This window comes from Lagenorhynchus albirostris, chromosome 14, assembly GCF_949774975.1.
Source record: "Lagenorhynchus albirostris chromosome 14, mLagAlb1.1, whole genome shotgun sequence".
NCBI classification, from domain to species: domain Eukaryota; kingdom Metazoa; phylum Chordata; class Mammalia; order Artiodactyla; family Delphinidae; genus Lagenorhynchus; species Lagenorhynchus albirostris.
The window spans coordinates 27,293,059-27,581,416 of record NC_083108.1 but is presented as its reverse complement, the minus strand read 5'-3'; the positions used below and the strand labels follow the sequence as shown (position 1 = coordinate 27,581,416).

At 42.3% G+C, this 288,358-nt stretch overlaps 3 protein-coding genes across 4 annotated transcripts; 2 read left to right on the top strand and 1 right to left on the bottom strand.

The window, feature by feature from the left end:
* Positions 1-20,262: 20,262 nt before the first annotated feature.
* Positions 20,263-39,548, top strand: SLC14A1 (solute carrier family 14 member 1 (Kidd blood group)). Of its 2 annotated transcripts, XM_060170741.1 has the most exons (9): positions 20,263-20,409; positions 23,567-23,723; positions 24,286-24,475; positions 27,068-27,196; positions 28,951-29,143; positions 32,062-32,209; positions 32,415-32,549; positions 37,431-37,480; positions 39,375-39,548. In XM_060170741.1, the coding sequence occupies exons 1-9, from the start codon at positions 20,263-20,265 to the stop codon at positions 39,546-39,548; spliced, it is 1,323 nt and encodes a 440-aa protein (XP_060026724.1). The 2 variants fall into 2 exon arrangements, with proteins under 2 accessions (XP_060026724.1, XP_060026725.1); XM_060170742.1 differs by lacking the exons at positions 23,567-23,723; positions 24,286-24,475 and having other exon boundaries at positions 20,393-20,409.
* Positions 39,549-121,982: 82,434 nt separating this feature from the next.
* On the top strand, positions 121,983-136,609 carry SIGLEC15 (sialic acid binding Ig like lectin 15). The gene is made up of 6 exons (XM_060170500.1): positions 121,983-122,034; positions 131,555-131,614; positions 132,001-132,384; positions 133,447-133,827; positions 134,940-134,970; positions 136,290-136,609. Exons 1-6 carry the CDS (start codon positions 121,983-121,985, stop codon positions 136,369-136,371), a joined length of 990 nt encoding a protein of 329 aa, XP_060026483.1. The 3' UTR covers positions 136,372-136,609.
* An 8,482-nt stretch (positions 136,610-145,091) lies between these two features.
* On the bottom strand, positions 145,092-272,429 carry EPG5 (ectopic P-granules 5 autophagy tethering factor). The gene is made up of 44 exons (XM_060120785.1): positions 272,319-272,429; positions 258,210-259,154; positions 256,617-256,860; positions 255,019-255,155; positions 254,007-254,114; positions 253,064-253,137; positions 251,052-251,157; positions 248,503-248,617; positions 247,935-248,085; positions 245,315-245,470; positions 240,319-240,476; positions 239,119-239,273; positions 237,301-237,441; positions 231,816-231,980; positions 229,417-229,536; positions 228,269-228,528; positions 223,298-223,438; positions 216,087-216,231; positions 215,660-215,857; positions 215,162-215,272; positions 213,646-213,768; positions 212,478-212,644; positions 211,441-211,662; positions 209,285-209,408; positions 202,015-202,159; positions 199,281-199,452; positions 197,991-198,153; positions 189,810-189,952; positions 188,240-188,396; positions 178,373-178,567; positions 177,148-177,361; positions 174,121-174,269; positions 172,989-173,190; positions 171,231-171,303; positions 169,755-169,858; positions 163,738-163,913; positions 160,676-160,861; positions 159,844-160,053; positions 159,021-159,165; positions 153,348-153,590; positions 151,809-152,025; positions 151,084-151,299; positions 149,255-149,369; positions 145,092-146,832 (listed from the first exon to the last, which is right to left on the bottom strand). Exons 1-44 carry the CDS (start codon positions 272,427-272,429, stop codon positions 146,650-146,652), a joined length of 7,785 nt encoding a protein of 2,594 aa, XP_059976768.1. The 3' UTR covers positions 145,092-146,649.
* Between the last annotated feature and the right edge of the window lie 15,929 nt (positions 272,430-288,358).

The window sequence follows — 288,358 nt, the reverse complement described above, 5'->3', positions numbered from 1 at the left end:
TGGCTTCTTTTGTTCAACGTTGTGAGATGCATTCATAGCATTGCATGGAGCTGTAGGTCATTAATTCTCTTTCTGTGCAAATAAATCAGTATCTACTCTACTGTTGATGGGTAATTGACGTGTTTCCCTTTTTTGGCTGTTAGGAGTAGTGCTGTGTTGAACTTTGTGGTGCTTGTCTTTCGACGTGATCATGTATACACATTTCTTTTGTGCATGTTCCTAGGAATGAACATTTGGACTGTGGGTGTGCAGCTATCCACTCCCGTAGATGCTGCCAGGCAGTTTTCTAAGGTGGTTGTGTCCATGTGTGTCTCCTCTGGCACCGTGTGTGAGTCCTGGTTGCTCCACTCCCTTACGCTTAATGCCATTTTTGATTCATCCATCCTTCACCCCAATCCTATCTCTTTCTTCCTGAAAGGCTGTTCCCTCTTTTCCTGCCTTCACTAAGTGCTACTCAAATGTTAAGGGCCTTGGACTTCCCTGGTGGTACAGTGGTTAAGAATCTGCCTGCCAATGCAGGGGACACGGGTTCAATCCCTGGCTCGGGAAGATCTCACATGCCACAGAGCAACTAAGCCCATGCGCCACAACAACTGAGCCTGCACTCTAAAGCCCGAGAGCCACAACTACTGAGCCCGTGTGCCACAACTACTGAAGCCTGCACACCTAGAGCCAGTGCTCTGCAACAAGAGAAGCCACCACAATGAGAAGCCTGCACACCACAACAAAGAGTAGCCGCTGCTTGCCACAACTAGAGAAAGCCCGCACACAGCAGCAAAGATAAATATAAACGCAGCCAAAAATATAAATTAATTAATTTTTTTTAAATGTTAAGGGCTTTATGAGGCCCATATCCAACACAGCCAAAAATATAAATAAATAAATAAAGTTATTTTAAAAAAAATGTTAAGGGCCTTATGAGGCCCATATCTTCCGTAAAACTCCCTCTGCCTATTCCAGACGCCACCGATATTACCCAAACTCTTTTAGCTCTAAACTGTGTCTGCTCACAGTTTAGCACTTAATTGCACATCATCTCATATCATTTTAGAGAGCCTTAAAATCTGTCAGTTCTCAATTAAACTTGACAGGCATTCTGTCCCTCCCTGGAAGACTGCATGATGGGCTCCCTCATAGGCCAATGATATTATAGATCCCTTCTGTGCTAAGAAAAAAGTACTATTCTGCCCATAGAATGACCAGTGATCAGACACAGCCTTGACCCTGACACTAATGTTCCTTTGTGTCTTGTTGCTGCACCAGGATTCGAGAACTACACTTCACACCATGCCCTAGGGTCCCGAGGATTTACCTTTATCCACAGTAGGATGGGGAACCAGGGATGAACAAATGATGGTTAGTGGAGGGGCAGTGGCTCAGAGCATGGCCTATAGCCTGAGAGAAGATGCTGAGTCCTAGGACAGCTGGAAGGAAGTGAACCGGCCAAGACATCATGAATTTATAGCCTAGGACCTAGGATGTAAAGGGAGGAGGAGCCAGCCATGATCCGCACCCAGTCTTTGGAGAGTCCAGGCTTCCTGGGTTTGGATTGAGCCAGGTTTTGGCAGCTGGGGTTGGAACTGTCTTGTACCATCCACATTGATCTCTACCAAGGAGGCCCTGAAAATGCAGCTTCCTGTCTGCTTATCCACCTTCAAGATGACTCAGGTGCTTCAAGAACTGGCCAGTCTACACACCTGGAGCCAGAGCTTGGTCCTCCCCAGTTTTAGGAAAGTCTTAGAGGAAATTCAAAGCCTCTAATCACAGAGGTTGACCTGGAAACTGGAGTGCTGGGTGCCTGGTGCCTTAGGTTGATTGGCTTGTGGCAGCAGAATGAGAGCAAGGGCCACCCGTGTGTGTCCAGATGGCAGGGGCTCTGCCCCATAAGCTACGTGTTCCAGCCATAATGCTGTACCCTGCTCTGAGGACTGTATTTGGGACAGATCTACACCGACCCCTTTGCCACACCAAAGACATACATGCGCATCTCAGTACAGTACTGTGCAAGAACTTGCCTTACCCTTCAAGTTCCCAGAGTCACAGAGTCATTCACCCACTCATTCACCTATGTGCTCAACTAAGAGCTTACGAGGATCTCTGTGAGCCAGACACGGAGTCCAGAACTGGGGCCACAGCATGAAAAAGACCAGCCCGACTGCCCAGGAAGCTTGCAGTCCAGTGGGCAAATTCAATGAAACAAATACTCACAAAACCATGTAATTACGAACAATGGTCAACACTGTGAGAGAAAAGAGAAACACTCTGGGAGGTGTGTCCAGTGGTTCCAGCCCTGCCCTGAAGTGTCACCTTCCCTCAGATAGTGAGTCTTCATGAGGTAACATGTGTGGTGTGAAAGGTGTATTTAACATACCTACTGTTGTAATGTAGGCTGTAAAAAGTATAATTCCACACACGGATTTTTGCCTTTTGGCCAAAGGAGTTGTATACCAGGGTGGGATGGGGGGAAATCACTGAAGGGACGCTAGTGTAAAAAGGCCAAGGAATCCAAGATGGAGGATTGAGGGATGGGGACCACCAAGGAAAATGCTAGAAAAGATCCCCAGAGCCTGGGGCCAGGGGCTGCTCATGCAGTGCAGGGAGTATCAGTCCTGTGAGTGGGCAGGATGCCGAGGCCTCTGGCTGGACACAGGAACAGGAGCAGTCCAGTTAGGCATGCATCACCCTCCCGTGACCTGTGATAATCTGTCATGGTGACTGGGAGCTGTGAGGCACTCACCAAGCCCATGTGAAGCAATTAGTACCAGGCAGAGGGTGGGACCTGACAGAGTGGCTTGATGGAGTCTAATGAGATTGAAGAGGCTTCGCCTAGAGTCCTGCCTTCTAGCGGCATGGCCCAGCGTGTGACAGCATGCTCCCCACTGCAAGTTGGAATGCAACCATGACTCACTTGGGCTCACCATGGCATCTCCAACCAAGACATTGGACTCTGTAAGCTGTCACCACTCCAGGAGCTTGAGTCCATCCCTTTTCACTTAATCCCAAGGACAGGGAGGCTTGTGAGTGGTGCTTCCCAAACTTTACAGTGCATGCAAATCCCCGGGGGACCTGGTTAAAATGCAGATTCTGATTATGAAGTTCTGAGAGAGGTGGAGATTCCTTGATTCTAAACAAGTTCCCAGGGAATCACACATTGAAGACTTGAGAACCTTAATAAGAGTGAATGAAAGTGAACCTTCCCCTCTCCTTCATGAGTGAGTATGGTCAGATCTACCAACTATTACTCATTCAGCAAGTATTAGTTGAGCCTGAGGACTGGGATAATGATGGCACCAGTGGCAGAAGTAAGGAAGTCAGAGATAGGAACTATTTTAGGGGGAAATAATAATAAAGGTTACCTTTGCTTGAATGCCTGTCATGTGCCATGATCTTGTTTTATCTGTATGTTTGGCAAGGTAGATATTAGTAATCTTTATTAATTTCATAATGGAATAAAGTCTTGGAGAGGTGAAGTAATTTCCCCTAGGGTGTTATATCTGGCTGAAATTTGAACCTGGTCTGTCAAACTCCAAAACCCATCTGATCCCACAATGACACGCTTCCTCGTTTTGGAAGGTAAGGAATTAGAATTAGATTCAGTCCAGTGGTTCCCAACCTTGCCTTCATGTTAGAATCATCAAGAGGACTTTTAAAGCTGCCCCACCCCAAACCAATGACATCAGACTCTTTAGGAGAAGGAGCCACTATCAACATTTTTAAAAGCCCTTCAGGTAATTCCAACGTGCAGACAAGACTGAGAATCAATGAGTTAGTCCAACTCCTCTTCTGATAAGTGAGGCAGTTGAGAAGTGATGGATGAAGTGCCAATCTTGTCAGAAGTAGCACCTCTCAATTCCTACTCCAGGACTCTTTCCAATAAACCAGCTAAACAAAAATTATGTAGTGGGTTGAAGTAGAGCAGGAGAGGAAGTAGGATGGAGGTGCTTGCCAAAGGAATATACAGAGAGAAGAACAGACAATTTTAGTGAACAAGAGGCATTTCACATTTAAGAGATGAGGGAAAGATTCAGAAAGATAGAAAAGCTCACCAAACGGAAATCCTTGAAGTTAGAACAACATCAAATTCATCCATGAGTCCTCTAATTAGCATACGTTAGACGATGGATGAGTGAATGGAGGGAACAAGAAGGACAGGGTGCGTCCAATGGGCAAGAAAGTCTAGAAGTTAAGTTGAGTAGAGAAATGGGAGCCACACTGGAATTGAGGAAAGGGATAATGATAGAACAAAAGGACTTTACCTGGGATGAAGCGACTAATGTAAATGTGAAGGGTCACTATCAGGAAACCATGTTTGGGGATTTTATTTTTAGGACTTGGATTATTTTTTATGATAGGATGAAATGCACCAAATGGAAAATAAGTGGACAATGTGTTTGAAGCAAAAGAGGCTTGAGGCTCTTCTAGGGATTTCAGTGCTTCATCTCTTGCCATAATCAAGGTAAAAGGCTGAGGCTTCCCACCACCTCCACAAATAAAAATCTCAGATTCTACACTGAACAAAGCTCTGGGTCCTCCACCTGCCCCCCAGGCTGCCTTTAGGTAACTTTTTTCTCCCTTAAAGGCTATAATGGATATTAATTTAAAGCTAGTTTCTTCTTGTAAGTTGTTGGGCATGAGAAGCTATTGAGAAATTGGTTGTCAGATTAACATGGCCGTTGACTCTTTCTGAGGTCTGTAAACCCCAGATTCTGCAAAAATGTGAGCCAGGAGGAGCCAAAAATCTAAATGATGCTGTGTATTAAGAATCCACATGGGGATATTGTTTTGCTCATCACTTATCAGTATGTTCCTTTAAATTTCTTACTGGATTTTCCCCCTCACTCAACAGTGTTTAACTCATCATCCATGTCATATCTGGGTTCAATCATGAGCCCACAGACCCTTGTCTTCAAAGATGGCATCCCTTGAGCTGTGTCCTAAGCATTCTTCTGTAAGGAGGAAGGACTTTTCCTCATCCATCCACTCTCCCTGGCCCACTCTGTGACCTCAGCTGACACGTGGGCATGGCTGGCCAGTGCATTGGGGGGCCAGAGAGCTTAGGTAACCTACTCAGGACTCTCATAAAACTACTCATAACTTCTGTGACTTCACTCACATCAGCACATCCTAACCGCCAAGGCCACCTGACATAATTAAATATTAGCTCTCTATTCAAATATGTCCCTTGATCCAGGTATTGGGAGAAAATAAACAACAACCTGGGCTGAGAGAGAAAAGGCTGTAGGCAGGGGAAGTGGATAAAGCAGTGGAAAATCTGTTCTTCCCTGTCTGTACCCTACTTCTTCCCATATTAATATTTCTCCCAGTCCCAGAGTTACCCCTTAATTGGGAGAAGGCACCACTAGCTCCTAGAAGCTGAGTTCTAACCTGGCTTCTTCCATTTAGAAACAAAGTGAAGCAAGTCATTTCTCCAACTAAGGATAACAACAGGGAAATTCTCTGGCTGTCCAGTGGTTAGAACTCCATGCTTTCACTGCCAGGGGCCTAGGTTCAGGCCCTGGTCGAGGAAATAAGATCCTGCAAACCGCACAGTTCAGCCAAAAAATAAAAAAGGATAAAAACGGTGTTGAGAATTGCTATATTTTATTTTTTAAAAAAGTGTTCGTGATTAATTATGAATGTTTCTAGTTCTATCACTATTTTTGCATCATAATATTAATAAATTAATTTTTATTTCAAATAACTATCTGCAGAGAATAATGGTGCTATAATGTTCAGCTGAATTTTTTAAGTTCTAATAAAAATGGTTGCATCAAAAAATATCTAAGTCCTTCTCCACCAGGTTTACTTTTTTTTTAATACAGCACGTTCTTATTACTTGTCTATTTTACACATATTAGTGTATATATGTCAATCCTAATCTCCCAATTCATTCCACCACCAACACCATCACACCCCCTGCTTTCCCCCGTTGGTGTCCATACATTTGTTCTCTACATCTGTGTATCTATTCTTGCCTTCTGAACTGGTTCATCTGTATTATTTTTCTAGATTCCACATACATGCATTATTATATGATATTTATTTTTCTCTTTCTGACTTACTTCACTCTGTATGACAGTCTCTAGATCCATCCACATCTCTACAAATGACCCAATTTTGTTCCTTTTTATGGCTAAGTAATATTCCACTGTATATATGTACCACATCATCTTTATCCATTAGTCTGTCAATGGGCATTGAGGTTCCTTCCAAGTACTGGCTATTGTAAATAGCGCTGCAATGAACATTGGGGTGCATGTGTCTTTTTGAATTATGGTTTTCACTGGGTATATGTCCAGTGGGGGATTACTGGGTCATAAGTAATTCTATTTTCAGTTTTTTAAGGAACCTCCATACTGTTCTCCATAGTGGCTGTATCGATTTACATTCCCACCAGCAGTGCAACAGGGTTCCCTTTTCTCCACACCCTCTCCAGCGTTTGTGTTTGTAGATTTTCTGATGCTGCCTATTCTAACCAGTGTGAGGTGGTACCTCATTGTAGTTTTGATTTGCATTTCTCTAATAATTGGTGAAGTTGAGCAGCTTTTCATGTGCCTCTTGGCCATCTGTATGTCTTCTTTGGAGAAATGTCTATTTAGGTCTTCTGCCCATTTTTTGATTGGCTTGTTTGTTTTTCTAATATTGAGCTGCATGAGCTGTTATATATTTTGGAGATTAATCCTTTGTCCATTGATTCGTTTGCAAATATTTTCTCCCATTCTGAAGGTTGTCTTTTCATCTTGTTTATAGTTTCCTTTACTGTGCAAAAACTTTTAAGATTCATTATGTCCGATTTGTTTATTATTATTTTTCTTTCCATTACTCTGGGAGGTGGGTCAAAAAAGATCTTGCTGTAATTTATGTCAAAGAGTGTTCTGCCTAGGTTTTCCTCTAAGAGTTTTATAGTGTCCGGTCTTATATTTAAGTCTTTAATCCATTTTGAGTTCATTTTTGTGTATGGTGTTAGGGAGTGCTCTAATTTCATTCTTTTACATGTAGATGTCCAGTTTTCTCAGCAACACTTATTGAAGAGACTGTCTTTTCTCATTGTATATCCTTGCCTCCTTTGTCATAGATTAGTTGACCATAGGTGCATGGGTTTATCTCTGCACTTTCTATCCTGTTCCATTTATCTATATTTCTGTTTTTGTGCCAGTACCATATTGTCTTGATTACTGTAGCTTTGTAGTATAGTCTGAAATCAGGGATTCCTACTCCTCCAGCTTCGTTTTTTCCCCTCAAGATTGCTTTAGCTATTCAGGGTCTTTTGTATCTCCATACAAATTTTAAGATTTTTTGTTCTAGTTCTGTATAAAATGGCACTAGTAATTCGATAGACATTGCATTGAATCTGTAGATTGCTTTGGGTAGTACAGTCATTTTCACAATATTGATTCTTCCAATCCAAGAACATGGTATATCTCTTCATCTGTTTGTGTCATCTTGGTTTACTTCATCAATGTCTTATAGTTTTCTGAGTACAGGTCTTTTACCTCCTTAAGTAGGTTTATTCCTAGGTATTTTATTCTTTTTGTTGAAATGGTGAATGGGATTGTTTCTTTAATTTCTCTTTCTGATCTTTCATTGTTAGTGTATAGGAATTCAAGAGACTTCTATGCATTACTCTTGTATCCTGCAACTTTACAAAATTCATTGATTAACTCTAGTAGTTCTCTGATGACATCTTTAGGATTATCTATATATAGTATCATGTCATCTGCAAACAGTGACAGTTTTACTTCTACTTTTCCAATCTGTATTTGTTTTATGTCTTTTTCTTCTCTGGTTGCCATGGCTAGGACTTCCAAAATTATGTTGAATAATAGTGGTGAGAGTGGATATCCTTGTCTTGTTCCTGCTCTTAGAGGAAATGCCTTCAGTTTTTCACCATTGAGAATTATGTTTGCTATGGGTTTGTCATGTATGGCCTTTATTACATTGTAGTAGGTTCCCTCTATTCCCACTTTCTGGAGAGTTTTTATCATAAATCAGTGTTGAACTTTGTCAAAAGCTTTTTCTGCATCTATTGAGATGATCATATGGTTTTTATTCTTCAATTTGTTAATATGGTGTATCACATTGATTGATTTGCATATATTGAAAAATCCTTGCATCCCTGGGATAAATCTCACTTGAACATGATGTATGATCCTTTTAATGTGTTGTTGGATTCTGTTTGCTAGTATTTTGTTCAGGATTTTTACATCTATATTCATCAGTGATATTGGTCTGTAATTTCTTATTTTTGTAGTATCTTTGTCTGATTTTGGTATCAGGGTGATGGTGGCCTCATAGAATGAGTTTGGGAGTGTTCCTTCCTCTGCAATTTTTTGGAAGAGTTTGAGAAGGATAGGTGTTAGCTCTTCTCTAAATGTTTGATAGAATTCACCTGTGAAGCCATATGGTCCTGGACTTTTGTTGTTGGAAGATGTTTCATCGCACTTTCAATTTCATTACTTGTGATTGGTCTGTTTATATTTTCTATTTCTTCCTGGTTCAGTCTTGGAAGGTTATACCTTTCTAAGAATTTGTCCATTTCTTCCACGTTGTCCATTTTATTGGCGTAAAGTTGCTTGTAGTAGTCTCTGACATTGCTTTGTATTTCTGTGGTGTCTGTTGTAACATCTCCTTTTTCATTTCTAATTTTATTGATTTGAGTCCTCTCCCTCTTTTTCTTAATGACTCTAGCTAAAGGTTTGTCTTCTCAAATAATGAGCTTTTAGGCTTATTGATCTTTGCTATTGTTTTCTTTGTTTCTATTTCATTTATTTCTGCTCTGATCTTTATGATTTATTTCCTTCTACTCACTTTGGGTTTTGTTCTTCTTTCTCTAGTTCCTTTAGGTGTAAGGTTAAATTGTTTATTTGATATTTTTCTTGCTTCTTCAGGTAGGATTTTATTGCTATAAACTTCCCTCTTACAACTGCTTTTGCTGCATCCCATAGATTTTGTGTCATTGAGTTTTTGTTGTCATTTGTCTTTAGGTATTTTTTGATTTTCTCTTTGATTTCTTCAGTGATCTCTTGGTTATTTAGCTGCTTATTGTTTAGCCTCTGTGTGTTTGTGGTTTTTACGTTATTTTCCCTGTAAATTGTTTCTAATCTCATATAATTGTAGTTGGAAAAGACGCTTCATATGATTACAATTTTCTTAAATTTACCAAGGCTTGTTTTGTGACCCAGGATGTGATCTATCCTGGAGAATATTCCGTGTGCACTTGAGAAGAAATTGTAATCTGCTGGTTTTGGATGGAATGTCCTATGAATATCAGTTATGTCTATCTAGTCTTTTGTGTCATTTAAAGCTTGTGTTTCCTTATTAATTTTCTGTCTGGATGATATGTCCATTTGTGTAAGTGAGGTGTTAAAGTCCTCCACTATTTTTGTGTTACTGTTGATGTCCTGTTTTATAGCTGTTAGCATTTGCCTTATGTATTGAGGTGCTCCTATGTTGGGTGCATATATACTTATAATTGTTATATCTTCTTCTTGGATTGATCCCTTGATCATTATGTAGTGTCCTTCCTTGTCTCTTGTAACAGTCTTTATTTTAAAGTCTATTTTATCTCATATGAGTATTGATACTCCAGCTTTCTTTTAATTTCCATTTGCATGGAATATTTTTTTTCATCCCCTCACTTTCAGTCTGTATGTGTCCCCAGGTCTGAAGTGGGTCTCTTGTAGACAGCATATATATGGGTCTTGTTTTTGTATCCATTCAACAAGCTTGCGTCTTTCGTTTGGAGCATTTAACCCATTCACATTTAAGGTAATTATCGATATGTTTGTTCCTATTACCATTTTCTTAATTATTTTGGTCTTGCTTTTGTAGGTCCTTTTCTTCTCTTGTGTTTCCCACTAGAGAATTCCTTTAGCATTTGTTGTAGAGCTGGTTTGGTGGTGCTGAATTCTCTTAGCTTTTGTTTGTCTGTAAAGCTTTTGATTTCTCTGTCAAATCTGAATGAGATCCCTGCTGGGTAGAGTAATCTTGGTTGTAGGACCTTCCCTTTCATCACTTTAAATATATCATGACACTCCCTTCTGGCTTGTAGAGTTTCTGCTGAGAAATCGGCTGTTAACCTTATAGGAGTTCTCTTGTACGTTATTTGTCATTTTTCCCTTGTTGCTTTTAATAGTTTTTCTTTGTCTTTAATTTTTGTCAGTTTTATTACTATGTGTCTCAGCTTGTTTCTCCTTGGGTTTATACTGCCTGGGACTCTCTGGGCTTCCTGTACTTGGGTGGCTATTTCCTTTCCCACGTTAGGAAAGTTTTCAACTATAATCTCTTCAAATATTTTCTTGGGTCCTTTCTCTCTCTCTTCTCCTTCTGGGACCCCAAAATGCTAATGTTGGTGCATTTAATGTTGACCCAGAGGTCTCTCAGGCTGCCTTCATTTCTTTTCATTCTTTTTTCTTTATTCTGTTCTGCAGCAGTGAATTCCACCATTCTGTCTTCCAGGTCACTTGTCTGTTCTTCTGCCTCATTTATTCTGCTACTGATTGCTTCTAGTGTATTTTTCGTTTCAGTTATTGGATTGTTCATCTCTGTTTGTTTGTTCTTTAATTCTTCTAGGTGTTTGATCTTTCATTCTTCTAGGTCTTTCTTAACCATTTCTTGCATCTTCTCGATCTTTGCCTCCATTCTTTTTTCTGAGGTCCTCAATCATCTTCACTCTCATTATTCTGAATTCTTTTTCTGGAAGGTTGCCTATCTCCACTTCATTTAGTTGTTTTTCTAGGGTTTTATCTTGTTTCTTCATCTGGTACATAGTCCTCTGCCTTTTCATTTTGTCTATCTCTCTGTGAACATGGTTTTCATTCCACAGGCTGCAGGATTGTAGTTCTTCTTGCTTCTGCTGTCTTCCCTCTAGTGGATGAGGCTATCTAAGAGGTTTGTTGAAGCTTCCTGATGGGAGGGACTGGTGGTGGGTACAGCTGAGTGTTGGTCTTTTGGGCAGAGCTCAGTAAAACTTTAATCCACTTACTGATGTATTTCCTCCCTGTTGGTTGTTTGGCCTGAGGCAACCTAGTTCTGGAGCTTACAGGCCCTTTGTTGAGGCTAATGGCGGGCTCCAGGAGGGCTCATGCCAAGGAGTACTTCTCAGAACTTCTGCTGCCTGTGTCCTTGTGAGCCACAGCTGCCCGCCATCTCTGCAGGAGACCCTTCAACACTAACAGGTAGGTCTGGTTCAGTCTCCTATGGGGTCCCTGCTCCCTCCCCCTGGGTCCTGATGAGCACACTACTTTGTGTGTGCCATCCAAGAATGGAGTCTCTGTTTTCCCCAGTCCTGTCAAAGTCCTGCAATCAAATCCTGCTAGCCTTCAAAGTCTGATTCCTGGGAATTCCTCCTCCCATTGCCAGATCCCAAGGTTGGGAAGCCTGACGTGGGACTCAGAACCTTCACTCCAGTGGGTGGACCTCTGTGGTATAATTGTTCTCCAGTTTGTGAGTCACCCACCCAGCAGTTATGGGATTAGGTTTTATTGTGGTTGCTCCCCTCCTACCATCTCATTGTGGTTCTCCTTTGTCTTTGGATGTGGAGGGTTTTTTTGGTCAGTTCCAGTGTCTTCCTGTTGATTTTTCAGCAGTTAGTCATGATTCCAGTCCTCTCACAGAGGGAGTGAGTGCCCGTCCTTCTATTCCACCATCTTGAACCAATATCCGGGTGCATATTTTTATAGACCGGGTTTAATTTTTGTTTTGAATAAAACATGGAATCAAGTTTATTCTTTAAGAATAGAATGCAATATCAGAGCTCCATGGGAATTCTCCTCCATGTCTGTCATAATAACCCCACACAACTGCATTTCCTTAGCCAATGTTATTATAGGATTACTAAGGCTCTGTTATAACTCTGTGGCCAGTTGAATCATAATAGCTCAATTTACCAACTCAAGAAGTTGAGGGTGCAGTGTAGTCCAACTTTGAGCCAATTGACCAGACATGTAGTTGAATAATGTCCTCTCAATGTCCCTCTGCCTTTGGTCCCCACCCCAGCCTTGGCAGGTGCCAACAGTAGAGAAAGAAGAGGCAAGGGGAATGGGAGGAGGAGTGAGAGCCAAGAGACTCTGAATCCTTCTGTAAATCTTGGCAGCCAATTGGTGTGAGGCAGGGAGATGATAATAGGGAGCATTTCTGATCTTTAAATCAGGCGGAGCTGGCAACACTGTGCAACCAGCAGACATTAAGCCTCTAGTGAGGGCAACTGTGAGGAGGCTGAGCCAACTGCCACCTCCTTAGCTCCCGAAAGCAACCTTAGTTTAACATATCTACCCTGGCCTTTGCAGCTTCTTGGCTGCATTAATGCCAGCTCTCTCCAAGAGGCCCCCTAGTGAGTAACCCCGATTCATGTGCCTGGCTAGGAGAGAGCCTCAGCCCATCCTACTCAACCTCCAGTGGCTGACGTCTTTGCCAAGAGCCTGTAACCCTTGGCCAGCCCACTGGCTCAGAGAGCCTCATTCGCAATGCTTGTGCTAGGCCATCCCCCTTCTCTTCCTGGCCCAATTATAAAATAAAGCTCGACTTCCTAAGTTTAGGAATATTACAGGTAAACAGGGCCATGCCAGTCCCCAACACTCATTTTCCTCTACACTCCAATCTCTTCTTTCAACCTAGTCTATGTAGATTACAAAAACTCTCCTCCTATGCTTTTCCCTATTGTCCCTCATTGGGAAATTATTATTTTTTTTTTAATTTATTTTTTTTGCGGTATGCGGGCCTCTCACTGCTGTGGCCTCTCCCGTTGCGGAGCACAGGCTCCGGACGCGCAGCCCCAACGGCCACGGCTCACGGGCCCAGCCGCTCCGCGGCATGTGGGATCCTCCCGGATCGGGGCACGAACCCATGTGCCCTGCATCGGCAGGCGGACTCTCAACCACTGCGCCACCAGGGAAGCCCGGGAAATTATTATTTTTAATCCTGAATAAACAAAAGCACCAGCAGGACCATTGTTAGCCAGTATGACCCTTTCATTCAAAGGCACCCCAGCACCCCTTTCATCAAGACATTTTAGCACCATCTATAGGAGTTTTGTTGCAATAAATACATAAATGTCTAGGATGTTAAAGCTGCCCCTTTAGCCATGGTGCATTTTTGCAGTGCACACCCTTAGGTACTGGCTGAGGACACCAGATACCTACATGATGGGCCTGAAACTCGCCTGAGTTTAATTTAAGAGCTGGAAAGAAGGTGATGCATGGAAAGAAGGAATCTGATAGAAGTCATAGGTAGGGATGGAGGTTTTCTCACCCTTCTGCTGTGTGCAGAAGGACAAACAACCAGATACTCAATGGGGCTGAATAATTGCACAAGTGCATTTAAGAGCTAAAAATGTAGGTGCCTCAGTGCTTCCTACCATCTCCCATCCCCATGCTCCCCTGGCCAGGTGGAGAGATGTGTGCACTTAGCGCCTGCCTGCCTCTTGGCTCCACATCTAGGGAATGCCTACCACAAAGGGTACCCAGAGTGGTGTTCTGGGCCAATGGGGGTTTTGGCCCTTGTCTGGAGCCTCTTTGTCTGACTGTTTACCAAACCAAACACTGTGGTCCCAGAACACAGCGCAGAGGGACACTCTGTACTCCATGTGCTTTTCTCTGTGGGGGGCAGGAGGACAGGAGAAGAAGACTGAGGCTGCTTTTTCTTTAATGCTCTCTCTCCCATTTAGAAAAGCCCTGCTCAGGATGCAGAATAGCCCTCTGCTTGCTTGTTCCTCTCCTGAAGAATTCCTGAGTGTGGACCCTGTCCTGTTATGCTGTGGTGCAAATTATTTGTAAAGTTAAATTGCCTATAGAAACATCAATATCAAGCAGCAACCAAAATGAAATAATGTTGGGATAATTTCTGAGTCAAACAATACATATTTTAAAATACCTACAAATGGGGGCTTCCCTGGTGGCGCAGTGGTTAAGAATCCGCCTGCCAATGCAGGGGACACAGGTTCAATTCCTGGCCCGGGAAGATCCCACATGCTGCAGAGCAACTAAGCCCATGCACCACAACTACTGAGCCTACACTCTAGAGCCCACGAGTCACAACTACTGAGCCTGCGTGCCACAACTACTGAAACCCACGCACCTGGAGCCCATGCTCCCCAACAAGAGAAGCCACGACAATGAGAAGTCTGCGCACACCCCACTCACCACAACTAGAGAAAGCCTGCACACAGCAACAAAGACCCAACACAGCCAAAAATAAAAACAAATAAATAAATTATAGAAAAATAAAAGTATCTCTTATAAAAAAAACCTACAAATGCAAGACATTGTAGGAAAAATACTTAAATCACATCATTATCCATAGTTTTTTCCTCCTTTCTTCCCCATTTATTTATCTAGTTCTTACTTCCTCTCACATATATTTTTATGAACTTCCTCAAAACCTTTCTGGAAAGAAAGAGATCTGTTATCAATAAAAAGAACAATTAGTATCCTCCAGCCCAGGTGGGACTGCACACCATAAAGTATTTTTTTAAATAAGAGACAATAGCAGAGCTGTCGCAGGGTCCAGGGGGATAGTCACTTCTCCAGTGAGGAACATGGACATAATTGCTTTCATTTCCCAGGAGCATAGTGTGGACGGGCGGAGGAAGAAAGCTGGGTGTGGATGCTTATGCAAAGTGGGTGGGGAGAGAGAAGAGAAAGAACTTTCTAGGGGCAGGAACTCTATGGAGAAAGTCAGAGGAGGGAAACCTCCTCATATGTTCATTGTGATTGAGGCAGAGAGAGGGTGACAGATGAGTTCCAAGAACGAGGAGAGGGGGGCACCTCCACCATGAGGAGGCCTGGGGACAACTCGGGAAGGAAAACAATGTCGGTGCTCAAACTCTCAATAAATGATACCAGGAGAGGCTGAAAAAAAGTCATTGAATTGTGTAATTAGAGCTGTTTAAAAGCACCTAAGAACCTATGTATGCACTTGTGCCCAATTTTCCCTCTAATGTCCAGCTCAGTGTTCTCTCCAAAGCCACAGCCACTGGGCAAGGGCAGACCCTGGCATCTTGGGGTCTTGCAGTGTGAGAACTTGACTCCCACCTACCCACTTCAGGGTTCTTCCACACTCATAACTACACCACTTTGGATGTCAGAGCCAAGAAGTCTTTTCCCCTGGTTCAGGCAGGGAAGAGGGACCCTTTCAGGAATCCCCAAGGACAAACCAACCCAAACTGAGAAGAGCAGACATCCGAATGGTGACACCTCCATGTGTCAGGTAGAGATTTACATACATAGTTACAAAACTTCATCACAACCTTACGAAGTAAGTCAACTTACCCAGCTTTACAATGAGAAATCTGAGGTCCAGAGACAGTAACATATCTCAGGTCACACAACTAGTAAGGGACAAAGCCAGGATTCAAACTCAGGTCTGCCAGGATTCAAACTCAGGTCTGCCAGGATTCAAACTCAGGTCTGCCTGACTTGGAATCCCACGTGCTTTGCATTACTTTAAGTAAACCGTATAGTACGGCTCTATCTTGTAATCAGCAACTTAAGGTGTGCCTTTACAAAGATCAGGGAAGAGGGCAGGGAGGGAGAGTGGGTGGGGAGGAAGTTGCTCTGCAAGAAGACTTAAGACTCAGTACTCAGTACACACCCTCCACCCCTGAGCAGCCCACTCAGGCCACTGAGGCAGAAGGCTGCTTGGGTACCATGTGGAGGTGGCTTTAGGCTGAGTTCTAGAGATACATGTTGATGGCTGAGCTCATTGAGTTAATTAATGAAAGACAAACAATAGGCAGAAGTTGGAAATACTGGATGATACTAGAGTACATCCAAGTACAAACCTCAGCGTTAGACTTGGGGCAAGTTATTTAAATTCTGTGAGCCTGTTTCCTCCTCTGCAAAAAGGGGATAATGGCATTCACCTCAGAGGATTTTAGTGATGGTTAAATGACTAATGCATACAAAGTGCTTAGCCCCAAAGTGCAGAGCCCAGCACATAGAGTGAATGCCCAACCATTTGTGCAATTCCAATCATTATCATTACTACCACTATTACTATTATTACCACGAGGGATTGTAGCCCATTTGCATAAGGAACTCATGGAAACACTAGTGTGATTCCTTTCATTCCTATACCAGGCCCTCAGACTATCCTCTTGTGATTCATTTTTCTCCTTCAGGGTAACCTGAGGAATTTATTTTCTCCTTATTTTACCAGGAAGAAAATGTTGAAGGGAGATTTGCCTGAACCTCAAAATTCTGGTCATAAACCTGGACCTGTGGTCTCCCTCCCAGGCCCCAGACACACATACCCTGAGCTGCAGGGGGACACTTGGAGGGAGGGAATCCCCCCCACCCCCCACCGCATGGAGCCCTGTGGTTTGGCTGGTGTCCAGGGGGTGGAGCCAGAGACTTGCTGGCCGCCTCCCTGATGAGGATTATCAGCTCGTCCAGGTGGGCGGGAGGCCCCGCTGACACCTGCACAGCTTTCTGTGTGTTTTATTGGTTTTTAAAATTCTGTGCTCATAGAAGTGAACCAGAGTTCCCGTGATTTCTGTCATCACAGAACAAGCCACAAAAATGAAATTTAAGAAAAATGGGGAAGAAAGGGATTTCTCACTTGAATTTTAGATTCCTCTGCTGTGGAGTGTTTGCCTCCTGACTTTTAAAGGCAGCAGAGTTTGTCCCGGGATTCTCACCTGGAAAGGGGGACAATTCCAGAGGAACATTTATATTTTTGTTTTCCTCCTCACTGGGGACAAGGGCAGGTTGGTTTCCAGAAAACAACTTGTGGACCCCGGTTCTCCCCCACGTTCGCACCACACTCTGCAAGGCTTTGCTGGATTCCTACACCTGTGCAGAAGCCACGTCAAGTCTGAGAGAACATTCCACCCCGGGAGCCGATACTTAGCTCCAGAGTCTACTGTGTAGCAACGTGTCTCTCAGTTTTTAGTTTGAGTGACACTTGTTGATCCTTTTCAGTTACAAATCTTCCCCAGAATATCTCAGGGTAGAGGAAACAGCACCGGGAAGACAACAATGAGCTTGAGCAGGATTGCTGCTGGACAAAGACCTGGGAACCCGCAGAAACGATGGCAAAGCTGCTGGCATCCAATCAAGAACAGAGACAGACAGACAGAAGGCACGGGACAGGGGGCCATTTGCTTGGCAGTACTTTGGCCCTGGTGCCTGAAGTGGGAGGAGAAAAAAAGCAGCACAGATACGCAGAGTGGGTTCTGAGTATCAAAGTGCTGGGTGCCTCCCCCAGCACCCTCCTCCTAAGCACCTCCCTTTTAATAGAGCCCAGCAGGGCTTTATCAGCCAGTGCCTTCTGCCCAGGAAGCCAGCTGCAGTGTGAGTACTCTCATCTCTGTTCATTTCTAACTGTTCCTTGTCGGGGGGTTGTCTTCTTAGACCTAATTTTTGCTCTTTTTCGCTTTTCTTTTTTTAATGGAGAAATATATTCAGATGATTGGAACTGAGTAAAAGCAGCAAAGACAGAGTTCTGGTATACTAGAAAGCCATTTACCCAAACCATGGGCTTCTTCCTGGACGCTTGCAAGCAGCGTCTTGGTTCATGGTTTCTACAGCAGGTGGATCAAACTACAGCATGGTTTCTTCCACCGGAGTTCGTGTGGAAGAGGGTTTCAGCAAGGAGTCCACTTGAGGTGCTAAAGGACTCAGCTCACCGACGCTCTATAGGAGTTTCAGGCTGTGTTTTTGAAATAAGTAAAATTGGAGATGTATCAATCCGACTCAAAAAAAAAAAGTGGGTACTGGGAATGGCCCTTTCCAACTATGGTTTTATGTGCTGTCGTGCTGGAGGGAGGGTGCTGGAACACCCATTGGGAGAAAGAATCAGTCCCACTACAGGCACGAATCTGGCAGCTTCTTTGCAGCTACCCTTTCTGATGTGGAATTCAGACCTCAAGGCTTCTAGGGGAGTGTGTTCTGAAGAGAGAAGTGTTTTAATCAGGAGACAGGATAGCTGACAGCAGTTTCTTTGTTTCTGATTACAGCTTTAGAGAAACCTGAGCACCTCCCACCGCTTAGAATCAAAAACTACCTAAAATAAAGATTACTGTAAGTATCAGATAAATGTCAATGCTGAAAATTCTCTTATGTATGATAGAGCATGAATCCTTATATGCTTTCTTCTATATCTATATCCAAAACTTTGTATTATTTGTAAAAGTGATACTTGAGGCATAGAAAATTAACAACTTTCAGGGCTCTCTAATTGTACAAATTTCTAATGTATGTTGACAATAGAATGAGCTGTACTTCCTGTAATAAAACAAGGAATGTAGTTGAGCTGAAATCTTGATTTTTCAGAATGATGAGTACTGCTTTGTTGTACTAGTGATCTGGGCTATGAAAAGTGCTTTCTAACTCCTGCTGTAAGCTCATCGGGTGCAGCTTCCAGAACATTCTTGGGATGTTACCTTCAGCACATAAAGGCCTTGTTGTAGATATGTCAGCGATGCAGGAGAGTGAGGCTTACTTTGAGGCACAGTGAGATGTTTGTCAGGAGAGTCACTGCTTCGGGCAAGGGCATGCGGTGAAACCAGACGTAGCAGAGCCCTTTGCTGCTGTGCAACACTCCCTCCCCAGGGTTATGTCAGGGAGGCCACGAAGACAGGCTGTGTCTAGTGTGCCACTGAGCCCTAATGCCCCTTGCATCCCAGCATTCAGAAGCTGCTCCTTCGCTGTGTGTTGACTTGAATAGAATCTTGGGGGCATCAATGTGTGTGGCTCCAGCCCGGAAGACGAAGAGCCACCAGGGCTTACCTCTTCCGTAAGGCCGACCCTGCTGAGTGGACGTGGATGGCCCCCACTCTGGACCCCAGTTTTCCCTTCTATAAAATGAAGCCTCAAATTACATGCTCTCTCAACTTTTTCTCTCTCTCTCTCGGCTCAGGAAATATCGTTGTTGAGCTCAAGGTTGTCATTCTCCAAGACGTGGTGATTTTGGTGGTGGGGAAATGTAAAAGGGGAATGTAACAGTCCTACCTGTCTCTTTCTCTCCTTTTTTTGTTTGTTTTGTTTTTGTTTTTGTTTTTTTTGCGGTACGCAGGCCTCTCACTGTTGTGGCCTCTCCCGTTGCGGAGCGCAGGCTCCGGACGCGCAGGCTCAGCGGCCATGGCTCACGGGCCCAGCCGCTCCACGGCATGTGGGATCTTCCCGGACCGGGGCACGAACCCGTGTCCCCTGCATCAGCAGGCGGACTCTCAACCACTGTGCCACCAGGGAAGCCCTCTTTCTCTCCTTTTTATTTCATTCATTCTTTCTTTTTTTTAAAGTTGTGTATGAGTGCCCTACAGTTGGGTTTCTGCATGTTGTTCTTTATCAAACAAAAATATACATAATGCAACCCACTGGTCAGGTATTTGCCAGATTGTTTAACCATGGATAAACATACACATACACAGTTTTTTCCTAAGAAATGTCAGTAATATTTTCCACGGTTGTGGATTTTTCTGAGTCACTCTAGTAGAGTGTAAATTTTCAGATTTCAAACCAAGCCAGTAGAAGAAAGTAAAAATTAAATAAAAGAGGAAGAAAAAAAATAAAGAAATACCACACATACGACTTTCCTGGGACCTCTGAAGGAAGAATACTATCCTTGGATGTGATGGAATTTTTTTTTTAATAAAAAAAAAAAGGAAACAAAAAGTTGCCACACTTGTTGAATTCAACTAAGAATTGTTTCTTATAAACAAGGCGATGTCCAATTTTTAACAATTCCTAATCAGATACAAGGAGGGGGAAAATGCCATTTAGCAGTTTCTTAGACTGGGCTTTTGCTATGCATACAAAGTGTGACTAGCATCTTATCACAGAAAATAGAACCCATACCAGGCCTTCTCCTCACATTTGTAAAGATCAAGGCTGAGGGAATTTGTGGCATTGGCTTTGACCCCCAAGATGGAGCCCTAACAGTTTGCCTGAAGTGTTTCAGAGCCTGAGCCCACCCCTCCTTTTGGAACAAGCTTCAGATCTGTCAGCTTCCTGATAGTGGAGAAACGCAGCAGAACAAAACCTATGCATAGGTCTCTGTGCAGGATGATTTGCCATATTTTTCTTTTGTTCTAAGTGAAGTAAAATGAACATTCAATGTCTGCAGTCAGCTCATCATCTCTCTTTGCTGATGGAGCTCTTGTTTATGGAGAAGTTGGCCTTCTCTGTTAATATCTCCTCTCCCCAGGAACTCTCTGGGAGAGCTCCTGCCTCTCTCTACCTTGCATTTCACACCACAGCCAGGGCACGAATCCTGCTGATTCATCTATTTTTGCCCTTTGTCATGTATGGAAAGAAAGGAAGGATGAATGGACGGTCTTTGATTGGCGCCGCTGGTGACGCCCCTCCTGGTCCTCTTTGGAGGGACCCTTTTGGAAAAAAAGCTGGTGAGGCAGCACGCAGAGGCTTCCCCTGGCTAAGCTTGGCCCTGGCCCATGGGCCACCAGAACAGGTATGCTACCTTTGTGCAGCTTCTCTCTGTGACTCTGCTGTGTCTTTTCTGAACAGAGCCTGGGAAGTGGGTCCTCATGCTCTGCTGAGCAGTGCAGCTTGGGCTGAGCCAGATGCACAGGGGTCTTGGTCAAGAAAGTCACAAGACACTCATCTGGGGTTGGATGCTGGACCTTTGTGCTGCAGAGTTTTGACAACCATGGAAAAGCTAGGAAAAAGTAGTCTGGGATTTTTAACTTATGCTCCTCCTATTTTATAAAGTTTTTTCCTTTTATTTTCTGGTCCTGTCTTTTTAGTTGAAATTTAATGACCTACTTAGATTTGAAAAGCTTGAGCATCAGTTTAAGTTCCTGCTTTATCACCTTGCATTGCCTTTCCAATTAGGATGTGTGGATTCTTAAATTTCCCTAAAGAAATGCAAACAGTCTAGCATGATAAAATTCTAGGGTGAACCACAACCTTTAAGTTACTGGTTTCTCATAACCAATTCTCATGCCTAGGTTCTGGAGCAAGTAGTCAGGGTTCCCAGGGCTCCAGAGTATTCAGGATTTCAGAATAAATGGTTCCTGGGGGGTTCGGCCACAGCAGCAACTGTCTGCTCAACTCATGAGAAGACCCCTCTCTCTAGGACATGGCAACCACACAACCTACCCCAATATGTGGATACTGGAAAGACAAAGCACAGCAAGCCTTCTATACGTTGGGCTGTGGATTCAGATAAATGATTCAATCTTTATTCAGCTTCGGGTGGCTAGGCAGGGAACTCTGGCCAGTCAGGTTCTCAGTCATATCTGGCCAGTTAGAATATCAGGTTTCATATTTGTTATCTCTAAAATCTCTGAGGTGATGATGTATTTAAAACCCTCTAAAATAAATAAATAAATGCTGGAAATTTTGAGAACATGAATTTGTTCACCCTGGAATAACCCATATACCTAATTGTTTCTGTACTTGATGGAAAATGTCCACTTTAATGTTTTCATTCGGTGCTGCCTCTGTAGGGCCAGATCTACTCAGTCACAGAAACTCAAGGCAATTTCTTGTCATTGCCTGGACTGGAGCCTGATGCCTCTCATAAGATGCATGGCTTTGAGAAAGGGGTCACTGTAGCTGAGGAAAGGGCCTTCCAAGCAATATTTTCAGTTATGATGTTTAAAGAGGGAGATAAATAAAAATAATGATAGTCATCACTTAGATTATGAAATAAAATCCAATTTTTCACAATTGCTTAATAATTCAAACAGTTTTCCTTGTTTAACTTTGGGGCCAGCTGAGTTCCATATAGACTTAGTTTTGGTTCCTGACCTCCAGCAGTTTTCAGTTTAAGAATTTCTTAATGCAAATGTTCATTGGAAGTCTCACAAATGCTGGTTTCTATCACTATTTTGCCAAGACAAAATGACCTTGGTCTAGAATGCATTGCATGAACAGCTTCTACTTTGTGGAATGGTTGGCCATTGTTCAAAAGCAGAATGGTTAGTTGGGCAATGAAATAATACAATTGAAGTGAAATTGTGACTCAATAAAAAATGTTACATTAATTTCTGTACTGGGATTAATAGAAGCCAAAACTAAAATCTGGATTGCAAAAAATAAAAATTTAAGAAGCCATAACTTTTATTATCTGTTAATAGCCATTTGTTGGCTATGGTAAATGGAACAACGATGGGACCAAAAATAGCCACGAGAACCCCTTATTCACAGCCTGGCCACAGAGAGAAGACGAGCTGGTTTAACTGCACGAGTTTGGGGTATTTCCTTGGTCATGTCTTACGTGCCTGTGGCTTCCACATTCCACACTTGTGCCTTCTGGGGTCTGATGGTTTTGGTGTTCCCCTGCTTCACACTGGCCTGGCTGTGCTCCTTGCTTCCTTGCAAACTCAAGGTAGTTTTGCCATTGTCTTTCTCCCTTTGCCTGTTTCTGGGACGACATCATTGGTATTCTTTTATATCTACCATCGGCACCATAAATCCATTTTTGTCTACAGGCTACCATATTCTGTTGATGCTGGTGCTTAGTCCTATTAACACTTATCATGAGAAGTGAAGAGTCTCATAGTGAGCACCAGTCGCGGTTATACTGTTAGTATTTCCCCGAGGCATGCTTACTGTAAGTACGCCCTGTACATTCTTATAGCATACAATTCTTTTTTTTTTTTTTTTTTTTTTGCGGTACGCGGGCCTCTCACTGCTGTGGCCTCTCCCGTTGCGGAGCACAGGTTCCGGACGCGCAGGCTCAGCGGCCATAGCTCACGGGCCCAGCCGCTCCGCGGCATGTGGGATCTTCCCGGACCAGGGCACGAACCCGCGTGCCCTGCATCGGCAGGCGGACTCTCAACCACTGCACCACCAGGGAAGCCCCATAGCATACAATTCTTAAATTGTAATTCTTTGGTTTTCAACAGCTTGGTCCGCCTCCACCTTTCCCATTTTCTACACCTTTGTGGAATATTATTTTTCCAGTCTTTAAACATTTAAATAACAAATTCCAGAAATAAAGAATATCTGAGGCAGTTGCCTGATGTGACGACATAGTCAAGCAATCTTTGACTTGGAGAGTGAGTAAGAGGCGGTTTTCTTAGGCTGTGTTAACACACACACACTGTTTTGTAAACATTTCTTCTCTTTCAAACTTTTAAAAACAAAACTCTTTTTTGTAAAATAAAAATTTAATTTAAAATGGCTGCTTGTCTTGGAAAGTAGCTGATTGGTCTGTAACCTGACATCTGGCTCCTTTCATTGGCAGCAAGAAGCTTAAGTACTTAGCTATTTCTATATCATTATCTGACTCCTTACATTGAAATTAACTATTTTTCAGTCTTTCCCACTAGACTGAGCTCTTTGAGTGTAGGATATAGGTGCTCAATAAATATTTGTTGAGCTAGAAACTGAACCTTATGAAATGAAAGACCAGAGCCTTTTTTCGTGATGGCATTGAAAACAGTGATAACAAAAGTAGTATGGGGTTTGGGTCTTGGTAATAATCTCCGTGACAACATTTCAAGAGGAAAATGGTGTTTTCTTAGTTCCATGGGATGTCATGGTCCAGATAAAGTGCCTTTAAACTCATCCTCTGTGGCTACTGTGACCAGGTCCCACACTGGCCAGTCCGAAGTGTTCTACATTAGGATGTTTATGAGCTCTGTTCTTTCCTTAAGGAGCCAGAGGAAGAGCTATCCATGGAGGACAGCCCCACTGTGGTTAAACTGGACCAGGGTGGAAATCAGGGTCCACCAGTTCGCAAGAGAAGATGCCTCCCCAAGGCACTTGGCTACATAACTGGTGATATGAAAGAATTTGCCAACTGGCTTAAAGGTATTTACGCTTCCATCCCTTGGAGCAGTGGCTTTGGGGGAAATGGTTTGCTGGTTCTTCTAGTCATATCTTTAGTTATACTCCCCTACCTTCTATCTATCTCTTTCCTCTCCCTTTTTTAACTTTTTATCTTATAACCAGCAAACTTCTTCAAATTTTTTTTAATGGAGATAGTGGTCAGGGCCGCAGTCCAGTTGATATCAGAGGAAGGCACCTGGTTCCTCCTTATAATTTCGGTACTTAAAAAGTGAAATTTTACTATTGGTAATTCATTCATTTGCCGTATGAATCTGAACCTCTAAGCATGGTAAATAAGTTCATCCGATGCTTTCTGGAACTGAGATTCTAGTAGGGGCGGTTGGATTGAGAGGAAAGAAACTGGTTGCTTTCAGGGATCTGAAGGTCACTAAGGGGAAAGGGTTCAGAGAAAAAGCTTCAAGGAATATCAAAAATTAGCTTCACCTTCATGAAAGGGGATTTTGCTCAGGGTGGGCCCTGGACTTGGGAAGGAGCCCCATTTGCCTCGCTGTTTCCTTAGCTCTGCCCATCTCATCTCTTCCAGACAAACCCCAGGCACTCCAGTTCGTCGACTGGGTCCTTCGGGGCATATCCCAAGTGGTGTTTGTCAGCAACCCCATCAGCGGAATCCTGATTCTGGTGGGACTCCTGGTCCAGAACCCCTGGTGGGCGCTCAGTGGCTGTGTGGCAACTGTGGTCTCCACCCTGACAGCCCTGTTACTCGGTCAGGACAGGTAGGCACGTCCCTCCAAGCCTCCGCTTCTTGCTTCTTAGAACACAGGAGCCAACCAGTTACTCTGGGCAACAGTGATAAAGCCCCACCCTCCCCAGGAGAAACAACCTTTATTGCACAGAATGCTTTATATGTGCCTTTAGTCAGAGGTCAGGAAATCATTTATATCCTCTTATTCGTGGTACCTGAATAAGCAGCCAGTCTGAATGATGCCAGATGCTCCTGGCACTACATGGTAACCAGAACAAAGCTATAAGTAATTCCCAGGGTAGAGTCCAAAGGGATCTGCTTTAATGATTGATCAATTATTTATCATCAGCATTTTGTTTATTTACAAAAAATGAATATGGGTTCAGGAAAAGTTTTAGTGGCTTAAAAATCCCACTAATCCCATTATATCTTATTTCCATGCTTAGCTTAGTAAATTCATTCTTCATGGACAGTGCAAAGATTAGCTCAGCTTCCAGAGAGACAAACTGACATAAATTCCAAGTAAGCAAGTTCTGACTTAAGTAATGTTAGTGTGTCTTCTGAACTATGTGTTAGGCTAAACATAGCGCGTACTTTATAAACTATCTGCCACTGAAGAACTGATGAGCTGACTCCTACCATGGGAGGAGACGGCTCCTGCCTGACCAGTTCCTTCAGGGAGGCTGCTGGTCTTCTAGGTGGCCAGGATCCATGCATCATCCCCAGTGGATGGTCATTATACAGCTAAGCTCCTGTAACACTTACTGTAAACTGCCTAAGGGGCTTCTCGGGGAGAGAGTCCGAAAATGCTCCACTTTCCCATCAGGTCCAAGGAGCCTGACTTGTTCTCTATGGAGGGTGATTTTGTACTTAGGTCAAATTCTGTTCTAATGCACATCAAGAAACAGTCTGTCCAGTTTGGAGGTGTGGTCCAGGATTGTATCATATCAAATCTTCTTCATTGTTTTGCCCCAGTAGAAGTTGACCCATTGTCCTTATCACGTATGGTTTAAAACAGGGGTCCCCAACACCCCCTGTTAGGAACTGGACCACACAGCAGGAGGTGGGTGGCAGGTTAGCAAGCAAAGCTTCGTCTGCCACTCCCCATCGCCTGAACCATCCCCCCCGCCAACCCAGTCCGTGGAAAAAGTGCCTTCCATGAAACCGGTCCCTGGTGCCAAAAACATTGGGGATCAATGGTTTAAAAGACCAGCCATATTTACATGGGTTAGTTTTCAGCTCTCTTTTACTCTCCTCGGTCCTAAAGGGCACATGAAAAAGGTAGTTCTGCTTTAAGTGAATACACATCTTCCTGTTGATGAAACTGTGGCATTCCACAACATGTAGGCATTGCAGTTAATTTTTTGTTGATCAAACTCAAGCCTTCAATCCGAAAGTCAGTTGCTGAGAGGACAAGCCTTGCATAGCTCCCCACTGCCCTCAGGTATGGCCTCAATTATCATTTCCTGGGTTAAACCAATACAAGTCGCATCACCTGCCACATATCCTGAAGGATTGTTTAAGGGAGACAAAGGGCTTTTAAGCATGGAGTCTCACCTCTAATACTCTTGCCCAGATGAATATCACCCTGCTGTTGAACTGGTGCCTCCTGCTCCAGTGACAAACAGGCCGGGAGAAGCTTTCACACCATCCTGTACTGCCCTGTAGCGTGACTCATTGCTATATCACCTCCCCCTAAGGCCCTGTGTTCAACCTCACCCACCCACTTCACCATCTGCAGACCCGTGACTCCTACAGACTTCATCCTTGAATGCTGGGTACCTTCAAGGTGCCAATTCTCAGAGCCCTGGAGGGCCTGGCTTGTCAGCCCCGGGGCTTATTCTATAGAAATCATTCCATTTCTCACCTTTGTCAGCTTCTTGTCCCCTTTCTCAGCTTCTTGTCCCCAAATATGAAATGGGAACCATTTTGGCCAGGAGTAGAAACTTACCCAGGACAACATTTAGAAGTGAGGTTAAATGCTGGGAAGCAAAAAGGACCCAAGAAATAATTAGGTGCTATATATGCACATAATTAAATGGAGTAATTTGCCAAGTAAAAGTAATTGTTTTTCTTTGCAATAACTTGGAAATGTATATCTGGAGACAACAAAATGGAAGCACAGGAAGATGAAAATATATGCTAAGTTGGAAGATCTGTGTTTATAAGATCAAAGACACCATGGAAGTAAATTTACATTTTAAGAATCTTACATCTCTCACCAAGAAAATCAGACTTAGGAAACAGTTTCACATCAAAGCTCTATTCAAGTCAGAGGTCCTAATGACTTAAAAGAAATAATAACTTTTGGAACAAAAGGGTAAAAGGAAGCAGAATAGGTTGGATTGCTGATTTCCCTTTCCTCCCCTAGATGCTGGAATTCTATCTTTAGCTATGACACCTCTATAGGGGTTGTTCTATGTGCACATTTGCATTTTATCCATGTATATTTTACTTTTTCATGCTTTTATTAGTATTTGGCTTCTACAGACTTTGCAATAAAATCCTAAATATAATCTCATTTTCAAATGTAAATATTATCTGGAAGTTACAAGTGTCATTTATGTGCACGTCCAGCCAACATCCTCCTGGAAGCTGTCCAAGCTGTGCCTTTTGCCCACAGGTCCGCCATTGCAGCAGGGCTCCAGGGCTACAATGCCACCCTGGTGGGAATCCTCATGGCTGTTTTTTCAGACAAGGGAAACTATTTCTGGTGGCTATTATTCCCTGTATCTGCTATGTCCATGACTTGGTAAGTTGTACCTGGTTTTCGAAATGCCTTTTTGAAAAATGTATAGGGGGAGAAGGCAATGGGGGAAGTTATTATTTAGGGAGTATAGAGTTTCTGTTTTGCAAAATGAAAAATGTTCCGTGAATGGATGACGGTAATAGTTGTACAACAATGTGAATGTACTTAATGCCGCTAAACTGAATGCTTTAAAATGGTTTAAATGGTAAATTTTATGTTATGTATATAACACAATCTTTAGAAAAATATATTTTTAAATTTAGATTCAGGATATGTCTATTGGAAACATTCAAATACACCGATGCATGTGGCCTCCACACACACCTCACAGCCAACCCCCCACAAGATTCTGATGTAATTGGTCTGGGGTGTTTCCAGGGCATTGGGAGTTTGAAGGCTCCCAGGAGGGTCTAAAGTACAACCAAAGTTGAGAACCACTCCCCGCATCAGTGGTCCTTAAACATGCACACTATCGGCCTCACCTGCAAGGCCTGTTAAAACACAGACTGCTGCTCCCTCCCCCAGCCTTCCTGATTCAGTCCATCTGGGGCAGGGCCTCAGAATCTGCATCTCTAACAACTTCCCAGATGATGCTGTTGTGGCTGATCCAGGGACCTCACTGAGAACCCCTGTGCCTGTATGAACTCCCCTTACCACCTGCCCCTGTCCCCTTCAAAATAGTTCTTTACTGAATTCGATTCCTTTTTTAACACTAAATCCTTCAAACTAGTTTCTATGTTGACACTGTCTTAAATACTTTTTTTCTTTTTTGAAAACAAACATTTCCTTCTTACCATGGTATATTCAGAATATAAAATATTAGTATCCACACAAATGATACGTGTAGCCCACTATGGACAGCGTGCCCACCCTGGCTGCAGCACAGATGTGTGGAGGAGAAACTGCCGGCACGGCCAACCTGCTCAGGGGGGACTTCCCACCTATTCTGAAGATAAGGCTCAAGGGCAAGAGGCATCACCTGCACATGGTCACTCACCCTCTCCCCCAATTCCGGAAACCTGGGATTCTGACCTTAAAGTGATGGCTCCTTGATTGGATCAACAAGTGAGGGGAAAAAATGGGCCCAGAGACCATCTAATGCAATCTCCCAGTTTACAGATGAGGGAACTGAAAGTACCTCCCTGCCCTCGGCCACACAGTTCAACTGCTCAAGGACTTAGACCTCTGCCCTCCTGAGTTTAAGATCTCTTTCCTCCAGTCCACACCACCTGCATCCTTCCTGGGACCATTGTTTTTCTTTTTCAAGACTAAATATACTAAGACTCGTGGAGATGGTATACAAGTTCAAGATCAAGTTTGCCTCTGGTGGGGAGGGAGGTGCATATGATCAAGTAGGTTACAGAAGGGGCTTTAACTGTTTAGGCAATATTCTTTTCAGATGTCTTAAATACTTCAAAAATATTTTTAAAACCTAGATTTATAACTCACTGTGAGAAAACCCAGAGCATAATTTGCCACAAGCCAAATAAGCTGAGAGTTTATTTTTGACTGTATGTAAGAATTATTCTATGACAGGATTTATTCCAGGTGTGCTTGGGTTTGGGTTTGTTTTTATTTTTGTTTTTTTTTTCTGTGAAAAGTTTGGCAACACACTTTAGGGACATATTTGCCAATGAAACAAAGCCCCTCCATAGTATAGAGATTCAGTTTGTCAACCTGGCTTCCATTCCAGGGTATTGGGAGTTTGGAAGGCTTCACATGCATATTCTTCCATTCTGTTCTGTTGTTGTTTTTAGTCCAGTTTTCTCAAGTGCGTTGAACTCCGTGTTCTGCAAATGGGACCTCCCTGTCTTCACTCTGCCCTTCAACATGGCGTTGTCAATGTACCTTTCTGCCACGGGACATTACAATCCATTTTTCCCAAGCAAGTTGTTCATACCTGTAACCTCAGTTCCCAATGTCACCTGGTCTGACCTCAGTGCCCTGCAGGTAAGATACACTATCTTCTTACACCCCCACCCCCCCAACCCCTCCCCCCACCCCCACCCCCACCCCCACCACTGGCTCTGGAAGACACCCCGTGTCCTCCTGGTTAATTATTCATGGGCATCAGAAGCTTATAGAGACTCAGCACTGGGGGGACCTTGCCACCTTCCTCTTTTTTTTTAAGAATTTTTTTTAAAATACGTATTTGGCTGTGCCAGGTCTTAGTTGCCACACGTGGGATATTCGTTGCCGCATGCGGCATCTAGTTCCCTTACCAGGGATCAAACCCAGGCCGCCTGCACTGGGAGAGCAGAGTCTTAACCACTGGACCACCAGGAAGTCCTTTAACGCCTTCCTCTTGCCATCTAAATGCTTATTTGTTCTACTCCAAAGCTTTGGGCTCTAAGGGATTTTTTAAATGACTATTTGGTCAAAGCTAATTTTTCTTCCTCTTTTCCTAAAATCTGCAGTGCTAACTCCAGAATATATCTCCACTGAAATTTAGACACTCTATTTCAAACTTGGCCCTTATTTGTGGGGTATGATGGAGGCCAGCCCTTGAGGCAGGGGCCTCCAGCCTGGTGTTAAGCGTCCCTGACCTACCTCCTCCAATCAAAAGAACTGGCTGCTTACTGTTAGATCCTGTTGCAGAAGCTCTCTATTCTGCTTTTTCTTATGGTGGATCTCATAGAATATGTACAGTAATTCAGATTTCTCAGGCTTTGGAGGCATAAGAATCACTGTTTTTTAAATACTAATACAAGCTCCATCTCGACTCCCTAAATCATAATCATTGGGGTGGACCCTAGGAACCTGTATTAACAAGCTCCCCAAATAATAGTGACGTGGGCCAGAGTTTGAGAACCACTATCCTAGGATGTATGCTGTGTATTTCATTACAGTTGTGCATAGAGAGAGCACTATTTTTAAAAGCCTGGTTAACCCAAATCAAATTCCAACTCTTTGTATTGGTGTTTATTTAATAAATCTGTTTAAGGTTTCTTGATCATTTAAAAAAAGAAAACACTTGAAATCAGAAGAAAACCAACCTTACCTTTTTTAGGGTGCAAGAGACTGATTTTTCTGCTATCAGGTTATAAAATACCTTTTGCTGTCCTCTTTGCTGAGCAGTCAAAACATGTGAGGAGTTCAAGTAGCCTTTTCTTTAGCTTCTTGCCCAGAAAATGAATGGGAGCATTTGGAAATAACTCAGAAGGAAAATTAAAAATTTATCAGAACTGCCCATGAAAAAATAGCATTAGTTTAACTATCTAAAACTGCCCTGTCTAATACAGTAGCTATTTTAATTTAAATGTAAAGTTAATTAACATTAAATAAAATTTAAAATTTAGTTCTTTAGCCTCACTAGCCACATTTCAGGTGCTCAATAACTGCACGTATTGGACAGCACAGATACAGAATATTCCATCACCACAGAAAGTGCTAGTGGACAGTGCTGACATGGGGAAGGGGAGTCTTGTCCTTCTCCTCACTCTGAACTACCTCTCCAACATCAGCATACTTATTTCCCATCTCATCAACTCCCCATTTCCCTGGGGAGGGATACCTCAGGGATAGTTCTGCTGTCCAGTTCTGTGATAAAAGACCACACAGTCTGCTGTGTCAAGTTCCCTGGTCTAGAAGAAACAGGAAATGATCCTGTGTAGACGTGAAGATCCAGCATGGGCTGGAAGAATTTACGCCCATCTTAGGTTAGAATCAAACTCACAGTATGATCCTGTGCCCTGGGCAAGGACCAGACTAGCATCAGAAACCAGCATTGGATCCAGCCTAATTCATGGAAGGAGCGGACACTTCCTTGTGCCAAAGCTGGCCTCCTTGCATCAGAGTCACTGCCTCCCAAAGGTCCTTGCCAAAAGGTGGAAGGAGTGAGATGGGAGGTAGGGAGGATCCCTTTCAGTGATAGCCTTGGTCAAAACAGAACTAATACAATTAATTATGCCTATCCTAGCCCTACCAGAAGTGTTGTTATAAGGAATTATCATTTGTTAGCTTGAATCAAACCCTGTACCTTGTTCCTAGGAACTGCCACTCTGTGACCATATTACCTGAGTTCAGAACTCAGCCAGAAAGCTAGAATTGTGATATTTACATGGATTTTTGTGTTCTGAGGACTGGCAGTTGTTGATAACTGGAATAAGCTAAGGATATCTTGGTTTAAATTTAATACAAGCTCTCTAAAAATGTATATATAATGAAAAATAAAAAGAATTTTTAATTAAAAAATTTTAATAAAAACTAATAAAAAACATAAAAAGTAAATAAATAAATATAAATTTTAAAAAATAAAGTAAAATTAATTAACTAATACATGTTCTCATTAACAACAGAAGTGTAAATATGGTCCTGACTCATGAACCTGCCAATAATTGCTTCGGAGTTGTGGATAAGATAACCCGACTTTGGGTCTCTGGCCTTAGCACTAATAACTAAATTACGTGGGAGTAATAATACTTCTATTGACCATAGAGATGCATTGATTTATTGGCCTCAGATCTGATAGAGAGTTGAAAGCAATAGAAGTGTGAGCTGTGGTCCCTGCCATCCTCACTGGGAGGCATGGCCGATCCTCACAGGATCAGTGAGGAGCAGTGACACAGCACTGGGAGCTTATCAGTGACCAAAGCCAGGTGACAGTGCAAGCAGTAGAGCCAGTGAGTGAAGGGTCTGGGAAAGGCATGCTCAGCACGCAGCAGGGAAGTGCTGGTGTATCTCTGGGAATAAAGCAGAAGAATGACTGAGATTTTTCCATAGAGAGAGAGAATTTTAAAAATTAGTAGCACTGATCTTGAAAGATAAGATACGCTAAATCTAAAATGACATCGCATTGTGTTTGTGGGTGCCCTATGAGTTTCTGTACAGTAGTTTTAATGACCGCATTTTCTAAATTGTTTCTGCAGTTACTGAAGTCCCTGCCTGTGGGTGTTGGTCAGATATATGGCTGTGATAATCCGTGGACAGGGGGCATCTTCCTAGGCGCCATCTTCCTCTCCTCCCCACTCATGTGCCTACATGCTGCGATCGGGTCGTTGCTGGGGATGGCAGCAGGTGAGTGTAAGACTTGTTACCAGATACTGAGCGCCTCCTCTGCTCCATCCATTGTCTCAGGCATCTTCTATACCCCAAACCTTTCTTGAAGGTCTGCTTCCAAGGGACCAGTGGGAGTTCTCGGATAACTTTCCCACCCCAAGACTCCTTCCAGAGCATCCTGCATTTAGTCCGAAGTTCTGACTCCTCCTGTCTTGCCTAATAGGACTCAGTCTTTCAGCTCCATTTGAGAACATCTACGTTGGACTCTGGGGTTTCAACAGCTCTCTAACCTGCATTGCAATTGGAGGAATGTTCATGGCACTCACCTGGCAAACCCACCTCCTGGCTCTTGCCTGCGGTGAGTATCCTGTGCATCTGGGACATGGTTGCTTATGATTATGGGATCAACATCAAGAACAAACAGTCAGAAAGGACTGTGTGAGAAACTAGAGCAGGAGTTCTAGTTTGAGCCCCCTGCTATCTGCTGAGGATGGGACCAGGGCAACTGGCCTCCCCTCTCTGGGAGGGTTTGGGTCTGCTCTGTCTACCTCATTACTCATTTTGAAGATGAGAGAACCATTTTACAATATGTGTATGTTGAGGGATAGAAACTTAACTTGTCCTATGTTCTTCATACTAATTGTTTGACCCAAGAAACTAAAAGGAAACAAGCTAAGTATAGAGTCGGTTCTCCTGGTGAATCAGGTGGTATTAAAGGGCCCTTAGAGAATCACCTTAATCCAGCTGTTCTCAAAAATGGAGCAAACATCAGAATCACCTGGAAGCCTTGTTAAAACCCAGATTGCTGGGTCTCACCCCCAGTCCCTGACTCATTGTTAGAGGTAGGGGGAGGAGTTTGCATTTTTAACAAGGTGCCGGGTGGTGCTGATGCTGTAGCTCTGGGGACCACATTTTGAGAACTGCTATATTAATCCTTTCTAACCTCTGTTTTCTAGCCAGACTCAGCCTATGGGAGCTAGAAAGGGTTCTGGAGATCTCCACTCCAACCTTCTCATTTTACTGTTGGGGTTCTACATAAGGGCAGAGAGAGAAAGTGACACACGGAAAGGCATCCATTAGGGGTAAATATAAGTCCAGAATCCACATTTGCTAACAACTTCCAGAGTTACGCCCACTACACTACTCTCCTTCCCTTTAGTACCATTCAGGCACTTAGGTGAAAACAGACCTCAAGTGCTTTGGATATGAAAAGCTACCATGGATTTCTCTGGCCATTGGAAGGGGAGCTTATTCACTTATAACTTCTGGCATCCCTAATTCAACACAAATAAAAGTGTGTAAGATAATGTGCTAGAATGAAGGAAATGACACTTCCTTGGGGACAAAGTGATGGAGGGATATTGGAACATGCAGAAACTTTTGTAATCTCATGGAAACATTTGTCTAGAGTCATTTTATCACCAGATTAATCAATCCAGCCATTATTAAAGTGGTGGGCTACATGTCAGGCAGGATTTAGAGTGAGTTCCTGCATTGGGCAGGACATGGGATGGAACCAAAGATTTCTAAGGCCTAATCCAATTTTGATTGTCTGATGCTCTAGGAAGATTAACAAAACTCGGGTTGCTGTGGTGTTGCCATTCACATGTCATTTTGTCAATTTCTTTATAGTTACATAACTATTTCACCTAATAGTCTTGTCAAAATTTTTGCTCATTTTTCCATACTTGTTTAAAGCTTAGGGCAAAGGAGAAGGGTAGAAACAGATTATGTGGCCTCCTGAGCCCACCTGGGTTAGACTCTTTATTCTGAGGTTGGTTTGAGGTTTCAAACCTTTATTTTTTTCTGTATTGGCAGTAGCAGCAAATATGTATTAAACACTCATGGTACAACCTAGACAGTACTAGGAAGAGCTAGAGGTTCAGAAGCTTTAGATCCCAGATGGTTTTCTGTACAGAAAACAGAAGCCAGGTGAGTAAGAGAGAGAAGCCCACAGAGACCACAAGATGCAGAGCTAGGAAACACCTACAGTGCAGAGTGAGTCCCTGGGGGAACATTATAGTTCAGAATCACCAAAAAGCACCTCCTAGAAAGGGTGGCTTTTCTGTAAGTCCTAAAAAGTAAGAGGAGGAATTCCAGTTGGTAGAAAGCATGGTCTGGGCCAGCATAGGGAAAGTCTGAGCACATCCTTAAAGATAAGCAGAAACTGTCTTGGTCATGGGTGTTGTTGATAAGGTCTGTGAAGGTCTCTTCACAGACTATGGGAAAGGAAAAGCCAAAGATGTTTACAGATGTGTGTTTCCCAAAGCTGTGATATCATCATTATTTTCTTTCTATACTTCTATAGTTGTACAGGCCTATTCTACCAAACAAAACAAACAAAAATTCAATCAATACAGAAGAGTATAAAGCAGAGAATGAAAACACTCCATCCTACTCCCTAGACAGAACTTTCTTGCCTCCTTCTTATAAGGACCCTGTGATCACATTGGGTCAACCTGGCTAATCCAGGATAAACCTCCATCTCAAGATCTTTAACTTAATCACAACTGCCAAGTCCCTTTTGCCACGTAAGGTAACATATTCACAAGTTCTGGGAATCAGGACATGGACGTCTTTGGGGGCCTTTATTCTGCCTATCACATCTCCCTTCCTTTGGATAGATCAGATTTTCATTATTAGTAGAGCATACTGGTTAAGTCAGTATATTGAACTAGTTAAGAGCCCAGACCCTCCCTGATGCCCAAATCCCAGCTCTGCCTATTTTAATTTCAAGAGATGCCAAATGCAGCCCACAAAAGCCGTACCAATTTCCCCTGCCACTGACAGTATATGAGAGTGCCTGTTTCACCCACACTGGGTACTGTCTTTTTCATGTTTGGACATAAAGTTTTTTTTTTTTTTTTTCTTTTTTGCAGTACATGGGCCTCTCACTGATGTGGCCTCCTCTGCCGCAGAGCACAGGCTCTGGACACGCAGGCTCGGCGGCCATGGCTCACGGGCCCAGCCGCTCCGCGGCATGTGGGATCCTCCCAGACCGGGGCACGAACCCGCGTCCCCTGCATTGGCAGGCAGACTCTCAACCGCTGCGCCACCAGGGAAGCCCGGACATAAAGTTTTGAGAGAGACCTCTAGTCCCTCCTAAAAAGCAAATCTCACTGTAAAATCGCACAGCAAGTTTATGCTTGCCCATATCCCCCCGATACTGCCAAACAAAAGATAAACCTTGTCAGCCAAGGTAAATAAATAACAGGCATTTATCACAGAGGTGCTCTTTTATTAGCTCCTATGGCTCTATCGGAAAGAGGACTTCGGAGTCACTGATAGAGCCTGGTAAAGCTGCCTTCCCTGTGTCCCTAAGCCAGAAACTGCATGGCCAGGGAACTCCTCAATTTTGTTATTTTATCAGTGCAAACTGTAAACACATTTTGTATCTCTCCTTACAGTTGGGTTATCATAGTAGGACTCACACATGGTGGTCTGTGGGGAGGGACGTTGTCTATGAAGAACTAGGATCCAGTCCTCCCTTCCACACTCAAGGGCCTTTTCTCTCCCTCAGCTACTCAGAACGCTGTCAGGGTCATCACCTCCAAACCATGGTGTACAGAACTTCACCTCTAATATAAAGCTTTCCCAGCCCAACCCAGCTAGTCTTAAGTGATGGGCAGCAACTGTTAGACAATCTGATACTCTTACTATAGAAAGAAAAGCAACAGGGAATTGAAAGAGCATTACAATATGAGACTCGAGCACCAAAAATACGTTAATAGGTATTAAGCTATTGCACTTCTAGGAGAGAAATAAGGTCTCACGTGCTCAAGGGGGTGTCATAGAAAAGCTGGTACTCAGGAGAGAAGGGACAGAGTGTCCCCTCTACTTAGCCAATGGCCAGTGAATATTTCTTGAATGAGTGAATGAATGAATGAACTAAATGGGGGGAAAAGAGAAAATCTTCTAACCCTTCTCCTCAGAGCAGTACTTCCAACCCATGGTGACAGAGATGAGTTTATAGCTACTGTTTGTGAAAATATATGATTTCATTTGAGATTCATTACCTCCCTGTAAAAAACCTCTTCAAGTTGCCTTTTTACAGATGATGAAACTAGATTCCTAGTTCAGTGATTTGTTGCACAGCAAACAAAATTGCAGAACTGGGATTTGAAGCCCAGATCATTTCCAAAGATGAGCCTTTCCCATTAGCATGAGACAATTCAGATGTGAAAGAATTAGGTATACTGTTGAACAAAAACTATCAGGATAAAAATATAAAATATTGATAAAAAGATGGAAGTCTATAGTAAAGTAAAGGAGGATCATAAGGTCCCTCCCACCACCGCTGCCCAACTCCCCAGAGTAGCAGATGTGATTTCTCAATGGACTTGAGGATCAGATGATGAGTGTGTCTAACACTGAGTGTTGCTGGCCCAAGTGACCATGTGGCCATTGTAAGAAGGTTATTCTTCAGGCCGCCTCTGTGAAACCTAAGGGCTTCCACGAGCCCCCTTGGGGCCAGGAATTGAGTTAGCTAGTTGAGATCTTTGATTTTGTTGTTTTACGTTGAAAGTCATACATATAACTCAAATTACCTACTCTAATTTGTGCTCAAAGTAAATAAAAACAGGATGTTAATTAATTCATTGACCTGTATGCCAACCTTAATGGTATTTGGGAAAATGTTATTATGGGGAGGAATCCCAGGTCTGTGTTCAGTTTCTGCCAATTTCTGAGTTACTACATATATATATATATACACTATGATTTTTTGGAACTGTGTATTCTAACCATTGATTTGAGAATCCCAGATGCCATGAGATTGTATGCTGTCTCAAGGAACATAAATTTAATTTTAATTATTATGCTTGGATAAAATAATGGGGAAGTTTATTTGCCATGGAAGGCCTTTTCCTTAAGTGTTATCAATAATAGCAACAAAATAGTACCACAGAAAAGCTACCTTTATTGAGTACTTACTGTGTGCTAAGCCCAAGCATTATCTTCTTCACACTCACACCAACCCGTGAGAGAGAGATTCCTATTACTTCCTTGTACAGGTGAGGAAATGGGACTCTGAGAGGCGGCACCGAGCTCGTACAGGGTGGAGTCTGGATTTGAACCCAGAGCCGCTGACTCTAAGCTCATACTTGTAACCAGGATGCTGGGCTCGCTGGCGAAACGCACAAGTTTACATTCCAGGCATTTATACCTAAAGGCAGTCTTTCCTGTAATGAAAAGTGCACCTACCAAGCATTCTTCTTTCCTTTTTTTTTTTTTTTTGTAGCCCTGTTCACTGCCTACGTTGGAGCCAGCATGTCCAACCTGATGGCTGTGGTGAGTTTGCTTTAATCTCATTTTCTCATCAGTGTGATCGATCAGTTTTCAACGATATGGAAGCCCTCCTGAAGTCCACTTTCGTGGCATCCCGGGGCAGAATCCATGACAGATAGCCACTACTTTCCATCTGCCAGACCCACCTGTCCTCACTTACCCTCCAGCATCACAGTAAACCTTAGTCCAAACTACAATCACCAGGCTTGCTAAAAATATCAGATTGTTTGATTTAAAGGAGTGAAATTTAGGGTGTATAATATATTACCAAGTTCATACTTTAACTCTGAGTGTCAAGAAGTTGACTTTAGAATATCTTTCACTTAAACAGAAAACTGGGACTATGTATTAGTTGATAAATCAGAAAAGGGAGGAAAAGGATAGTTGGTTAAAGACCCAGATTTTTTTTTAATTAAGCCAACAGTTTTTCATACCCCTTATATTTTTTTAATCCCCAGTCAGTCATCAGTAAGACTTTTTTAGACCCATGTCCTGGCTGAATTTTTTTTTTTTTTTTTTTTTTGGCTGCATTGGGTCTTCATTGCTGTGTGCGGGCTTTCTCTAGTTGCAGCATGCAGGCTTCTCATTGTGGTGGCTTCTCTTGTTGCAGAGCACGGGGTCTAGGTGCACAGGCTTCAGTAGTTGTGGCTCATGGGCTCTAGAGCACAGGCTCAATAGTTATGGTGCACCGGCTTAGTTGCTCCACAGCATGTGGAATCTTCCTGGACCAGGACTCAAACCTGTGTCCCCTGCACTGGCAGATGGAAGTCCCTGGCTGAATTATTTAGTAGCCAAAATGGTTGCCCATTAAGAGCCTGCTGCTACTCTCTCCTTCCTTTGACTTTGTCCTTCCCCTCCCCTGAGGAGCCCAGTATCCCCAGAGTATTCTGGGGTCCCCCACCTCTCAGTGCCCTTCCTCACTGACCACTGCAGATGATGCAGGGCCGGTTCATGATAACTCTATCCATGTAGATGTGGTCATGGCTGCCACTGGGTTAGGACAGCATCTAGCCCTCTCAACAGCAGCTTCGAGAGCTTACCTGGGAGGGTCCTTCTGGAGACATAGTATCTTTATGGTGGAATGTCAAAGCCCTGTTACAGGCATGATGGGATGGCTTAGAGCTTGTGGGGCCCTTCACATCCCAACAAAGGTTCACAGACCTTGGCCTGTGGGCCAGAATTGGACAGGCTGCGAAACAGAGTCAGCTAGGGAGATTTTGAAAAATGCAGATCCTCAGACCCTGTCCCTTGGCATTTCTGGTAGAGTAGATCTTGTATGATGCCTAGGCATCTGTGTTTTTTTAAACTCTTCCAGATGTGATATGACGTCAGGTTTGTGTATCATCATACCCTGGGGGTCCATGTTTAAGGCCAAACCTAACCAAGTACATGGTGTGTGCTCAGAATTGTGTGAGTTGCCATGGACGCACAGAAGGAAGAGCTACCATCAAGGAGCTTACAGTCTTTTTGAGAGATGGAACAAAAAGAAGTAGAGCAAGTAGAGTCCAAGACCTAGTCTGGGTAGAGGTCAAGGGGCGAGAGGGCTGAACTAATCAAAAATGGCTCTGTGGACCTGATGAGTGGTCAGGAGCCATTGGTGGTTGGCGAAGTGTCATCTCTGGGAGCAAGGTGTCATGTTTGCTCATCCAGTGTAGGAAGTCTGACTGCATGAGAGGGAGGGAAAGACATACATCAACACTAAGGAATGCATGCTGACATTTCAGCTGCAGAATGCCCTGAGATCTTAGACTCAGTCTCCACAGGGACAAGCAGAGTCCAGAGCAGTGCCCCCAGCAAGTCATCCCCTGAGCTGAATGACAGTGGAGTGAAGCATGGTTCCTTTGAGATCCTCCGACAGGATCTCAAAGGAATGTGTGACTTGTCTCTTTTGCTCCAGGTCGGATTGCCATCTTGTACCTGGCCCTTCTGTTTGGCGACACTACTGTTCCTCCTGCTGACCACGAAAAACCCCAACATCTATAAGATGCCCCTCAGTAAAGTCACTTATCCTGAAGAAAACCGCATCTTCTACCTACAAGCCAAGAAAAGGCTGGTTGAAAGCCCTTTGTGAATGCAGCCCCCATCCACAGCCATGGTCACAAGTCATTTCTGACTAACTACCCCAGTTGACTTCGAGGGTCTCAAAACTGTTGTTTTTACTACTAACAAATTTCATACTAAGCCATCGGTGATCTGTTCTTTTTCCCATTTTGTGTTTTTCTTTCAGACTCCAAAACATGCCCAAACAAGTGACAAGACACATCAAGGTGATGTGCTCTGGCTATGGAATTTTAAACCCCAGTGGGGCATAGGCACAGAGACTGTACTGTATTTACAAAGTCAGAATGGTCCACCAGAAGAGGAAGGAAGACCAAAGCTAATTATTGATATTTATTGATATTCTTGGTGCTTGGTTGCACATGATGTTAACAGTATTAAAAAATTAATCTCTATAAACCAACTAAGCCTTAAGTGAATGGAATTCAGAGTCACAAAATCAAAGTCAACCCAAAATTCTCAGATAAGCCATTTGGCTTATTTAAAATCAATGCAAGTTACACATTACAGCAGTGGTCAACATCGCAGGGCCCATCACTGAGCTCTTTCCCCAGCTCCTCAGCAGAACCGCCTCCATGCTGTCCCATGTGCGTGACATTCTCTTACAGGAGACCGTCGGTTTGTTTCAGGCTGGCAGAGCTGCAGGAGGGAGAATGGGATCCCATCCTTCAAAATTATTCTGTATTGTCACTTTCCTTCGATATTGCAAAGGATTTTTTAGGTAGTTTATTATCTTTTTTTTAGGAGGATAGATTTGTTTTCAATGAGGTAAAATAAGAGAAGTTCCTGGCTTTACCAGTTCCTAGGTATTAAAAAGAAAAAGTTACATTTTTCTAAAATACTCAGCATAGCTATTTTTACTTTAATCTACCTAAACTGATTTTGTAAATGCCACAAAAGCAGAGAATCGAATACCAAATCATCAACATCCAAGGGCCCTTTAAAGTCACATTTTCAATTCATTTAAGGATGTTATATATTATAAAGACTGAAGGTTAATGCCAGATTGCTTCTGGGTGTTTAGAAGTTGTTTAATTCTTACTTTAAAAAAAATCACTATTTTCTGCACGCTTACAATATTCTCACTCAGAAACCAATGGTATTTGAACCATCAAAAAGAAACACAGGTAGGGGGCTTCCCTGGTGGCACAGTGGTTAAGAATCCACCTGCCAATGCAGGGGACACGGGTTCAAGCATTGGCCTGGGAAGATCCCACATGCCGTGGAGCAACTAAGCCTGTGCGCCATAACTACTGAGCCCATGTGCCACAACTACTAAAGCCTGCACACCTAGAGCCCATGCTCCACAACAAGAGAAGCCACCGCAATAAGCCCACACACTAAAACGAAGAGTAGCCCCCGCTGACCGCAACTAGAGAAAACCCACGTGCAGCATCAAAGACCCAACGCAGCCAAAAATAAATAAAAATAAAATAAATTTATTTTTTAAAAAAAGAGAAATACAGGTAAAGGAGTCTCCTGTTTTGCTTTGTTTGTGTAAGTTATCAATCCTATAAAGATTCTATAACCAAACATGCTGAAGACGGCAGTGGGAAGCTCCAAAATTTTGGAGAATTGGAAAATGACACTGGAATCCTAAAGGTGTTTTTCTATTTGGGTTTGAAGTACTCAGTGCAAACTATACAGTTTGCTGAATGAACAAACAGAAGAAGGGGAGTAAACCTACAAATATTTTAGGGAAAAGTTCACTTCGTCATTTTCTCAGGGAAACACTGTTCCAATTTAAAAACCTTGTGACCAAAGCCTTTTGAAACCATGACTTTGCAGCTGTCATAGAGTCATGTATATTCCTGTGGAAAAACTAAATTTTCAGTGTTGGAACTGAAATCTCCCTTGTTAGGGAATTTGTAAAATAAGAGTTGGTGGGGGGGGGGGACAAAAATGCAAGCAGACCAAAGATCACCAGGACTGGAGACCCTGGGGCAAGGTTGAGGGAACCAGAGCCTCTCAGTGTCTCCAAGTCCGTGTTCACAGGAAAGCCCTAGCGGGCTGACCATATGCCCTTTTCCCACGTGCTCACACAGACTTGTAAATAGGAACATTTTAAAACCTTGTACATTGTCTAATTTAAATAGTATTCATTTTCTTAAGCTATTTTTGTTGCTAAGTATTATCCTAATAATTTTAGTGAATATTTTATTGATTTTCCTAAGGAGTGCTTATATTCTTTTCTATTGCCTGTATGACAAATTTCTATGTAAGAATATGAATAAATTATACGCACAGCTCAGTTTTGTGTAAATTTTGTTTAGAAGTCATATATGCCTTTTATAGCCATTGTGTACATTAACAATCACACGCATAGGTATGTATTGCTTATATTTCAATGTACTAGAATCCTTATTCCTTTCTTATACGTCAGTCACACCAGATGCGTAGTTGAGAAAACCCTGTTCAATTTCAGATTTATGAGCCCATCCCCTTGGTTATCCCCTCAACTATCCATTGGTCTCCTCACTCAAGAATTAAAATGCATTACTGAGGACAGTTACAGATGTTCAGGGCATTCTCCTAACACTTGGAGAAGAATATCCTGAGAGCCAGCTTCCATGCATTCCCAGACAGGCCCTGGGTACCCATCAGGACTGACCCTGGGCCATGACCTGCCTCAGGGGTCAGTGTTCTAGGACAAACTACTGTTCAGAATGTCATCCCCCGAGGGTGAAGGCCAGTGCTTGTCTCTGCCTCCTTTAACCCATGGTTAGCATATTTGAAAGAAAACACACTAAAAATGGAAAGTTAGTCCAACCAGTTTCAAAAAGCTGCCCAAACAGGAAGCAAAAGGAAGCCACAATGACTTGGACCCTTGGAGTGCTCTCTGTCAAAACAAAACCACTCCCACCTATCGTTTCAAGATAATAAATTTTACAAGAGTGATCTGCCTCCTTTGGTATGAGGTAGAAAACAGCGAGAAGGTTTTGAGCCCTTTTTGCTAAAGACTCCAGACACTATATAATTTCTGAGTTACAGGTGCCAATTTTCTTGCTACCCAGACACTTGATGACTGTGGAATATGTTGAGATTGGAAGGTTAAGCTCCAGGAGATCAGGAATTTCCAAGGGGGCTTCTTACAAACAAGCTTGCAAGAATATTTTCAAGCTTGTTAAGTATAGAACGAGGTTTTACATATGTGACTGTGTTCAGCCTCCCCCTTATCTAACAACTTCTTTCCAAAAAGCTTTAATCTTTAGAGTTAAATATCCTTCTTGAACGTGCATTGACAACCCCCCAGACCATTAGAAGACTTGTAGATTCACAGCTACAGAGTTCCGTTTGCTAAAAAAATCTGCAGTGCAGATCTTGAAGGAATCTAAACAAATACAGTGAATGAAAGACTCTTAAAGAAGTGAATATAAGTCCTATAATAGTCTGCTTTCACAGCTCTTAAAATTGAACTATGAAATACATATAATAGGTCAGAGCAGACATATGCAAAGTCATCTAAAAGAGAAGAATACTTCCAGATCTGACCTTAACCTTATTAAGTATTAACCAGGTAGGTGTTAACATAGCTGAAGCAAGCTTACATCTGATGCAGTAGCAGGTCAACCACTGAAACTTAGGATTTGGAGGCAAACATACGGAGGGGTCTTCAGCACAGGGGGTGGTGGTCCAAGAACAGGTGTCAAGGGAGATCTCTGTGGTGGAAAACGATGCACTGGGGTATCACGGTTTAGCTAATGATCATTTAATCAAGCAGCAAATGCCTCTTATATAATCCCGTATGCACAAGCTACCTGGCTTCCTGTGTAGATTTGTCTTCCAGAGGAAAAATGTACTTGTCCACACTCATGAGTTTCTGATCCTCGATAGTTACATTTCTCATTTTAATTAATAATTTAATTCAGATACATAAGTCTTTACAAGTTTTATTTGACGTTATATGTCACCAAAAAGCAAATCACCCATGGTGTTCCAACAAATTTAAATTTTTGAGGCTACAAAGGTGGGTGGGGTTGGGGGTAGTCAGGGAAGGCCTCCCTGAGGACATGACATTTAGGCTGAGACCTAAAAAATAGACTGGAGTTGCGCAGGTGGAGGAAGGTAGAGGATGGAGGGAGCAGAGTTATTGGTGGAAGAAGTCCTCGTGGCCTTTAAGCCTTGAGATGGGAAGAAGATTTGTGTTGTCAAGGAGAGAAAGTAGATCAGTGTGGCTAGAGCATGATGAAGGGAAAAAGCATCAGAGTGAACTAAGAAAACCAGTTAGAAGGCCACTGCAATAGTGTGGAAGAGAGGAGGTTGGATTGGACTCCAGTGGTGGCAGGGGGGGATGGAGAGAAGTCCATGGGAATAGAGGGTCATTCTCTTCCCATGCTCCACAAACCCATCTTTCTCAAGCTCCAACACAGACCCTATGTCCAACTGTCTACAGAGACCATGCCAAAAATGTCCCCTCAGTTTCAACACATCTAGGACAAAACCCAACTCCTTCAACTATTCTGCTCCCTCCCATGGTGGCTCATGGTGGAGGCAGCACCCTCCAGCCAACCACACAAGCCAGAAACACTGTCAGCCCTGACTCATTCCCTCACCTCTAGGCGACAGCCACATTCTAGGGATTCTACTTCCTGGACAGACCCATTCATTCATCAATTGGCAAATATTTATTGAATGACTATTTATTACATAATAGGAACCAGGACTACAGTAGTGCACCAGACAGTCAAAATTTCTTCCCTCAACAAGAGCCTTATGAGGTGAGCTGACAAGTGAATGAGTAGATGGAGGAGTGTGGTGATGAGGATGAGAAATGCCAAGTGACAAGTTTGAGGGAAGAGTATTCCACTAACCTCTTCTTTCCAAGAAACAAGAAACAGGAACATATCATTAAATATCAGGCATGCATACCAGTCAGGATGCTTTTGGCTGCCAGCAACAGAATACCTGACAAAAAGTGGTTTAAACAGCATCCTAGAAGTAGGAAGTTCTGTTCCAAGTTCGATGTAGCTGTCCAACAATGTCATCAAGGATGTGACCTCTTTCCACCCATCATCATTCTCAGCATCCTCAGATGGCTTCACTTTCATCCTCAGGTTTGTTAGCTCATGGTTCCAAAACAGCTGCCTTATTTGCAAACATCACAACCACATCAGGAAGAAGGAGGAAACCAGAGCTTCAAGAGAGTCATTCTCTCACGTTTCTGTCTTCTTCTCAGGGAGAAAAATCTTTCCCAGAAGCTTTCCAAAAATACTTTCCCTGGGACTTCCCTGGTGGCACAGTGGTTAAGAATCCACCTGCCAATGCAGGGGATACAGGTTTGATCCCTGGTCCAGGAAGATCCCACATGCCGTGGAGCAACTAAGCCCATGCACCACAACTACTGAGCCTGCACTCTAGAGCCCATGAGCTACCTCCTGGACAGCCCCCATTCAGTGGGCAACTACTGAAGCCCACTCGCCTAGAGCCTGTGCTCCGCAACAAGAGAAGCCACCACAATGAGAAGCCCATGCACCCACTCGCCACATGCAGCAACAAGAGCCCACGTGCAGCAACTAAGACCCAACGCAGCCAAAAATAAATAAAATAAAATAAAATAGTTTATTAAAAAAATAAAAGTACTTTCCCTTGAGTCCTTTTGGCAGAACTGGGTCGTATGGCCATTCCTGGCTACAAAGGAGTCTGGGGAAGCATCTATCTGGCACACTTCTATTATTTGCAGGACACTTGTTATTGCAAGTGAGCTCTGCCATATTGCAGCAAAAGCAAGAGGAATGGCTACTGGACAGGTGCCAACATGCCTGCCTCGTCGGTATATGGTACCACTATAGAGCATACAGTACCTTTGTGCCCAGACCACACTGGAGAGAGGCCATGGTGACAGACAAGACTGTCTATTTTGGGATTCACAAAGATTTGGGACAGACACCTAAACTATTACCTTTTACACAGTGATACTTTGTCGAATACTTACTGAAATATTCCCACAGTACTTTAGCTACCCCAGCCTCATACAAGGTTTTATAGCCTCTGACTAATAGGATTCTAAACAAAGGGTGAGACAACCAGTGATAATGATCAAAGCAAGGAAACTTAGGGTCCATTCATGTTCTAATCAGCCCTCTTAATCCAACAGTTGAATCCTGTAAATCATTCCACGTTGGAAGGCCCTTTTGGAAACAGCTGAGTTTCAGTTCAGTTCCAGCTCAATGAAACACTGAAAACAAATGTCCAACGTTTTCTACTTCTTGGTTCCAAATAAACAATGAGAAAGCCAGTTTTTTCCTGTTTGGGTTGGGTCCGTGGGATCCTAGCCCATAGAAGCTTTGAATTATAGCTCAGTGACATGCAAGGACTTGAAGGGATAGAAATGAAGCACAGAGGAAAGTTGGCACAATACCAGGAAACCTGGTTAAAATTAAGCCCATCAGACCAAGGAAACAATAGCAGCCAGGACATGAGTTAGTGACCCAAGAGCAAGCACATCTTAGGGCAACAACACGGGGGCCACAGGAGGAGCCAATCCAACAAGGAGGACTTTCTACATTCTGAGACCCCAGGTTGTCCTCTCAGCAAGAGGCTAGATCTGTGACAGCAACTAGCCACACACAGCACTTGAAATAAAGCTAGCCCAAATTGAGGTGGGCTTTAAGTATAAAGTACACACTGGATTCAAACATGAAGGACAAAAAACATGTAAAATATCTCGATAATTTTTTTTTACGATTTTTTATTTATTTATTTATATTTATTTTTGGCTGCGTCAGGTCTTAGTTGCGGCACACAGGATCTTCATTGAGGCGTGCAGGATCTTTCGTTGCAGCACACAAGCTCTTTGTTGTGGTCCGCAGGCTTCTCTCTAGTTGCGGCGTGTGGGTTTTCTCTTCTCTAGTTGTGGCGCGCAGGCTCCAGGGCACGTGGGCTCTGTAGCTGTGGTGTGTGGGTTCCAGAGCGCATGGGCTCTGTAGTTTGTGGCACACGGGCTTTAGTTGAGGCTCGTGAGCTCCGTAGTTGTGGCACGCAGGCTTAGTCACCCTGCAGCATGTGGGATCTTAGTTCCCTGACCAAGGATCAAACCCGCATCCCCGAAAAACAAATACCATATGCTAACACATATATATGGAATCTAAAAAAAAAAAAAAATGGTTCTGAAGAACCTAGGGGCAGGACAGGGATAAAGACGCAGACGTGGAGAGTGGACTTGAGGACATGGGGAGGGGGAGGGGTGGGCTGGGACGAGGTGAGAGAATGGCATGGACATATATACACTACCAAATGTAGAATGGATGGCTGGTGGGAAGCAGCTGCATAGCACATGGAGATCAGCTCGGTGCTTTGTGACCACTTAGAGGGGTGGGACAGGGAGGGTGGGAGGTAGACACAAGAGGGAGGGGATATGGAGATACGTGTATACGTATGGCTGATTCACTTTGTTATACAGCAGAAGCTAACGCGCCATTGTAGAGCAATTATACTCCAATAAAGATGTTGAAAAAAAAATCATTATGATGCGACAGCCACCATCATCCATTTTAAAAGTACAGGACAAGCTCTTTAACAATCAGACATTTTACATCATTCCTTTTACTCCTTGAAACTGTATTTCCATTTCACTTCTCCCACAGAATTTTATCCTGATGTAATACGTTGATATTTTTATGCTTGACAGTCTTTTATTGATCACTCTCTCATATATCACAGCAACAAAACATGTACGCAAATTTGTTTAAAATTTGTTTCCTATAACCGTAAATAATAAATAATTATTAAAAAAAAAAAAGTGTCCCCTGCATTGTAAGGTAATTCTTTACCACTGGACCACCAGAGAAGTCTCTCAATAATTTTTTTATATTGATTAAAAGTAGAGATGACAATACTTTGGATACAATGGGTTAAATAAAATATATTATTAAATTAATTTTACCTTTAAAAAATTTTTTAATGTGGCCACTAGAAAATTTTAAATCATATATATGACTTGCATTTGTGACTCACGTTATATTTCTATTGGGCAATACTGGGCTAGACCATGCCCAAGCCCTGGGTTCTTAATGGTTTATAAAGCCTCCATGGCAACTCAAATGGCACTGAGTTGTCAGAACTCACTTCCGGAGAATTCATTCTTCCCTTTGAAAGAATGAATGGGTAAAAAGCCTTTCCTCTATTACATTGCTAGCTAATTCTGGAGTCTTTATCACAAATCTGTGAGTTCAAAGACTATAAATGTCAATTTCAGGTAAAATTTTATACATTTCCAGGACTACCCTGTGCACAGCAAGTGTGTCATTTTTTAAAATAATTATTATATAGCTACAGAATGAGGAGACTGATTTTCTTGTGTGTGGTATGAAGTTATTCTGAAGTTAGTGCCTGAAAAGGACCCTCAGAAACACTCAGAGCTAGGGCAGCACCGCTAGAAGAAGTGGGGTGCCTCCCAATGTGCCCATGTAAAGATGCCATCACCCAGATGTACTAGTACCCATCAGTCACAGGCAATGAAAAGAGTGGCGCACTAAGGAATAGTGGGAGACTGGCAAATTGAAGATTGCACCCCCCCAACCTAAAAGCATTCACATTCAGATTTTTTTAACACTGTGCTAGGCAAACAAATCTCATTTGGCAGCTAAATTTCTTCTAATGGGCTCCATTTTACAAGTTCTGTTCCTAGGCACCTCTTATAAATGCTCTACAATGCTTCTCAACCAAGGGCATTTATCAGAATTATGCATAATAGTCTTTGAAAAATGCAATTGTTCCCATCCCATCCTGGACCTACTGAATCTTTAGTGACTCTACAGATGTTTCTAGTGTGCCTTCCTATGTAAAAGTGACTGCAAACTCAGAAAACTCAGAGATTCATGGAAGCTGGAGTCATTAAGGATGGCTTCCTGGAGGAGGTGTGACTCTGCTCTTTTTCTGACACATTCCCTCCCTGACTCACCTGGACTTGGTCTTGGAAGCTCATTTGGGTTCCTCCTGGATCCCCTGACTACCAACCTTTCCAGAAAAACTGCTAGGGTCCCAGAAAATGATGCTCTTACCAAGGGGCCATGTTTTGATGGGCCCTGAGATTGACAGTGTAGACAGTGTATATAGAAGGTGGTCAGGGGCAAAAGGAAGTGCCTGTAGTGGAGAATCTATTTCCTTTAGGTGCACAAAACTTACATGCGCCAAGTCAGCCCATATTGACCATCATTCCCGTCTCGCTCTTACCCTTAGCCAAGGTGATGGCACAGAGTTCATCTTGCCCACCCTAATGGGCTACTGCTTTTCATCTGTAAGAATGAGCTAGAAATAGCCAACCAGATTTTACATAGACACAAAAAAAGCCAAGAGAAGAAGGCTGACATTGTGATTCGCCAGGCCCTGCCCCTCCCCCTGCCTCTACCTCTCCACTCATTGTGTGAGGAAGGCTTGTGCTTCTCTCTCCTTCTACTGGGGACCTCCCTCAACATCCACACCTGTCCCACGTGTCCCGCCTCTGATCTTCCTTTCCTCATCCAATCACCTGCAGCCCCGCCCACCACTGCTCATTACAGGGCCCTCAAAGGCCCCAAGACACAGACCCACTGCAGCCTGAGGAGCCCCTTCCTCAGCATCCTGGATCTGATGAATCAATACCTTTACCAGACCAGTGGATAATGTTTTTATTTTATTTTTATTTATTTATTTTTGCGGTACACGGGCCTCTCACTGTTGTGGCCTCTCCCGTTGCGGAGGACAGGCTCCGGACGCTCAGGCTCAGTGGCCATGGCTCACGGGCCCAGCCGCTCCGCGGCATGTGGGATCTTCCCGGACCGGGGCACGAACCCGTGTACCCTGCATTGGCAGGCGGACTCTCAACCGCTGCGCCACCAGGGAAGCCCGGATAACGTTTTTGATGGTCACCCTGGAATACACTTGGTCAAACAGTCCGATGCAGACAGACTTTGTGTGCTTAATGCTGTGTTATAATTTGGTGCAAAGCATTATTTCTTTCCAGGCCGTGAGGTGAGGTCTAAGGATCAGTGTTAGGTGCCTGAGAGGCATGCATGCACCTGGCATCAGGATCAGCACGGTCATACCTGGACTGGATCAGGCCAACGCTTCCATGATCTAAGAGGTACCAAGACCCTAAGATGCCTTCACCAGCAGCCCCCTCCCATAGAGCCTGAAATTTCTCCATTGAAGTCTCAGTAAAAGAGCATTACGCTGTGACAGCAGCAACTCATTAAGATCTCAGATGTTAAAGCCCTAGTGGAATTAGTTTATCTGGTCTCTTCCCACCTAATAGCTGGTAAGATCAAATCCTACAGGAAAGAGATTCTAGACAGATTTGTTGTTTTGTTTGTTTGTTTGTTTTTGCGGTAGGCGGGGCTCTCACTGTTGTGGCCTCTCCCGTTGCGGAGCACAGGCTCCGGACGCGCAGGCTCAGCAGCCATGGCTCACGGGCCCAGCTGTTCCGCGGCATGTGGGATCCTCCCAGACCAGGGCACGAACCCGTGTCCCCTGCATCGGCAGGCGGACTCTCAACCACTGCACCACCAGGGAAGCCCTAGACAGATTAGTTTTGATGGGAAATCCAAGAAGGTGGTCATCCAGAACTAAGACGGTGATCATGTAAAGGGAGGGAAAGAGGAGGAGAGACAAATAAAAAGAAAGCAAGGACAATGCATGATTAAAACACATTCCCCATTGAGCACATCTCCATGAAGAGAAAAGGTAGTAGAAAACAAAAGAGAGAAAAGGCAATAGGCGAGGACCAGGGAGTTTAATCCGGTGTGTGCCTATGCCAGCAGGGCAGTGTATGGGGTCCACGTGGGTTAAGAAGCAGCTTTCCTCCTCCATGCCATTTAGAACATGGTTACTTCCTCTTCTCCTACTCCCTCTTCAAGGGATCACCTTGAAATCCCAGCTTGCCTGCCCTAAAAGCCATTTGATGTTTTCATCTCCCCAACATACTTCCCACCTTCTTCTGGTAACAGCACCTCCCTTTCTTTAGGAAATCTGTTTCTTCCCCATCCATGGGATTCTCTTGGGGCTGCCAGCCTCGACACCATGCTCCCAGGCACAGGAAAGTCAAAGGACTCAGACCTGGTTTATCATATACTCCAATCCCCTGGCCACAGGGATTGGCCCAGGGAATAGCCACCTGACCCAAGCTGAGCCAATCAGATTCTGCACTGCAGGAATTTGAAATCTGAGCAGACATCCAGGATAGAAGGAAATTGGAGCTGGGTCTGACAACAGTGATCTGGAGAAAGGCTCTGAAATAGAGTCACCATGGCTTCTCCTCGCAGCCAACCCCCTGAGGCCAGGTTACTATTACTTTCACATAGTGAACTATCCCCATATCTTTCCATTAAAATCACTTGGTACTTCGGTGAGTCAGAATCTGTTTCTGTTGTTGCAACCAACAACCAAAACTGATACAGAATATTGCAAGTGACATACCTAGACTAAGAAATAAGCTAAGATGGGGTGGGGAGCTGAGGGAGGACCCTCACCCCCATAGATCCCCATCCCAGGCTGGGAATCTGATAATCTGATACATGCTTAAACTATTAACTGATGTATGTTGTGACCCAAACCATCTGTCCCCATGGTGAAAGCTTTAGAAAAGGCTTTGGCAGAAAAACATTAGCACATTGGAGTACTCTGGCTACTTTTGGGGGCTTACATTAAAGCAGGATGCACGGGCCTGCTGAGATTGTCTTTCTGCCTTTAGCAAATGCAACAGATCCTTGGGGTTGAATAACTGTGCCCTCCTCCTGTACACGTTATTGAGCTATTGGTTCTCAGTTCCAAATGCACCCTTCTGCACTCTGCTCTGTGATGCCAGGGCTGGGACTCTGCAACCCCCATTTCTCCCTTGCCTGTTGATTTCTACCGATGAAGTAGATCAGAGGGAGACTGGGAGACAAGATGAAGGGAGAGGGATTCGCTATTTTCACCAGCAGTCTCCAGTTTCTTGTCACTCCCCAAAATCTGACCCAGCAGGCTCCCTGGGAGGTCCCTTCCTTAGCTGAGTTCTGTCCCTGTGCTGAAATTAATGTCCTGAGTAGCAAACAGCTATCTGGGAGGATGAAGAGAAATGGGGAAGTCTGATCCCCAGGCTAAATACCTTCTATTATAAATTCGTCCCTTGCCAAAAAAGCTTAGGAATTCCTAGCCATGACTGAGTGTCAGCAACTAGGGAGCCACCTGGGGACAGAGGCAGTACTGGCTATAGACCTGAGCAAGAAAGGTCCTGTCCTGATTCCCCCCCACCCCCACCCCATGCTTTAAAGTGTCCTAATCTGACCTTCCTCTGGCCACGTCCTTCTCCATGGGACTAATAACACTGGCCCAGGGGATATGTCCACCTGGAGCCTGGGACCCTCTTCTAGACCATGCTTCAAGCACCTCAGATCACAGAACGTCCTTCCCAAGTGTCCTACAGCCTGCTTCCTGGGCCCGTGAAGGCCGCTTCCCTACGTTATTCTTCTGAGTAGATCCTACGCTCCCAAGTTACACACCCCTTGATCCCTTGCTGCTGAGAGATGGCTGATGAAGGGTAGGGGCAAACAGAGCTTGGATGTGCTCACTGAATTGACCACATGAGGGCATGAGGCAGAGCAGAGCTGAGTGGAAAGAAAAAGTGGGGGGACCACGGCGTTCTTGCTCCAGCCCCACAAACGTTAGGGGATGGCCTGACAGAAAGTAAATTGTCCCTGGATCCAAGGCAAAGGCCAGACAAAGCCATTAAACTGAGGACTGGGGGTATGGGCTAAGAGACAGTAATGCAAGGCTGGAGCCAGACTCAAATATCATGACTCACCAGCCAATGATGCTCCCTCAAATGTAACCAGTGAGAGTTTCATGAGGCTTTATTGCCAGAGACACTGCAGACTGGACAAGCAGAAGCTTAAGGCAAACTCAGGCCCCAGAGCCCATGCCAGGAGGGAGTGGGCCTCAAGGCAGGCTAGCCCCAGCAGCAACACCTGTCCAGTGCCCCTCAGGTGTGGCCGAGGTGAGCCCTGGATGGAGGGTCCAGCAAGCAGAGTGCAGGGAGACCACATTGGCTGACGGAGGACTCACCCGTGGCCAGGGCAGTGAGTCCACAAACACGTGTACCCGCTTACTCACCAGCCAGCAGCCATCATCTCCTGTTCCCTTTCCCCTTTTTTTTTTTTTTTTTTTTTTTTTTTGCCATACGCGGGCCTCTCACTGCTGTGGCCTCTCCCGTTGCGGAGCACAGGCTCCGGACGCGCAGGCTCAGCGGCCATGGCTTACGGGCCCAGCCGCTCTGCGGCATGTGGGATCTTCCCAGACCGGGGCATGAACCCATATCCCCTGCATCGGCAGGCGGACTCTCAACCACTGCGCCACCAGGGAAGCCCACCCCTTTTTTAAGTGGACATTTTTATTGTTCTCCTGCTCCTCCCCATAATGGCTACATATTGGCTGTGTTGTGGGTGGCACATTTACCCCTTCGCGAGGTCACGAGGAGTACATCCAGACCTGAGGGGGAAGGGTATTCAATAGACTTCTGGATGTCTCCCATGGGAAGGAGGTCGGAGCAACGCAGTTTTCTCTTAAGCAGGGACATTTTTGGAATTGTGTATATGGGAAGAAGAGGGTGTGTGAGCTGAGTGGCAAAGTGACTGTCATCTTTGTCCAGTCTGTGCCCACCTCCCAACCCTGACCCTCTGGTTACAGACCTTGAACCCCTGGCCACTGAGGGAGGCCCATGAGCCAGGTTAGGACAATCACTGCACTTTACCACAGTGATTGATTCAGGAGGTCATATGACAGCAGTTGCTGGAGTCGGTGAGAAAGAACTCCTTTCTTTCACAATGATGCAGCTGCTGAAATGTGAGTTCAAGGCTGTCAGTAGCCACGTTCCCTGCTGTGTGGAGAAAGTCCCCTGGGAGTAGGAGAGACCGAGGAACAGGTAGAGAGAGACACAGAGTACGCTCTAGAAGGCTCAAGTCGCTGACGTCCCTATAAATTCACTGACTCCTGCGTGTCTTCCTCACCTTTTGATTCTGTGAGCTTCCTCACCTTTTCTGCTTAAGCTCGTGTAAAAAGTATAACTGTCTCTTTCACCTAAGACTCCCAACTAATCAACCAACCCGAACATTTGAGTTGAACTTTCTTAAACCATGACCTTTTACAATACTTTTTCATTCTGTTTGTCTGTCCTTGCCAACCAAATAAATTTTATTGAGCTTTATTTTCAATAGTTTGTGTTTCAAAAGAAAATAGATAATTGACTTAATTAGAATTAATTATGACTGGAGGGATATTTCTGTCTCCTCGTGGATAAGTCTAGAGGTAAGCTGTCCACAGTTGTGTGCCCCCAACTGCTCGGGGACCCAGGCCCCTTCTGTCATTCCCCAGGGAACCTCCTGTTCTCAGGTGACTGTTCTAGATCAGCAGTTGTCAATGAATGGCATTTCCCCCCTGAGAACAATAGGCAATGTGTGGAGACAATTTTGAGTGTCACAACCGGGTTGGGGGGAGGGGAGGGGTGCCACTGGCATCTAGAGAGTACAGGCTAGGGGTGCTGCCAAATGTTGTACAACAGCACACCCTGGAGAATCGTACAAGCCCAAAGTGTGAATAGTGTCAGGGCAGGGAAACCCTGTCTAAATCTAGCTATAACACCTGTGATCCAACACTGTTGGTGGGAATGTAAATTGGTGCAGCCACTATGGAAAACAGTACAGAGGTCCCTCAAAAAACTAAAAATAGAGCTACGATATGATCCAGCAATCCCACTCCTAGGCATATATCCAGACAAAACTATAATTCAAAAAGATACATGCACCCCAATGTTCATAGCAACACTATTTAAAATAGCCAAGACATAGAAGCAAACTAAATGTCCATGGACAGATGAATAGATAAAGAAAATGTAGCATATATATATATGTATACATGTATATATATACACATGTGTGTGTGTATATATATACATGTATACATATATATATATATATGATGGAATACTACTCAGCCATAAAAAGAATGAAATAATGCCATTTGTAGCAACATTGTTGGACCTGGAGAATATCATACTAAGTGAAGTAAGTCAGAAAGAGAAAGACAAATACCATATGATATCACGTATATGTGGAATCTAAAATATGACACAAATGAACTTATTTATGAACAGAAACAGACTCACAGAGGTACAGAACAGACTTGTGGTTGCTAAGTGGCGGGAGGGGTAGATTGGGAGTTGGGATTAGCAGATGCAAATTATTATATATAGGATGGATAAACAACAGGGTCCTACCGTATAGCACAGCGAACTATATTTGATATCCTGTAACAAACCATAATGGAAAAGAACAAAAAAAGCTGGAAAAGTGCAAATGACCCAAATGGAGAGAGCGGAGAGGAAAAAGGGAGCTGGCGAGTCCCCGGGGTTGTTTCTGTTTGCGGAATAGAGGGAGGTAGAAGAATCAGTGAAGACAGGAGGTAAATAATTCTGAGTAAACCTCAACTTAATTAAAAACAAATAAATTTTAAAAAATAAAGCACTTTGGGAGGTAGAATTAAGACTTAATAATCGATTTCATGTGGGGAATAAGACAAAGGAAGTCGCCAAGGATGACTGTCCTGGACAACTGAGGTGATGGTGACACTCACTGAAAAGCGAAACACAGAAAAGAAGCAAGTTGCAGCCAAATCCTAGTAGAGGCTTCCAGGAGGCAGCTGGCCATAGTGTCTGGGCCTTAGGAAAGTGATTTGGACTGCAGGTGATGATTCAAACCATGAATCAATAAAATGACCTCAAGGAGTGAGAAGATGAACAAGCGACCCCAGAGAAAACCAGCCTTTAAGCTGAAACAGAAGAAAAAAGGCATTAGAGAGGCCAAGAAGCAGTAACCAGAGAGGTGGGAGGAGAACCAGGAGAGTGGGCACCGCAGAATCCAAAGCGAAACAGATTTAAAGAAGGGAGTGCTAATAGTGGTTTCTGTTTCTGAGAGGTTGTCCATGTGATTCCACAACAAGGAGGTCCCTGATGACCTTAGGAGGAAGAGCTTGGCATGGTGGGAGCAAAAGTTGGAGAGCCTTGGATTTAGGGGAGAGTGGGGGACAGGAAGTAGAGACAGTGAGTTGGAAAATGTTTGCTAATCTGTAAATAGTTTTTATAGGTTACATTTTTTCTTTTTTTTTTTTTTGGCGGTACACGGGCCTCTCACTTTTGTGGCCTCTCCTGTTGCGGAGCACAGGACGCGTAGGCTCAGCGGCCATGGCTCACGGGCCCAGCCGCTCCGCGGCATGTGGGATCTTCCCGGACCAGGGCACAAACCCATATCCCCTGCATCGGCAGGCGGACTCTCAACCACTGCACCACCAGGGAAGCCCACTAATGCTGTTTTTTTATAAACACTGACTGCACACTAGGCAAAGTTTGTGTCTAGCGCCTTCCCAGCTCCTTGTCAATGCTCAATGTCAATGTCAATGCTCCTTGTCACTCAAGATCCAGTGCTCTTCTACTGCCACACCCAAGTATCTCCCTGCAGACACCCTCCCAGATCCCCCTCCTTCAAGATGCCCCACACCTCAGAATCCTTCTTATCTCCATCCCTCTTACCTCCCTTTCCCAATCTCCTGTCATCCTTTCCCTCTCTCCTTTAAGGAGGGTTCCAGGTGTTTGTACTTTAAAGGAAGACTTTGGCAACCCCAAAGAGACTCCAAGTTGGAGACTAGAAAGAGGTAAATTCAAACGGCATCTTTTGGGGAGGTTTGGGAGGAGAGCGCTTGAACAATCAGCAGTCTCCCTGGTGTGTCTTCTCCATCTTCTGGCCATAGCCTCCTACACGAACCAGAAGACCATCAATTTTACACCAGCTGTGAGAAGATACTTACTCCCAGTCCCCACCCCCAGCAGTAGGTTCTCATTAATACTTGCTACCTTCTAAATCTAAAAATGACTCGGGGACTTCCCTGGTGGCGCAGTGGTTAAGAGTCCTCCTGCCAATGCAAGGGATACAGGTTCGAGCCCTGGCCTGGGAAGATCCCACATGCCACCAAGCAACTAAGCCTGTATGCCACAACTACTGAAGCCCACACTCCTAGAGCCCATGCTCTGCAACGAGAGAAGCCACCACAATGAGAAGCCCGCGCACTGCAACAAAGAGTAGCCCCCTGCTCGCCGCAACTAGAGAAAGCCTGTGCACAGCAACGAAGACCCAACGCAGCTAAAAATTAAATAAATAACGTGTTTTTTAAAATGACTTGACACCTCCTTTCCTTTGAAGTTGGGGTGTTCTTTTCAGGGAGAAAGTCTGTTAGGATAAATAAAACACTGGTATATATAAGTATTTTTCAAAGCGTCTCTGAAACATCAGTCCTTCCCTGGGAAGCCTCTCTCTTCCAACCCTGCTCTGATTATTAACTAAGAACCCATTGAAACTGAGATTTCCTTCAGCCCTGCATAACTGGCATTTGAATAAGCCATTAATGGTGTCTGAACAGGTCTTCTTAATAAAAAGGATCCCCCTGGAAGACAAATGTCACACTCCTATTATGCAGCTGCCCATAAAACCCCAGACAGCTTCCTGCTTCCCAGTTTGGACCTCCTGTGCCCACCCAGGGCAGGTGCCATTTCCCCAGTGGCTCAGTCTTTGTTCTAGGTCTCAGGTGTCACACCCTGTGGTCTTACTGAGGTCACTTGAAATTTAAAGGCAGCACCATATCTGCTGGAGGAGAGGAGGTCTCACAGGCCAGCACACACTTCCCCCCAACGAGAGAATCCCCCCACCCCCGCCTTGGTCATACCTCATTATCCCTCAACTCACTCGCCTCCTACTCTACTCCCAACCAGGAAGAGCCCTCCTTCTGTCCACCCAGCTAAGGGCTGCCTATTCCTCCAAAGTCCGCTACAAGCCCCACCTCCTCTCTCAAGCCTCTGTTGCGCACTTAAGTGACCTTTCCTTCCAACACTCACACTGCAGATGGCAACATGTGTTTGGTTTGTGTAGCTCCTGGAGACACCTCCGAGAAGATGCAGTAGAAAGGAGGGCGAACTCTGCCAGCGGTAACTGTCTCCCGACATTAAGTTCCCGGAGGAGAGGAAGTGCGCGCTGCCACATGCCTAGCAAAGGGCAATGTAAATGGCAGACACATGATAAATACTTTCTGGTTAAAGAGAACGGGGATGACACCGTTCAGTCATTTGTTCATAATATAACCAATAATATTAGTTGCTTAAGCCTGTCGTGGACTGAGGACATCAGGACAGACATGGGACCGCGCTCCAAGCTGTAACACTCCGAGAACTCCGCCAGCTGGAGAAATCGCTCTGGGGAAGGATGCTGCCCTCGCTGGGGGCTGGGAGGCCGGCAGGTGGGGACCCCGGCGGGGCGGAACCACGGGGCGGGCAGCGGGCGGGAAGGAAGGGCGCTCGGGCTGCCGAGGCCCGTCCCCGCCATGCCCAGCCCCCTCTGCAAAGTCGCTCTTGCGACCAAGGACTCAAGACCCCCGGAGCCTGCGGCCGGCTCTCGGCGGTGCGAGCCCGCGGCGGACGGGGCGGCACCGGGAGCGGCGGAGGCGGCAGCGGGGCCTCGAGCGCGGGGGTCTCGACCGTCTTGCCAGCCCGGGTGGTCACCATCTGCAAAGACCGCTTTTCTCGGCGGTGTAGGGAATCGCCTGCCGCCGTGCTGGCTGAAAACCCGACGGCTTAAATGCATTTTCTTAGGTTCAAACGTTGCCTTCTTTAGGGACCTTTTTAAAAACTGAAATAAGGCCACTTAAGGCCCTCACTAGTCTGGTACTGACGAGACTGCCCAGTCCCTTAAGTCAACAGACCTCCTCAGATGCATAAAACTGCTAAAAATTTCCTTAAGCACACTTGCTCTTTGAAACTCCGTGCTTTTTACATGTGCTCTTCCTTCTTCTGAAACAGCCTTTTTCTTCCATCTCCTATTTGTCCTTCAAGACTGTTTTAGTGGTCACCTCTTCTAAGAAGGCCTCCTAATACCTCCCTTTCCAGGTCAGGTGCCTCCCCTCTGTGCTCTTTCAGCACTTTAGAAATATCTCTGTTACATCACTTGCCACCTTTATCTGGTCTCTGTCACTGAAAAATTATTCACAACCTAAAAGTTGAGAGTTATGTTTTATTTGGCGGGAATTTTTAGGTCTTCAAGCCTGGGAGGCTGCATCTCAAGTAACCCTGAGAGAACTGCTCCAGGAGGTGAGGGCGGAGCCAGGAGACATAGGAGTTCTGCAGCAAAGGGCAGGTAGCCTGAACGGCAAAGATTATTGTTAATTAAAGAAAACCAGATCGCTCAAATTAAGGAAGTTAGTGCTTTTCTATGTATGGGAAGAGGCAAGAGTCTGGGCTCACTGAAATCATTCCTTTGATATGTACCTCAGCTATTTGGGGCCAGTATCCTGTGTTCTCCTGTCCTGAGTTTCCTCAGCACTCGCTGTGGGTAGTGGCCGCAGTCTGATGGCTGCTAGATGGCAGGTATCCTTTTCCTTCCTGAGTTCCCTCAGGGCTCACCAGCTCACCACAGGCTGTGGCTGCAACTGTTGATGACTATGACATCCTTCATCCCCAGCAAACTGAGCTGGGTGTCGGCAGAAACTTTATTTCTGCACACCCAGTGCCTGACCCAATGCCAGGCACATAGCGCATCTCAGTAAACATTGCACGTATGAGGGAATGGATTACTTGAATCCTGGTACCAGCTACCCAAGGGCTCAGAGAATGACTTTTGGTTCTTATTAATCTCTAATTATTGAGAGTTTAATGTTCTTCATGCTATAAATTTCCAATAGTTGCTTAATCACTGCTTTATAGCAAATTTATAATCCAGGTTCTTTCACATCTGTTAAACCATCTTCTGGTCTTTCACCGAGTTTGATTTGACAGTTGAGGAAAGTGGGGGCTCCCTGGCAGAACTGAAGCAGCTCATTCTCGGAGATGTAATAGGTTTGCCTCGGTGCTTGAATGACATCTACATCTCCAGGGCCAGAGAGGAGTAGAGGATGATGTGTTAAATTGCTCAGCAGCACCAATCATTGGTACAGGAGACCAAAGAAAGGAGAAGTCCTCAGAAGCAGCAGGAGCCAGAGCAAGGTTCAGGGAGAAGGTGGGACTTGAGGGAGGTCACAAAAGATGAATAAACCCCAAATGGATCCGTGGTTCCATTGTCCCCCAAGGGGTATCTGGCAATGTCTAGAGACAATCTGGATATCACAACCAATAGCAGGGGCTGGCATCTAGTGGGAAAAAGCCAAGGATGCTGCTAAAAAGTTCTACAGTGCACAACACAGCCCCTGCAACAAAGAATCACCCAGCCCAAAATGTCAATAGTGCTGAAGTTGAGAAACCCTGGAAAAGATGGAGAGAGGAGGGAGAGAAGGCAGAGCAGAGAAAATGGTGTGAGCAAAGGCACAGAGGTAGAAATGCACAACAAGTTGCTTGAGAGCAGAGACTGCATCTTCTCTGTATCCTCAACACATCAGTATGTGCCTGATGGGTAATTATTTGTTGGATAAATGAATGAACACTGGCCATCCTTGAATCCTATCCTACCTCTTTGGCAGCAAAGTCCTCTGCTCAGAATAAAGAAAGAAGTCAGCCTGGCTGATGGTTCTTTTCCTGATTTCACCTGCCCTGCTTTTTTCCTCAACCCGAATCTTCAGAAAAGGAAGGTTGCCTCTCCTACCCAGTTACTCATCCTCCTCAATTCACTTATCTCCTCACACCCAGCCCACTCTCAATACTCATCAAAGCTGACGCCTGGTGTCATTCTGCAGGTTTCAGGAAAGAGCAGTGCCGGCCCTTAACCCTCACTGAGCAGGCAGGTGGCAGGTGCTGGGAAACGGTATCCATCCATTTCATCCACTATAGGCCTTTTGTGACTCCCAGCAGCTCAGCCCGACCTCCCAGCCCCCAGCGTGTCACCAGGGTGGAGCCTCAGGCCCTGAGAGTTCCACCCTCTTCTGGAGGACTTTTGAGTAAATGATAGGTGCCCTGTGGGCCCAGATCCATTGAACATCTTTTTATGCATATCTCAATCAGGGCCATCTCCTTAAAATCTAATTGCTTCACAGAACTTAACACCACCCATTTTAATGTGTACAAAGAGTGGCCAGTGAAACTGCTCAAGACAACAAATGTAGGCAGGGCAAGCCCATGCCTCAAGGCATCTGGCTCAGTAAACAAATCCGAGAAACAGAAGAGGATGAAACACCCATCAGCACATGCAAAGCCAGGAGGACCCTGTCTATTGCCTGCCTCCAATCTACTTCCTGATTTTCCCACTCCTGCTCTCTTTTCAGGCCTCATAGCCCTCAAGGTATCTCTCTCTCTCTCTCTCTCTCTCTCTCTCTCTCTCTCCTTATCGAAACACACTTCCATGAGATTTGCTATCAGTCACCGACCCTCAGGCTAGTGTAGCCTGTGGCTCCAGAGGGCTAGAGTCTCTTATCTCTGGTTATAGAAGAAAAAAGTTTGTCCTCCACAAAATTTATTTCAGGCTCTGGGGCACAGAGAATGTGGCATTTTGTGTGGTGTTTGTGTGGGGTTGGGTGGGGGACCTCCCTGGGATTCCCGAGGAAACAGCATTATCACCTCCTTCACAGAAGCCCAACTCTGATTCTTCTAGATCAATTCATTCCTCAGATGAGCAATAGCAGTTCCAAAGCTAAGTCACATAGTTTAGTGGCAAAAACAGTATTTAAATTCAGATCTGTTCTACCCCAAGGGCTGCAGCCATAACTCCTAAGCAGGGGGAACAGGAAGTGGCACCGAAGAGGACAGAAGTATGCACGCAGATTGAAATCTATAGCAGGCCTGGCAGTTCAGGCAGGGTAAATGGAGTGTCAGACGTGCACTCATACACACAGGCACGCACGCACGCAGGCAAACACGCAGGCACACGGCCAGATCAAGGGAAGGGCCTGGAATTTCCTCCCCTAATAGACATCATAGAGCCAGATGCAGCAAGCTGGCTGGTGGGGATACGGGAGGAGCCTCCATAAGCAATCACGTGCTGCTAAGTATTGCCTTATCTCTCTGACAATTTTAAGTTAGAAAAGAGAAATATTAACAAGTAGAAGTGGTGTGGCAACATACTCTGTAATTATCTATATGGTAAAAGAATCTAAAAAAGAGTGGAGGGCTTCCCTGGTGGTGCAGTCATTGAGAATCTGCCTGCCAATGCAGGGCACACGGATTTGATCCCTGGTCCGGGAAGATCTCACATGCTGCAGAGCAACTAAGCCTGTGTGCCACAACTACTGAGCCTGTGCTCTAGAGCCCATGAGCCACAGCTATTGAGCCCATGTGCTGCAACTACTGAAGCCCGCGCACCTAGAGCCTGTGCTCCACAACGAGAGAAACCACTGCAATGAGAAGTCCACGCACTGCAATGAAGAGTAGCCCCCTCTCGCCGCAACTAGAGAAAGCCCACATGCAGCAACGAAGACCCAACACAGCCAAAAATAAATAAATAAAATAAAAAAGAGTGGTTATGAAACAGGAGGGAAGGAAGCCAGGCACAACTTTTGAAAGAATGACAGAGCCCAAGGACACGACATAAACTGAATAGAACCAAATGGGTCCAAGATGGCAGACAAGTCGACTTCCGTGAGACCTTGAGCCTAAGTATACACTCATATCAGCAAGCTAAATGACACACCTATAGGTGCCATGACAGTTCCAAGACCAACCATAAGGATCAAAAAGTGGACGGTGGCCCAATTCCTGGAAATCCCCGCCCCTTCCTAAAATAGCTGGAATACTCTTCCCACTCATTAGCCTATGAAATTACCCTCCCCTATAAAAACTGACAACCCCATACCCTGGTGCCTTTCTCACCTTCTGAGATGGCCCACACTCTGTCTGTGGAGTGTGTTTCTCTCTAAATAAATCCACTTCTTACCTGTCACTTATTCTCTCACTGAATTCTTTCTGTGATGAGACATCAAGAACCTGAGCTTCATTAAGTCCTGAGACCAGGACCTTGTCTATTGCCTGCCTCCAACCTGTCTGCTTCCTGATTTTCCCACTCAGGTGTGTGATCTCAGTTGGAAGACCATGGGTTTGGGCTGGATTCGAGTCCCAGCTGCGTGGATTCAAGTCCCAATCTGGGTTTTGGCCAGGTTCAAGTCCTGGGTGCATGGGTTCAAGTCCCAATCTAAGGTGCACGGTTTCAGATATATGTATGTGTATAACTGATTCACTTTGCTGTACAGCAGAAACTAACACAACATTGTAAATCAACTCTTCTCCAATAAAAATTAATTACAAAAAAAAAGTGGTGTGGCTTCTCAGTACTTCTGTCTGAGTACAAAGAAAGAACTAGCTGAGGCCATGAAAGTGACAAAAAACTCGTGAGATGGTGATTTCTCTCCTAATGTTGAAAGTGGACTTTAAAATACATAGATGGATTTTAAGATACATACGTGGATACATAAATATGTATAGAAAAAATGACAAGCCCAAATAAACATACATTAACAGTATTTTTCTATGATGCAGGGATTACATTGTTTTATTATTTTGTTATTTTTCTCTTTTGGATTTTCTGGATTTTCATGTTTGTTATAATAAACAAATATTACTTTCATAATATACATATAATATATAAATATATATATGTTTTGAAATTAATGATAATAAACAGCCAGGACTTGCCTATCTGTCTCCATCTTATTACTGCCCGCCATTTTGTCCTTTCCCTCACTTTTGCTCTCTCTTGATCTGTCTCATCAAGACAGCCTCTAGGAGGCAGAGTCCCTGGCACGCTGGGCATTGCAGGTGGCACAGATTTCCCGGCTCTGACCCTGAGGACACCAAGCCACCCTGTGTGCTGCAGGCTACCGCCCTGAGCCTCCAGCGGCCCCGGGTCCCCATCACTGCACATCAGCCAAGCAGCTCCAGGGATTTGGATGTCTGTGTCTTTGGGGGACCATTACTTTACCTGCCACAAGCCATGTGGCTGACAGGGTCTTGGTGCTCAAGCCAATGTCAGGCCTGAGCCTCTGAGGTGGGAGAGCTGAGTTCAGGACATTGGACCACCAGAGACCTCCCAGCCTAACATAATATTAATCAGCGAGAGCTCTCCCATAGATCTCCCTCTCAACACTAAGATGCAGCTCCACCCAACGAGCAAGAAGATCCAGTACTGGACACTCCACACCAAACAACTAGCAAGACAGGAAAACATTAGCAGAGAGGGTGCCTAAAATCATAATAAGTTCACAGACACCACAAAACACACCACTGGATGTGGTCCTGACCACCAGAAAGACAAGATCCAGCCTCATCCAGTGGAATACAGGCATCAGTCCCCTCCAACTGGAAGTCAACACAACCCACTCAACCAAACTTACCAACTGGGAGCAGACACAAAAAAAAACAGTAACTACGAGCATGCAGCCTGAGAAAAGGAGATGTCAAATACAGTAAGTTAAGCAAAATGAGAAGACAGAGGAATACACAGCAGATGAAAGAGCAAAGTAAAAGCCCACAAGACCAAACAAATGAGAGGAAACAGGCAGTCTACCTGAAAAACAATTCAGAGTAATGAGAGTAAAGATGATCCAAAATCTTGGAAACAGAATGGAGAAAATACAAGAAACCTAGAAGAACTAAAGAGCAAACAAACAATGATGAACAACACAATAAATGAAATTAAAAATTCTCTAGAAGGAATCAATAGCAGAAGAACTGAGGGAGAAAAATGGATAAGTGACCTGGAAGATAAAACAGTGGAAATAACTACTGCAGAGCAGAATAAAGAAAAAGGAATGAAAAGACTTGAGGAGAGTCTCAGAGATTTCTGGGACAATATTAAACACACCAACATTTGAATTGTGGGGGTCCCAGAAAAAGAAGAGAAAAAGAAAGGGACTGAGAAAATATTTGAAGAAATTATAGTTGAAAACGTCCCTAATATGGGAAAGGAAATAGTCAATCAAGTACAGAAAGCTCAGAGAGTCCCATACAGGATAAATCCAAGGAGAAACATGCCAAGACACATATTAATCAAACTAGCAAAAATTAAATACAAAGAAAAAATATTAAAAGCAGCAAGGGAAAAACAACAAATAACATACAAGGGAATCCCCATAAGGTTAACAGCTGATCTTTCAGCAGAAACTCTGCAAGCCAGAAGGGAGTGGCAGGACATATTTAAACTGATGAAAGGGAAAAACCTACAATCAAGATTACTGTACCCAGCAGGGATCTCATTCAGATTTGATGGAGAAATTTAAATCTTTACAGACAAGCAAAAGCTAAGAGAATTCAGCACCACCAAACCAGCTTTACAACAAATGCTAAAGGAACTTTTCTAGGCAGAAAACACAAGAGAAGGAAAAGACCTACAATAACAAACACAAGTCAATTAAGAAAATGGTAATACAAACATACATATCGATAACTACCTTAAATGTAAATGGATTAAATGCTCCAACCAAAAGACATAGACTGTATGAATGGATACAAAAACAAGACGAGTATATATGCTACCTACAAGAGACCCACTTCAGACCTAGGGAAACATACAGACTGAAAGTGAGGGGATGGAAAAAGATACTCCATGCAAATGGAAAACAAAAGAAAACTGGAGTAGCAATTCTCATATCAGAAAATATAGACTTTAAAATAGAGAATGTTACAAGAGACAAAAAGGAAACTACATAATGATCAAGATATCAATCCAAGAAGAAGATAAAACAATTGTAAATATTTATGCACCCAACATAGGAGCACCTCAATACATAAGGCAAATGCTAACAGCCATAAAAGGGGAAATTGACAGTAACACAATCATAGTAGAAGACGTTAACACCCCACATTCACCAATGGACAGATCATCCAAAATGAAAATAAATAAGGAAACACAAGCTTTAAATGACACATTAAACATGATGGACTTAATTGATATTTATAGGACATTCCATCCAAAACAACAGAATACACTTTCTTCTCAAGTTCTCATGGAACATTCTATAGTATACATCATATCTTGGGTCACAAATCAAGTCTTGGTAAATTTAAGAAAATTGAAGTCATATCAAGTATCTTTTCCGAACACAACACTATGAGACTAGATATCAATTACAGGAAGAGAACAGTAAAAAATACAAACACATGGAGCCTAAACAATACACTACTTAATAACCAATAGATCACTGAAGAAATGAAAGAGGAAATCAAAAAATACCTAGAAACAAATGACAATGAAAACACGACGACCCAAAACCTATGGGATGCAGCAAAAGCAGTTCTAAGAGGGAAGTTTATAACAATACAATCCTACTTCAAGAAACAAGAAACATCTCAAATTAACAACCTAACTTTAAACCTAAAGCAATTAGAGAAAAAAGAACAAAAAAAACCCAAAGTTAGCAGAAGGAAAGAAATCATAAAAATCAGATCATAAATAAATGAAAAAGAAATGAAGGAAACATAGCAAATATCAATAAAACTAAAGGCTGGTTCTTTCAGAAGATAAACAAAATTGATAAACCATTAGCCAGACTCATCAAGAAAAAAAGGGAGAAAACTAAAATCAATAGAATTAGAAATGAAAAAGGAGAAGTAGCAACTGACACTGCAGAAATACAAAGGATCATGAGAGATTACTACAAGCAACTATATGCCAATAAAATGGATAACCTGGAAGAAATGGACAAATTCTTCGAAAAGCACAACCTTCTGAGCCTGAACCTGGAAGAAATAGAAAATATAAACAAACCAATCACAAACACCGAAATTGAGACTGTGATTAAACAACTTCCAACTAACAAAAGCCCAGGACCAGATGGCTTCACAGAAGAATTCTATCAAACATTTAGAGAAGAGCTAACACCTACTCCTCTCAAACCCTTCCAAAATATAGCAAAGGGAGGAACACTCCTAAACTCATTCTACAAGGCCACCATCACCCTGATACCAAAACCCAACAAAGATGTCACAGAAAGAGAACTACCAATATCTCTGATGAACATAGATGCAAAAATCCTCAACAAAATACTAACAAACAGAATCCAACAGCAGATTAAATGGATAATACCTCATGAAGAAGTGGGTTTTATCCCAGGAATGCAAGGTTTCTTCAATATATGCAAATCAATCAATATGATACACCATATTAACAAACTGAAGGATAAAAACCATATGATAATCTCAATAGATGTAGAAAAATCTTCTGACAAAATTCAACACCCATTTGTGATAAAAACCCTCCAGAAAGTAGGCATAGAGGGAACTTACCTCAACATAATAAAGACCATATATGACAAACCCACAGCCAACATCATCAATGGTGAAAAACTGAAACCATTCCCTCTAATATCAGAAACAAGACAAGGTTGTCCATTCTCATTGCTATTATTCAACATAGTTTGGAAGTTTTAGCCACAGCAATCAGAGAAGAAAAAGAAATAAAAGGAATCCAAATCGGAAAATAAGAAGTAAAACTGTCACTGTTTGCAGATGACATGAAACTATACATAGAGAATCCTAAAGATGTTACCATCCTAATGATGTTTACTAGAGCTAAACAATGAATGTGGTAATGTAGCAGGATACAAAAGTAATGCACAGAAATCTCTTGCACTCTTATACACTAATGATGAAAAATCTGAAAGAGTAATTAAGGAAATACTCCCATTTACCATTACAACAAAAAGAATAAAATACCTAGGAATAAACCTACCTAAGGAGACAAAAAATCCTGTATACAGAAAACTATAAGACACTGATGAAAGAAATTAAAGATGATACCAACAGATGGAGATATATACCATGTTCTTGGATTGGAAGAATCAACATTGTGAAAATGACTCTACTACCCAAAGCAATCTACAGATTCAGTGCAATCCCTATCAAACTACCACTGGCATTTTTCACAGAACTAGAATAAAAAATTTCACAATCTGCATGGAAACACTAAACACCCTGAATAGCCAAAGCAATCTTGAGAAGAAAAACAGAGCTGGAGGAATCAGGCTCCATGACTTCAGACTATACTACAAAGCTACAGTAATCAAGATAGTATGGTACTGGCACAAAAATAGAAATATAGATCAGTGGAACAGGATAGAAAGTCCAGAGATAAACCCATGCACATATGATCACCTATCTTTGATAAAGGAGGTAAGAGTATACAATGGAGAAAAGACAGCCTGCTCAATAAGTGATGCTGGGAAAACTGGACAGCTACATGGAAAAGAATGAAATTAGAACACTCCCTAACACTATACACAAAAATAAACTCAAAATGGATTAAAGACCTAAATGTAAGGCCAGACACTGTAAAACCCTTAGAGGAAAATATAGGCAGAACACTCTTTGACATAAATCACAGCAAGATCTTTTTTGACCCACCTCTTAGAGAAATGGAAATAAAAACAAAAATTAAAAAATGGGATGTAATGAAACTTAAAAGCTTTTGCACAGCAAAGGAAACCTTAAGCAAGACAAAAACACAACCCTTAGAATAGGAAAAAATATTTTCAAATGAAGCAACTGACAAAGGATTAATCTCCAAAATATACAAGCAGTTCATGCAGCTCAATATCAAAAAAACAAACAAACAACCCAATCCAAAAATGGACAGAAGACCTAAATAGACATTTCTCCAGAGAACATATATAGATTGCCAACAAACACATGAAAGGATGCGCAATATCACTAATCATTATAGAAATGCAAAGGTATCACCTCACACCAGTCAGAATGGCCATCATCAAAAAATCTACAAACCATAAATGCTGGAGAGGGTGTGGAGAAAAGGGAACCCTCTTGCACTGTTGGTGGGAATGTAAATTAATACAGCCACTAAGGAGAACAATGGAGGTTCCTTAAGAAACTAAAAATAGAACTACCATATGACCCAGCAATCTCACTACTGGGCATATACCCTGAGAAAACCATAATTCAAAAGAGTCATGTACCACAATGTCCATTGAGCTCTATTTAGAACAGCCAAGACGTGGAAGCAACCTAAATGTCCATCAACAGATGAATGGATAAAGAAGATGTGGCACATATATACAATGGAATATTACTCAGCCATAAAAAGAAATGAAATTGAATTATTTGTAGTGAGGTGGATGGACCTAGAGTCTGTCATACAGAGTGAAGTAAGTCAGAAAGAGTAAAACAAATACCGTATGATAACACATATATATGGAATCTAAAAAGAAAAAAAAATGGTTCTGAAGAACCCAGGGTCAGGATAGGAATAAAGATGCAGACGTAGAGAATGGACTTGAGGACACATGGAGGGGGAAGCATAAGCTTGGACAAAGTGAGAGAGTGGCATGGACAGCTAGTGGGAAGCAGCTACATAGCACAGGGAGATTAGCTCTGTGCTTTGCGACCACCTAGAGGAGTGCTATAGGGAGGGTGAGAGGGAGACGCAAGAGGTAGAGGATATGGGGATATATGTATACGTACAGCTGATTCACTTTGTTATACAGCAGAAACTAACACAACAATGTAAAGCAATTATACTCCAATAAAGATGTTAAAAAAAATAGACATCCTCTAGCCTTCCTTATTCAAAGACCCTCTCCACATGACAAGGAAGGTGACCACCAGAGGCTCTATCACACCTCCCCTCCCCCCAGCCAAGCAACCTCAAGGAGAGAGAAGATTTCTCTCTCCCAGTGTCCATAGACAAATCCCAGGCTCTGACCATACTTCAGTCCTCACAGATGAAACCAATCACTGTTTCCAAGAATGTGGATTCCACAATTAGCCTTTGTCATGACAAGCCTTGTCATGACAATTAGCCCAAATCATGAGCCCTTGCCTGTGGCCAGGTACCCGGATGATATCTCCAGTGCCAACAAACAGCCTAGGTCCATAAACACATAATAGAAGAGAGCCAGAAAGCTCCTACTACTCTACCTGAGTTTCTCTTTAGGATCAAATATTTTGCACCTTATAATTTTAGAATAAATGTCCAGAGTGTCATCAGATTCACCAGAAATAATGATTGATAAATTACAGAAAATAAAACACATGCCAAATGGAGACATATTTCCTTAAGTGAAACAAGTTGTATTTTGAAAGACCCTCTGGAAAATCCCCAACACAGAGCCTGATTCCCCCTGACACTTCCATGCAAAAGTCTTCTCCTTCTCCAGGGAAGTAAATTTAGATCAATGGTTGTCATTGTCTATTGTTCTTCCATAAGGTCCACCAAGGCCACTGTGACCCTTCCAAAAAACCGATTGCACATGTGCAGTGAGACAGAAAGCATGAAGCATCTGCAAACCTACCACTCAGTGTCCCTTTTGTTTAGAAGTCATGCTGGCTATGTTTCTAAAAAGAAATCATGGAAAACTTGTCTATCAGTGTTTCAAATAAAAATAAAAGAAGGTTGTGTTTGGATGTCATCTTCAACCCCTAACGTCTGCCCTGAGGGCCATAATAAAAGAATTCAAAACATTCTCACCCCTTCCCCCAGGAATAGTCAGTCAAGGGACAACACTGGCTTCAGGGCAGGCCCTGGACAAGCCTCTGTCCTCTCCTTCACTATGGAGTGAGCTCTTTTTAAACCTGAGAGCGCATTCTGATTGCTGGCAAGCCCCAGGGAAGGGGGGAAGGACAGGGCAGCAACAGCAGGCATTAAAACTAACAGGGAAAGTGTTAGTTTTAGTTAGTAAGTGAAACCCCTTGACCAACCTCAGATACTTGGGTTCTCAAAATTCCCATTCATTACAACCAAGGAATTAAAAGAGGACTTGCCTAGGAGGGCTTCCCCAGTTTGGGCTGACCCATAAACAAGGAAAGTTCCGAAACTACAGACCTTTTAGTTTCATTTGACTGCCTGCAAAATTATAGGATGATTTGTTACCTAAGACTCATGATCCAATATTCCTGTATTAGAATGCCACACTTCAGGGAGAAAGTGTAGCTGGTGTTGGGCACAGGCCCAGACAATGATGAAGTGCATTTATTGTCATTTGCAAGTGTTCCTTGCAGGGACATTTCTCTCAGGAACCTTGTGGAAGGAAGACAGAGTGGGCATAAACAATCTAGATGTTCTCCTCAAATAGTTAATGTCTAACAAGTCATTCATTCCTGCCACTGCATGGCGGCCACAGTGCAGAACTTGGAAGATGTAAAGATGAAAGACAATTCAAAGTTATTTCACAGATGGAACAATGGACTGAAATGAACAAGAGAAAATTTAATGTGAAGTCTTGCATTTCAGTTGTGAAAATTCAAATCATACTATTATGCAGAAGGAAGAGCACCTTCATACCCCTCTGCCCACACTTTCTCAGGCTTCCCCTAAGAAGAAGAAATAGCAATCCTATTGGTGACATTTCAGGATGTAGAGTAGACCATGTCACTATGGTACAAAGATCAAGGTTACTGAGAGTCCCCCATGTACCAGCTCCTGATCAGACCCCATTTGGAGCAGTGCTCAGCTCTAACCCTGCTTACAGGGACACCACTTAAATAGTGAAGGATCTAGAAAGTAACTGTTGGGTTTAGAAAACAGAAGACTTGGGGGTGGTAAGGAGGATGTGGGGAATAAGACAGTTTTTGTATCAGCCTTAGTTCTTGGCAATAATAAAAATCAACTCTGGGTTAGGCAAGAAAGAACCTATTGGTAAACAACAGAAATGACTGGAAGGCTTGGGAACTAGGCTTGGAAAAGAGACTGAAACAGAGAGACTGGGCAGCAAGTGATGCAGCCAACGTGCTGCAGGAAAGAAAGTGGGACTGGAGAAGATGGTCACATTCCAGGTCTCAGGTGAGTCCCTGGGACTGCCACAAGTGTCGGTTCTTGGCTTCATGCAGGAAAGAATTCAAGAGCAAGCCATAGTAAAGTGAAAGGCTTATTCAGGGAAATGCACACTCCATAGACAGTGTGGGCCATCTCGGAAGGCAAGATGCCCCAGGGGATGGGATTGTCAGTTTTTATAGGGTTGGGTAATTTCATAGGCTAACGAGTGAGAGGATTATTCCAACTATTTTGGGGAAGGGGCGCGGATGTCCAGGAATTGGGCCCTCCACCCACTTTTTGGCCTTTTATGATAGTCCTCGGAACTGTCATGGCACCAGTGAGTGTGTTATTTAGCTTGCTGATGTCACTTAGCTTGAGCGTATACTGAGGCTCAAGGTCTAGTGGAAGTCAATTCGTCCGCCATCTTGGACCTAGTTAGTTCTAACCAGTTTACGCTGTGTCCTCCACAGCTATGTCATTCTTTTAAAGGTTGTGCCCTGCCCCTTTCCTGTCTCAAATGCAGCCCCAGGGGACAGTCTAGTTGGGACAGCAATGTTGGCACTACTGGTTCCACTGCTGCCTTCTCTGAACTCTCACCTCCACTACAATTGCTCAGTAATCAATGACTCATTGCTGCATATTGCAGCACTTCCTCCAGGTTCACAGTCCAGAGTGAGATCCTCCAACTAACCCAGCCTTGGTCACAGACTGATCTAGAGCTGCCAAGGTCCTGGAGAGGACTTGGCACATTTCAGATACCATGTTGGGAAAGAAAGAAACTTCCCCTAACTCCCAGTCTCCCACTAAGTCCCACAACCTGGGGAATTCTCCCAGAGAAGAGACTGAGAGGCAGCCAAAAACAAACCACCACAGGCTAACTATAAATATCTTCAAAGTCTGCAAGGCTAGGTTTATTCAACATGGCCCTGAGGGCAGAGCTGGGATCAGGGGAAGCAGATTTCAGCTCAGATAAAGGAAATCCTCCCTCACACTGAGAACTGCCCAGACACAGGCAAAGCCATCTCCTGAGAGACAGCCATCCATACCTCAACTTGCTGGAGCAATTTAGAGCCGACCTCTTCCACTCAGCACATCCTTCTACACATCTCTTCTTGCACCCCAGTTTTCTCACTTGTTAGAGTGCAAGCTTCCTTGAAAAAAGAGACTGATTGATTGTACCTACCTTTGTGTCCCACAGCATCTGTTGAGTATAGCACACTTAGAGAAACTGAACAAAAGTTGGTCACATCAAAATAAGCAGCCCTTTTCCTGCAGGATCCCACTGTGTGACCCTGAGAGAGGTGCCTGTCATCTCCAAACCTCAATGTCAACTGGTGGTCAGGAATTCTTTTTCCAGCCACATGGCCAGCAAGATACTCAGCAAAATATCTCCATACAGCATATCATTAAAAGGGTGGATTTTTAAAAGATGCATCCGAGCTGGTGGGAAAGGAAGAGAATTCCCCAGAGACTAGAAGGATTAAAAAAGGCATATCCAGAGGGTTAAGAAAGCACTGGAGCTGGGGTTTACCAGATATCTGCCGATCCCTGGGACTTAAGGCACATGGGGGTCGAGGGGAAGAGGGGGATGAAAGCCTGGGGGAAAAGCAGGGTGGGGGTCATATTAGACATGCCTGCATAAAAAGATGACACCCTCCTGGATGAGCCAGGACAGTTATGTGCCTGCCTGGGCCTTGGCTCTAGATGGAGTCGGGGGGCGGGTGTGTGGGGGGGGAAATACAGTTTTTTAAAAAGAGAGAGAAAGAATTCTTAATAAGCTCACAGGCACACGGAATGGCCACAGGGGGTCTGGGCAGCTACAGCCCCCAGAGCAGTCATTCCAGGTACAACAGCTTCATTGATTTTTCACCAGTTTATGATAGAAAATTATGTATGTTGTGACTTAAAAAATGTTGAGAAGCACTGAATTAAGAAAACTAGGATACAGGCCTATATCCCCAAGAAAGAGACCATAGGATATTTTTCTGAAGAATATCCTCAACCCAAGAGGAAATATCTAAAGACACTGGTAGTGCAACAGTCCACTCATATTATCCTATAGTGAAAACCAAAGTTAGCAAGTCCTACCCACACAGTGGGGCTTTAAATTCCCTTTTTAATCCAGCAGACAACCAAGCATCACTAGATTTTTTAGGAAATCACCTATTATGAAAGACAGACTAAAACAAACAGATTTTCTTAAAAAGCAATGTGGAAGAAACAGAAAGCTATGCAGGGAGAAAAACACTTGAAACATAATGCTATCATTGATAACCTCAGAGAGACTTTTTTTTTTTTTTTTAATTTCGGCTGCATTTGGTCTTAGTTGCAGTACCTGGGATCTTTGTTGCGGCGTGTGGGATCTTTAGTTGCAGTATGTGGGCTTCTTAGTTGTGGCATGCAGGCTCTTAGTTGAGGCATGCATGTGGGATCTGTTCCCAAACCACAGATCAAACCCGGGCCCCCTGCATTGGGAGCACAGAATCTTACCCACTGGGCCACCAGGGAAGTCCCAAGAGGTTTTTTAAAGTTAGAGTAATCATGAAGTAAGAACAGGAAACTACAAAAAGTAATTTGGGGGGAACAATAAAATGTTTCTGGGTATTAAAAATATAACTGTAGAATTGAAAATTTGAATATTAAATTTGGAAGATATTGTTGAAGAACTCTTCCAGAAAGTAAAGCAAAATGACAAAGATGGAAAACAGCAGAGAAAGATAATAAAATTAGAAGATGAGTTTAGGAAGCTGATATCCATGTAAAGGAATTCCAGTTTATTCTGATAAACAGAAAATTATCAATGAAAAGAGTCAAGAAAATTTCCCAGAAGTGAAGAACATATTTTCTAGACTGAATGGGCCTGCCAAACACCCAGAGTAATACATGATAATAGAGCCACAATAAGGCACAAAATTCAGGACACTGAGGACAAAGAGAAGATGCTTGGGGTGGGGGTGGGGAGGTGGGAAACGAGTTACTTACAAAATAATAACAATCAGAATGTCATCGGGATTCTCAGCTAAAAGCTAAAGACAATGGAGGAGTTCCCTCAAAATTCTGAAAGAAAATGACTTCAACCTAAAATTCTCTTTTTTAAGTCATATTAACTAAATGTGAAAGTAAAACAAAGATATTTTATATGCAAAAATCTGAAAATAATTTACCCTTTGTGTACCCTTTCTGCAATAATTGCTGAGAAATATGAGCCAAGAGCACAAAGGATTGATTGATGTGAGAAAGAGAAGACATGGGACCCAGGCAAAAAGTCAAGGGAAACTGCTAGGTAACTGGAGGGAAGCTATCAAGACAGCAGGTGTAGACACAGCTAGGCAAGCAACCAGTCCCAGTTAGAGCAGGATGGAAGACAACTGGAAAGATATTGTCCAGATAATGGGATTTTTGGAACAAGAATGTTGTTGAATACATGGAGATCAGATATTCACCAAGGGGGACAGGGTGGGTTTGGTTTCAATTAGTGACAAATACATAAAAAATGAAGCACATAAAAAGGAAAAAAAAATCTTAACCATACAGAACACAAAAAGTACAAGAAGGGCTTCCCTGGTGGCGCAGTGGTTGAGAGTCCACCTGCCGATGCAGGGGACACGGGTTCGTGCCCCGGTCCAGGAAGATCCCACATGCCGCGGAGCGGCTGAGCCTGTGAGCCATGGCCGCTGAGCCTACGCGTCCGGAGCCTGTGCTCCGCAGCGAGAGAGGTCACAGCAGTGAGAGGCCCGCGTACCAAAAAAAAAAAAAAAAAAATTAGTAAAACAGCTTCACTCATATGTCTGGTGCCCTAACTGGAATAGCTGGCAAGGCTGGGGTCTGACTAAGCCTCCCTCTGTTTACATGGTCTTTGTCCCTTCTGTGGTCCAGCCCAAGCTCCTTTAAATGGCAGCTGGCTTCCAAAGGAGAAAAAGCAGAAGTTGACAGGGCTCCTAAAGTTTAAGGTTGGCAGTCACAGTGTGTCACTTCCACCATATTCTATGGGTAAATGCAAGCCACATAACCAATACCATCTCTTAATAGGGGTGTCTCTATGATGCAGGGATAAGAAGAATTTTTGCAGACAAGAGACTGCAGTACTATATCAGAGGATTTAAGCATTAACAGGTTTTTAAAAGGTACATTTCATAAGAAAGCACAAGAAATAAGAAGGGAAATATAAAATAAATAAAGGGTTGATTTCATAAAAGTACCACTTCTCCAAAAATCAATATATAAAGTTCATGTAGTTCCATTTTGAATACCAATGGTTATTGTTTAATTGGATAATTAATTTTTAATTAGATAATTAAAATTTTAATTGGATAATAAAGTTTACAAACCAGGAAGAAAGCCCTAACCAGAAACTAAATTTGCTGGCACCTTGATCTTGGACTTCCTAGCTTCCAGAGCCATGAGAAATAAATTTCTGTTGTTTAAGCCATCCAGTCTATGGTATTTTGTTGTGGCAGCCTGAGCATATTAAAACACAATATATATTGAATAAGGACAAAGAACACATTCTTATCTAAGATTGAGGATATAGAAGCTATAAAAGAAAAAATAGGTATATATGGTCATGAAAAATTGCAAAAAAAACATGAGCTATTTGAACAGTAAAAGATCCCACACAAAAAAATAGTAAACAATAGCCCAAGGAAAAATATTTCTAATGTGTATGATATAAAATTAATACTCAAAATATGGAAACAGAGCTCACAAATGTCATAAGAAAATGACAGTCATCACAGAAAAGTGGACAAATCAAATTAATTTAAAAAATCCACAGAGGAGCAAATCCAAATGGCCAGCAACATGATAAGATGTTCAAACTCACTATCAGGCATGGAAATAAATGTTACATAATAAATAAAAATCACTGTATCCCTTTCTGATGAGCAAAAAAATCAAAAGCTGAAACTCTTACTCCTGATATGGACACAGAGAAACAGTATTCTCCTACATTGCTGGTTGAAATGTAAAGTATCACAACAATTTTTGATAGCCATCTAGTGCTATCACTAAAATTGAAAACGCTTATGCTCTTTGACCTAACAATCCCACTTCTGGAAATCCATCCTATAGAAATAAAATCACTAGACATAAGGACATATATTCTAGGGCATTTGTTGCAGCATTGTTCACAGTGGAAAAGAAAATGGAATCAAATAGACTGAGGGCTAACTAAGCCTACCAGACTGCCCACAGTAGTCAGCCCACCACAACAAAAGGACCCACACAGCCCACATAGGGAGAATAGATCTGGTGATGAGAGGTGAGTGAACTCCTGGGATGCATAGGACATCCCCTACAAAAGGCCACTTCTACAAGGTTGGGAAACATAACCAACCTACCAGATACATAAAAATAAAAACAGCAAGTTAGGCAAAATGAGGTGACAGAGGAACACGTTCCAAATGAAAGAACAAGACAAAGCCACAGAAGAAGAACTAAGTGAAGGAGAGATAGGCAATCTACCCAAGAAAGAATATAGGGTAATGATTGTAAAGATGATCAAAGAACTCAAGAGAAGAATGGACCACAGAGTGAGGAGTTAGATGTTTTTAACAAAGAGTTAGAAAATAGAAAGAACAACCAGACAGAAATGAAGAATACAATAACTGAAATGAAAATTACACTAGAAGAAATCAGCAGTAAACTAAATGATACAGAGAAATGGACAAGCAAGCTGGAAGACAGAGTAGTGGAAATCACTGATGTTGAACAGAAAAAAAGAAAAAAGAATGGAAAGAAATAAGGAAAGTTTAAGAGATGTCTGGAACAACTTCTAGCACATTAATATTCACATTATAGGGATCCCAGGAGAAGAGAGAGAGAAAGGTGCTGAGAACATATTTGGAAACACAATAGCTGGAAACTTCCCTAATATGAGAAAGGAAGAGACATCCAAATCCAGAAAACAAAGAGAGTCCCAAAGAGGATCAACACAAAGAGAACCACACAAAGACACACTGTAAATTAAAATGGCAAAAATTAAAGATAAAGAGAGAATATTCAAAGCAGCAGGGGAAAAGCAACAAGTTACATACAAGGGAACTCCCATACAGCTATGAGCTGACTTTTCAGCAGAAACTGCAGGCAAGAAGGAAGTGGCACAATATATTTAAAGTGATGAAAGGAAAAACCTACAACCAAGAATACTCTACACAGCAAGGCTCTCATTTGGATTGGAGGGAGAGCTCAAAAGTTTTACAGACAAGCAAAAGATAAAATAATTTAGTGACACCAAACCAGCTTAACAAGATATGTTAAAGGAACTTCTCTATGAAAAAAAAACAAAAAAAACCCATAATTAGAAAATTGCAAAAGGAAAAAGCTCATCAGTAAAGGCAAATATACAATAAAGGTAGTCAATCATCCATGCACAAAGCTAGCAGAAAAGTTAAAAGAAAAAAGTAGTAAAATCATCTATCCACAATAAACAGTTGAAACACAAAACAATTAGACGTAAAACATGACATCAAAACCAGTAATCATGAGAGCAGGAGAGTGCAAATGCAGGGCTGTTAAAATGCAATTGAAGTTAAGAGATCAGCAACTTAAAACAATCACATATATATAGAGATTGCTATATATAAATGTCATGGTAACCACAAAACAAAAATCTGTAATAGATACACACAGAAAAAAAACCAAAAAGAATTGAAACATAACACTAAAGATAGTCATCAAATCACAAGGGAAGATAACAGAAGAAGAAAAAAGGAAGATGAAAGAACTACAAAAATAATCAAAAACCAATTAACAAAGTGACAATAAGAATATAAATATCAATAATTATTTTAAATGTAAAATGCTCCAGTCAAAAGACATAGAGTGGCTGAATGGATACAAAAATAAGACACATATATATGCTGCCTATAAGAGACTCACTTCAGATTAAAAGACACATACAACTGAAAGTGAGGGGGTGGAAAAAGGTATTTCATGCAAATGGAAATCAAAAGAAAGAGGGTTAGCAATTCTTATATGTGACAAAACAGACTTTAAAATAAAGACTATTACAAGAGACAAAGAAGGACATTACATACTGATCAGGGGATCAATCCAAAAAGAAGATATAACAATTATAAATACATAAGCACCCAACATAGGAGCACCTAAATACATAAAGCAAATATTAACAGACATAAAAGGAGAAATTGATGGTAACACAACAATAGTGGGAGACTTTAACACCCCACTTACATCAATGGATAGATCATCCAGAAAGAAAATCAATAAGAACACTGGCCTTAAATGACACATTAGACAAGATAGACTTGATAGATAGATAGATAGATAGATAGATAGATAGATAGATAGATAGATAGATGAAAGATGATAGAACAGTCCATGAAAAAGCAGCAAAATACACATTCCTTTCATTTCCATGTTCCACTGCACATAGAACAGTCTCCAGGATAGATTACATGACAGGCCACAAAACAAGTCTCAATAAACTCTAAACTTAAGAAAATTAAAATGATATCAAGCAAATTTTCCAACCAAAAGACTGGAAATTAACTACAAGGAAAAGAAAACTACAAAAAAACAGAAACATGTGGAAGTTAAACAATATGCTACTGAACAACCAGTGGATCACTGAAGAAATTAAACTTTTAAAAATACCTAGAGACAAATGGAAATGAAAACACAATGATCCAAAAATCTATGGGATTCAGGGACTTCCCTGGTGGTGCAGTGGTTAAGAATCCACCTGCCAATGCAGGGGACATGGTTTCAGCCCTGATCCAGGAAGATCCCACATGCCACAGAGCAACTAAGCCTGTGCGTCACAACTACTGAGCCTGCGCTCTAGAGCTCGCGAGCCACACTACTGAAGCCCATGTACCACAACTACTGAGTCCACGTGCCACAACTACTGGAGCCCGTGCTCTGCAACAAAAGAAGCCACTGCAATAAGAAGCCCACACACCACAGCAAAGAGTAGCCCCCACTCAATGCAATTAGAGAAAGCCCACACATGGCAACAAAGACCCAATGCAGCCATAAATAAATAAATAAATAAATAAATATATATATATTAAAAAATAAATCTACAGGATTCAGCAAAAGCAGTTCTAAGAGAGAAGTTTTATAGTGATACAAGCCTACCTCAGAAAACAAAAAAAATATCAAATAAACAACATAAAGGTAAAATAAAAGAACTAGAAAAAGAACAAACAAAACCCAAATTTAGTAGAAGGAAAGAAATCATAAAGATCAGAACAGAAATAAATAAAATAGAGATTTAAAAAAATAAAAATATCAGTAAAATAAGAGCTGATTTTTTAAACATATTATTTATTTATTTATTTAGTTGCACCAGATCTTACTTGCAGCAGGCAGGCTCCTTAGTTGTGATTCACCAGATCCTTAGTTGTGGCATGTGAACTCTTAGTTGTGGCATGCATGTGGGATCTAGTTCCCTGACCAGGGATTGAACCTGGGTCCCCTGCATTGGGAGTGCGGAGTCTTAACCACTGCATGACCAGGGAAGTCCCACTAAGAGCTGATTTTTGAGAAGATAAACAAAATTGATAAAACTTTAGCCAGATTCATCAAGATAAAAAGAGAGAGGGCCCAAATCAATAAAATCAGAAATGAAAAAGGAGAAGTTACAACTGACACCCAGAAATACAAAGAATCATCAGACTATGACAAACAACTATATGCCAATAAAATGGACAACCTGGAAGAAATGGACAAATTCCTAGAACTTACAATCTCCAAAGACTGAACCAAGAAGAAATAGGAAATATCAACAGAACAATTACCAGTAAAGAAATTGAATCACTAATTTAAAAAAAAAAACTCCCCAAAACAAAGTCCAGGAAGAGATGGCCTCACAGGTGAATTCTACCAAATATGTAGGTAAGAGTTAACACCTATCCTTCTCAAACTATTCCCAAAAATTACAGAGGAAGGAATGCTTCCAAACTCCTTCTATGAGGCCAGCACCACCCTAATACCAAAACTAGACAAAGTTTCACAAAAAAGAAAATTACAAGCCAATATCACTGATGAACATAGATGCTAAAATCCTCAACAAAATATTAGCAAACTGAACCCAACAATACATTAAGTGGATCACACACCATAATCAAGTTGGATTTATCACAGGGATGCAAGGACTTTTCAATATTTGCAAATCAATCAACGTGATACACCATGTTAACAAACTGAAGAATAAAAACCATATGATCATCTCAATAGATGCAGAAAAAGCTAAAAAGCTTTTGACAAAATTCAACATCCATTTATGAAAAAAACTCTCCAGAAAGTGGGCATAGAGGGAACATACCTCAACATAATAAAGGCCGTGTATGACAAACCTGCAGGTAACATCATACTCAATGGTGAAAAGCTGAAAGTATTTTCTCTAAGACCAGGAACAAGACAAGGATGTACACTCTTGCCGCTTTTACTTAGCATAGTATTGGAAGTCCCAGCCACATCAATCAGACAAGAAAAAGAAATAAAAGGAGGGAATTTCCTGGCAGTCCAGTGGTTAGGACTCCACACTTTCACTGTCATGGGCCCAGGTTCAATCCCTGGTCAGGGAACTAAGATCCCGCAAGCTGCGCAGCATGGCAAAAAAAAAAAAAAAAGAGAGAGAGAGAGAGAGAGTAAAGGAATTCATATTGTAAAACTGTCACTCTTACTATACACAGAAAATCCTAAAGACACCACCAGAAAACTAGTAGAGCTCACCAATGAATTTGGTAAATTTGCAGGATACAAAATTAATATGCATTAATATACATTAATCTGTTGCATTTCTATACACTAATAATGAACTATCAGAAAGTGAAATTAAGGAAGCAATTCCATTTACAATCCCATCAAAAAGAATAAAATACCTAGGAATAAATATAACTAATGTTTGTACTCAGAAAACTATAAGACACTGATGAAAGAAATTGAAGATGATATGAACAGTTGGAAAGATACACTGTGTTCATGGACTGGAAGAAATAATATTGCTAAAATGACAATGCAATCTATGCATTGTCTACATATCTACAGATTCAACGTAATCCCTATCAAAATACCAATGGCATTTTTCACAGAACTAGAATAAATAATTTTAAAATTTGTATGGAAACATAAAAGACCCCTGATAGCCAAAGCAATCTTGAGAAAGAAAAACAAAAACAGAGCTGGAGGAATCAGGCTTCCTGACTTCAGACTATACTATAAAGCTACAGTAATCAAAACAGTATGATACAGGCACAAAGACAGACTTATAGACCAAAGGAACAGGATAGAAATCCCAGAAATAAACCCATGCACCTATGGTCAATTAATCTATGACAAAGGAGGCAAGAACATACAATGGACAAAAGACAGTCTCTTCAGTAAATCGTGCTGGGAAAACTGGACAGCTACATGTAAAAAAATGAAATTAAAACATTCTTTAACATCATACACAAAAATAAATTCAAAATGGATTAAAGACCTAAATGTAAGACCAGATACTATAAAACTCCTAGAGGAAAACATAGGCAGAACACTCCTTGACATAAATTGCAGCAATAGCTTTTTGGATCCACCTCCTAGAGTAATGAAAATAAAAACAAAAATAAACAAATGGACCTAATTAAACTCACAAGCTTTTCCACAGCAAAGGAAACCATAAACAAACCAAAAAGACAACCCACAGAATGGGAGAAAATATTTGCAAATGATATGACTGATAAGGGGTTAATACCCCCAAAATATAAATAGCTCATGCAGCTCAACATCTAAAAACCAAACAACCCAATTAAAAAATGGGCAGAAGACATGAATAGACATTTTTTTCAAAGAAGATATACAGATGGCCAAGAGGCACATGAAAAGATGCTCAGTACTAGTAATTATCAGAGAAATGCAAATCAAAACCACAAAGAGATATTACTTCACACCTGCCAGAATGGCTGTCATGAAAAAGATCACAAATAACAAGTGTTGATGAGGATGTGGAGAAAAGGAAACCCTTGTATACTGTGGGTGGGAATGTAAATTGGTGCAGCCACTGTGGAAAACAGTATGGACATTCCTCAAAGAACTAAAAATAGAAATACAATATAATCCAGGAATTCCACTCCTGGGTATATATCTGAAGAAAACAAAAATATTAATTCAAAGAGACATAAGCACTCTAATGTTCATAGCAGCATTACTTACAATAGCCAAGATATGGAAACAACCTAAGTGTCCATCAACATATAAATGGATAATGAAGAGGTGATGTATATATATACACACACATATATATATAATTATATATATGTGTGTGTATACACACACACACACACACACACACACATACATACATATATACAATGGAATACCACTCAGCCATAAAAAAGAATGAAATTTTGCCATTTGCAGCAATGTGGTTGGACTTTGAGGGTATTATGCTAAGTGAAATAAGACAGAGAAAGGCAAATACTGTATGATATCACTTATACATGGAATCTAAAAAAATAAAACAAACTAGTCAATAAAATAAAAAAGTAACAGACTCACAGATATAGAGAACAAAATAGTGGTTACCAGTGTGAAGAGGGAAGGGGGAGGGGTGCAATAGGGGTAGGGGATTAAAATAAAATGTTGTTATGGGATTATATGAAATCATGTGTGTGAAACTTCTGTAACTTGTGAAGTGCTATAGAATTTAAAATATCTTTCATTCAATAAAAAACATTTTATTAAAAAATGAAATAAACAATGAGTGAATATAACAAAAAAGAAACAAACTCACAGATATAGAGAACAAATTAGTAGTTATCAGTGGGGAGAGGAAAGAAGGGAGGGGAAAGATAGGAGAACGGGATTAAAAGGTACAAACTACTATGTATAAAATAAACAAGATACAAGGATATATTGTACAGCGCAGGGAATATAGCCAATATTTTACAATAACCATAAATGGAGTATAACCTTTAAAGGTTGTGAATCACTATGTTATACACCTGAAACTTATATAATATTGTAAACCAACTATAACTCAATTAAAAAAAAAAGAAAGAAGAAAAGAAAGCATGGTTAGGTAATAAAACCGAGCAGTCAATTGGTCATAGCTTGATTCCTTTTAATAAATTAGAACAAAAATGCTGTATATGTAATTGTTTGTATTTGAATGTATGTATATATAAGAATATGCATGTATTTTTACATATATATTATATACACACACGTATATGTCATTCCATAATATGAAGAAATATGGCAGGGTGATGAATAGTAGCTATAAACATGGGTTACCTGATTGTGGGTGCAGGACACTGATGTGGAAGGGGGAAGGGAGGAAAGGGGGAAAGAAGAGCAAACTGACCAAGAAAAATGGGGGAAAAACTGCACACAGATAAGCATATATATAAATCATATTTTTTCAGCTATTAAATCTGGGTTTGCAAGAGGTTAGATGTCCAAGGATGTAAATTAAAAGTTTTTTTTTTTTTCCAAAGCACTAGAGCAGTCACCAGGACCCTGCAGCCTGGGCTGTGGGACGGAAGCAGCAGTTTTACAAAGTCTCTCCCTGCACTGCAATTACAACAAGAACTGGCAAATCAAAACTCACGGTGAGATACCACCTCAAGTCTGTTAGAATGGCCATTACCAAAAAGACAAGAGATATCCAGTGTTGGCGAGGATGCGGAGAAAAGGGAACCCTCATGCACTATTGGTGGGAATGTAAATTGGTGCAGGCACTATGGAAATAGCATGGAGGTTCCTCAAAAATTTAAAAATAGAACCACCATATGATCCAGCTGGGTATATATCTGAAGGAAATGAAATCACTATCTCGAAGAAACATCTGCATCCCTACATCCATTGCAGCATTAGTCACAATAGCCAACATATGGAACCAACCTAAGTGTCCATTGACGGATGAACTGATAAAGAAAATGTGGTGTATATATACAATGAAATATTATCCAACCACAAAAATGAAGGAAATCCTGCCATTTTCAATAACATGAATGAATCTTGAGGGCATTATACTAAGTGAAATAAGTCAGACAGAGAAAGACAAATACTGTATGTTCTCACTTATATGTGGAATCTTAAAAAACAAAATTCAGAGAAACAGAAAGTAGATTGATGGCTACCAGAAATGAGTGGGGGAAATAGGTAAAGGTGATCAAAAGGTATAAATTACCAGTTATAAGATAAATAAGTCATGGAGTTGTAATGTACAGCCTGGTGACTACATTTAACAATATTGTGTTGTATATCTGAAGGTTGCCAAGAGAGTAGATTTTAAATGTTCTCACACCAAAAAAAAAAAAAAAAAGTAACTATGAGGTGATGGATATGTTAATCAACCTTATTGTGGTAACCATTTTGCAATATATACGTATATAAAATTACTATGTTGTACACCTTAAACTTGCACAATGTTATATGTCAATTATATCTCAATAAAGTTGCAGGGGAAAAAAGAACTTTGATAAGATCTGTGCTTTCAGGGACACAGCCTTGAGCAGACACTCTTCAGCCACCAGCTGGCCTTGATCCCAGAGTCAGGTGACCCAAGTGGTGAGGTCAAAATCACACCGGAAACCAAAATCAAAGCAACCCCACCCCATGCTCACCCCTGACTCCCAAACCCTTAGAAAGCATAGCCTCAGCATTCAACAGCGTGATCTCTCCCCATTTCTCTGATGCCCTGTAGTGTGTGGCAAGAGCATGGGTGTTACGGGCCAGACGATACACTACCTGTGTCCCTGGGTGCATTCCTTATCTTCTCTGAAACTCTGCTTCTTCATCTGTATAATGGGACTGTTGCTGTCAGCGCTGTTGTGAGAATTTGATTATAAATACGGAACATTCAGAACAAAGTTGGCACTTACTAAAATAAAGAGTTGCTGATTCTCTTGTGATAGTTAATATTGTCATCATTTGGGGACAGGCTCGTGGCACTGGCCATGATGGGTAAATCAGGATGTGTAACTTTCCTTGTGAGCAAAGAAATATAAGGGTTTTTCCAGCTTGCAAATGACCTCTCAAAATAACCTGGATTTCCATCAAGTGCTGTTGGAAGTGTGATCTGGTATGAACTTTGGGAAAGTAATGAGGTGCAATATAGTATATGACTAAAGAATGGGCCTGAAGCTCGTAAGCCTAGCCTGCCTACGATTAAGGGAAACTGGTCCTTTCTGGTAGTGCCACTCCTAAGAATCTGTCCCAAAGGACTTGTGCACCAACATGTTCATTTTAGACCTATTTATAATAACTTAAAAGTGGAGGGCTTCCCTGGTGGCGCAGTGGTTGAGAGTCCGCCTGCTGATGCAGGGGACACGGGTTCGTGCCCTGGTCCGGGAAGATCCCACATGCCACGGAGCGGCTGGGCCCGTGAGCCATGGCTGCTGAGCCTGCGCGTCCGGAGACTGTGCCCTGCAACGGGAGAGGCCACAGCAGTGAGAGGCCCGCGTACCGCAAAAAAAAAAAAAAAAATTAAAAAAAAAAAGTGGAAACACCTCAAATATCCAAAAAACAGGCCCATTTGTTGACTAAAATAGGCATATACTTTTGACAGGATGTTATGCAGCCATATAACATGATGCTTACAGGAGGAGCTTCAAGATGGCGGAAGAGTAAGACGTGGAGATCACCTTCCTCCCCACAAGTACATCAGAAATACATCTGCATGTGGAACAACTCCTACAGAACACCCACTGAACGCTGGCAGAAGACCTCAGACTTCCCAAAAGCCAAGAAACTCCCCCATGTACCTGGGTAAGGCAAAAGAAAAAAAAAAAAAAACAGAGACAAAAGAATAGGGATGGGACCTGCACCAGTGGGAGGGAGCTGTGAAGGAAGAAACGTTTCCACACACTAGGAAACCCCTTCACTGGTGGAGACGGGGAAGGTGGGAGAGGGGAGCTTCGGAACCGCGGAGGAGAGTGCAGCCACAGGGGTGCAGAGGGCAAAGCGGGGAGATTCCCGCACAGAGGATCGGTGCCGACTGGCACTCACCAGCCCAAGAGGCTTGTCTGCTCACCCGCCAGGGCGGGCGGGGGCTGGGACCTGAGGCTCGGGCTTCGGTCAGATCCCAGGGAGAGGACTGGGGTTGGCGGCATGAACACAGCCTGAAGGGGGCTAGTGCACCACGGCTAGCTGGGAGGGAGTCCGGGAAAAAGTCTGGAGCTGCCAAAGAGGCAAGAGACTTTTTCTTGACTCTTTGTTTCCTGGTGCGCGAGGAGAGGGGATTAAGAGCGCCACTCAAAGGAACTCCAGAGACGGGCGCGAGCCACGACTATCAGCACGGACCCCAGAGACGGGCATGAGACGCTAAGGCTGCTGCTGCAGCCACCAAGAAGCCTGTGTGCAAGCGCAGGTCACTCTCCACACCTCCCCTCCCGGGAGCCTGTGCAGCCCACCACTGCCAGGGTCCCGTGATGCAGGGACAACTTGCCGGGAGAACGCACGGCGTGCCTCAGGCTGGTGCAACGTCACGCCGGCGTCCGCCGCCGTAGGCTCGCCCTGAATCGTGCCCCTCCCTCCCCCCAGCTAGAGTGAGCCAGAGCCCCCGAATCAGCTGCTCCTTTAACCCCGTCATGTCTGAGCGAAGAAGAGACGCTCTCAGGCGACCTACACGCAGAGGCGTGGCCCAATCCAAAGCTGAGCCCCAGGAGCTGTGCGAACAAAGAAGAGAAAAGGAAATCTCTCTCAGCAGCCTCAGGAGCAGTGGATTAAATCTCCACAGTCAACTTGATATACCCTGCATCTGTGGAATACCTGAATAGACAACGAATCATCCCAAAATGAGGAGCTGGACTTTGGGAGCAAAGATATATAATTTTTTCCCCTTTTTCTCTTTTTGTGAGTGTGTATGTGTATGCTTCTGTGTGTGATTTTGTCTGTATAGCTGTGCTTTTACCATTTGTCCTAGGGTTTGGTCTGTTTTTTGTTTTTTGGGGTTCTTTTTTAGTATAGATTTTAGAGCTTATTATCATTGGTGGATTTGTTTTTTACTTTGCTTGCTCTCGAAGAAACATCTGCATCCCTACATCCATTGCAGCATTAGTCACAATAGCCAATTTGTTTTTTACTTTGCTTGCTGTCTTCTTTCTTTCTTTTTTTTATTACTTTAAAAAAATTTTAATAACTGTTTTTTATTTTAATAACTTTTTTATATTATTTTATCTTCTTTCTTTCTTTCTTTCTTTCTCCTTCCTTCCTTTCTTTCTTCTTTCTGTCTTTCTTTCTCTTTCTTTCTTTCTTTCTTTCTTTCTTTCTTTCTTTCTTTCTTTCTTTCTTTTTCTCCCTTTTATTCTAAGACGTGTGGATGACAGGCTCTAGGTGCTCCAGCCAGGCATCACGGCTGTGGCTCTGAGTTGGAAGACCCAAGTTCAGGACACTTGTCTATAAAAGACCTCCCAGCTCCACATAATATCAAACAGCGAAAATCTCCCAGAGATCGCCATCTCAATGCCAAGACCCAGCTCCACTCAACGACCAGCCAGCTACAGTGCTGGACACCCTATGCCAAACAACTAGCAAGACAGGACCACGACCACACCCATTAGCAGAGAGGCTGCCTAAAATAATAAGGCCACAGACACCCCAAAACACACTACCAGACGTGGACCTGCCCACCAGAAAGACAAGATCCAGCCTCATCCACCAGAATACAGGCACTAGTCTCCTCCACCAGGAAGCCTACACAACCCACTGAACCAACCTTAGCCACTACAACCAGACACCAAAAACAATGGGAACTACAAACCTGCAGCCTGTGAAAAGGAGACCCCAAACACAGTAAGTTAAACAAAATGAGAAGACAGAAAAATAGCAGATGAAGGAGCAAGGCAAAAACCCACCAGACCTAACAAATGAAGAGGAACTAGGCAGTCTACCTGAAAAAGAATTCAGAATAATGATAGTAAACATGATCCAAAATCTTGGAAATAGAATGGAGAAAATACAAGAAACCTTTAACAAGGACCTAGAGGAACTAAAGAGCAAACAAATGGTGATGAACAACACAATAAATGAAATTAAAAATTCTCTAGAAGGGATCAGTAGCAGAATAACTGAGGCAGAAGAACAGATAAGTGACCTGGAAGATAAAATAGTGGAAATAACTACTGCAGAGCAGAATAAAGAAAAAAGAATGAAAAGAATTGTGGACAGTCTCAGAGACCTCTGAAACAGCATTAAATGAAACAACATTCAAATTATGGGGGTCCCAGAAGAAGAAGAGAAAAAGAAAGGGACTGAGAAAATATTTGAAGAGATTATAGTTGAAAAATTCCCTAACATGGGAAAGGAAATAGTTAATCAAGTCCAGGAAGCACAGAGTCCCATAAAGGATAACTCCAAGGAGAAACATGCCAAGACACATATTAATCAAACTAGCAAAAATTAAATACATAGAAAAAGTGTTAAAAGCAGCAAGGGAAAAACAACAAATAACACACAAGGGAATTCCCATAAGCTTAACAGCTGACCTATCAGCAGAAACTCTGCAAGCCAGAAGGGAGTGGCAGGACATATTTAAAGTGATGAAGGAGAAAAACCTACAACCAAGATTACTCTACACAGCAAGGATCTCATTTAGGTTTGATGGAGAAATTAAAACCTTTACAGACAAGCAAAAGCTAAGAGAATTCAGCACCACCAAACCAGGTTTACAACAAATTCTAAAGGAACTTCTCTAGGCAGGAGACACAAGAGAAGGAAAAGACCTACAATACGAAACCAAAAACAATTAAGAAAATGGGAATAAGAATATACATATCAATAATTACTTTAAATGTAAATGGATTAAATGCTCCAACCTAAAGACATAGACTGGCTGAATGGATACAAAAACAAGACCCATATATATGCTGTCTACAAGAGACCCACTTCAGGCCTAGGGACACATACAGACTGAAAGTGAGGGGATGGAAAAAGATATTCCATGCAAATGGAAATCAAAAGAAAGCTGGAGTAGCAATTCTCATATCAGACAAAATAGACTTTAAAACAAAGACTATTACAAGAGACAAGGACACTACATAATGATCAAGGGATCAATCCAAGAAGAAGATATAACAATTGTAAATATTTATGCACCAAAATTAGGAGCACCTCAATACAAAAGGCAAATACTAGCATCCATAAAAGGGGAAATTGACAGTAACACAACCATAGTAGGGGACTTTAACACCCCACTTTCACCAATGAACAGACCATCCAAAATGAAAATAAATAAGGAAACACAGCTTTAAATGATACATTAAACAAGATGGACCTAGTTGATATTTATAGGACATTCCATCCAAAAACAACAGAATACACATTCTTCTCAGGTGCTCATGGAACATTCTCCAGGATAGATCATATCCTGGGTCACAAATCAAGCCTTGGCGAATTCTATCAAACATTTAGAGAAGAGCTAACACCTATCCTTCTCAAACTCTTCCAAAATATAGCAGAGGGAGGAACACTCCTAAACTCATTCTACAAGGCCACCATCACCTTGATACCAATACCAGACAAGGATGTCACAAAGAAAGAAAACTACAGGCCAATATCACTGATGAACATAGATGCAAAAATCTTCAACAATATACTAACAAACAGAATCCAACAGCACATTAACAGGATCATACATCATGATCAAGTGGGGTTTATCCCAGGAATTCAAGGATTCTTCAATATATGCAAATCAATCAATGTGATACACCATATTAACATATTGAAGGAGAAAAACCATATGACCATCTCAACAGATGCAGAGAAAGCTTTCAACAAAATTCAACACCCATTTATGATAAAAAAAAAAAAACCCTCCAGAAAGTAGGCATAGAGGGAACTTTCCTCAATATAATAAAGGCCATATATGGCAAACCCACAGCCAACATCATCCTCAATGGTGAAAAACTCAAACCATTTCCACTAAGATCAGGAACAAGACAAGGTTGCCCACTCTCACCACTCTTATTCAACATAGTTTTGGAAGTTTTAGCCACAGCAATCAGAGAAGAAAAAGAAATAAAAGGAATCCAAATTGGAAAAGAAGTAAAACTGTCACTGTTTGCAGATGACACGATACTCTACATAGAGAATCCTAAAGATGCTACCAGAAAACTACTAGAGCTAATCAATGAATTTGGTAAAGTAGCAGCATACAAAATTAATGCACAGAAATCTCTTGCATTCCTATACACTAATGATGAAAAATCTGAAAGTGAAATTAACAGTCCCATTTACCATTGCAACAAAAAGAATAAAATAACTAGGAATAAACCTACCTAAGGAGACAAAAGACCTGTATGCAGAAAATTATAAGACAGTGATGAAAGAAATTAAAGATTATACAAATAGCTGGAGAAATACACCATGTTCTTGGATTGGAAGAATCAACATTGTGAAAAGGACTCTACTCCCCAAAGCAATCTACAAATTCAATGCAATCCCTATCAAACTACCACTGGCATTTTTCACAGAACTAGAACAAAAAATTTCACAATGTGTATGGAAACACAAAAGACCCCAAATAGCCAAAGCAATCTTGAGAACGAAAAATGGAGCTGGAGGAATCAGGCTCCATGACTTCAGACTATACTACAAAGCTACAGTAATCAAGACAGTATGGTACTGGCACAAAAACAGAAATATAGATCAATGGAACAGGATACAAAGCCCAAAGATAAACCCACGCACATATGGTCACCTTATCCTTGATAAAGGAGGAAAGAATATACAGTAGAGAAAAGACAGCCTCTTCACTAAATGGTGCTGGGAAAACTGGACAGCTACATGCAAAGGAATGAAATTAGAACACTCCCTAACACCATACACAAAGAGAAACTCAAAATGGATTAAAGACCTAAATGTAAGGCCAGACACTATCATACCCTTAGAGGAAAATATAGGCATAACACTCTTTGACATAAATCACAGCAAGATCCTTTTTGGCCCACCTCCTAGAGAAATGGAAATAAAAACAAAAATAAACAAATGGGACCTAATGAAACTTCAAAGCTTTTGCACAGCAAAGGAAACCATAAACAATACGAAAAGACAACCCTCAGAATGGGGGAAAAATATTTGCAAATGAAGCAACTGACAAAGGATTAATCTCCAAAATTTACAGGCAGCTCATGCAGCTCAATATCCAAAAAACAAGCAACCCAGTCAAAAGTGGGCAGAAGACTTAAATATACATTTCTCCAAAGAAGATATACAGACTGCCAACAAACACATGAAAGAATGTTCAAAATCATTAGTCATCAGAGAACTGAAAATAAAAACTGCAATGAGATATCATCTCACACAGGTCAGAATGGCCATCATCAAAAAATCTACAAACAGGGCTTCCCTGGTGGTGCAGTGGTTGGGAGTCCGCCTGCCGATGCAGGGGACACAGGTTCGTGCCCCAGTCCCGGAGGATCCCACATGCCGCGGCGCGGCTGGGCCCGTGAGCCATGGCCGTTGAGCCTGCGCGTCTGGAGCCTGTGCTCCGCAACGGGAGAGGCCACAACAGTGCAGAGGCCCACGTACAAAAATAAAATAAAATAAAATAAAACCTACAAACAGTAAATGCTGGAGAGGGTGTGGAGAAAAGGGAACCCTCTTGCACTGTTGGTATGAATATAAATTGATACAGCCACTATGGAGAACATTGTGGAGGGTCCTTAAGAAACTAAAAATAGAACTACCATATGACCCAGCAATCCCACTGCTGGGCATATACCCTGAGAAAACCATAATTCAAAAAGAGTCATGTACCACAATGTTCATTGCAGCTCTATTTACAATAGCCAGGACATGGTGGCAACCTAAGTGTCCATCAATAGATGAATGGATAAAGAAGATGTGGCACATATATACAATGGAATATTACTCAGCCATAAAAAGAAACGAAATTGAGTTACTTGTACTGATGTGGATGGACCTAGAGTCTGTCATACAGAGTGCAGTAAGTCAGAAAGAGAAAAAGAAATACCGTATGCTAACACATATATATGGAATCTTAAAAAAATGGTCATGAAGAACCTAGGAGCAAGACGGGAATATAATCACCGACCTACTAGAGAACGGACTTGTGGATATGGGAGGGGGAAGGGTAAGCTGTGACAAAGTGAGAGAGTGGCATGGACATATATACACTACCAAACGTAAAATAGATAGCTAGTGGGAAGCAGCCGCATAGCACAGGGAGATCAGCTCGGTGATTTTTGACCACCTAGTGGGGTGGGATAGGGAGGGTGGGAGGGAGGGAGACGCAAGAGAGAAGAGATATGGGGACACATGTATATGTATAACTTTGTTATAAAGCAGAAACTAACACACCATTGTAAAGCAATTATACCCCAATAAGGATGTTAAAAAATATTTTTTAATAAAATAAAATGATGCTTACAAATTTTTGTGTCATAGGAAAATCCTATTTGTGTAGGGTTAAGTTTTTAAAGCAGTATAGCAAAGAATATATACTATTTGATCTCAAGTATATAAAGAAAAAATGGAGGTAAAAAGAAAGAACTGAAAGAGAACATCCCAAATATTCCCAGTGGGTAGTAAATTTACAGATTATTTTCTTCAATCTCTTTATCATTTTCTGTACTTTTCATAATTTCTGCAGTGGGCATGCAGCACCCTGATGACTGGGGAGGAAAAACTAATATTTAAGAATGAAAACAAAAGCTGGTAAGATATTTCATTGAGCAGTAGCTGCACTTTGTCATTGGAGGTCCTCTTGACAAATACAAGCCCCTCACCCTCGGATCTTGACTTTCCACCCTCCTACATTGCCTTTTCTGCCTGGGGGAAAGCTGCGTCCCTCATGCCATCCAGGAATCAGGTAGGGACCCCTCATGTCCCAGAGCAGGGATGTCTCAGGCTGTGGACAGGAGTGGCGGCGAGCTGAGGCCAAACACCATCAGAGAACTCTGAGTCCATTGCTCTGAGCAGGGAGAGCCTCCCAGAAGGGAGAATGTTGAGAGCTCTTTGGAAGGAGGGGGAAATGTTTGTGGGGAAATCAGATAGGTGAAAAATTTAAAAAGAAGGAGTGAATCAACTCCAAAGCATCCTCCTCCTGCTTTTTTAAATTTGATGGAGGGTGCTGGTGTGTAAAAACTTCACAGTTAATGAGAAGAGACTGCACTCAGAGGACCTACCCAGATGTGGAGGGGTGGGTGGTACAAGGGAAAAGATGGCCCTGAGCTGAGTGAAATCTGCAACTTAGAACTGGTGACATTTAGCTATACACCCTCTATCTTCCCTTTCGGTTTTACTCCCCTACTTTAACCCCCTTCCTCCTCTCCTCTGATTGTTTTAATCCACCTGGAGTCCCACCCCAGGAGAGAATAGGAAGTGCAAAGGCCATGCATTCTCTTCCCAAGGTCACTGCTAGCTGCTGAAGCTGAACTTAGCCAAGTGAAAAGAAGTAGTTGTTTTTTTCAGGTTTGGTTTCCAGGGGAGGACTTTGGCACCTATGCCTTTCAAAGGTTCCCTGGGAAGTGAGGGTAGTGCCCAAGGCAGAGAGAACTGGCCTCTCTCACCCTCGCTGTGCAGTTCCAGGTCCTGCCCACTCCCACCCTCAGCTCTACAGTGGATCTGGTGAAGGGTTCATGGAAAGTGAGGGTGTCTTTGGCCCTGCAGTGGTTACTACTCCTGCTCCCAACCTCTCCTGTCTTGACTTCTGTTCCCATAATTCCCCCTCTGGTGAGTTCCTATAAGGAGGAGAGGCCCTTCCATGGTGATTCATGGAATCAGAAGGTTCCTTCAGGTACATTTAATCCATGGCCATGGTTTTACAGAGGAGAAAAGGGAGTCACAGAGGACCAAAGTTATAACAAATGATGGCACTGCTCTTTGAGACTCAGGTCCTTCCCAATAAACACCCCATTTTTCCAAGGAAGGGAGAGGATAAGCAGGGCCCAGTAGTTCCTGATGCCACTAACCTCTCCCCACATGGTCCTAGCACCTACCCTCCCCTTCTACCTCATGCCTGCCCTGCGTGACTGAATGACTTAGTACAATTGCACTTGCTTATTCATTTCTAATCACATCCTAGGATCTCATGTCCTCATGATGGTAAATAAAAGTGAACAGAAGAAGTTGCCTAATGACCTGGAACATCAAGTTTATACCTTTCCCAAATCAGAATTAACTTGGTCTAAATCTAGTCAAGTCAGAACCAAGCATTAGCAGATGGCCTGTCCACTTGGCCATTTTCCCCAGTCTCTTAAATCATAGTGAGTCATTCTCAGGGGCTGGCTTAGCCAAGATGAGTCAGCATCTCCTGTTTGTGTACATGGTCATTACTTTCTCTTTAGAAAAAAAAGCCCTTGTCTATAGGTGCAATGGGCATTTCAAGATGAAAAGCATTGATTAAAAAATTCCTCCTCTTCAAAAGACATCACCAGTTCTATACAGTGTCTGAAAACCCACCATTCAAGATATTTCTCAAATCAATGACCCTTTATAGAATGTTAGATGAGGCCAGAATAGCATTTTACTAAGTGATAGTCAGTACATCTCAGTGGTTAAGAATTCAGTTTCTGGACTGAGTTCCACTTCTGCTAAGATGAGTAAGCTCTTACTATACCAACGTTACTAAAGACAACAACTATAAACTCTGAACCAAAAAAAAAAAAAATAGCAAAAACAAAAAAGCCTACCTGAAGACCCTGGAGAATATACAAAGCAGGCAGAGGGAAAGTGATACTTGGAAGAAGGGAATCATATGAGGTGAGTCTCCTGTTTTTAATGACTTAGCCTGAAAGCAAGCTGCAGTCAATATCCTGAGGGGTGGCTAAACCTGGTAGAAAACCCACAGTCCTTCTGATCTGAAGAACCAGGGAACAGAGGTTATGGCAACCATAGCTGCTGGAGAATTAGGCGGAAAGGAGAGAAACAGAGAGAAGTTTCATATTTCATGTGTAAACTCTGCCCAATTTTCTGCCTGACCCCTAATCACCCACATACAGGACAGAATTTAAGCAGCCCAGCTAAGGATAAGACAACTGAACTGAAATTAGAGATGGCTCCCCAAAAAACAGAGTTTACAGTTTGAGTCCAACCAAGTTAATTGTTTGTTAAAGCAAAAATTTAAAACTCTTTGGGAATACAACAAATCCAGCCTCCACAACATAAGAATCACAATATCTGGGACACAACTCAAAATCTCTTGGTATATGAAGAAACAGGAAAATATGACTCATTCTCAAGGGAAAAGAAAATCAACAAAAACCAATCTCAAGGCAAAGATGTTTAGATAATTAGAAAATTACTTTAAAGCAGCAATTTTTACTATGCTAAATGATGAAAATACTGTAAGTCTCAGCAGATAAATAAAAACTAGTTTAAAAAGAATCAATGATTACCATCACATCAAAAAGAGTAAAATACCTAGAAATAAATCTACCTATGGAGGCAAAAGACCTGTACTCCGAAAACTATAAGATGCTGATGAAAGGAATCAAAGATGGCAAAAACAGATGGAAAGATATACCAAGTTCTTGGATTGGAAGACTCAATATTTTCAAAATGACTATACTACCCAAAGCAATTTACAGGTTCAATGCAATCCCTATCAAATTACCAATGGCATTTTTCACAGAACTAGAATAAAAAAATCTTAAAATTGGTATGGAAATACAAAAGACCCTGAATAGCCAAAGCAATCTTGAGAAAGAAAAACAGAGCTGGAGAAACCAGGCTCCCTGACTTCAGACTGTATATTAAGCTACAGTCATCAAAAGAGTATGGTACTGGCACAAAGACAGACTTATACATCAATGGAATAGAAATCCCAGAAATAAACCCATGCACATATGGTCAATTAATTTATGACAAAGGAAGCAAGAACATACAATGGAGAAAAAACAGTCTCTTCAATAAATGGTGCTGGGAAAACTGGACAGCTAATGTAAAAAAAATGAAATTAGAACATTGTCTAACATCATACATGAAAATAAACTCAAAATGGATTAAAGACCTAAATGTAAGGCCAGATACTATAAAACACCTACAGCAAAACATAGGCAGAACACTCTTTGACATAAATTACAGTAATAGCTTTTTGGATCCACCTCCTAGAGTAATGAAAATAAAAATAAACAAATGGGACCTAATGAAACTTAAAAGCTTTTGCACAGCAAAGGAAACCATAAATAAAATGAAAAGACAACCTGAAAGAATGGGAGAAAATATTTGCAAATGATGCTACCAACAAGTGATTAATCTCCAAAATATACAAACAGCTCATGCAGCTCAATATCAAAAAAACAAACAACCCAATCAAAAAAAAAATGGGAGGAAGATCTAAATAGAGATTTCTCCAAAGATGGCATACAGATCGCCAAAAAACACAGGAAAAGATGCTCAACATCGCTAATTATTAGAGAAATGCAAATTAAAACTACAAGGAGGTATCACTTCACATTGGTCAGAAAGGCCATCAACAAAAAGTCTACAAACAATAAATGCTAGAGAGAGAATGGAGAAAAGGGAGCCCTTCTACACTGTTATAGGAATGTAAATTCGTACAGCCATTATGGAGAACGGTATGGAGTTTCCTTAAAAAAACTAAAATTAGAGCTACCATATGATCCAGCAATTCCACTCTTGGGCATATATCCAGAAAAGATGAAAGCTCTAATTTGATACATGCTTTGGAGGAGGAACCAAGATGGTGGAGTAGAAGGACATGCTCTCACTCCCTCTTGCAAGAACACCAGAATCACAACTAGCTGCTGAACAATCATCAACAGGAAGACACTGGAACTCACCAAAAAATATACCCCACATTCAGAGACAAAGGAGAAGCCACAATGAGACCGTAGGAGGGGGGCAATCACAGTAAAATCAAATCCTAAAACTGGAGGGTGGGAAACTCACAGACTGGCAAACACTTATGCCACAGAAGTCCCCACTGGAGTGAAGGTTCTGAGCCCCATGTCAGGCTTTAAACCTGGGGGTCCAACAACAGGAGGAGGAATTCCTAGAGAATCAGACTTTGAAGCCTAGTGGGAATTGATTGCAGGACTTCGACAGGACTGGGGGAAACAGAGACTCCACTTTTGGAGGTCACACACAAAGTAGTGTGTGCATCAAGACCCAGGGGAAGGAGCAGTGACCCCAGGGGAGACTGAACCAGACCTACTTGCTAGTGTTGGAGGGTCTGCTGCAGAGGCGGGGTGTGGCTCTGTTTCACTGTGGAGACAAGGACACTGGCAGCAGAAGTTCTGGGAAGTACTCCTTGGCATGAGCCCTCCCAGAGTCTGTCATTAGACCCACCAAAGAGTCCAGGTAGGCTCCAGTGTTGGGTTGCCTCAGGACAAACAACCAATAGGGAGGGAAGATAGGCAACCTTCCAGAAAAAGAATTCAGAATAATGATAGTGAAGATGACCCAGGAACTCGGAAAAAGAATGGAGGCAAAGATCAAGAAGATGCAAGAAATGTTTAACAAAGACCTAGAAGAATTAAATAACAAACAAACAGAGATGAACAATACAATAACTGAAATGAAAATTATACTAGAATGAATCAATAGCAGAATAACTGAGACAGAAGAATGGATAGGTGACCGGGAAGACAGAATTGTGGAATTCACTGCCACAGAACAGAATAAAGAAAAAAGAATGAAAAGAAATTAAGACAGCCTAAGCGACCTCTGGGACAACATTAAACGCAACAGCATTTGCATTATAGGGGTCCCAGAAGGAGAAGAGAGAGAGAAAGGACCAGAGAGAATATTTGAAGAGACTATAGTTGAAAACTTCCCTAACATGGGAAAGGAAATAGCCACCCAATTCCAGGAAGCACAGAGAGCCCCACAGGATAAACCCAAGGAGAAACACACTGATACACATAGTAATCAAATTGACAAAAATTAAAGACAAAGAAAAATTATTGAAAGCAGCAAGGGAAAAATGATAAATAACATACAAGGGAACTCCCATAAGGTTAACAGCTCATTTCTCAGCAGAAATTCTACAAGCCAGAAGGGAGTGGCATGATATACTTAAAGTGATGAAAGGGAAGAAACTACAAGCAAGATTACTCTACCCGGCAGGATCTCATTCAGATTCGATGGAGAAATCAAAAGCTTTACAGACAAGCAAAAGCTAAGAGAATTCAGCACCACCAAACCAGCTCTACAACAAATGCTAAAGGAACTTCTCTAAGTGAAATCACAAGAGAAGAAAAGGACATACAAAAACAAACCCAAAACAATTAAGAAAATGGTCATAGGAGCATACAAATTGATAATTATGTTAAACGTGAATGGATTAAATGCTCCAACCAAAAGACACAGGCTTCCTGAATGGATACAAAAACAAGACCCATATATATGCTGTCTACAAGAGACCCACTTCAGACCCAGGGACACATACAGACTGAAAGTGAGGGGATGGAAAAAGATATTCCATGCAAATGGAAATCAAAAGAAAGCTGGAGTAGCAATTCTCATATCGGAGAAAATAGACTTTAAAACAAAGACTATTACAAGAGACAAAGAAGGACACTACATAATGATCAAGGGATCGATCCAAGAAGAAATAACAATTGTAAATATTTATGCACCCAACATAGGGGCACCTCAATATATAAGGTAAATACTAACAGCCATAAAAGGGGAAATCGACAGTAACACAATCATAGTAGGGAATTTAGCACCCCACTTTCACCAATGGATTGATCATCCAAAATGAAAATAAATAAGGAAACACAAGCTTGAAATGACACATTAAAGAAGATGGACTTAATTGATATTTATAGAACATTCCATCCAAAGACAACAGAATACACATTCTTCTCAAGTGCTCATGGAACATTCTCCAACATAGATCATATCTTGGGTGACAAATCAAGCCTTGGTAAATTTAAGAAAATTGATATCGTATCAAGTATCTTTTCCGACCACAACACTATGAGACTAGATATAAATTACAGGAAAAGATCTGTAAAAAATACAAACACATGGAGGCTAAACAATACACTACTTAATAACGAAGTGATCACTGAAGAAATCAAAGAGGAAATCAAAAAATACCTAGAAACAAATGACAATGGAGACACGATGACCCAAAACCTATGGGATGCAGCAAAAGCAGTTCTAAGAGGAAAGTTTATAGCAATACAATCCTACCTTAAGAAAAAAGAAACATCTCAAATAAACAAGCTGATCTTGAACCTAAAGCAATTAGAGAAAGAAGAACAAAAAAACCCCAAAGTTAGCAGAAGAAAAGAAATCATAAAGATCAGATCCAAAATAAATGAAAAAGAAATGAAGGAAACAATAGCAAAGATCAATAAAACTAAAAGCTGGTTCTTTCAGAAGATAAACAAAATTGATAAACCATTAGCCACACTCATCAAGAAAAAAAGGGAGAAGACTCAAATCAATAGAATTAGAAATGAAACAGGAGAAGTAACAACTGACACTGCAGAAATACAAAGGATCATGAGAGATTACTACAAGCAACTATATGCCAATAAAATGGACAACCTGGAAGAAATGGACAACTTCTTATAAATGCACAACCTGCCGAGACTGAACCAAGAAGAAATAGAAAATATGAACAGACCAATCACAAGCACTGAAATTGAAACTGTGATTAAAAATCTTCCAACAAACAAAAGCCCAGGACCAGATGGCTTCAGAAGCGAATTCTATCAAACATTTAGAGAAGAGGTAACACCTATCTTTCTCAAACTCTTCCAAGATATAGCACAGGCAGGAACACTCCCAAACTCATTCTACAAGGCCACCATCACCCTGATACCAAAACCAGACAAAGGTGTCAAAAGAAAGAAAACTACAGGCGAGTAACACTGATGAACATAGATGCAAAAATCCTCAACAAAATACTAGCAAACAGAATCTAACAGCATATTAAAAGGATCGTACACCATGATCAAGTGGGGTTTAGTCCAGGAATGCAAGGATTCTTTGATATACATAAATCAATCAACATGATACACCATATTAAAAAATTGAAGGAGAAAAAACACATGATCCTCGCAATAGATGCAGAGAAAGCTTTCGACAAAATTCAACACCCATTTATGATAAAAACCCTGCAGAAAGTAGGCATAGAGAGAACTTTCCTCAACATAATAAAGGCCATATATGACAAACCCACAGCCTACATCGTCCTCAATGGTGAAAAACTGAAAGCATTTCCTCTAAGATCAGGAACAAGACATGGTTGCCCACTCTCACCACTCTTATTCAACATAGTTTTGGAAGTTTTAGCCACAGCAGTCAGAGAAGAAAAAGAAATAAAAGGAATCCAAATCAGAAAATAAGCATTTAAGCTGTCACTCTTTGCAGATGACATGATACTATACCTAGAGAATCCTAAAGATGCTACCAGCAAACTACTAAAGCTAATCAATGAATTTGGTAAAGTAGCAGCATACAAAATTAATGCACAGAAATCTCTGGCATTCCTATACACTAATGATGAAAAATCTGAAAGTGAAATCAAGAAAACACTCCCATTTACCATTGCAACAAAAAGAATAAAATATCTAGGAATAAACCTACCTAAGGAGACAAAAGACCTGTATGCAGAAAATTATAAGACACTGATGAAAGAAGTTAAAGATAATACAAATAGATGGAGAGATATACCATGTTCTTGGATTGGAAGAATCAACATTGTGAAAATGACTCTACTACCCAAAGCAATCTACAAATTCAATGCATCCCTGTCAAACTACCACTGGCATTTTTAACAGAACTAGAACAAAAAATTTCACAATTTGTATGGAAATACAAAACACCCCGAATAGCCAAAGCAATCTTGAGAACGAAAAACGGAGCTGGAGGAATCAGGCTCCCTGACTTCAGACTATACTACAAAGCTACAGTAATCAAGACAGTATGGTACTTGAACAAAAACAGAAACATAGATCAATGGAACAGGATACAAAGCCCAAAGATACACCCATGCACATATGGTCACCTTGTCTTTGATAAAGGAGCCAAGAATTTACAGTGGAGAAAAGACAGCCTCTTCAATAAGTGGTGCTGGGAAAACTGGACAGGTACATGTAAAAGTACGAAATTAGAACACTCCCTAACACCATACACAAAAATAAACTCAAAACGGATTTGAGACCTAAATATAAGACCGGACACTATGAAACTCTTAGAGGAAAACATAGGAAGAACACTCTTTGACATAAGTGACAGCAAGATCTTTTTTGACCCACTTCCTAGAGTAATGAAAATAAAAAAAATAATAAACTAATGGGACCTAATGAAACTTCAAAGCTTTTGCATAGCAAAGGAAACCATAAACAAGATCAAAAGACAACCCTCAGAATGTGAGAAAATATTTGCAAACGAATCAACGGACAAAGGTTTAATACCCAAAATATATAAACAGCTCATGCAGCTCAATATTAAAGAAACAAACAACCCAATCCAAAACTGGGCAGAAGATCTAAATAGATATTTCTCCAAAGAAGATATACGGATGGCCAAGAAGCACATTGAAAGCTGCTCAACATCACTAATTATTAGAGAAATGCAAATCAAAACTACAATGAGGTATCACCTCACACCAGTTAGAATGGCCATCATCAGAAACTCTACAAACAACAAATGCTGGAAAGGGTGCAGAGAAAAGGGAACCCTCCTGCACTGTTGGTGGGAATGTAAATTGATACAGCCACTATGGAGAATAGTATGGAGGGTCCTTAAAAAACTAAAAATAGAATTACCATATGATCCAACAATCCCACTACTGCGCATATACCCAGGGAAAAACATAATTGAAAAAGACACATGCACCCCAGTGTTCATTGCAGCACTCTTTACAATATCCAGGTCATGGAAGCAACCTAAATGCCCACCGACAGACGAATGGATAAAGAAGATGTGGTATATATATACAATGGAATATTATTCAGCCATAAAAAAAGAACGAAATTGAGTCATTTGTTGAGACGTGGACAGATCTAGAGACTGTCATACAGAGTAAAGTTAGTCAGAAAGAGAAAAACAAATATTGTATATTAACTCATGTATGTGGAACCTAGAAAAATGGTACAGAAGAGCCAGTTTGCAGGGAAGAAGTTGAGACACAGATGTAGAGAACAGATGTATGGACACCAAGGGGGGAAAACCGCGATGGGGCGGGGATGGTGGTGTGCTGAATTGGGCGATTGGGATTAACATGGATACACTGATGTGTATAAAATTGATGACTAATAAGAACCTGCAGTATAAACAAACAAACAAACAAACAAAACAACTAATACTAAACTTTCTTTGGGTTATTTGTATGGAAATATGTTAATATAAATGTTTCAGACATTACATGAAATTTCTAAAAATCTTATATGTTCTGGTATAATGTTATGTCATAATTCTAGTTATTACTTAAAAATGTATATCTCAGAAATAACTAAATTTCCATGTCAATTGCATCATTATAAACTTTCATCAAATCTTTAACTGTTGTCATTTTTAAGTCTTTTGTCATTTACAGACAGTTCTGTGTGTACTCTGATGCTTTTGCAAAAATGTTCCTATAAAAGTGTTTCATCTTCAAGGAATTCATGGAAAAGACTCTGACAAGTACAGGTTTCTGGTAACTGACTATACTGCTGAACTGAATGAATAAGCATTTTCAGAACTCTAATGGGAAACTGATGAACTCATAAAAGTGTTAACAAAAGATCAAGATAAAAAAATTAATTACATGGGACTGAGTGAACTGATGAGGATGATTATAATTTTTGTGACTTTCTGTTTGAATAAAAAAAAAATCCCACAAGGACTCAGAGGCAAAAAATATACAAATCAATTTTCACTGCAAAGTAAAGGAGCTGTTACAGTGAAGAAGAAAAAAAGAAAAGATACATGTACCCCAATGTTCACAGCAGCACTATTTATGATAGCCAAGACATGGAAGCAACCTAAATGTCCATCAACAGATGAATGGATAAAGAAGATGTGGTACATATATACAATGGAACATTACTCAGCCATAAAAAAGAATGAAATAATGCTATTTGGAGCAACATGGATGGACCTAGAGATTATCATACTAAGAGAAGTAAGTCAGAGAAAGACAAATATCATATGATATCACTTATATGTGGAATGTAAAAAAGTGATTCCACATATGAACTTATTTACAAAAGAGAAACAGACCCACAGACAAAGAAAATAAACTTACAGTTACCAAAGGGGGAGAGGGATAAATTGGGAGTTTGGGATTAAAACATATACACTAGTATACATAAATAGATAATCAACAAGAACCTACTCTGTAGCACAGGGAGCTCTACTCAATATTCTGTAACAACCTATATCAGAAAAGAATCTGAAAAAGAATAGATATATAACTGAAAAAAATAAAAACAGTGTAAACAGAAAAAATAAAACCTTTGTTCTTAAAATAAAAGAATCAATGGAAATTCTAGAACTGAAAATGCAATATCTAAAATTTTAAAATTAATTTTATGGACTTATCAACAGAATGAAGAAAACAGAGGAAAGAGTCAGTGAATTTAAAGAGAGATCAACATAAAATATCCAATGTGAAGAGCAGAGAGAAAAGTGATAGAGCCTGTAGGATAATATCAAGAGACTTAACACACATGCAATTGGAGTCCTAGAAAGAGAAGAGAGATGAAATAGGGTAGAAGAAAATATTTGAAGAAATAATGACCAAATAATCCCCAAATTTGGTGAAGGACATAAATTTGCACACCTAAGAATCTTACAAACCTCAAGCAGGTTAACTAAAATAAAACCATGTCCAAGAACATTAGAGTCAACCTGCTGGAAATCAGTGATAAGGAGAAAATCTTGAAAGCGCACAGAGAAAAGCAACATATTACAAAGAGGGCAATAATGATTCAAATGACTGCTGATATCTCATGTCAGAAAGAGTGGAGGCCAGTAGACACTGGATGAACATCTTGAAAGCGCTGAAAGAAAAAAAAAAAACTGTCAGCCTGGAATTCTATATCCAGCAAAAAATATACATCAAATATTCAGACAAAATCAAGATTTTTTCATATAAAAGAAAACTAAAAGAATTTGTCACCAGCAGAGCTGCACTAAAGAAATGCTAAAGGAAGTTCTTCAGGCTGAAGACAAATTATACCAGATGAAAATATGGATCTTTAGGAAGGAATTAAGAGCATCAAAAATAACGAATATCTATAAAAGACTTCTTAAACTTTCTTTCAAACATATTTGACTATTCAAAGCAAAAATTATAACACTGCCTTGTATTTATAACTTTTGTAGCTGTCATATGTCATATAAAGGAAATCTTATATGTCAGATGTCACATAAAAGAAATGGGGGGGGGCTTCCCTGGTGGCGCAGTGGTTGAGAGTCCGCCTGCCAATGCAGGGGACACGAGTTTGTGCTCCGGTCTGGGAAGATCCCACATGCCGCAGAGCGTCTGGGCCTGTGAGCCACGGCCGCTGAGCCTGCGCGTCCGGAGCCTGTGCTCCACAATGGGAGAGGCCACAACAGTGAGAGGCCTGTGTGCCGAAAAAAAAAAAAGAAAGAAAAGAAATGGGGTGGGGGTAATTGTTGTTTACTACAACAAAATAATTCTGCAAGGAAGAGACTTGTATGTATATTTTTGCCAACTTTTGTAGGAACATCTAAAATATGTAGAATTGCTGGATAAGAGAATATACATAATTGCAATCTTGATTGATTATGTCAAACTGTCTCCCAAAAGATGACTGGTTGATATATCTACCAGTATTATTGATAGCCCATTTACCTACCCTCAATAACCAAAGGTTTTAATCTAGCTTTAAAATGTTTGCCAATCTAATGGGTGAAACATGGTAACTCATTTTTGATTTAATCTCTTATCTTTTAGTTACCATTGTTTGTCAGCCATTTTTATTTCTTTTCTGAGAACTGTCCTATATCTTATTAATATGTGAAACAAAGGAAACTAGTCTTTATCTACATATGCGCTGCAAATATTTCCCCTCACACTGTCATCTGCCTTTTGACCTCTTTTTCATACAAAATATTTAAATTTTCAGATAGTCAAGGTTAAAGTGAAGTTCTTGAAAGGTGAAATTTATGAAAATTTCATTTTATGGTTTCTAAGGTTTTGTCCAAACTTAGAAAGATCTCTACTTCATGACTCATTTTGAAATCACCCATGTTTCCTTCTAACATATTTATTATTTCAATTTTTACCTTTACATAATTGTACTAAGAGGAAAATAGATTAAGAATTAAGGACAATAAATGAAATAGAGGGTAAAAAAATAGAAATAATCAATGAAACTAAGAGCTGGTTCTTTGAAAAGATAAACAAAATTGATAAACCTTTAGCCAGATTTATCAAGATAAAAAGAGAGAGGGCTTAAATCAATAAAATCAGAAATTAAAAAGACATTACAACTGACACCACAGAAATATAAATGATCATAAGCAACTATCACAAACAACTATACACCAACAAAATGGGCAATGTAAAAGAAACAAATTCTAAGACAAATTCCTAGAAATGTATGATCTCCCAAGACTGAACCAGGAAGAAACAGAAAATATGAACAGACCAATTAGCAGTAATGAAATTGAATCAGTCATTGTTTTTTTAAAAAAAACTCCCAGTAAACAAAAGTCCAGGACCAGACAGTTTCACAGTTGAATTCTACCAAATATTTAGAGAAGAGTTAACATCTATCCTTCTCAAACTATTCAAAAATACTGCAGAGGAAGGAACACTTTTAAACTCATTCTGCAAGGCCAGCATCACCCCAATACCAAAACCAGACAAAGATATCACAAAAAACAAAAGTTACAGGCCAATATTACTGATGAATATAGATGCAAAAGTTCTCAACAAAATATTAGCAAACCAAATCCAACAATACATTAAAAGGATCATACACCATGATCAAGTGGGATTTATTACAGGGATGCAAGGATTTTTCAATATATGCAAATCAATCAATGTGATACACCACATCAATGAACTGAAGAATAAAATTATATGATCATTTCAATAGATGCAAAGAAAGGTAAAAAGCTTTTGAGTGGATAAATTCAGCATCCATTTATGATAAAAAACTCTCCAGAAAGTGGGCATAGAGTGAACATACCTCAATGTAATAAAGGCCATATATGACAAACCCACAGCTAACACCATACTCAATGGTGAAAAGCTAAAAGCATTTCCTCTTAGATCAAGAACAAGACAAAGATGCCCACTCTGGCCACTTCTATTCAAAATAGTATTGGAAGTCCTAGCCAGAGCAATCAGATAAGAAAAAGAAATGAAAGGAATCCAAATTTGAAAAGAAGAAGTAAAACAGTCATTGCTTGCAGATGACATGATACTATACATAGAAAATCCTAAAGACGCAACCAGAAAACTACTAGATCTTATCAATGAACTTGGTAAAGTTGCAGGATACAAAATTAATATACAGAAATCTGTTGCATTTCTATACACTAACAACTATCAGAAAGAGAAATTAAGGAAACAATCCCACTTACCATTGCATCAAAAAGAATTAAATACCTAGGAATAAACATACCTAAGGAGGTAAAAGAACTGTAAGATGCTGATAAAAAAAATTAAAGACAACACAAACAGATAGAAAGATATACTGTGTTCATGGATTGGAAGCATTAATATTGTTAAAATGACCATACTACCCAATGCAATCTACAATCCTTATCAAAACACCAATGTCATTTTTCACAGAGCTAGAACAAATAATTTTTAAAATCTGTATGGAGGGGCTTCCCCAGTGGCACAGTGGTTGAGAGTCCGCCTGCTGATGCGGGGGACACGGGTTCGTGCCCCGGTCCGGGAAGATCCCACATGCCACGGAGTGGCTGGGCCCGTGAGCCATGGCCACTGAGCCTGTGCATCCGGAGCCTGTGCTCCGCAACGGGACAGGCCACAACAGTGAGAGGCCCGCATACCACAAAAAAAAAACAAAAGAATTAAGGACTATATCCAGCTTTATTTTTTTATCTAAATGGCTCAACTGGTTTTCCCAGCATCGATTATTAAAGAATTGATTTCTCTCCAGTGATTTGAAATATATGAAATATTTTATTATATGTGCTGTGTTCCCTCTGCTTTGCAGGTGGTTTATGAACTCTCTGCTTTGTTTCATCAATCAGCAATGTCTCTCTGAGGAAGGGGAGATTTTAGAAATATAGAGAGGAAGAGACATGTCTGAAATTTTGGAGTTCAAGGCCAGGGAGGAAGCACAGCTTTGGGGTCAGGAGTGCTGTTGGAGCTGCTGGGAAGGAGCAGCAGGTGGAAGGGGAAGATTTGGGGAGCACTAGGCATGCAGAACAGGACAAAGATAGGTGTCTAAGTTACACAATGATATTTTTAAAAGCAATAGTGTTTCCTCCCAAAATGACCAAAACTAACAATGGACACTTGTCCAAGTTCTCAGAGGACCTCCTTTAATGAACAGAAAATGGGTTTGTTAATCAGTTCACCAAATGTTTCTAAAGCACTTGAAATCATTTTGACTTCTCATAGGTATCTATTTTCCACTATTATCTTCTGTTTCACTCTTTTTTTTTTTTTTTTTTTGCAGTACGCGGGCCTCTCACTGTTGTGGCCTCTCCCGTTGCAGAGCACAGGCTACGGACGTGCAGGCTCAGTGGCCATGGCTCACGGGCGCAGCCGCTCCGCAGCATGTGGGATCTTCCCAGACCGGGGCACGAACCCGTGTCCCCTGCACCGGCAGGCGGACTCTCAACCACTGCACCACCAGGGAAGCCCTGTTTCACTCTTGGAAGCAGGCTGTTGTTTCATCAGAATCTGAATATGTGTGTATTCTACATATGCAGGATCCAAAACAAAAAGTTTATAGCAGGCCATTCTGAAGATCAGTTGGGTTCCTCCTACGAGCCAGGCCCTGGACGTTATCCCTCGTAAACCTCACACTGTGGCCCTTGAAGCAGCAGCAGCAGCAGCAGCAGCAGCAGGAGAGCCGCTATTATCACATGTTATGTAGAAAATCAGGAGTATACAAAGTCCCACTGTAGTTAGTGGCAAAGCTGGTGCTCAACCACAGCATCATCTGCTGCAGAAGCTGTGTTCCCAATGGGATACCACACTGCCTTTCCCCCGTGGTCTAGAGGGCAAAGGTAGGAAATGACACAGAAAGAGGAAAATAACCAGGTTTTCCAGAGAAGAGGAAATGGAAAGAAGACACAGAAAGGAACAACTAGACCCCACAGAAAGGAACAACCAGCCCCCCATCTTCATTCAGAGCTAGCTGTAGGATGTGGCCTCATTTACCCTGACAGAATGACAGAGGAAATTGGGCTTTCTGTCCCTTCTCCCAGTGTGGTGAGAGCTGGGGTCCCACCAACCCGCACCCACACTCCAGCTCCTCACATCATGCCCTCCTCTCTGGAAGCCTTGCAGCCGACCCTGTCCCGTGTTCCCTGAATTGGGCCCTTACTCAGCTGGGGTGGGCAGGGAATGAGCTGGTGCTAAGGAATGAGAAACTCCTATCAGCCTGTAACCCTGAGCCCTTTGACTGGAAATTCCTGCATGTTCTGCTTACCTTTCCTGCTTGCCTCTATATTTTCACCCACCACCGCTCCTGAGGTTTACACCCTGGTTACACTGACCTAGGAACCAGCTGGGAATTCTTTTCACCAGATTAAACCTGATTAAGAGTCTTAGGTTGCAGAGAGGGCCCTTAAGGTCCCCGGAAACAATCGTGGTTTCATGTTCCAACTCTTCCTTACCTTCTCCCAGGCATTCACACAGGGTGACCACAAACAGTTGTGCAGGTTGTATATTGCACAGTCTTACTGGGCATGTAAAGCACAGTGACCCCTGATTCACATACTTTCACTGTTTGTTCAACTCTGAGGATTCTGGCATTGACTTATACTCACCCTCAGAGACTGTGTACATACACCCCAATACCCTCTGCCGGTGACTCCTGTGAAATTCAGGGCAAGGGAACTCAGAACAAAAGGGCAAAATCTGCCTTTGATAACTGGGAATACCAAAGTCTTCCCCCATCCCCCATTCCCACACCCCCAGTATTTTTATGTAGATCCATAAAGCCTTTGAGATATCCTACCAAGAAATTCATAGTACAGGATGTGTCTAAACAAATGGCTACATATCTGGTTTGCCAGGGACAGCCCAGTTGATGACTATCGTACTGATGGCCCCAACAGTTTAGCAATTGTCCCAGACAAAAGTATCCCAGTTTGGATAATAAATTATACAGTCACCCTAAATATAAACCACAAATGGGCCAGCCCAGAGAGACAGGGAGAAGGCAGCAACAGCTTATTGTCCAATAACAAAAACATAAATGTGAAGAACAAAGTCCCTCCCATCAGGAAACTTTCACAAGCCTCTTATAGCCTCTTCCACCAGAGGGCAGAACAGCAGAAGCAAGAAGAACTACAATCCTGCAGTCTGTGGAACAAAAACCACACTCACAGAAAGATAGACAAGATGAAAAGGCAGAGGGCTATGTACCAGATGAATGAACAAGATAAAAACCCAGAAAAACAACTAAATGAAGTGGAGATAGGCAACCTTCCAGAAAAAGAATTCAGAATAATAATAGTGAAGATGATCCAGGACCTTGGAAAAAGAATGGACGCAAAGATCAAGAAGATGCAACAAATGTTTAAAAAAGACTTAGAATAATTAAAGAACAAACAAACAGAGATGAACAATACAATAACTGAAATGAAAACTACACTAGAAGGAATCAATAGCAGAATAACTGAGACAGAAGAACGGATAAGTGACCTGGAAGACAGAATGGTGGAATTCACTGCCACAGAACAGAATAAAGAAAAAAGAATGAAAAGCAATGAAGACAAGTGCACATGGAGCATTCTCCAGGGTAGATCCCATCTTGGGTCAAAAATCAAGCTTCAGTAAATTTAAGAAAATTGAAATCATATCAAGCATCTTTTCTGACCACAACGCTCTGAGATTAGAAATCAATTACAGGGAAAAAAACTTAAAAAACACAAACACACGCAGGCTAAACATTATGTTACTAAATAACCAAGAGATCAATGAAGAAATCAGAAGAAATCAAAAAATACCCAGAGACAAATTACAACAAAAACTCAATGACGCAAAACGTATGGGATGCAGCAAAATCAGTTCTAAGAGGGAAGTTTATAGCTATACAAGCCTACCTCAAGAAACAAGAAAAATCTCAAATAAACAATCCAACCTTACACTTAAAGGAACTAGAGAAAGAAGAACAAACAAAATCCAAAGTTAGCAGAAGGAAAGAAATCATAAAGATCAGAACAGAAATAAATGAAATAGAAACAAAGAAAACAATAGCAAATATCAATAAAACTAAAAGTTGGTTCTTTGAGAACACATACAAAGTTGATAAACCATTAGCCAGAATCATCAAAGAAAAGAGGGAGAGGACTCAAATCAATACAATTAGAAATGAAAAAGGAGAAGTTACAACAGACACCGCAGAAATACAAAGCATCCGAAGAGACTACTACAAGCAACTCTATGCCAATAAAATGGACAACCTGGAAGAAATGGACAAATTCTTAGAAAGGTATAAACTTCCAAGACTGAACCAGGAAGAAATAGAAAATATGAACAGACCAATCACAAGTAATGAAATTGAAACTGTGATTTAAAATCTTCCAACAAACAAAAGTCCATGACCACATGGCTTCACAGGAGAATTCTATCAAACATTTAGAGAAGAGCTAACAGCCATCCTTCTCAAACTCTTCCAAAAAATTGCAGAGGAAGGAGCACTCCCAAACGCATTCTATGAGGCCAACATCACCCTGATACCAAAACCAGACAAAGATGTCACAAAGAAAGAAAACTACAGGCCAATATCACTGATGAACATAGATGCAAAAATCCTCAACAAAATACTAGCAAACAGAAATCCAACAACACTTTAAAAGGATCATACACCGGGCTTCCCTGGTGGCGCAGTGGTTGGGAGTCCGCCTGCCGATGCAGGGGACACGGGTTTGTGCCCCGGTCCGGGAAGATCCCACATGCTGTGGAGCGGCTGGGCCCGTGAGCCATGGCCGCTGGGCCTGCGCGTCTGGAGCCTGTGCTCTGCAACGGGAGAGGCCACAGCAGTGAGGGGCCCGCGTACAGCAAAAAAAAAAAAAAAAAAAAAAAAAAAAGGATCATACACCATGATCAAGTGGGATTTATCCCAGGGATGAAAGGATTCTTCAATATACGCTTTTGACAAAATTCAACACCCATTTATGATAAAATCTCTCCAGAAAGTGGGCATAGAAGGAACCTACCTTAACATAATAAAGGCCATATACGACAAACCCACAGCAAATAACATTCTCAATGGTGAAAAACTGAAAGCATTTCCTCTAAGACCAGGAACAAGACAAGGATGTCCACTCTCGCCACTATTATTCAACAAAGTCTTGGAAGTCCTAGCCATGGCAATCAGAGAAGAAAAAGATATAAAAGGAATACAAATTGGGAAAGAAGAAGTAAAACTGTCACTGTTTGCAGATGACATGATACTATACATAGAGAATCCTAAAGATGCTACCAGAAAACTACTAGAGCTAATCAATGAATTTGGTAAAGTTTCAGGATACAAAATTAATGCACAGAAATCTCTTGCATTCCTATACACTAATGATGAAAAATCTGAAAGAGAAATTAAGGAAACACTCCCATTTACCATTGCAACAAAAAGAGTAAAATACCTAGGAATAAACCTATGTAGAGAGACAAAAGACCTGTATGCAGAAAACTATAAGACACTGATGAAAGAAATTAAAGATGATACAAACAGATGGAGAGATATACCATGTTCTTCGATTGGAAGAGTCAATATTATGAAAATGACTATACTACCCAAAGCAATCTACAGATTCAATGCAATCCCTATCAAATTACCTATGGCATTTTTTACAGAACTAGAACAAAAATCTTAAAATTTGTATGGAGACACAAAAGACCCCAAGTAGGGCTCCCTGGTGGTGCAGTGGTTGAGAGTCTGCCTGCCGATGCAGGGGACACGAGTTCATGCTCCATTCTGGGAAGATCCCACATGCCACGGAGTGGCTAGGCCCATGAGCCATGGCCGCTGAGCCTGTGTGTCCGGAGCCTGTGTTCCGCAATGGGAGAGACCACAACAGTGAGAGGCCCATGTACCGCAACAAAAACAAAAAATGAAAAAAAAGACCCCGAGTAGCCAAAGCAGTCTTGAGGGAAGAAAACGGAGCTGGAGGAATCAGACTCCCTGATTTCAGACTACATTACAAAGCTACAGTAATCAAGTCAATATGGTACTGGCACAAAAACAGAAATATAGATCAATGGAACAGGATAGAAAGCCCAGAGCTAAACCCACACACCTATGGTCAACTAACCTATGACAAAGGAGGCAAGGCTATAAAATGGAGAAAAGACAGTCTCTTCAATAAGTGGTGCTGGGAAAACTGGACAGCTACATGTAAAAGAATGAAATTGGAACACTCCCTAACACCATACACAAAAATAAACTCAAAATGGATTAGAGACCTAAATATGAGACTGGACACTATAAAACTCTTAGAGGAAAACATAGGAAGAACACTCTTTGACGTAAATCACAGCAGTATCTTTTTTGATCCACCTCCTAGAGTAATGGAAATAAAAACAAACAAACAAAAAACAAAACAAAACAAAAAAAGTGAAGAACCATTCAAATGAGAAGCTACTATGTGTATGTACATCTATAAGTTATGCATATATGTATATGTGTTATCGTATATACAGATACATAGATATAACGTGTGTGCATGTGTGTGTATACAGTCCTCCTGCTCCTCCTCAAGCCCTGTTGTGGTGTGTGGATGGACAACAGCTCTTCCTGCACCGTCTGCCCACACTTGGCCCTGATTTACGTCTTTCTGGTCCTGAGGCACTGGGGCCTGACACAGGGCAACAGGAGAGGGTCCCATCGGGCTTCCACCTGCTGCTGCCCCATCTGCCTCTTCGGAAACTCCTTTACCAGATCTCCTACTCTGTCTTGCCTGCTTCCAACCACCCTGGGCCTTGTCCGCACCCCCCCCCCACATCAATCAGCCCTCTAATTAGCCCTTGAGCCAAGCTCTGCCGCCCCCTTTGGCCTTTGAGGCTGGGCTAGGAGGCTCACTGGCCAGCCTCATGGAGCAGAGTCACATCTTGTCACAATAGGTCCTTGACAGAGGACTTGTGTCAGCATCCTGGCCCATGATCATGGGCAGAGACTCAGTAGGACTTTGCAAGCATCTGATTTTGAAGTCTTTGGAGACCTGAAGACTCCTGGCTTTGAGCTCAGCCATGAACAGGAAAGCTGATAACTCCAATGAGGGGAGAAACCAAAGTCCAAAGATAGGCTATATTTTCACTTGTTCAGACACTTTAGCTTAGGCACTCAGCTCTTCAGAAGGTGTGAATGATAGATTAAAATCTAAACCTGTTCTTTAAGAGCAAGGAGCTCACACTACCAGAGGATGGGCATCCCACAAGCATTTCCTGAGTGTACCATGTCTTGTAAAAATAACAAGGGAAAACAGGTGTATTTTATATTAAGTAATTAGATAACCATGGTCTTGAGGTCCTGTGTGCTAGATGTTGAAGAAGAAAAAAAATGAAAAAAGATGGCCTCTGCTTTTGGGGAGTATCATAAAATGGGGCAGACGGGCTTAAAAAAAAAAAAAGAGGTTTGCAGCACCATAGATGGACCTAGAAAATATTATACTTAGTGAAGTCAGACAGATACTATGATATCACTTATATGTGGAAACTAAAAAATAATATAAATGAACCAGTATACAAAACAAAAACAAACTCACAGACATAGAAAACAAACTTATGGTTACCAAAGGGGAGAGGGAGGGTGGGAGTGACAAATGAGGAGTATGGTATTAACAGACACAAACTAATATACATAAAATAGATAAGAAACAAGGATTTACTGATAGCACAGGGAATTATATCAATATCTTGTAATAACCTATATTGGAATATAATCTGAAAACAATAACTGAATCACCATGCTGTATACCTGAAACTAACACAATATTATAAATTAACTACACTTCAACTTTTTAATATTTTTTTAAAAAATTTAAAAACTGTGCTGGCTTAAAATTATTTCTGTCTTTTCATATCATTATGAAACTAATCACAGGTGTTCAGAAAACAAAATGCCCATAGAAAGATAAAGCAAAAATTTTAATCCCAAAGACACAAAGAAATATTCTAATATTCATTTGGTTAGCCTAAATAATAAATATTAGATTGAAAAAAGGAGAATATGTCAAACCAGGGAGATAAGAGCTCTTATAAGGAAAGCAAAGGGTGCTAAGAAAGGGGCGCAAAGGAGGGGCTGTAAACTATGGTTGAGGTAATAAGACCCACACAGACACAGACAAAAATAGTGTTATGATAGAGGGTAAAATGTATGATTCAATTAAGCAAGCACTTATGATGCACTGGTATGCAGACATTGTGAAAATCAATCTGAAATACAATAAAAAATCCAAATGTCATCAAAGACTCAGGTCTTTTCTATCCTTCCACTTTGTTCTCCACATGTTGGCTTTTCATGCTAGTAGTTAGGGCCTTATAATCACAAAGTGGCTACCACAGCTCCAGACATCACATCCTAATACTAGGAAAAAAAGAGATGAGGGTTAAAGACTTTCTCTTCACCAGTTTTTCTCTTTTTATCCAGGAATCAAAAACTTTCCCAGAAGTTCCTCACCAGACTTTCTGTTGTGTTTCATTTGTCAGAAATGGGCTATGAGACAAAAGCAGAGGGAGAAGAAAGGATGATAAATATCTGGTAAAGTAGTTTAGAATTGCCATGGGCTAGGCATATTGTCAACTGAAAAAAAAATGGGATTCTATTGGCAGAATACTAACATTCATCTGGTCCAGCCCTCCTTCTGGGTACATGAAAGATTGTAGTCTCCTGCCTTCTTGAAGTTACGTGTGTCCAGATGACAGTTCTTGCCAATGAAGTGAAGAATTTAATTTCTAGAACTTGGGTCTCTGTTCCCTGTATCGGGAAACCCTGAAGCCTAGTGTTGAGCTGTAGGTATCATAAAACGGTTGACTCTGTCAACCTCATCTCTGAGTGATGTCTATGCCAGGCAGAGTACCCCACCACCAGCTCACAGTGGTCAATAGGGTAGAGCAAGCGGGAAGTAAACATTCGTTGCTTTAAGCCCCTAAGATGCAGGGACTATTAGTTACCACATATAACCTAGCTCATCTTTGAGGCATGATTGATGCAGAAATTGATACTAGAAGTGGGGAGCTTCCTTTAAAAAAAAAAAGCAATCCTAATATTATGTGCCATTGGCTTAGCAGTTTGGTGGTAAATAGGCTGAAAAACTGATATTGGAGACTGGAAAGATGGTCAGTTTTTAACAGTGATAACTTGGTAGACAGATCATATACCTAATATACTTGTTGCTCTAGGAAAAGAGGTTTTAAAAAATTAGAGCATTAGTAGAGTGTGTGTTCATTGTCAAGGTCAAGGTATTACTAGGAAGATATGAACTCAGGAAAGAACTGGCCAGATTACAAGCAGAAATGAAAGGAAATGAGAAAGTCCCAATGCAGGTCTTTGCAGGGTTGGAGAGGACAGCTTCTCACTTCTCACTCCAAAGAGCAAAAGATAAGGATGAGAGAACTTTTTAAAATATAGTTATTCAGTTGTTCACTTATACCAGTATAGATTCATATTTATTCTACTCTATGGATTATAACCTAATACTATTGTTATTTATTTTGTTCAAATTTATTTTAGCTTTGGACATTATTGAAGAGTTCCTTCAATTTGTCCCCATCCTTTATTTTAGCACTTCCTTAGTTTCTGGTACTACCAGATGACCCAGACACATCTTGTATTTCCCCTGCCCTGGAATCAACTGCTTCTCTCAAGGATCCCTGAGTCCTTATATTGGAGAGTTTTATTTAGAAACGAAGATATGGACACTAGGTGTGCCTGTTGATTCAGGGGTATCATGGTGTCTAGACCGCTACTATCCCAGGCACACACACACATTCTTTTTTATCTATCTGTATATATACATTTTAAACCAAGATTTCATACTTTTACCTCCAATTCCAATCCAATGTTACAAGGTTCATTCTAGCATTCCCCCTTTCTTAATTATAACTTTTTTCTCCAGCAGAGAGAAATCTGGCTCTCATTATCTACATTAAATCTACTTATTTATTCAATCTTAGTGTACACATAAGTAGTTTCAGAATCTCTAACCCATATCCCTATGAGAAATTTACTAACTGGAGTACAGTGTCTATGTAGAGTTCTTTGTCTTTAACCTTATTGAGTCAAAACTGTTTTCCAAAGTAATTTAAGCTAGTTCTTTATTCTCTCCAGCGGGTTAGGTTATTCTTCTGTAACATATTTAGATGCCTTGTTGTGACTTATATTCCATTTTGGGTTCTGCCCCCATATCCTCATTGACTTTTTAAATTACATACAGTAAAATTCATTCTTTGCAGTGTATAATTCTATGCATTTTGTCAAATGCATAGAGTCACGTGTTCACCAACACAGTCACTATACTAAACGGTTCCATCATCATGAAATCCCTCCATGCAGTTCCATTGTAGTCAACCACTTCCTGAACCCCTACCCTTGGCAACCACTGATCTGTTTTCCATTCCTATAGTTTTGCCTATTCCAGAATATCATATAAATGGAATCATTCAATATGTACCCTTTTGAGTCTGTCTTCTTTCACTTAGCAAAATGCATTTAATCCATCCATGCTGTTGTTTGAATCAGTAGTTTGTTCCTTGTTACCTCTGAGTAGCACTCTCTTGTATGCATGTGCAATACTTTATCATTCACTGATTGAAGGACATCTGGTTGTTTATAGTTTGGGGTGAGTATGAATACAGGTGCTATAAACGTTTTCACACAGGCTTTGTGTAAACATAAATTTTCATCCCATTTGGGGGAATACCTAGTAGTGGAATTGCTGGGTCATATGGTAAGTGTATTTTTAACCTTTTAAGAAACTGACAAACTGCCAAAGTGGCCTTACCATTTTGCATTCCCACCAGTGAAGTATAAGTGTCCAGCTGTTCTTCTGATCATCAGCATCTGGTATTGTCAGTTTTGTTTATTTTAGTCATTCTAAAAGATGGGTAGTGCTAACTCATTATGAATTTAATTTGCATTTCCCTAATGACGAATGATGTTGAGCATAATCTCATGTACTTACTGGCCATGTGTGTATCTTCTTTGGTGACGTATCCGTTCAAATCTTCTCATTTGGGGTTGATGATGATGATCATCATCGTCATGATCATGATCATTATGATTACCATCTTCTTATTGTTGACCTTTGAGAGTTCTCTGTGCATTCTGGCTATAGAGCCTCTGTTAGAGATGTGCTTTCCAAATATTTTCTCCTAGTCTGTAGCTTATCTTTTCATCCCCTTGACAGTGTCTTTTTAACAAAATCCAATTTATCAATTTTTTAACATATCCTTTTGGTGTTGCACCTAAATACTCTTTGCCTAACCCAAAGTTACAGAGACTTTTTTCTATGTTTCCTCGTAGAAATTTTATAGTTTTACATTTAGATCTATGATGTATTTTTAGTTAATTTTTGTATAAGGTGTGAGCTATGGGTCAAGGTTCTATTTACGTGTGTATGTATGTATGTGGACATACAACTGTTCCAACAGCATTTGCTGAAAAGACTATCCTCTCTCCATTAAATTACCTTATCACTTTTGTCAAAAATCAGTTGCCTATTTATTTTTCTGGACTCTCTACCCTGTTTCATTTATCTTTGTAGCTATCATTACACCAGTACCACATTATCTTAATTTCTACAGTTTTATATTTGGTCTTGAATTCAGATAATGATAGTCCTTATAACTTGTTCTCTTTTTCAAAACAAAACCTTGGCTATTCTAGTTCCCTTGTCTTTCCATATAAATTTTAGAATCTGCTTATAGAGATCTATCAAAAAGAACCCATTGATATTTTGATTAAGATTGTGTTGAATTTATAGATTAATTTGGGGAGAATTGACCTGACTTCTTAACAATAATGAAACTTTTGAACAATGAAACAGTATATCTCTCCACGTATTTAAGTCTTGTTTGAAACACTCTGATCAGTGTGTCACAGTTTTCAGCATACAGATCTGGCATGTGTTTTTTTCTTTTTAGGTATTTATGTAAGTACTTGTTGGGGGTTCTTTTATGTTATTGTAAATGATTCTGGAATTTTTTAATTTAAAATTCCAACTATTCATTGTTACTATATATAAGTATAATTGATTTCAGTATATTGGCCTTTTATACTGTGACCTTTCTAATCTCACTTATTAGTTTTGGGAGGGGTATTTTGGTCCATTTTTAAAAATTTTCTATGTAAGTAACCATGTTGTTTGCTAATAGAGACAGTTTATTTCTTCCTTTCCAACTTGTGTATCTTTTATTTCTTTTTCTTGTCTTATTAGACTGACTAGGACTTGTAGTATAAGGTTGAGCAGGAGTGGTTAAAAGACATGCTTGCCTTCTTCCAGTCTCAGGGGGAAAGCATTCAGTCTTTCACTGTTAAGTATGATGTTAGCTATAGTTCTTTTGTAGATGCTCTTTATCAGGTTAGGGAACTTTCCTTCTATTCTTAGTTTGCTGAAAGTTATCATGAATTAGTGTCGAATTTTGTCAAAAGCTTTTTCTGCATTTATTGAAATAATCATATGATTTTCCTCTTTAGGCTGTTACTTTAGTGAATAACACTGATTGATTTTTCAAAGTTGAACAAGCCTTGCATTCCTAAAATAACCCACACTTGGTTGTGATGTATTATCCCTTTTGTATATCGTTGAGTTCAATTTGCTAACACTTTTGTTTTAGAATTGTTTGTGCATGAGGGATATCGATCTGTAGTTTTTGTTTCTTGTAGTGTCTTTTTCTGGCATTAGAGTAATACTGACCTCATAAAATGAGTTGGGAAATGTGTGCTCCTCTTCCCTTTTCTGAAAGAGATTATGAATTGGGATTAGCTCTTTGTTAAATATTGGTAGAATTCACCAAACCATCTGCGCCTAGAGTTTTCTTTGTTGGAAGGTTTTAAACTATGAATCTAATTAGCTTGATATAGTATTATTCAGATTATCTATTTCTTCTAAAGTAAGTTTTGATAGTTCATGTATTTCAAGGAATTGGTTCATTTCATCCAAGTTGTTGAATTTACAGGCATAGAATTATTCATAATATCCTCTTGTTTTTTTTTTTAACACCTGTGAATTCTCTAGTAAGGTCCCTTTTTCATTCCTGAATTAACTAAACAGTACTTTCAACAGCTCAAATTAAAATAATTTTGAACCCATATCATGTGCCAGGAGCTATGCTAGACACTGCCCCAGACATATGGAAGAAGGGCTTCCGGGAAGGGTTTACAGTCCAGTTGAGTACTGTGTATTTACACCTCGGCTCTCGGCCTCAAGCCTACATTTCTACACTCTGCTCTAGGTGCTGAGGCTAGGACTCTGCAAACCACATTTCTCAGACACACTTGCTAGCTGATGGAAGGCACTAGAGAGAGAGGAGATGGGAGGAGGGCTTCCAGTTCCTGTTAGTATTGCTCCAGTGCCTTGCAAAATCTCTAGGTCCAGCCTTCAGCTTCTTTTAGCAATCCAACCTGCGGAACCCCCTCAGAGGTACAGCATCAGCCAGCCGTGTCTCTGCCGCTCCTCAGCCTGTAGTCTGAGCATCAGGCACACGGTGCCCCCTTCATCCATCTGACCAGCAGCTGTGCAGGGGCCCTGCTTCTAAGCTCCGACTGCTCAGTAACCTCACCTCTTCCTTTCTCCCCACCCGGCCCCCCCAACCTTAGGAGTGGTAGCTACTTCCTGTAGTTACTAATATCTGGGCTATGTCAGAATCTCCTATTTTCTCTTTCATCCTTCAATTTTCTGTATTACCAGCTACCTATATCCAGTCCCCCTCCATGTTCAGCACTTCGCAGGGGTTTCATTTTTCTGGCTGGATCCTTACGTTAAGGAAACAAGAGGTACACAGGAAGTGACAAGTGGCCATGGAAGGGGAACGTATCGGGTGGTCAGAGGTTAGCCAAGATAGACAAAGAGGAAGGCAAAGGAGAGACTCTCACAAAGGCCCCACTCCCCACAGGAGCCTCTCGTTTCAATCCCTGCTACCATCTGTATGCCTGGCCTCCATCTAAAACCTTGGCCTAAGCACAGACGTGCCTCTTTCCTATGGCTCCTCTCAGCATAGGGAAATAGGCTGGCCTTTTCTTATTGAGACTGTATTATCAAAAAATACAAACAGCTAAAAATGAATTATATTCATCAATTCTAGGATGTACTTGTTTTTACACTTTAACATTTCTGAGATCAGGATACATGTTGCACTCAGTGGCATCTTATAAAAAGCTAGAAATTTTTTTCTCTCTTAGTGGTATATAAAACAAAGGTGCATCTTTCAATGACATTTTAGAGTTTATGGAATAAATTATTCTGCAAAGTTTAGTCTTCTGGAGTTATAGCAAATATCTGTGGCAGAGATAGGTAACTATCCATCAACATCTGTTCCCTCTTCCCTGGTAATAAAATTTTAACTTGACCATATGGTTACCTAGTAGTGACCACATTTCCAGGCCTCCCTTGCAGTAGGTGTGGTTGTATGACTAAGTTTGGGCCAATGGGATGTGAGTGGATGTGATGTGTACAATCTTTGGATCCTGGATAAAGAAAAGGCGAGCCTTAGACAAGACTTAGAGTTTCTATCTTTCCCCTTCACACAAGCTAGACCTTGAACAAGCCAGCTTCAACCTTGAAGGCATTAACAACCCCCTGGGGGGAAGGCTAGCAGAGTGATGATATGAAGGGACCTAGATCCCTGAATGACCATGAGAAGTAAGGCCACCTGCCAGTATAAACAGCTCACCTTGGGACTGATACACGGGAGAGAAGTCACCTTCTATTTTTTTTTTTAATCCATTATATTTGGGAATCGCTTTTTTTCCCCAGTAGATTAACCTTTATCTGAACTAAAACACCTCCTCCTACTCAAGGATTGGCTCATCCTTGCCAGCCCCCAACCTGGCCACTTTTTTGTTCAGTTTCCCGATTATCTCCTTGCAACAGATACTGAGATTCTGCCCCTGTAGCAGGATATTTTAATCTGGCATTTTGATGTTCTGAGCATTTTGACATGCTTGTCTGGGTTGATTTGCTTAATAATTTTACTATTTCCCATTTATGCTGCTTGGTAATGTAACCATTGTCAATAATGATTACATTTTGGAGACGATTTTTTCCTTCCATCAATAATCCCCACTTCAAAACCTATATGGCCACAGTAAAACAGCTTCACCAGGATGAAAACCCATCCTGGCACACTAAACATGTGGGAAGGGAAAGAGAGAGGGAAGGAAAGAGAGAAGGAGGGAGGGAGAGGGGAGGAGGGAGAGAGGGAGTGAAGGAAGCAAAAGAACAGCAGATTTTTCAAAGGGACAGCGGCCACAGGAAAGGGTCCTGCATCTTCCCTGTCCACTTCTCTGTTTCCCGTCCTGAAGAATCATCCGAGTGGTTCCTCTCTTGGTTTTCCACATGACTAAACCCCACGGGTCTCATCTAATCATACTTAGAGCCGCCTGGCTGCCTCTCCCCAGTTCCTCCATCACCCGCAGAGCCCGGCAGGGGTGCAGACCTGGGCACACCACCCACCCCCTCTCACCTTCCTTCCTCCACACCCACGCCAAGCAGGGGTCTCACCAGTGGCCTGGCTGAGTGCGGGGCTGCCTGGTGGCTCCATACCTCATAGCATGGAAGGTTCCTTCCAACTCCTGGCCTCCTTGATGTGCATCATCCTGATGGGTGAGTCTCCCACTCTGCTCTCTGGTGCATTTTCAGAACAGAATAGATTCTCACAAAATTTTAGGTACGGTCTTCTCTCCCTGCGCTCAGGGCAGCTGGGTTGCCAGGGCCTCCAGGCCTGTGGGGAAGGGAGAGCTGCACTTTGGGAGGCTGTGGTGACAGAAGCCAGAAGTTCAAGTCCAGGCTTTGCCTTGGGCTCCTGGTGACTTGAGGCAGTGCCTGGACTCCTCTGGGCCTCAGTGTCTCTACCTGTAGAAAGGCCTCCCACCCAGGCCTTTGCTGTGAGGATCCAGGGGCATAACGGGCCAGCTCTGGGGAGGACAGCGCAGGCTCTGACAGACTGGGGGTGGTGTTGTCATCCAAGTGCTTTGCTTCTTAACGGGCACAGCCCCGGGAAAGAGGGGAGAGCACATGGCTGTTTGGGGTAAGGGTGGGGTGACTTCACTTGGGGAGTAGGGCAAGGGATCGAGGGCACCCTGACCGCCCAGCAGGAACCCCAAGAAGTGAGTGGGAACCCTTTGCTGCAGGCTTAAGTATCAATGTCACTTCACTTAAGGTCACTTAGCTCAAGGAGTCGGTGTCCCTGGGAACAGTATTTCTCAAAAGGTGGTCATGGACCATCTGCATCAGAATCCCTGGAGTGGCGTGCATTTGTTAACATGTTCTGGGACTTCCCTGGCGGTCCAGTGGTTAAAACTTTGCCTTCCAATGCAGAGAGTGCGGGTTCAATCCCTGGTCGGGGAGCTAAGACCCCACATGACTCGCGGCAAAAAAACCAAAACTTAAAACAGAAGCAGTATTGTAACAAATTCAGTAAAGACTTTAAAAATGGTCCACATCAAGAAAAAAAAAAAAAAAAAAGCAGGTTCTCCAGCTCCACCCCAGATCTGCAGAATCAGAATATGTCAGGAGCAGGGCCCAGGAATCTGTATGTTCAACCATCTTGGGTGATTCTGATGCACGATGCAGTCGAGGGCCACTGGGATAATGACAGACAACCTTCATGAGCCCCTCTGTCCAGGCCCCAATCCTCTCCTCGACCCCGCTCAGCCTGAGACATCCTCACGACTGTGTTCCTGGACTTGGCATCCAGGCCTCCATGTGCACAACCATTGGCCATCACGTGCCACATGGTGACAGCACTGACATCATGGTGTTCCAAGCTGTTAGTCAATCTTCCTTGGGTGGGGTCCTGTCTCCACAACTGGATTATAAACTCCCGCTCCTCAGGCCTTTGATCCTTCCTCTCTAGCATTTTACTCCCTCTCCTCAGGCCTTTGATCCTTCCTCTCCAGCATTCAACACAGAGTAGAGTTCTGTTCGGGACTGAGTACTAACAGCAAGTGCCTGCATAGCTCTTATTAAGTGCTGGGCCCTTTAATTAGCAATTCACGCAAGCATCATAATCCTATGGGAGAGGAACTATTATATTCCCTTTTCACAGATGAGAAAACTGAGGCACCAAGAGGTTCAGTGGGCGGTGCAGGGTGAAACTGGGATTTGAACTTGGGGGTATGTGGCTCAAGACGGGAACACGCCACCACCGCCTGACCCCATACTGCCCACTGTCCCACCCACAGAGCCCTGTGGTGGGGGCTGATAGGGGAGGGGTTTCCTTTTCCCAAGTTGACTTAACTCAGCCATCTTCCTGGATGATTTCGGGTTGGGTCCCACGTAGAGGGTGGGGCTGGAAGAGGTGACCCTGCCCACACCTGGGGCAGACAGGAGAACAGGTCAGACAAGGCTGTGAATCCTGGCTCTGCTATTTCCTAACTCTGTGGCCCTGAGCAGGTTACCTAACTTCTCTGAGCCTCGGTAAATGCGGGTCCCCATCACCTCGTGGCTGCTTGAAGGAGAATTAGATCATGGGTGGAAGGCCCCCAGCACAGTCCTGGCGCTCAGCGGTTGTGCAGTAAATGGTAATGAAACGTTGCTCAAGTCACATAACTTCAAGGGACACTAGGTTTGGGGTTTTTTTGTTTTGGTTTGGCTTATTTCTCCTGCTAAGAGTCAGCAGCTATGAATCAGTGAAAGACAAAAAAAACTTACGGGAAGCATGAGCTGGCACATGTTCAAGTACAAACCCAGACCACACAAATGCTCCAGCTGCATGCCGCGGCCCCCCGGGGAGGTGGGGCACACGTGGGAGCTCTGCAGCTGGGTCGGCGAGGGGACCCCTCTTCTCGTGGCCGGCAGCTGCTTCACCGCTGAGACCAAGAGCTCTTAAACTAGGTGAGCAGCGTGCCTCTTCCTGAAATGCCTCTGCAGCCTCTCCACGTGGCAGCGGGCCTGGAAGCGGCCGGAGCCCAAGGGCCTGAGAGCAAGGTGGCCACAGGTCACGGTCCCATCCCTGTCACACCTCTGAGCACAGGGCCCAGGGCTGGCCTTTGGCAAAAGTGAAGTGGAGGAATTCATCCAGGAAACCCCCCTCTTCCACTTTCCGTGACTCCTCCCTCACACAGGCGTCCCCCCCGCCCAGCACCCTGGGGCAGCCCCTCATCTCCCAGGGGCCCTCACACTCTCTTTTGTCTTTCCTTTCTGTCTCCCCCAGATCTGCTTTTAGAAAGCGGGAGGTGAGGGGTGGTGGGAAGAGCAGTAGTCTGGGAACTCTGGCCACTGAGTGACCTTGGTCCCCACGTCTCTGATGAGCTGGTGCGTCAATCACAGCAGCTGTCATCCTCGAGGACTGTCGTGCCAGGCTTTTAACGCCCAGCTCATTTACTCTTCCCCACAGCCCTGCAAAGTGGGGGCCCTTTTCCCTGTTTCAGGGAGGCTCGGCGAGGTCAGGGCACTTCTGGGTGTCACAGGCTGGATGTGAACTGGAGTCTCCTGAGTGCCAGCCCAGCCCTTGCCATCGCCTACACCTACGTGCAGTGGGTGGTGAGCCTGGGGCAAAGCTTGGGGCTCAGAGGAACTTACTTGGCTAGCTCTGAACCACTGCAAAAAAACAAACTGAGGAGGCAAGACAGTTCACAGCAGTCACCCAAGGACATGGGGCGCTTATCTGGGACGCGGGGAAAGGTCAGGGACTGCTGCCGTGGGCCCAAAAGGAAATGGAGGCTGAATGAGCCGGGACACTTCTGCCCCTGCTGGCTCCTGCGGCCAGCAGCTGGGACCCAGAAGTCCTACCCGGGAGGAGGAGGGGTGCAGGGAGCTAGAGCACGGCAGGGACAGGTGGAATCAGAACTCCCAAGAGCAGCGCACTGCGAGGACGCTGCCCCCGGGCAGGCTCCACCCGCGGTTCTGCATCTCTGTCAGCCCAGGCGACAGGGGCCAGCTCCACAACCAAGTGGCCAGAGAGGCAAGGGTTAAAGGGGAAACAGGACAACCCGAGGGCAGAAGGGGAACAATCAGGCCTTTCCCTGACTTGCGTCTCCCAGCTCCCTGGAGCCTGTGGGGTCTGCTTCTCACCGATGGATGGAATTCCTGGTTCCGCTTCCTCCTCTCCCCTCTGGTCTCTGCCCCATTCTCACTTTTTCTCCCCCTGATAACCTGTCTGGACTATATGCAGGCCCAGAAGGAAGAATTACTGAGAGCAAACTGAGGTGCGGGAGGGAATCGGATGAAAGGCAACTGCCCAGCTCGAGCCACACACCTAACTGGGGAGGTCCGGTGGCCAAGATGAACATCTGTCTTTGCCCCAAAACACCCTCTCCTGACCCTTCAGGCGCCGCAATGCCCAAGAAGCCACCCCTGGAGTCATTCGCTGAGAACACCCCTACTAACATGTCCAGGTATCCCCAAGGAGGGTAGCCCCTTACAGACAGCTGGGCTCATCAGACTGGCTGCCCGTTAGCTGATAATGTCAGCCCTCCTAGGGGGTGGGGAGCAGATCTCTGAGGCGCTCCACCTCTGAGGGCCACAAGTCTAGCCCTCCACGAGGCATCGTCTGTCCGTGGTAAGCACCTGCCTGGCATCATCCTTCTCCCCCTCAATGTCCATGCTTGTTTCCTCCAGAAACCTGTCACAAAAATCCCACCCCAGCAGACCTAATTCTTGTTAAAGCGCCACTCTCTGAGGGCACCCCCATTGGCCATTATCCCATCACAGCCGCCACCACTGGCTTGCTTTCCTATCTGTGGTCCATGGGCAGCGACTGCCGCATGCTCAGATACAAAATCATAAACAGTTTTCTCGCTAGTTAACATAAATGCCATCACACAGAACGCACTGCACATGAGCTACAGAGAGGCTCCCATGCACATCCCTGCCTCCTTCCTCACCAAGGAACTGGTGGGAATCTGGTTTAGCTGCAGGCAAAGCCAAGGCCTCTATTTCTGATCCATCCAGTTGCCACTTCTGCCCATCCAGGTTCTGCAGATGTTTCTACTGCAGAGTTCTCGTCCCACCCTGACACCACTGGGACAGGGCTTTGGGATAATAGGTCCAGGGTGAGTTAACTACCCCTCGGTTGACTCGTGATTATGATTACGTGGAAGCTGGTACCCAGTGCTACAGCCCCAGCCCTCCCTCCATGTGCATCATCACCGCAGGGGGCATGAGGGAGCAATGTGGAGAGTTTAGTAAATGGCTGCACAGGACCAGCAAGAGTGGATGCCTCTTTCCGCGTAGCTGAGTTTTCTCAACAGCCAATGGCTTACTTTAAGTACCTAAAAGCCTTTCAGTTAATTTTATATTGACATATTTCTCAAATGCTTGCCAGGCTTCCTTGTCATTTTTATCCAATTATCATTTTTGGACACAGACTTTTAGATTTAAAATTCTCCTTAGTAAGCATCTAGAGACATCATTTGACAGATGAGCCCACTGAGGCCAGAGAGCTATGCGGACTCACCTATGGTCACAAAGTCAGGGCCAGTCTAGTCAGGGCTACAACCCCAGACAGACGCCTGAGACCCCATGTGAGGGGCACGCCTCTCATGGCAATGAACCTTTCCAAGGTGACTCAGGTCATCCCCGCGAGCAATGTTTCACTGGCCTGCTGCAGTGTCATGATGCCGCAAGGCCCTCTGCACTTACCCCTCCTCTAAAGTGTCCCTTTTGTGCTGTACTTTTATCATTTCTGTCCTGATCGTCACATTATTTTTACTGAAACTGCCTCCCCGACTGAATGCTGATTATATCACCCCTTGCTGCTTTCAATGGACTACAAACAGAAGACACTTTCTAGCTTTTCAACCTGTATTTCCCAAATCTGGGGAGCTACTTAAACAAACTCGTTAGAATCATGTATAAATGAAAAACAAACAATGGCTGGGCAATGGACAGGCTGTAAACACACTGAGGCAGCCACGGATTGTCACCATAGCTGTATCCCCAACACTCAGCACAGTATCGAGCACAAGACAGACCCTCAATAAACACCTATTGAGTGAATAAGTACATGAATCAATGACTAGCTTTCAGGTGAGTTAAGGGCAAGGCCTGCGCTATTGCATGACGTGTAGTCTAAGGTGCCAAGTTGAGCCACAGATGGTGCAGTTTCCGGCATCAATTTCCTGACCCCCACCCCCACCCCGTATCGCCTTGAGCTGTCCGTCCAGAGCCCTTCTCCTTCCCCATCACTGGTTAGCACCACCCCCATGCTCCCTCCTGGTCCCACTCTCTTCGCACGGCCAGTGAAGGAGGGAACTAACATCACTGAGCATTTGCTGAGTGTCAGCACTGTCCGGTTGACCTTCACGTGTGACTTCATTCCATCCTCAATCCTCAATCCTATGAGGAAAGTACTATGTACCCCATTTTGCAGCAGAGGAGCCTGAGACCTGGGACATTAAGCAACTCGCCCAAAGATCTCCCTGTAAGTGGATGAGTCTAGAACAGTGCCAGGCACAGACTGGGTGCTTGATACAAGTGAGAATGTCACCCATGTCCAGCCGTACCAAAGCTGGAATGCTCTTCACCGTGCCCAGTGGCCCACCATTGAGAGGAGGGATTTCGGACAAGGGGAAGAATGTGGGCCTCCTGTTGACCCCCGGAGGTTGATAGACATGAAGCAGGAAGAGTAGAGACCCTATCAAAAGGAGCTGTGGTTCCAGTTCAGGGGGCTATCCCTGCCCTGTCCTAAGAGACATGCAGGAGCTGCCAGAGGGAATAGTAAATGTCCCAGGAGGCTGGGGAGCTTGGGTTCCTGCCAGAGCACATGCATTTGCTCCCTGGGTAATTCCTATTGGGACTTCCCACATTCACCTCAAGTCCCCTGGGTGAACTCAACCAAAGGTCTCTGTGTAAAAGTGAGTCCAGGTGCCCGCCTCTTGGAACACCATGCAGCAGACAAACAGGAAACACAAGTCTCCCCCTAATCGGAGCCAAGACTGTCACACTTGGTGAAAGGGCCTGTGTGTGCCCTCTCTCCTCCCAGAGCAGAACCCAGCCAGGGAGGGAAGGGCCCGGACCTGTCATTTGTACCACACATCAGATGCTCCCAATCTAGGCTGCCATCCTCGAGCAGCAGAGTCCAGGGACAAGGTCTGAACATGACCCACCTATTGTCGAAATTCAGCCTCTGTTCACTGGTGCCGGATTAAACCTCCCTGGGGGACTCTGCTCTAGGAGACAGAGTTTTGAGTGAAGTAGAAAGAAATAGCATTATTGCTTTGCCAGGCAAAGGGGGCCACAGTGGGCTAATGCCCTCAAAACTGTGTGTCCTGCCCTGGAGGGGGTAGTGAGGAGTCTGACAGTGTTCAAGGAGCAGGGTGTGATCAGCTCGTGGACACTCTTCTGATTGGTTGGCAGTGAGGTCATCAGGAGTTAGCATCATCAACCTTCCAGCTGGTCTGGGGTCTCCCTGCTTGTGGGCAGCATACAGTTAACTTCTCCCACCTGGTGGCAGTTTCAGTATCTGCAAAACAGCTCAAAGGACTTGGCTCAGAATACTACCTATGGTCTTTGAGGAAGAACTAGAGGTCCTTGAATTTGTTTCCTGGCTAAAGTATAATTATTTTGTGTTGCTTGACTGTTTTCCTTTCTTTCTGCATTTTCTCACTTTTCTGATTAAATTGATTCTTTGACTACGGTTTTTCTACAGACGAAAGGCAGGCGGAGGACATGGGTGGGGCTCTGTTCCGGGAAGACCTCATAGGGTCCTGCTCAGTTACACTCCGAGGGGAAGGCTTGGCTCTGCCTGGTTGGCCAAATGACGTTGCCAAGGCCCTCAGGCTCTCTGAGCCTCAGATCCCCTTTCCGGAAGGGGGGCTAATGACAGCACCCCATGGATTGTTTCGCTTATGGAAACAATCCCAAAGCACCATGTACTCTGACACCCTTATCCTCTCACGCCCTGCAACCTCTATGCTGATGTCCGTACTTCCATTTTACCCTTTGCCTAGAATGCCTTTAGCCTACTTCAGGGCTTAGCAAATCCCACTCCTTTCTCAAGGCTCTGCTGAGGCGGCAGCTCCTTTCTCATGGGGCTTTCAATCAACCCCTGCCCACCCACCCTTCCTGCCAGCCCGGGCACCCTCCCTTCTGCTCTCTCTCAGCAATTCAATTCAACATCAACTACTATGTGGCAGGCACGTGCTAGGCAACAGCTGCACAAATATGACCCCCACACATGTTCCCTGCCCTCCCAGAGCTTCTGGGTGCCTGGACGAGACATACAGTTGAACAGGCAATGCCCATACAGAGGAAGCACTTCTGCCAGCCCTGGGGCATGGGGAAGGGGTGCCAGACCCAGGCTTAGGGCTCAGTGAAGGCCTCCCGCTGTAGGATGACTCAGCTGAGGCCCGGGGACGACTAGGAGGGAGCTGGTGAGTGAAAGGGGCCAGGAACCATGTTCAGACAGAGGGAACATTGTTCATGTCCCTCATTAGAGCACCTGGCAGGCTTTAGTGTAACTACGGGTTCCCAGATCTGTCACCCTTACTGAGCTGTGAGCTCCAACAGGCTGATAAATTATTCTCTTGCTCTTTGTAGCCCTGGCTCTAATCCCAGTGCCTGGCTTCCAGTGGGGAATGTGTCCGATCAATGATGGCCAATTGATGAATGCACAACAGTAAACAACCCCTGGGGAGTCAGTGCCTGGCTCTGCGATGCCTGAAAAATGCAGGAGGTCAGAGGAGGCTGAGGTCACAGAGGGTGGGAACGCAGGAGAACTGAGGCAGGGGCTGGGCCTCAAGACTGGGAGATGCTTTCTGCAGCTAGAAGTACTGACTGAACGAGAAAAACCTTCAGGAAGGGTTTCTCAAATCTGGAACTAGGCCCTTTGATTATTAACTGAACAAACGAGCTCTTACTAGGGAAATATGTCAAGTCCCCCCGCTTGGGTTCAAAAGCGTACTTCCACTTGTCCAGAAGAAAGGAGATTTGGCTTAGAAACAGACTGTGTGGGGGAAAAAAAAAAGAACCTTGTGGTTTTATTTCATTGCAAGCGCGGCACGATCCCAAATTGAGGTTTTCTATGAGGCACAGCTCACACAACCCAATTCATACCCCACTCTACCTGGCCTGGAACACACACCTGGAGCCCCCGGGGTCAGGACACTATACTGCAAGGAAAGTACCAAGCTGGTAGTGAGGATGGAGAGGGGCAGGTGAAGGACTAGGACCTCTGACAGAGAAGGGAAGGCTTACTGGGTCCAGGATAGCCATGATGGGATCCCGAGAGGGCCGTCACAGGGAAGGAAGACGAAGGCTCCAAAGAGCGATGGGCTGTCACGTGAGGGGCAGGAAACATTGGTTCTGAGCAGAAGGAATGCCTTGACCTGTAGATTACTCATAGATGGTATGGGTTCCCTGGAGGAGGGTCTGCCAGCTGTGGGCTGCGGAGATTCCCACCCAAGAAACAAGTGTGGCTACCCCACAGAGCAAAGAGCACTGGACTTGGAGTCATGTGATGTGAAGCATGTGAAAGAACCTGGTGAATTGCAAAGCCCTTTGGAAATATAGGGGCTGGTATATTATTCCCTGTAAAGATCCCTTTCCTGAACTGTACCTGGGCACTAGAGGCTAAGCCTGTCCCTCCCTTCTGGAGGAGGCTCCCAGGCCCCCTGACCTGAGCCTCCCAGCACTGACACCCATCCACCCACCCCGTTCACCCCACCCCCAGAGAAGCACACATCTGCAACAAGACAGGCGGTGACTCTCTAGCCCTCCGTAAGCTGCAGGCAGAGTGCAGCTTCCAGACCTTAGCTCAACCATACTTCAGAGGCTCACAACATGGGAGGTGAGGAAAGTTGAGCCCAGAGGCACTTGTGCAAAGCAAGGAGGCAGCATGACGGTCCACCCCTCCCTCAGCTCCCTGTCTGGGCACTGGCCTTTTGGGAAACCCACTTGGGTTGACTGTAGAGGAATCTCAGCCACCAACTCAACACACCAGCTTCAAAACATACCACCGCCTCCCAAGGCCTCAGTTTCCCCTCTGTCAATGGGAGTGTTGCTCTGCTTGGATAAGCCCCAAGTTTCCATGCCCTAGTGCACTAGAGTGCCACAGTGAGGTCAGGCAGTCCTGAGGTTGAACATCAGCTTTGCCTCATCCTAGCTGTGTGACCTCAGGCCTCAAACTCTCTGTGCCTCGGTTTATAACATGTAACCCGGGAATAACTCTGCTTACCTCTAGGATCATTTGTGAGAACTAAAAGAGATACCACTAGGAACTTGTTCAACACAGAGCTGCACAGTAAGTGCCTTTATTATTGTCGCCATCTGGGGCAGGGGTGGGGGGGTGGTCTTGGGACTGTACTGTAACCATGGGATCCCAGGGCTTTTCTGCAGCAGGGCAAGTTTTGATGGGAAAGAGGTTGGGGTCACTGGGCCTGTAAGTGAGGTGGGACCACCCTGAGTGAGGCAAATAGTCCCAGGGAAATGGGGGGAGAGTCCAGGCACCTACAAAGTCACGGCAGTCAAAGTCCCAAGAGATGCTTCTCGAGTCCTGGGGTGGTTTTCCAGACTCCCCCCACCCCCGAGGGCAGGGAGGGCGCTTCCCAATTCCTGAGGTTTCCAGGCCCCCCGAGGGCACGGGCAGGGTTGCCGCATGCCGCCTGCCTCTCGCCCGCCCGCCCGCAGGTGCGCCGGCGCAGCGCTGGTCCATGAAGTTGCCGGCCGAGGTGAGTGCGGCGGTGGGCGAGGCGGCAGTGCTGCCCTGCACCTTCACACACCCGCACCGCCACTACGACGGGCCGCTCACGGCCATCTGGCGGGCGGGCGAGCCATACACGGGCCCGCAGGTGTTCCGGTGCGCGGCGGCGCGGAGCAGCGAGCTCTGCCAGACGGCGCTTAGCCTGCACGGCCGCTTCCGGCTGCTCGGCAACCCGCGCCGCAACGACCTGTCGCTGCGCGTCGAGCGCCTAGCTCTGGCCGACGACGGCCGCTACTTCTGCCGCGTCGAGTTTGCCGGCGACGTCCACGAGCGCTACGAGAGCCGCCACGGCGTCCGGCTCCGCGTGACCGGTGAGCGCGCCGCCCGCCTCCCCGCCACGTCCGAGGGCTCCCTAGGTGCGGGCTCTGTGCTGGGATGGGAAGGGGTACAACAGGCACACCCCTTTCTCTAGAGCAGGGGGTCTCACACCTGGCGATGGCTTCGGGCCACCCGGGAAGTTGTTAAAAAATGCCGCCGAATCCTGGCCCCAGGAAGGGCTGGGGGCGGCCTGGGTTGGGCCTTGTAATGAAGCTCGTAGAGAGTGAATATGCCCGAACAGCTCTCAGACTAGGGGGGAGAAAAACAAGGAACGGTCACCTTAAATATGGCAAGGACTGCAGTGGGCTGTGTGCACAGAGGGGGTGCACAGGGAGCCCGCCAAGTGCCCGGCGCTTCTCTAGACCCTGTGGTGTAAAGATGTGGGAATCAGGATCCTAGAGCCGTGGTTCTCAACCCTGGCTGAGCATTGGAATGACCTGAGAAGCTTTGTAAAAATCCCGGAGCCCCCCTGTGGGGGACCCAGGCGTTCTGGGTTGAGTTTGACGCTGCCAAGAAGCTCCCATGTGCCCTTGGGCTGGCTGGGCCGCCTCTCTGAGTGCATTTCAGTTTCTTTGCGCTTGTCCGCCCCAGTCCCACAGTCCCAACAATTCAGTGAATCGTCTCAAGTCTAGGTCCTGGTGAGGCTGTCTGGGAGTGAGAGGTGCCCTTGAAATCACTCCAGCAGACTGCCCCCAGTCGTGTGCTACCGCAATAGTAACGACGTTAAGAGAGCACTTGCCCAGGTACCCCACTTGTCAAATCTTCTCAACAGCCCCGTAACGTAAGTGATCCCCATTTTACATGTGAAGAAACTAAGGCACAGAGCGGCGGAATAACTTGCCTAAGGTCACACCGGTACTGGGACCCAGGCATAGTGGCGCCCGAGTGCCTCTTCCTTCCTCTCCGTATCACCTGCTCCCCCGCCCCTTCTCCAGCGCTCTGGGCTGGAGCCCAGGGGACGGGGAGGCTGCCCCTTGCCCTTGCCTTGCCCTTTGCCTGCCGCTGCTCTGACCACACTTCGCTTCCTCCCGCTCCTCCTGGGCCGTCGCCCGCAGCCGCCCCACGGATCGTCAACATCTCGGTGCTGCCCGGCCCGGCGCACACCTTCCACGCGCTCTGCACGGCTGAAGGGGAGCCGCCGCCCACCCTCGCCTGGTCCGGCCCAGCGCTGGGCAACGGCTCGGCCTCCGTGCCGAGCCCAGGTCAAGATCACGGCCATCAGGTGACCGCCGAGCTGCCCGCGCTGGCCCACGACGGCCGCTACACGTGCGCGGCCTCCAACAGCCTGGGCCGCGCCGAAGCCAGTGTCTACTTGTTCCGTTTCCACGGTGCCTCCAGGGCCTCAGCAATCGCCCTCCCGCTCGGCGCGCTTGGTCTCAAGGTGATTCTGCTGCTCGGCGTTCTGGCCGCCCGCGCCGCAGCCCGCCGCCGCCTAGGTGGGTGCGCCCCAGGCCAGGATGGGTGCGAGGGGCGGCCAGGGCTCTCCTCTAGGCTGACCACCTGGCATGACACAAGCAGAACATCACTTATGCACCTGTGCATCATCTCACTTTCCTCTCCCTGCATCAAGCCCAGGAGGTGGGAACCAGCGTGAGCCCATTTTACAATCAGGAAGCTGAGGCCAGAGAGGTTAGGGAACTTACCTCTAGCCTAGAGTCACAGAGATGTAGACCCAGACGATATAGCTCTGAGCCCACCTCTTTACCAGCACCCCATTAATGACTCATCCAGAAGGGTTCCGACCACACACAGGCTTTCCCAAATAGCACCATTTCATTCGGTCACAATGTGCTGCATAGGTGCTAGGAATACAGAGATGAATAGGACATGGTTCCTGATGAGTGTGTGCTGAGGAGTAAGCAGATAATTGCAGTCTGCAGAGAGAAGTGCTACCAGCCCACGTACTAAGGAAGCCCAGAGAGTGTGGGCCTGTCTCTGATGGGGCATCCAGACGGGGGCCGGGAGGGAAGGCTTTACACAAGGGGAGGCTAAATCAAAAGCTATAAGCAGGTGCGAGCTAGGAAAACAAGGAGCTAATAGTACTCCTAGCAGACGGAACAGCATGTGTAAAAGAGTGGAAGCTCGAACTAGCAGGCCGTCTTCAGACAGCTGCCGTCACCCCTCCCTACTGTCACTAAGCTGGATGGGAAATTTGCTCTGGGCCCCGGAGAGGAGACTTCCCAGAGCCTCTGACCACCCAGGTGAGTAGCACCAGCCTCAAGCTCTCCTGGGATGAAATCCAAAATTCGTCACAGTTGCTCTGGCTACCGTCTTTGCTGGGGCCACACTGGCTTTCCGGCAGCGTCTTCAAACCCACCAAGCATTCTGTGTTTCAGGGGCCTCAGAGAAGCAGGTCCTCCTGCTAAGTCGGCTCCTCACTCCCTGTCCTCCCCGGTGATTCATCATCTTTCAGGTCACTTCTTCGCATCCTGCTGGCTAGCTTTTCCCTCCAGACCACTCTCCTCATGGGGCGGGCTGGACAGCGGGGCTTGTAGCCCAGAGGCTACCATGGAGATTCATGCCTCCTCTCTCTCTGTCCCTCACACAGAGTACCCAGTCACCCAGGACGCCTCCCCGCGGTAAGTCAGCTCGCCCACCCCCACCCTGCCCCCCTGTAGTCCACCCCTGGCCAAGGGGTGCAGGCTCCTCGTGGAGGGCAGCCTGAGAAGGAAGAATGGGCAAAGGGCTGGGGCTGGGGTCCCAGCCCTGATCAGGGTCCAGGCCCTCCCTGCAGCCTTCCCCCCTACTTCAGTCCACCAAGCCTGGCAGCCAGACCGGGCCACGCTGACCTGCTCCCCACGTTCCCAGCACTGACTGTGGGCCTCACACTGGCCTATCTTCCAGACCAGCTGCCTGGTGTCTGTGGTGCTGAAGGGTCATTTTTCTGGGTCTGCCTTATCTCTGCACCTAGCTGTGATCACTGGAGGCTGCATTTCCTCTCATAGTGCCCAGCATTCTAGAACAGATCCACACAAAAGCCACCATTAGGCAATCATTCTCCCAGACACCCTGCTGAAGGCTTTGCAAGCAGAATGTCATTAGAGGTTCTGAGGGCTTGGTTGAGAGCTCACAGACTCAGCTAGGAAGCATTGACCTTGCCCCCCTCTTGGTGTCTGTCCAAGTGAAGGTCTGTGTAGAAGAAGAAAGCATCCAATTCCAAGACCTTGTCCGAGATGCTTGGGGGAGGCAGGCGGGGGATGACAGCCTTCTCTAGGACCCTTTAGACAAGCCCGGGCACTCCCGTAGCGCCGTTCCCACCCAGGCACAGCTCAGTGAATGGTTTAAGCAGACAAGTGGCCCCATCCGAACAGGAGTGGAGGCCAGGAGACCTTTAAGGGCTGTTGACCAAGGCTGCAGCTGGCTAGGTTGCTTGGCTGAAGATGGCAATAGAGAGGGCGGGGAGATGGGGCAGACAGAGGCAGGGATGGCCAGAGTGGGCAGCGCAAGCAAGGGAGGGAGCCAGCAGGTCTGGAGCTGGCGCCCCGGGTGCCACCTACTGAGCTGAAGATGGGGGGTGGTGTGTGGTGAGGATCACACGAGCTCTGTGGACTCTTTATGTTTGAGAGGCCACGAGGATGTCCCGGAAGTCAGGAAAGCGGTTAGGGTTAGCAGGAGGCCCGACCCGGAGGTCAGGACCCCAGAGATGGTTTTTGAAGCCACAGATGAGATCTCTTTGAGAAGACAGAGACTCTGGGATGCTGTCACCCAGGTGGTCCCCTCCCTGGTCTGCAAGTTCTGCCGCTGCCCTGCCTCCAACCTTCAGTTAGTCTCCAGGCCTTGTTGGATGCAGGTCCCCGAATCCCCTCTCGTCCCTCCTTCGGCCCCTTCCTGGGCTATGGTTTGGGCAGTCAGAGACCCCTCCTGTTTGGGTGGTCAGCCAACTTTCTCCTGTCCACAGGCCCCAAGCTCAGGAGTCCAATTATGAAAATTTGGGCCAGATGAGTCCTCAGGGTCCACCAGCAGCCGTGTGTTCACCTTGAGGAGCCCATTGGCCACTGGCATCCCCTGGACACCATGAGGAATGAAAGCCAACATGTGGCTTGGCTGGGATGGCCCTTCCTGGCTCCCAGGCACCTTGGCAGCCCTAGCCTGGCAACGCCCTGAGGTCAGGACCCTACTCACAGAGGCTCAGAGGTCTCCTACGTGGACTTCTGTCTCCAAGCCCCAAAGATATTTCTGTCAACGGGGCAGCATTTTACACGCATGCGCACGTGTGTGTGTGTGCCTGCACTCGCACGTGAGCCCAGGTGACACTTCTGCAAAGCTCGTCTTGCCTTTGCTTACCTACAACACTATAGTAAAGCAGGCAGGACCCTGGTCAGAGGGGTCTCCAGGCCCAGGCTCCATCCTCGTTCTGTCACCGACTTGCTGTGTGGACCAAGGCACTTTTTTCCATTCTTCGGGTCTCTGTTCGTCCACTGTTGAACACCAACAGTAACAGTCTTCTCTGCTGGCTTCGGGCTGTCAAGGTCTGAGGAAATAGTGGATGTGAAGGGACTTGGGGCAGTACAAAGCTGTCTACAGGTGTGAGCCGTGTTACAGGCTCCTCCCTGCAGAGCGACCTTGGGACATCTAAACTTGGACAAGCATAGCACCCACACCGGCCTCGCTGGGAGTAAGGATTCCAGAGGGCAAGTCTGGGTCTGGGCTGTGCCACCCTGTGGTCCCAGGAACATCAAATCAGCAACAAGGAGAAGCCCGGTATCCCTGGCCCCTGGGGTCTCCTCTGTGACTGTCCCACACTCTGCCCTCCTCTTACCCCATCGGCTCTCTGCACAGCCTTCAGCTGGGAACTCTGGGAAAAAGGAACAAAACACCCATCATCTCAAAGCATGTGGAATCCACTGTTCTTAAGGACCAAACTCTGGGAGGTGTGAGGGCAAGTCTGGGCCAAGGGTGTCCGTGGATAAAGCAGCTGCAGCCCTGACCTCTCTACCACCTGCCTCTTCTCTGGATGTGCACTGGCCAAAAGCACCGGCCATTTCCCATTTGCCCGAGGTTGCCAGGCTGACTGCAGGGTGCTGCCTTCCATCCTCACACTCGATTGGTTTAGCTCCTGCAGTCTTTGGGGGCAGGGAGAGGGGGAGGAGGCATGCTTGGGACCCAGGCAAGCTGGCAAAAGGGCCACAGAGATATGGGCCTTCAATGGGAACAGACTTTCTTCCCTCCGCAACTTTTCCAGACGCTGCAGTGGTAAATTGGAGTCACCTACAGTGAGCATGGGGTCCTCTCTGATGCTTTCCGGGGAGAGGCATGAAGGCTGAAGGATCTTCACAAGTTAATAAGCAGGGTGGTGGGCTACAAGGCTCCTCACTGGAGCCTTCGCCAGAGCAAGGGGGTGATGGCGGCTCATGGTTAACTTGGGATCATCCAGGAGGCTGTCTGAGTTGTTAAGAGGGCAGTGGAGTTGGCATTTGTACCTCTTTGTGCAGGGATACTTTGGGCACCTCCATCAAGAGCCCTGTATCGTCAGGGAAGGGCATGGGTGATGTGTCTTATACCATCTGCTTGGTCTTTGAGGCCAGTTCCACAGCCAAGAAAAAGTGATAGGAATTACTTCTTATGCATCATTTTGTGCTAGCAGTTGGCCAGGTGTTTGGGGATATAGAAATGAATAAGGCTGGCCTAGGTCGTGCTGCAGTAACAAAGCCAACTCACACTGGCCGAGAACAATTAGGGTTTCTTCTCTCCATAGCTGCATGCCCGGCACAGATCGGCAAAGAGCTGTGTGCACTGTACTTACTCAGGGACCCAGGCTCCCGGGGATCCACCCTCTCTAATGTGGATTGCTGGGCTGGAGATACAAAGAAAGCTCTAGAGGGTCTTCCACTTGGGATCATAGTTCACTGGCCAGAACTAGCCACATGCCCCACTCTCCTGGAGGGGCTGGGCAGCGTGACCCTTCACTGCACCTGGAAGAAGGGAAGCCGGAGCATTTGGGAACAGCCCTGACAGCTCCACAGGAGGACTCTCCAGGGGTTCTCACGCTCGTGAGCAACACAGACTAGTAAGTGGGAAATCACGGGAGGGCATCAGTCTGCTGGGAGTGCTGTGGAGCACATACAAAGGGGTGAGTGACCCAGTCTTCGGAAGGCTTCCTGGAGGAGGGGACATGGAGATGGTACACACTGGCCACACAAATGGGGGAGAATGGAGGTTGGGCGGTAAGAAAAAAAAGTCATTCTAAGCAGAAGGGTCGTTCTGAGCAAAGGCCAGGAGGTGGGACACAGGGTGCTGTCTAAGCAGTTGAAAGTTGCTGGAGCACCAGGGTAGAGACAGGTGTGGCTGGAGCCGAGGCCACAGCATGGAGGCTCCTGGGTGTGGAGGGCTCGGCCCCAGCAGGGATGAGCAGCTGGAGGGAGTCAGGGCGCCCTGCACTGCCTGCACGGCTGCTTTCACTGTCTGACCACTGCTCTGCCCCAGACCCACAACACCTTGGGGCTGGGGTTTCCACCTTCCGACCCTGGACTCTCAGAGCAGCATTTCCCAGGTGAGTTCCAAGGATCACCTGTATCAGGAACACCTGGGACGCTTGCTCAACTCCCCATCCTCAGCACCACCTGGACCACCTGAACCACAGGCTCTGAGGGCAGGGTCTTTAGACAAATTATCCAGGGGATTTTGTCCCTAACTTTGTATTATGATCATTTTTCAAATACACACACACAGCTGAAAAAGCAAGACGATCACCCAGGTACCCACCACCTACATTCAACACTTACTAACATTTTGCCCTATTAGCTTAATGCACAAGTGTGTGTATATGTTTATGTGTGTGTGTGTTTGGCCGAACCACTGAGAGTAAACTGCAGACATCACAGTACTTTACCCTGTGTCTCCTGACAAGAGCATTCTCCTGCATAACCTCAAGGCCGTTATCACATTTGAGAAAATTAACAATTATTCAATAATATCATCGTACAGCCCACATTCATATTTCCCCAACTGTCCTTTTTTAGCTTGTTGTTTCCAACCAGGGTCCAGTCGACTCCAGGTGATTTTTAAGCAAGATAGGTTGGAGACTCCCTCTGAGTCAGCCTGACTTGTAAGGGTGCTGGCTGCCAACCCGGTGGTCCTTCCTGCGGTGTTTGCACTCTGGAATAGGGCTTCCTGCGGGCTGAAGCAGCAGCATTCCTCTCTGCTGCAGGGTTTCGGACACAGAGATGGACCGTGGGGAGGCACAGTTCAGGAGGGACAGGCACAGTTCCTCTACCAATTTGCTCACAGTGCCCAGGCAGCCTCCTGCTCAGCCTCCGGATAAAGCAACTGCTAGGGGGAGAAGGGGAAGGTGGTGAGGGGACCGCACTTGACCATCATCAGACCCCCTGGGCTCACCTCAGAGCCAGGGAGTCCTTCCCAACTCTCCCCTCTCAGAGCACCCAGATGCCATCGGTGGCAAGCAAGGACCAAGCCACAGGCGGCAGGCTCGGTCAGCACAGTGTCCTGGGCCTGAGAAGTGACCTAGGAGATTTGGTGTTTTGGAGACAGGACTTGGCAGTGTGGTGCAGGGGAGAGTGCTCTGCGGACATGAGAGGGGCTTCTGACACCCTGCAGCTTCCCTCTGTTCCCAGCCGCCCATCAGGCTGCTCCTGGAGGTAAGCAGCGGGAGGAAGGGCGACTACTGCCCAGGTCCACCAAGAGCCTAGCACACCTTCCCTGCCCTCAAGGAGCTCATGTCCTAAATTTTAAATTGAGATGTAGCTGCATGAGAACCGTCCACGAGATAATATACGATGAAGGTAGGCCTGCCTGGGGACAGAAATGACACTGAGTGGGGCTGAGTTTTTACATATATACATATGCCCCCTCACCAGACTGGATGACAGAGCCAGGTGAAGGCAGGGCTCAGCCAGCCACAGGGCCTTCAGGCCAGGGACCTTACAGACCATGAGTTGGGGTCCTGAGCTTTGTCCCACCTCCAGCCTGGCACTTAGGTCCAGTTCCATGCCCTCCACAACAATACCCCTCATGTTCTGGGGGCCCCTGTGATCGTCAAAGTTCCTTCCCTTCCATGATCCCAGGCAGTTCTCACTAAAAGCCCAGGAGACAGGCAAGGCTGCAATTATCCTCATTTTAAAATGAGGTAAAAGTCTCAGGGAGGAAAGTGACCTGGCCAGGGTCACACGTGCTTGTGACAGAACAGCTCTGGTCCCAGCTCCTTCCACACGCATGCCTCCTTTTCCTTCCCAGGTTCTCACATGCCTTTCCTCCTCTCCTGTGCCCCTTCCTCTTTGTCATAGTTTATGAGCTAAAGGGAGAAAACACAGTCTGCCAATACAAGGATACAGAATTATTTGGGATTGGAACTCCCTGGTTTTCCAGAGTTTGGGCCGCCAGACCTTCTCTGTCCCCAACTCCCACATGCCAGTGAACTCAGAGGGGCCACAGGGCTAAAGATTTCCCTGGGAGAGGCCCTGTGGGGACACTCACCTCCACACCTCCACCAGAGGCTGCTGGCTGTGACCTCAGGTGGAAGAGCAGAGAGATGGGGTGGGGAAGGGGAAGGGGGGAGGAAGAGGAAGTGAAGGGAGGGAAGGTACAGAGAGGGGCCTTAAGAAAGGTTAAGGAGGACGTGTCAGGGAGCAGGTCAACTAGAGCAGGCTGAGAGAGTCCAAGGTAAGTCTGGCCCAAGCCACAAATTTAGGCCATTATTAAAATATGGTGTCCAGGAGAGAGATCAGGTTGGCCCCTCTGACCAATAGGCAGGGAATGTGGGTCTGTCTCCTAAAAGGGTTTAGGCTAGCAAAGGAAGACCAAGAGGGAAGAGGGCTGTCTTCAGAAGAGAAGCAGGTTTTGGAGGAAGATCTTGGCTCCCTATCCTTAGGTGAAGGATTCTCATTTGCCCCATGGTGACAGGGACCACTTTGGAGCTGCATTTCTTTGGGCGTTTCCCAGCAAGGAAGCCCACCTGTCTAGAGACAGGTAACCCGATTCCTACACTAGTAGGAGGTGGGACAACTTGCCTCTAAGCCACTTTCCAAAATCTTGTGATTCTGTCTGGAGAAGGAAGCCAAACCCAGACAAGGGCGCAAGGGTTGGGGAGACACACAGGGCGCTGTCCCAGGGAAATCCCAACTGATGTAATCCCAAATCAAATGTGCGGGCCCTCTCACCATACTTTGGCCCATTCAAGATGTGTCTTAATGTAATGGAAATGAACACTAAGGAAGAACTCCCTGGCATTCCAACATGAAGTGATTTCTGGAGCAGACTGTGACCAAGCTCAGGTTGCACTGACCTCCCTGGCAGCTTGGCTGCCCTCCCAGAGGTGCCCTGCCCCCACCCAGGAACTCAGGCAGTGGAAGCCTTAGTGCAGCTTCACGTACCTTCTCCTGCTAGGATCACAAGCACATTACAGACCTCAGGGCTCTCCTGAACTCTCTGGGGTCACCAGGTGGTCCCCGTCTATGCCAATTCTTAAACCCCCAAGTTTTAAGTTCTCTTTGAAACTAGGGGCCTCACCGATTGTGGTGAAATATCACAGAATATAGATTCTACCCATTACAAGCTTTATAATTTCACATTTTTCTTTTTGTGATTTTTGGATGAAAAGACCTGCCAACCAACTTGCCCAAAATGAGATGTCTACCACACGTAAATTAAATTTGAATCTAGTTTATTTGCAGAATTTTACTTAACCAATTCTCATTTCTTCCTGTGTTTCATCACTATATAAAAACTCATCCTTTGTACAAGCAAGTAAAATGCCAACAATGAATAAGAAGTGAATATTGCACATTTAATGACCAAAATAACTTGTTTTTAAAGGCCACACTAGGCATGTGGGTAGGAAAAAAGAGTTGAACACATTTAAGATGTATTTGCTGCCACTTGAGTGATTTAAGCCATTGAAAGAAAAATAAATCCTAAACCTCAGTGCTTGGGAGATATTACATCATAATGAACAACATTCCTTAGTGGTTTCATTACCCCAAAATAGGGTCAGTAGTTTTTTTTTTCAAGTTATTGTCATCAGAAATCAGGAACCTATCTAGACTGAAGGAAACTTCAACTACCGCTTCTATAGGACACATGATGCCTCTATAATGTGAGAGGGTCACCACAGACCAGGATCATCACAGACCAGGACAAGGTCAGTGTTAGTGCCTGGCTGGATGCCAAGAACTTTACCCAGCACAACCCAGATGCAAATGGAAGATGACAGGAGGGAACTTTTTTTTTTAAAGCATCATGCTTATTTGCAGCATCGTACTCTCCACTTTGCTTAATAAGACAAAGTTAACTAAGCAGAAAATTTTTCAGCTCTAAATAAAATTTTACTAGCTCAGAATAAGGAGTAAAGTTGGTCCAAAATGCAGAGCAGACAGTTTTGAAGGATAAGTGCAAAGTGCCTTATTGTTAGACCTGCGACTGATGATAAACCGAGCTCTGGAGCTTGACTCACCACTGATTGAATGTGCCAACCAGAGGGCACAGCTGCTGAGAGCTGATGCTGCCCACATGTCCAGGGGAGCAAGCTTTGCTGCGTGACCCACACTAGCGTGGCCAACCCCCAAAGCAGAGGCCAGGCTGAGGGCACACGACCTAAGGAGGCACACTCTCTCGGAGCCAGCAGGCAAGTACCACCTTATATGTGTGCCCTGGGTGCCTCATTTGTTCTACCCAAGTCCTGACCCTACTGTTTCTGGGCATGGCCCTCTTCTAATAACGTGGGCTAATTTGGGCAGTTTTCCCAAAGGGCAGCCCTGGCAGACATCATGGGGGCAAAGGACTAACTAAAGGCACTAGGCATTTCGTTTGACAAAGGCTGAGGGCTGGGCGGATGGGCAGGGTCAGAGGTGTGATGAGGTATGAAAATTTCCAAAGGTCTGAAGGTCTGTCAGGAGGGGGCAGGAGAACAGCTCCAGCAGAACTATGGCCAGCGTTACCAGGAAGCCAGTTTTAGCCCAGTATAAAGCAGAACTACAACCAAGCTCACCAATGGCCACTTGGGCTTGTCCATGAGGAGCGGAACTAGCAGCCACAGGAAAGGGCAGAGGAGAGGCTGGAGGATCAGGGCTGGGATCCCTGCTGAGTGGGAGATGGGACCAGATGAGCTTTAATGCCTCTACTGACTTCAAAAGTCATGATTCTATAACATCTGCTTCGTGCTCCAGAAATTATTCATTTCAGGTTTAAAAATCCAATAGAGGGACTTCCCTGGCGGCGCAATGGTTAAGAATCCGCCTGCCAATGCAGGGGACACAGGTTCGAGCCCTGGCCCAGGAAGATCCCACATGCCGCGGAGCAACTAAGCCCATGAGCCACAACTACTGAGCCTGTGCTCTAGAGACCGTGTGCCGCAACTATTGAGCCCGTGCTCCGCAACAAGAGAAGCCTCCGCAGTGAGAAGGCCACGCACCGCGACGAAGAGTAGCCCCCATTCGCCACAACCAGAGAAAGATCGTGCGTGCCAACGAAGACCCAACGCAGCCAAAAATTAATTAATTAATTAAGTTTAAAAAATCCAGTAGAAAACTGTGTCTCACCTTCACTCGAAAGGAAGAAAGGGCATGGACACTCTCACTTGCACAACGTGGATACACTGACTGGGAGGAAGGGGGTTGGCACTTGGTTAAAGAGAGGGTGGGCTGCTCAGGGGTTTTCATTTTCTGGACCAGCTTCCCCCACCTCGAAGAACTGAGAGACTCAGGCAACCTCGAGGAGGCAGACGTGACTGTGTCAACAGGCTGATCGTGAAACCACCAGCGACTCGTGCCAGGAGCTTCAGGAACATGGAGGGTGGGCCCTGGCCCCATTAGGCTGGGCAGACGCATCAGCAGAACCTCCCTCCCTGGCATCTGTGCCTGCAGCTTTCTGCAGAGTTAGGAAGGGGAGCCAGGAGATCAGGGGGTCGAGTGTGCCTCTCTGGCCCATCCTGTGTGAACTGCAGAAAGAAGAGTGGAGAAGAGAAGAGGTGCTTTTCATCAAGCCCAGGAAGCTGCTCTGCATCCCCATCTGAACCGGAAGCCACTGCTGGCCACGTATGGGGAAAGTCTGCACTAGTGCACCTTCAACGAAGCTCCAGCACATAGGTGCCTTGGTCTTACTGACCCAGGTATCAACATGCAGCACTGCTAACTGTCTCTGAAACATGCCCTGCGCTCTCTGGAGGTGACTATTTTGCCAACAAAAGCTCATTATTCCTGAAAGCCAGTGGGCAGACCGGTCTATTCTTTCCCAGGAGGCTACAGCAACATTGCCACCTTCTCAACTATCTTAGTGTCGTTAAAGCAATTTCTTAGCCCAGAGCCTCTCATAGGAACCTATGTGGTGAGTCAACCTTCCACTGTTAAGTGTGAGAGGAAGTACTTTTACCAACCATCTCTGATGATCAAGTTACAGTGTCAAAAAAAAACAGATGACATCAGGCATAAAAAAATCTGCATCAACTTTAACAACTGAAATACTTTACAAGGTAGTGTGATATCCCTAAAAATCGGATTCTTACCAGCTACAACCAAAGATTGATTTATTTTTTATAATTTTTACAGAGCAAATACATTATAAATATTATAAACCTTCAAAAATTAAGATTAAACAGAATTTTCTTTAAATGTATGTACTGTCACTCAAAAATTTCATTCTAGGATACCAATAATTACATCCTCCTCAAAGAAAACAGCACACAGAATATTTCCTGTCATAAAATCTTTGTTGCCAAATCAGCCATGGAACTGTCCACAGCTTCTAAAACGTGTTAACAAGGAAAGCTCTGAGATGCATCCCTCAGAGATGGACACTTAGTGGCCTACAGAACTTGAAGGCTAACAGGGATGATCTTTACCAGAGCATTTCCGTGGGACAGAACTGTTCTGTCCAACTAAAAAGATTCAAAATAAAGAACAGCTCCTACACACTTCCAAATGTTGGGGGAAGCACCGCAAAACGATATTTGGAAAGAGATTATCACTCAGTTAATCTATACCCCAAATCCCCCTGCTAAAAGCTCTCAGTGACTAAGACATTTTTATGTAAATAGCCTCGGGCTATAGATAGCCTGCGAGCAAAAGACACCTTAGGCCAGCTGGACAAACAAATCAATTTTGAGCCAACAGAATTATGAATATGATGACAGAAGTCAAGGTGCGAATTCCAGGGGGTAGGGGGGACATGACAAGAGCAAGCAGATGGCAGCAAAACACGGCAACACTGCAGACAGGCTTTGGTAAAGAACAAACTGTTAACAACAGAAGGCACGTGACGATTAAAAAAAAGCCAAATTTCAGTCAAGTCTCCTGACCTGACCCAGTTTCCACCGACCAGTGTTTCAGCAGGTTTGCTAGCTTCATTTGAGTTTAAATCTGGAGTGATAAAGCAAGCAGGAAACAGACAGTCAAGTTCTCTGTCTCTGTCTCTCAACAGCAGGACCTTCAGATATCAAACTTGCTGTCTGGAAAGAGCTGCAAATTTACATGTCTACAGGGGCCAAATAAGACGTGAATGAAGGAGCGGGCTGGGGTATGACCAAAGGGAACGTATGTCTACAGTGCACTGGAGAGAGGAAGCCCTGTCTACACTCTCAGCCATGGAGATCAAACAAAACACATCTGTGCACGACATGCTCCCCACAGACCACCAGCATGCGCCCCCAATGTAGACAAATGGCTCCTTCTCTATGAGGACACACGGCTGGATGGAAATGGACTTGTCACCATCTCTACTGTCCACTATAATCAGGATCAAGTGGTCACATTTTACACAACGACTCACTTTGATTCAGCATTCTTATCTCCCTTCTGAGAGAAAAATATAATAATTTAAGCTGGTATATTTCCCCACATTTGAGAAATGCAGAAATTTTCAAAGCTTTTTTACTTTGAAGGAACACAATTGGGATTCAAAAGTGAGGGTTCAACCCGATTCCCAAAGTAGTTATATCTGGCACAGGAGTCTTGACATTTAAATGAAACAGGAAAAGACAGAAGTGGAGACATACGAAAGCACCCCACCTGGGGTCTCATGAGATGACTGGATATTCGGCAACTGAGAGTGGCTCTCTACCCAAGGAGAGCTCCGTAAGTTCTCTTGTTGGATGAACATAAAAATTACAAAGTCCCTGGAACATTTTAAGAGCTAAGGAAACACACACATACACATGTGCACATGCACAACAATTATCTAGTGCCCACCAACTTGCATCTCAGTCAACTAATTCATTGGCCAAACTGCAGTGAAATTGAGCAAAGTTATTTGTGCAACAGCAAAGTTAAATGTAAACATAAACAGCAACAGGTTTATCAAGAGCCTCAGTGTTACTATCGTATGTTGTCCAAATAATGCACTTCTGGATAGAGACAGTTCACAAGAAGAGCCAGGAAGCTTTTCCCATCTTGGAGGCAATGGCCAGGATGCTTTATAAATTGTGCGGCTTGCAATATCTGATCCTGGTATTCAATGTACTGCTTACTTGACGTCAAGGATTCAAGAGCATTCAGAGCCTAAAAGACATGGAAGGCAAGAGGGTTAACCACGTGGATGCATATAACATGATTCCCGCAGGTGTAGCACACCTGCCGACGTCATCAGGTGCAACTGTGAGCCTCCAGGGAAGCTACAGAACTGGAACTAGAGGTCTCAAAGGCAGGCACTGATCAACCACAATTAGAAGGAGGCCGGCAACCCAAGCCTCTCTGGCGTCTGCCGCCTTCCACATCCAGCCTTCCCTCTTCCTGGCCTGTGCTGTTTCCCAACCCCTCCCCGCAGAGAGCCACTGCTGCAGCCAGGCTGTCTTCCTGCTTTGTCCTCCTTGCCCCAGTGCCAGCACTGCAGCCCTCCCCGCCAGATCATCTACTGCCTCTCTTCCTGGAGACTCAACCGGAAACCACGGGCATCAGCTTTAATTTGCAGTTGGGGTTGTTCTCAGATTACAAAGTAATGTCGTACTAAACCGTGTAACTAGAAATTCAGAAGGAACCAGTGGCTAAGTGCTGCCGAGGGTGAATGATAAGGTTGTTCTATCAGCCAACAAACACAACGGACAGATCAAGTTCCTCTGGCTTCCGCCCAACAGAATTGACATATTCCCATGCTTCTCTTCGGGAATAAAGAAAGAAAAACATTCTTTACTTCCATAACTTTAATTTTTCCTCCCTTCATACTGAGAGAAGAGAAGAGAAAAAGACTGTATTTAGAGAAAACAAACAAAAAATCAGAACAACGGTTCTTGGCGGGTAGGGAGTTTTGTTTTCCAGCTATACGAGCTCACCCACCCCTAGCATTCTGAGTGTGAACTGTGAAGTGTCTCTCTCATTTACGGGGACCACTGCACTAGAGGATATAGATTAAAAGATGGAATTTGCTTGGCTCAGTATATAAGGAGGGAGAAGATTTTTTGAGGATGGTAAATGAACAGGCAGCTTAGAAATAAATTACCAAGTGGTTTAAGACAGAAGTTTTGGGGTTGAAAATCAACAATGGAAGGGATTTTGGTACCAAGCTAACTGCTGTATGAGCGGAGTTAATCTAAGAACAAGAATCAGTGGGAACAGGCACTCCCACTAACCATAGCGTCCATATGTCTCTCTCTTCCTCTCTCTCCCCTTTCTTTTTTAAAAAGAACAGTCTACTTTGACAGTTTGCCTAAGAATAATCATTTTATACAAAGTTGACTTCTTTCCAGTCTGAAAACCCTGATGACAAGTATGTCATCACTTAAGTCTAAATGAAGGCCGGCAAAGGCTGGCAAGGACTGGGCAACCTGCTGGCCGCAGCTAAAGCAAAGCTATGCTCCAGGTGCTGGCGGGCACAGGAGAGCAGACTTCTCAAATGCAGACTGAAATGCATGGCACTGACTTCACAACCGCCCCCTGGGACACTCATCTGCCCACTTGTGACAGCTCTTATACAACATTAGGGATGCAAATGGTGGCTGTCTAATCAGCCGGTGACAAGTATCGGGTACTGTAAAAACCAAGATGCCTGTGAAGAACCTGCTGATTTTTTTGCTACATCTTTGCTCTTAATACCAAGATATCACACTGTACATGGCTGGCTCAGACATGACAATGCCGCAAAAGACAAGAGCTGAGGGGTCTAAGCATTTACCGTGTACAGAGACAGTACTGCAGAGCAACAACAGCGTGACACTGGACCCGGACAGGCCCAGTGAATCCCAGCCCCAGCCCTCAGGGGCTGTGTGATTTGGGACAAATTACTTAGTCTCCTTCTGTCTCCATTTCCTCATCCACAAAACCAGGATAATAAAAGTTCGTATTGTATAGGGTTGTTATGAGAATTAGAAGAGTTAAAATTTTAACTCGTTAACATCAGTAAGCACTCAAGAATGCCAGCCATCGTTTTATATTATAAACCTTTGTACCTGGCCAGCCTGTTTATGGGTGAAAATAGTTATGGGGATGGGGGACCACTGCCATGTAGCCTTCCATATTTTTAGAACAAACTATTTTTCACAGCTACCATTTTGTCCATGTCAGCCAACACTGGTCCACCCCCAGACTCACAAAACAGAACCACCGCCTGGGCTCCAAGTTAAAGCCCAGCTAACCTCTATCGGTCTCAACTGTAGTCTCATCTTCTGTGCCTGTCCCCAGCCCCAGCTTGTGACGGGTCAGCACACAGTCATGTCATCAGAGCCAAATTCGATCCTAGACTGGCTTGCCCATGGCCTTGCTACTTCTACAAGGGTAGTAATAGGGCTCTGGGCAAGTTCCTACAAAAACTGGTTGACAATCCGAGGCAGATACACACGTTAACCATTTTCCAGTTAGTAGAGCCCGCCAGACAGTATGCTGTGCTGCTGCCGATCATCATCACCAGGTCATCACGTGTAAAGACTACAGGTACCACCTCCCTCCTCCTGTGGAAAACTTCTAGCCCTTAACCACAAAGCTTTTCACTGACCTGCTGAGCTTTCAGGGTCAGATGTAATTCAGAGCTCGGCTTCAAACGGATCTGATCCTTGGCGGGAACCTGAACTGAAAGAAAGGCAGCCATGCCTCGGGCAGCCACTCGGAACCTTAAGTGTTAGGGAGGGATTAGAAGAAGTAAATGACTATTAAAGTAAGCATTTTAAAATAAATACCATATTTTCTATTAAAAAATAAGATGAACACATCTCCAGACCTACTGTGGTTGTTAGCCTCTTCAGGAAAACTGTAAATATGATCAAGGAGTCTTTATCTGCCCTTCCATTATCACCACCCAAACAATGAAAACATAATTCAGTCTCAGGAATGAAAGTGTTGGCAAAGATACAGAATAACTGGAACTCATCAGCCACGGCTGGTGGGAATGTTAAAAATGGTGCAGGTGCTATGGAGAACAGTTTGGCAGCTCCTCAAGAAGTTAAATATAGAGTAACCATGTGACCCAACAATTCCAAAAGAACCGAAAACAGGTGTTCTAACAAAAACTCGTAAATAACTTTCACAGCAGCACTATTCACAATAGCCAAAGAGTGGATACAACCCAAATGTCTATCAACTGATGAATGGAAAAACAAAATGTGGTGTGTCCATACAACGGAATATTATTCAATCATAAGAAGGAAATAAGTACCAGTGCATGCTAAAATATGGATGAGCCTTGAAACTTTATGGGAAGTGAAAGAAGCCAGACACAAGAGGCCACGTATTACATGACTCCATTTATAAGAGATGCCCAGAACAGGATATACATAAAGTCAGGAATCCATCAGTGGTTGCCAGAGACTTGGGGAAGAGGGGAATAGGGAGTGACTGCCTAGTAGCTTAGTAGCTATTTCCTTTTGGGATGAAGAAAATGTTCTGGAACAAAATAGTGGTGATGGTTGCACCAACATTGTGAATGTACTAAATGCCACTGAACTGTACATTTTATCATTTTTTTTTCTGGCCACACCGCGCGGCATGCGGGATCTTAGTTCCCTGACTAGGGAACGAACCCACGCCCCCTGCAGTGCAAGCACGGTGTCTTAACCACTGGACTGCCAGGAAAGTCCCTGAATTGTATAATTTAAAAGGGTTAATTAGCATGATAATTTTATGTGACGTGTATTTTACAATTTAAGTGAATCAAATCACACAGTCCTGCTAAATTCTACCACAAACAAAGGAGTATGATGTTAACTGGTTTGGATTGGGTGGCTCCCAAAGCTGCAGCAGGCTATTCCATAAGAATGCTGACATCAGAACAGTAAGAATTCCTTTCAAACCAGATAAGGCCTTTAAAAGAAAACCATGATGCAAATAGTCTTAGGAGATAAACTGGGGCTAGTAGCAAATTCTTTCACACCTTGGAATTTTTAGCGACAAAAACCTGAATGTATTTCTCATTACTTATCCCTCTAATCAGTTAACTTCTACTGCTAGACCGAGTCCCTCATGGGACCTGGGTTTCCCTGACAAAGTGCTGGCAGTGAAGCAGCTGACCGGGGTATTTTAACCTAACCTTGCACACCGTCACTGGCTCAAAGACAAAAAGCAATGTGTAGTGTGGTCAGGTTACCAAGTCAAAATACAATGAGACACTGCTAAAAAAATTCTTTGAACATAAAAGTTGTTTTAAAACGGAAAAAATAAACACCCTTTTTAAAATGTAAAGATGTAATCAGGCTCTGATTGTTTTCTTCTTAATCACTGGGAGGACCCTAGCTCAGCTCCTAAATAGAAAATCTACCAAGTATCGCACCCCCTAGGTATGTGCAGGTGTCTGTGGCCCGTTTAGAAAAGCAAGAGCAGGTGCTTCCTCACCTGTTAGACAAAGGCGACTTCCGGCCCAGCCCAATTGCCCTGAGAATCCCTGAACTGAGCCTCTCCTCGGCCAGCAGGCTCTGACGGGCCTGAAGCATGAGCAAAATTCGAATGACAGACTCCGTCAAGACCGGGTCATTCTGCTCGGTCTGAACCAGGGACAGCTGCAGGACTTGGTGCCACCACAAAAACAGCTTTGCTTCTTCCTGCATAGAGCTGGGGGCGGAGAGGGGGTTGGAAAACCAAATTCAGAGTAGATTCTTTCCACTCTCATTTAACTGAAAGTCCACACATGAGTTTTAAGTGTAAGGGACATTTAGTACTTTAAAAGCTTAGGCTGACAGGTAATGCTGTTAATAAAGTATTTGGACAATAAAGGAACAGCTGACATTTATTGCCCCTTCTACATGCCAGACAGCATATATGAGCTCGACGTCCTTTCACTTAATCAAGTGAGCTAAACGTTGTTGCCCCTACTTAACGGATATGGAAGCTAAAGGTGGTGCTTCAAAATACCTGTCTTAGGAAATAAAACGCCTGCTCAGAAAATCGGCCCATGCAAGGAAAATCTTTCTAAAATAGGTGTCACTGTACCTCATAGCCTTGTTTGTTTCTTATGTGTCACTTGGGTCTGTGCACTTAAGTGGACATTAACTTAAACCCAAATTCAAGCTATCCCAATCCCATGGGTCGGTCGGCTGTAGGCAACCGGAGGGCCAATATACCTTGGATACACCTGTTCCAACCACTGGCTTAAGAGAAGCAGCACTTTCATCTCGTTCCTTAGCGTCTGCTCACTATTTAGACACTGAAGCAAGTAGACATAGAGAGTCAAGTAGCTGCCGAGGGACAGGCACTCCTGCAGAAACTCTTCAATGGTGAGCTCGGGAACTTGAAGGGACACCAGAATGGGGCCCCAGCCTAAATTCTGATTGAGGGAGCCTAAGAAAAGAACACCAAGAGGTAGAGAAAGGTAAGAGCAAGAATCAAACTATTTAACTACTCTAATGAACCTTTTCACTTTAAAAGCTTCAGTTCGAGAAAACACCACTCACATTGACCCTGGAGGGCCTGACAATGCCTCATGGCTTGGACTGGAAGCCCTCACTCTAAATGCCTTTGTCCTGGCTGCCAGTGCAGAGGGTATCATGAAGTCAGGTATCATGGCTGCATTTTCATAAATCACCTCTTTCACCATATTATGATCATTAAAATCTCATGTAGACACCGCCTCTCCCAGTTATCTAAGAGTTTTAACTTTACCTAATACCATTTTTAAGTATGTTATGAATACTTATGCTTTTCCGAGGGGTATTATTATTACTCTATCCTTCATAAGCATTTTTTAATTATCAAAGTTTAGTTTGACTCGTATCTTGACAGAAATTCTTGAAAATCTTTCACAAATTGAAAAAACAAATTTGATTTTAGCAACAAACAGTAAATAACTTTGGAGCAAGAGTGTTATCCTAATGGTTCTCAATTCTTTGGGGGGAATGGGAGCAGGGTGACATGGTGACACACATAGCACGTTCCACAGGGGGACATGGGAACATGGATTATTCACGTGTTGTCAAGAAAGGGCATGGGCAGGTTGCAGGCACTTCCTAGCATTCTCACTCCAGTACCCTTTGTTCTCCCCTATTGTGTGCACGATGATGTATATCTGGGTAACAGAGTCGAGAAGTACTGCTCTGAGCAATTCTTTTTAACCAGATCAGGCTGTTTCCAGAATCTGAGAATTTAGAGGTAGGAAATAAGAAGACAAAGCGGGAGTGGGGGGCGGGAGGGGAGGTGGGAAGAGAACTCCATAATAGTTTAAAACACATGACAAAATGCAATAAGAGGACATATGAAAAACTTTAACAAGTGACAAAATAGAGAAAATTAATACAGTGGATCATTATTATAAAGATTCTGGTATATAGCATTTGTTTTTAGGACTATGACTAGGCCTATGACATAAACAATTTGCCTGCCATAAAAGGATTGGTCTGACACTCCAAAACCCACATAAAATGAATTAGAGGTTCCCTCCCTTGAAACATGATAGTACCAACATGGGCCAAAATTTCTCATGCTAACTGCACATCTTTATGAAGAAAACAAACTATATTCTGAAACATCAACAACATTTACAGAGATATTAGAACAGTACAATCCCTCAACAGGAAGGGTCTGGAAAGGTATCTCCTTCAGACAAAGCTTTAATCTTCCTTGGAAAAGATGGGTCTACTGAGAGCCTGACATGACGGTCCTCTTACCCTCTTTGAAGTAAGCAGTGATGCAGGCTTCCGTCGTCTCGGCCATGTGGCGGACGGAAGCCAGGCTCTGGCAGGCGGCTGTTAACAGGGGCAGAACCACCAGCCCATGCACTTTCTGCCCAATCCAGGTCTGGATACTGCCTCGGAGGAACTCTGCTGTTGGGATAGTTGCATTGTTCATCATCATTAGGACTTCCATAAAGAGGCTGCTGAGGGCCATGTGGCGGGTCTGGCTGTCCAGATCTGAAGGGGAACAAAGCCAACACGTTTGCAAAAGGCTGCTGGTATGACGATGTGAATGTGATAAAGGGAACAATGGTGCTTCAAACTAGCTACTCTCCAGGGGCCAGAAGGAAAATCCTTCTGTGTTTAGCTTTTAAGGATAGGATGTGGCACATACATACTTTGTAAGAGCAAAGCAGGAACTACTGCGAGATCCCTGGTTACAGCGTGTGACCAAGTGATACTTTAATAAATAGACAAAATACATAGATCTCAGGAGTCATTTGGTAAACTAATTAGAAACAGTACCTCCACCCCTACCAATGCCAAAGTTGTAAATAATTCTAGAATGATTTACACACAATGAAGGTTATTATTTAAAACTAAATATAAAAGTAAGGAAAGGAAAAACCTTTTTACAGACTCCTAACAGCAGCTCTTTTATTTCTTTGTTTTTTAAATAAGAAAAATGGACAGACTGGGTCTTTCCAAAATATTAAAAGGTGAAAAAAAGAATACAACACAAGAAAAAGAGCAAATTCATTTTAAAAGAGAACTGCAAATAAAGTGACTGAGGTAGATTCCTTCTTCACATCCAAGAACAGAAAATATTTTTCACTGAGGGTGTGTTGAGGTAACTATTCATCAGGCATAATTTTTGAATTGTACACTTTATTTTTATTTGTGTTTTCTTTTCTGGCTGTGCCGTGCAGCTTGCGGGATTTTAGTTTCCCGACCAGGGATTGAACCCGCGGCCCTCGGCAGTCAAACTGCAGGGCCTTAGCCACTGGACAGCCAGGGAATTCCCTTCATCAGGCATAATTTTTGCCAACTATTTCTAATTCTCCTTGAGTTGGGTTCATTGTTTTAAGGGAATAGAATTGTGGCTTTCTCACCTCAAGGCTTTGGTATTTATGTCAACGCGAGTGGGGAGGTCTTATCACACCCATCAAACCAAATTCACCCACTTGCACAGTGTACAATAAACCCTAACTTAATGTTATCATAAGATATACTGATTATCAAGCAAGGAATTTTTAAAGCACTATATGTGTGTGAATCTACTTTTTTATGTATAAATATTCTTGGTAATAAAGGCCTTATCTCTGAATTCCAGGTGAATAAATTTTTTTTCTGATTTTTAAAAAAATTTTATTTTGTTATTGAAGTACAGTTGATTTACAATGTTGTGTTAATTACTGCTATACAGCAAAGTAACTCAGTTATACATATATACATATATACTTTTTTTCATATTCTTTTCCATTATGGTTTGCCACGGGATATTGAATTTAGTTCCCTGTACTATAGAGTAGGACCTTGTTGTTTATCCATTCTATATATAACAGTTTGCATCTGTGAATAGTGATTTTAATCTATCTTTTAGTTATGATTCATGGGAACAAAAAATGATTGCAATAAGCCTCCTAATAGAGCGCAGCCTCTCCCCTTCCCATTCATCATCAACACAGCCAACAAATGTTGTTCTTAAAAACCAGAACTGATCCCATCACTCTTCTGATTAAGATCTTTCTAGAACGCCCTTCACTCCTTTGCCTGGCTATATTATTCAATCTTCATGGCCCAGTACATATGACCAACTCTAAATCAATTTCTCCAGTATTGCCTGCTAATTCTTCTTTCTTTTTTTTAACTAGTTTGCATATCCCAAGCCGAGGGATATGCAAACTAGTAGATGATGTCAAACATTTAAAAATGGTTGTACCAATTTACTCTGTGATCAGCAGGATATGAGAGTTAACACTGATCCACATCCTCACCAACATCTGGTACTGAAAACTTTTTAATTTTAGCTATTCTGGTGGATGTGATAGAGTATGCCATCAAGTTCTTAATTTGCATTTCCCTAAATATTAACAAGGTTTAGCATGTTTTCATATGTTTATTGGTTATTTGAATATTCTCTTTTGTAGAATGTCAATTTAAGGGTCTTGTTCATTTTTTTTACTGGATTGTCTTTTTCTTCCTTATTTTATCCAGTGTGACAATCTTAGTCATTCATAGTTAATGTAATTACTGATGTGAGTGGGTCTAAATCTACTATCTTACTATATGCTTCCAATTTCTCCCTCCAATTCTACATTCCTTTTTCTCTCTTCAATATTCTTTTAACATTTTCATAGTGGTTATCTTACAAATTACAACATGCATTCTTGATTTTTCAAAGTCTGATGTTAACTGGTTCCCAGACAATGCTAATTTCCTATTACCTTCCCTACTGTTACCATAACCCAACAACACATTACTATTACTGTTTTATAGAGTCAGATTTCATTTAGATTTTCCTATACATTTACCAGTTTCATTGTTCACCCTTAGTCTCCTCCTATTTATCTTCTCTTTATTATCTCTTTCTTTCTAAGCAGATTTTGGTTATATTTTGTGGTTCTTTTTATAATTTCTTAAGCTCAGTGTTTATCTAATTAATTTTCAGCTTTTAGAAATTTTAATATAAACATTTAAGGCCATGAAATTAAGTTTCACTTTAGCTGAATCCCCAAGTTTTGATGCTCTATTTTATTAATACAGTTCTAAATATTTTAAATTTCTGTTGTTATTGTTCCTTTGGTCATCAGTTATTTAAAAATTTGCTTCTTAATTTCCAATGTATAGTTTTTTCCCTCCTGGTTATATTTTGTTACTGATTTTTAAGTTCATTGCACTGTGGTTAGAATGTGTGGTCTATCTGATACCAGTCCTCTGGGATTGATTGAGATGTGCTTTAACCCTAGTAATGGGTCAAGTTTCTTAACTGTTCAATGTGAGACTGATATGGTGTGCATTCTGGACTTAACAAGGTATATTATTCTCTACATACTCATTACATCCAGCTGTGCTATTCAGACATCCTATGGTCTTACTGATTTTCTGTCTACCTGATCCATCAGTTACTGTGAGACATGGGTCAAAATCCCTCACTGTGAGCAAATTTGACATTTCTCTTCCTAGTTCTGTCAATTTTCACCTTATGCATTTTCTTCCTGGTGAATTGAACCTTGTATCAATTTCCAACGACTCTCTTCATTTTTAATAATGCTTTTTTCTTATTTATGTAAGTAATATGTGTTTTTTATGTATATATGTGTTTTTCATGCAACTTCAGGGCAGGAACACACACAAGAGATTGTCTGGCTTGGTAATGCTTTCTGCCTTACAGTCCTATCTGTCTCATACTGATATAGCTGTACCAGCTTTCTATTTTAATATCTAATGTGACTGCCTTGTAGAAAGCTTTCTATATCCTATGCTTTAGATATACTTCTTATAAACAGCTTAAAACTGGATGTTGGGGCTTCCCTTGTGGTGCAGTGGTTGGGACACCACCTGCCAGTGCAGGGGACACAGGTTCAAGCCCTGGACCGGGAGGATCCCACAGGCCACGGAGCAACTAAGCCCGTGTGCCACAACTAAAATAAAATTTTAAAAAATAAATACATAAAAAACTGGATGTTGTTGATTATTAATCCAGTCTGACAATCTTCATCTTTTAACCTGAGCATCAGTCCATTTACATTTACCGATATATTTAAATTTTATCTTTTTATTTTGGCTATTTTTCTTACCTTCTCCATGTTTCTTGCCTTCTTTGGATTGAACAAAATTTGGCCAATCCTTTTTTTTTTAAATTTAATTAATTAATTTATTTTTTGGCTGCAATGGGTCCTCATTGCTGTGTGCGGGCTTTCTCTAGTTGCGGAGAGCGGGGGCTACTCTTCATTGCGGTGCATGGGCTTCTCATTGTGGTGGCCTCTCTTGCTGCAGAGCATGGGCTCTAGGCGCGCAGGCTTCAGCAGTTGTGGCACGTGGGCTCAGTAGTTGTGGCTCGCAGGCTCTAGAGCAGAGGCTCACTAGTTGTGGCGCATGGGCTTAGCTGCTCCGTGGCATGTGGGATCTTCCTGGACCAAGGATCAAACCCGTGTCCCCTGCATTGGCAGACGGATTCTTAACCACTGTGCCACCAGGGAAGTCCTGGCCAATCCTTATCTCCTTCTACTAACTTAGAACTTACATATTTTATTTCTATTCTTTTGGTGAATTGCTTAGAATTTTTACCATTCATATTCTATGAAGACATAAATTTAATCAATCTCTTGACCCCCCTCAAACAATATTAAAACCTTAGAATGCTTTTAACTCAACCTCCTTCTTAACTTACATATATTTGTGGTCATATAATTTAATGTTAGCTTTTGCTTTTTAAACCCCTAAATGATGATTACTGTAGTTTTATACAGGCAGTTTTTGTTTATATTTACCCACATTTCACTACTTTCTCTGCTTACTTTTCCTTCTTGCAATTCAAGCCTTTCACTTGTGATCACTCTTCTTCTACCTAAAGAACATGCTTTATTTAGTACTTCCTTTAGTGATATCCACTGGGACAAACACGCTCAGGTTTCAAGGAAAACATCTTTATTTCACCCTCATCTTTGAAAGATGGTTCTTCTTAGTTTGCAATCCCAGGTTACAAGTCATCTCCTCACAGCACATTGAAGGTGTTATTCCACTATCTTACAGCTTCCTCTGTTGCCAATGAGAAGCCGGCTGTCCTTGTAAATGTTGAATGTTGTTCCTTTGACCCCGGTGCATCTGCACTTTCACTACAGTGTGTACAGGGGTGAATTTCTTTCTATCTACCTTGCTTGGGATTTGCTGGGTTTAATGAATCTAAGGATTGTTGTCTTCCTTTCTCAGGGCAGGTTCATTTCTAACTCATCCTTACCCTGAGTATGCCACCCTGTGTGGTAATGCACAGGAGGTCCTTTCAGGCTACCATCTTAGGCAGGCCCTGGGCTTTATCATCTCCCCTAATCTAAGGCGTGTCAGCAAAAGCCTTCAAGGTAAAAGCCAGCCTCAGTACTCCATCTACTTTTATGGGTTCCTCCTTTTACTTAGTTTCTGACTTCTGAGATTTTCTGCCACCTTGTCAATACGTTTAATTTTGGGTTTCTTAAAAACATTTTATCCAGCATCCTTAGTTGTTTTCGGCAGGAGAGGCAATCAGGATGTCCAGTCCACCAAACTGCTAGGAGCACAGGTTCTCATATGAAGTTTCTTTACAAGCCTACAGGTGATTCTGAAGTGCCCTCCCAGTTAGGAGCCAAAACATCCAGGAATGCTGCTCGATGGATGGTCTCTGGTTATCTCCTAATCACTATATCTAGTCACCTAACTTAGCCCTCAGTCCAGTTAACCTCTCACCAGCAACTGACAGTGTCTATGCCTCCTCAAGTTCTTACCATTCATGCCACCCCACCCTGGCCAGTGCTGAGATGACAAGTGTCCCTATGGTCCAGTCATCTCTCTGACCACTGCTTCTCTGCAAACAGGAATGACAGTGTCCCGACCATCTTCCTGATCTCAAGATGCCTTATACACAGCAGGAACTCATTTACTGAGTGAATACATGACTCCACCATAGTCACTTACCAGGTGGTTTAAAAACAATGATATCATCCAAGAGCTTACACATTTCCTGTTCAAGGACTGCTAACGTGATTTTTCCATTTTGTTCCAGGGAGCTGAGGAATTGTACCATCTGGTGAGTGAAGGCTCGGCATTTTGGAACTGCATCCTGACAATAAAAAAAGATCATTCAAATGAATCCGTGCATGCAGTGTTAACTGGATATTCCCTGGGAGCACAGCACTGCACTGGGAGAGGACAGAGCAGTGAGTCATATGAGGACAGACCCTGTGTTGGGGAAATAAAAATCTTTGGTAATACTTAGACCAGAACCCATGTTCTCCCAAATCCCAGTAGTAGTTTTTACTACATTAATAACAACATTAACTACACACTAAGTACTTGCCAGGAACTTTTCCAAAAACTTTTATGTTCATTTTCTGATCTAATCCTCACAACACTTTGAAGGCAAGGTATTATTATTTCCAATTCAGGTGAGAAAACCAAGGTCAGAATGGCAGTGAGTTGGGGATTTGAGTTTGTCAGACCTCAAACTCATGCTCATAACTTGCTGCCATTCTGCTGCCAATGACATTCAAATCAGTAAACCCACAGCTCACTGTCGGCCCTCAATCCTTTTCACCTCGTTAGCATGTGACACTGCTAGTAGGTAAAGGCTTACCAGAAGAAATAAACGAAACTGAAAGACCCAAGAGGCCAAAATGATATACATCCTCCAACTTTTTCTACTGAGCCATTCGCAGGATTCGAGACAGTCCTCAGTAGCACTTACACTACTACCAGCCCTAAAGAACACTCTGCCTTCTAAAGGACCCACTTAACTCACAAGATGTTTCTGGCTGTCAGTAGGAACGGAAAGACCTGCAGACACTTTTAGGAGCTTCACAATTAACTCAGCAGAAGATTCCTTTGCCAGGATGATGGATGGCTGGTAATGGCTGCTGAAATAACCTAGCACACTCTGATATGACACAACATCCACAAGATGCCACGAGAGTGAGCTTGTCTGTCCAAGGAGAGTAAGTAGAGGAGAATCCTAAAAATGAAACACACATTCCTTTAGTTCCAGAGCTCCCATTTTTTCCAGAAATATGCATCTCTCAAGTTAGGAGTACTCGTGAAAGTAATAACCAAAGTTTTGGCAAAACACATTAAGATTTATAAGTATTCAGAACCCAATTTTCAAAGGAACTCTATGATCTGGTGGTAGAACAAGCAATTAAGGAGATGTAAATTGAAATTGATTTTTATATTTGATGTGGTTCCCTTAGACTATGAACTATATAAGAAAATCAGACACCGGGCTTCCCTGGTGGCACAGTGGTTGAGAGTCCGCCTGCCGATGCAGGGGACACGGGTTCGTGCCCCGGTCCAGGAAGATCCCACATGCCGTGGAGCGGCTGGGCCCGTAAGCCATGGCCTCTGAGCCCGCGTGTCTGGAGCCTGTGCTCCACAACAGGAGAGGCCACAACAGTGAGAGGCCCGCGTACCGCAAAAAAAAAGAAAATCAGACACCTAGTTGAAGGCACATCCCGTATGCCATGCATATATTCACACTGAAAGAGGCACGAGGGAAACAACTTAAAAACCACAACTTCATACAGAGTGAGGATCTAGAAAGCCCTGCCAAGTCTTTATCACAGGCTCTCCAAACTTACTGTTTGATCCACCAGTTGATCTTCCTTTGCCAATAAAATCATCATGAAAAGGAGGCAGACAATCATGCTCCGGGTCTCTGGGTGGGGACTGGGATTCCAGGCATCAGAGAGCACACTGACCCAGTTGACTTCACAGAGGACAGACCCCAAAAACAAGAAGCAGCTCTTGGGGCTTCCTCGTTCCACCTAAAAGGAAACAATGTTTTTAGCTATATATCCTAAAAATGTATAGAAACCAATGTTTTCTAAATTATATATCTTTTAAATTATACTTTTTTCCCAGATTATAAAAATCATTCATAACCCTTCTGCCCTCAGAAATTTAGATTATAATATTTTTCCTTCCATGTTCAATGTATGGCACACCTTTCAGCTTGTTTGGAGTTCATTATTTATTCCACTAATTCTTTTTTTTTTTTTTTGATTTTGATTTTTGGCTGCGTTGGGTCTTTGTGGCTCCGTGCGGGCTTTCTCTAGTTGCGGTGAGTGGGGGCTACTCTTCGTCGCCGTGCATGGGCTTTTCATTGCGGTGTCTTCTCTTGTTGCAGAGCACGGGCTCTAGGCGCACAGGCTTCAGTAGTTGTGGCACGCAGGCTCAGTAGCTGTGGCTCGCGGGCTCTAGAACACTGGCTCGGTAGTTGTGGAGCATGGGCTTAGCTGCTCCGCAGCATGTGGGATCTTCCCAGACCAGGGATCCAACCTGTGTCCTGTGCATTGGCAGGCGATTCTTAACCACTGCACCACCAGGGAAGTCCCTATTCCACTAATTCTTAACAGGAAAGGAATGATCTTCCCTAGCTCCAGCCAGGGTGGCAAATCCCTGCCACAGTAAGTCACTGGTGCTCAGGGGAGCCTACCACAGTCCTCAGATGTGCTGGGCAAGACAAAGGTGATATATCTACTAGTCACTGGTTCCCAAAGCCGAGCGTGCATCAGAACCACCTGGAGGACTTGCGTGGGATGGGGGTTGGGGGGGTACCCATAGAATTTTTAATGCCCTGCATCTGGAGTAGGAACAGGAATTTGTCTTCCTAACAAGTTCCCAGGTGGTACTGATGTTGCTGGCCCTAGGACCATACTTTGAGACCTACTATATTAGCACATATAATTTTATATGGCCTTTTTTGTATAATGTTGTGTTATAAATATATCCCCATATCATTAGTCTTTATAATTTTTGATGACTACATAATGTTTAATTATCCCATTTAAAATATAGCGGGGATGGGGGGCAAATGTATTTTAAAGTATATAATCAATATCAAAGTTATCTCTTATAAGCCTATTTCAAGTCTGTTTAAAATAAAACATGGCTAGCTATAAATTTTTCCTTTAAAAAGAAGATTAAAAAGCTCAACTCCATTTATAAAATCGCAATCAGTGGAATTTGATGATTCATGTCTTCCAATTAGTACCATCATTATATCATGCTATTTGCTCATTTTCCCTTTTAGAAAATGATCTCCATCCTCCTTTATAATTTGTTCTCTATCTTCACCCTCAACCCCCTCACAAACATACTTTACTATGCCAGCAAGACTCATGCAACAGAAAGGTTCCCAGCTTCTGGGCCGGGCAAAGTCATCTATCATTAGACTAAAACTCCTAGAGATACAAAGTCTATAGCACCCCTTAATAGACCATTCTATTTAATCTGTCATATAGCTAAAGCTGCGCTCTTACTTAAACACTCTCTTACAGCTCGTTAAACAAAGGTTCAATTCCATATTCATAATGATGATGAATACCTACTTTGTGCCTGTCTCATAGTCTAAACCTAGCTATAAAATCATTCTTAACTTTGTATTTCACTAAGATGACTGTCCTCAGCTTTCCTTAGAGCTCAGCTACAGAGGAGTGGCTGACAAGAGCAGCAGTGGGTGGGGTCTCCACTTACAGCACTAAAAGACTGCAGTACATTTTACTAATTGTCATAAATAACTATGGATCTGCAGTAATTAAAGCACTTAGGGACTTCCCTGGTGGCTCAGTGGTTGGGAATCCGCCTGCCAATGCAGGGGACACGGGTTTGAGCCCTGGTCCGGGAAGATCCCACATGCCGCAGAGCAACTAAGCCCATGCACCACAACTACTGAGCCTGTGCTCTAGAGCCCACGTGCCACAACTACTGAAGCCCATGTTCCTAGAGCCCGTGCTCTGCAACAAGAGAAGCCACTGCAATGAGAAGCCCGTGCACCACAATGAAGAGTAGCCCCCGCTTGCATCAACTGGAGAAAGCCCACACACAGCAACGAAGACCCAATGCAGCCAAAAATAAACAAATAAATAATAATTTTTTTTAAAAAAAAAAGCACTTAACGTATCTCAATAATAAATGTGAATTAGGTTATGAGTAAACACAAATGAACTGGTGACTATGAACAAATAAACTGAAATGATCATAAAAAGCTAAGACAAGATTAAAGGGTTTTTTAAAACAAAAACTTAAGAACAACAGAAATGCCTGACTGGTATGCAAGTGACACTACTGTACCCGTTTTCTGACTATTGCTTCTACTGCAAAAACTCCCGCACACTTAGAGGGACTTTTTCCAGGCCATTTCAGGTCTTTTATATGATTATGATGCATTACTGGTTGTTACAATGTACTTCTGTCTCCTACAACCTAATATCCCCTTACATAACTGCTTAAAGAAACTAATGGTTTGAGTACCGATTTACATTCTACTTTAATAGAACATTTAACAAGAAGCAGTTTTAATGATACTATCCTAGAAAAACATGCATTCACAGAAACGCCAAGATTGAGTGTGACAAAGTGATTAAACTATGTATTCACATGACAATATCACCGAAGACTAGGGGATGACTATCATATTACAGACAAAAATCTTTCTCTGGGTTTTCTGTAAATGCTGTCCAGTCATCTACTAACACAGTGAAACGATGTCCATAGGATGCTGCTTTACACAAGCACTGTCTGGGCGATACAGAATTCGGGCAGGGTCCACATTGTCACCCACTGCAACTGGGCCTAAAACCCACAGTGAACAGGTTGCTCCCAAGAAGCCAGGCTGTGACATAGAGAGTGAAGGGTTTACCTTGAAGAAGGCCTCCATGAGCATCTGGTCAGGATGCAGGTCCCTCCATGGGAGTTTCTGGTAGGCACTGTGAAAAGCATACAGAATGAACTCTGGCATTTTGGGTGCTGTACATGCTTCACAATAATGTATCAGGTGTAACCGAAGGGGTCCGTCATCACCAGGCAAGAGCTTATCTAAAATTGAAAAAGAAAATATAGCTGAAGACTTTTTGGTTTATCTTTAAAACAAGTAAAAAATTAACACAAATTTGAACTAAAAGTCTAAAAACCTAACGTTCTCAATAATTACCCAGTTTCAAAGATTTTCACGTACCAGGGAAAAAAGTGATGGCAGAGCAATAATAAAGAACGGTAATTTACTTACTAGGGCGACTGGAAGGAGCAGCTGGTGTGAGGGAGATAGCAGGCGTGAACAGTTTTTCTCTAAAACTCCTAAATATATGACTTTTTAACTCAAATACACTTCCACAACCACAACCAACTCTAGGCATCCCTTCAGTCTGTTGCCTTCAGCATAAATTCAGTCTCATGCATTTGACACCTCATTCACTTGGCACCTTGGAGAAATCGAATGTTCCTCAAAAGGAAATGTTCCAGGGACTTCCCTGGTGGTGCAGTGGTTAAGAATCCGCCAGCCGGGCTTCCCTGGTGGCACAATGGTTGAGAGTCCGCCTGCCAATTCAGGGGACACGGGTTCATGCCCCGGTCCGGGAAGATCCCACATGGCGCGGAGCGGCTAGGCCCGTGAGCCATGGCCGCTGAGCCTGCGCGTCCAGAGTCTGTGCTCCGCAATGGGAGAGGCCACAACAGTGAGAGACCCGCATACCACAAAAAAAGAAAAGAAAAAAAAAGAATCCGCCTGCCAATGCAGGAGATACAAGTTCGATCCCTGGTCCGGGAAGACCCCACATGCCGCGGAGAAACTAAGCCAGCGTGCCACAACTACTGAGGCTGCGCTCTAGAACCCGTGAGCCACAACTACTGAAGCCCACATGCCTAGAGCCCGTGCTCCGCAACGAGAGAAGCCACCGCAGTGAGAAGCCCATGCGCCGCAACGAAGAGTAGCCCCCACTCGCCGCAAGTACAGAAAGCTCATGCACAACAACGAAGACCCAACACAGCCTAAATAAATAAATTTATTTAAAAAAAAAAAAAAAGGAAATGTTCCAAATGACTAAATCTTAATCCTTGGTGCAGTAAAACTAGACTGTTAACTGTCATTCAAGTAAGTCACTCTAAAACAAATTTCACACTCTTCTGTGACCTGAATCACTCAGTATTATCCTTACGAGTATCAATTACTTTAGTGCCCTCAGGAGCATTTAGTCTGAAACAAATTTTTTCAGACTTTCTGGCTCTAAGCAAAGGAATGGAATTTGGTCAAAGAAGAGAGAGCCACATACAACGAGAGCAGAAATCTGATGGGAGTTTCGCAACACTGACTTTTGAAAAATGACTAATGAGCATCAACACACGATAAGTCGACTTATCACCGCTAACATTCCTGTGCCCTCAATCCCCAGTCCTCAGGAAACAGTAACGTATGCTTTTAACAACCTTTTAAGACAGGGGTGAAGAGTAGCATTTGTTTAAATATGGATAAAAAAGATAGTTTTGTTTAAATTAGGATGGATACGTAGAAGATGTCTAGGAGGTAATCTCTTAGGACCAGACCAAGCGTCTCTAGTCCCAGCCCAGACACAAATAAGTTCTGTGACCTCAGATGAATTCATTTTGCTTTCCAGGTCCTCATTTTTTCTCATCAATAAAAACAGAGAGCTGAATCAGACGATCTCACTAAAAGGCTATAATTTAATACTTCTTCATCTTGCTGTGCACAGTTCTTCTGTTTCCTCTCTCTGAATTGAGTTGCCAATTCTTAATGTTATCTGTGTACTCTCCTATTCCTAGGCCACTTTTTTATTTGATATACACGGGCCTGTGAGAGTGCCTGCCCTTTTATACTAAGAAACTAAATAATAGCCTTTGTGACAATAATTTTATGCTGAAATATTTGTCTCACTATAAATATGTTGTGGATGGTAATATGCAGCTAGAAGTCTACCTTTCCAAAAAAAGAAAAAAAAAAAAGTGAGTGCTATTAGGATTTCATGTGTTACTCACTGAACCAATACTTTTATCAAGTAGACAACTCAGAGTACGGCACTGTCCTAAGTCTTGGGTTGGGGAGAGATAAAAAGAAGAATGTTTCTGTGCCTAGACTTTATATCTTATAACAGTGGCGGGGGGGGAGGGGGAACCGAGAGGAGATCAGATATGTAAAAAGTCAATCAAAAATACTAGATGGGGGGCTTCCCTGGTGGCGCAGTGGTTGAGAGTCCGCCTGGCAATGCAGGGGACACAGGCTCGTGCCTCGGTCTGGGAGGATCCCACATGCTGCAGAATGGCTGGGCCCGTGACCCATGGCCGCTGGGCCTGTGCGTCTGGAGCCTGTGCTCCGCGACGGGAGAGGCCACAGCAGTGAGAGGCCCGCGTACCACCAAAAAAAAAAAAACAACAACAAATACTAGATGGGGACTTCCCTGGTGGTCCAGTGGTAAAGAATCCACCTTCCAATCAGGGGACGTGGGTTCGATCCCTGGTCAGGGAACTAAGATCCCACATGCCGCGGGGCAACTGGAGAACAACTAAGCCCATGTGCTCTAGAGCCCATGCGCCACAACTAGAGAGCCCATGAGCACCGCAGCTACTGAGCCCGTGTGCTCTGGAGCCCGTGCGCCTCAACTAATGAGAAGCCCACGCACCGCAACAAAAGATCCCGCATGGTGCAACTAAGACCCGACGTAGCCAAATAAATAAATAAATATTTAAAAACAAACAAACAACCAACGCTGGATGAGGTACATCCAGACGACGGTATATTATTCAGCACTAAGAAGAAATGAGCTATCAAGTCATGAAAGACATGGAGGAACCTAAGTGCATATGCTAAGCAAAAGAAGCCCATCTGGAAAGCTGCATAATGAATGATTCTAACTATATGACATTCTAGAAAAGCTAAGACTATGCAGAAAGTAAAAGAAATCAGTGGTTGCCAAAGGCTGGGGTGGGGGAGGGATGAATAGACAGAGCACAAAGGATATTTAGGGCAGTGAAACTACTCTGTATGATACTCTGTAGACACACATCGTTATACATTTATCCAAACCCAGAGGATGTACAAGCCCCAGCATGAATCCTAATGTAAACTATGGACTTTGGGTAATAATGTGTCAGTGTAGGTTCATCGGCTATAACAAATGTACCACTCTGGTGGGGGATGGTGATAGTGGGTGGGGAGGGGGTTATGCATGCGGAGCAGGGAGGAAAGGGTATACGGAAACTCTCTGTGCTTTCTGCTCAGTTTTGCTGTGAACCTAAAACTACACTAAAAAAAAGTCTATTTTTGTATATATATAAAATATTGGATGATACATTGTTTTATATTATAACATATTATTGCTATATATATTTATACATATTATTATAATATATAGTCTATTATCTGATATGCTATCTACTATATATATTGTATATAAAATACTGGATGACATATTGTTAACTCCAGGACTCAGTGCCACATAAACACATGGTAGCCACGGGGGTGCACCACTCAGATCTCCCTTCAAACAGAACTTGCCACAGATCAGGGCACAGCACCTTTAGCACCTGAGTCGAGGCCTTCCTCCTCCCAGGTAGCCCTCAGCCAACAACTAAGCACTGACCTGGCTGCTTCTGCCCAAGGTAGGATCCTCAAAAAAGAATGTTGGCACTAGAACTCCCTAACCAGCTGGCCAATACTTTCTCAGCGCTGCCCTGCAGGCTGAGACTCTTCCTACTCTCCTTTCACGGGTGTTAGGCCTGCACCAGGGTCTGAAGGCGTTCTTTGCCCACCCTTATTCCTCTCCCTCTTATTTTCACAGGCAGTACCCCAAATAAATCTCAGCATTCTGGCTCCATCATGGCGTCTGCTTCCCAAGGATTCAAACTCCACAATGTGCTATAAAGATTTAGAGGCAGGAGAGAAATGTATGCACATGAACAGACATGCAGGAGAATATAAAGGGCCCGAGGCTTCATCCAGGTAGTGGAATCAGCATAAGCAAAGAAGTGGCAGAGGGAAGATCCAAGGACTTTTAGGGAACACTGAGTAGAGCAGTATGGCTGAATGGAATGCTTCCATAAAAAAAAACATCACATAATGTTGAAGTGCTCTGAGCCAGACACATTTGAATGCTGAGCTAAAACATTATTACATTTAAAAGTTTCTGAATAAGAATATAATAGCATACAAACAGAATTTTTGGAAAATCAATCTAGTAAATAGGCAGGAACAGAAATGAGATAGGAAGGACAGTTAGGAGGCTATTGCAAGAATCTGGGTTGGGTGGACCTAATATCCTTACAAGCCTCCCAATACAAAACATTTAGATACACTAAGTAAAATACAACAACTCTGAAAATGCACAGCTACATACATTCAGTGGAAGAAAAGAGGTCAGAGAGACTAGGAAAGCAGAGTATTAAACAGATGCGGAAGCCTCAGGTGCCCTGGGGCTGTTTGCTTATGTGGGGTTTTCAACAGCACAAGGAAACAGAAAACAAGATTTTCTAAGGACTACACCCTCACTGAAAGGGCAGATAAGGGGAGAGGGGAACGGATCTTCTCTGCCTTAGCCTGGACTGGGAGTCAGGGAGGCAAGAAAGCTGATTGTGGTAATTGAGTATGGGGTTTGATTTCATGTATCTGTGTAGTGTGAGAAACCCAAAGCCAAGGAATTACACAGAGCCAAATGGCAACAAATGCAGATCTTCTCTGGAGGCATACACCCTCATCCTAGTCCTCATGGAATTTCCACAGATAAAGTCTCTCTAAATACGGGCTCACAAGAGAAAATTAAAAAATACACAAGGAAACAAGCCTCTGAAGGAACATCAAACAGAAGCATGAGCCACCCCCGAACAGAAACTTGAGATGACGGAATTGCTGCATACAGCTCATAAAGGAAAGTAAGTATGTTTAAACATTTTAAAATAATAAAAATTGAAATTTTAAATTAAAGAAAGAAGATGCTATCAAAAAGGATCGGATAGGGACTTCCCTGGTGGCGCAGTGGTTAAGAATTCACATGCCAATGCTGGGGACAGGGGTTCGAGCCCTGGTCCGGGAAGATGCCACATGCCGCAGAGCAACTAAGCCCGCGAACCACAACTACTGAGCCTGTGTGCTACAACTATTGAAGCCCACACGCCTAGAGCCTGTGCTCCACAACAAAGATGAGCCACCGCAATGAGAAGTCAGTGCACCACAATGAAGAGTAGCCCCTGCTTGCCACAACTAGAGAAAGACCGCACACACAGCAATGAAGACCCAACACAATCAAAAATAAATAAATAAATAATTTTTTAAAAAATAAATAAATATGTTTTAAAAGGATCTGGATAAATTTTATAAACAAACATTACTTCTAGAAACTGAAATGAAAAATTCAATGGATTTTTTTTTAAAGCAGACTAGACATAGCTGAAGAGATGGAGTAAGCTGGAAGAGAGATCTCAAGAATTTTCCCAGGGGAATTCCCTGGCAGTCCAGTGCAGTAGGACTCTGCACTTTCACTGCCAAGTGTGCGGGTTCAATCCCTGGTCGGGGAACTAAGATCCCACAATCCACTCGGTGTGGTCAAAAAAAAAAGAATTTGCCCAAAATGAAGCAGAAGAAAACACACCAAAAAAGTGAAAAGTCACAGAAGATAGAATAAGGTTCACCATGGGGGAAAGACAATATTTGAAAAGAGAAAGCCATAACTGATGACACTCAGCACTACCTCCCCAAAAAGATAAGAGGTTACACACTTCACACTAAATAATTGTACGGGTGATCTTTCTTTGGTCAAAGATGACAGCCTACCAAATAAAGTAAAAGTAAATAAAGTAGAAAAGCAGAGGCAAAAGATTAACTGAATTACTTAAGGAAAAGTGAAAACTAACCAGAGACATGATATAACATCTTCCTACCTTTAAAACTCTCGTGCAATGAGTCAATGCAATCAGTGAACAACTGCACGATGCTTGAGGCCACCACAGCATCACTCTCCAGCCAGGGGTAATGTCGTTGGCTCCTTTAAATAAAAGAAACACACACTTAGAAAGGAAACACTATGATTAAATTACTGTATGTCCCAGAGTCTGGGGTTTGCCTAAGTTCTAGAAAACTCTGTGTTATGTAGCCCTAAGACACATTTAGAGCACTTTAAAAACTGTAAATTCCTGGAGGTGAATTGTAGCTTTTAATATCAATCATATAATTTTATTTACTTTCCTTCCTAACATTTATTCAATGTAATTAAGTTTCAGAAGTGTGCTATCTAAATAACTATTAAATTAACACCTTTTACAACACATCCAATTTATGCCCGTAAACCCATCCCTTGTGTATCTTGGTTACATTTCGAATGCCTTAGAAGACAGTTTTCTCTACCTAAAGCATGGGGGGTGAAAAGACATGTAAAAAAAGATGGTCAAAAATGAACAGAGAGGAAATAACCAAAGGAAAAACTCTTTATATGAAATTTTTACTTTCTGAATCTGGTATAGAAAGTTCAATATAAAAATAAATTCCAGTAGTTCTTCCTGGAAATAGACAGGAAGCCTAAATTATGGTAAGCAGTCTCATGGTCACCACAAAATCCTGAAGCTTGTGGATTGTCTAAGGATAGCCCTCTGGAAAAGCAAAGACCCAGAACTTTTTCTGTTTTCCTCAATGGGCTCTTGAAGCAGCCTGGATGATACGAACAATCTGGACATGGCGGTCAAAGCTCTACCCTGGTCCCAGTCTAGCCCTCACCAGCTGTGGGATTTGAGCAAGACATTCAAGTTTTCTGAATCTCAGGATCAGATTAATTCACACTTATGAAAACACTTTAAATACTGTGATATATATACTGTGTAATTCTTACAGAATTCTGGACCTTTTGTTTGTATGCTTTTAGAGGAAAAAAGACTCCTAAGGCAACTCCTTGCATTTGGACAGCTCAACACCTCTGTTTTAAATGCTTGTGAAATAATGCTTTCATTTAGTTGCAGAGTTCATGTTAAAAGAGCAATTCCCACCCAGTAATTTGAAAGCCAACTTAGTTCCAAAAACATAACCGATACTAGGTAAAATCAAGTTTGCCTCATATTTTGCAGTGTTATATTATCAAAACCTAATTCAGGAGAACAACATCCGTTTTTCTGAAATTAAATACCAACCTCATTCAACTTCTTTATTGTGGAAAACTGGAAATGAGTGTCCAGTTTTGCTTCAAAATCAATAGCTCTGATCAATCAGACTAACAATTCCACAAACAGAAAATGTCTTAAGTTTACTTTGTAAAGAAGCATTCTCTAAATTTAAAATCAGATCTGTGAATCATCAGCTGGACCAAAACACCATCAGAACTTTAAGTCTATAAATTTCAAAGAAATTTGAATATCAGAAAAACTATTTACCTTTCATTGTCCTCTAAAACCAGTATCCATGGCTTAAAGAGCTGGACGATTACTGAATGTAGGGATCTTAGCACTAAAACAAAGCAAAATTTTTAGAGACAAGAAACAAGCCCATCAAATGGAGATGGCCAACAGGCACATGAAAAAATGCTCAACATTGCTAATCATCAGGGAAATGCAAATCAAAACCACAATGAGATATCACCTCACACCTGTCACAATGGCTATCAGCAAAAAGAACACAAATACCAAATGTTGGTGAAGATGTGAAGAAAAGGGAACCCTTCTACACTATTGGTGGGAATGTAAATTGGTGCAGCCACTGTGGAAAACAGTATGGAGGTTTCTCAAAAAACTAAAAATAGAACTACCATATGATCCAGCTATTCCACTCCTGGGTGTATATCCAAAAAAAACAACAGCACTGGGCTTCCCTGGTGGCACAGTAGTTGAGAGTCTGCCTGCCGATGAAGGGAACATGGGTTCGTGCCCAGGTCCGGGAGTATCCCACATGCCGCGGAGCGGCTGGGCCCGTCCATGAGCCATGGCCACTGAGCCTGCGCGTCCGGAGCCTGTGCTCCGCAACGGGAGAGGCCACAACAGTGAGAGGCCCGCGTACCGCAAAAAAAAAACAAAAAAACAAAAAGCACTAATTCGAAAAGATACTATGCACCCCAATGTTCATAGCAGCATTATTTAAAATTGCCAAGATATGGAAGCAACCTAGGTGTCCCTCAACAGATGAATGGATAAAGAAGATGTGGCATACACACACACACACACACACACACACATACACACACACACATATACACACAATAAAAAAGAATGAAAATTTTCCATATGCAGCAACATATGGAGGGTTTGGAGGGCATTATGCTAAGTGAAATAAGTCAGACTGAGAAAGACAAATACTATATGATACCACTTATACGTGGAATCTAAAAAATAAACCAGTGAATATAACAAAAAAGAAGCAGACTCACAGATATAGGGAACAAACTAGTGGTTACCGTGGGGAAAGGGAAGGGGGAGGGGCAATATAAGGGTAGGGGATTAAGAGGTACAAACTATTAGGTATAAAATAAGCTATAGAGATATATTGTACAACACAGGGAATATAGCCAATATTTTATAATAACTATAAATGGAGTATAACCTTTAAAAATTGTGAGTCACTATATTATACACCTGTTACTTATATAATATTGTACATCAACTATACTTCAATTAAGAAAAATTAAGTCCACCCTTTGTCAAGATCATTGATAACTATATAGAAAATCTTCTTCTTATCATCTGTATATTCATAAACCTATGGTGATATACAAACAACATATTTAATATAACTAAACATGTTTCAGTTTTCATTTGCTGCAATGAAATTCCTTAAATTGAAGAAGTTTTATTATAACACAATATCATGGACAATTTTATAACATGCATTTTTTAAAAATAAAAACTTAAACATTCTTAATGTGATAAATAATAGGAAGAAAGAGCTGGAGACTGAAACCTATCTCTTTGTACTTCACCTTACAAAGGAGAGGCAGAAACAAGCTGAAGCAAGCACCCACTGGTAAGTGAATATAGGTATGACACATATATGGGTTCACACTTGTACTGTGTATTTCCTATTTCTTCTTCATGACACTCAGATATACAGATTTATCACCAAGTTTTAAATCTCTTAATGTGTCTATTCAAGTCTCTTCTAATGGAAGGTCAGAACACCACGTTGCACTAAAGGCATATTACCTGTTTTGCTGCTGGCAGATGGATCTTGGGCCAAGCAGGCCATTTCTGAGTCAAGCAGTCTTTTTACAAGGTAGCCCAAGAGTGTCTTCATATCTGCCATGTAAGGACTCCATTTTGAGAATAAACCAAAACTTTTAAAGTCCAACGTGGATAACCGAAGCTTATAAAAAAAGTTTGAGAGCCACTGTATAGTCTCCATTACCTGGAAAAGAATGACCAGTTTAAAAAATGCTTACTGAATATCTACTTTCAGTAGAATACTACAGTAGACTGTGACGGAGGGCTTTGACTTTGTAATCGAGTTGCAAAGGTATATAGCATATGAAAAGTAAATCAGCAGATTTCAAACTCCTTTTCTAAAGCAAAGGAACCATTTCTTCAACTAAATTCATGTGGACCCACATCATATAAAATTGATGAAGCTGAGAGCTCTGTGGGACACTGCGTGAAAACCTGTTCGAAGGAGCCGGTGAAGCAGGAGGGCTAAGGCGGGGAGGCAAGGTACACACAGGGGCTGGTGCTGGGCTGTTCCTGAACAGAGTGGCAAGAATCAGATCTGAGGCATGAGAGAAAGCTGATCCAGCCACAGGAGGCGGGTGGGGGTAGAGGGAATGGGAGATGACTGACAAAGGAAAACACAGGGCTCTTAGAGATAAAAGGTGCTTTGTTAGATATAAATTTTAAATGTGTTCCAGTTTTTTAAAAAACATATAGGGCTTCCCTGGTGGCGCAGTAGTTAAGAATCCTCCCACCAATGTCGGGGACACAGGTTCAATCCCTGGTCCAGGAAGATCCCACATGCCACAGAGAAACTAAGCCCGTGCTCCACAACTACTGAAGCCTGTGTGCCACAGAGCCCTCAGGCTGCAACTACTGAACCCGTGTGCCGCAACTACTGAAGCCTGCGCACCTAGAGCCCGTGCTCCGCAACAAGAGAAGCCACCGCAATGAGAAGCCCGCACACCGCAAGGAAGAGTAGCCCCCGCTCGCTGCAACTAGAGAAAGCCCGAGCGTGCAACAAAGACCCAATGCAGCCAAGAAAAAAAAATTTTTTTAATAAATTAATTTAAAAAAACTACAAAGGAAATGGAAAAGAAATGCACAAAAATTTCAGAGACCAAGAGCTACACACCTGCTTGTCTGACAAGAGAACATCCGGAGAGCTTTGAAGCACCGAGGTCTCAGCAGAAGCTGCCCCCTGCTGGCAGCCTGGGGCGCAGCAGCCCAGGGCTCTTAGGGTGGCTTTCCAACACTCAGGGCTCAGCAGCTGCTCAGCAGAGCCTTACCAGGCAGGGACAGAGGACAGCATGTCAGCATCCTTCACAAACTAACTTTCAACTTGAATCAAAGAACACATGTACTTTACAAATGAATGAGTATTAAATAAAAATCCAAAACAAATTCATAAAGATCTGTGGTGCAATGTTCATTGCGGCTCTATTTACAATAGCCAGGACATGGAAGTAACCTGTCCTGAATGGATAAAGAAGATGTGGCACATATATACAATGCAATATTACTCCTCCATAAAAAGGAATGAAATTGAGTTATTTGTAGTGATGTAGATCGACCTAGAGTCTGTCATACAGAGTGAAGTAAGTCAGAAAGAGAAAAACAAATACCGTATGCTAACACATATATATGGAATCTAAAAAAAAAAAAAAAATGGTCATGAAGAGCCTAGGCGCAAGATGGGAATAAAGACGCACACCTACTAGAAAATGGACTTGAGGACATGGGGAGGGGGAAGGGTAAGCTGGGACAAAGTGAGAGAGTGGTAGTGTATATATGACATACGTACACTACCAAATGTAAAATAGATAGCTAGTGGGAAGCAGTCGCATAGCACAGGGAGATCAGCTCGGTGCTTTGTGAGCAGCTAGAAGGGTGGGATAGGGAGGGTGGGAGGGAGGGAGATGCAACAGGGAAGAGATATGGGGATATATGTATATGTATAACTGATTCACTTCGTTATAAAGCAGAAACCAACACACCATTGTAAAGCAATTATACTCCAATAAAAACGTTAAAAAAAAAAAAAAAAGATCTGTGGTGAAGAGACCAAAGTTAAGAGAACCTATTGAAAGATCTGTCCACATGGACACTTGACTTTCCGTACTCTTGGTAACCCTACTGGTAGTGAGCACAGCCGAGCCATCTGAGCTGGAATCTGGGGGTGGGGAGGGGACTCCCACCTACCACCCCCTGACTGGGGAATGGTAAAGGTGCCATTTTCCTGGCTGGACAATGTGAGAGAGACAACAAAGGACCCATGGTGCAGAATGCAACTGCAGAGTCTAGGCTCTATTCAGAAGGAGTCTCTTACTCGCCCCTAAAAGTCCACTCCTACACCAGGCAAAACCTAAAGCAACACAGAAACAGTATGCAAAAGTAGAGACTACCAACCAGCACTCTGCTACCTGCAAAACTGACTTCCCAGAGGACAGGAATTATACGCCCTCAGGTCCTTTCCCCCCAGAGGTGGCACAAGGATCAACTAGGACAACAGTGGCTCATAGGGGCTGGTCTAAGGGGAAGGATGATGAGGTCAGCTGCACTAGTGCGTGGGAGGTACCTAGGGGACAGTGAAGGGTCTGTGTCCCAATAGCTACTGCGGTCTGGATCTTAGGGCAGAGGCCTAGAACACAGCTACAGGTGTGGAGTCATGCATGCCTAGAAGATGTCAGTGAAGCCAGGGAAAACTGCAATGGGCTCACCCACGGCAAATCAGACGAGTAAAGGAGGAAGCCCTGGGAACACCGATAGGGTGGCCAGGGAGGGATGGAAACCAGGAGGCTGGAGGTTATGGAATCTGACAGAGATGGTAGTGTTTTCTTAAGCCTGTAACTGAATTACTTTTCCTGGGAAATAAAATTTTCCTGCTAAATCCAAGTCAATGGTTGCCTATATAAACAATTTATAATCTCTTTAAAAGGTTTCAGGGAAAAAACCCACAATATATGCTTAACCAGTTTTGAAAATTTAGGGCAAAACTTAGCTATGCAAATATGCATTAAAAATTATACAAGTAGGGCTTCCCTGGTGGCACAGTGGTTGAGAGTCCGCCTGCTGATGCAGGGGACACGGGTTCGTGCCCCGGTCCGGGAAGATCCCACATGCCGCAGAGCGGCTAGGCCCGTGAGCCATGGCCGCTGAGGCTGCGCGTCCGGAGTCTGTGCTCCGCAACGGGAGAAGCCACAACAGTGAGAGGCCCGCGTACCGCAAAAAAAAAAAAAATTATACAAGTACATTTCCCTACCACCATTCTCCACGCACCCTGCAACTTGCCTCTATAGGAAACAATGAATGTTTTGTAGTGCTTTGAAAATGAGACCATACATTTCAGTATTCTTCAGGTAGTCCAATACGTAAGATCATTAACTTATTCATTACACTATTTCTATGATGTAACACAAAGATTTGACATAAAGCAAAATTTAGTTTTCCATTACATCTATAAACAGTATGAAGTTTACATGAAAAAAAGTAAATACTATCTCATTTTTCAAATTTCAATAAAATTCCTGCCTAGTGAAATTTCAAAAATAAAAAAGCCTACACTCTTTATTTCTCCTCTGATCTCCAACACTGATGGAAAACTGCAGGAGGGGGACAGAAACAGTGGGAATTTGGAAAATTTAATGCTGCTCTCTTTCTCTTGGATAATATAAATACAGCATATCATTATACAGGGATAAAATTCATTTGCAAAAAACAAGAGTCAAAAAATTAGGGGGGAAAAAGACTAAATTTATCCACCATTTTGGAATTATAGAGAAACCAACCGGCATATTAAGCATACTGTAAAGGAGCAACTTCCTCCTCTTCCCAAATCTATAGTCACCAGGGTAAGCAAGCCCACCCCAGTTCAGGACAGCTGCAAAGTCAAGGTAAACAGGTGGGTGCACGACTCCAACCCCAATGTCTAAGAGCTGTCTTGCCCAATTAGGGTCCATTCTGACATTTAGGACAATAACTGACCATTTTTACAGACAGCAACCTTTTGGGCATTGTTCATTGAGCACTTTGGGTGAAGATTAGTGATTCTAAACTCCTGCATACTTGCATTATTTTTACATTTTTGGATGACATCTGTAGAATGGTAAATGTCATATTAAACATTCACTGTGATCTAATCAGTCACAATTAAGGCACTTACTTTGCATCAGCAGCCTCAGAATGTCACTGTACTGGTCAGGGAACTGGTAGAGAAGAAGGTAAGTCCAGTGCTTACAGAAAAGATTAAATGGCATCAAAATATCTTCATCTGGTTCAAGGCCCCAGGCAGTAAGTGCCAAATGAATGGACTCCAGAAGCCTGGTACGATCAGACAGAGGAGGTTTAGTGGCGTTTAACCATTGCTTAAGATCGAACTAAAAAGAAAAGGAAATAAGAAGTTTTATTTATACTAGAAAATTAATTGAAATAGAGCAAATTGTGTGCAAATTTAGTTTGAAAGTCAAAGCTTACCTAGCATTTAGCTTTTTATAAAGATTCAAACTAAAATTTATATACTTAAAAGAATCTAGGCAGTTCAGTAACTGACGGTACCATTATGCCTCCATCTATACTTCAGTCTCTGGGATTGCAGAGGCAGTTTTCTCAGCCCTGCATACTTTTTTGCAATTTAAAAATCTTGTTGGTAAGTTTTCCCTACAACACAAGGATCAGAACTTTGTAGTTCTTCTTCACTGGTCATAGTGCCACAAACAAGCGGCCACTTTATGGAACTATCTCCATCTAATGGCCATGTTTCAAAGAGTGCATCAGTTAGTGAAAATTCAGAGTATTGATATCACCTTCCAGAATCCCAAACTATAAAACATGGTCTCCCCCATTACAAACTGATATCAGTCTCCAGGTCCTAAAAAATGCCCAGGTTTTATGACTCATAGATGTCAGAGAAGTACAACTGAAGGCAAAATAGCTAAGGCTCTGAAATTCTCAACTGGTTAAGTAAATTCATTGCCTTGGTCTGAGTTAATATTCTATTAGGAATAAAACAAAGGCAATTTGCTTAGATTGGGCTTATTCTAAATATGAGAGACTCTGACATGTTACAACTCAATTATCAAACACAATTAAGGCATACATTCAAAAGAAGGATGTACTAAATTATTACTATGAATATTTCAAAACTGTATGAAGTTTTTAAAGAGAGTTTGGGAGCTGGTCCTTTTTATACTACATGAGTAAGACTGTCCTATATAACAGAATCAGCGCCCCCAGAAGCAGCAGCTCTGGGATGCTATTTGAAGATGATATCAAATGAGAAAACGGCCTGTCAGTCTCCAGTCCACCTGGAGACACAGCTCCGAGGGAGCTGGGAAACAACAGCAGTATCTACATTTCAATGACAACATCAGGATTGAATGACAGCTCACCTTGGTCAGCAGCATGAAAATCATATCACTGTTGTCCTCACTCAGAAACTTCACCACCTTCTCATACAGCTGTATGAACTCCGCAGGCGTAGCGTTGGGAGTAAAGAAAGGTGACAAGAGAGAGCAGAGCCTTCTGTTCTTCAGAATGGTCTGAAGGACTTTTCTGCATTCTGATTTAGTGCCACTTATAAACACCTTGAAAGAATTAAAAAGGGAAAATGTCACTATATTCTCCCCTCCCCAACTTTTACTTAAGCACCCAAGTTTTAAGGAATAGTACATAAGGCAAATAGAATTTTTTCTAAATAAGAATAAGAAACAATCAAAAGAAATGTAAAATCAACATCGATAAGCCTGTCACTTCCAATGTAAGTGATATTAAATATTCTGGATAATCCATTCATTTCATTTGGACACACCAAAGAAAATGTTTAAAAGATTAAAATATTGGGATAATCTGAATCTGGAAATTTGCAATGTACCCACCATGACTGCTAAGTATTCAAAGTGATTCTGCATTACGTCAAGAAAAAAAACCTTCTAGGTTACACATTTTATTGAGATGTGCTTTTAATACTTTTCAAAAGCTAATTTTTACAACTAATATACACTCAAGATAACCTCACCTTCTTGTAACTTGGTTCTAATGTTTAAAAGTACTAGAATATAAGTGAATATTTAAATAACCTCAGAGTCAGGAAAGCTTTGATAAGCTTGACCAGAGGCAGAAATAATAAAGGACAAGACTGATAGATTTGAATATATAAAATTTTTACTTCAATAAGGCAAAAATCATCATAAAATTAAAGAAAAATGACAAAGGAGAAAAATTATACCACATTCCAGATACCAGGTTAGCACTCTGAGGAGCTCTTTCAAAACAAGAAACTCACCAGCAGAAAACGTGCAAAGGACAATACCAGAAAAATCACACACAAAAATTATTAAACAGCCAATAATCATTTGCAAAGTCAGGCAATTGAACAAGTACTTAAAGAAATACAACTTAAAATAATCACAAAGTACCACTTCCCCTATTAGATTAGCAAGATTTATAAAGAATGATCATTCCTAATGTTAGTTCTAATATGGAGAATAATAAACTCAAACCCTGCTATTATAATGTAAATAGGTACAAACTTCCCAGGAGGAGAGTATAACAATATACATCAAATGCTAATCCTTTTGACATAGCAATCATACTTCTAGGAAATTATTCTAGGAAAAATAGCACAATAATTTCACAAAGATATGTAAGAATATTTAGCTCAGGCTTACTGTAGCAAAACAACCAACCTACATAAATATTCATCCAGAGGGCACTGGCTCAATACATTACAATATATCTATACCATGGAACACTATATATTAAATACCATGATATAGGTCTGTATTTATTATCAAGAATAATGTCTAAAACATGAGTTTGAATGAAAAAAGCAGGTTATAAAACAGCATGTGCTAGTTATTAACTGTGTATTTTTACATATACACACATAAACTAATAGACATAGATACACAAGATAAACTATAATGAAATGTTAGCTATGTAACCAATATCTCCAGGAGATGAGGACTGTGAGAAATTTTTCTTTATACTTTTTTCTAACATCTTTATTGAAGTGTAATTGCTTTACAGTGTTGTGATAGTTTCTGCTATATAACAAAGTGAATCAGCTATATACATATGTAAACCCCCATATGTCCTCCCTCTTGCAAATCCCTCCCACCCTCCCTACCCCACCCCTCTAGGTGGTCACAAAGCACAGAGCTGATCTCCCTGTGCTATGAAGCTGCTTCCCACTAGCTATCTATTTTGCATTTGGTAGTGTATATATGCCAATGCTACTCTCTCACTTTGTCCCAGCTTACTATTCCCCCTCCCCGTGTCCTCAAGTCCATTCTCTATGCCTGTGTCTTTATTCCTGTCCTGCCCTTAGATTCATCAGAACCATTTTTTTTTTTTTAGATTCTATATGTGTTAGCATATGGTATTTGTTTTTCTCTTTCTGACTTACTTTACTCTGTATGACAGACTCTAGGTCCATCCACCTCACTACAAATGACTCAATTTCATTTCTTTTTATGGCTGAGTAATATTCTACTGTATATATGGGCCACAGCTTCTTTATCCATTCATCTGTCAATGGACACTTAGGTTGCTTCCATGTGCCGGCTACTGTAAATAGTGCTGCGATGAACATTGTGGCACATGATTCTTTTTGAAATATGCTTTTCTCAGGGTATATGCCCAGTAGTGGGATTGCTGGGTCATATGGTAGTTCTCTTCTTAGTTTTTTAAGGAACCTCTATACTGTTCTCCATAGTGGCTGTATCAATTTACATTCCCAACAACAGTACAAGAGGGTTCCCTTTTCTCCACACCCTCTCCAGCATTTACTGTTTGTAGATTTTTTGATGATGGCCATTCTAACTGGTGTGAGGTGATACCTCATTGTAGTTTTGATTTGCATTTCTCTACTGATTAGTGATGTTGAGCATCTTTTCATGTGTTTGTTGGCAATCTGTATATCTTCTTTGGAGAAATGTTTATTTAGGTCTTCTGCCCATTTTTGGATTGGGTTGTTTGTTTTTTTGATATTGATCTGCATGTATATTTTGGAGATAATCCTTTGTCAGTTGCTTCATTTGCAAATATTTTCTCCCATTCTGAGGGTTGTCGTTTCGTTTTTATGGTTTCCTTTGCTGCGTAAAAGCTTTAAGTTTCATTAGGTCCCATTTGTTTATTTTTGTTTCTATTTCCATTTCTCTAGGAGGTGGGTCAAAAAGGATCTTGCTGTGATTTATGTCATAGAGTGTTCTACGTATGTTTTACTCTAAGAGTTTTATAGTATCTGGCCTTACATTTAGGTCTTTAATCTATTTTGAGTTTATTTTTGTGTATGGTGTTAGGAAGTTTTCCAATTTCATTCTTTTACATGTAGCTGTTTTCCCAACACCACTTATTGAAGAGGCTGTCTTTTCTCCATTGTATACTCTTGCCTCCTTTATCAAAAATAAGGTGACCATATGTGTGTGGGTTTATCTCTGCACTTTCTATCCTGTTCCACTGATCTATATTTCTGTTTTTGTGCCAGTACCATACTGTCTTGATTAGTGTAGCTTTGTACTATAGTCTGAAGTCAGGGAGCCTGATTCCTCCAGCTCCATTTTTCGTTCTCAAGATTGTTTTGGCTATTCGGGGTCTTTTGTGTTTCCATACAAATTGTGAAATTTTTTGTTGTAGTTCGGTGAAAAATGCCATTGGTAGTTTGATAGGGAATGCACTGAATCTGCAGATTGCTTTGGGTAGTACAGTCATTTTCACAATGTTGATTCTTCTAATTCAAGAACATAGTATATCTCTCCGTTTGTATAATCTTTAGTTTCTTTCATCAGTGTCTTATAGTTCTCTGCATAAAGGTCTTTTGTCTCCTTAGCTAGGTTTATTCCTAGGTATTTTATTCTTTTTGTTGCAATGGTAAATGGGAGTGTTTCCATAATTTCTCTTTCAGATTTTTCATCATCAGTGTATAGGAATCAAAGGGATTTCTGTGCATTAATTTTGTATCCTGCTACTCTACCAAATTCATTGATTAGCTCTAGCAGTTTTCTGGTAGCATCTTTAGGATTCTCTATGTATAGGTATCATGTCATCTGCAAACAGTGACACCTTTACTTCTTTTCTGATTTGGATTCATTTATTTATTTTTCTTCTCTGATTGCTGTGGCTAACACTTCCCAAACTATGTTGAATAATAATGGTGAGAGTGGGCAACCTTGTCTTGTTCTTGATCTTAGAGGAAATGGTTTCAGTTTTTCACCATTAAGAACGATGTTGGGGCTTCCCTGGTGGCGCAGTGGTTGAGAGACTGCCTGCTGATGCGGGGGACGTGGGTTCGTGCCCCAGTCCGGGAGGATCCCACATGCCGCAGAGCGGCTGGGCCCGTGAGTCATGGCCACTGAGCCTGTGCATCCGGAGCCTGTGCTCTGCAGCAGGAGAGGCCGCAGCAGTGAGAGGCCCGCATACCGCAAAAAAAAAAAAAAAATGTTGGCTGTGTGTTTGTCCTATATGGTCTTTATTATGCTGAGCTAGGTTCCCTCTATGCCTACTTTCTGAAGAGTTTTTACCATAAATGGGTGTTGAATTTTGTCAAAAGCTTTTCCTGCATCTATTGAGATTATTATATGGTTTTTATCCTTCAATTTGTTAATATGGTGTATCACATTGATTGATTTGCATATATTGAAGAATCCTTGCATTACTGGGATAAACTCCACTTGATCATGGTGTTTGATCCTTTTAATGTGCTGTTGAATTCTGTTTGCTAATATTTTGTTGAGGATTTCTACACCTATGTTCAGAGATATTGGCCTGCAGTTTTCCTTTTTTTTTTTTTTTTTTTTTTGTGGTACGCAGGCCTCTCACTGTTGCGGCCTCTCCCGTTGCGGAGCACAGGCACCGGACGCACAGGCTCAGTGGCCATGGCTCACAGGCCCAGCTGTTCCACGGCATGTGGGATCCTCTCGGACCGGGGCACGAACCCGCGTCCCCTGCGTCAGCAGGCGGACTCTCAACCACTGCGCCACCAGGGAAGCCCCTGCAGTTTTCCTTTTATGCAACATCTTTGTCTGGTTTTGGTATCAGGGTGATGGTGGCCTCATAGAATGAGTTTGCGAGTGTTCCTCCTTCTGCTATATTTTGGAAGAGTTTGAGAAGGATAGGTGTTAGATCTTCTCTAAATGTTTGATAGAATTTGTCTGTGAAGCCATCTGGTCCTGGACTTTTGTTTGTTGGAAGATTTTTTTTTTTTCTTTTTCTTTTTTTCTTCTTCTTTTTTTTTTTTTTTTTGCTGTAAGCGGGCCTCTCACTGTTGTGGCCTCTCCTGTTGCGGAGCACAAGCTCCAGACGCGCAGGCTCAGTGGCCATGGCTCACGGGCCCAGCCGCTCCTAGGCATGTGGGATCTTCCCGGACCGGGGCATGAACCCATGTCCCTTGCATCGGCAGGGGGACTCTCAACCACTGCGCCACCAGGGAAGCCCTGTTGGAAGATTTTTAATCACAGTTTCAATTTCAGTGCTTGTGATTGGTCTGTTTATATTTTCTATTTCTTCCTGGTTCAGTCTCAGAAGGTTGTGCTTTTCTAAGAATTTGTCCATTTCTTCCAGGTTGTCCGTTTTATTGGCAGATAGTTGCTTGTAGTAATCTCTCATGATCCTTTGTATTTCTGCAGTGTCAGTTGTTACTTCTCCTTTTTCATTTCTAATTCTACTGATTTGAGTCTTCTCCCTTTTTTCTTGATGAGTCTGGCTAATGGTTTATCAATTTTGTTAATCTTCTCAAAGAACCAGCTTTTAGTTTTATTGATCTTTGCTATTGTTTCCTTCATTTGTTTTTCATGTATTTCTGATCTGATCTTTATGATTTCTTTCCTTCTGCTAACTTTGGGTTTTTTTGGTTCTTCTTTCTCTGATTGCTTTAGGTGTAAGGTTAGGTTGTTTGAGATTTTTCTTGTGTCTCAAGGTACCACTGTATTGCTATAAACTTCCCTCTTAGAACTGCTTGTGCTGCATCCCATTGGTTTTAGGTCGTCGTGTTTTCGTTGTCATTTGTCTCTAGGTAATTTTTGATTTCCTCTTTGATTTCTTCAGTGATCGCTTGGTTATTTAGTAGCATATTGTATAGCCTCCCTGTGTTTGTATTTTTTACAGTTTCTTTTCCTGTAATTGATATCTAGTCTCAGAGCATTGTGGTCAGAAAAGATATCTGATACGAGTTCAATTTTATTAAACTTACCAAGGCTTCATTTGTGACCCAAGATATGGTCTGTCCTGAAGAACATTCCATGAGTACTTGAGAAGAAAGTGTATTCTGTTGTTTTTGGATGGAATGTCCTATAAATATCAATTAAGTCCATCTTCTTTAATGTGTCATTTCAAGCTTGTGTTTCCTTATTTATTTTCATTTTGGATGATCTGTCCATTGCTGAAAGTTGGGTGTTAAAGTCCCCTACTATGATTGTGTTACTGTTGATTTCCCCTCTTATGGCTGTTAGCATTTGCCTTATGTATTGAGGTGCTACTATGTTGGGTGCATAACTATTTACAATTGTTATATCTTCTTCTTGAATTGATCCCTTGATCATTATGTAATGTCCTTCTTTGTCTCTTGTAATAGTCTTTATTTTAAAGTCTGTTTGGCCTGATATGAGAATTGCTACTCAGCTTTCTTTTGATTTCCATTTGCATGGAATATCTTTTTCCATCCCCTCACTTTCAGTCTGTATGTGTCCCTAGGTCTGAAGTGGGTCTCTTGTAGACAGCATATGTACAGGTCTTGCTTTTGTATCCATTCATACAGTCTATGTCTTTTGGTTGGAGCATTTAATCCACTTACATTTAAGGTAATTAGCAATATGTATGTTCCTATTACCATTTTCTTAATTGTTCTGGGTTTGTTTTTGTAGGTCTTTTCTTTCTCTTGTGTTTCTTGCCTAGAGAAGTTCCTTTAGCATTTGTTGTAAAGCTGGTTTGGTGGTGCTGAATTCTCTTAGCTTTTGCTTATCTGTAAAGGTTTTAATTTCTCCATCAAATCTGAATGAGATCCTTGCTGGGTGGAGTAATCTTGGTTGTAGGTTTTTCCCTTTCATCACTTTAAATATGTCCTGCCATTCCCTTCTTGCTTGCAGAGTTTCTGCTGAAAGATCTGCTGTTAACCTTACGGGGATTCCCTTGTATGTTATTTGTTGCTCTTCCCTTGCTGCTTTTAATATTTTTTCTTTGTATTTAATTTTTGATAGCTTGATTAATATGTGTCTTGGTGTGTTTCTCTTTGGGTTTATCCTGTATGGGACTCTGTGCTTCCTGGACTTCATTGACTATTTCCTTTCCCATGTTAGGGAAATTTTCAACTATAATCTCTTCAAATATTTTCTCAGACCCTTTCTTTTTCTCTTCTTCTTCTGGGACCCCTATAATTCGAATGTTGGTGCGTTTGATGCTGTCCCAGAGGTCTCTGAGACCGTCCTCAACTCTTTTCATTCTTTTTTCTTTATTCTGTTCCCTGGCAGTTATTTCCACCATTTTATCTTCCAGCTCACTTATCTGTTCGTCTGCCTCAGTTATTCTGTTATTGATTCCTTCTAGAGTATTTTTAACTTCAGTAATTGTGTTGTTCATCATTGATTGTTTGCTCTTTAGTTCTTCTAGGTCCTTGTTAAATGTTTCTTATATTTTCTCCATTCTGTTTCCAAGATTTTGGATCACCTTTACTATCATTACTCTGAATTCTTTTTCAGGTAGGTTACCTATTTCATCTTCATTTATTTGGTCTTGTAGGTTTTTACCCTGCTCCTTCGTCTGTAACATATTTATTTGTTGTTTCTTTGTTTTTGTTTTTTTTTGATGGGTGGTGCTATGTTCCTGTCTTATTGGTTGTTTGGCCTGAGACGTCCAGTACTGGAGTTTGCAGGCAGTTGGATAGAGCCGGGTCTTGGTGCTGAGATGAGGACCTCCATGAGGCCTCACCCCGATTGATATTCCCTGAGGTCTGAGGTTCTCTGTTAGTCCAGTGGTTTGGACTTGGAGCTCCCACCACAGGAGCTCGGGCCTGACCTCCAGCCTGGGAACCAAGATCCCACAAGCTTCGTGGAGCAGTAAGAAAGAAAAATAGGAGGAGTACAATATCAAAGAATCAAAAACAAAACAGAATTAGAAAGACAAAAATTATATTAGGAAAAATAAAACTATAACTGAAACAACTGCAACAAGGTAAAATAAAACCACAACAGAAGAAAGAAGAAAAAAAACTAAAAAAAAAAAAGAAGGGTGGGGGCAGGGGGGAGGGGGGAAACAAGCCAAAGGAGAGAATAACAAAGTATAAAGAATAAAAGAAAAATAGAAAAATGAAAGATTTATTAGGAAAAATAAGAATATAAAAGAATCAACAGAACCCCAATCTAAAAGAGGAAAAAAGGAAAAAAAAAAAAAAAAGCCTTGGCTATGGGGGCAGAGTTTAGGCAGGGTGGAATTTAGGCAGGGGTGGGGTTTAGGGTGGGGCGGGACCTAGGCAGGTGGGACGTGACGTTTGAGCATGGGGCGGGGCCTAGGCTCAGGATCCATGCAGCCAGAAAAGGCCTTGGGGGTGGGGCCTATGTGGGGCGACATTCAAGCGTGGGGCGGGGCCTCTGCTCAGGACCTGCGCAGAAGGGGAGAGGCAGCACGTGAAACGGAGGGCCTGTGGAGTGTGGAGTTCCGGGGTTTGTAGGTGGGGCCCTGGGTGAGGGTGTGTGGGTGGAGTTTAGGCCCAGAGCGTTGAAGGGTTTCTCCAAGTGTAGAGGTGGGGTCCTGGGTGGGGGTGTAGGGGCGGGGCTTGGGCTCTGCACAGCAGGAGGGAGGCTCCGAGGGCAAGAGGATTAGGCCCGGGAGCCCAACAGGCTTTCCGGTGCCTAAGTGGACAGGGAAAGCGCTGGCCCCGTTCCCTTCCATTCCTTCATGCCCCTCCCCCACCATCTCCCCCAGGGTGGCCCCCATCGCCACTGGACCCCTAACCGTGGGTGGGTCCCACTGGGTGTAGGAACTCCTCCCCTCCCCCAGTCACCCCTCAGGGATGCCGATCCCGGAGGTCTGGCCTTTACTTTTGCTCCCCCTTCCCTCCCTCTCACTCCCTCAGGACCCGCGTGGCTGGAGGGGGCCTAGGTGAGCAGAAGATCAGGCCCGGGATCTCAGCAGGTTCCTGGGGACCTAAGTGGGCAGGGGAAACCTGGCCACGCTCCCTTTGGATCCTCTGCCCTCCCAATCATTCTCCAATTCCCCCCTTTCCCCTCCCCCAGCCACCCCTCAGGGACACCACTCCCGTCCCACCTCCACTTCTCCTCCCCCTGCACTCCCCCCACGTCCCATGTCCTACCCAGTCACTGGGGCTTCCTCCCGTCCCCTTAGGTGTCCATGGTCCCCCTCTGGTGCCTGGTAGGTGCCCTAGTTGTAAGGAGACGCAAATTCCACATCCTCCTAGAACACCATCTTGACTCCGCCCCCTCTTTATACTTTTTATGCTGTCAGTATTGCTTACAATAAGCACTCAACAATTTTATAATCAGGCAAAAATCTATTCTAAAACATCTATTTTAATATCTGCTCAGTATCACCTCCCTAAAAGTATCCAATAAATAGGTACTTACTTAATTGAATTTGGGTGAGAGTACATGATTAATTAGTATTTATATGTTTTCCAGCAAGTGGCATTTCTTGCTTTTATGACACACTTCATAATCTGCATGGATACAATGCCCTTGCCCTTGTTAAATATCCATATATTTAACAGTAAGTCAAATAAGTAAATAAATGGTGACTAGCAACTGGGAGGCAGCAATGGACAGGTGGAGCAAGCACGGAATGTTGAGTCAGAAGACCTGGGGTCACTCTCAGCTCCAGCACTCACCAGCTGTACTCCTTAGGCAAGTCACTTAATCTTTTAGAGACCAGTTTTCTCATCTTTAAGATGGGAATGCTATCAATCACACAGAGTCACTGTGAGGGTGAAATAAAATAATGAATCAAAAAGAATTTTACAAACAATAAAGAGCTTTGGTAATACCACTGTTACCAGAAACAGCATAAGATAGAATCTGATGTCTCCCCAGAGACTTACATATATTAATAATTTAATATCTCTTGTATGAAAAGCAGAATTCCATACCAACAATTCTAACGACATCTTGAGAAGTCAACAATTCAAAGGGGCTCCTGACTTAGGTAAGACTCTGAACCTATAATATAAGTTTGGAGTCAACCATGCCTATATCTAATGAGGACACTGTAGGGACTCATCATATGTAAATAAGGCTAAAAACACAGGATAACCTTACCTGTCCCAAGATCTCAATGCATGAAGTAAAGAACTGCCTTGTGGGAGGATGACGCTGGGTCTCATCGCTGACATAATCCACAACAGTAAAGAAGAGGCTGATGCCAACCTTCTGAACCCCAGGGGTGGGGTGTGACTGGTAGGCATTCACTAGGGCCCTGTGGGAAAATGTAGGTAAGGCTACTGGTCTACAGTAAGAGAATCCAGACTCACAGTGTTTCCCTGATACTCTACATTTCTCAGGCAGTATTCTTAAGAGTCCTCAGAGCCCCATATGAATGCCACTTTAGAAATATTTCACGGGACAGCTTCTAACTTGACCCAATAACTTTTCAATACACAGAAGTGATTTTATGTCCTCCTGGGGGGAAAAAATTCAGCCTTTATTAACATTAAATATTTTCATAATTGTATGTAATTCATAATTTATTACTCAATTTCATGTATTATAATATAAATACATATTTTTAAACACAAGAACCTTGATTTCCCTAAATTTTAATATCCAAAATACTGACTTAGGTTGAAGAAAAAGATTTTTGTATAGAATAAGATCCTAGAATAAAAGATATCTCTTCTAATTCTCACTCTGTTTTGAGTTTCTTTCCTAGCAAAAGAAACATCAACCTCTTGTTCACCTTATCTCCTCCTTCTTCCCAGACCCCCAGCCCCAATCCAACCCACAAAAGGTCTCAATTCCCCTGTCCACACTACCATCCTAATCTACTGGGGGATTAGCTGCTGGTACTAGAACGTGCAGTCACCTCTGCAGTAAAAGGCAGAGTCAACCTCCCCTTTCCCAGGTAATGTCCTGGTGGCTTTGGGAAGAAAAAGGAGAGCTCTAAGAGAAACCACAATGGTCAAATTCAGGTTGGCAACTACACCTGAGAGCCCTAGTTCCCCTGAGCAATTCCACTGCCTACTTTGCTCAATAATCTGAATGGACAATGATGACTTCCTGGGTAAATGTGACTTTAATATAAAACTTAAGCACTACATCTCTCCGTGATTGAATTCTAATGTAATGTATCACCTCCTAATTCAAGGGTCAGCAAAATTATTCTACAAAGGGCCAGATAATAAATATTTTATGCTTTATGGGCTATAAATTGTCACTACACTCAATTCTGCCATTGTAGCATAAAAGCCATACACATTAAGTAAAAAAATGGGCATGGCTATGTCACAATAAAACTTTCCTTATAAAAATAGATGGCAGGGCTTCCCTGGTGGCGCAGTGGTTGGGAGTCCGCCTGCCAATGCAGGGGATGCGGGTTCGTGCCCCCGTCCGGGAGGATCCCACATGCTGTGGAGCGGCTGGGCCCGTGAGCCATGGCCGCTGAGCCTGCGCGTCCGGAGCCTGTGCTCCGCAACGGGAGAGGCCACAACAGTGAGAGGCCCGCATACCGCAAAAAAAAAAAAAAAAAAAAAAATAGATGGCAGGTCAGATTTGGCCCAAAGCCTGCTGATCCCTGTACTAATTAGTGGGTGACTGGTGGGTATAGCAGCATGTATGATTACTGTCAGTAATAACAAATAGTATTTTAAATTATAATGCCCTCAAAACTTACGTAATCAAGTTTTCGGCATGCACAGCGGCTTCCACAATATTAAGTGATGGTGGTTTAGCAGCTTCTGCTTGCAACTGCTTCACTTCTTTTCGCAAAACATGAAGCTGTTGGCTTATTGCTTCATTCTTATGCAAACCTTCAAACTAACAAAAGTTAAAGTGGTCAACAGACTTATTTGCCCCTACAGCTTTCTAGAACAGATATTTTATTTAAAATATCCTGGGTATTCGATAAAGAGAATATTATTACAACTAATATTGTAACTCAAAACTCTCAGCTGAACCTGAGAAGGATGGGGAAAAAACCGTCAAAAACCTATACGAGAATCTCAGGCTTTTCATGAAGAATCAAACTTGTTCATTGCTGGTTCAGATCCTTTTGTAGGCTATGCTCTACGTCACTCATGCTTCAATGCTCCAATTCTGATCAAAAATAAACTCAGTGTCTTCCACCACTGGGGCTTCTCTTGAAGCACATCAAGCCCCCCTCTGTTGGCCATCCCTCCCCATAACCATAACCCCTCTCTGTTCTCCCAATCCAGAAGCACATATAATTTGACTCAAGACACTGTGGCTGCACGTTTCATCTGTACCAAACATAAAAAGAGGATGACACAAATCTTTTAATAAAACAACTGCCATTTTGAAAGGAAGAAAAGATATATACTTATAAAAGAAACACCAAAAATAAGATAAAATACAAGGAGTGCCCACACCAGTTGCGTGCCTAGGAAAGCACAACTGACTAATTCAGTGGTTCCTAAAAGCCGGTCTTCGATAAAATTTGTATTGGTTCTCAGTAAAGATGTGAAACATAAGAAGAATTTATTGAGCTTTAAAAAAAAAAACTAAATTTATTTCAATTTTTTTAAAACTATACTTTATTTAAGATTATGTCTTTCCTATTTGAGGGAGTTGTTAATATTCCTTCCTCTAATTAATTGATGGTGACCTATATGATAACTGCTTTGTATGTCCATTTTTAATGTCCTTTTTTGCCTGTGGACAGATACAGAGAACATCCTAGGCCCAGGTTGCAACACAATGTAGCAGTTGTGGGAGACAGGACAGAGGGACAGCCAAGAGAAGCTCAACTAAGTAGGGGGTCAGGGCTGAAGAGGGCAGTGCAATCAGACTGGGGAGCAGAGGGGCCTGTCTTAGAGATACCTTTAATGCAGGTTAGGGAATTTGGACTTATCTTGCAGGCATGGCAGGAAATGCTGAAGAGACCAGACCATTTAGAAAGCAGGAATGTTAAATCCTACATTCTCTTCACATAGTCTTCCCCAATCACTTGGGTGAGCAGTAGAGTCTACATTTTCCTTTATATGCACCTGTCCAAACCCGGGCCTCAGCCACCACTGCAGTGATTACAGGTATCCTTTGTTTATAAATAATGTAATTACTTAATTCACAAACTTGCTCAAATGAATCCCTTATATCCCTGCCAGAATTATTTTCGTAAATTCCAGATCAAAAGCTCATGAAGGGCAATGGTCCTGCTTGTTTTGCTTTACACAGCAGCCCAGTGCAGCACAACTATGATAGATGGCATGTTGAGTCCCTACTTTTATGATCATGATAGTAAGTTTCTTCAACAAAACTCACCAATGTTGTGTTAAAAATCTTTATAAAACTTCTTGTTTTACAGAAAAAATAGGCTGTTACTATGAATCCAAAGGCATAAAAGATGCTTAGCATTTTTTCACAATGAAGTATTATTTAATTTTTTAAAAAAATGGCATAAAAGTGAATATCCAAGAGCATATAATGTTAACAATTACTTCAATTTTTACTACTGGAGAAACAAACGATTTAAAAAAGTAAATTACTTCCATTAAACCACATAATGAATCAATACAAATATTTTATTTCAAATCTTTCAAATAACAGGCCGATGTTTAATAGCCCAAAATGTGATCAGGAGTATGTGCAGTCAGCTTTTTTGCCCAATATGTCACCAAGTACAGTTAAACTGGGTCTTTGAGAGTCACAGCCCTTGGCTGACCTGGAGAGAAAGCATCAAAGAGAGGAAAAGGAAGAATCTGAGAGGAGGAAGGAAGACAGTAAGAATGAAGGGAAGTGGAAAGACAATGGGTAATAAAAAAGAGAGGCTCACTTGACTGGGAAACGCAGAGAGACAAGACTAAAATCACTTTGTAACTTGAACTTTAAAACTGCTACCCCATGTTGTAGAAACTACTGATGCTGAAGAATAAAAGAAAATCAACTAGTTTAGGAAAGTTTAAACTTTCTCACAAAAAAACTCAAAATTATCATAATTTCGTAGTCTACTTATTTTTGTTTCCTACCACTGTTGAAAGTTTTCTTTTCTTACTAGAGGGGAGGTGAGAGAGATTGAATGACTACCGGCTCATAATTACAAGAAGCTGTAGACAATAGAACAAAGCAGCATGCTGGAAGCCCGTCCCCTTGAGTCACTATAAGTAGACAAAGAAATACAAAAGTTGCACAAAGCATGTGCTTCAGTAAGTTGTTAAAATAATGTGAGGCCCTCAGGGGTCTTTTCCATCTTTCATTTCTAGGAATGAGCAATTTTTCACATGATAATAAATCAGTCCTGGGTCCAGCAAACATGCCCCACAATACCAAAGAACAACAAAAGGAACCCTATTATAAATCACCCCATATCCTCAGGGAATATCACCAAATTATTAGAGGCTTCTGTTAGGAGAGGCGACCACAGAAGAGGCACGTCTCACTTCCCAGAAAATATCTTTGGCTTTTGTATACCCCAAACAAGCTATACATAGTTCAAACATTTGCAGATGGCTGGAAATTTCCAGGGCTTTCCCTCACAGAAAAATTCTACTAAGCAATAAGATATTTTCATGATATAATTTGAAATCTTTACAAAAGAGCCATTGAAATTTATATTTAAAATACGCTTAACATGTTCTAATTTTAGAACTTAAAATTCACACTTGAAATATAAAATTATTTTCCATGAAGTTGATTTTAAAAATTCATCCAATCCAGGAATTCTCTAATCACTGAAAAAGAAGCACTCCTATCACACTAACTCAGAAAGAAAGGGGTACACATGTTAATTCAAATGAGATTTGACTGTCATGATCAGCTAGTTTTCAAAAATCAGAGCTGAAAGAGCCAAAGCAAATGGCCTGGCCATTTCCCAGTATTGAATGGAAAAGCACAACTCTTGAATTTAAATAGATGCGGGCTTGAATTCCAACTGAGCCACTTAATAGCTGTGTGAGTTTGACAAGTCTCTGAGTCTCTCTGAACCTGCTTTCTCGTCCTCATTCTGTGAAGCTAAGTGAAAAACGTAAGCAAAGCCCCTAGCAGATTACCTGGAATGTGAGAGTGCCCAAGCAAGGGATAAGAAATACTCTGAACAGGGCTGAGAAATAAGGTAGTGCACTGAAGTATGACCAGCCTTACCGCTTTCCAAGATCGAATGCCCAGGAGACACTTGTATTAGAGTAAAAAGGTAAGTGGAGCAGTGTGTGGTATTTAAGTCAGGATTTTGTATGGAAAGCATTAAACGGGCCAATTAAGCATTAAATTGGCCAAAGGTAAGCAGGATCAAAAATGACTGCCAATTTCTAGTAGGAAAAAGTTCCAACTTCCATGTCTTCCACAGCCAGAGAATATCTTCAGGGAGATTATTATGAAGAGTATGTATCCATCGTTCATTCCTTCAAACACATCCATTTTGTGACACTGACTGTGTGAAGCACTGACAACATAAACATGAAAAAGACAAGATCCTGGCCCTCAGGTAACTCAAAATCTGTTAAAGCCTACAGAAGTAATCATAACACAAAACAAGCTGTAATGCAGTCTAACAAGTGGTGTGCTTGTGGCTCTCAATGACTGATTCAGGGGTGTTAAAGGGTACCTATCATGTGCCAAGAGCCATTCTAGGTGCTGCTGGTAATACAGATGAATAAGGACAGGAGCTCTACTCCCAAAGAGGTTACAGTCTGGTAGGAAAAACAGCAGGTAACTACAACAGCATTTACGCTCAAGCTGCGATAAGAGGAGGGAATATCTCAGTTTGACTAGAGGAGTCAAGAAAGACCTCAAGAAAAGATGCTGCCTGAACCAAGGAATGAAGGGATGAGCAGAAGCTCAGAAATGAGTGGGGGAGAACAAATAACAGCATATGCTAAGAACAAAGGCATGTCATGTTTGCAGAACAGAAAAGGTCTAAATTGCTAGAAAATAGAAGGTTTGGGGAGTGGGAGAGAGGGTAAATGATGTTGCTAGAGAAAGGTTAAGAACAGATTATGGAGGGTCCAAAAAGACATACTCCTTTTAGACACTAGAGAACCAACGTGGGTTTTTAGCCCGGAAATGTGATCAGATTTGTATTTAAAAAGATGAATGGTGGAAAATGAACTAGATAGAAAGACTATGGACAGGAAGGCTGCTGTATTAGTTCAGGGGAGAAGTGATGTGGGCCGACCATAGGGCAATGGCAATACAAACAGAGAAAGGCATACATTTAAAGGCATTTCAAAGGCAGAACGAGTATGACTTGGAAAGCGACTAGATAGGAAATATGGGGGGGCGGGGGGAGAATGTGGATACTGATGCCTCGGTCTCCATCTTGGGAGCCCAGGTAAGTGGAATTACAGAAAAAACAGGTTTGACAGGTAAAGATGAGATTAGTTTAGGACCTACGGAGTTTGAGGTATCTATGGGACATTCATAGAATGTTAAGTAAGCAAGAAGTCTAGACCTGGAACTCAAGAGAGAATTCTGGACTAGACAAACAGAACAGGAGTCATCAACATATGGACTGACCCTTCGGGGGTCATGGACTGTTGAGGATCGACTGAATCTATGAACTCTCCAGGAAAAAAAAATTTCTATACACTTTCAGGGTCTTCTCTGGCCCACTAAAGACCCTTCACAAACCCCAGATTAGGAACTCCAGCTCAGACAAAAGGCAAAAGCAGCTGGCATCACAGTGAAGAAGGGAATCAGGAGTAGAACCAAGCACAACCAGCAATCCAAGCGTTGAGGAACCCTGGAGGAAACTGAGAAGTGGCTGGAGATCTGAGGAATCTAGAAGAGGCCTCATGATGTCCAGCATCACCAGATGATAGAATGATGTCAAACAGGATCAACACTACTCATCACAACCATGAGGTGGTCACTGGACACCTGTATATAGAGGGGCTATAGTTTTACATTGTAAGAATAACACAATCTACCTTCTTCAGGAATACTGTCTCCCAGTGACAGTTTCTTGATGAGCCATAAACACTCAGAACTCACCTTCCCTACCCCTGACAAACACCTCTCTTCCTACAAACTAAAGTCATCCATTTGTGTAATGGACAGCATTAGACTCAAGTACAATCTTTAACAAAAAATCAGAGCAGGGGCTTCCCTGGTGGTGCAGTGGTTGAGAGTCTGCCTGACGATGCAAGGGACACGGGTTTGTGCCCCGGTCCGGGAAGATCCCACATGCCGCGGAGCGGCTAGGCCCGTGAGCCATGGCCACTGAGCCTGCGCATCCGGAGCCTGTGCTCCGCAACGGGAGAAGCCGCAACAGTGAGATGCCCGCGTACTGCAAAATAAATAAATAAATAAATCAGAGCAAACCTAACTGACTTGCTTAGATAAGCCCAAGCTTCATGGCAGCTAGAGTTTTAACTTTCCTCCACTTTGCTCTTAGCCATTAGTGAGTAGCAAAAAAAAATTTTATCTTCAGTTCCTGGAAGTATCAACCAGTAAATACTGCCCAGGACAGCTGGAATTCGCAATTACTGTATAATTTTCCAAAGAAATCCTAGTTAAGTCTCAGACTGCGAAAGTTGCTTGCTGTCTTTACATTTTCAATTCCCCTGGCACAACTGCATCATTAGGCAAAATAATGGCTGGAGTAGTACTGTTGATACTGATACTTCTAGGAGCCATCAGTGGGAGTTCCCAAGCTTCTGGATTTTCCAAATGACGGGACTTCCTAAACTGAAAGTCAGGGCACTGGGCAACAAGTAAGGCCAGCAGAAAATTAAAATGTGCTTTAAGAAAACTTGGATATTTCTAGTGAGGTTATGGCCACAAAACACAGCTATTTTTCAAATTCTTTAAGCTTCTATAAAATCTCCTCTTTTTTTGCTGTGTGTCCTTTCTTGTTACTTTACTTCTTTCTTCAAGCAATCTTAACATCTACCAATTTTTCTTTTGAAAAGTATTTTTTGTGTTGTCTGTAAAAGCAAAATCTAAGGCATATTCATTTTAATCCCTATCATAGATCATCTTCTTTCTGATCTCCCTCCTCAAAATAATAATCAAAATTATTTTGAAGGTATTTTAGAAAAGGTGTACCTTTTTATTTCAGAATTAACGAACTAAAGGTTATAAAAGAAATTTGAATTCAAGGGTTCAGATAAATCAAGACTATGATCCCTTTTTCTGAAAAGGAAAAAAGACAGGTCACTGGTAGGCTTAGAGTTAAAGCTCCCAGGTCTGCCTAGTGGTATTTTCCACCGCAAGACCCTGCAATTTAATAGGAGGTCAAGCAATCAGACCAGTTCTTTGGCTGGGACAGCAAATATTTACAACTCTTCAAACAGTAAGCTATTAGCCAGAATTGGAAAGACATTTCTTTGTACTTATCTCAGTAGTCACTTAAAAAATGCATTTTAGGAGAATTCCCTTCTCTATATAGAATTAACAGCCTGACAAAGATATGTAATTTCAAAATATGGAAAAATACCATATTTGTAAAAACACAGATTGGTAATAAAATGTCCCTTTTTTATTATAACTAGATACATTTTCAGCCTTTTTCCCACAACTCAAACTCCACCCTCAGGTGGCAAACTTTTCTTCCTGTTTTATTATTTTAGCAAGTGATCCTTCTTAAATACCTCTACCTTAGTCTTGCTAAAGCATTAGCAACTGGGGGAATAAAAACACACCAAAAGAAAATTAACTTCATAAGGTACCCGGCCAAAGATACTATCTCAGTATTTAGGCATCTCACATTCCAGGCCAAATTTCTTAATAGACGCATACAACTATGCTGAAAAAAATTAGAAATGAAATTTGAATGAAATAAAAAATATGAGTATAAAAAATTATTTCAAAGAAGACATTTTAAGAAAACAGTCTCCTAAAAAAGACTAATAAAAAATACATTAGAAGTGTTAAAATATGGACCGGCACAAAAAGAAGGGAAATTTTTGAAAGACAACCAAGAGTCAGTAAGATAAATACCCCAATTTGTAAAAGCTAACAAAAAGAGAAGCTATTTTTGTGCAAGTGTAGTCAAGGAACAGGTAGCGCCTGTCTCCAACCATTGCTTTCCCAGCTCACGGAATACTGAATTCACTTGCAGAAAGAGTACCACCATGCAGTGACTAAGGAGCATGCACTCTGCAGCTGGAATGCCTGGGCCTTCCTGGTTTTGCCACTCACTGGCAGCGTCACCTCGGATATGTAACTTAACCTCTCTATGCCTCTATTTCTTCATCTGGAAAATACAGACAATAAAGATACCCACCTTATAGTATTGTGGTGAGGATAAGACAAGTTCTGTAAAGTGTTTAGACTCTACCTGGCATAAAGTGAGTGCTATGACATACTGGCTAAGGCTAACCTTCCATTCTGAAGTCCTTACGATGTCATAGACCCAACTTTGGCCTGTTGGCAAGCTCCACCCAACTGATCTGCTTTTCACACTGCCTCCCACCTTTGTCTTCAGTGGCTCCCCACTACCCACAGCATTCAGCCAGAGCCCCCACATGATGATCTCTTCCAATGTGAGTTCTAACCTTTCCAACATGAATCACCGCCCCCCCAAAAAAAACAACTGAAACAGATCGACTGAGCCACTGACCCCTAGGTGAAGTCATGGTGACCCCATTCCCACATTCCTTCTAACTGAATCCAAAGTATCATCACCAAAATCTTTTAACACTAGTTTGAGCCCCTCTCTCCAAGAATCATCTCAATTATTCCCCTTTTCTTTTCATTTCTATCTATCTGTCTTATAAGACTCATCAGCACTTACGGAAATAAGTGATTAGCTTTGTATGTATCTTCACTCTCCCCAGAACTATTAAATGTTTTGGGACATGGATGACGTACTAAATACTTCTTTCAGTCTTTCTCAATGATATGCCAATATTAGGGACTCAAACGAAACTCTCTGAATTATGAAGACACTTAATCTTACCTGAACTGTTACAACTCCAGCTCCTTGGCACTTCTTGCCACTACTGCCTCTACACTCCAAATGCAGTGTGGTCTGTTCTTCTCGATTAACATACTGCTTGGGCATTGTGTCCAACAGCTCACTGTCCAGCACAACCTGCTGAGATTCCCGAAGAACTGCAGTTCTGAAAAACATCATCGGTAGGTTAGGGAAAAAAAAAGTCTTAGGAAAGATTTTATGATAAGTGATAAAGGCTTCCAGTCACCCCCAGCCTGCATTAGAGAACGATAAGGCACAAGAATTCCATAGTAACAAAAAACCAAAGGTGTGTGTGCCAAGACTCACCCAAACCCTCTCCCTGGCAGTCAGAGTTAAAAAAGGAAGGAAAAGTAAGACAAGTTTTTAGCCAGAAACAAAGCTCCATTTAGAATCTGTGTTAGATCAACGTTTTTTTAAATGAACCCTTAAATGCAGAAGAACAGATGAGAATTCCATCCTGATTTAATCATCCTAAAGGGGTACCTTGTTTGTAAGTACCAGTGACTTCTTAGATATTAGCAACTCAACCTGAGATGTGGAAGACATGAAAAGCTAGCTGTTTACATGGGTGTCAACACTGTTTTAACTGTATTGATTATTACGGTGATGTGCAGGAGGCCTGTGTGTTGCATGTGCAAACAACACACATACGATACACGACTAAACCAAAGACAACCAAGGGATAAAGGGCCAATAAGAGATTGATTCCCATGGGCTTTGCAAAGATAAACTCTTTCACTTTATAAATAAAACAGACTCTACACGCACTCCTCCTCACAGGATCACAAGGTACAATCAGAACCTTATACAGTTGATCATTCTGTATCCACTGTGAACTCAAAATACTAAAATGACTTTCCCACACTTCGATCAAGTATCTGTGTCAATTTTTAAAAGAATATGGAGAGTTAGAGAGCAAAGCAGTGACAAAAGAGAGTAAATCTCATTTCATTCCCTTTTAACACCATCTTTCCAGGATCAGATTTCCTCAGGGAAAGCATAAGAAAAAAATTTAGCTGGCACTGCCGCCACTCGGAAATGCCACAAGAAACTGTACAATGTATATAGTCCACGAAAGCACCACATAATTTCCACATGAAATTAAAAGACTTGTCACAACTTGGTTAACTAAGGTAACCATCTGAGCCAGTCTGGTCAAATTACCCTGGTGGTGAGGAGGCTACTGAAGAAGCTCTTCTAGGTGCTACTCTACTCATCAGGCTGTCAAAGCAGCAAGCACAGAAGCATGATCCTGGAGGGCTTGTGTCTTACCTGGCCTGCTGCCGCAGCAGATTCAGGTCTGTGCGTACCAGCTGGATGGCGTCCTTCTGACTCAGGATCGAGGCTGAGGAAATAACTGGCACAGGAGGCCTCATTGGCTGCAGAACAAGGGGAGGTTGGGGGTCCTCGTGCTTCCGCAGGTTACTTAAAACCCTTTCTTTAGCTGAAAAAAAAATTAAGTCATATTTACTGAATAACGGCTATTACTAGGTCATAATGTACTACAAAACTAAATGGTTACCTTCATAAAGAATGTTAGAGATCTGAAGAATAGTTGTTTAAATCATCAGAGGCCTAAATGAATAAAATTATCTTTTGTTCCTTCCAAGTTCTGAGGTATCACCCACCAGCCTAATAATACTCTACCCAGGAGCTGGGAGCTCAGGAGCATGTGATATGATTAAATAGAATTCCTATCCTCAAAAAGTCTTGATGATAGTTAAAGACCTACTGCTCACAATCTTAAAGTATGACCCCAGACAGCTTTGCATAACATGCTAAGGTGTTTGGACTTGACACTAGTGTAAAAGGGATCTAGTGAATAACTCGAAGCAAGCTTTAGAAAGATGGTAGCTATCATCTGGACAGTGGACTGGGGAAATGGGGCAGGTAGCCCAGTTAAGAGTTTAATGCAGTCATCCAAATAAACTTCATAGGAATAGGAGAAAGAGGAATGGGCATTATGGAATGAAGCTGAGTGAAAAGTCCTACATTAGGCCAAGGTTTGAACAGGAGGGTGGAGAATAGTAGAGTTAAAATGAATGAAGACAAGGGCATGAACTCCTACAGAACTTATATTTATGTAGCCATACAGTCATTCATTCATTCATTTGTTCATTCACTCAAAAACTGATTTGCGAATACAAATAAGAAATCATGTACCATATAAGAAAAATAAAGGTAAAAAACGGTAAATCTGTACCATGCAACTTTGCACTAGATTTCACATGATCTCATACTGGTCAATCCAACTTAAATGTTTATATTCCTACACTTAGTACACAGCTGAATACACAGTAGGTGTCCAATAAATTCCTATCTTCCCTTCCTTTCTTTTCACTACGCTATCCACATACCACACAGCTCATAGGGACTGAAGAACATGAAGAAAAATGCTGCCATGTAAGATAACAGAGGTCGGGAGAGGTCAAAGGAATTTCAAGTCAGTAAGTTAACAAAGTACTTAAGGGACTACTCTGAATTTCCGATTTCATTCCAGATATAGCATTCAATTTTCTATTCTTGTTAAGAAAAATTAAAGAAAACTTAATAGCCATGACTTTACTTGGCATAAGAAAACTTGTATTGTTTGTAATCCAAACAGATGGAATTTAACATTCCAAACAGGTCAAGTCCAGGACTGTCCCTTATAGCTGGGGTTTTTCCACTAGAACTACCACTCTATGCACAGAATGTGACAAAGCTGGATATTCACCATGGGGTAAGACTCCTGACTATGTTCAAGTCTCTTTCAAGCAACATTAGGTCATGACTCTAAAGGAAAATGGGGGTGGGGGAGGTGGGGAGGGTCTTTTTCTAACCCAATATAACTTATTACAAAAGAAAAATCAAGGGTGGTACTTTAAATCCAAAACAAAAGACAAAAAAACTTAATTCAGAGCATATTTAACTATAATCACAACTCTGAACCACAACTGACAAAAAGTTACGAAGCCAACAAATTTAAGAAAAAGAAGTTGGTGTCGTAAGTATACAATAACCTATGAAGAGCTGCTGAAATTTTTCCTACAATCACAATCATAAGTTCCATCGTTTGATATAATCATCATCTAACCTGCTCTCATCTGAGAAAAACCTGAAACTAATTATTTAAAAATCTAGGCTTTAACTTTATTTATAACTGCAACCTGTACTGATCGCCAGAAACAAGACAAGTGGTGAGAGCAGGGTCTCTGAAGCCTGCTCTTCAAAGCCCCAGCTTTGTGACTTCAGAAAGTTACCTAACCACCATACACTTCAGGTTCCTTATCTGCTCAATGCAAACCCCAAATAATTAAATTCTAGCTTCTACTTTACATGTTGTAAGTCAATTAAAATATCTTTTCAAAGCATCATGCAGAAAATGAACCACAAAGTACATAATCACTTTCCCAATACCAATTTACAAGAAATACAGGGGACAGAAAAACATTAAACTATACCACAAAGGTATAATTAGCAACATCCAGACTGTGGGGAAACTCCATGGCAAGAGTCATGCCTCAGTGTGGGCCAATGAGATGTAACTGGAAAGTCTATGAGCAGCTTCTTGAAAGAGTCCTTAAAAGAGGGAGACTTCCCTACCCGCTGAATGGAATGCAAATGTGACAGCTTAAGCTTAAGCAGCCACGTTGAACCGTAAGTGGATGTCAGATGTGAACACAGTGAGACAGCAAGATAGGAGGTGCACGGGTCCTTGAAGGCTTTCAGGCCATAAAGCTACTGCTCTGAACTGCCTGCCTCCAGACTTCTTTTACATGGAAAAAAAATCCCTATCTTATTTAAGTCCTCACTGTTTCTGGAATTTCTCTCATTCAAAGCATAACCTAACCCCAAGTGGTTAACAAGTTAACAATGAACTCCTAAAAAAGCAATTCTCACTGAGGGGTACACTTTGTGAACCTTAACCCTCAATGGCTCCGATTCACTCCCTCACCCATTCATTCACTCATTCATTCACTCACTCATTCATTCAAAGGGTCTGATGCGCACTCACACAACTCACCCAACAAAGGATCAGTGAAGTCCAGTGGCACTGACGAACTGCAGGGTGTAGAATGGGACTCAAGCTTGGCCTGCATCCACAGACTAATGGTTTCCTGAAACTCATAATGTATGCGCTCCATGTTCAAATACTCCATCCACAGGTCCTAAAATGGAACCACAGGACTTTAACTTTCAGAGATGAATCACATGTTCACATCTAAAACTGTATATTTAACTTTAAAGTGAACCCATAAGTTTCAACATGAGGTGGTCCACTCCAGGCTCTCCAAGCACTAGGATAAATCACATTTAAAATGGGCACTCTAGGGAATTCCCTGGCGGTACAGTGGTTATGACTTGGCACTTGAACTGCCTAGGGCCCGGGTTCAATCCCTGGTCAGGGAACTAAGGTCCTGCAAGCCGCGTGGTGCGGCCAAATAAATAAATTTAAAAATAAAATGTCTAACAACCTTAGGAATCTCAAAACTTTTTGACTGTGTACCATGACTGGAAAAAATTATTGCAACAGCCTCACTAAATGTATATTTATAAATTACATAAATATACTACTGAACTAATATAAGACATAGGTAAAAAAAAATTTTTAAGAGATAAAAAATAAATATATTGAAAATAATTGGATCTGGATTATATCAAGCCCTAGGTCCCAATACCAACTTACAGGAAATACAGGGGACAGAACAACATATTAAACTACACCACAAAGTTATAACCAGCAAAATCCAAGCTGTGGGGAAGCTCTATGGACAAACTACCCAGTTTCTTCAACAAATAAGTTGCAATTTAAAAAAAAGGATAAGGGGAGGACCTATAGATTTAAACAGATTAATAAGAACTATCTACCAATTACAAAATGCAGACTCTGATTCAAACAAACTGTAAAAGTAAATAAAAACAAAACTTTTATGACATTTGTAAGAGCACTGGAAATTTGAACACTGTCTAGATATTTGATATTAAGAAATTACTGTTAATATATTTCAGATATAAATGCTCTTGGGTTATGTTATTATTTTTTTTAATAAATTTATTTATTTATTTTTGGCCGTGTTGGGTCTTCATTGCTGCACGCGGGCTTTCTATAGCTGCGGTGAGTGGGGGCTACTCTTCGTTGCGGTGCGTGGGCTTCTCATTGTCGTGGCTTCTCTTGTTGCAGAGCACGGGCTCTAGGCGCTCAGGCTTCAGTTGTTGTGGCACGTGGGCTTAGGTGCTCCGCGGCATGTGGGATTTTCCCCGGCCAGGGCTTGAACCTGTGTCCCCTGCATTGGCAGGCAGATTCTTAACCACTGCGCAACCAGGGAAGCCCTGTTATGTTTTTTAATCTTCGTCTTTTAAAATATGTATCAAATGCCCTCTAGGATTAGCTCCAACATGGTGGTGGGATTGGATTGGCTATAGGTGAAACTAGACACATGATACATACAGGCAGAGGGAGAAGGGCATGTCTATTATACTATTCTATTTTTCTGTATGATTGAATTTTTCATTATAAAAGGTAAAATAAATAAGTAAATAGATATGATTGACCAAAAAAAATAGAAACAGAAATTCCAGTATTTTCCTCCCACTCTCCAGTGAGCTGTCTTGCATATTTTGCATATTTGTCTTGCATAAAATATATGTCTGGCATATATTTCACTCTGGTGATGACTATATATTAGAATGGTGGACTGTCATTAGTAAAAAAGAAAGTCAACTATCAATGAACACCAAAAACTACAAACAGTAATAGCTGATGAGCAGATAAGGACTGTGGCTTTGTGGACAATGGTTTTCTTTTTTTTTTTTTTTTCTGATTTGGAGTGTTCTAAAGGATACCTATAAATGTAAAAATGTTTCAGGCTTCTCAATTAGCACACTCCCATGAAGTCCTAAATCGTTATTTCCAAACCAATCATGGCACGTTATTTCCAAACCAATCATGGCACAAGGCATTCCAGACTCAGAGAAGAAACACCAAAGTCATCCGGATCACAAGCCTGGATCTTGGATGTACCAAACTGTTTGAGGTGCTGTACCAGATGCTCCTACTGTGTATACATATCTCCTTTAATTGGGGTCTGGATGTCACTTTCTCCACCTCTGTGCTAAAGTACTATTGACAGAGGCTAACAATTAGAAAAGAATACTGAGAATTAACAATGGGTAAGCAGAGATGTTTCAGAAACCACTAAAAGACAGAACAACTCTGAACCTGAATTACTGATTCAAACTACTAGCTATAAAATTAAATGGCCAGCAGAAACTAACACAACATTTTAAAACAACTATACTCCAATAAAAAAAATTTTTTAATAATAAAAATTTTTTAAAAATCAAATGGCAAGCAAAGACTTTAAAAAAAAAAAAGGAAAGCAATTAACCATGTAAATGCTAGGGAATCAAGATAAATATTAAAGAACCAAGAAAGCTATGATTAATTTTTTAAAACACTGACCAAGTACCTACTACATGCAAATTCTCAGATAAGGCTTTGGGTTGTGGAGTATAAAGAAGAGATGAGTATGGACCTGCACTCAAAAGATTTCAGGACACCATGATTATCTGTGTATTTTTCCTATTTCTCTGGCCCTATATTCTCAGCCTTATTTCTCTGTGCCTTTCAATGTTACTTCTCAGAGTTCCATCTTCAGTCCTCTTCTTAATCCAAATACTCTATTACCATTACACCCACATTTCCTACACTACCCCATTCCTGAACTCTAGACCTGTATATCCCCTCCCCACCAACTTTTTAATAAGAGCTCTCCTTGAAGCCCCTCAGGCACTTCCTCTTCCAAGTACTGTAAACAGCAGCTGCCCAAACTACAAATTTGGAAGTCCTTGTACTATCTAATCTGCCCTACAACTGTATCAATCCTAATCGAAAAATCCTATTGATTCTACTAATTCTTCTTCAATATATATATATTTTTTATAAGAACAGGCTAATTTTATTTTTTTTAATTTTTTTAACATCTTTATTGGAGTATAATTGCTTTACAATGGTGTGTTAGTTACTGCTCTATAACAAAGTGACATAGCTATACACATACACACGTTCCCATATCTCTTCCCTCTTGCTTCTCCCTCCATCCCACCCTCCCTATCCCACCCCTCTGGGTGGTCACAAACCACGGAGCTGATCTCCCTGTGCTATGCGGCTGCTTCCCACTAGCTATCTATTTTACTTTCGGTGGTGTATATATGTCCATGCCACTCTCTCACTTTGTCACAGTTTATCCTTCCCCCTCTTCATATCCTCAAGTCCATTCTCCAGTAGGTCTGTGTCTTTATTCCTGTCTTACCCCTAGGTTCTTCATGACCTTTTTTTTTCCCTTAGATTCCATATATATGTGTTATCATATGGTATTTGTTTTACTCTTTCTGACTTACTTCACTCTGTATGACAGACTCTAGGTCCATCCACCTCACTACAAATATCTCAATTTCATTTCTTTTTATGGCTGAGTAATATTCCATTGTATATATGTGCCACATCTTCTTTATCCATTCATCTGTTGATGGACACTTAGGTTGCTTCCATGTCCTGGCTATTGTAAATAGAGCTGCAATGAACATTGTGGTACATTACTCCTTTTGAATTATGGTTTTCTCAGGGTATATGCCCAGTAGTGGGACTGCTGGGTCATATGGTAGTTCTATTTTTAGTTTTTTAAGGAACCTCCATACTGTTCTCCATAGTGGCTGTATCAATTTACATTCCTACCAACAGTGCAAGAGGGTTCCCTTTTCTCCACACCCTCTCCAGCATTTACTGTTTGAAGATTTTTCGATGATGGCCATTCTGACTGGTGTGAGATGATATCTCATTGCAGTTTTTTTTGTTGTTGTTGTTGTTGTTTTTTTTTAAATTTAATGTATAGTACTGACTGTACAATAAAAGCCAAAAAAGCAATGTACACGTTGCCAAAGTAACCTGCACGACCACCATGAATACCAACACAACGGGGGGTTCTGTGATGACCGGACAGAGCTGGCTCTCAACTTACAAGTTTCAGAGAGAAAGGGAGACATGGGTTTGTCTGTGTGTGTGTGTGTGTGTGTGTGTGTGTGTGTGTGTGTGTGTGTGCACGCACATGAGTACACGTGAAAAGAACCATTTTGGGTATTTGGCCCTAGAGGTCAGAAGAGGACTCAAGCAGGGGAGCAGGGCCAGGCTAACAGGAATGGCAGCTGCGTAAAAGCACACCCTTTCCTGTGGGACCCTGCAGGCCAACAGGTTAGGGCACGACCAGCCCACCAGATGGACCCCACATCATCTGTGGAATGGGAAAACATGCTCCCAGGCTGGGGCTGTACCACCGCCTGGAGCCCCCTGCTCATCCCTGCTGGCTCATTGCAGTTTTGATTTGCAGTTCTCTGATGATTAATGATTTTGAGCACTCTTTCATGTGTTTGTTGGCAATCTGTATATCTTCTTTGGAGAAATGTCTATTTAGGTCTTCTGCCCATTTTTGGATTGGGTTGTTTGTTTTTTTGTTATTGAGCTACATGAGCTGCTTGTAAATCTTGGAGATTAATCCTTTGTCAGTTGCTTCATTTGTAAATATTTTCTCCCATTCTGAGGGTTGCCTTTTGGTCTTGTTTATGGTTTCCTTTGCTGTGCAAAAGCTTTTAAGTTTCATTAGGTCCCATTTGTTTATTTTTGTTTTTATTTCCATTTCTCTAGGAGGGGGGTCAAAAAGGGTCTTGCTGTGATTTATGTCATAGAGTGTTCTGCCTATGTTTTCCTCTAAGAGTTTGAGAGTGTCTGGCCTTACATTTAGGTCTTTAATCCATTTTGAGTTTATTTTTGTGTATGGTGTTAGGGAGTGTTCTAATTTCATACTTTTACATGTACCTGTCCAATTTTCCCAGCACCACTTATTGAAGAGGCTGTCTTTTCTCTACTGTATATTCTTGCCTCCTTTATCAAAGATAAGGTGACCATATGTGCGTGGGTTTATCTCTGGGCTTTCTATCCTGTTCCATTGATCTATACTTCTGTTTTTGTGCCAATACCATACGCAAATCAATCAACGTGATACACCATATTAACAAATTGAAGGAGAAAAACCACATGATCATCTCAGTAGATGCAGAGAAAGCTTTCGACAAAATTCAACACCCATTTATGATAAAAACCCTGCAGAAAGTAGGCATAGAGGGAACTTTCCTCAACATAATAAAGGCCATATGCCATATATGACAAACCCACAGCCAACATCATCCTCAATGGTGAAAAACTGAAAGCACTTCCACTAAGATCAGGAACAAGACAAGGTTGCCCACTCTCACCACTATTATTCAACATAGTTTTGGAAGTTTTAGCCACAGAAATCAGAGAAGAAAAAGAAATAAAAGGAATCCAAATCGGAAAAGAAGAAGTAATGCTGTCACTGTTTGCAGATGACATGATACTCTACATAGAGAACCCTAAAGATGCTACCAGAAAACTACTAGAGCTAATCAATGAATTTAGTAAAGTAGCAGCATACAAAATTAATGCACAGAAATCTCTGGCATTCCTATACACTAATGATGAAAAATCTGAAAGTGAAATCAAGAAAACACTCCCATTTACCATTGCAACAAAAATAATAAAATATCTAGGAATAAACCTACCTAAGGAGACAAAAGACCTGTATGCAGAAAATTATAAGACACTGATGAAAGAAATTAAAGATGATACAAATAGATGGAGAGATATACCATGTTCTTGGATTGGAAGAATGAACATTGTGAAAATGACTCTACTACCCAAAGCAATCTACAGATTCAATGCAATCCCTATCAAACCACCACTGGCATTTTTCACAGAACTAGAACAAAAAATTTCACAATTTGTATGGAAACACAAAAGACCCCGAATAGCCAAAGCAATCTTGAGAACAAAAATGGAGCTGGAGGAATCAGGCACCCTGACTTCAGACTATACTACAAAGCTACAGTAATCAAGACAGTATGGTACTGGCAAAAAAACAAAAATATAGATCAATGGAACAGGATACAAAGTTCAATATATTTTTAATTTATCCATTTATTTAACTACTCCTGCTATTTCAATAGTTCTTCAAACGAAGCCTTTGGAAAAAGACGTCCTGCTGGTAACATCCTCTCTGCCACTCCGCATCACCATGTCTTCCTATCAACCTGAGAACTCCCGTTTGTCCTTTAGGGCTCAGTTCAAAGGTCACACTCCAGCCTCAGTCTGAATCAGGTGCCATTTGTGCATGTTTCCACAGCACCCTGTGCATTCCACCCCCACAGTCTTCATCACTGGATGCAATAATTTAGTCCCCCAACTGACAGTAAGCACCTTAAAGGCAGAGACTGCATCAAGTTTCTTTTCATCTTTGTTATTAGATGCCTGACACCTTAAAGGCATTCAACAGATACTCACAGAAGGAAGGGAAGAAGAAAGAAGAAAAGAGAGGAAGGAAAGACAAAGAACACAGAAGAAAGTGAAAGACACCTACTAGAGATGAAATAGTATATACAGTGTGGAAGCAACTAGGTTTAAAGACCCAAATTGAAGTCTCTCAAGTCTCAGAGGATCCTAAATCCCATCCAACGTTGGGGGTCAATGCCCAGTAGAGTTCAGCCCCTAGAAAAAAGAAACTGGAACAGAAGAGATATGCCTACATACATACACACACACACACACACACACACACACACACACACACACACACACACACTCACACAAATGATAGCTACAGAAGCTTAACGAAAACTCAGAAGTTTTGGCCTAAGAAAGACCACAGACATCTTTGCTTGGGTACCAGGGAGAGAACAAATTAGGATATGTGAAGACTAGAATTGAGTATCTCCAAAAGGGCAACCAAAACTGTGATAGCTACAAGTAAGTCATCTCCAAAGGCAAACAAAGGTGAACTCCCTATCTCCATGCTACTAACTTTCTGTACAACATATGAATCTTAACAATCTTAACAAATTCTTACACAGTTTTATGGGAGTAGAGATGACTGCTTAAAAGTGTTCAGCTGCTGACGATTTAAAACAAGGAAGAATACAGTCAGAGAAAGGCTGTGTTTACGAGGCTGTAGAAGGTCCCAGAATGAGCTTCAAGCCTTCAGGTGAGGCCATAGTGGGGTCAGAGATTGAAAAGGAAACACTAATACAAAAAAATCACTTATATGTTGACAAAACCACAAAAACAATGACCATACCAGTGACCCGATTTCCGTATCAACAAGTGGTTTTACCATTAGGTTATAAAAGTAACCAATTCAAATTACAGAGAGACATTGCCATGGTTTTACCTGCTGATTCTGCATCACTTTTGCTAGCCTGTGAATATCATAATGCTTTGGCAGAGAAGGGATATACGTATCTCCTTTTTGAAAATTCTCATCTTCTAGCCATAATATATATACATTGAAGAGCCTAAAAGAAAAAAACATAAATACATAAAATACAAAAAGATGTGCAGGCAAATGAAGTTTCTTACACCTCTAGGAGCACTGGCACTAAAAGATAAAAGTTCGGAAGCACATAACACAGAAAATATTTCCAACCACCACACTCCCAAGAAGGGCCAGCAAGGGAGAAAGGTCACAAATCATTTAAGTACGATGCAATAATTGCTAAAACAAAAGGTGTGAAGAAAGGGCTCTGTGAACTCTATTACTAAAGAGGGTTAAATACAGTACACAGAAAAAAATAACTGGAGAAGGTGACTTTAACACAATCCAAGGATCTGAATTTCACGCTTTTCTTTCCTGGACAATCAGTCACAGTGAGCCTTGGTGCTTGGAAAAGTTTAGATAACATTCAAATAAACACCTTTTCTGTCTTTCAGAGAAAACATTAAAAGCCATTTTAAACTTATACATTGGAAGAACCTGCCAGCTTTAGGCTCAATGACAATCCCCTGCCTCAAGGAATCACAAATAGAACCCATAGCATGTATGCACCCTGTTCCCATGAAGAAGGAACAGAAGAAAGCTAAAAACAGGGGGAAAAAAATTCTCTATTTTCCGGTAAAAACTTTTTTAAAAATTTAATGATGCTTCCTTTGTTTTTATTTTGTTTTGTTTTTACAAGGAAGACAGTCCATTTAGCTCAGATCACTGGTATTTTAAGCAGTTGTTTGCAGCAACAGGTACCAGAGTAGTCTACAGCACACAAATTACAAAGTACCAGGTGGGGACCAGGAGGTGTGGCTGGGCTTTACTCAATAAAGTGGAAAAATACCACCTTTACCCTGGCAACAGTCTATGAAGGAAGAGACCCTGGGACAGAGCTTTGAGGCTCTTAAACAGGAGGGGCTGGGACGGAGCTCTCTTCCAGCTTGACTTGGTTATATGTCTACTTCACAACATGCCAAAGGAGGGCAAAAGGGAACATCAAAGGCTTTCTTAGCTGATCTAAATGTTCAGAGATAAAGCCTTCCCAATGGTTAAGCCCAGATAAAAATACACTTTCCTTCAAGCAAGAAAGAGACAGGGAGAAATGATTCTGGAGGCTGAGAGAAGCCCTAAGGCTTTGAGGTCAATCAAGCCTGAAGCCTGAGTGCTGGATCGAAATACTGGCTTTCCTCACCAAGACATTTGTATTCACTTTGTATTCAGAGTTCATTATTAAGAGCTGTTTTTATTAAGTCTTTTTTATTTTTATTTTTTGCGGTACATGTGCCTCTCACTGTTGTGGCCTCTCCCGTTGAGGAGCACAGGCTCCGGACGCACAGGCTCAGCGGCCATGGCTCACGGGCCCAGCCGCTCCGCGGCACGTGGGATCCTCCCGGACCGGGGCACAAACCCGTGTCCCTTGCATCGGCAGGCGGACTCTCAACCACCGCGCCACCAGGGAAGCCCTATTAAGTCTTATTTATAAGACTAATATCTCGTTTACATCAAGCTTACAAATGAAAGGTGAAAGAACAGTGTGAAGGGGACACACACTTACCTCAGAGTTCTTAACCTTTTAGGGGATGCAAATATTAAGCCTATTTTTAGAAGCAGTTTTGGAAGATTATGAATCCACCGCACCCCAGGTGGATCCCACAATCCCCTAAAGGGCTTATGACTCTCACTTAAAGAACCTTGCCTGGGTCGTTTATTTCTTTTAGAGAACTATCCTAGCAGGCTTTACTAGTTGTTAACCTGCTTTATCACTTCTTTTGGTTTGTTTCTGTTATTAAATAAAGAAATAGAAGCGGTCACCAGCCCTCGGGTTTAAGAGCTTTCACTCAGACTCCAGGCACTTCACAGAGGTACATCCAAATTGCTGATTCACTCTCGTAAGAAACACAAAAGAGAAACATGACAAGATGCAAACCTATAGTCAAAACCACCTTCCATATTCAATCTAACAGGTTAAGAGAATAACATCTAGCAGCTGTAACACAAATCAAAGAGCCGGCACAAGTACCTGTGCTGCAAACAACAACATAAATGGCTAAATAGCCATGCCTCACCTCACAAGCTCCGTGTGCAGCTCTGGTGAAGTCAGGTAAGCAGGGGTGCCAGCCTGGGTCGCTGGCAGCCCTTCACTGCCCTCTGCTGGAACTCGGAGGGCCTTGCTCGCAGCGTGGTGGAAGTCAGCCACCTCAGTCAGACGCCTCTTCATTTCTTTTAGCAAACTGTTATGAGCAGGGCTTTGAAAAAACCTTCTTCCAATACAACCATCTACGGGTAGCCTTAAAAAATGCAAGCAAAGATCACAACAGGATCAACACAAGATGCTCTTTCTATGTGACACAAAATTACAGTCTGTTAAGTCAGTTTATTAAATTAATACTATCTCTACCTCAATGGTTATAATGAGGCTCCAACAAGATGGCACATATAAAAGCAGTTTTTAAAAGAACGAAATGCTATGCAAATTCAAGACACTGTCACCACTTAGAGGTACAGAAGAGATTAAAGATAGTCCCTTTTCTTAAAGAACTTGCAATCTGGTAGAAAACAGAAGTGATGAAGAATCAACATCCGTATGTTTCAAAGGGGTGAGTTAAGGGAGTGCAGGTGAACTAGAAACAGAGCTGGAGCCAGACAGCGATGGTCAGTGACAGTGAGCAGCCACGGCCAGCCAGAGTCCCTTCACACCCAGTGGAAATGCTGGCCTCCCCCCAGGCACTGCCTGGCCTTTGTCCACAGCTGCACTACCCATCACCAGTCCCCTCGAACAAGCTCCACCATGGCCACACAAGCAGCCTCAGTTTGGGACAGTCTCTCCCTTTGCAGCTCCAGAAGCTCTCTGCTTAACCTTGCAGGGTCCCAGGGTGTTGTCTTCACCAAACTGGGTATGGGGGGTGGTAAAGAGAGAGCGGCCACAAGATACCCTGAACTCAGAAAAGGTCTAGTCTGATAGACGTGAAACAGGAAAGGAGGGAGGCTCCTAGCCAGACAATGACTCTAACTCCCATGCCACAGTGTGAGAACACAGAGCTGCAGAGCAATGCAAAGGTGGGAACTGATTCACAGAAACTTACTACTACTCTGGGTACCATACCCATATTGCGGTCCTGGGCGGTGAAGATACAGGAGGAAGAACTTCTGCCAAATGAGTGGCAGAAGAGGATGGTCAGAAGGCGTGACGAGAGCCTGGTGGGCCCAACGATAAATGAGCAGCCTCTGGAGGGATGGGACGATGGGGAGTTTCAGCTGAGCCTGGGCTTTCTACAAAAGAGGGGGGCTTTGAGCAACCATGTAATGAACACAACTGCAAACAGTCACTTCCTAAGTGATTCAAATGAAATGCTGAACATGGTGTTTTCGATTCAATAAGAAAAAAGAAAAGTCATATAAACCTTACTTCTCCGACCCGCTAGCTAACACTTTAACCTTAGTAGCAAGACATGTAGGGCAGCTTTTTTTCAAGAATTGCACAGACCCCAGAATTGGACTGGGTCTTAAGCATCACCTAGTCTAATCTCATTTCCATGCCTTTCCATTCCTTTGCATGTAAAACACTATAGGGCAAGAATAATATAAAAGCCAAAGTAAATTTTATCAACCTCTTGAAAATAGAGATTTTTCTTTTTTGGCCACACTGCATGACAGGTGGGATCTCAGTTCCCCGACCAGGGGTCGGACCTGCGCCCCCTGCATTGGAAGTGCAGAATCTTAACCACTGAACCACCAGGGAAGTCCTGAAAATTTAGATTTTAAATGGGCGTTCAAGAATGATAAATCCCTTGACAGGCTCTGAAATCCAAAAGCAAAGTCTATACTATAGGACCTGAAAATAGAAGGTCTTTAATTCTAAAGCCTCATTCCAGTCTTTCTCACACTTTAGTTAGCCTAAGGATCAGCTAGGGAGTTTTTCAAAATAAATTACTGGTCCCACTCCAGACTCAGAATCCCAGAGGCCGGGGTCCAGGAATCCGATTTCTAACAAGCTCTCTAGGGGATTCTGATGCTTTAAAACAAAGGCAATCCCCTTTACACATACAATGAACACAGCCTCAAATTATTAGGTTGTGACTCTCAATGTTAAAAGAACCTTGGAAAGGAGGTATACACTTCAACTACACCATGTTAAGCATTAGTTTGGTTACTGTGCTTTCCAAACATTCGTAACAAAAGAAAACACAGAAGTCCAAAAGCTACAGGTGAACCCATCAGCATCAAAGTGTGAACCACCTTCTACCACTCAAATGCAGAACTGCTATTTGCACCTTCAGAGCTTGGTCAGGGGTAAATGCAGAGTTTATAACCAATTCCCCTTCAACAACTCTTCGGAGCTGGGAGTCTTCTTCAAAGATGGATTCCATGTTCAGGACTGTCCATGCAAACCAGACCTACAATAACACCAGGTAAAGAGGGGAATGAGCTACTAACTCAGACAGACAAAATACATCCTCACATTCCACAAATAAACATTACAGTTCCTAAAATTAACACATAGTTTTTATACCTATTTCTACTCTTATCACAGATATAAATTTACATGAAATAGGCCATTGAAAACTGTTCAATTACTTTAGAAAGGCTACTTTAGTAAAAGAAGATGTTTGTTTGCTCAACTTTAGTGCGCAGGTTCCGTATCATGAGGGACAGGAAAGAGGGCCAGATGTGAGCTCTGCCCTTAAGAAGTTTTGCATTCACCAGAGGAGACAAGACTAATATAAGTAACCATAATGTAAAGTGAGAAGTGTGAGTACTGATCAGGGATTGAGTGCTACGGGAAACCAGAGGAGGTAGGGTGGGATCAGAGAAGGTAATATACCAGAGAAGCCTCTAGGCAGAGACTGGAGGGGAAGGCATGCCTGGGAAGAGAATCAGCTAGGCAAAAGATGGAAACTCCAGAGATGTATGCAGATAACAGCATGGAGTGTGTTTCAGCTGGATCACAAGAGATATGAGGAAGAGCAGGAGGTAAGCATGTGATACAAAGTTGAAGGATGTTACTACTAATTTAAGTGATAAAACAGAGACATAATGGGACACACAAAGTCTTGAGAGGTGGTGATAATGATGAAAATAATGCTGCGAATTAACGATAATGATGATAACTATAACAGCCAGCACGTAGTAAACACTGTTCTAAGTGCTTTACATGTAGGTGCAATCATTATTCCCATTTGACTGTTGAGGACAAAGAGGTTAGCCAGCTGCCCAAGGCACAGTGCTAGCAAACGGCAGAACCAAGGCTGAACCCCGGGTGGTCCGGCTCCAGTGTCCACTCTTACTTAAATGCTCTGCCCTGCAGCTGGGCAGGCTCTGCAGTCAGGCAGTTGGAGTCTTATCATGAGCTGTCTGACCCTGAGCCAGCCACTTGACTCCATAAAACCTCAGTTAACACCCCTGTGAGACAGGAATAGCAACAGCACCACCTCAGCAGAGGGCTACTGTGAGGATTAACTGAAAAAGTATTCTTACGCATAGTAAGTGTTAACAGACGTCAGTTATTTTAGACTATTAGTAACGTAGGTAAGGATGATAACAATATTAAAGTTCAAAAAGATAACAGGGCTTCCCTGGTGGCGCAGCGGTTGGGAGTCCGCCTGCCGATGCAGGGGACACGGGTTCGTGCCCCAGTCCGGGAAGATCCCACATGCCGCGGAGCGGCTGGGCCCGTGAGCCGTGGCCGCTGAGCCTGCGCATCCGGGAGGGGCCACGACAGTGAGAGGCCCACGTACCACAAAAAAAAAAAAAAAAAAGATAACAAATGGTCCACAGTGGGTTTCCTACCTGAGTGGGTGTGGCCAAGCCCTCCACAAAGGAAGGAGTGATGTTGCCTGCCACGATCCAGCTCACCAAAGAAGAGAGCAGACTCCGGTCACAGTGGTAGCCCAAAGCATTCTACACCAGGGGAGCATGTGGAGCAGAGAGTGGAGGCTTTAAAAAACACAATTGATGAGCTTTTCAAGAGTATCAGCAATTACCTTACTACGATGGAAGATTCTGGTAAGACACAGATTTCAATAATTAGTCCACCAGCAGTTACAATCCCAGGCTGCGCATTATAGCCAAATGTAATGAGCAGTGCTCCTCCTGGGATGTCCTTCCTTTGGCTTTATGAGAATCTGCACTTGGCAGACTACGATTACTGGATAAGACACTGTTAAGGCAGAGCTTTAAAAAGGCAGTGGCCACAGAGCAGTACTGAGAAGGGTGCATGTGGGGGAACCTCCTTAGAAGACTACTATCTAGCTGATGACTGAAAGATAAATTCTTTAACAGGTTTACCTTATGTTGCTGGTAGAGCAATTTCTGCACACAGTCTTCTTGCATCAGCTGAAAAGCTGTTTTACACAAATGGTCCATGAGGAAGAGGATGGGTTGTTCTCGGTACCAAAGTTGTTGGCTTATAAGAGCCTGAACCCAGAACTCCAATACGGCAACCGGGCCCACTTCATTGAGCTGAGTGCTTACAGAGATGTGGGCCTGCGGAGAAAGGGCTCAGGTGACGTGAAAGGTAATAACCAGCCTCCCATTTTTAAAACACTAATAAAATAATACCTACCTCCACTACAAAACCCAGATCTGTTGACCTTCTTGGTCAAAAGCACTGTGCCAAGTGCTTTGAAATGACCAACACATAGACATGTTAGCACAGGGGTGTTTGATTGGGAAGGCAGGCAAGGGTGTACTTAGGGGCTGACAGGGTCCTGACCTGGATCATGCTGTTGAGAAGCTTCACGTTGTCTCCATGGCTGGCTCCTGTCAGGTGCTGTGCCACCTTGTGGGTGACCTGTTGCGTGACACCCTGAGGGACACCGATGTCCAAGTGTAGGAAGAGGAGGAGGTGTGACAGAAACCTGCCGAGCACATAGGACAACGCACTTTACCTTCCAATCGGAAGTCAACAGAATTTCCAGTGGCTAATTACTTATGAGAAACAAAAAATACTGATGTGTCCCATTTTTAAACCAAAGCTCTATTTAGGGATTCTGATAAATCTTCAGGAATTTCAGAAGAATAAAGTTTTCCAGTTTGACGTGGGTTAAATCTACCCATGTAGTGAACAGACCTTAGACACATAAACCCATGCAAGTTAAAGAGCATTAGAGGGAAAACACCCAAAGCGCTGCTCTATCCCCTCCCAACCCCCACTAACGAGAGTAGAGATATCTATAGAATCACTCTGCAATCTTTCATGGGGTGTCAACTCCACACAAAGTGGCATATGGAACACTGCGGGGGGGGGGCGGGCACGGATACCACCACATTTAAGTCACGGACGTGCCCTCGGTTCCCTGGGTGAACCAGGCTCCTTCCTCTCTCAGGGCCTTTGCCTCTGCTGGGTTTTCTGCCTGAAACACTTCCCCACATCTAACCTGGCAAACTCCTACTCATCCTTCCCATCTCATCTGCAATGTCCCTTCCTCAGAGACTTCCTGACCCCTCCCTGCCACCTAAAATACGTCTAACCCATTAACCTCCCTCATAGCACCATTGTTTTCCTTCGTGGCACTTAAAATTGGTAACTGCAGCCTGAGGACATGACCCCTTCCTATGTGTCTGAGGGCAATGCCCAACCCGCCTGGCTCCCCATCGTACAGACAGTGGCAGCTCAGAGGTTACTGCTGAGTGAGGGTGCTTCCCATTTCACAGGAGGTACAACACAGGCCAAACTCCACTGCAGTAGAAAGGGAAAGCTATGACAGGAGAGGCGCAATGAAGCGCTGTAAGAGTTCAGAGGACAGAGCTAGCGCAGGCTTTAGGGTGCAAAGGGAGAGATACAGAGGAGGAAACATCTGAAATGGAGCCTAGAAAGATTTACCTTTACTCAAAATTTAACAACTCCGGGGCGGGTGGGAGGGGTGGGAACAGCCCATTCAATTTAATTTTAAAATCTCTCAAAATTGCAAAAATCTAAAGACAATTTATTAAAATTGTTCCAGGCAGGCATCAAATTGCCTGTGTATCACTTAAGCCTTACACTCAGCTTGTATGAGAAATGGCATTATCTCATCATACAAATAAAGAAACAGAGGCTCTGAAAAGTGAAGGAACTCACCTGTGTTCACACTAGGAGAGCGATGGAGTGAGGACACAACTCAAGCCTGAAAGCCATGCGCCAACCAGAACACAAGTGGTCCCAGACTCGCTCAGGGCCTAGAGTGCTAATTTTTCCAAAAAAGGTCCCTAGGCCCTAACCCATTCCTACTGAAGCAGACTCTCCAGGGGAGGAGCTGGGAACCCATATACTTAATAAGCTCCCTCCCGTGAGGGGAGGAGCTTCTCATCCCCAGGCAAATCTGCGACACACAAGTCTGTTTGAAATGACACACAATGGGAAAACTGTAGTGTCCCCCTCATGCCTTTGGACGTACTACCTGTCCCCTGCCATACAGGCCTCCTCCACATCAGGCCTCACCTCCCCCTTCCTCGCTCTTCAAAAGGCTCCAGCCAGATGACCTCCTCCCAGCTCCCTGGACAGGTATTTTTCTTCCCACCTCTGTGCCTTCACTCAGCTCCTCCCCAGCCTGGTCCTCTCCAGACCCTCCTCTCACCCCCTATGGATACTTAAAAAGCCCTGTCTTGCCATGTCCTCTCCACTGGCCCAACACCTACCTGCACTCCGAAGCTCAATTAGAAACGCACCTCTTGGGACTTCGTTGGTGGTGCAGTGGCTAAGAATCCATCTGCCAATGCAGGGGACACGGGTTCAAGCCCTGGGCCGGGAAGATCCCACATGCCGTGGAGCAACTAAGCCCGTGCGCCACAACTGAACTGAAGCCCACAAGCCACAACCACTGAAGCCCACATGCCTAGAGCCCGTGCTCCACAACAAGAGAAGCCACCACAATGAGAAGCCCACACACTGCAACAAAGAGTTGCCCCTGCTCGCCACTACTAAAGAAAGCCCACGCGCAGCAACAAAGACCCAACACAGCCAAATAAATAAATTCATAAAAAAAAAGGAAGAAACCCACAAAGTCATATTTGTGGGTCATCTCTTGCTTCTGTTCACTGAGCACCCTCTGTCTCCCTTCTGCTAACACATCCTCTCATTAAGGGAACTGTCCTTCCTCCATGCTATAGAGTTGTGGGAGAGAGGGTCTCTCAATACAGAATCCCTATACACCTTCCTCTCAGGACTGGTCAATCCCACTGGTCAAGGTGACAGGCTCAGGGAGAGCACATGAGTAAGTCACACCAATCGGAATCATTATAAGAAACAAGGATAAAGAAAAACATTTGCCTTTCCCATGGGAAACTAGCATGATGCCTGGTTCTCTCTGTAGCATGTACTTTCATTCCCCTGGAAAAAGTACAACTGCAAGAGACGGCTTGAAAGAGAGAGAAGCAGGGCCAAGGGACCTGGGAGGGTAGATAAACAGAAAGGGAAATACTAACCCAGGGCCTCTCAGCTTTGCAACTACTGCCATGTTGGGATGGCAGATTCCTGGGAGAGGCTCTCCTGTGCACTGTGGGATGTTTAGTACTATCCCTGACCTCTGTGCACTAGATTTAAGTAGCAGCCCCCCTCAATCCCCTTACAACTCCCTCTCCCAACCACCTGCCCTACCTGCCCCACCCCACCAGGCTGCGACAACCAAAATGATCTCTAGACATTACCAAATGTCCCCTGAGGGTCAAAACCCCTCTAGTTGAGGACCACCACTTTAGAATGACCTGTTGTTATCAGGAGCCTTCTTCCCCAGTCACATGAGCCAACACATTCCCTTCCTGGTAAAACAAGTGTGCACTGAATTTTCATCATGTGCAATTAAGAATCTTGATTCATACCCATCCTTAATTCCTTCCCTCCCCCAGCAGCTATTTCTTTTACCCTAATTCCATATACATTTACCATATACAGTTGACCCTTGAACCCACAGGGTTAGTGGTACTGACCCCCCATGTAGTTGAAAATTCATGTATAACTTTTGACTCCCCCAAAAACTTTACTAATAGCCTACTGTTGACCAGAAGCTTTACCAATAATATAAACTGTCGATTAACACATATTTCGTATGTTATATGTATGATATACTATATTCTTACCATAAAGTGAGCTAGAGAAAAGAAAATATTACGAAAATCATACGGAAAATACATTTACAGTATTGTACTGTATCTATTGATACTGTAAGCTTACATCATCTGTTTACAAGATGAATCACCTGTCAGTACCTACATCAATACTGTCTTATATGTTATAAAACACTGTAGATGCTATACAGGCTAACATTACACATCAAAAACGAAAAGACAATGTGAAAGAGAAATTCATATTTATTTACAGGTAGAACAATTCCTGCACTGATAATGAAGAAGCAGCAATATGATTGCTTTATGGTAGCCTAGTATAATCAATACGATTGTTTCACGATCATCTAGCCTATATACTAATGAATGAATCATTTTAAAAATTTTGTGGCATAGAGTATGATAGTCATATTCATAATACAGTATTAGAAACACTGTTACATTTTTTAAAAAAACACTTATCTGTGATGACAGCCTGATACAGTTTCTCGATTACGAGAGAGGTATACTGTGCAGTAGTATAATTCTTTGAAAGCAAAGTTATAAAACAGTAAGAAAAACACAGTATTAATTTTATATTAAATATCTCTCACCCTATGCCTATGTAAGGATAGGCTACCCACTTCAATACCAGTCTGGCACAGCATGTGCTACATGATGAATACTTAGGTGATGATGATGATGACACAAAAACATCTCATACAGTCCTTGCCATACGGGTGTCAGATTTTCACACAAAGACACACATATACACAACAGGTAAGTTTATCAACTGTACAGCATGATGATCGTTTATTATGCATTAAGTGGAAGTGGATCATCATAAAGGTCTTCATCCTCATTAGCGTCACGCTGAGTAGGCTGAGGGGGAAGAGGAGCGGTTGGTCTCGCTGTCTCAGGGTGGCAGAGCCGGAAGAGGTGGAAGAGAAGGAGAAGAGGGAGGCACACCCAGTGTAACTTTATAGAAGTACATCGAAATTTCTGACTTCTTTGCTTTTTCATTTCTCCAAAAATGTTTCTATACAGTATCAATTCTTCCCCCGTTTGCTTTAGTTTCAGTGCTCGTATCATAGAAGGGTCCATGTCATAAAAGAAATCAAAATCAGTCTTGAATAATCAGAACCTTCTGGCAGATTGTCTAATGTTAATGTTTTCTGGCACTGCTTCTTCTACGTCTTCTTCCTCATGATCTGGCACCGGTTCAGAAGCACTCACGTCGATCAAGTCATCTTCTGTTAACTCCTCTGGTGTGGTGACTATTAGTTCTTGAATTTCTCTAAGATCCAAATCTTGAAACCCTTCCCCCACTCCCAGCCCCAACTTCTTTGCCATATCTACCAACCCTTTCATGATTTCCTTGATTGGTTTTGTCATAAATCATGAACTCATGCACATCTGGACACAGTTTTCCCCAGCAGGAATTTGTTTTGGGCTTGATGGCTTTCATGGTTTTCTATAACAACAATGGCATCTTCAATGGTATATTCCTTCCAGACTTTCAGGATGTTCTATCAGGGTTCTATTCCATAGTGTTGACAATCCTTTCCATAGAGTACCACGTACAATGAGCCTTAAAGGTCCTTATGACCCCCTGACCTAGACACTGAATTAGAGACGTTGTCTGTGGGGGCAAAGGGACTGCTATGACACCTGCGGTGTTGAACTCGTGGGGTCTGTGTGGCCAGGGGTACTGTCCGATACCAAAAGAACTTTAAAAGGCAGCCCAGTACTGGCAAGGCACTTCTTGACTTCAAGGACAAACCATTGATGGAAACAATCAAAAAAAAGGGTTCTCACTGTCCAGGCCTTGTACAACCAAGAGACTGGCAGCTGGTATTTATCTTTTCCCTTCAAGGCTGGGGGGTTAACAGCTTTACAGATAAGGGCAGTCCTAATCGTAAACCCGACTACATTTACACGAAACAGTATAGTTAGCCTATCCCTTCCTGCCTTCAATCCTGGTGCTTGCTTCTCTTCCTTGCTAATAAATGTCCTCTGTGGCATTTTTTTTTCCCCAGAATAGGGCACTTTCATCTGCGTTAAAAACCTGTTCCGGGGCTTCCCTGGTGGCACAGTGGTTGCGGGTCCACCTGCCAATGCAGGGGACGCAGGTTCGTGCCCCGGTCCAGGAGGATCCCACATGCCGCGGAGCGGCTGGGCCCATGAGCCACGGCCGCTGAGCCTGCGCGTCCGGAGCCTGTGCTCCGCGGCAGGTGGGGGCCCGCAGTGAGAGGCCCGCGTACTGCAAAAAAAAAAAAAAAAAAAAAAAACCTGCTCCGGCAGATATCCTTTCTCCTCGATGATTTTTGTAATGGCATCTGGGAACTCATCTGCTGTCTCCTGGTTGACAGAAGCTGCTTCTCCTGTTATCTTGACATTTTTTAAGCCAAATTTCTTTCTAAAATTATCAAACCATCCTGTGCTGGCATTAAATTCTTCAGCTTTAGATCTTTCACCTTCCTTTTGCTTTAAGTTATCATAAAATGACTTTGATTTTTCTCTAATCATATTAGGGTCTACAGGTATGCCTTTCTTATAGCCATCCTGCACTCACACAAAAGCTACATTTTCAATATGAGATAAAAAGGTATTTCACAAAAAGTACAACAGTGACAGCTTCATGAATTTCCTTTTCTTTTTTTTACAATGGTTCCTACTCTGGATTCATTTATCTTGAAATGACAGGAAGTGCAGCTGCAGACTTCAATCTATGGTACATATCATGCAATTCAACTTTTTCTTGTAATGTCATGACTTTTCTCTGCTTCTTGGGAGCACTTCCAGAATCATTAGAGGCACTTCATATGGGTCCCATGGTGTTATTTAAGGCACTAAACACAATGAAAATGACGCGAGAGCCGTAGGAGGTCACTTTTTACTGTGATGCACAATTTACTGGAGAGACAAACTGCTCAGTCGGAGAAGATTAGCGTCACAAAGCATGTTAGGCGGATACTCAACACTTGAGCTCACCTTCATGGCAACAGGAGGTGGCTACAAAATTATTACAGTAGTACAGTATGCAGCTGTAATTTAATACTGCACCTTTTATGTCTGTTTATATTTCTCTCAACCATGAATGGCATCATGTATGGTCTGTGTTTGTGTGTGTAAGTTTTGATAAATTTTAACTTTTTATAATAGATTTGTGTATATTTTATGGTAGTAGATGAAAGAATAGACTAGTATCTACATTTATTTTATACATTCATGACATACTTTTTTCTTAATTTTTTTCAATATTTATAGGCTACATTAGTTCATCTGTGAGTTTTTTCAAATTGTCACAAATCTCCAAAAAACTTTCCAGTGTATTTATTAAAATATATCCTCGTATAAGTGGACCTGCACAGTTCAAACCCGTGTGGTTCAAGGGTCAACTATAATGCAAATGCAATCTATAGGCCCTAGCATGGCCTTGCCAATATTTTGCTTCATAACTTTGTGATTACCTCAGAAGTCTTATTTTCTCCACAAGATTATCAGTGTCTCATGTGATGAGCACCTCCCTGTGTATCTTCTCTGTTTATAATACTGCCCCATGCACACTGCAATTAAAAGCAACGTGTTTTGCTATTGCTACAACAGCAAAGCCATTTGCTGCTCAAGGTCAGAAGCACTATTCCCAGTTTCATGGAAACCACCACCCTTTTCAATACTAATAAGCTATAAGCAATCCAAAATTAAATGACAAAGGGAAGTATCTTTCATGACAATAAAACTAGAATCATTATTAGAGTCACTGTTCATCACTCTGCATTCTAAAATAGGCAGGAAGTTTTCTGCCTCATAAAAAATACACTATTGAAATATCATTCCCTATATTATACTTGAGAAACCAGAGAACATAGTCATTTTGTACTCGCTGGGCTGTTCTCCACTTACTGCTCATTCTTTAGAAGGTAATACTGGCAAGGGTAGAACAAAGGCAGAATCTTATCCAGGACATGGACCACTGTTTTCAAATGCCTCGACTGGACCAGAATCCCCAAGAGTGGGATGCCTTCTGCACAGAACTTCTCAATGCTATGGAAAAAGAAAAAGGCAATGAGCATACGAGGTAGCCAGTTCATAAACTGATGTTCTTCCAATGCACTATCATACTACACGCTACCCAGATTATCTCAGGTCTCCAACCCATTTATGCATACCCAAACTTCACACAGAAATGCTAGAATCAGAACTCTAGAAGTACAAAGGAACTTAAAAGTTCATCTATATTATCATTTTATACGAAAGAAAGGTGAAGTATCATGGCCCAATTCACACAGTTTCCTGGTATAGGGTCAAATTGAGGACCCAGGTTTGCAAATTTCTAGTCCAGAGCCCTGGCCACTTTGCGTCTCAAATGGTGCTTCTTCTAAGAGTCATGGGGCTCTCATTGTCTACGTAGTCCCACAAGGTATTATAGCAAAGATTCAAAAATGAGCTCAATCTGTCTGTATAATCTGCCAGAATTTTTCTGAAATCAATGTGGCCTAGAAATTTGCTTATTTTTTTGACTCTTCAGAGAATCTATCCTTAAGAAATAATCTCAAATATGGAAGAAAATATGACAGATGATCCATGTAAAAATGTAATTTTCAGAATTATTCATAATTGTAAACTCAGAGGCATAAATGACTTAATGTAAATTCTGGAAAAATCCATTCAATGGGAATATTACAGAATTATCTTAAAAGTATGCATATGATGGCCAAGGGCAATATGGAAAAATATTTCTGCTAAAATGATACTAGGAAAAAACAAAACTTTATACTTCTAACTATAACTACTAGTAAAGGAGAGTTATACTGTACAGACAGGGAAAAAACAGGGATAATGTCACACTAAAATGCTCATTGTGTTGGAGTGGTAAAAAAGAGTGGTTTTTTCCTCCATTTTCCTAATTCTATAGTTTGGTTACACTGCTTTAATTCTGGGGGAAAAAAATCTTTTCAAAAAATAAAAGGAATAATGCAAAGATTATGCCCTAAGGGAAACATTTACAATATTAGAAGTAAAAAACAAAGGATATATAAAATTATGCATGTAGTACAGCTCTAAAAAAGATCCAAGGAAAACATACTGAATAAAAATAAACAGAAAAATAATGTTTTATTACGATGAGAAAGATTCTGGGTGATTTTTTTTGACTATTGTTCTCTGTATTATCTATGACTTTATATTCATGTACAACTTATGTCCTTCACACTCTGCCCCCAATCCTAAGCCCATTCATAAGATTGTTTTAAGTTAGTTCTAGAATCATCCCAGATGACCACAGTGGAGTTCAGCCCCAAAAAGAAACACTCTCACCCTCACACCCACTCAGGATTCAGGAATCAGCACTAAACCAGTATTTATTTTAGAGAGGACACACAGCAGTATTAGTGAATAAAGAGCTACAGTTCCAGAATAAATATAATTAGAGAAATCATGAAACGATTAAGTTCAGAGTACTACACTCAAAGAATCCACATACCAGACACTGTTCTAAGCATGTTAAACGTCTTATAACTCACTTAAGCCTCATAAAGTAAGTCTGATACTATTATTATTCCCATTTCATAGATGAGGAACCTGAGGTACAGGAAACTGTGAATGACACTAGAGCTACTAGAAATGATGTAAAGAGTGCCTTCCAGGGCTTCCCTGGTGGCACAGTGGTTGAGAGTCCGCCTGCCGATGCAGGGGACACGGGTTCGTGCCCCGGTCCGGGAAGATCCCACATGCCGCGGAGCGGCGGGGCCGTGAGCCATGGCCACTGAGCCTGCGCATCCGGAGCCTGTGCTCCACAACAGGAGAGGCCACAGCAGTGAGAGGCCCACGTACCTCAAAAAAAAAAAAAAGAGTGCCTTCCAAAGGGCCTATATAACATCTCTCCCCTTCCTAGTACATCAATTCTGCCCTCTTTAACTGGCTTTCAAATTTGTCCATAATTACCTGGTGACCTCCATTCACCAACAGGAAACACAGGCTTCAGCCAGGAGAGTTTTGTCAACACTTCCCTTTCCCTCCCCCCCACCTCCACCCAGCCAGACAGATATCTGGTGGAATGAAATATGGAGGGGAGGTGGGGGGTGGGGAGGAAGAAATAGGTGAAGGAGGTTAAGAGGTACAAACTTCCAATTGCAAAATACATGAGTTACGGGTATGAAATGTACAATGTGGAGAATACAGTCAATAACTATGTATTATTTTTGTACGGTGACATATCGTAACCAGCCTTATCGGGTGATCAGTTAGAAATGTACAGAAATGTTGAATCCCTATGTTGTGTGACAGGAACTAACATAGTGTTGTAGGTCAGTTATACTTCAAAAACAAATAAACAGGGCTTCCCTGGTGGTGCAGTGGTTAAGAATCCACCTGCCAATGCAGGGGACATGGGTTCAATCCCTGGTCTGGGAAGATCCCACATGCCGCGGAGCAACTAAGCCCGTGTGCCACAACTACTGGGCCTGCACTCTTGAGCCTGTGAGCCTCAACTACTGAAGCCTGCATGCTTAGAGCTCATGCTCTGCAACAAGAGAAGCCACTGCAATGAGCAGCCAACTCGCTGCAACTAGAGAAAGCCCGCGTGCAGCAATGAAGACCCAACGCAGCCAAAAATAAATAAATATATAAAACAAACAAACTCATAGAAGAAGAGATCAGATTTGTGGTTACTAGAGGCTGGGGGAGGTGGGGGGTGGAGGGAGGGGAAATTGGATAAAGGTGGTCAAAAGGTACAATCTTCCAGTTATCAGATAAATAAATACTAGGGATATACTGTAATGTATATGATAACATAATTAACACTGGTGTACATTATATATAAAAGTTGTTAAGAGAGTAAATCCCAAATGTTCTCATCACAAGAAAAAAAAATATCTTTCCTATTTCTTTTTTTTTAATAGATCTTTATTGGAGTATAATTGCTTCATAATACTGTGTTAATTTCTGCTGTATAACAAAGTGAATCAGCCATACATACATACCCATATTCTCTCCCTCTTGAGCCTCCTTCCCATCCTCCCTATTCTTCCTATTTCTTTAATTTTGCATCTATATGACATGATGGATGTTCACTAAACTACACATTTCATGATATATGTAAGTCAAATCATTATGCCATACACCTTAAATTTATAAAGTGCTGTATGTCAATTATATCTCAATAAAACTGGAAGGAAAAAAACAGAAATACCTACAAAGTACAAGTTCTGGAGATATCAAGACAATGCCCCTACCATGTCCCTACCATTAAGGAACACACAGTCCCAAAGGAGGAGGAGAAACGATTACACCTTAAGCACCCAGCTCAGAAGGCACAGGTGCTGCAGGGCAGGGGTGGGTGGCCCTTGGGCAGAATCTTCAACACCGTGGGCACTGATCACCAGGGGAAGGTAAGAGTCACTACTCTGCTCCTTAGCCCAGGACATCTCTAATTAATAAGACTCCTGGGCTTCCCTGGTGGCGCAGTGGTTGAAAGTCCACCTGCCGATGCAGGGGACGCGGGTTCGTGCCCCTGTCCGGGAAGATCCCACATGCCGTGGAGCGGCTAGGCCCGTGAGCCATGGCTGCTGAGCCTGCGTGTCCGGAGCCTGTGCTCCACAACGGGAGAGGCCACAACAGTGAGAGGCCCACGTACCGCAGGAAAAAAAAAAAAAAGACTCCTCTCCAAAGCTTAGCTCCTCCGTGAGGGTATCCTGCTCTAGTGATCTCTCCTTACTTTAAATTCTTTCTGCCCATACTCTTGAGAGGTTCCAATCTAGGCTGTACATTAGAATCACCTGGAGAACCGGCCCCTAGATCAGTTAGATCAGGATTCTCACTCTCTTCCCTGTATTGGTAGTTTTAGAATCACTGCAAAAGTGATTCTAAATGGTGGTCAGGATTAAGAACCAGAGCTCTATTCATATCATCCAGCCCATGATTATATTCTTCAGTACTGCCAATTGTTTTATGTCTCCCGTGTCCACTAAGCTGTCAACAACCTGAGGACAGCTATCTAACAATTCCATACCTCTCCTATTTCACAGCACAGGCTGAACACTAATAGCTCATAGGACAACTGGCATCCCACTGAAAATATACTGAATGTGGAAGAAGATGTTTAAATCAGGTTGCTAAAAAGGTGTTACAGTGAATCTAAAACACAAGAATCAGAAAGTATCGGCCAAAGATGTTTTAGAAAACTGGATAGGCTAAATAAAATTAATACATTGTAGGAAAATGATCCTTAATGAAAAGGATTTTTAACCAACTGAGAATTCATGCATTCAGTTACTTACTGCACCAGATTCAGTCTTCATCACTAGGGATAAAATACCACAAGACAAATATGGTTCCTGAGTCCTAACCTCATAGAATGTCTCCAATAAAATTAAACAGACAACTACATTATAGTGTGATAAATGCTACAATGGAAGAAACAGACACAGCTATGGGCTCATACAAGAGAGGCACTTGACATGATAAGGCATTTCATCCCCTTGGGTAGGTTTAGGGTTAGCTTCCTTTATACCTGGGAAGGCTGGGTTGGGCTGCCATCACTTTGAACAAAATTCGGTACAAGTGACCAATTATTTTTATTTGATCACTATTCTGAGGAAGAGACTCTGTCTACTGTTGACATAAAAATTCCACGCTGGATGATAGGTATAACTCTCTTGATAATGCAACAAGGTGATTTTCTGTTACAAATCCATGTTATATGAATTTAGGCAGCACTTCCCCATGATAAGCTATTAATCGAGGCTTATTATTTGGCCCTGATTACCCCTAGATAGATTTGATGGAGGCCTCAGACGTTGGGATGTGAAAGATGAGATTCCAGAATCACTGACTACAAGGTTCAGCAACCCTAGAAGTTCAACACAAACACTGTACCTGTGGCCCACGGCCGTCATAGCTAAGGCCAGATAACAGCCAATGGGCATGCCCGCCTTAACAGCCTTCAAGAGAGGATGAAACGTGGGTGACTCTGTCACTTCAGGCACAGTGCTGGAGAACAGAAGAGTTGCACAATTCTGCTGTATTCCATAATCATTTTTGTGCAGTTTTAACCTCAAGATCAAGTTCCAGGCCCATTGGTTAAATGAGGTCTCAGGTGTCTCTCCATATCGAACAATACTGGCCAAATATGAAACCTAAAACAATTATTTATTTGAAACCACATTAGTCACATACACATTAAATCAGTAAGCTCACCCACCCATCTCTTTTTGTGATCAACAATGCCGTCAAAAGAAAGGACATAGGGCCTCCCTGGTGGCGCAGCGGTTGGGAGTCCGCCTGCCGATGCAGGGGACACGGGCTCATGCCCCAATCCGGGAAGATCCCACATGCCGCGGAGCGGCTGGGCCCGTGAGCCATGGCCGCTGAGCCTGCGCGTCCGGAGCCTGTGCTCCGCAACGAGAGAGGCGGAGAGGCCACAACCGTGAGAGGCCGGCGTACCAAAAAAAAAAAAAAAAAAGGACATAATGCTTACTGGTACTCAGTGTTTACAGCGCTAAATTAAAGCAGTTTCTCACTCACAGCTGACTTCTGATTATTTGCTAGTCACTTTGTGAACCTGATCTGGGTCTGCTCAAGCAAGAGTAATAATATGAAAGTTGGTATGCAACAAATCATGTGCTGGTAAAAAAATTTAACAACCAGTTGGAGCATGGAGGCCGATTTATAAGGGTTTGCCCACTTTGGTAGCATAAAAACTCCCACCATGGTCAACTTCAAGCCACCAGCAGGTTAACAATCAGACCTGCAAAGTTCCTAAAAATGTAACAATCAGTTCTCCAAGCCGGTATGAGCCAGCACCAGCACACCGCTGTAGCTCAACTCAAATTCTGTAATACTAAAATGGTCATATGGAGGCTACTTCTTAAAGAAAAATCTTTCTCCAACCACAGAACTCAATTTCAATACCTTAAATTGCCAGAAATGTTCTTAGGAAACCTAAGGGTAAATACTGTAACTTTATCCACCCAGGTCATTTATAATAAAGGTTTACGTCCTCAATACATAAAAGAAGGAAATACCTGCTTCATACTTTCAGAAAGAAACCCAGCATACGGCTTCTGTGCAAGGTACTTCTGGTACGCCTCAAGAATCATTAAAGCTACTTCAGCATGGACTGCTTGATCCAGATGAAGAGTCCCCTTTTAAAGAGAAAAATCATCACAAACATGTCATCTTGATTTTTTTTGGTTATACCTTTGAACTAAAAGATTAGTCAGGATAGTAAAAAAGAACCTTGGATGCAGAAGTTTAATTTTCCAAAGCTCACACCCCCTAACAATGAAATTATAAAATGACAATAGGAAAAAGAATTGAAATCTTTAAAGAACCACTACACTGCACCAGTTAGGTGTGAGCCCGAGTCATCCCCAATCCCAGTCATAAAAGGTATCTTTGAATGCAACCCCCAACCCCCACCCTAAAATCTCCATAAATACTTTGGGTTACAAGTTTAAGGGCATTGTTAAGAACCAGGAAGATGTTGAATTATTATTAACTAAACAGAAAGATACTTAATAATTTAAGTCTACATTCCCTTTTCTTGTTCTGTCATCAGTGGAAATAAAAAAAATACTCAACAGCACAGGTAAAATACTCCTTCAGGAGCTTGAAGTTGCCTACCAAATTTCCCACCCAACCTTCCTTTACAGCCTGAAGAAATACATTCCCTAAGCCTCCGAGAGAAGAGCACTTTCCGAACGCTAACAAAAGAACAAGGAGAGGGCTTCCCTGGTGGTGCAGTGGTTAAGAATACGCCTGCCAACGCAGGGGATACAGGTTCAAGCCCTGGTCTGGGAAGATCCCACATGCCGCGGAGCAACTAAGCCCGTGCGCCACAACTACTGAGCCTGCGCTCTAGAGCCCACGTGCCACAACTACTGAGCCCGTGTGCCACAACTACTGAAGCCCGCATGCCTAGAGCCCGTGCTCCGCAACAAGAGAAGCCACTGCAATGAGAAGCCTGCGCACGGCAACGAAGAGTAGTCCCCACTCGCCACAACTAGAGAAAGCCCGTGCACAGCAACGAAGACCAAAGGCAGCCCAAAATAAATAAATAAAATAAATAAATTTATTTATTAAAAAAAAAGAGTTGCTACTTTAAATGAACGAGGAGACACTCGAGGAGACTGTGCATGCAGCTCTCTGGAAGAGGGGGGCTGGGGCTTCTGTTCACAAGTCAGAGAAGGCGAAGGTGGAGAAGAGCCCCTTGCAGCTCTCACCCACCAGCACTTGAGTGAGAAAAGACCCCGATGAGACCATGAGCAGACAAGGTGGTCAGGGACACCCTGGAGGAAAAGCTCCCTGGTTTCAGTTTCCTCATCTGTACAACAGGGGTCATGTTCACGCCAAGCACACAAGACGGCTGAGAGGACTAGATGACTCGCTCAGAACAAAAGCTGGCAGATAGTTTGAGAGGGCTGAGTCCTCTTCCATTTTCCCTTTAAAATGTTTAAACATTCTGATCAAGAAGCTAACTAATGAGGCCTAGGGTAAGAAGGCAGAAAGATCTTAACAGTCAAAATGCCTTGATATTGCATCTTTGGAGACATATGATAGGTAGCAAACTCTTAATAACAATAAACTATTATGAACAAAAACTACCACCACTAAGACCTTAACATGTGCCTAGAACTGTCCTCAATGTTTTACGTGTCCTAGCTTGCTGAAACCTTACAACAGCCCTCTGAGGTAAGCCTGTTAATGTGAATGCTTACAGATGAGCAACTGAGGCCTAGAGAGTTCAGGAAGCTTGCTCAGGGTCACACAGCCAGGAGATGGCAGAGCTGGGATCAGAACCCAGGCAGGCTGGCTCAGAGCTCAGGCTCTTAACCAGTACACAGTGTTTCGGAAGACAAGTCTGGCAATGACACACAATACAAAATGTACAAGGAGGGTTTCCCTGGTGGTGCAGTGGTTGAGAGTCCGCCTGCCGATGCAGGGGACGCGGGTTCGTGCCCCGGTCCGGGAAGATCCCGCATGCCGCGGAGGGGCTGGGCCCGTGAGCCATGGCCGCTGAGCCTGCGCGTCCGGAGCCTGTGCTCCGCAACGGGAGAGGCCACAACAGTGAGAGGCCCGCGTACCACAAAAAAAAAAAAAAAAAAATGTACAAGGAAAAAGGACCAGAGGTAAGAGTGGCAATTAGGAGGAACTGCAGTAAATATCCAGAAATAAAACAACAGAAACAAATGATCCAAGGAAAAAGGGAAGAATTTTCAGTGTGGAGCAATTTATCTTCACTTACAGGATGCTCACTCTGCAAAACAGAACTAATTAGAGAAGATCCTAAACTCTGATGCAGCTAAAAGAATTTGCAGACCTTGCAAATGATACTCAAAAATGTTAATGTTTTGAGAAAATGTTTCTTTGAAACTGATGTGTGTGGACCCTCCAGTCTCTAGGGAACGGTTTTAATACATACCTGTTCGCCAAATCCCCAATTTAGTCCTTCTAGAATAACACAGGCCAATTTATTCTTCACCGTTGTCAGGTTGTAATTGAATAACCAATCCCGAATCACAGCTATCTCGGAGGCAGAAGGTCGCCAAAGATACAAAGGTAGTTCTTTAAACAAGTATAAAGAAACCTTATTTAAAAGAAAATGATAATAATTAAAATCAAGACTTAAGGACAATCCTGTATTACTACAATACTATATTATTAAAGTGCTTACAAAATTTTTCTCCAAAAGGAAGTGGGGTTTTGCTTTTTAGACAGTGAAATGAACAACCAAATCAAATGAATATTAAAACTAATGATACACCAAAAGCACATTTTGCAATCCTTTGTAAAGGTCAAGCTTTTTTTCGTATGTAAACTGGTACACTTCCATTAAAAAAAATCACCATAGTAAGATCCAAATTTAAAGTCATGATAAATCAGTGGAAAGTCATTCATTTTACAAAAAGACTTAGCACTTTAAATAATTATTTCTTCTACATCATTTAAAAAATTATTTCTATTAGCTTCAAAGCATTCTAGGAATAAAAAAGCATTCTAGGAAGAAGATACAAGGAGTGGATGGGGGTAAAGATGAAACAAGATCAACCAAGAGTTGGTATTTGTTGAAACTGGATGATAGGTACATAGCAATTCATTATATTGTTCTCTACTTTTTATATATTTGAAAGATTATATAATAAAAGCTTTTTAAAATCCTGTACAAAAAGTCCATAGCACCACTTTTAAATAACATATCCATGTGCAAATTAAGATAAATCTGGGTTCACGTAATACAGTTTGGTTTAAGTAAGACTAATCAGAAGAGCAGTTCATAAATAATGTCTAGAATAGTGCTGTCCAATGGAAATCTAATGCAAACCACACGTGTAATTTTTATTTTTCTAATAGCCATTTTTAAAAGTCAAAAGAAACAAGTAAAATTAATTTTAACAATATATATCATTCAATCCAGTATGTCCAAAATAGTATTCCAACATGTAGTCATCACAAAAGATTACTGAGATACGTTATTCTTTTGTTCATACTAAGCCTTGGAAACCCAGTGAGTGTTTTACACTTCCAGCACCTCATAATTTGGATGAGCCACATTACAAGGGTCTATAGTCACATATGCCTGGTGGTTACTGTATTGGACAATTCAGCTCTAGAACATATAACCAAGCATTTTTTAGGTTCCTGCACTACTCCAAATTGGAGGCAAAACAAAATTTGAAAGAACGGGAAAAAAAATTAGAAAGACGAGTAGAACGAATGAATTTTAAAAAGATCCTTTCTTTCCTTTGCATGTGTAGTGTGTGTGTGCAGTTAGCTAAATTTTCAGAAGGATTTGTCAATAAAGGTCTTGAATATGCTGAATAAAATGGTAAACTAGCAATCTAACAAATAGAAAAATACTTCTTTAGCCTGTAAGCATCTGACAAAAAGAACAAAATAATGGTACTAGAACAATGAGTATAGCAATGAGATCTGTCCAGAAAACCAACTATCCCTAGCTACACAAAATAATGGTATAGGGGCTTCCCTGATGGCGCAGTGGTTGAGAGTCCGCCTGCCGATGCAGGGGATACGGGTTCGTGCCCCGGTCCGGGAAGATCCCACATGCCGCAGAGCGGCTGGGCCCGTGAGCCATGGCCGCTGAGCCTGCGCGTCCAGAGCCTGTGCTCCGCAATGGGAGAGGCCACAACAGTGAAAGGCCCGCGTACCGCAAAAAAAATAAATAAATAACGGTATAGCATATATCTACACATCAAGAATAAAAGTGAAGCTACCAAGAAAGATCTCAGGGACATTAAAATGGGAACATTACAAAAACTCTTTGCCAGTAAATTCAACTAGTTAGATGAAATGGAAAAATCCCTTTAAAAACATAAATATATGTATATGTATAGCTGATTCACTTTGTTATAAAGCAGAAACTAACACACCATTGTAAAGCAATTATACTCCAATAAAGATGTTTTAAATAAAAACAAACATAACTTAACCAATTGACTCAGAAAAAAATAAAAATCTGTATCTGTTTAAAATTTTGAATTCGTTATCAAAACACGAAGAAAACCCTAGGCCCAGATGATTTCACTGGTAAACTCTATCAAACATTCAAGGAAGAATTATAACAATCTTACAAAAATTCTTCCAAAAAACAGAAGAGGAGGAAATGCTTCCCAACTCGTGTTACAAGGCCAACATGACCCTAAATCCAAAACCTAACAAAGATATAACAAGAAAATAAAATTATAGATCAATATCTGTCATGAATATATATGCAAAAACCCTCAAGAAAAAATATTATCAAATTGAACCTAACAATACATAAAAAGAATAATATATCATGATCAAGTGGTTTTTATTTCAGGAAACAATGATGGTTCAACATGTGAAAACCAGTCAATGTAATTCACCACATTAACAGAAAAAAGGATAAAAATCATATGACCACCTCAATGGATGAAGAAAAAACAAGTAAATACCCATTCATGGAAAAAAAAAAATTCAGCAAACTGGAAGTAGAAATTTCTCAGCCTACCAGAGAGTATAAATGAAAAACCTACAGCTAGCATTATACTTAATGGTGAACTTTGGAACCCTTTCTACTATGATAAAGAACAAGACAAGGATGTCCACTTTTACTAACTCTATTCCATATTGTAATGAAAAGCCTAGTGCATTCAATAAGGCAAAAAAAGAAATGATTAAAAAGAAAGAATCCTAATAAGAATTCCCAACAAAACAGAATTTAAAGAGTGTATTTTAAAATATATTTATGCTTTCACTGAAAGTCAGAAGATCGCTAATTTTACCTGAAGAGGATGTTAGGAAGATGCATGAATTTCACTAACTAAAGTAGAATGTCCTCTGAAGTGAACCCATGTTTCAAATTATAAAAAAGACCAATAGGAAAATATGTTATCCATTTGCAGGTTGTCATCAAAACTTATCTGAGTTCTTTCCTTTGAGATGTCCCCAAAGGCTTGGTCCTTATCAACAACTATTCCTAACCCAGAGCAATACCCACACATCTACATATAGCACAAAGGATTGTTCCTCTCCTGCTGGGCCTCCAGAAAAAGTTACCTTCAGACACACCCCAGGTGTGTCAATGAATATTTAGGTCCACAGCCACAGCTCATTCCCAGGCTCTGGAGCTAGGAGCTGATTTCAGACTAGCCCAAGGTCAAAGCAAAAATATTCAAAGCCATCTTGTTCATCTGAAGGCAAGGGGGGCTTGAATAAGTTCCTCCAAAAATGTCAGCAAGTTCACAGAACACAAAGGAACCATATATTTAAACAGAGAGTGGGGGCATCTTTTAAAAGATGTGCTCTAAAAAACATTATGGGTCTAATTTGTACACTCACTGTTAAGAATATTTCTGGGCACAATTTATTACTAAAAGTATTATGACCTAATTAAAAATGTAAGTGTGGCCAAACCCAGAAAAACACTTGTCAGAAAAAGGTCATGAACTCAATCAAACTGAAAGAATCATATGACCCACTGTAGACGTCTTTGGAAATCATTCCATTAGATGATCACTAAAAAAGGAGCAACCAAAAACTTGCTGTTTGCAAATGAAAACCCCTTCACCTCAATATAATTGTATCCCAGTGGGATACAATGTTTACTTAAATAGAAAAAGTACCATGTACCACTGCTATGGAAAACAGTATGGTGTTTCCTCAAAAAATTAAAAATAGAATTAACATATGAACCAGCAATTCTACTTCTGAGTACATACCCAAAAGAATTTAAAGCAGAGTCTCAAAGAGACATTTGTACACTCATGTTCATTGCAGCATAATTCAAATAGCGAAAAGATAGAAGCAACCCAAGTTCCATCAGCAGATGAATGGATAAACAAAATGTGGTATATACATACAATAGAATATCATTCAGTCTTAAAAACGGAAGAAATTCTGACACGTTATAACATGCATGAACCTTGAGGTCATAATACTAAGTGAAAGAAGCCATACAGAAAGGAACAAATACTGTATGATTCCACTTCTATGAGGTACCTAGAGTAGTCAAACTCAAAGAGACAGAAAGTAGAGTACTGGCTGCCAGGAGCTGGGAGGGAATGGGGAGTTAGTTTTTAATGGGTACAGAGTTTCAGTTTTACAAGATGAAAGAGTTCTGTGGATGGATGGTGGTGACGGTAGGTAACAAAACAATGTGAGCGTACTTAATGCCATTTAACTGAAAAATGGTTAATACCGTGTGTTTCATGTTGTGTATAATTTACCACAATTAAATTTCTTTTAATGTAAAAATATATATATACTTTGCCAAGTAAAGCATTATATATCATGTATTCTTCATTTAGAAAAAAATATGTCTCATAAACCAATCTGTCACTGAATCTGCTCACTCATGAATGTGATGAAGTATTAGTAGTTATCAGTAATCTATCCTACAGGGATGATGCAGTGACTATAAGATGGAAAGGCCCTGTGCAAACATAAGCCCAGAGAAAGACACTATAACTTCAAACTTTCCTCCTGAAGTTATGACACATGACCACCTGCCGTCAGAAAAATTCATTCATTACAGCCTTATTATAGATGATGAAGAAAATCTTCAGTAAATGTATGTTTTTAAAAATGATACACTCATACAGTACTATTTGGCCATGGATGAACCTGGAAAACATTATGCTAAGTGAAAGAAGCCAGTCACAAATGACCACATATTTTGTGATTCCATTTATATAAAATGTCCAGAATAGGTAAATCTATAGAGACAAAGTAGACTGTGGTTGCTCAGGGCTGGAAGGGATGGAAGTCTGACAGCTAAATGGTATGTGGTTTCTTTCTGAGGTGATGAAAATGTTCTAAAAATAACTGTGGTGATAGTTACACATATATGTGAATATACTAAAAACCACTGACTTGTACACTTTAAAGAGATGAATTGTATGGTATGTGAATTATATCACAATAAAGCTGTTTTTAAAAACTACACAAAGATTACAAAAGGGATTGTGACAAATGACAGAACTAAACGATATACATCCAGCTCAACTTAAATTACTTCTAATTTTGTTTTTGATTGATTTAAAGCAAGGCTTCTTTCTAAATCAGAGTTGTTTCTTCCAAGACAAAAACATAAGAATTATGAAGGCAAAACAAAACTATGAAATAAAAACTATGAATTAACTATAAGCTATAATTAAAGTACAAACCTGTTACTGAAGGAGGTGGGAAAGTCACTTTGAGGAGATTAAGAGAAACAACCCACAGTTTTTTATAAGCAGCGGCCAACCCCAAGCAGGCACAGTGAACCTGAGACACAATAAATGTTTTCTTCACCCTGTTGTGCCCGTGTGACTCAGTCATCCCAACGACCTTACTATTTTTCCCACTGCTCCAATACTCTAGGGTTTAAATGAACAAACAAACAACAAAAAAAACAGAAACAAAACAAACAAAATCAGTGTTCTTACCATTCCAACCTGGTCAATGGTGTCTTGAACTCTATCCAGAAGGACAGAAATTATCTCAGGGTGAACAGCTGTGATGGCCCCTAAAAGCTCTCGACCAACCTTTGAAAAAGTTTCTCTGGTGGACAGGGTGACATAAGATACCTAAAGTAGGAGGGGGTGAAGATGGCATTTTTAATACCAATTTATCAATAAAAAAACCTTTCCATACTTTATTTAGGAGGTTTTCAAGTAAAGTAGAAAGAATCTCAGATGAAGCCTTGGCTCACACCATGTACAAAAAGATGTCAAAACTTCAGAGAGCACAACTTCAGAGAGCAGACTGTCTGGAAGGTGGGGGAAGAGGGCATGGAGGGGAAAAGCAACTGTTCGACAATGACTTTAAGTGCTGGATTCAGAAAGCACTCCCAGAGTCCTCAGAGCAATTAAGTAATCCCTCCATACTAAAACTTTTCTAAATTTGAGGAAACCAATAACATGATGAATATCAGAATGCATTTCATGGAAATACCTACTCTCTCTCTAAAAAAAAAAAAAAATGAGATCCTCAATTACAAGAGCTTCTAAAATATCAATGTTTACCAACTCTTCTTAAACAATGGGTTCGAAACTACAGGTTACAATCCAATCATGCCAATGGCCAGCAGTTTTTGGTTTTTTTTAATACAATGGAAGGGAACAGAAAAATAAGAGAGTAGAATAAAACAGAACAGAAAAATATGAGAGTGCATCACAGTAAGATTAAGTATTGCTTCAATTTCACATATGTGTGTACACACACAGAGGATCAGAATGTAGTTTTTACTGTGAGGACTGGTCAAAACACTTGAAATATCATTCAAGAGCATAAATATTACTTTAGCAATGGATCTTGAGAACGCCATTCAACATACGTGAAAATATACATCCTCCTCTCAATTTTTACAGACAATGAAGATAGTTTGGAATTCCAGATCCATCTAGGCCTTAATCTCATGCATGGTTACAAAGTACAAGAATAGGAACAGCTTAATAGGATATTTGATCCTGGTAAAGAACTTTAGATTATCCAGTTCTGTCATTCTCAAACTGGAGTATTGAGGGGAATGATAATAAATCTTCAAACATAATTTTACTTAGATTTGGAGGAAATTTTTTTACCAAGATAAACAGATAAATGACAGCCTACAGTGAAAATGTGTATTTAAAAATATATATATATAAAACTCCAAATAATGTTTTGGTAACCATGTGAGTTATGTCCCTCAACTCATGGGGTCCAAAGTTCACTCTCTTCCACTGTTAGGGATGGCTCAGTGAAAAAGTGAAGAAAGTGAGGATCTCATCCCAGCCTATCATTTTACAGATGAAGAAACTGAAGCCCAGAGAGGTAAGGTGTCTTTTATGATGTGAGATAGACAATGAGCAGCAGAGCTAAAACAAAGCCAGATCGTTTAACTCTAGGTTCAGTACTATTTCCACCATCTCATTTAAATTGGCTGGGAAGCCAGGTTTCCATGTTCCTCGCAGGGTCAGAGGAGTGGAAATGAGGGGGGCAGGTCCGGGGCAGGGGGAGAGAAAAGTATAGAAACTACAAATGTCAGGCAGTGCCAGACTGTCTGTTCCTTACCAAAACTCATACATCAAATGACAAGAGATAGCAGGGGGAAATGGAATGGGTGTGATTCATATTTTCGGTACTCCTTAGAAATGATCTCCTTCCACAAGTGCAGACAATACAAGATTGTCACATTTTTTTTAAAAGCAATCCCAAAAGAATCAATGGATGGACAATCCAAAAGAAAATCTTTTTAGCTGATTTCTAAAACTTAATATTCTAACCTCATATATCTCCAGAACAATAATTTTTATGAAGTCTTCATCCACATTGGTTCTTCTGGCCTGAGCCATCTGAGCAAAAGTAGTTAGAAGGCAAATCTCTTCCGAGCTATTCATGGAAGAAAGACACTTCTCAAAGTTCACAAAATGTTCTGGGTCTATAAGTTCAAGAAAATTAAAGTGGGGAGAGAATAAACATATATCAAGATATAAAATTAAAAGACTTTAAGAAATATTTAAAGATACCAAACATCTTTGTTCCAGAATGGATTTCTATAGGCATCAGGAAGAAGGCTGGGCCAGATGACATTCCAACTCTAATATAATGTTGCCTCAGGAATATTTAACAAGCTTCTGTTTCCTCATCTGTCTTAAATTTTATTTATTAGATGCTATGTGACTGGTGAAGTGCTCTGTCAACTGCAAAGCACTGCTACTATCACTAGGCAAGACATCCTCAACAGCACACTTAAAGCTACTTGGTAACTGTCAGCCAAATGAATGACAGCCCTATTAATGAAAACTGCAAAGACTAGTAAACTACTCAGTACCAACATGGCATTCCACACAAAAAATATTTGCTTATAAATGGAAATTTGGGGCAAGATATTAGCTATAATCATGACTGAAATACTGATGAATATGATTAACAATATATGTTTTGCCTTTTCCTCAGAGAATGCTCTGTAAGCAATACTACATTTTGTCACTAGAGGGCAGGCTTGATTATCAGCTTTGCCATATATGACAGAAAACTAAATGCTGCAAAGGCAAAGTTGTGTAGAGGGAAGAAACCAGTCTGTTTAAAAAATATATTCCCAATGGAACTTTTCACAGAAAGAAGGCAACAAGCCAACAATTCCTTTCATATGTTTACACATTTAAGAAATCAAAGGTAGTTCATCAAATTTCCAGTATTTTCAAAATAACTCCATGGGGCATTTACCAACCCAATTTTCATTTCCTATCCCCAAATTGGGTTTATAATAGAATTTACTATCCAGAGCATTTGAAGAATAATAGAAATTGGAACCACCATTCTAGTAAGTCAAACGACAGAGCAGTCTTAAATTTCAAAATAATTTCACATGAGTACAGAGTAAAACATTCTCTCTCAGTTCTTCTAAAAGCAAAAAGAATAAAGCCATGAAGAGAAAAGGCACACAAGGTAGGAAAGGTGGATGCTGCATATTTTGGCTGTACCTTGGAGGCGCTTCTTACACTCGGCAGGCAGGAGGGCAGTACAGAGCTTTTCCAGATTCCCGCTCCCCACCTGGTGCATGAGGTAGAAGAGCTTCCAGAGCATCTGAACAGACAGTGTCCCGAAGGGCATTTCCGACATAAACAGCCAAATGCCAAGTCTGCATGTTTTCAGAAAAGCAGGAATAATTTTATGTATCAGTCAACTTCACCATACTGAGAACGTAGACAAAAGAATTCTTAAATTCTTAAATCACACTACAGCAATTTTTCTACCATGCTTCAGTCATAAACACCTAGAGAATGGATAACAATAACAGCAAATACACATAAACGCTTAGTCTATGCCACGCACTGTTCTATCACCACATCATCTATTTCTCAGCTCATTCCATCCTCACTATAACCAAGGCAAGCACTATTATTGACATTATCCCCAATTTACACATGAGGCTACTAGAACACACAGAGGATAATAAGAGGAAGAATTGGGTGTTGAACCAAAGATCCTTTTAACATCCGGGCAACAGAGAGGCTGCTTAGACTGGACGTATGTATGTGTCTGAGCATGCGCAGAGATATATGTGTACACACAGAGACACGTGCAGTTGGGGGCTGGGGGGAGAAGGGGAATCAAAAGCCCTCCATGACTCCTCACTCATCACCAAATGAAGTTCAAACTCCCTCAAGCTCCAAGTTCAAAGGCTTCCACAAAACAGCTCAGACCCATATTCCCAACCACAGCCCTCACTGCATTCATATAGACCACTCCTGGACAAGCCTGGAGAGAACTCCCCAACTCCAAGCTGCCATCCCTCCATTTGTGAAGCCCTCCCATGATGTCCTCCTCAGCACTATTATGAAATTCTAACCATACTTGACTATGGCATTACCCTTTTATCAGTGTTTCTCACACCACAGTGGGCAGAAAAATCCCCCGAGACTTTGTGGAAAATGCAGAATCCTAAGGCCCACCTAAGAGATTCTGAGTTTGCAGGTCACAGCTGGGGCCCAAGAATCTGTACTTTTTTAGTCACCCCAGATGACTCAGACTCAAGCCGTCCTTAAACCACACATTGAGAAACATAAATGTGTAATTTATGTACACATACTAGTGTACAGCAATTTGAGAGCAGAAACCAAGTCTTTGCATAAACCAGTGTGTAACCCTGAATCTTTTTTTTCATTATCCAGTACCTAAACCAGTATCTCAAAAACAATCAATACTCAATAAATGCTTAATAATATTTTGTTATATGAATTTTATCTCAGGAAAGAAATATAAAAAAGAAAAACAGGGAGGTACTCAAAACTGTTGCTGTATTTTGGGCAAAACTATAATTTAACCAATTATAAATAATGTTTATTAAGAAAAAAATAAATTAAATAGTGCATGCTTAACCCATGTCTGCGGCCCACCAGGCCACTAGTGGTCCGAACCACCACTGACCTCGACTCTGAAAAGCAACAGCTAGATAACTGAGCCAGAGTTAAAGAAACTTCTCTAATTTCAAGTGGGTCAGGCTTCCGTCTTATTAAATAATTATCCCAACACCTCACATGGGACTTGATGTTCTTGTATAAAGGATCCCAAAATAATGAGGCCTTAAAAGTAATATCATAAGACAGTAAATATTTCCAGCTACAAAATTTCCTATATGGCAGACATGAAGTAAGTCTGGCTTAGGTCTCTGTTGTCTATCTTTTGGTTTGGGTTTGTTTTGCTTTAGCTTGGGGGTATAGCTACTGTCAGAAATTTCCACTGGAGTGCCAAATAAATTTAAATTTCATGGCTTTAAATACCTGGTTCTCATATGATGTATTTCTAAAATAAACTATACTCAAAAACAATAGCTCTCAGCATTTTCAAATTTAAAACAATTATTTGTGTGAATTACATATTACAGGAGGGGCTCACAACTCAGCGTATAGGACCTAGTAAGGAACCAGAGAATTTCCTCTACAAAAGCTTTGCCTCTCAGCTAAACAAACACAAGATTGGGTGACAGGAGATCAGAGATGCAAGACTTTTCCCGAGCACCAGGCAAGCTTCAGTGAGCAGTTGCTACTGCGTTGACCCCCTGGCACAGGATTTGGTACACCTTGTGAGACCACCAAATTATGGACAAGAATAATCTAAAGATAAATTTCTAAGCCCAAGTTCTCTTTATCTTAGACCCACACCTTCTGAGTGCCTAAGAGTAGTTTTAAGACTTAGAGTCCTGACCTTTCTCTAAATCAGCAGTTTTTCTGTTCCTCATCTGAAACTACACAAAAACAACCACCACCTACATTTGAGAAATCCTTTATGGTTTAAAAAGTCTTTCCACATATGACTGCATTTCATCCTTATACCCATGAGGTCTATGGGTAGGATCGCCATCATCATCTCCACTTTATAGATGAACAAAGTGAGACCACAAATATTAAGTGACTTGCCCAAAGTAACAGTCTTGGCAGACCAGTACTCAAACCCACTACATAACACACATAAATAAGGGGCTGATTCTTCCAATCCAAGAACATGGTATATTTTTCCATCTGTTTAGGTCATCTTTGATTTCTTTCATCAGTGTTTTATAGTTTTCTGAGTACAAGTCTTTTGTGTGAAAATGACTATACTACCTAAAGCAATCTACAGATTCAATGCAATCTCTATCAAACTACCAATGGCATTCTTCACAGGATTAAAACTAAAAATTTTACAATTCGTATGGAAACACAAAAGATCCCAAATAGCCAAAGCAATCTTGAGAATGAAAAACAGAGCTGGAGGACTTCAAACTATACCACAAAGCTACCGTAATCAAGACAATATGGTACTGGCACAAAAACAGAAATATAGATCAATGGTACAGGATAGAAAGCTCAGAGATAAACTCACGCACATATGGTCATCTAATTTATGACAAAGGAGGCAAGAACATACAATGGAAAAAAGACAGCCTCTTCAATAAGTGGTGCTGGGAAAACTGGAGAGTTACATGTAAAAGAATGAAATTAGAATACTACCTAACACCATACACAAAAATAAACTCCAAATGGATGAAAGACCTAAATGTAAGACCAGACACTATAAAACTCTTAGGGGAAAACATAGGAAAAACACTCTTTGACATAAACCACAGCAACATCCTTTTTGACCCACCTCCTAGAGTAACAGAAATAAAAACAAAAATAAACAAATGGGACTTAATGAAACTTAAAAGCTTTTACACAGCAAAGGAAACCATAAACAAAACAAAAAGACAACCCTCAGAATGGGAGAAAATATCTGCAAGTGAAACAACAAAGGGTTAATCTCCAAAATATACCAACAGCTCATGGAGCTCAATATCAAAAAACAAACAATCCAGTTAAAAAATGGGTGGAAGACCTAAATAGACATTTCACCAAAGAAGATATACAGATGGCCAAGAGGCACATGAAAACATGCTCAACATCACTAATTATTAGAGAAATGCAAATCAAAACCACAATGAGGTATCAGCTCACGCCAGTCAAAATGGCCAGTATCAAAAAATCTAGAAACAATAAATGCTGGAAAGGGTGTGGTGAAAAGGGAACCCTCCTGCACTGTGGGTGGGAATGTAAATTGATACAGCCACTATGGAGAACAGTATGGAGGTTCCTTAAAAAACTAAAAATAGAACTACCATATGACCCAGCAATCCCACTACTGGGCATATACCCTGAGAAAACCATAATTCAAAAAGAGACATGTACCACAATGTTCACTGCAGCTCTGTTTACAATAGCCTGGACATGGAAGCAACCTAAGTGTCCATCAACAGATGAATGGATAAAGAAGATGTGGCACATATATACAATGGAATATTACTCAGGCATAAAAAGAAACGAAATTGAGTTATTTGTAGTGAGGTGGATGGACCTAGAGACTGTCATACAGAGTGCAGTAAGTCAGAAAGAGAAAAACAAATACCGTATACTAACGCATATATATGGAATCTAGAAAAAAAAAATGGTACTGATGAACCTAGTTGCAGGGCAGGAATAAAGAGGTGGACATAGAGAATGGACTTGAGGACATGGGGTGGGAGGGCGAAGCTGGGGCGAAGTGAGAGTAGCATCGACATATATACACTACTAAATGTAAAATAGTTGGCTGGTGGGAAGCATCCGCATAGCACAGGGAGATCGGCTCGGTGCTTTGTGATGACCTAGAGGGGTGGATAGGGAGGATGGGAGGGAGGCTCCAGAGGGAGGGGATATGGGGACGTGTATACATATGGCTGATTCACTCTGGTGTACAACAGAAACTAACACAGTACTGTGAAGCAATCATACTCCGATAAAGATCTATTAAAGACGCAAAAAAAATAAATAAAAATAAGGGGCTGAGACTATGAGGCCCATGGCAAGAGTGTCAACAGCTCAGAAGGCAGCAGAAGTGGGGGGTGGGGGGTGGGCAGCAGTTCATGGGTAGAGCCGGGTGGGGCGGGAGGCCACTCATCTCCTCTCAGAGGGCACAGTGCTGCAGCAGAACCTGCTCCCACACTTGGCCAGGAGCTCAGGGAAGATAGTGCAGGATGAGCTGCCATGCCCCCACCTCTGCCTCAAATGTATCCTAGACTGTAAGCAGCAGCAAAGACGGCATGATCAGAACACAGCCAAGACAGGGGACCCGGACCCAAGATAGTCCTAAGCCTTAATACCCACAGAGTAAGACAACTTGCACAATGTACTGAGTGCTTACTCTGCCTCACTGGGGGCACTAGAGTTGGGCATGAAATACAATTCATCCCCTGGTCAAAGTTACCTCAAAAGTTCAGGAGAAACTGAAAGAAACCTGAAAGAGAGATCATTTCAGGCAATACTACACAAAAGGAAACTAAAGCCCAAGAATTAAGCCAAGATAAGAAATAGATGAAATACATTGACACTATTGTAAGAGTTCTACTTCAGTCAATGACTTTCACTCCAATCTTTCTTACTAGCCAGGGAGCTATTTCTCAACAATTATCATCATACTTCTTACCTTTTGGCTTTCAGCACATGTAGTACAGCTCTCAAAAAGAGCTCATCAAACTCAACCTGTAGTTTCTCCACGGAGTAGGGCTGCAGGGCCAATCCCGAACCTTGGTTGTGGCTCACATACTGGGCCCAGTGGTCACTCACATAACCAAGGATCATCCTGAGCGTGAGGAAAGACAATGCAGCACTTTGCATGAAGGCGCTCAACACCAGCATCTTTACATTACATTTGCAGCATTACTTTATTCAACACATATTTATTGAGCACTCACTATCTTCTAGGCTCTAAAGGGGATGCAATGGAGGGAAAAAACCCTACCCTCATGGAGCTTACATTTAGTGGAGGGCAAACAGACAATAAACCAAATAAAGTAAAATATGCAGTCTGTCACATGGTTATAAATGACACTGAGAAAAATCAGTAGGAGAGGGAAATGAAGTTTCTCTGGAGTGTGGGGGAGGAGGGGCCTCACTGAAGAGGGACACGTGAGTAAAGACTGGACGCAGTCTCAGGACTACCTAAGGGAAGAGCATCCAGGCAGAAGAAGCAACCAATGCGAAGGCTCCGAGGGGTGGTCGGTATGTTGGAGGAACAGCAAGGCAGCCAACGTGCTAACGCAGAGTAAATGAGGGAGAGAATGGCTGGAGAGGAAATCGAAAACGTGACAGGAAAGCAGACCATGAAGGGTCCTGTACGCCACTGTGAACACTCTGGCTTCTACTCGGAATGAGCCTGGGAGCAGCAAGGTGTGAGCAGAGGAGTGATTTACAAGAAACACTGGAAGCTGTTCTGAGAATAAGCTGGGGGTGGGGTGCGCAAGGGAGCAAGGGCAAAAGCAGGAAAACAAGTCAGGTGGCTGTTGTGCTAATCGGTGAGAAATAACTAAAGATGAACTATGGTGGTAGCAGTGAACATGGTGAGAAGAGGCTGGATTCTAGAAATAGCAGGTTTCATTGACTCAAAGGATGCACACCTTTCATGCTTTAATGTCTACAACTGGAATGTCATTAAAATTGATGACATGCCATTATTTGGCAGCATTTTTTCCTTCTTAGTGGTGCACAAAATATACCTTAGGTTTGATGAAAGATGGTGTTTTGAAGGTAGAGATGACAGAATTGACCATCAGGTTGGGTGAGGGGTGTAAAAAGAAAAGCCAGGGATGATACCAATGCTCCGGCCCGAGCAACTGGAAGGATAAAGTTGCCACTTACTGAGACTGACAAGACTGTGAGAGGAGCAGTTTGAGAGGTGGGGAAAGAGGGCCCAGTTGGGGATTATTAAACTATAATGATGATCATGAGTCATCCAAGTGGAGGTGCCGAGTGGGCAGCTAGATATACAAGCTTACAAGAAAGGTAGAGGCTGGAAATAGAACTAGGAATTTTAACTGTATTTAGATGATATTTAAAGACATTAGAATAGATGGAATCCCAAGAAACAAGTTTGGATAAAGAGGTCCAGGGATGAAGCCCTGAGGCATCCAACATTAAGAAGTCTGGGAGGCGAGAATGAAACAACCAAGGAGGCAGAAAATGAACAGCCAGTGAAACCGAGGAGAAACCAGGAGAACATGGTATCCTGGAAGTCAAGCAAAGAAAATGCTTTAAGGAAAAGTGACCAATCATGACAAAGGCTGCTGTGTGAACTGTGTAAGAGGTAAAGCAAGATGAAGACTGAGAGGTGGCCATTGGATTAGTTAGTAGCACAAATTTCATTAGCAACCTTCATTCTTCAGAGCTCTTTGGGTAGTGTTGGGGGCGAAAGTCTGACCGTGGAGACTTCAAGAACTTCAGGGCATCCTATATCACTTACCTGGCTTTATGAAGCTGAAGGATACGTATCTAAAATAATTAAAGTCAATTATGTTTTGGAAACAAAAGTATGGGAGTGGGAGAAGTTTTACAGTTTTTTGGAAGTTTTCTTTCAAGGTAAGGGAGGTTGGAAGAAATAGCAGTGTATTTATATACACTGTAAAGATAGAAAAATTGATGATACAGAAAAGAGGATACAAAATTAATTCAATGAAAAGCAGTGCATTTCTCAGAATTTACTCATATTTGATAGTAAAAACATAAACCTACCTTTCATGCAAATAAATGATAATGCTTTCCCAATTCAAATACAGTGGGCACTGATGAAATCTTTGCAATTTTCTTTAAATGGTATTTTATAGAAATTACAGTAAATAAGAGAGAAAACAGAGAAATAATAATGCAAAAGAGCTACTGCCAATTTTCCACAGCTACACGACAATTCCCAGGCAAAAGCTAGGAGATAGAAGAGAGTAAAGGAAGGGGAAAGACCCTGTATTTTCTTTGACCTCTCCTTGACCCCTTCTCTCTGGCCAAGTTCAACCCAGCAGCTGCTCTGAGGATCTTGACTCCAAGAACAACTGTCTAGCAAACCAGTTTGAGATTTGAGATAATTAACCAAATATTCTGACTGGAAGTATTTATTTAAAATTCCCAAGAGGTAGACGGTGAAGAAAAGAAATTCTTACTTTTATGAGAAATAAGACCTGAACTATACCACTACAAATGCCCATCATCCCAATTATACAGTGTCTGTGACTGACCAGGGTGAAAGTTAATAGAAACAGACGAACCAAGAGCAGTATTACCTGATCATATAACCAATTCGCTTGACAAACTGCCTATAGCGTGCTCTATTGAAGGTTTCTAACCCCACAGCCAGAAGTTCCACTAAGGAGTTAGCAAAGGCAAAAATTTTCATCATCTCTTGAGGTATTGTTGTTTCAGGTAAATAATCACCTAGAAATTAATCAAAGAAAAGGAAAAAAATTATAATTACTATGGAAAAACACTGAAAGATGTGGATGTCAGTATATTAATGAGGAAAGAAAGCCAAGATAGAGAATCCCCATTGCTCTGGCTCCTATGTCAATATAAAATGGGAAACTTGAGACAAAGTGCAAAATTAAAACCATTTATTAAAGCTGGGCTATGTGCAAGCTGGTCAACCTTATGCATGTAAGCACCAGGGAGGAAACTACAATCACAAGAGAAAGGAAGGAAGCCTCGCCACGGTAATGTAATCATCTCTGTATAGTACAGCCAGGCACGGGGAACCCGAATCAGGACCCTGCACGAGACAGGACTTGATGCTAAGTTCCTGTGTTTGAGCTTGTCCCTACCACATTTTACATATGACAAAACGAATTAGTCTACCTTTTGCTTTAAACCCAAGGAGATGTTGGAAGAGTTCATGAAATGGGAACTGTGATAGAAGGATAACCAAGTCATCTTCATTAAGGAGAATCCAACTAGTCTCAGGGTCTTCATCCTAAGGGAGAAGATACAGAATCATGTCAGCTGATTTGACCAGATGACACCATGGTCTAGAGTTACAGGAGCTGAATTACCACAGGTCTCAGTGGTACACATGTGGTATTCTCATGAGTCCTCGTGGACTTCTCCTCCAGGACAGAGATTTATACTGTCAGTTCTATTAGATGACCTGTAAATCCCTTAAAATTGCAAGCACAATTTTATGTGTATCTGAGTCATATCCATTCTTCAGTGGCTGAAACCGCTCTCAATTAAATTTCCATCCCAAAGAAGATGAAAAATAATTCCTCTAGAATAGGGATCTTACTATAAATCTCAGTGATTTGACAACATCAATTAAAGAACCATTCACTAAGAGTCCAAGTTATTTTATCCAGAAGCCTCTTCTTGCCCCAAAATTAAGGTCTACTGCTGTACTCAACTGACTTACCAAGAAGCAATTAGCATTTGCTATGGATAACCCAAGTTCTGTTGTCAATTAGTGTTGCTGAAAACAGGATAAAAATAACAGTGGTCATACACAGGGATCACATAGGGGAAATAGCTGGAGTTTTTTGTTTGATACAGAGCACTAAAGTCCCCTTAGAAACCAAATTGATTTGTGTCCTAAGATGTGCTACATTCAAAAGGGAATACTGTAAAAAGACGCAGAGATTCTAAAGAATTATCACCTCAGTTTCAACAAGGGACTAATGCAATTCATTCATAATTTCCTGAAGCCACTCATTTTTACCCTCTTACATGTCCTAAATGGCTAGCAAACAAGAGACTCAGAAATTCTACCTTGAGCAGTCCTCAGCTCCAGCTATACATCAGAATCAACCATGGAGGCTTTTAAACATTTGGATGTCTGGGTGTGGGCCGGGGCAAGGTTTTTAAGTTGCCCAGGTGGTTCTAATACACAGCCGGTGTCAAGACACCACTGACATGGACAATTCACAGTGCCTTCCGCCCATGGCCTTTTCTGAGTCAACAGCACTCCCAGCATTCCCTCCCCAGGCTCCTGAATCCACTCAACATCCAGTGAATGCTAACCAGGAGCCAGACACAATTCCAGAGTCCTTAATGATTACCTGTCTTTAGGATTAAATGCAGGAAACCTACCAGAAAAAAAAGACTCCTCTCTTAGGAGAAACCAGTCTTGGAAGGAAAAAAAAAACCTGCTCCATCACAATCTTTAAAAGAGCAATTTGGGACTTCCCTGGCAGTCCAGGGGTTAAGACTTGGCATTTCCAATGCAGTGATGCAGAGGACACAGGTTCAATCCTTGGTCGGGGAACTAAGATCCCATATGCCGTGTGGCAAGGCCAAAAAAAAAAAAACCAATTTGTACCAGCTCCTGAGAAGCTGTCTCCAGATGACTGTTCAATCTCTAGCAAAGAAGTCTGCATCGCCACATCATTTACCATCATCTCACCACCTCCTACAAGTCCCAGGAAGAGCAAAATGAGTGTGAAGGGGCTCCTGCTTCTGAATGAACACCTGGGTAAATACACAGACATGATCCCACAGCTGCCATGCTGTCATTCTAAGGAGTGTCCACTGCAAACTTTCAACTCCTTTTGAAGAGAAGGGGTTTCAGTAAATTTAGTCCCTGGCCAACCTTGAACAAATACACCAAATCAGGATTTGGACCATAAAAACGCATTAGATAGGGCCGATAACTAGCTGGAAAAAAAAAAAAAAATGCCTCACCTATACACTAACCACGTATATAGTAGAAAGAAAAGTCAATAACTGTTATCTTGAGAAACTGGGGATTTTTTTGTTTGTTTTGTAGGGTTTTGTTTGTTTTGGCCAATGTTGTGCAGCATGTGGGATCTTAGCTCCCTGACCAGGGATCGAACCCGGGCCCCCTGCAGTGGAAGTGCAGAGTCCCAACCACTGGACTGCCAGAGAATTCCCAAGAAACTGGGTTTTGATCATTAAATTCTCCCCAAAAACAGAAAATTATCTTCCATCTTTCAAATGAGAAGATCTAGATAAGAAGTTTGTAAGCGTTAAGGCAGAACCTTGGCAAGATCTTTGTTATACAGACTCAGAGTATCTGTAGGTGACACCTCAAGCCCAGAAAACTGTTGCTGCATAAAATAAAATCCTAATAGAAAGTGTACATAATATGTAAACACTTCCAGGTTCCAGACTCTCCCAGCTGCACAGGGAGATGATCTAGGAAGGGTGGCAGCAGAGACACTGGCTCAGAGCACAGGCTCTGCATTTAATGACGTGTGATTTGGGACAAATTCCCTCAACCCCACCCGCACATGTTTCCTCACCTCTAAAAGGGGGATGAAAACAGTATTTGCCTCGTGGGGCTGTTGGGAGAATTAAATGGGCTAATACGTGAGAAGTGCTTAGAACGATACTTGGCACGTAAAAAGAAGAGCTCAGAAATGCTTAATCAAAATGCTGTCGACGTGACGACTAACCTCTTCTCCTCCCTCATCTACTAGTGTCCACGTCCCGGATGCAGGCCCCAAGGAGGATGGATTCCGCTCACTGGGCTTCATGTGGCACAGGAACTCGGCTCGATTTCTAAAGGACAAGGGAAATCACTCCAATCACCTAAACATAAACACAGAAAGCCCACTGCGTGCATTCTGGATCATCTACTCGCCCTGAAGAAGAGTCAGACATCCACTCAATCTTCAAATGGTTTGAATTAGTAAATAAGAAATAATAACTGGCTAAAACTCAAGGAGACCAAAGCTTCGCTAATCGTGGTGTAGAGACCACAGCCATTCTGGGTCAATAATGATGAGGAACTGCAGAGCAGCAGTTATGCCAGCACAGTGCCCGCCCACAGCGGGGCCTCAGTACACCCAGGACCACACAGTACCTGAACTCTAACCGGCTCACAAAGCGTTCAGGAAACATGCTTTACTGAATAAAAAAAGATAATCTGCAGGTAATGGAGAAGCCGGTTTAGGGGGAAAAGTACACCTAAACACCACAGGTAGGAGCAGCCCCTATATCCAGGCGGTGAGAGGGAGGAATCTGGGGGAATTCCTGCCAGCCAGGCTTTCACAAGGTGTTGCCTGGACCTGGCGAGTCAGTGTAACCAGAGAAGTTTCTTCTCTCAGACCACCACCCAGTTCTCAGCTCTCTGCTCCTTCCTCTCTGGCCTAACCCCGAAAATTCATCCATTCCCTCCTTTCACCAGGAGCTCTCCTCCAAGACTTCCTGTTTCCAACCTGAGGGGCTCCAGTCCTGCAGCTCCACATGTCCACTGATAGTTGCCACTCGTATGTGTCCACTTGCAAACCCCAATGACCTCAAATTCTCCTCCTTACCCAACAGCTCTCCTTTCTGTCTTTTCGGTCTGTTGGGGCTGCCAACACCCTCTCAGTCACTCAGACTCAGAGTCTACAGAGTTAGGTCTGAGCCACCCTTGCCCACATTTTCTTATTTAATCAGCTACTTTATCCTTTCCTGGGAAGATGACCTTCCCGTTCCCCACTTTCTCCTTCCCAAGACCAGCACCAATTCAGGCTGGGGGCAGATACGCTTTCCTGGATCAAGAGCCAGTGGGAGTAACACAGTTCAAGGTCACCTATACACACCTCTGCCTTCTCCCCCCACTTAAGGATGTGCCCTCTTGATGCTGGATTCGGTTCCAGAGCCAGGACAGCCAGATGTCTGCAACCGTAGACAATTCAATGCAAGAAATGAGGCAAAAGCACATCTTCTTCTGCCTCCGGTCCATCCTAATCTTCCTTAAATACAACTTTTACCCTTTTTCAAAAACCTTCAATTGCTACAAAGGCCAGACCATCTCAAATATGTCTTAATTTCAAGTCTTCTATAATCAGACTCACCCTAGTTGTTCATCTTTATTATCACCCCCCCACACACCCCTTCACTCCAGCCAAGCTGCTCTCCAAACTGCCCCCTGCACAGCTATCCTTCCCTGTACTGTGGGCCACTGCTCACTGTTCTCCCACCTACAGTGCCCTCCCTACTACTCTCCTGCTGAAGTCAGTTCCATTCTTAAAACCCAGCTCATCCACCTGGAACCCTCTGACTACTCCACTCTACTGTCTTTACTCTCTTCATTTCTACTGCATCGATCATGGCTTCACACAATTTAGCACTTGAATCTCTTTGACTGTGCTTTTTTTTTCCTCTGCCACTAAACCTCTCCTTCTAAGGAAGAGATCATCCTTTTTTTCTCCCCACAGCACCACAATGACATATATGACAGGAGTTGCAAATCCACTAAAAAGGAGGACCCAAAAAAGTTAATCAGTTAAAAAAAAAAAAAAGGCAGTTAAAAGGGTCACTTTGGGACAAAGGGTATTAAAGCCAAAGAAAACCTGCAATGTTAAATTTTGGAATGCTGACTCTTCTCTTAGCAATTGTTTGGATCTGGGCAGTTTAGGAAGCCAATTGTTTGACAGAACATTTTCATTTCTACTTCACAAAGCTCTTCCACACTTACTTGACAGGAGACATTAGCAGGGCAAGGGACTGCATAAAATGAAAGACCCCTGATGGGTTATTCAACACTTTGATCTGAAATCAGAAAAGGAAAAGGCATACTGTAGAAAACCAAAAACCCAAGTATCCATAATGTTAGTTCACCAGAATTTTGACAAAGGGAGCTGTTAAGGAAGCAAAGATGGAACTGGCATCTCATCCACAAGAGCGAGAACACCTGTGGGTTACCTGGCAGTACTGACTGGGCTGTACTCAGAGAACAGAGGTAGCTGAGCCATTTACATCAATTACCTGAAACAATATGGACGGGAGGAATATACTGCTATCTTAATCCAAAGATAAATAAAAACAAAAAATCCTCCTTCTACCTAAAAAGATTCAAATTTCTTGCCACCAGAAATACTAAAGAAAAGGTAACATGGAGAATGACCTGGAGAATGACCTGGAATACATCTGGCCCCACGCATCTGAGGGGTTGCTATGAGTTAACAACACAACCCAAAGGCAAGCAGCAGAGATGCCTAAATCGATCGCACAGACCTGAGATCTCTGCTAGTATTAAAGAACTTTGAGATGCTTGTGGCTGCTTTTTTATCTGTACCAACTGTAGTGTGAGATGGATTAATTTAGGATGTTGTGTTGAATATTACAGAAAAAAGTCCTAGCAAGCCTTACTGCACAGAAATTTTACAGAATTAAATACTACTAAACCTACCAAGCCAGACTACAACTGAACTTTTGCAATTCCATCTTAATTTCATCATTTTTGGGTGGTCCAAGAAGTTGCAGCATAATAACTCCTACGAATACAGACTAGATATATCCCAATAATTTTATTTTAAATATCAATATTTTTAAAGTAGGCTTAAAGCAACTTCTTCAGGAAAAATGTTTAACAAAATCGCCTCCCATTCTCTTCAACATTAGAAGGCCATTCATCATACCTGGATGAAAGGAACAGCCCATTTACTAACACCAGCCGGGCATCGAAGAATATGGTTTAGAAGGAAGAGGTGATCTCCAGGACAGCCAACTCTTTGTAACACTGATACCTAAACAATAAAGGATGTATAGTTTTACTATTTACAAAGACGAATGTTTTTAAGGGTCTAATGAAATCACTTATCCGATATTTAAATACATGTGATCTTTCAAAAGAGTAACCAGACATAAGATATACCACTGACTGGTTGAGTTTCTACCACAGAGGTACACAGAGGCACACAGAGGCCTATGAACCTAAGAGCACTCTGATAAAAATATCATTAGCAGTTTCTCTGCAAACCCAATTTTTATTATCTGGCAAATTACAAATCACTAATGTTCCTGGCCACACATGAATAGATATAAGTCAAGTAGTTTAATCTATTCCCAGTTTGTAATAGTTTCTCAGATACAAGTAAGTATGCTTAGAACCTCAGCCCATATCTAAGAATGCTAGCATGAACCTAAAAAAAGCACCCAAGGGAGCTCCATTGAGAAACATAACCAGTAAACGAACAACCTCTCCCCACGTAACACACCTGATATCTTTCCTAAAGTTCCCAAATCCTGATTCCTTTCTTTTTTTCCCTTAAAAAAATTTTTTAAAGTGTAAGTACAGCATTAAACACAAGATGATAAAAAAGTGATATGAACAACTGTTAGCTCACATACCTATATTCTGAATATACATCTAGTCTTAAATTTAGCATGCTTCCCACATTTCCATTTCCTTCTAAGTCGAAGGCCAAAGATAATTTAACATAAACTTTACCAGAGAGAAAAGCACTGTGTGCTTAATAATGCACTAGATAAGGATAACTTATTTCCACATGTCATGAGCAAAGAAAACGTCACTAATATATTAAACAAATTAGCTGAAGAAGCTATTAATAAAAAACCTATAAGGAAACAGGAGATAATTCTTAAATTATCAGGGAAATAAAGGACAGTATACTATGTCTATTTCCTTACCAATTTCTGCAGCCAGAGAAGAAGATCATCATGGAACTGAGTATCTTCATTAACTCTCCTGGTGAACATGAATAAGACACTAATGCACTCCTTTAGCTGACACAGATCAGAGGGAATGCTTTCTACCTGTTTAGAAGCTATAAATTAAAAAGAGGATTAAATGAGTCCCATATAAATGGTATTTGTGGGAGAATTTTTAGTGTCTCTACTTAAAATAAATAAATAAACTATTTAAAATATTTAATTCAGATGAAAATCCAAGGAGAAAACTTACATCAAAATATGAGTTTCGGGCTTCCCTGGTGGCGCAGTGGTTGAGAGCCCGCCTGCCGATGCAGGGGACACGGGTTCGTTGCCCGGTCTGGAAAGATCCCACATGCCGCGGAGCGGCTGGACCCGTGAGCCATGGCCGCTAAGCCTGCGCGTCCGGAGCCTGTGCTCCGCAACGTGAGAGGCCACAACAGTGAAAGGTCCGCGTACCGCAAAAAAAAAAAAAAATGAGTTTCTACTAAATATGTAAACTGAAAAAAGTATTTAACTTCGTGAAGTATTTCAAAGCAAGAAAAATTAACTTCATCAAAATTTTTTATTTAAAAATCAGCAAATCTCTGGCCTAGCCCCAGCTCTCTGATTAGTTATGAAAACGATAAGGGGGAAGAAGTTTTTTATTTTAAATGATCCTAGTATCTCTCCAAGAAATAAAAATTGCATACGTAATACTTATCATATAGTAAAGGCTAATTTCTTTTTCTTTTTTTTTAAATAAATTTATTTATTTATTTATTTTTGGCCGCGTTGGGTCTTCGTTGCTGTGCACGGGCTTTCTCTAGTTGCGACAAGCAGGGGCTACTCTTAATTGTGGCGCGCAGGCTTCTCATTGCGGTGCGCGGGCTTCTCATTGCGGTGGCTTCTCTTGTTGCGGAGCACGGGCTCTAGACGCATGGGCTTCAGTAGTTGTGGCACGCGGGCCTCAGCAGTTGTGGCTCATGGGCTCTAGAGAGCAGGCTCAGTAGTTGTGGTGCACAGGCTTAGCTGCTCCGTGGCATGTGGGATCTTCCAGGACCAGAGCTAGAACCTGTGTCTCCTGCATTGGCAGGAGAATTCTTAACCACTGAACCACCAAGAAAGCCCAAGGCTAATTTATTAAAACCCAAAATAAGATGAAAAATTCAGAACATTATAAATGCCCTGATGAAAATTAAACACCCCAACAAAATGGACAAGCAAAAATAAAGTGCAACGGACAGAATGAAAAAGTATTGTGATTATTAGTTTTAGAATCAAAAACTATATTTGGACTTGAATTGGTAATGAACACATAAATTAGGACAGTAAGAGACATTAATGATAAAAAGCAAACTTTTGGCTTCCTAGAGAAGGAGAGAATGACAGCCCACGGGGTAGGGAGACCTGGCACTGCTCCCAAGAAATGTTATTAAGGCAGATCTCAGTCCTGTATTGGGGGAGGTAAGGTAAAACAGCAAGCACAAATTATCCCTTATAATATCTGCACACAGTAGAGTCCACCAGATTGTATCCCTCAATTCTTTTTATATTTTAGACCACAAGAAAGAGTGAGACTTTCATTACTTACACACCTTGGCCTTCCTGATGAATTGCTAAAGATCTCAGAACAGCCGAACTACTGAGTAATGTGTAGACATAAGACTCCACTTGCAACCGTGAGAGCACAGAAGTGTAAGAATGCAGCGCCAAGGTCTGGTGGAGGTGCTCAGATTTGGCATCAAACAGTTTTTTTAGCTCTCCCAGTGCATTTTCATTCATCTCCACTCTCTGGTAGCGATGATGGCCTGAAACTTTCACTTGATCAGCACAGATACCCTAGCAGTGGGCAAAAGGGTGAGATATGAAGCCAGTTACTCTTTGCTCTTGAAGCCTGTATACAATACACAGGCTTCAGTACCATCTTCAAAGAGCTTACAAATCGCAGCGAGGGAACAATACTACTACGTAGAAAACAATGAAGCTACTATACAACCAGGTGCCAATCACAAAGGCATCACAAGTTCAGAGACGAGAAGAGAAATCCTAAAATGCAGTAGGTGGGGAAAGGTGCAAGAAAACAATAGAGCTTGTCTCTAAGACCCTCATGATTGATGACCTTACCTTCTACTTTATAAACACTGAGGTCAATGTGATATCCCCTCAACTTCGAGAGATCTCAAAATATCTCTGTACTTACCCTCACCATTCTTTGTGATTCTGCTCAAAACAAACCCCTCCTTTCCAATATTAACCCTCCAACTGTTTTCTTGATTTTATTCTCTCTTTTTCAGTATTTTCAAGTTTCTCTCTCCACAGGATCCTTCCTATCTACAAAGAGATACACAGGTCTCCCAGGAATGACGATTAGGGTTGGGGGAAATCACACGTTTCTCCCTGACATCTCCTCCATCTTCCCTTCACTGCTAAACTTGTCAAGAATAGCCTTCTCTTCCTCGCCATCCCTCCCAGGCCACTATGCAATGGCTTTCCTGATGGCACCTTGGCCTCCATAGGGTCACATCTTATTGCCTTCCCTATTTTCTCATTTCCTCTTGACCTCGTTCCATGGATCATCCTCCCCTTGACACTCTCTACCCATTAGATGTTCCTGGCATTATGCCCAAGGTCACAAGCTAAATGGCCCACAGGCTGAATCTGGCCTGGAGACATGACTTGCTTTGGCCTCTGCTGTGCATGAGTGAGTGAGTGAGTGAGAGAGAGAGAGAGAGAGAGAGAGAGAGACAGAGACAGAGACAGAGACACAGAGAGAGAGAGTGTGTGTGTGTGTGTGTATTTAGTTGCCAACATTTACAAATCAGGATCCCTCACATAAAAATCCAGATTTCTAGCTTCTCTTAGAAAAACATAAGATGTGGCAATGCTGAACCAATATAACCTCACAGCAACAATCAACTATAACACAAGAGCAGCTCCCCATGCTGGACCAGGCACGAGCTTACCCAGTGATCACCGTCCCACTCAACCTGTTTCACTTCTCCAGGTTACCTGCCTGGCCCCTGTGGGCATATGACACTGTGACTCCTGCACTCAATTACTATGGGCTAAGACAGGGTCAGTGTGGGTAAAAGGAGCAGACTCCAGACCTCAATGGCATCACAGGAATAGCAGCTCCACTGAAAATTCCCCAGGCTCCTGCAAGCTTTACGCTACACTAGTCAATATACCTGTACAGACAACTGTTCCTCCTTGAAGTGCCATAGTCGACTTTTGGCATTTTGGCAATCAGACATCAGAGCAAGGAGCTCAGCTTCAGCCAGCAGCAGCTGCTTCCTACAGCGTGAGTAGTTCAAAAGCAACTCATAAAATTCATGCCTGTCCTGATGAGCCATGCTGTCAAATTCTTCTAAATATGACTCAACATTTTCCAGCCATGAACCAGGCTCAAAGACTTTTAGCTGTTCTTCAGTAAATGGTACTATTTCTGGTTGAGATGGGAGCTCCGGGTAGAGTCGCTCATTACGAAGCAAGGGTTTCACTGCCACCAAAGCCGGTATATCCCCAGCAGTTTCAGCTGGCAACTGGGGATACAGTTTTTTCACTCTAGGTGGCTGGAAAATGTCTTTGGCTTCACAAGAACTGTGCAAGCCAACATTTTGTAGCACCTCTGAAGAAAGACCCAAGGCTTCTTGGTCTTCTCTCCTATTCTGAGTATCTCTGACCTTCAAATTTTCCACTTCCTGCTGAATATAAGAAACATTAGATTGCAGTGTGCTTTCCAAAGGTCCACATTGTACCGGTTTATCTTCCTCCATTTCTGTAATGTTCTCGGGGGGTTCTACTTTGGTTCCGACATTGCCTCCAGGATCGACCTTCGGCTTGACTGAATCATCCCCAGCACAGGCTCTGATCTCCTCTCCCTCCTTTAGACTCTCTGTTTTACATGTCAGGGACTCTTCATTGCTTAGAGTTAAGGAAGTGAGTGGTACATCAAACATTTCACTCTCGTTTTGTCGACTAGCATCATTCTGGGGCTGGGAATCGGTTAACTCCTTTAGATGGTCTCCTTGGAATTCACAAGGTGGGGTAGGGATTTCCAGCTCTCTGGAGGTTTTTGGAAGGGAGACTTCATCAGACTCTTCCCTCTGAAGGGTTTCATGTTTCTTCTTTTCCTACAAACAAGATTTATAATGTGAAATAATTTATAATATAACAATAACTGATGTTTTCAACATGAGGAATTTTTAAATTGTATAAAAAAATCTAAGTTCACTTCATAAGCAGTGTGTTTCATATTTCATATTATTCAATTTTGAGAATGCTGAATTTGGGAGATTCACTAGTCTAATCCCTACAGAGGAAGACATGAGAATAAGCAACAAATTATGATTCAAGAATGGAGAAGGAAAGTCTTAATTAGGCTGTTCTCCATTCTGCTAGAGGTTAAGTAAGAGAGAACAGTCTCCAAGTATCTTAGGCTTCAACAGGTTTGCATCCTGACAAACATATCTATTCAAATTTCAGGCAGAAAAAGTCAGGCCAACTTGAAATAAATAACTATAGTACTGGATTATAACCTCAGAATAAAATCAATATCCATGAGTCCATACTCACATAACTAAATAGATAAACATATATATATATGTTATATGTATCTTTTTTTCCTTAATAGACAAGAAGTGGCACTCTTCCTTACAAAAGTCCAATTAATAAATGTAGACGGAATGAGAAAAACAGAAAATCATGATTAGAACACCATGGTAATAACTGCCACAGGCAAGAGGCAAGATCTACTAAGTAATGAAAGTGAGTGAAAATTTAAGCAGAAGCAGAATATTTGTATAGTCTCAAAGTATCCCCTAAATATTTAGTAATTACAAAGGGAAAAATCATAAGTTTCAGTGGAGAATCCTGGCAGTCAACACCTTAACCAAGTGATCAGGGTTACTATAACCAGTAATACATCCCCATACGATGTTCTGAGAAGGCTTATCCCCTCTTCAGTACCCTTTCTAATAATGTATAACCTCAATCTAAGCATGAGAAAACACCAGACGAAAACCCAAATTAAGGGAAAGTCTACAAAATAACTGAAGTGTTATGATCATCAAAGAAAAGACAAGACTGAGGAACTATCAAAAGACTGGAGAAAACTATTAGAGACATGACATTAGAGACATGACATGCAATGTAGGATCCTGGATTGGACACTGGAACAGAAAAAGGACATTAGCAAGAAAACTGGTGAAATTCAAAAAAGTTCTATATTTTAGTTAATACCATTGTACCAATGTTAATTTGTTGGTTGTGATAAATGTTCTACAACATAGAATTTACAGTTACATAACACAAGAAGATGCTGGATGAAAGGCACGTGGAACTCTCTGTATTATATCTGCAACTTATTAAATCCAAAATTAATTCCAAAAAAACAAAAAACAGTTAACCATTTAAAAAATAAGATAAAATAAATTATGGTTTTTTAATGAAGTATCTCTGGCATTAACACACAAACTAGACACACAGGAAAGAAGCCTGGATAAAAAGGAAGAAAGAAATATGGAAATATTTATTATTTATTTATTTAAATAAAATTGTTACATCCAAAGAAACTAAAAAATGACTGACTCACTCAAATACTTCCCTCACTATAAATTTTTTTTTTTTAATGTGGGGTGTTTTTTGGCTATGTTGGGTCTTCGTTGCTTCACGCGGGCTTTCTCTAGTTGCTGCGAGCGGGGGCTACTCTTCGCTGTGGTGTGAGGGCTTCTCATTGTGGTGGCTTCTCTTGTTGAGAAGCACGGGCTCTAGGCGCGCAGGCTTCAGTAGTTGCAGCACGCGGGCTCAGTAGTTGTGTCTCGCAGGCTCTAGAGTGCAGACTCAGTAGTTGTGGCGCACGGGCTTAGTTGCTCCATTGCCTGTGGGATCTTCCCGGACCAGGGCTCGAACCCGTGTCCCCTGCATTGGCAGGCAGATTCTTAACCACTGTGCCACCAGGGAAGTCCCCACGGTGAAATTTTAAGGAAGGCAAAATCATGGTTACAAAGTTATCAGTGATTTTGGATTATGTTGTCCAGCAAACATCCAGCAAAAAAAAGCTGACAAGTAAATAGCCAAAAAAGTAAAACATTTATATGCACCTAATATTAGGAAGAAAAGACGAATGTTTTTGAAATGGAGTTTGAGCTCAGCTTGCTGGTAATGAACCACCAAATGTTTACAAATGGTGGTGATGCAAGAAGCAACGTGTCCCTCCAAAATTACTTTAATCTGCACCGTGGATATCAGATTCTGAGAACAGCCACACAATGCATACAAACCACTTTGTCAAACTGCCTAAAATCATGAATACCAGGAAAGCATTACATGAGTATTTATAAGAAAATGAAAAAGTGGGTCCAATTACACTGCAATGATGTTTAGCACACTAGCTATAATAAATAGGTCTGTCAGATTGAGAGGTCAGAAAAAAGAAAATTAGGAGAGGGAGGCCAATGGTTACTACAGTGGGAGAAATACTGGTGTACTGTTCAGGGCAGAGGCCAAATTTTAGTGAGCTGAACAATCAAGAAATGAAATTAAGAAAACAATTTCATTTATAATGAACAGAGAACAAAATACTTAGGGATAAGCTTAACAAAAGAAGTGTAAAATTTATACTCTGAATATTACAAAACAAAATTTGAAAGAAATTAAAGACTAATAAGTGAAAACACATTCCATTTTCATGGATCAGATCACAATATTGTTAATATGGCAATACTCCTCAAATTGATATACAAATTCAACACCATCTCTATCAAAATCCCAGCTGCCTTTTTTGCAGAAAATGACAAGCTGATCCTTAACCTCATAAGGAAATGCAAGGAACCCAGAATAGATGAAACAATCTTGAAAAAGAAGAACAAAGTTGGAGATTTCACGCTTCGCAATTTCAAAATCTACTACAAAATTACAATAATAAAGACAGTGTGGTTCTAGCACATGGACAGACAAACAGATCAATGAAACAGAACTGAGAATCCAGAAATAAACTTTTTTTATCAACACTTTTTATTTCTTGTCTTTTTTTTTTCAAGTTGTTGGGAGCTTTTTATTTATTTTTTTAACGTCTTTATTGGAGTATAATTGCTTTACAATGGTGTGTTAGTTTCTGCTGTAAAACAAAGTGAATCAGCTATACATATACATATCCCCATATCTCCTCCCTCTTTCGTCTCCCTCCCACCCTCCCTATCCCACCCCTCTAGGTGGACACAAAGCAACAAGCAGATTTCCCTGCACTACACAGCTGCTTCCAATAGCTATCTGTTTTACATTTGGTAGTGTATATATGTCCATGCCACTCTCTCACTTCATCCCAGCTTACTTTCCCCCGCCCCGTATCCACAAGTCCATTCTCTACATCACCGTCTTTATTCCTGTCCTGCCCCTAGGTTCTTTTTTTTTTTATAACATCTTTATTGGAGTATAATTGCTTTACAATGGTGTGTTAGTTTCTGCTTTATCATGTACCACAATGTTCACGGCAGCTCTGTTTACAATAGCCAGGACATGGAAGCAACCTAAGTTGTCCATCAACAGATGAATGGATAAAGATGTGGTACATATATACAATGGAATATTACTCAGCCATAAAAAAAAACGAAATTGAGTTATTTGTAGTGATGTGGATGGCCCTCTTAGAGTCTGTACATACAGAGTGAAGTAAGTCAGAAAGAGAAAAACAAATACCGTATGCTAACATATATATATGGAATCTAAAAAAACAAAAAAAATGGTCATAAAGAACCTAGGGGCAAGATGGGAATAAAGACGCAGACCTACTAGAGAATGGACTTGAGGATGTGGGGAGGGGGAAGGGTAAGCTGGCATGAAGTGAGAGAGTGGCATGGACATATATACACTACCAAATGTAAAACAGATAGCTAGTGGGAAGCAGCCGCATAGCACAGGGAGATCAGCTTCGTGCTTTGTGACCACCTAGAGGGGTGGGATAGGGAGGGCAGGAGGGAGGGAGATACAAGGGGGAAGAGATATGGGGATCTATGTATATGTATAACTGATTCACTTTGTTATAAAGCAGAAATAAACTCTTATGTTTAAGGTCAACTGATTTTCAACAAGGATGCCATGACAATTCAATGGGGAAAGAACAGCCTTCAACAAATGGTACTAAACAACTGGATATCCAAATAATAAAATTGTACCCCTATCTTATATCATATACAAAAATTAACAAAAAGGATCATAGACCTAACATAAGATCTAAACCTTTTAAACTTTTCAAAAAAAACACAGGAGTAAATCTTAGTGACCTTGGGTTAGGCAAAGCCTTGTTAGACATGACACTGAAAGCACAGCAACAAAAGAAAAAAGTAGATAAATAGGACTTCATAAAAATTTTTAAGATTTTGTGCTGAAAATCAAAATGTGAAGAAAATGGAAAGACAACCCTACAGAATGGAAGAAAATGTCTTCACATCAATTATTATATAAGGGGCTTATATACAGAATTAAAAAAAAGAACTCTTGTAACTCAAGAATAAAAAGATGAACAATCCAATTTAAAAATGGGCAAAGGATCTGAACAGACATTTCTCAAAAGATAATACAAATGGCACATAAAAAGATGCTTAACATTATGAGTCATCACAGAAATGCAAATCAAAATCACAATGAGGTAACATCACATCCGCTAAAACTACTAAAGTCAGATAATAGTAAGTGTTGACAAGGATGTAGAAAAATTAGTATCCTCAAACACTGCTGGTGGGAAGCTAACATGATGCTTCTCTATGCAAAAGAGTTTGGCATTCCAAGCCATGGTGATGGTGACACAATCTTGGATCATACCAAAAACCACTATATTACACATTTTAAGTAAGTATAGTATGTGAATTATAGCTCAATAAAGCTGTTAGATGAAAAGATGGAAGATTTTAAAAACTCAGAGAGTTGAGAAATAAATGAAAAGTAAGGAAGCAGAGATGGGAATGTGAAATAGAGGGAGAAAATTTTAGTTGTCTTTTCTTAAACTGTAAGAAAAGACAATTTTAGTTGTCTTTTCTTAAACTGTAAGGGTGTTAAATGTTAACTGGAAGAGAAGATAGGGAGCTGGAAGTAGGCCAAGGTGGGCCACAAGATCAAGGGCACAGTAAATAAACACACCTCCTGCAACCCACAAGCCACCTCAGGCTTCCTCTCCAGCCTGTCCCTCAGGAGTTTTTAACTTCTCTTTGCCAAGGGAAGTTGTTGCCCAACTCTGACCCCACCAAACCACTTCCTCTTTCCCTACTCCATGACTGCCCTTGCAATTTCAAATTCTTCCCCTCAACTAAACAAAATGAAGTCTCCAGCTGCTACTATCAAATTTGCAGGCCCACATCCAGCAGATCTACCTTCCTGGGAATAATCACAACCATAACAGCAACAGATAATGTGGTTAGATAACCAATTAAAGAATTTTTTAAACCTTCCTAATGCTCCCAGAGAAGAACACATAAGACTTTGGGTTTTATTTCCCTTGGGGGTGGAACTCAGTGCTTCTGTGTTTAATTCTCCACCTGTGTTGTTACAGAAGTTAGGTCCAAAGAGGAATTAACCTGGGGTTGCCCCAGGAAAGGAGGTGGGGGAAAGGAGAGGAAAGCTGGTAATTTGATTCAAAGAATGGACTGGCCAGATCAGAGAAGGAAGGCAGAAGGAAAAGATGAACAACTGCGAGACACACAACTGTTTGAGAGGGTAGCAAAGGCCTGCCCCTGCCCCTCACAGATCCCTGGATAGGACAGGATATCTGGGGTGCATATGCGGAGGGAGAAGGGGTTCACTGTGTTCATCACCAACGCCATGGCCTCTAAGCAGTGGTGAGCTCCCTGTGGCTCAATTCACTTCTCCAAAGCACAGAATAGGGGAGCAGGTCCTGAAAGGTCTCCTAGCCTCCAGCCTCTGCCCTACCACCAATTCATCCCAAACACCACTATAAGACTGGTCTCCCTAAAACACTACCCTGAACACCACAAAAACAATCACAGCTCTCCACTTAATGAAAGTCTGACTCTTAACTTCGGCACTCAGTGCCTTTGATGACTCAGTTATGATCCTGTCCCAAGACAAAATCTTCAATGACCACATCAACCCTTCCACAGCACATGCTTTACTCTGAACTCTGCGGTGTGTACTTGCCATCTGGCCCTGGTCACGTGCTACCACATATGGTTATTTATCTTTATGTTGTGTCCCCCAAATGACCACAAATATCTTGAGACCAGAGAATATATCTTATGCCTTTTTGGATCTGATCTGCCTCTGATTTTCAACACTTTGTTCAATAAACATTTCTTGAAACAATAATGATGACTTATAGTTCACAGGAATTTACTGAGTACCAACTGTATGCTGAGCTCCTAGGTACTTGCATCCTAAAATGAAGAAATTATTGAATTATCCAACAAATGTGCTCTGGCACATTCAGAAATTTATTTTTATATGCCTCACAGAAAGCAAACGGACTATCCAATGAATTCAGAGAAAACTGAACTTTTATGCCAAAATCTGAATCAAATTTTACACTTAAGATACAAAATTTCATTTAAAAACAAAAAAGAAAGCCAACTTCCAATTACTTTGCCTACTTGAGTTAACCAGAGATAAAGATTAGAACCTACTGTACATATAACAATCATTACAGATCACAAAATAAAATTCAAACAGAACTCCACGTGTATCAAGCTGTGTGTGCAAAAATTAGTGCTTACATAATTTTATTTTAACCGAAAGACATGTTTCTTACAACTGAAAATGGCCTAGAGATTAACATTTCTTTATTTTTGATCTCTACATAAGTTACGTACAGGTAGAGAACCAATTTTAAAATAATTCCACAGGAGAAAAAATAATCAAGAAGTTATACAGAAACAGAAGAGTTGTTAATAAACACAGAAAGACTTACTTAACCATACATTACAGTAAATATGCCCTACAGTGTTGGTGTATGTGTGGGGAAAAAACCTAAAGAGCACATAACAAATTGCTACCAACAGTTATCTCCAAGAGATGGAATTCAGGGCATTTCATTTCTGTGTTGTATACTTCTCTCACTCTGTGTATATACTCATACATACACACTTTTTTTAAGCAATGAGCACTTTTGTAATCAGAAAAAGAAGTTTTGTTTTCTTTTTAAGTTTGGAAAGTAAGTGGTCACTTTCCATTCATCACTTGCAGTTCTTCCTCTTTAAACTGTACTAAGTAAAAATATTACAACTCCTTTCCATCCTTAAAAATATTAATGAGCTACTTCTTCATAAATGATAAAGGTTCAGTTTTATACACTACATAGAATACTTTTGTGGGATTACTTTATTTTTTTTCATTATTCTGACAGTATTTATTAGGTAACTACTACTGTATGTTAGGCATAGTTCTAGTACATGGGGTACATGAAGTGAACCAAACAGGAAAGCTCCTTGGCCATGGGATTACTTTAAATGCAGGGTCTGTTTATCATGAATGTCTGTATCCACGGCACTTAGCACAATGCCTGGCACAGAACAGATAAAAAGGGCTTGGACACATGAGTCCAACTATCAGCTCAAGAGCTCTCAGGGCAACTTTACCCACACTCCTTGGGATGTACAAGAATGCTTTACAAGTAAAAAGGAGAAGGATGGGGATTATACATTTCGCTGAGAATGCAACATCTCCTCCTGGCTGCCACTTCTTTTGTGTTGCTCTTAACAATCTTGCTTCACGTATCAGCAGCACTTTCCATGCTTCATCTCTTCCTCTTCCTTTCCTATGCTTTTTTCTCTCAGCTTCTAGGACCCCAAACATATCCTACCTCACCGGTCACTCCTCACGCTCCTTTGTTGATTCCTGCGCCTCTCCCCGCAAAACTGGAGTGCCCTTGGGTCCTGTTCTTGTCACCTGTTCCTAAGGTAACCTAGTTCGGTCTCTGGTTTTAAATAACTACCTATATGCTGATGACCCCAAATCTTTTATCTCTCCCAAACTCTAGATCCACATATCCAATCCATTTGGATGTCTGACATTTATTTCAAAATTAGCATGTCCTAAACTGAACTCCTGATATGCCCCCAAAAGCTGTCCTACTCACTGCCTCCTCCCTCTCAGAGTCACCCCTGACTGTTTTCTCATATCCCAACCAAACCACCAACAAATGGTCCTGGCTAGATCTTCACCACCTCTGCTTTACAACTCTGGTCCAGGCCACCATCCCCTCCTGCCTGGATCACAGCAAAAATCTCTTAGAAGGTCTCTCTGCTCGTACTCTTGCTCCCTTACAGTCTGTCCTCAACGAAGCAAGCACAGTGACCCTTTAAAATAACTTAGATCATATCACTCCTCGGCTTGAAACCCTGAGGTGATTCCATATTTCACTCAAAGTACGAATCCTTACAATGGCCTACAAGGCCCTACACGACCTGGCCCTGTGTCACCTTCCTGACTTCAAATACTCTCCCAAATACTCTCCCCTCATGCATTCCACCCTAACGACACTGCTACTGCCTTAAGGCATTTGCCCCAGGTGTTCCCAAGATCCAAATGGCTAACTCCCTCATCTCTTTCATGTCTTTACTTAAATTTCACTTTCAGTAAGGACTACCTTGACTGCCTATATAAAAATCACAACCTGGACTTCCTGGTGGCCCAGTGGTTAAGAACCCACCTGCCAATGCAGGGGACACGGGTTCAAGCCCTGGCCCGGGAAGATCCCACATGCTGCGGAGCAACTAAGCCCGTGCACCACAACTACTGAGCCTGCGCTCTAGAGCCCGCGAGCCACAACTACTGAAGCCTGTGCGACTAGAGCCCGTGCTCCACAACAAGAGGAGCCACCGCAATGAGAAGCCCATGCACCACAACGAAGAGTAGCCCCCAGTCGCCACAACTAGAGAAAGCCCGCGCGCAGCAACAAAGACCCAACACAGCCAAAAATAAATAAATAAATAAATAAACTTATTTAAAAAAAAAATCACAACCCATCCTAATCACCAGTACTCAGCTCCTTACCCTGTTCCTCTTTTCCTTTTTTCATAGCACTTGTCATCTTCTAATATATTATACATTTTATTTATTTTTTTATGGAGTTTTCTGTTTGTCTTCTCCTTCTAGAATGCAAGCTACGTTAAGGCCAGGTTCTTTTTTTTATTTTTTATTTTTCCTCTGTTTACATCCCAAGTGCTTAGAACAGTTTCTGGGACATAGTGGGTGACTGATGAGTGTTTATTCAACAAATAAATGGATCTTAGGAGGTACAACAGGAGATAAATAATATAGAACATCCCCCAACTTCACTCTTATAATCACTCATGGGAAGGAGGGACTAAGAGGTAGAAATCATCTAGGCCAAGAAGCAAGAGGCGATGGGGATTTAAAGGTCTCGGTTTCTGTTATCAGTTTTCTGGGACACATCTCAGTCTATCCTTAGCAATTACAATATGCTCTTACTATTAATGAGTTGTCGGCATTCAGAATTTAGTATTAACTGCAGAAAAACTTTCCACGACTATAAAATATACTGCTTCTGCAGAGTAAATCCAATCTAAAAATCTACTGTTCTTAACCCATAATCTACCATGATCAATGAAGTCAGGGTCCTCCAAGGTGGGTGAAACTAATCAGGACTATCTCTCAGGTATCAAGTGATAAGCACCAGATAACCAAAAACTAGCAACGTGAGCTCATCTTCCAAATGATTAACATTAAGGAATATAGGTCAGCTGCTGGGTCAAACTATCGAAAGGCAAAAGCACATGACACTCCTCACTTCCTGAAATGAGCCTTGGAACTACTTTATGGTTCCATTAACAGTAACCAAATTACACCACAATGGTAAAGGTTTCATTAATGTAGGACTTCATGATCATAACCAAACCATAACCAGCACTAAGTAATAAATCTATTTACTCTAAGAGAAGAATCAATTTTCTAAACTGACAAGTATGAGGGCCTTGCTGATGTCGTGGACTTTTTCCATTTGTTTTCTCATACTATTTAGAGGAAATTTACCAGAGTAAATTCTTCTGAGTGACAAAGCTTGGAAATATTCTTCAATACTGGTATTTTTTCCTTCATTCAACAAACATTAGCAAATGCCTACAAGGGCTGTAAAGGGTATTAGGAAAAAAACAGGTCCCTCCCTCACTGAGTTCACAGTCTAAGGGAGAAGAGAGATGTTAACAAACTAACTGCAAGTGAGATGAGTGACACAAAGGGGTGCAGAGCGCTACTAGTGAGGGCTGGGGGCGGTGGTAATGTGGGTGATGAGGGTGATGAGGTTTAAGCAGAGACCTCATGAATGAGCAGGTGAAGACGGACAGGAAGAGGTGTCAGCGCAGAGTAAAGAGCATGAGCAAAGGCCCTAAAGCAGGAAAGGACATATACAGTTGAGAATCAAAAGAGATAGTAGTGAAGACCAGAGGCTGAGGAGAAAGACAGAATCCAGATAGTTTAGGGCCTTGAGTCCATACTTTGGACTCTTGGACTCTGGGCAATGGGAAATCTTTGAAAGGCCTTAAATAGGAGAGCAATCATTTTGGGGGTTTGTTTATAAAAATATCAATCCAGCTTTAGTTTAGAGAATGGGCAGCAAGAATGAACTTGGAAAGGCCATTTTAGCAAAAATCCAAGAAATCTTCCTTGGAGGATGGTTGAGTTAGTCAGGATGGAGAGAAATGGGCAGAATCAAGAGAACAGTTACAAAATACAACTGGCAAGCCTTAGTGACTGACTAGATTTGAAAGGTGACTAAAAGTATGTCAAGGATTTCTGGTTTGATCAAATACCTCTGGAATTAAGGCCTCTTTATAAATTTTAAAAGATAAAAAATAAATTTATGTGTAGGGAGGTTGCCCACAATGTGTCAATAAAATGAGCAACTGGGGACTTCCCTGGTGGCGCAGTGGTAAAGAATCTGCCTTACAATACAGGGGATGCGGATTCCATCCCTGGTCAAGGAACTAAGATCCCACATGCCACGGGGCAACTAAGCCTGTGCGCCACAACTACTGAGCTCGCAGGCCTCAACTAGAGCCCAGACGCCCTGGAGCCTGTGCACCACAACCACAACTAGAAGAGAGAAAACCCACATGCCACAACTAGGGAGAAGCCTGCACGCCACAATGAAAAGATCCCACACACCTCAGCAAAGATCCCACGTGTCGCAACTAAGACCTGACACAGCCAAAAAATAAATAAATAATAAATAAATCTTTAAAAAAAATAAAATGAGCAATTGGGTTTTTTGTTGTTGTTGTTTGTTTTTTTTGCGGTATGCGGGCCTCTCACTGTTGTGGCCTCTCCCGTTGAGGAGCACAGGCTCTGGATGCGCAGGCTCAGCGGCCATGGCTCACGGGCCCAGCCGCTCTGCTGCAGGTGGGACCTTCCCGGACCAGGGCACGAACTCGCATCCACTGCATCGGCAGGCGGACTCTCAGCCACTGCGCCACCAGGGAAGCCCGAGCAATTGGCTTTTCATGATGGATTTAAGTTTGATTTTTAATTTTTTATTTTAGAAAATCTGTTCTAAACAAAATAACAGAGCCTCCCTGGTGGCGCAGTGGTTGAGAATCTGCCTGCCAATGCAGGGGACACGGGTTCGAGCCCTGGTCTGGGAATATCCCACATGCCGCGGAGCAACTAAGCCCGTGCGCCACAGCTACTGAGCCTGCGCGACTGGAGCCTGTGCTCCGCAACAAGAGAAGGCCGCGACAGTGAGAGGCCCGCGCACCGTGATGAAGAGTGGCCCCCGCTCGCCGCAACTAGAGAAAGCCCTCGCACAGAAACGAAGACCCAACACAGCCAAAAATAAATAAATAAATAAATTTTAAAAAAAACAAAATAACAGAGAATCCTCTTAACCGACCATTTTTAAGTATTTATAACATTCTATCTATAGATACACATAGATATGTAGAACAATTATTAAGCTACTGGACCGAGAATTACGATTTTGGGCTTTAACTTGAGTCTCTTACTAACTGCATGACTTCTGGCTTATCATTTAACTTATCTAGGCTTTAGTTTCATCATTCATTTTGAAAAAAAAAACCCTACAGATTGAGAATTAAGATTCTGCTCTCTACAGATGGATGTTTACATGTTATACACTACTGTATTCTAGGTTCAGGGACCTTATGCATGGCTGACCAATGGCTTTTTACTTCCTCCTCTATTTAGATAGTCCTTTACCAGCCCAATACAATGCAAAATTACTTCTCTTAAAAATGTTTCTGAAATTAGTAGCAAAATGGCCTTCTCCCCAGAGTAATTCCTCACAGACCTGGGTACACTGATGCACATAACTCCACTACAGTTTTTTTTTTTTAAGGCACCATAAGGAAAGGGATCTATGTAAGTCATTTACAGCTTATTAAATATGGTAGCTTTGAACACCAGTCTCCTGCTAAAATCTTGTTCTCATGAGAAAATCCTATTTTCGTATAATTTTTAAGTTACATCTTCTCTGGAACATCACCTACTTGTAGGAAAGGAAATTTCCTTTTTAATACCACCTTCATTATTTCCTTAATATAAATTCAGTTTCAGGTAAGCCAAAATTATATATGTCCAGCTATCCATGGGCAGCATTTAATCTGTTCACTGTAAAATAAATGTCATTTCAGAAAACATATGGGTACGAAATGAAAGCCCAGACTGCGCCTGCAAACAAGACAAATCAACTTTAAATCACACCAACACCACACGTTAGTATAATCCAGGAAACCCAGAAAATTCAGATCTGTCCCTGCTGTATGAGTCCCGCTCTGGTTTAATTTCTGGTCATTCGTGCCCCATCATAAACAACCAGGATAATGAGAAATAAACAGCAGCAGCACCACTGTCATCTTGAATTTTTAAACTGAAAAGGCACATCACCACAGCCTACTTTCTGTCTCTATCTGCAAAGCTCTTCCAAAGGATACATTCTTGAGTGGAGGAGGGGTCCCTTCCCTCTTTATGGGAAGAGGGACTGAAAATGTTCACAGATTATAAAGGAGAAAAAGAGAGTTAAAGATGAGACTGGGAAGAGGAAAGCTGCTTCACGATAGGAATCTAGACCCGGGTGAGGAAAGTCAAGAAAGGAGCAGAAAAGGAAGAGCCTAGTGAGGTCACAGGAGGAAAAAGAAAAAAAAAAGGGTCCTGACAAAGTCCGGCAGAGGAACGTGAAGGAGGCACAGAGGAACAAGTCTGGTGTCAATGGGTGGGGGGATCAAATACGGGGAGGTGGGGACAGAGGATGAGAAGGGCTCAGGGGACGGAGGGCTCAGAGTGGGCTGGAGAAGCCGAAGAGAAGAAAAAAGACAGCGCACCTGCCAGGGCCTGGCGAGGGTGGGATGGTCGGGTTCCCTCACCTTGGTTTTAGTCCGGCTGGCCTTGGCCTTGGCCCTGGCCCGGCGCGGGGGCCTCACCGCCTCGGCCATAGACCCTACGATGGCAACGTCGCCACTTGTTTTTGTCAAAACTCTGCGCTTTCCACAACCTGCCCAGTTCCGGCCTCCGGGCTGTCACGTGATCGAATCTCCACCACTCCCGGGGGAGGGGCGTCAACTCGGAGCCTCTACCGGCAGCAAAGTAGGACAAACCACTCCGGGAGCCCTTTTCACTGGAGGATGGTGGCCCCGCCCCCTTACGTCCAGGCCCCACCCCCTGACCCCGGCAAGCGCGCCTGGCTCCGGCCACGCTCGCCAATGGCTTGGAGTCGTCTTGGGTCCCGGCGTTACTTCCCGAACTGAGATCACGTCCTTCTCGCTGGCTCCGCCGAGCCGCACTCGGTCTAGGCTCCGGGAGCTCTCGCACACCTCACCCACGTTGACTTAAAGGAGTCCGGGGAGAGAGCTTGTCAGTCTTGTTTTGACCCTTAGATAACCAGGGCCAGTCAACCTAAATCTCTGTTTTGCACTCGAGAGCTTTGATGCCTATCCAGTTGTGCGCTTCAGTTTCATCCTGTGTAAAGGAGAAAGATGATACTTGCCTCTTCCAGTATAGTGAAGATTAAATGGACTAATCGTCAAAGGTGCCTGGTAGCCGCTAGCGTATCTGTAAATGGTAGTTATTTTCATACTGTCCAAATTCCCAGGCAGCAAAGAGACATCTGCGCCCAAGAGGGCAGACAAAAAAGCAAAAAGACAAGACCCATAAAAGTATTTTTCATGTAGATTTTACACACCTTCATTTAAAAATTCCAGATGTGAAAACTTGGCTCCATCTCCCTTTCCCAGCTCTACAATTTTTTTTCCAAAGCACTTAGTACCTCTTAAAATACTATTATAATTTGCTTTTATGTTTGTGTCTGTCAACCTGGCTAGAATGTAAGATCCTTAAGGGCAGGGGTCTTTGTTTTGTTCCCTGAGGCATCCCAAGAGCCTTCTAGAACACTAGCCTTTAAGTGGTAGGCTCAATAAATTTTTGATGAATCAAATGTATGTGAGTTTTGTCTGATGGTGGGATAAAATAGTTGAGATGGAGGGGGGCCAGTGGGGAGACTATCCAAGAATAAGGCATGAAAAATGGAAAGGACTTCAGAGATGGAGTCTTCACAGTGTCTTATTTATGAGCTAACTGAGCATATAAAATACAGTTGTAGGGAGGAAGGGAGACGTAAGAGGGAAGAGATATGGGAACATATGTATATGTATAACTGACTCACTTTGTTATAAAGCAGAAACTAACACACCATTGTAAAGCAATTATACTCCAATAAAGATGTAAAAAAATAAAAATAAAAGAATATATGGTAAAAATGATGCAAGGGAGACATAGCCTGGGGAAATAACTGCATTCTGGAAGTCTCAATTATGGGTAGGCATATATTTATATTCTTCAATCTTAGGGAAATAAGATAATTGCAGAAAACTACTTCTTTCTAAAAATCTCCTGTGTCCTTATGTATAGATGTCTTATAGCGTTCATACAATATATTTTTAACTGATGATGTCTATAATCATGCTTCTTTCATGAAGGCACCTATAACTCCAATTCTGACACTGCTCAAAATAAAGGTTTGTCATTATTTAAAGCTCACGAAGTGCATACCCACAGAATTGCATGATTTAGTTTAGAAGTACATTTAACTTCCCCACAAAAGGCCATTTTGATGGCATTATGTTGATATCAATTAGCGTTTCAGGGGGTAAGGAAATGATACCTTTAATCTCTATTCCTAAAAAGTCAGTCAGTGACCTAGACTGATGGAGGTTTGAGAAGATTGGCTTGTAGATATCATAAAATCTTTTATCAGAGATAAAAATCCAGAAAAAAAATATACAGTTGTAAGCAGATAGGGTAGGGGCGTCCCCCAGAGAAAGAGAACCAGGCATGGCTTACTTGACATAAGAGAGCCATTTAATTTTTTTAAACTTTTATATCAACTTCTTTTTTTTGCGGGGGGTGGGGGGGGCAGGTGAAGTGGTAACTTAATCAGCATTATACTTTATTCATGTTATTTAGAGAAGCCATTTTAGGCCTAACCCATTTTGTAATGTAAGCCTGGCCACAGTGCTTGCCTTTGAACAGGTCTCAGTAGTAATGATCTAAGGGAACAAAGGAACAAAGGACTGTTACCAGGCAAGAAAAGTAACAATAGCACAGATAACAAATCAGCTGTAAAGACTCCCAGTTCTGTTTCAAAGGTAAAGATTAGCCTGAAGCACTTTCTTCAGCTGTTTTGCAGAATTTAAACACTCCCCAACCCGGGCCCCAGCGCTCAACCACCAGATCAACTGGAACCTAAGTGATGATGATGTTGACCTTTTCTGACCCTTCTGACTTCAGTCACCTAAAGCTTGGAATCTGTTTACTTTTGCCCCAATTTAATGTTGAAGTCTCCTCTTCTCAAGCCCCTTCATGAATATCCCTTAGCTTAAAATTTCCCCAGTTTTGCTGTTTGGGGAGACACTGCTTTGAGAAAGTTCCCCAGTGTTCTCCTTACTGGCTGCAAGTAATAAATCCTTCTGTCTCCCGATCTCTGGCTTGGTTGTGTCTTTTGGCTCAACACCCACCAAGAGGCAAACCCAGTTTTCCAGTAACACAGTTTCACGTATTTTGATCCCAAATCCTCAACAACAACAGAATAGTTATCCAGCTACTCAGGTTACTGAACCAAACTTGGGTCTGCTCACCCAACACACAGCAAAGCCAATCTACTGACACCCAGCTGTGGTGAAGGTAGGTACAGTGTTTATTGCAGGGCCAAACAAGGAGAACAGGCAGCTCATGCTCAAAAGACCCAAAATCCCCAATGACTTTTAGGGGAGGGTTTTTTTTTTTAAATAAATTTATTTTACTTATTTATTTATTTTGGCTGTGTTGGGTCTTCGTTGCTGCATGCAGGCTCTCTCTAGTTGTGGCAAGCAGGGCTACTCTTGGTTGCAGTGCACGGGCTTCTCATTGAGGTGGCTTCTCTTGTTGTGGAGCATGGGCTGTAGGCGTGCAGGCTTCAGTAGTTGTGTCTCGCAGGCTTAGAGCACAGGTTCAGTAGTTGTGGCACACAGGCTTAGTTGCTCTGCAGCATGTGGGATCTTCCCAAACCAGGGCTTGAACCCCTGTCCCCTGCACTGGCAGGCAGATTCCTAACCACTGTGCCACCAGGGAAGTCCTAGGGGAGGGTTTTTTAAAACAGTGTGAGGGTACATGATCAGTACATGCTCAGTTATCTGATTGGTTGATGGTGAGGTAACAAGGTGATGTTGTTTCAGGCATCTTAATTATCAGTTTTCTGGTTCCAGCTGGTCTGGGGTCTCCGTGCTGGTGGTCAACATGCAGTCACCATCTTCCATCTGGTGGGGGTTTTAGTGTCTGTAAAACAACTCAAGGATATGGCCTCAGCCTTGTCTTGCTAGACTGCTTTCCTTTGTTTTTACAGTTTTTCACTTCTCTGATTAAATTTGCTCTTTGAAATTCAGGGAAGGCTTAGGAGGCTAAAGTTTTTCTACAAACAAGGGCAGGAGACACTGGGGAAGGGGGGAAGGAGGAGGTTCTGTTCCCAGGAAAACCCCACAGGGTCCTCCTCGATTTCACTCAGAATGTACCTGCATTTTGTATACCCTGGTATGTGTGTGCATATAAATGTATATAAGATTATCATGAGCAAGACTTGGCAAATATGAACAAAGTCTTTATACCACCATTACTATCCATAACTTTTGCTGGTATTTTTCCCAGTCTGGAATACTCTCTGGCCTCTACCAATTCAAATCCTTTTTGGCCTTCAGAGTTCTTCAGGTGCCAGTCACTACTTAGCAAAACAGAATTGGCCCTACCTCCACTTCCCATGGTTTACAGCTTAGTTGAGATGCAGACACAATGGATAGATAAGTTGCAATAAATATCACAGCCTATGGGGAAAAGGAGGCATACTTTATAAACTGAAATTGTTAGACCTTAGCAGAATAGTGTAAATAGTTAGGTTTATTGTTCAGTTTGGTCAAAAGAAGAAATTTAAATATATTAAATTTAATACTGCAGTTTAAAACATTTGATGGAATTTAAGTTGTAAATGGAATCAATTGTTTAAGGAGGTTTGGTCTATTGAATTTGAGTTGACCAAATGTTAAAGATCCCCCTCGAAAGTGGTTATTTAAATTTATAAATAGAATGTTGAGATTTATAAAGATAACTTGAAGACTTAAGAAAAACTAAATTTTAAAATGTGTGTGAATTTAATAAATTGAAGATTAATTTTAAAATAATTAATTCAAAAGATTAATTCCAAAAAAACAAAGTAATGACAGATGTCTTTTCTATACATAAATTCTATCTGCAGAAACTCTAAAAAAATTCACAGTGTCAGCAAGCAGGGTTAATCACTGGCTAATTAGCAGTGAAGGGTTTGCTACTACTGAGCCCTGGGCAGTAATAGTCAGCATTTCCTGAGCCCTCACTATCAGCCAAAAACCGTTCTGAGTACTTTTCACATAATGACTAATTTGATTCTCATAACAACCCTACAAGGTCAATAATTTCATTGTTCTCATATTACAGACCAGGACAAAGACTCAGAGAGGTTGAATTATTTGCCTAAGCTCACACAGACAGTAAATGGTGGAGCTAGGATTTGAACCAATGCAGTTGTACAGTATAAATGGACTTTTAAGATAGAAAGCCCATGCTTGCTTTCTCCATGTTTACAATACTTTATACTCATACACTGGGGCCAAGATGAATATCAGAAATATTTCATTTAAAAGTTAGTGGATTGGGACTTCCCTGGTGGTCCAATGGTTAAGAATCCACCTTCCAATGCAGGGGACATGGAATTTGATCCCTGGTCGGGGCACTAAGATCCCATATGCTGCAGGGCAACTAAGCCCATGCACTCTAGAGCCCGCGCGCCACAACTACTGAGCCCATGCGCTCTGGAGCCTGCACACCACAACTAGAGAGAAGCCCACACGCCCCAACGAACAATCCTGCGTGCCACAACTAAGACCTGATGCAGCTAAATAAATAAATATTTTTTTAAAAAGTTACTGGATTATTCATAAAAATCACAGTGCCGACTTTTGGGGATTTGGTTTACATAATTTTTCTTTCCTTCAAACATTTCTATGATACTTTTATAATATTCTTAAGTGTGTCTGCAAACAACATAGAAGTACACATGATAAAAAGTTAAAACTCCTCTCCCTACGGTTAGCCATTGTTAACAGTTCAGTGTGCACCCTTTCAGACTTTTCCTACCCATGTACAAATATCACACTCTTACATACTCAGTGTCTAGGTACAGATTGCCTGTGTCCTGTTTTTTAAAATTAATTTATTTATTTTGCTGCGTTGGGTCTTCATTGCTGCACGTGGGCTTTGTCTTGTTACAGCGAGCGGGTGCTACTCTTCGTTGCAGTGCACAGTTTTCTCATTGCAGTGGCTTCTCTTGTTGCAGAACACGGGCTCTAGGCGTGCAGGCCCAGTAGTTTTGGTGCGTGGGCTCAGTAGTTGGGGTACACAGGCTTTGTTGCTCGGCAGCATGTGGGATCTTCCCAGACCAGGGCTCAAACCTGTGTCCCCTGCATTGGCAGGCGGATTCTTAACCATTGCGCCACCAGGGAAGTCCCTGCCTGTGTCCTTTTAATTCGTAAAATCTTGGAGATAGTTCCTTGTAAAGACAGATAACTCTAACTTCATTTTTCCCTTAATTAATTAAATATTCCATAACTTTATTTAAACAGACTTCTGAGGCCAATAAATTTTTTCCAATTTTTCACTATTTGAAAACAATGCTTACAAGTGACCATACTTACATGTTTTTGTGCATCAGTACGTCCATAAGATGGATGCCTAGATGAGAAATTGCTGATCAGAAAGACATTCTCATTTAAAATTTTAATAAATATTTATCAAATTTCCCTCCAATGGGTTATTAATTTTCACTGCAGCATTAAGAATTTAAAATAATTTTTCATCTCCTAAGAAAAATCAATTAAAAACAAGAACCAGGCATTCATAAAAGGAGTATAATTCACGTATTATATTATGGCATTCCAAAATTTAATATGACTGTCATTCCTAAATCAGCCAGAATCTAGAACAGTGTTTGCCATGACAGGGGTGAAAACCCCTTGGGTAAACCTTTCTTAAACTTCCTTACAAAATTAGATTCCAGAGTCTCTGTTGCCATCTGGTGGCAATTCTCTATTGGTGAACCCTCCTCTGACAAGATTTCAGAGAAGTGGTTCTTTCTAAAACAATTACTTCCTGTATGTCACTCTGTACAAAACATTAATTATTTCATCATTCATGATTACTTAGTGCATTTTTAATTATAAATAAATCATGTTGGACTTCCCTGGTGGCACAGTGGATAAGAATCCGCCTGCCAATGCAGGGGACATGGGTTCGATCCCTGGTCTGGGAAGAGCCCATATGCCGTGGACCAACTAAGCCCATGCGCAACAACTACTGAGCCTGCGCTCTAGAGCCAGCGAGGCACAACTACTGAAGCCCGTGCACCTAGAGCCCATGCTCCACAGCAAGAGAAGCCACCTCAATGAGAAGCCCACTCACTGCAACAAAGAGTAGCCCCTGCTCGCCACAGCTAAAGCCTGCACAGCAATGAAGACCCAACACAGCCAAAAATAAATAAAATTTTTAAAAATTAAATAATTAAAAATTAATTAAAGAAATAAATAAATCATGTTACTTCTAAATTATTTCAGTTTTTTGAGACAATTAGCCAGCAGTGCAAATAAATACCAAAACTATCCAGCCACATCTTTTTTTCCCAGCCACATTTTTTAAAAAGACTCTTGTATATGGGCTTCCCTGGTGGCGCAGTGGTTGGGGGTCTGCCTGCCGATGCAGGGGACGCGGGTTCGTGCCGCGGTGTGGGAAGATCCCACGTGCCGCTGAGCGGCTGGACCCGTGAGCCATGGCCACTGGGCCTGCATGTCCGGAGCCTGTGCTCCGCAGAGGGAGAGGCCACAACAGTGAGAGGCCCGCGTGCAGCAAAAAAAAAAAAAAAAAAAAAGACTCTTGTATAGATGAGATCTCTTCTGTTAACAGATTTTTGCTTCCACAGGAAGCAAAACATATAAAATATCTTTTTTTCTATTAGTTACCCTCTCATAATCTTCCTCACTAAAAAAAAAAAAAAAAAGTTTAAATAAGTCATAGAAACAGTTACTTGCACCCCCAAAGTATCAGACACTGCAGGTGTCCCACTCAAATCCCCTTGGCACTTAACATTTCTGAGTATGCAGACCCAAATTCCAACTACTATCACCTCTTTGCCTCAGACATTCCTTTAGCCACATGTATGACAGGCTGAAAGTACCAGGGAAATAACATATTTTCCTAAACCAAAAACAACCCCCAACCAGGAACAGATATATAAATTGGCATATAAAGACACAGATTGAATTATATCCCCCAAAATTCACATGTTGAAGTCCCAAGGCCCAGTAATTCAGAATGTGACCCTATTTGGAGATAGGATGTTTACAGAGGTAATTAAGTTAAAATGAGGTCATAAGGGTGGGCCCTCACCCAATATGATTGGCCCCCTTATAAAATGGGGGTATTTGGACACAGGGACACACATCTACAAGACAAGGAGAGAGGCCTGGAACACCTCTTTCCTTCACAGCCCTCAGAAGGAATCAACCAGGCTGGCACCTTGACTCTTGCCTTCTGGCCTCCATAGCTGTGAGACAATACATTTTTGTTATTTGAGCCACTCAATCTGTGGTACTTTATTATAGCAATTTCAGCCTACAAATACCCAGCTCCCTCACCTCTCAGTGGAATAACTCTGAGATACATGTTCGGTGCTATTTCCTAGAGTACCCAGTGGGTTTCAGCTCGTTTCCCCACTATGGCAACTGGCTTGATAACACACTCTTTATTCACTTCCTTCTCTTGCCTTTTTCACTTCCCATTTTACTGGTGTGTTTCCTGGGTTCACCTCCTGCATAAACTACTTGATCTCAAATCCCTGTCTCTGGCCTCCTTCTGGGGAAACCCAAACTACGACAGTATCAGAAAGGGTATTCAGATGTCAGGATGGGATTTTAGAATTAGAGCCCTTCCCAGCCAGATGGCAACAAGGATCTCACCACTTGTGGAAGTAGAATGGTGATAACCTCTGAGCCGAAGCATCACAATTATTGGAGGCCTCATCTGTGGTGAATTAGGATGAATTAAGGTAAATTTGAGAGATATGGGGTCAAAGATAGTTACAAGGGCCATAGGGTAGGTTGGTTGTTATGACTGCTGTTGGCACACTGGGAAAAATTATAAACTCAGGTCAGTAGGGACTAATAAAAAAGCCAAAAGGCCTCTATGGTAGCATTTCAAGAGATACATTTTGTAAAATTATAAAGGAAACATGAACAAAAGACAATGTTACTACTAAACTATTTTAGCTTTCTTCAGACCCCCTGAGTCAGGCAGGCACATCAGCGATCCATCATACAATGGAATTGGTACATTCTGGAAAAAATGGGGCAAAGCCAGAGAGCCAAATACGTCACACAGAAAGGCAATGCAGACATCTCCATCACCTCCCTCATTGCACCTATGCCTCTCCTTCAGCTCAGACCTGTGGCCTCAGAGGAAGTTTGCTTCAACCCAGTTGGTGGAGAAGAGCAAAAAAATTCAGATCTGATTCAAAAATAGGTCAGTTCTATATGTTAATTTTTGTTAGTCTTTATGTAGGTTGCTGCCACACTACCGCCCCACTTAGAAGTGACTGTGAAAACCCATGGTAAAGAAAAATACTCCCAGTGGGTAGCACATCAAGTAACACAGCTGGTCATCAACTTGGCGTGAAGGGAGCTGTAGCCCAAGGTAAGTATATTCATAGACTCCTGGGCAGTGGTGCGTGACTTGACTAGTTGATCAGGGAACAAGATTAGAAGACTGAAGATAATGGAATGGGCAACAAAATGTGTAAATGTATGTGTCTTACATCAGTGCCTGCAAGGGAGTACCCATCAAAGAGGAGATGCAGAACAACCAGGTGGCTCGGATGACACGTCCAGTGGCTTCCAGCCAAGCCTCTGTCCTAGGCCACCCAGTGCTTACTCTATGAACTCATGAACAGAGTAGCCATGGTGGCAGGCATGGAGACTCTACAGGGGCCTCCACAGCTTGGTGTCTGACCAGTTATCCCCAGAGGCTGAAGCTGGGCCCTAAATATGCTATTGTCCCCCAAGGAGATCAACTGGCCCCTTGGTGGCAAGCTGATTCCACTGAACTCCTTCCACTCTGGAAGGAGCAGAGCTTCATCTCTAGTGGAATTGATTCCAAGAAGAGACTCTCCTTTTTTTTGCCAGCAGAGCCTTGGCCAGTAACATCATCCCAGGGCTAACGGTATCTGAGTACCGTTATGAAATTCCACATAACATCACCTTGGACCAGTGTTTATCAAATCACTTTTCATTACCACTCCCCTAAGGAGTCTTTTGAAACTTTTTTTTCCCTGATTGACACTCCCGTGAAGTTTTAATACCACAGATAAACTGTATTTCTGTTTATGTGCTTTACGTATAGCTGTGCTTTATACATAAGAAGAATAACATTTGTTTTGCCCATCAAGAACCAATTTTCACCCACTTGGGAGCAATACTGCCCCTGTTGAGAATGCATGCCTTACACTAAGAGTTTCACTTTACAGTGAAGGTGGTACAACAGTGGGCAAATGTCCATGTGCTCCACTTTGCCTGCCATACACCACATCACCTAGAAGCTGCAGTCCTGATAGAATGTCAGAATGGCATTTTAAAGGTGGGGCAGCTTGAAGATAACTTGCAGCGTTAGGGTGCTGGCCTTAAAAATGAGGTATGGGGTGTTTTTTTGTCTTGTTTTTATTTTATTAAAGTATAGTTGATTTACAATGTTGTGTTTAATTTCTGTTGTACAGCAAAGTGACTCAGTTATACATATATATATATTATTTTTCATGATGGTTTATCACAGGATATTGAATATAGCTCCCTGTGCTATACAGTAGCACCATGTTGCTTATCCATCCTATACATAATAGTTTACATCTGCTAATCCCAAACTTCCAATCCTTCCCTCCCCGACAACCCCTCCCCCCTTGGCAACCAAAAGTCTGTTCTCTATATCTGTGGGTCTGTTTTTGTTTTGTAGATATGTTCATTTGTGTCATATCTTAGATTCCATATATAAGTGCTTCCACATATGGTATTTGTCTATCTCTTTCTGACTTACTTTGCTTAGTATGATAATCTCTAGGTCCATCCATGTTGCTGCGGATGGCATTATTTCATTCTCTTTAATGGCTGAGTAATATTCCACTGTGTGTGTGTGTGTCTGTGTGTGTGTCTGTGTATGTATATATATATATATATATATATATATCACATTTTCTTTATCCATTCATCTGCTGATGGACACCTAGGTTGTTTCTATGTCTTGGCTATAGCAAATATTGTTCCTATAAACATAAGGGTGCATGTATCTTTTTGAATTATAGCTTTGTCTCTGTATATGACCAGGAGTGGAATTGCTGGATCATATGGCAACTCTATTTTTAGCTTTTTGAGGAACCTCCTTATTGTTTTCCATAGTGGCTGCACCAATTTACATTCCCACCAACAGTGTAGAAGGGTTCCTTTTTCTCCACACCCTCTCCAGTGTTTATTATTTGTAGACTTTTTTTTTAATTGGGGTATAGTTGCTTTACAATGTTGTTAGTTTCTACTGGAGAAGTAGAGTTCCCTGTGCTATACAGCAGGTTCTCATTAGTTATCTATTTTATACATATTTGTGTATATATGTCGATCCCAATCTCGCAATTCATCCCACCCCCCCTTTCCCCCTTGGTGTCCATATGTTTGTTTTCTACATCTGTGTCTCTATTTCTGCCTTGCAAACTGGTTCATCTGTACCATTTTTCTAGATTCCACATATATGCGTTAATATACAGTACTTCTTTTCTCTTTATGACTTACTTCACTCTGTCTGACAGTCTTATTATTTGTAGACTTCTTTTTTTTGCTGTGAGTTTGTCATATATGGCCTTTATTATGTTGAGGTAGGTTCCCTCTATGCCCACTTTTTGGAGAGTTTTTATCATAAATCGGTGTTGAATTTTGTCAACAGCTTTTTCTGCATCTATTGAGATGATCATATGTTTTTTTTATTCTTCAATTTGTTAATATGGTGTATCACATTGATTGATTTGAGTATATTGAAGGATCCTTGCATCCCTGGGATAAATCCCACTTGATCATGGGGTATGACCCTTTTAATGTGTTCTTGGATTCTGTTTGCTAGTATTTTGTTGAAGATTTTTGCATCTATATTCATCAGTGATATTGGTTTGTAATTTTCTTTTTCTGCAGTATCTTTGTTTGGTTTTGGTATCAGGGTGATGGCGGCCTCATAGAATGAGTTTGGGAGTGTTCCTTCCTCTGCAATTTTTTGGAAGAGTTTGAGAAGGATGGCTGTTAGCTCTTCTCTAAATGTTTCATAGAATTCACCTGTGAAGGCATGTGGTCATGGACTTTTGTTTGTTGGAAGATTTTCAATCACAGTTTCAATTTCATTACTTGTGATTGGTCTGTTCAGATTTTCTTTCACTTCCTGGTTCAGTGTTGGAAGGTTATACCTTTCTAAGAATTTGTCCATTTCTTCCAGGTTGTCCTTTTTATTGGCATAGAGTTGCTTGTAGCAGTCTCTTAGGATGCTTTGTATTTCCGCAGTGTCTGTTGTAACTGCTCTTTTTTCATTTCTAATTGTATTGATTTGAGTTCTCTCCCTCCTTTTCTTGATGAGTCTGGCTGAAGGTTTATCAATTTTATTTATCTTCTCAAAGAACCAGATTTTAGTTTTACTGATCTTTGCTATTGTTTTCTTTGTTTCTATTTCATTTATTTCTGCTCTGATCTTTATGATTTCTTTCTCTCTATGAACTTTGGGTTTTGTTTGTTCTTCTTTCTCTAGTCCGTTTGAGATTTTTCTTGTTTCTTGAGGTAGGATTTATTGCTACAAACTTCCCTCTTAAAACTGCTTTTGCTGCATCCCATAGGTTTTGGATTGTTGTGTTTTCGTTGTCATTTGTCTCTAAGTACTTTTTGATTTCCTCTTTGTTTTCTTCAGTGACTTCTTGGTTATTTAGTAACGTATTGTTTAGCCTCCATGTGTTTGTGTTTTTTTACATTTTTTTCCCTGTAATTTATTTCTAATCTCATAGTGTTGTGGTTGGAAAAGATGCTTGATATGATTTCAATTTTCTTAAATTTATTGAGGCTTGATTTGTGACCCAAGATGTGATCTATCCTGGAGAATGTGCTGTTTTCAGATGGAATGTCCCATAAATATCAATTAAATCTATCTGGTCTATTGTGTCATTTGAAGCTTGTGTTTCCTTATTAATTTTCTGTCTGGATGATCTGTCTATTTGTGTAAGTGAGGTATTAAAGTCTCCCACTATTTTTGTGTTACTGTCGATTTCCTCTTTTATAGCTGTTAGCATTTGCCTTATGTATTGAGGTGTTCCTATTTTGGGTGCATGTATATTTATAATTGTTATATCTTCTTCTTGGATTGATCCCTTGATCATTATGTAGTGTCCTTCCTTGTCTTTTGTAACATTCTTTATTTTAAAGTCTATTTTATCTGATATAAGTATTGCTACTCTAGCTTTCTTTTGAGTTCCATTTGCATGGAATATCTTTTTCTGTCCCCTCACTTTCTGTATGTGTCCCTAGGTCTGAATTGGGTCTCTTGTAGACAGCATATATATGGGTCTTGTTTCTGTATCCATTCAGCAAGCCTGTGTCTTTTGGTTGGAGCATTTAATCCATTCATATTTAAGTTAATTATTGATATGTATGTTCCTATTATCATTTTCTTGATTGTTTTGGGTTTGCTTTTGTAGGCCCTTTTCTTCTCTTGTGTTTCCCACTCAGAGAAATTCCTTTAGCATTTGTTGTAGAGCTAGTTTGGTGGTGCTGAATTCTCTTAGTTTTTGCTTGTCTGTAAAGCTTTTGATTTCTCTGTCAAATCTGAATGAGATTCTTGCCGGGTAGAGTAATCTTGGTTGTAGGCTCTTCCCTTTCATCACCTTAAATATATCATGCCACTCCCTTCTGGCTTGTAGAGTTTCTGCTGTTAACCTTTTGGGAGTTCCCTTGTATGTTATTCATCATTTTTCCCTTGATGCTTTCAATAATTTTTCTTTGTCTTTCATTTTTGCAAATTTGATTAATATGTGTCTCAGTGTGTTTCTCCTTGGGTTTATCCCGTATGGGACTCGCTGTGCTTACTGGACTTGGGTGGCTATTTTCCTTTCCCATGTTAGGGAAGTTTTTGACTATAATCTCTTCAAATATTTTCTCTGGTCCTTTCTCTCTTCTCCTTCTGGGACCCCTATAATGCGAATGTTGCTGCATTTAACGTTGCCCCAGAGGTCGCTTAGGCTGTCTTCATTTCTTTTCATTCTTTTTTCTTTATTCTGTTCCGTGGCAGTGAATTTCACCATTCTGTCTTCGAGGTCACTTATCCGTTCTTCTGTCTCAGTTATTCTGCTATTGATTCCTTCTAGTGTAATTTTCATTTCAGTTATTGTATTGTTCATCTCTGTTTGTTTGTTCTTTCATTCTTCTAGGACTTTGTTAAACATTTCTGGCATCTTCTCGATCTTTGCCTCCATTCTTTTTCCGAGGTCCTGGATCATCTTCGCTATCATTATTCTGAATTCTTTTTCTGGAAGGTTGCCTATCTCCACTTCATTTAGTTGTTTATCTGGAGGTTTATCTTGTTCCTTCAACTGGTACATAGTCCTCTGCCTTTTCATTTTGTCTATCTTTCTATGAATGTGGTTTTCATTTCACAGGCAGCAGGATTGTAGTTCTTCTTGCTTCTGCTGTCTGCCCTCTATTTGTAGACTTTGTAATGATGGCCATTCTAACTGGTGTGAGGTGGTACCTCATTATTGTTTTGGTTTATTTTTCTCTAATAATTAGCAACAATAAGCATCTTTTCATGTGCCTATAAGCCATCTGTATGTCTTCTTTGGAGAAATGTTTATTTCGGTCTTCTGCCCATTTTTTGATTGGGTTGTTTGTTTTTTTGCTATTGAATTGTAGGGGTTGTTTCTGTGCTTTGGAAATTAAGGCCTTGTCAGTCACATCATTTGCAAATATTTTCTCCTAGCCTGTAGGTTGTCCCTTTGTTTTGTTTATTGGTTCCTTTGCTCTGCAAAAGCTCATAAGTTTGATTAGGTCTCATTTGTTTATTTTTACATTTATTTTTATTGTGAGGTTGGTTTTATATGGTGCTTATATTGTCACAATATGGTACTACATGTTCTGACTCCATAAGATAGAAAACACAGGCCTGGGAACCAAGAGGTAAGACTGGCCTCTGTCACCATAGCTTACACTGACCCACTTGAGGAATTTGTGTCCCCATCCTTTCAACATTACACTCTGCTGGACCAGAGCACCTGGCTCTAGGTGGTTGGCAGGGGATACATCTATCAATGGTCATAAAAAGAGTTCCACCAAAAGTACGGCTGATACCTGGTCATTTGGGGGTCCTCGTGCCAGTAGACCAGCAAGCAAGGAAAGGAGTAACTATCTCGGCAGGAGAAGGTGATTACCATGAGGAAAGGTGGGCAAGAAGAATGTATCTGGAACTCAGGAGTTTCAATGAGATGCCTCTTGGTGTTGCCATGCCTAGTAATAAACATAAACTGCCAATTTCAGCAGAATCTGACAAGAGCCTGTTAACCAGGGGCTAAGACCCCTCAGGGATGAGGGTCTGGGTTACCCCACCAGTCAAGTAACCTAGACAAGCAGAAGACTAGCCAGTTGTGAAGGGACTATAGAGTATGTATTAGTTTGATGAGGCTGCCATAGCAAAATACCACACACTGAGTGGCTTAAACAATAGAAATTAATTTTCCTGCAGTTCTAGAGGCTGGAAGTCCAAGATGACAGTGCCAGCAGAATTGGTTTCCTCTGAGGCCTCTCTCTTTGGGTTGCAGATGTTCACCCTCTTGCTGCCTCTTCACACGGTCGTCCCTTTGTGCACACTCACTCCCAGTGTCTCTTCCTTTCCTACAAGGACACCAATCACACTGGATCAGAGCCCCACCCCAATGGCCTTACTTCAACTTAATCACCTCTTTAAAGGCCCTATCTCCAAAACAGTCACTGGGGTGCTGAGGGCTAGGACTTGAACATATGAATTTGGGGGAATACAACTCACTCCACAACAGGGTGGTAGAGGAAGGAGATGATGAGTATCAGTTATAGACTCAGGACCATCTGTAGCAGCAGGGACTAGAGCTTGTCCTACTAAACTTCCTGGGGTGTGTGTGTGTGTCTTTTGGAAACTGGGACAAGTGGTGACAGGATGCAGTAAAGTGCAGGTGGGCATGGGTGGACCTGAGCCGTGCAGGGATCAGCACTGCCAGCACCCCATCCACTTCCCCTCACTACCTATCACTTCCTCACATGCCAGCCCAACTCCCAACTGCCAGGAACCATGTGAGGACTCTCGGCCTGCTGGAACCCACTCTGCTGGTGTTCATGGCAAGACAGAAATGCCAGGGAACCAACACCTCCTAGGAGCAGCCCTCTACCTGTGACTGGTGGGAGTTGGTGAATGACTATCCCAGCTCCCTCCCCTCAGGTGAGCTATTTCTGAGGTGTGGGTCCCACACTGTCACCCAAGAGTCCCAGCAGCTGAAGTTCATTGACCACAGTGGTAACTTGCTTGATAATGAACATTTTTTTTTGCTTTCCTTCCCTTCGCTGTCTTACTTCCCCACTTCCATACTGGTGCATTCTGGGATCACCCCCCAGAAAAAGTACCTGCATTCAAATCTTTATCCCAGGGTCTCCTTCTGCTGGAACCCAAATTAAGGTGCTGACAG

Coding starts and splice junctions, on each gene's coding strand:
- SIGLEC15 (XM_060170500.1), top strand. CDS start 121,983: ATGGAAGGTTCCTTCCAACTCCTGGCCTCCTTGATGTGCATCATCCTG. Junction 132,385..133,446: donor CGTCCGGCTCCGCGTGACCG/GTGAGCGCGCCG, acceptor CGTCGCCCGCAG/CCGCCCCACGGATCGTCAAC. Junction 134,971..136,289: donor ACCCAGGACGCCTCCCCGCG/GTAAGTCAGCTC, acceptor TCCTGTCCACAG/GCCCCAAGCTCAGGAGTCCA.
- EPG5 (XM_060120785.1), bottom strand. CDS start 272,429: ATGGCCGAGGCGGTGAGGCCCCCGCGCCGGGCCAGGGCCAAGGCCAAG. Junction 259,155..272,318: donor CCCTCGCCAGGCCCTGGCAG/GTGCGCTGTCTT, acceptor TCTTGTTTGTAG/GAAAAGAAGAAACATGAAAC. Junction 174,270..177,147: donor TCTGAGGCTGCTGATGCAAA/GTAAGTGCCTTA, acceptor CTGCCTGGTAAG/GCTCTGCTGAGCAGCTGCTG.
- SLC14A1 (XM_060170741.1), top strand. CDS start 20,263: ATGAATGGACGGTCTTTGATTGGCGCCGCTGGTGACGCCCCTCCTGGT. Junction 20,410..23,566: donor CCCATGGGCCACCAGAACAG/GTATGCTACCTT, acceptor TCTTTCCTTAAG/GAGCCAGAGGAAGAGCTATC. Junction 32,210..32,414: donor GTTGCTGGGGATGGCAGCAG/GTGAGTGTAAGA, acceptor CTTGCCTAATAG/GACTCAGTCTTTCAGCTCCA.